The sequence below is a fragment of the Leptodactylus fuscus genome, chromosome 11, assembly GCF_031893055.1.
Source record: "Leptodactylus fuscus isolate aLepFus1 chromosome 11, aLepFus1.hap2, whole genome shotgun sequence".
NCBI lineage: Eukaryota > Metazoa > Chordata > Amphibia > Anura > Leptodactylidae > Leptodactylus > Leptodactylus fuscus.
The window spans coordinates 78805714-79091017 of NC_134275.1; the positions used below are offsets into that span (position 1 = coordinate 78805714).

Consider the following 285304-nt stretch of genomic DNA (forward strand, 5'->3'; position numbering starts at 1 on the left):
GGGCCAGTTGAATGATCCTGCACGTTATATATGACATGGGCACTATATACAGTATGCCTCATGTCAAAAAAGGGGCACATCCTATCCTACTAATATTAAAAATGTGAAAGTTTGTATGTTTGTGTTATTGTTACTCGATCACGCAAAAACGGCTGAACGGATTTGGATGAAATTTGGCACATCGATAGTTTGTAACCTCGATTAGCACATAGGCTACTTTTTATCCCGGTAAATGACATGGCTTGACTACTGTTATGAATTTATATTCATATACTATATTAAACTGCTTTTGCCAGCAGAACTATCTCAGCTAATTGAAGTTTGCTGATAAAGCCAGGACTGATATCACTCTATGTATACACGCAGATAACACTGAGTTCATTGTGTACAAGCATTTGCATATTATCTGATCTGCTCCAGGCAACGCTGAGACACTGAGATGGCAAAACAATTTTAATCCAAATTGGCAGTTTGCAAATTATAAACATGCCGGAAAAAAGAAAACCTAATTTGTCGCAAAATTATAAAACAGCGAGAGCTATGAAGGAAGTCAGAAGTCATAGACTTCTCCTCAAGCGGAGTTCAGGAGGATTGATCAAGCAAGGCGTCAAGCGGCTCTTAGAGCAGTCGAAATGCTGGAGAAGATGGATGATTGACGCCAAGAACACGCTCATTATTTGGCGAACCAGCGAGCAGCTGAGATGCCGGAACAATGACAGGCACGGTGTGAGAAACAAGTTCGGCAGCAGGACAGCTTGAGGACTGCTGAAATGCCAGAGAAGGCAAACCATCGACGGCAGCGATTTGCTGACTATAGGCGGATCATGGACGCCAACAACACGCAGACGAAGTTGTGGGTAGAGGATAGTTTTATATAATTTTGTAAGTCATAAATAAAAAGCTGTGACAAACAAATGAGGACATGTTGCTTCCACAAGGGGGCATAGTTCTACCATGGTTAAAGGAACATTTTTGTGGTGCACCAGGTCTCCTGGAGGCCCGTGATTGAAGGTTGTCAAGTATGGTGTTAGCCATCAAATTGTGGCAGCGACAGAATAGTGCAGGGGTCGGCAACCCCTGGCACGCGTGCCAAGAGTGGCACGCGAGGCATATTTTGCTGGCACGGCAGCCAGCCTGCAACCTTCATGCACTAAATTGAGAGAGAGAGCGTCCCTTCAGTGCTGTGCTAAAGCCGAGGTGTAGGACACGCCCCCTTCCCTCCCTGCCACCAATCAGAGGTGAGCCTCTCACTGCACAGGATAAGGGCTCCCTGGACCTGCTGCTACATGTGAGGAGGAGCTCCTGCCGTCTGCAGCCTGAGGAGAGGAGCAAAGTGAAAGTAAACACAACACCAGGTACATGTGTTACTAACTATTCTTATTACTGTCAGGCATTGGGGGTTATTAATTTAGTGTTAGTAACACCATGTGCCTCACATTAATAGCAGTTAACCCCGTCATATCCCTCACATTAACCCCTGTGTGGCTCACATAAGAGTTACTGATGTGTGAGACATATAGGGGTACTAATAAAGGACCTATATAATGAAGATGTTCACTTATTACCTCCATATGGCTCACATATCAGTATCCCTTATGTAAAGTACACAGGGGGTTAATGTGAGGGACATGATGGGGTTAACTGCTATTAATATGAGTTACTAAGCTGTAATATACAGACCAGACTTTTTATCCACAACTTTGGATAAGAGTACAGACCTATACATTTCAATTGACCCATATATACAGCCATTTTTTGTGGCTGTGTATCTGGGCCAAAATGTCCAGTTTTTAAAATCGGACACAGAGTACTGCATGTCCGACTCTGTGCCCGATTTAAAAAAAACGGTTTGGCGGCGGAGAGCATAAAACGCTCACCGACGCTCACGACCTGCAGGTTTCCGTCTCCTGCCTCTGTTTTGTGCAGGAAACGGAAACCTGCAGAACGGAGACCGGGCGCAGATGTGAACAAGCCCTTAGGCTCAGAAAAACGCAGCAAAATATTCAACAAAAAAGCTGTGTTCTCACAACGTGGGGGCCTCAGCCTCAGGCTAAAGCCCCACGTTGCAGAAACAGCTTTTTTTTTGTTGCAGATTTTGCTGTGTTTTTTGAGCCGAAGCCTGGAGTAGATTGAGCAGGAGGGAGACATATAAGAAGCTTTCTATATATTTCCCGTTCCTTTTCTAGCCATTCTTGGCTTTGACGGAAAAAAAACGCAGCTAAATCTGCAACAAAAAAAGCTGCATTTTTGTAATGTGGGGCCGCAGCCTTGGTGTGATTCTATTGGGTGGTGACACTGTAACTAGATGCAATTATAGTCAAATCCAGGTCCTGGGCACCAGTGCGGTCACTTTGGTGTAAGTGTGACACCCATTAATTCCTGGCTGGGGTTTTGCGGTTACTGCACCACCAGGAACTAAAAGTGACTGAAATTAATCTGTTTCACTTACAGAAAACTGAAGGGCCAAGGGACTGGATGGAGCATACAGGTACATTGTGTGTCAGCGCTTTACAGGTATGACCTTACTCTGCTCCCAGTCACATACATTACCACTAATTGTGGGTTACATATGTTACATTGCTTCTAATGGAAAAGAACATGTGTATCCAGGCAAATAGCGGTAAGCGCATGTGGTGGGAGCGCAGTATGACAGCACCCCAATGTTGTGGTTTGTGCTATATGACTTTAGTGTAGGTGTCATCAGCTTTACAATTATTGCCCGGCACTCCGAGGACCTCATCTTTGATTTTTTTATTTAAATCGGCACGCTGAACAAAAAAGGTTGCCTACCCCTGGAATAGTGAGTAGTTTCTGCTATAACAAAGCCTTGATAATACCACATACAGTGAAACCTCACCAACACACCACCTCCTCCTAGAGACCTGATTCCCTGGGACAGACTTTCAGTTCCACCATACATTATGTCTGCTGGATATCTTCTTTAAGAAGACCCCCACCCCCTTCATAAATGCCACTTTGGGTGGCCACCTCAAAGCGGTTTCAATGCTCAGATCTCCTCCATTGCTCTATACTCTTCTCTACCACTGTAACGGGAAGTTCCATCCGAGCAGCCAATCAGCAGCCGGGAGAACTTTCCATACTCTTCTGTCCAATAGTAATGTACAAGAATATAACTACTATAATACTACTCCTATGTACAAGAATATATCTACTATAATACTGCTCCTATGTAAAAGAATATAACTACTATAATACTACCTCCTATGTACAAGAATATAACTACTATAATACTACTCCTATGTACAAGAATATAACTACTATAATACTACTCCTATGTACAAGAATATAACTACTATAATACTACTCCTATGTACAAGAATATAACTACTATAATACTACCGCCTATGTACAAGAATATAACTACTATAATACTACTCCTATGTAAAAGAATATAACTACTATAATACTACCTCCTATGTACAAGAATATAACTACTATAATACTACTCCTATGTACAAGAATATAACTACTATAATACTACCTCCTATGTACAAGAATATAACTACTATAATACTACCTCCTATGTACAAGAATATAACTACTATAATACTGCCCCCTATGTACAAGAATATAACTACTATAATACTACTCCTATGTACAAGAATATAACTACTATAATACTGCTCCTATGTACAAGAATATATCTACTATAATACTGCTCCTATGTAAAAGAATATAACTACTATAATACTACCTCCTATGTACAAGAATATAACTACTATAATACTACTCCTATGTACAAGAATATAACTACTATAATACTACTCCTATGTACAAGAATATAACCACTATAATACTACTCCTATGTACAAGAATATAACTACTATAATACTACCGCCTATGTACAAGAATATAACTACTATAATACTACTCCTATGTAAAAGAATATAACTACTATAATACTACCTCCTATGTACAAGAATATAACTACTATAATACTACTCCTATGTACAAGAATATAACTACTATAATACTACCTCCTATGTACAAGAATATAACTACTATAATACTACTCCTATGTACAAGAATATAACTACTATAATACTACTCCTATATACAAGAATATAACTACTATAATACTCCTCCTATGTACAAGAATATAACTACTATAATACTACTCCTATGTACAAGAATATAACTACTATAACACTACCTCCTATGTACAAGAATATAACTACTATAACACTACCTCCTATGTACAAGAATATAACTACTATAATACTACCTCCTATGTACAAGAATATAACTACTATAATACTACTCCTATGTACAAGAATATAACTACTATAATACTACTCCTATATACAAGAATATAACTACTATAATACTACTCCTATATACAAGAATATAACTACTATAATACTCCTCCTATGTACAAGAATATAACTACTATAATACTACTCCTATGTACAAGAATATAACTACTATAATACTACCTCCTATGTACAAGAATATAACTACTATAACACTACCTCCTATGTACAAGAATATAACTACTATAATACTACTCCTATGTACAAGAATATAACTACTATAATACTACTCCTATGTACAAGAATATAACTACTATAATACTGCTCCTATATACAAGAATATAACTACTATAATACTGCTCCTATGTACAAGAATATAACTACTATAATACTACCTCCTATGTACAAGAATATAACTACTATAATACTACCTCCTATGTACAAGAATATAACTACTATAATACTACCTCCTATGTACAAGAATATAACTACTATAATACTACTCCTATGTACAAGAATATAACTACTATAATACTACTCCTATGTACAAGAATATAACTACTATAATACTGCTCCTATGTACAAGAATATAACTACTATTATACTACCTCCTATGTACAAGAATATAACTACTATAATACTACCTCTTATGTACAAGAATATAACTACTATAATACTACCTCCTATGTACAAGAATATAACTACTATAATACTACTCCTATGTACAAGAATATAACTACTATACTACTGCCCCTATGTACAAGAATATAACTACTATAATACTACCTCCTATGTACAAGAATATAACTACTATACTACTGCCCCTATGTACAAGAATATAACTACTATAATACTACCTCCTATGTACAAGAATATAACTACTATAATACTACCTCCTATGTACAAGAATATAACTACTATAATACTACTCCTATATACAAGAATATAACTACTATAATACTACTCCTATATACAAGAATATAACTACTATAATACTACTCCTATGTACAAGAATATAACTACTATAATACTGCTCTTATGTACAAGAATATAACTACTATAATACTACTCCTATGTACAAGAATATAACTACTATAATACTACTCCTATGTACAAGAATATAACTACTATAATACTACTCCTATGTACAAGAATATAACTACTATAATACTGCTCCTATGTACAAGAATATAACTACTATAATACTGCCTCCTATATACAAGAATATAACTACTATAATACTACTCCTATGTACAAGAATATAACTACTATAATACTACTCCTATGTACAAGAATATAACTACTATAATACTACTCCTATGTACAAGAATATAACTACTATGTACAAGAATATAACTACTATAATACTACTCCTATGTACAAGAATATAACTACTATGTACAAGAATATAACTACTATAATACTACTCCTATGTACAAGAATATAACTACTATAATACTACCTCCTATGTACAAGAATATAACTACTATACTACTGCCCCTATGTACAAGAATATAACTACTATAATACTACCTCCTATGTAAAAGAATATAACTACTATAATACTACTCCTATGTACAAGAATATAACTACTATAATACTACCTCCTATGTACAAGAATATAACTACTATACTACTGCCCCTATGTACAAGAATATAACTACTATAATACTACCTCCTATGTACAAGAATATAACTACTATAATACTACTCCTATGTACAAGAATATAACTACTATAATACTGCTCCTATGTACAAGAATATAACTACTATAATACTACTCCTATGTACAAGAATATAACTACTATAATACTGCCCCCTATATACAAGAATATAACTACTATAATACTGCTCCTATGTACAAGAATATAACTACTATAATACTACTCCTATGTACAAGAATATAACTACTATAATACTGCCCCCTATATACAAGAATATAACTACTATAATACTACCTCCTATGTACAAGAATATAACTACTATAATACTGCCCCCTATATACAAGAATATAACTACTATAATACTACTCCTATGTACAAGAATATAACTACTATGTACAAGAATATAAGTACTGTTATATGCGGTTGCCATTATCCGTATACACATCTGCAGAGTATCTCTGCTCTCCTGTTGTGATGTTATGTAGCAGTCTCAGTGCACACTTGTCACTTGCAGCAGTTACCCATCATGCTTTGCTCCCTGTAATGTCTCTTGCAGTCACGTTTCTTGGAGCAGGCTACAGTCAGACTATTCAGCAGTAATTGCCCCATACAATGGCCCCGCCGCTCTGCATACCTAACAATGTCTCTATATGAACCTTTAATCATATTGTCAGCGCCTCCAGCCCCGGCGTCATTGATCTGTGCGGCCTCCTCGCCTCTATTCCCCGTGCACCGTGCAGGTGACCTCATTTCCATCTTTGGCGTCATTGTAGGAGGTATACAATCTTCCATGGCCGGCCCGGCTCAGACTACAGAGAGGGTTATAATAAGAGGCTGTCAGGCGGTATACAGAATATCATCGGGAGATCTAATGACGGCCACACACACCATTTCTAGTCCACCTGCCACGCACATTAACTACAAAGAGGCGAGGAGAGGAGTGCGCAACAGAAGAAATTTCCATGTGCCCATTATTTAAACGGGGGAGCCAGCAGAGTATTCTATACAGCCGTAAACCAGAAAGGCAAGAACATACGCCCGTCTATCCCATAGGGCATTTGTCCATTATGGCGGCACGGCGTGTGACAGTACGGTTTCTGAAATGTATCAGCGCACAGGACACAGTCCCCCATGTCAGATCTCAAAAAATTCAGTGTCCCTGGTATGGAGAAGCCATGGTGTCTTTTTACCTTACCATGACCATTAGGCCCACCACCTTACTTGCCAAAAAATGTAATTCCTTTAGAGAAGGGAGTCGTGCTAAGTGGATAGAACTATCCAGGGTGCCAAGGAACCCATAGCAGCCATATTGGCCACGTGTGGTACATACGGCATCACGCAACTTTTTGAATGGGTGCCACGAAATATCACGAGTGTTGCCACCTCTGGAGCCTACTGGCCAAGTAACTGTGTAATATCAGCCGCCATGGGGGCCAACGCTCGCTTACAGAATAGGGTGACCACTTAGGACAGACCCTTTAACCCGTTCTTGCCCCGGCCATTTCTAATTTTTTACTTTGATGTTCACAATTCTGTATGAGGGCTTATGTTTTGCAGGACAAATCCTACTTCGTAGCGGCACCGTGTAACTTATTGGGAATTTAATTTTTTTTTTACTACAATAAATTTTTGATAAAACTCTACCAGGCAAACTTAGCCTAGTAATGATAGAACGATCTTGAAGAACATGGCGGCGACTTTGGTCCTCCTATGGTCCCTCTATCCTTTAAGGGAGTCCTCAGACAGGGCCACCTAGAAAAGCACGCATCGTATCAGACAATCCGATCTAAGGGATGTCTCTTACCATGGCCATAAGACCTGAAGACGTGGCCGAGGAACGTTCCTGTTTATCAGATATTTCCATGACCGTCTTAGAATTCACTCCACAAGACTGTAAGGTTTATTGGACTTTTATTGAGGCATCTCATAGTACAGCCCTTGTAGAAGTCCTAAAGCTGTAACCACCGACATTTATGGCGACACTCCCCGAATATCAAAAGTACGTACAATTCAAGGTAGCTGCAATAATACCGCAGCATGTGACAGCAATAATAGGGTATAGCGGTATGTAACAGGTATAATGGGGCACATGGATGTAACAGCTATGATGGGGTAGATCCTTGTAATGGATGTACCAATGTATCACCTATAGTCGGGCAGACGGGGGTCAGAGCCATGGTAGGGTAGCGGGATGTGACACCTATGGCGGGGTATATCAATGTGAGGGCTGTTATACCTGGATGTGAGCACTATGGCGGGGGAGATGATGTGAACGCTATGGGGCGGTACATGATGTGAACAATATGGTAGGGTGGATTATGTGAATACTATGGCGGGGTAGATGGATGAGACAATGGGTTATATGGCTCCTGGTCATACTGGTTATCACTCGGCACAGCCGATTATTGGGGGATTTACAAGGACTGATCTACACCCTGTTGGGCCTCCCTTCCCTGTATATAAGGAATACAGCCACATGACCACGGATGACTGAGGCCGTATTCCTTTACATATGGCTATACTATTTTGTAGCCCCAGGCCATGCTCCGCCCCATGGACTAGTTGTACCCAATGCGGGTTGTTTTTGGTCATGCAGCCGATATCCTTACATTGTCATAATAAATATGCAGCAATTTTAGGAATAAAGTTATAAATTATCGCCACGGCTGGAGCCGACTACTCCTCCCCAGGTCGGCACTTCACGATTAAGGCGCGTACGTCTCTCAGGGCTCCCTGCAGACTGTCGGACAACCTTTCGGCATCAGTCTCCTGGCAGCAATCGAAGGCAGATACGCACACGGTGATGGTATCCTGGGAGGGGGCGAAGCAGACACTGTACCCGTCAGGAACCAGAGGCCCGTAACACATCACACAGTCCACGGGAGACGACACCTGCAAGAGACAAAGTAAGTCCGGGGTGTATACAATGAATAAAAGGGGTAATCATTGTATAATAAGTCCTGCCACTAGGGGGGGGGATAGAAGCTCACCGTACAGGGGAGGGGGGATTCATTCATATTTTACCCTTAAAATACACACAAACAACTTTTTATTGCCACTGACATAAACATAAAATAAGTAGTATTGATGTTACTGATCCCCTGCTGCTCCTGGTCTAACAGTTACTGTGTCCCTGCTGGTCTCTACTTCCTGAATATATGTTCACAGCCAATCAGTGACTAAGGCGGGACACCACTGTGGCCTATCATTGGCTGAGCAGGCATTTCCTGTGTGTCAAGACCAAGAAGTAGAGACCAGACGGGACTCAGCAAAGGTTGGACTAGGATTGCAGGGCATTGGTAAAGGGATTACCGTTTCTTATAGGTTTAAGAATACATTTTGTGTCCATTTCTAAAACTATCCCCCTCCGGACAATCCCTTTAACATGGCCTATGATTATATAATAAATTTGAAGCTGTAGAAGAGAATAGAGATGACAAAGGGGCCACTTTTACCCATACGTGGCGACGTGTTGGCAGGAGGGACAGCACATTGGACGGTGCACAACATGCGGTTTTTAATATAGTACATATGGTATTGCTTTGTAATTTTGATAGACTAGGGGGCGCTGTTTTAGAGTCGCCATTTACAGACCTGTCCAGTGAAGAGCCTCCAATGGGAAGACACCGCATATGACGTATCCATGAAGAGAGCCGGGAGAGCCATCCCGGAAGAAAGACACAGCATCTTCAGAGCCAGGATAGCGCCATCTACAGACTGCCCCTGTAACACCTAAGAAAGCAGATTGTAACGTAATAATTAAAGGGGTTGTACGGAAGAAAAGCATATAAGGCTTAACCAGAAGCAGAGCCACCCTTGTCTGTAGTCTGTGACTGATATTTCTCAGCTGTAATACCAGATATAGCCTGTGGGTAACAGGGGGGGCGCTACTTCAGAGAGAAAAAAAGAAGCATTTTCTTTTAATCTTACACATCTCTTTACTACATGGGCCCTCCCCATATCTCCATGTCACATGTATAGTGTGCTCCTTTAACCCCTTCCCACCCCGGGGTAGTACGACCATGTAGTTCTCACACAGCTGATATTCCACTCTGACGTCCCGGATCAGAGAGAAGTCTGTTCTTGGCCGTTTAACCTCTTAGTTGCCGCCGTTAATCCCGATGGTGGCAAGTAAGTGGTTAAAGAGAAGGGGGCTCTCTCTCACCCCTTTGGATCCCAGCAAACCTGTTAAGGGGTTACTATGGAAGCTTGATCCCTAACAAAGTCCTCCAGGCTTGCCATGTAGGGATTAGGCCCCACCATAAAATAAATAACACCATTGGCATCGTCACCAAATTCCACCCTTAATGTCTACCGTCTGGAACAGGTAGCATGCACGAGGATACCTAGGCGTTATCACTATTGTCATCCAGCACCCTGTATACATACCATGCACATAGACCCCCCTCGTCCCAATGCTACTGCAAGGACATCATATGGAAGACACTCAGTAAACACAGCAACACATGAGACATGCCGACATCACGTGAACAGAAAATGTATCCCAGCACATAAAACCGTCCTGTCCATGCACAAGAAGGAATATTATCGCCTTATTACCAGAATTTGGGAGTCTGTCAGCAGAACCAGCACATCAACCCAGCCCACAGATGATAATTCGGGTCCACTACCCAAGTGGGTGGTACCATTGTATGGCACAGAGAGACCCCGTCCACAAAGAAACCATATTGTTACCCCCCACTTGGCTAGTAGATCCTAGATTGCATTAACAGGGCTTATATCTGTGGAATGGCTGAACAGATTTGCATAAACTAAACACCGCAATGCTCGGGGTGACCGCGCCGATCAGATGATGGAGGTCATTGGGCTTTTCGCACCCAGTGACTGGTCCTCTTTAAATAATTTTACTTTAGAAATGACCAGATTGCCGTCACACATGACGAGAAGATCCCTTTAATATATTCGGGATCTGCTCTTCTAGCAATATCCTCGCATATTAAAAACGCTGTCATCCATGGCTGCGAATGTAAATGAAGGCACGAGTGTGAACAGGCCATGCTGTAACATTCAACACACCAAAGACAAGCAAAATAGACTAGCGCCACCTACTGGTTCTTGCAGGTATAACATGACAATATGAACTTTTGGGGGAAGACGATTTTTCAAGGCAAGCAAAGCTGCATCTAATGTGATTCATGAAACAGAGAGGAGTAAGAGAGAGGGAGACGGAAGAAGCGGTCAGTGATACAATAGATGCCGTGACGTGGATCTCTCACCTGCTCGGTGGTGGCCTGGTGACTGTCTATAGCTTTTACCAAGAGCAAAAACTTCTCCTCCGCCTGCGCAAAGAGAGAACAATGCATATATATAATAATGTATAACATATAGAATATATTATACAGAAATCTATAAATACATTTTTTGTGATATTTTTGGGGGACCCGTCTAACAACAGTGGGTTGTCCATAGCAATATTTTTTCGTTTACTAGTAGATGTCCCGCAGATCTCACTGGCATCTTACACCTTACAGACTTGCGGTTGGATCACGTGACACTATCCCCATGCAGCACATACCGATTTCTGGGGATCATCAGTCGCTTCCACAAATTCCAGTGCCTCGGGACTGGAGCAGCGAACAACATCCGACCGCCCATGATGAAATGCGCGGAGTGAGACAACCTCAGAGGTTGCACATAGTTCGCCGTGTAACCTGTGCAAATAGGCAAAACATCAGTACCATGGCCAGGGCTGAGCTTATAACTGCAGGGGCAAGTACCCTGGGGCGTCTGAAAGGAGGGGGGGCAGTTACGGGAACATAATAATATTCTATTTTGTCACATGCTGCAGCCAGATATCTGTCTGTATGGCAGTAGCGGGGAACATGGGGGGCAGGGTCTTTCCTATATCTTAGTAGGACCCCTGCAGAGCGGACCCTAATGCAGTCCGGGAGCTGTACAAATATCACACATAGCTGGTAACATACTGCTATACAGAGAGGTAAACCTCAGAAGATCAAGGCTCCTGCTATCTAATACTAGAGGAGAAGGAAGGTGCAAGACAAGGATCAGGGCTTCAAGAAAGAGTCCTGTCTGATGTGTAAATGAAGTGTGTGTAGTCAGCAGGTGAGTGTGCGGTGCCCTAGGGGTGCGGAGGACGGCTGCACAGATTTGCATTTGTTTATGTGGGCGAGTCTAAATGTCCTAGCTACTTTAGGATCCTGCAACTGTAGTCCTATAAAGTCGCAGCACATGTATTGTATAAGGAATCAGCGCAGGGGGGTCTTCAGTCACATTTGGGTGCAACAATACAATGGCATTGTGTGAAGTACAAGCAGCGTTTTTCACAACACACTGACCCATTATATTCTATGGCCCCATACACACACTCGTATATCAACATCGGCCAGTATATAGGCCCGTGAGCCTTGGGGCAAAACTCAGGAGAAGTCCTATATCTGTCCATTTTAAGGCCCAGGCTCACTGGAGAAAGTGAATGGGTCAGTGAAGGCACGGGCGGCACACGGATGTCATCTATGTTGTGTACACGTAGCCCCAGATGTTGGATTGTTCCATACATAGGTGAATAAGGACCCTGGGCCATGTTCATCAAGGGTCTCGAAACTTTTGGACAACTTTTGACTTTATGGCAGCATCTGTGACGTTATTAACTATTGTAATCAACTTATCAATGGATTTTGGCTCCTGTCTGTTCATTGGGGAAGCAATACATGGGGGACAGGAGAGGATTTCAGTGCTGGAGATCACAGGAGCCAAAAATCTGTTAATAAAGTAGATTACAACTCTTTATTAATATCACAAATGCTGCCGGAATATCAAAATATGTGCAAAAGATTAACTTTAAGATATGTGAGCAAGTGCATTCTAGTCCTGCATAGTGATGGTGTCATACTAAAATGATATATACATTTTATTATATATACATATACATACACACTCCTCATTGTGTGACCCATGCAGCCAGTCATTGGCGATCAGCAAACGATGACATAATCGCTACAATATTGCGCAGGGAACATCAGAGTTCCGGGGATTTAACCGGATGAGTAAAGATTATTTTTTCATTTTATACTATATTATTTTCTACACCTCAAATTTATTAAAATCCCAGAACCCCCTTTAACTGACTGTGTGCTGGGTAGAAGAGCGACGACAATGCCATGTGTGCACCAGCCTATATACTCACACTGCTACGGGGTCACGATATTATAATATAAATGCCTATATACACAGCACCACTGATAACATGGGACGGTTCAGACTTAGGATGGTGACACCTATAACTATAGCCCTGACGATAGGCCTCATCAGTAAATGCATCGCCCTATCTCTAGACCCCTGCCCGGCAGTACCTGTAATACGCCAGCTGCAGGCAGATCTGCAGGAACGCACTGGGGCTCATGTTGTAGCTCCGCGGAAATCTCTTTCCAAAGTCGGGGAAGGAGAAGCAGCAGATATCGAGATCGTTCACCAATCTGAAGGAGGAGAGATATATATAGAGTTATATTCACACAGCAGAATTTTTGCGCTTGACCAAAACCTACATCCAATTCTGCACCTGCCAGGCGGTAGTTTCTGCCTCTCATTCACTTCAATGGGAATTATTAGGCCGAATCCACCTGAAGATCGGTGCCAGGCTTATTTTTCCTGCTAACTGAAACAAATCAGTGTCCGCCTCCCATTGAAATCAACAGAGGCCGTTTCCAGGCGGGATTTGGAGATGATCTTGAGACGGAATCTGCCTCAAATACCACCATGAGAACATACCCCCAATCTAGCAGCCATACATATCTGCTTATACCTATAGGGCAGCATAACATAGAGCAGGGGTACGCTAGGATACTTTTGCGAACATCCATGATAAGACAGACCGCTAACTCCCCCTCCAGTCCTGCCTATGTCCCCTTGGACCCCACCAAGTCAAGTTATGCTTTCATATAGTAACACACAGTGATGAAGCCTATACAGTCCTATGAAAAAGTTTGGGCACCCCTATTAATCTTAATCATTTTTAGTTCTAAATATTTTGGTGTTTATAACAGCCATTTCAGTTTGATATATCTAATAACTGATGGACACAGTAATATTTCAGGATTGAAATGAGGTTTATTGTACTAACAGAAAATGTGCAATATGCATTAAACCAAAATTTGACCGGTGCAAAAGTATGGGCACCTCAACAGAAAAGTGACATTAATATTTAGTAGATCCTCCTTTTGCAAAGATAACAGCCTCTAGTCGCTTCCTGTAGCTTTTAATCAGTTCCTGGATCCTGGATGAAGGGATTTTGGACAAACAATTCAAGTTCAGTTAAGTTAGATGGTCGCCGAGCATGGACAGCCCGCTTCAAATCATCCCACAGATGTTCAATGATATTCAGGTCTGGGGACTGGGATGGCCATTCCAGAACATTGTAATTGTTCCTCTGCATGAATGCCTGAGGATTTGGAGCGGTGTTTTGGATCATTGTCTTGCTGAAATATCCATCCCCGGCGTAACTTCAACTTCGTCACTGATTCTTGAACATTATTCTCAAGAATCTGCTGATACTGAGTGGAATCCATGCGACCCTCAACTTTAACAAGATTCCCGATGCCGGCATTGGCCACACAGCCCCAAAGCATGATGGAACCTCCACCAAATTTTACAGTGGGTAGCATGTGTTTTTCTTGGAATGCTGTTTCTTTTTGGACGCCATGCATAACGCCTTTTTTTTATAACCAAACAACTCAATTTTTGTTTCCAAAATGAAGCTGCCTTGTCCAAATGTGCTTTTTCATACCTCAGGCAACTCTATTTGTGGCGTACGTGCAGAAACGGCTTCTTTCTCATCACTCTCCCATACAGCTTCTATTTGTGCAAAGTGCGCTGTATAGTTGACCGATGCACAGTGACACCATCTGCAGCAAGATGATGCTGCAGCTCTTTGGAGGTGGTCTGTGGATTGTCCTTGACTCTTCTCACCATTCTTCTTCTCTGCCTTTCTGATATTTTTCTTGGCCTGCCACTTCTGGGCTTAACAAGAACTGTCCCTGTGGTCTTCCATTTCCTTACTATGTTCCTCACAGTGGAAACTGACAGGTTAAATCTCTGAGACAACGTTTTGTATCCTTCCACTGAACAACTATGTTGAACAATCTTTGTTTTCAGATCATTTGAGAGCGGGCTGTCCATGTTCGGCGACCATCAAACTTAACTGAACTTGAATTGTTTTGTAGAAAGAAATGGTCCAAAATACCTTCATCCAGGATCCAGGAACTGATTAAAAGCTACAGGAAGCGACTAGAGGCAAAAGGAGGATCTACTAAATATTAATGTCACTTTTCTGTTGAGGTGCCCATATTTTTGCACCGGTCAAATTTTGGTTTAATGCATATTGCGCATTTTCTGTTAGTACAATAAACCTCATTTCAATCCTGAAATATTACTGTGTCCATCAGTTATTAGATATATCAAACTGAAATGGCTGTTGCAAACACCAAAATATTTAGAACTAAAAATGATTAAGATTAATAGGGGTGCCCAAACTTTTTCATAGGACTGTAAGTGTCTCCACATAATATAATGCAACCCATGCAGTATAATGCCCCCTTAGTGGTCCCCATACACTATAATGCCCCCTTAGTGGTTCCCATACAGTATAATGCCCCCTTAGTGGTTCCCATACAGTATAATGCCCCCTTAGTGGTCCCCATACACTATAATGCCCCCTTAGTGGTCCCCATACACTATAATGCCCCCTTAGTGGTTCCCATACACTATAATGCCCCCTTAGTGGTTCCCATACACTATAATGCCCCCTTAGTGGTTCCCATACACTATAATGCCCCCTTAGTGGTTCCCATACACTATAATGCCCCCTTAGTGGTTCCCATACAGTATAATGCCCCCTTAGTGGTTCCCATACACTATAATGCCCCCTTAGTGGTTCCCATACACTATAATGCCCCCTTAGTGGTTCCCATACACTATAATGCCCCCTTAGTGGTTCCCATACACTATAATGCCCCCTTAGTGGTTCCCATACACTATAATGCCCCCTTAGTGGTTCCCATACAGTATAATGCCCCCTTAGTGGTTCCCATACAGTATAATGCCCCCTTAGTGGTTCCCATACACTATAATGCCCCCTTAGTGGTTCCCATACACTATAATGCCCCCTTAGTGGTCCCCATACACTATAATGCCCCCTTAGTGGTTCCCATACACTATAATGCCCCCTTAGTGGTTCCCATACACTATAATGCCCCCTTAGTGGTTCCCATACACTATAATGCCCCCTTAGTGGTTCCCATACACTATAATGCCCCCTTAGTGGTTCCCATACACTATATTGCCCCCTTAGTGGTTCCATTACAGTATAATGCCCCCTTAGTGGTTCCCATACAGTATAATGCCCCCTTAGTGGTTCCCATACAGTATAATGCCCCCTTAGTGGTTCCCATACAGTATAATGCCCCCTTAGTGGTTCCCATACAGTATAATGCCCCCTTAGTGGTTCCCATACAGTGTAATGCCACTTTATTTCTCCCACACAGACCAAATTCCACCCCAGCGCCCTCACTGTAGGCATAGTGGGACTGCTGGGAATTCCTTCCTTGCTCATGCATATGCGGACAGACTGACCTCCATACTGCTGCCCCTTTTTGCACCGATACATTACAATAGTGGCAGCAAAGATGGGCAGTTACCATGTTCCTTCTATGTAGACAGCAGGAACAATCAGCAATTGTTGCTGCCATTACTGTAATGTATCAGCGGTCGGGGGTCAATCATCTCCTGACCGCTGTCATTATGCCAGACAAGGTTCCGACTGCGATCTGTCACTTGGAGATTCCATCATAAAGTAACGTACTGTCCTGATGAGACTATACCCCCATTGTGAGCTATGGAGCCCCCCACCAAACTTACATGTCCAGGTTCTGCTTGGCTTGTTCTACGTGCTGCTTGATCTCTGGTGGGAAGTTGAAGTAAAGCTTTCTTGGTGAAGGAATCCTGATGAGAGGAGTGCGGGGCGGCAGCAGGTCGGGGCCCTCAGAGCTGGGGAGAAGGGCCATTAGTAGGGGACATGACAATAGGGCCCGGACTGTATAACTAATACTAACATATATGATGATATACACACAGGAAGCTCTACGACCATCACATCATCAACCTCACCCCATCATGACCAGAGGAGGGATCTGATAACTACTTAAAGGGGTGTTACACATCCACAGAATATACTATATACGTTGTCTCACCTGTTCTCAGACCTTCCAACACAGTGACTGGAGAAAGTCGTGCATGTGCCATAACCTCTCCATTCACAATGGCTGCATCACCGCACGGGACATAGATGGGGAACATATTAGGAATAACAGAGGAACGGCACAATGCAGAGTCTAAGAGTCAATGGAGGAAATATATCATGCCTTCTGCGCCAATCATTTTGGAATACAAGGCATGATAAAAGGTGCAATTTTTTTTTTGCGAGGTTTTGAGCAAATTAAAATTGCAACTTTTTTCTCTTTTACATCACACTTGCCACATATCAAGACCGTGCCGCTTTCACCTCAAAATTGACATTGGGCACACAGAGAGGCTCCTGCCCATCAGCGGCCTGGGGAGTATTTGCACCCGTTCTGGATACTCGCCAGGGAAGAAGTGGAAAGTGATGGAATAAGAAGTATTCATTTTGGGTGAATGGACTTTAAATGCCCCTCAGTGAGGCACAGTTGTACCCCCTACCTCATGGCAGTCACTTACCAGTAGTCCAGAACATGGCGCAGCATGGTCAGCACTGCAGAGGCGTCAGCTGTCGCTTGGTCATAAATCAGACCACACGTCCCATCTTCTCCCACCACGAACTGTAGGAGTCATAGTCATTGTTACTCAGTTCCATATATACAAAGGGCATGTACAAGCATTGGGCAAGTCTCAGGATATATATATTAGTAAGGTCCTGGACCAAAAAATCCATCTAGTGCAAAACAGTAAATCAAAGAAAGGAAGGAGGGGAGAGGAGGGAGATGCAGATGCAGATTACATAGAGAAACAGTGTGATTGGGGGCAAAGGAGGAGGAGCATAAAAGGAAGACATCTGATTGGTTCAGAGTGCACAGCACTGCTCTGACATCACACAGGTAGAGCTCGTCCCCCTTAGGACGTCCATAAACTACAGGTTACATTGAGAAAAAAAAGTTTTGCACAAATCAGGTTATTAAACAAAAATGTGCAACTTTGTTCCCTTTTGCACCATCCTTGCCAAGAGGATGAGGACGATACAAAAATATTCCCTAAAAAACTACAAGATGGCGTACACATTGGTGCAGGCGTGCAGACCGGCAGACGTGCACATCCTCCAATGATATAGGGTATATGACTAGTGTTATTAGTAATTACTATTTTAGCCATCTCCTAATAGAAAGGACTCAATGCTGTAGACTGCCTCATATTTGTGTCTCTCCTTCCCCCCACCATAGACTTCATTGTAATTTGTCAGTATGCAATGAAGAGTATGGAGGGAGAAAGGAGAGAGACAGAAATATGAGGCCATTTACATCATTATAGGAGTCCTTTCTGTCAGGGGAAGGCTATATAACCATTCCTGGTAACCCAGTTGTGTTGTGAAAGTATACGCTCTCTCTATAGTGCAGCTGTCTCTTTGCTTTGAGCTCTCCCCTTCCTCCCCTCTCTATTGATCAGTGGCAGGAGGAGACAAATAAGAAGACACGGGAACTTTTCTTACATCCATTACATTACAACGTTTGTCATCTTCACCCATACTGTGGATTTACATAACAAAAAATATAAGTTTAGTTAGGCTTTAAGCAAAGTATGAAGCCGAGCCTATACCTGCAAAGTCTTGTCAAACCAGCGATTGCCGCTGTTGGCATGGCTCCCTCCTCCGTGCAGCATCTGAGCGGCGGTACGGCTGCTGTACAGGTCCTCCGAGAACTTCAGCGCTGTCGCGTCCAGACACACGGTAAACATGCTGCGCTGGATACTGCGCACAGACTCCCGGTTGAGCCGGTCTAGGACAGATAGGTGACATGGTCATGGCGTCTCCTCCACATATTACTCATCATGTGCGTTTCCTGATCCGGGTAAACTCACCTCGAATGAGGGTGCTGTACGCTCGCCCCCAGCTGTTCCTGTGGTCGGTGGTGAGCACCCCGACAGGCTCCTTGTCCGTCTTTTTAGAATGTGCCCGTAGGAAAAGCATCTGCTGGTGAATCTGATCTTCTGTCAGGGGAGAACCATCACTATTGTACACATTCAGCTCAAAAAACTGGGAAGAAACACATAAAATGCAAAAGGTGAGAAGATCCATTGGGGGGGAATTTACTATTTCATGCAAGTCGGTAATTTGGTGCAGAGCGGAGATCGTGGCAGAGTGGGGAGGGGATATTATAACTTATACCAGAAAACTGGACGGAGTTACACCCCAATTCTACGCCAGTTCCTGCCTGGCAGAGATTCCTATTCTGTTGCAATTTTCAATCCATTGGTGCAGTTTGTTTTGGTGCCTGATATGCTAACTAGACTCCCTAATGTCAGGTGGGTGGTGTGAGGAAGGAGCAGCAAGGGGGGCAAGACTTAGAGCTCCAATCAGAGGTGACAGTGTCAGAGCTCAGCATCACACCCCCTGCCATCTCCTGCTGACACCACCCACTTGACATTAGGGAGTCTAGTTAGCATATCAGGCAGAAAAACTAACTGCACCGATTGCTCAGGAGTGGTGAGGACTAAAGGAAAAAAAATCCAACTGTGCTAGAATCCATAGAGGATGAAAAGAGCGAGAGTTGGTGGAAGTGGTGAAAGCTCCTCTTTAATTGTCTTAGCTACATCTGAGTACATGATTGCCTCTAGTGAGAAACTTGAGATTTTGGAAGCTTTTGTAGATATAATAAGAATTAGGAGGCAACAAATTGAGGATCCCAAGCCAAGCAACTCTGTTCCGCTTGTTCCCTTCTGCAAGTCACGACGTTGCAAAACGTGATCTTTGAAGCCTTGGTCGGCTTGTCACTTTGGGAAACATTAGGAGAACTGAAAATTATGAAAGGAGAACTAAAAACTAGAGATAGAGGTATACAAGCAACGTTACATAAATCATGACGAGTCGGCACAGCCACCTAGAGGTAGGGGATACGCAGGAAGATTGGCATCTTAGGCTTTAAGACAAGGTGAGAGATAGAAAGGTGGCGATGGGAAGAGGAGATACAAGGCCACGAAGATACAATAACGTACAATGGCACATTTCCATAGTCTTGTAGTGACCTGTGCGAGGATGTAAGTGGAGTCTACCACCGATCCCTACAATGAATGTATAACATTGCTCGGCACAGCTTCCCTCTCGGTAGGAGATCTCTTGATATCTCCAAGAAAACACTTCTTAGGAAACACCAATTATTTCCATTAACACGTTCAGCACCAACGAACATTCTGTGTCGGAAACTATGAGATCGGAATTTTCCATCCATGACACAAGAGGCCGCGTACCGAGCACCGAGGCGTATTCATCTGAAGATTTTATCGTTTTAGATTTTAAGTTTTCAATATGCTACGTGACGGTGTGCATGTGCCGAGCTTGTGGTGGAAAGGTATGGATGGTACATAGATATCAACGCGTCGCCCGTATTGCCATGGACCCATTCACTTTCTACATTGAGCCAAGGAACAACCTCACTGCCGAGTTCTACCAATATCTGTCTGAAGGTACCGAGAAGAACTGATGGAAGTCACAATGTTTTTGGAAACCTAAGAGATACCTGATAGTTCTTGCAGACGGTGACATGCTGAGACATGTGACTAGGATGGAAAAGGATTCGGTCTCTCTTGGTTCCGGGTTCCCTGCAGGATCCAAAGAATTTGTGATACTGATCTGGACACAGCGGTTGGCCTCGCCAGAACTCCTTCAGACCACCAGGACTGTTCAAGGAAAGCAGGAGGAGAAAATTATTTTGATACCGGAGCAATATCAAAAAGAATAGACTTGAATAGGTCAACCTGGTGACCAAAGCGCGGTGTACAGGCCTCAGGAGTTACCCTGTCCAGTCTAGTCATGGGCTGCTATGTCCTAAATATGGAGTCATCATACCCAGGAAAATGGAAGAGCAAACTCACCTCTCAATCTTGGCTTTAAAGTCCAGGACACCACAGATGAGTTTAGATGCAAATCTGTGAACAAGCAGATACATGAAATGTCTCCATAATAACAAACATGGCAGAAGAACAACCACCAGAGACGTCCACAGGCCAAAGTGGGGACCAAGGGGTGCAGTTATTTAAGGTGACCCAAGCCGGTCTCTGAGGACCAATTGCAAGACTTTAGCAAGGGAACTAAGAAAGAACACATCCACCAAAACACAGAAGAATTGGACCAGGTACATAATACTAAGCAAGTGCATCAAAGGTGTCCGTCTATATGGGATCCATTCTAGAAAGACAACATGTCGAAATACAGGGCGGTGCAAAGGTATGGAGAATAAATGGACAAAGGTGTCTGTTGTTCAACAGGGTGGCCATATTGAAAACAGTCATTTTGGAATCAATTTGATTTTTTCAAGTGGTAAGGGATGCACGTGATGTATGTACCTGATGCTAGTCTAACAGTATCATCCAGTTCTCCGTTGTTTGGGTCCCAAAAAACAAAGAGCCCATCTGCTAAAAAAGTCAGTTACCTGCAGACACCATAGACTATAATGAGGTCCACCAGGTGTCCTTGCAGAATTTTTCTCCCTGTCAATTTTGGACCACCCTGGGATATCCACACCTTTGGACCACCCTGCTATAGCCACACTTTTGGACCACCTTGGTACCTCCACACCCTTGGACCACCTTGGTACCTCCACACCAACCTGTACTGTTAGAACATAGAAACCATAACGTCAGGTGAACATGAGATGGATGGATATAGAGATTAGATACCTCAGCTGTCCCACCCAGTCGTTGTATTCCCGCTGAGGGAGAATGACAGCCGGGCTGGAATGTACAGGCAGTGGTAGGTGATTCTCTAGGTATATACATTCGTGTCTCCAGTCTGTGAGCTACAAAGGACAGACAGAGGTCAGTAAATGGAAAGATGGAGAGAGATTAGGGTACAGCGGCCATAGACATTAGAGGAAGGTCCAAAATATCCCAACCTGTCCTATACGACAATCACCGGACAATTGGTCAACATTCAACATTCATCTATTGTCTATGACCGTCTTACATCAGGACTCCTCGGCAACATCTACTACACAAGATACAACTTCAATAACGATAGACTGTCCAGCCATCAACTATTCCTCCCCACTTTTCCATATACGTGCACGCTCAATTCAGCCGAACGGCCACATATATGGGAAAGTGAATCTTCTCTACATTAACCATCATCTTAGAGAAGACCACCACCCACAAGACCATTTTTTTAAGGCAATTTTGGGTGGTTATCTCAAAGAGGTTTTGCCGTATTCTCAATGTGAAGAGGAGAGTAAGCTGCGGCAACATCTGTTGGGGCGAGTCAGGTGGCCTTCAGATACACAAAATAGGTTTGGCCGACATTTTCTTATGTGTATGAGACCGTTACATTGCAAGAGCTTTGGCTCAAAGAAAGCCTAAAATATCACACTCGACCCAAAGGATATCCTATAGGCCTAGTATAGGTGTAGGCGATACCCTCCTGTGGTCTCACCCAGTTATCAGTACGCTCCGCTCTCTTATGTAGTAGTTTCTGCAGCTCTTCTCCTTGTCCTCGGGGACGTAGGAACTTCTCTACCAGTTCTTGGGTGCTCTCCAGCTCGTCCTCGCTAACAAGTGGCTGGAGAGATCGCAGATAGCGGGCGAGAACCTTCCGGAGATCAGGGACAGGCTGGCGAGGGAGTGGAGGGGCAGAGTGGAAAGAACGGAGTGTATAGGAGGAGATCTAGGGATTGGAGAGAGTGCGGATTAGTCACAAATACTATGCATGGCGTCAGTCAGACCTAGATAAAAGTCTGCTGTATTCCCAATGGGTTCTCAGTCCATGTCACCATCTAAACCGTCAGTCTGGTAGCTGTGCGTTTCATCTCGCCTATGATGGATGAGAGCAATGGACTGTAATAACGGTAGTTTGACCATAGCCTAAGACTGGGCCACACATTGCCGCTTCACACAGTGTTTTGAGCTGCAAATTTGGAACCAAAACATTGCTATGGATTTTGCAATTCAAAGGCTAAAAACCACTATAGGCGCATAGGGTTAAGTGAGCAGTGAAAATCAATAATGTTTTTGCTGCAAGCGGGTGCGCTGTGGATATCCCACCATATGAGGCCAAACCCTAAGGCGGGAGTGCCACAGAGTAAACGCCACGGTTTTTTACAGTACCTGCAAAGTGCACGGTGTTATGGCTAATCCACACATTGCAGAAAAAAAATAAAACCCGTGCTGCGATTTAAAAAACGGGCGCATTTTTGTAAATTGCAGCATTACAATTACAGCAACAGAAACGCTATAAATATCTAAGGGAATAAGCCCTGCTTGGTTTCTAAGGCAGCTCCTCCATTTCCACCACTGTCCCACAAATCCTGTATGGCTGATAAGATGGCGGGAGTAAAGGTAATGGTATATGGTGACACCCCGACTAGAGCACAGATAACCATGTTAGTCCCTGCAAACGCAATGAGGTCCCCCATGCTCAACCTGTTGCTAGACAGACACCCAAAATTGTACACGTGTATCCCATGCTTAGATTTTGTATTAGGGAGTCTGATGGTGTTGCTAATTTTTACCACTTCTGAGTAGAGTTCCCCTTTAATTTTCCCAATACACATTCCGTTCCTATTGAAGCATGATATCATCACCGTCATGCTGAGGGTAAGTCTACAAAAACTGATTTTTTTTTTGGTTCTGTGGACTATACTGCTGCAACGATTCTGCTACAAAGTCTGCAAATGTTATATGTGGATTTTGACCCAAAATTTGCTGTGTTTGTTGCAGACGCCACCATGAAAGGTGCAGCATTGATGGACATGCACTCCCTGTGGACGTTCCCTCTGAAGCCATTAACTAGATATTCAAGATTTTCAGGTTTGCCCAACCTGAACAAGATTGATAACGAGGGAGGGGAGGTCAGAGCGGAGCCCAGACCAATTTGCAGCCTCCTGACCACAGATACCTCTCCCTGCAAAGTCACATCAGATAATCAGAACATGTCATAATCCATACTATGCAACGTCAAAACCGTACAAGGCTCAACAAACTTTGCAGAAGTTGCCAACAAGTAGTCGCAATGCTCTGCAATATAAAAAAAAGTCAGTCATGTCCTGCAAGTCCCGCAAAGTGAAGCTCTGCAATGCTCTGCAGATCCTCACAGCCATAAACTTGTGATGTCCTGCAGGTGGTCAGGAAACAAATATAATGCATGAAACTCGCTGATCTCTCACCGTAGCCCTGAGGGGAGCTGTGCAGTGCATGAGGTGGCGGATCATCCTGCCAACTGCCCCCCTCCCCTTGTGGACAAACTGAAATGTACCCCTAAGGGTAGTCTGCGACTGGAGGTGTTGGGGGAGGGTCAGGCCTGTGTATCAAGGGAGGAGGCACAGACCACACTTCCTGCAGGGAGGAGCTTACACAACTGGAGCGTGTGTGTGTGTGTGTGTGTGTGTGTGTACGTGCAAATATATAGTGTAGAGATCAGTGCCCTAGAGCTGGTGTGTGACTACAACTCCCAGCATGCCCTGAGAGCCTGCAAAGTGAATGAGCTCTCTGCATGTACAGCTTAGACTCGGTTCACACTAACGTCAGCAATGGCCTTTTTTATTTTTTCCACAATTGGCAGATGCTGTAGGAAATGTTCCTGGAATTTCTAACACGAAAAATCGTCTTCTGGAATCGCATAGCCAAAACATATAATAATACATTGTATTTATATATATTCTATTATTCCGCACAGCTTTATAAATTGTAGGGTCAAAGTTCAGACCAAATCACATTACAGAGTCATTAATTCTCACAATAGGAGTGATAGAAACACTTACGGTTTTACGGGATTTTAAAGTTTGGAAATATGTCACCCCGCGACATCTTTACTAATGGAGTCACGTTATGAGCGTGAGAGTGTCTAATGACAAAAGGCTAAGCAATGCCGAATTGTTTTATGAGCACAAGTCACAGATGGAGCACCCTCGAGGTCACAGTGTCACTCCCTAATATATATATATATTTATATAATTATTATATTAGTGTCCGAGTCACACGGTGACTGAGTGATCTTTTGTAGCCGCGGCCAAAGCTGCCGTGTAGTCCTAGTGTAATTGATCACAGATATGGATTATGGAACCTCTTGTGTCACCCCCTCTACCTCATAGATTGTAAGCTCTTTCGAGCAGGGCCCTCAGTCCCATTGTGTGAAATGACTTTCTTTGTAATGTATCTTTCTGTCTGTATTTGAACCCTACAAATTGTACAGCGCTGCGGAATATGTTGGCACTATAGAAATAACATTTATTATTATTATTATATTATGGAACACCATACCTCCCAACTTTCCCAGGACAAAAAGAGGGACAGTATGTGCGGCGTGCCATGCTTGCCATGGCAAATTTAGCTCCATCCACTTCTATGTTGACTCCACCCACTCTGACCAATTTTTCGATGTGCTCCCATACAGTATAATGCTCCCATTACATGCCCACATTATAATGTTCATCTCCAATTACCGCATAGTATGAAGTCCCTCTCCTTGTGCCCCAGTTAAACTGGGGGAAACTGAAGGGGGACATTAAACTGGGGCATCTGGAGGGGGACATTAAACAGTGGAGGGAGTTAGATGGGGATATTAAACTGGGGGTTTCAGGATGGGAACATTAAACGGGGGGCAACTAGAGGGGGACATTAAACCGAGTTCAGTCTGAATACTACAGCCAACTAACGGACCATTTCCCACTGACGAGACTCGGACATGTGCAAGGGTCCTTACTGTACACCATGAGAAGAGACATCCACAGAAGCAGTCACTTGTTAACACTCGTGCCTAGACCCAAATTCAGACTACAGCTAAGATGACACATTGCTAAATGCAGGTAAAATATTGTGCAAAAATTAAAAAAAACGGAGAAATTGCTCATGCCTTTTTCTGTTTTTCTGCTGCATTTTGCATTTTTGCCTTGCTCTATAGAAATCTATGGGAAGAATGCAAATATTAGTATGCTGTGGTTTGCAGCGTTTCTTCAGGTTCTCTACGCTGAGGAATAATGGGCCATGTATCTGCTGGATTTACCTGCCCAAATGGGCCTTAACTAAAGCAAACTGACCTGCGGAGCTGCGCTCAGGCCACTTAATCCAACCAATACATGGAGCTTTTTACCGGCCCAGCCATACCATCAGTTACAAGGACTTTTCTAGGACAGTCCAGTAATCCAGAATTTCTGACACCAGATCCCATTGGCAGTGGAATGCCCAGACATGCGGGTCTGTATGGAGGCTAAGGGCTAGTTCACACGTGAACTGCCCGCGCGGGTTTTGACAGAGAGAGACGCGGCGAGCCGCGTCTCTCTCTTGTCAAAACCCGCCCGCCGCGACCATCGCTGTCGCGCCTTAACCCTCTGCTGTCGGCTCAAATGAATGAGCCGACATAGGAGGGAGCTGCCGGGGGCGGAAGCCGCGTGGCTGAACCTGCGCGGCTTCCGCCTGAAGAAAGGACATGTCCTTTCTTTTCTCCGCTAGCAGCAGCTCGCCGCTAGCGGAGAACAGAAGCCCGGCGGTCTCCATAGACCACCATTATAAGGGGAGGTTTTGGACGCGAAATCCGCTGTCAAAAACCTCCCCTTATACTCACGTGTGAACTAGCCCTAAGATTTCGGCACTCAGCTTCCATGTAGGTCAGCCTGAAGTGTGATTTTATGATGTTGCGTCCCTGGGCCGCAGCCCTTGAACATGTTTACACATCCTTATCTCTCACACTCAGCCTAACACTCCATGTTCTTCACACGAGTTACTTATTATTTGCCAGCACCTGGGCTGAAGATTGGCGTAAAAATACTTAAAGCAAGATTGTGTCTCTGGAATGATGCCAGAAAATGAGATAAACAAGCCGCACGTGACAGGACAGGACGACCACAGCGTCATAGAAATGATATAAGGACTAAGGCCCCATACACATTATTATGGCTAGCCTACGGACCCATTCATTTCTATGGCACCGTGCACACACACATCCGTAGATTTTACAGATCTATGTGGAGGACATAAGAATGAGCTGCAAAATATGAAGCCGTCCTATTCCTGTCCGATTTTGTGTCTCAGTCGGCCTATCCTAATGACAGAGTCCTTGAAAAACATAAGTGGCACGCGGTTCCATTTTCCACAATAGTAGGCAGCCACATTATACGGTGGATAGAATCTATAGCATTGCTCATCCTAATGCAACCCCATGACCTGACATATATGACACAGGTTCATATACAGTCCTATGAAAAAGTTTGGGCACCCCTATTAATCTTAATCATTTTTAGTTCTAAATATTTTGGTGTTTATAACAGCCATTTCAGTTTGATATATCTAATAACTGATGGACACAGTAATATTTCAGGATTGAAATGAGGTTTATTGTACTAACAGAAAATGTGCAATATGCATTAAACCAAAATTTGACCGGTGCAAAAGTATGGGCACCTCAACAGAAAAGTGACATTAATATTTAGTAGATCCTCCTTTTGCAAAGATAACAGCCTCTAGTCGCTTCCTGTAGCTTTTAATCAGTTCCTGGATCCTGGATAAAGGTATTTTGGACAAACAATTCAAGTTCAGTTAAGTTAGATGGTCGCCGAGCATGGACAGCCCGCTTCAAATCATCCCACAGATGTTCAATGATATTCAGGTCTGGGGACTGGGATGGCCATTCCAGAACATTGTAATTGTTCCTCTGCATGAATGCCTGAGGATTTGGAGCGGTGTTTTGGATCATTGTCTTGCTGAAATATCCATCCCCGGCGTAACTTCAACTTCGTCACTGATTCTTGAACATTATTCTCAAGAATCTGCTGATACTGAGTGGAATCCATGCGACTCTCAACTTTAACAAGATTCCTGATGCCAGCATTGGCCACACAGCCCCAAAGCATGATGGAACCTCCACCAAATTTTACAGTGGGTAGCATGTGTTTTTCTTGGAATGCTGTTTCTTTTTGGACGCCATGCATAACGCCTTTTTTTTTATAACCAAACAACTCAATTTTTGTTTCCAAAATGAAGCTGCCTTGTCCAAATGTGCTTTTTCATACCTCAGGCAACTCTATTTGTGGCGTACGTGCAGAAACGGCTTCTTTCTCATCACTCTCCCATACAGCTTCTATTTGTGCAAAGTGCGCTGTATTGCTGACCGATGCACTGTGACACCATCTGCAGCAAGATGATGCTGCAGCTCTTTGGAGGTGGTCTGTGGATTGTCCTTGACTGTTCTCACCATTCTTCTTCTCTGCCTTTCTGATATTTTTCTTGGCCTGCCACTTCTGGGCTTAACAAGAACTGTCCCTGTGGTCTTCCATTTCCTTACTATGTTCCTCACAGTGGAAACTGACAGGTTAAATCTCTGAGACAACTTTTTGTATCCTTCCCCTGAACAACTATGTTGAACAATCTTTGTTTTCAGATCATTTGAGAGCGGGCTGTCCATGCTCGGCGACCATCTAACTTAACTGAACTTGAATTGTTTTGTAAAGAGGAATGGTCCAAAATACCTTCATCCAGGATCCAGGAACTGATTAAAAGCTACAGGAAGCGACTAGAGGCTGTTATCTTTGCAAAAGGAGGATCTACTAAATATTAATGTCACTTTTCTGTTGAGGTGCCCATATTTTTGCACCGGTCAAATTTTGGTTTAATGCATATTGCGCATTTTCTGTTAGTACAATAAACCTCATTTCAATCCTGAAATATTACTGTGTCCATCAGTTATTAGATATATCAAACTGAAATGGCTGTTGCAAACACCAAAATATTTAGAACTAAAAATGATTAAGATTAATAGGGGTGCCCAAACTTTTTCATAGGACTGTATGACCCATCCTATGTTTAATCCCTCACTTGTTTCTTCACTATCCTATGGAGTCCTGCAAAAAATCTGAGGACTCATTCATACGGCCCGGGTTTCCATGGCAAGATTTTTTAATTCTTCGGTACGTTCGCTCCCCCAACGTTTTACACACCAGGCCGGCACAGGCTGCACATCCCAATGCTGCTATTAAAGATATAGATTTATTTCAGGGGTGGCTGACCACTATGGGTTAATGCTGGACAGAGGTGAAGGCCGAAGCCATCGTGTAGCCTCATGTATTCCTATGGGACATGGTTCATGCTACAGCCTAAATTCTCACGAGTCGCCTATAGACTGTGGTGACCTTCTTAAAGGGGCTAGTGTTCCTCACAGCCCAGCAATAGGCTTTTAGGCCGCCATAGTATCTTACGGTATATAATACCGCCGATGTCAGAGGACATGAAAGCTTCTCTTTATAGGGGTTGATTGGGTTACAAAATCAGTTTATGGAATCAATGGAGGGGGTGACAGTCATATTGGGAGACACCACCGCTCTGTACACTGTGTGGTGGCCTAATATTAGCTGTGGGGCTGCCAAGTGACGTCCCACCACCGATCTGATATTAATGATGATGATCTGATTAAAGGTGCTTTCACACGGAGTAACACTCCGCTCATTCTGACAACACGTGTCAGAGTGAGCGCAGTAAAACAGAATCCCATTGACTTCAATGGGTTCGGTCTTACGTGTGCTACCCATTGAAATCAATGGGAGGCTTTTTTACCTATTGCTTTCAATGTGATACACGCGTACCACATTGAAAGCAATAGATAAAAAAGCCTCCCATTGACTTCAATGTGTAGTGCGTGTAAGACCGAACCCATTGAAGTCAATGGGATTCTGTTTTACTGCGCTCACTCTGACATGTGTTTACGTGTCAGAATGAGTGGAGAGTTACTCCGTGTGAAAGCACCCTAACTTGTATATTTTCTAATGTTAGTGTGTGTGAGTGTACATATATATATATATATATATATATATATATATATATATATATGTATATATATATATATATATATATATATATATATATATATATAGCACACTGACAAAGCACACAGTTATGTGTATGGAGCCGAACCCTGACCCCACACAGGCTGTAATATGTAAACACTAGACATCAGCTACAATAGTTCACATACGTCATGCCAGCTATTTATCATACAGGACAACAGACATTTATACATAGGGATAAGCATATCTATATGTGACCGGGACACAATGTACACACAGCGCCGATCATATGTAACATGCACACAGTGCTGAGAAAACATTGCGAAGATTGAGCAACAGACAATGAGAAGTCAGTGAGGATTGTTTTTCTGATGACTTTTCATCGGTTTGATCATCTTCTTTGATAAGATATCAGGCCGCAGCAGTTTAACCAATTTCAAATGTTCAGGTTATCTCTGTTACATGTGTACATGGTGCAAGACATTTCGTCAGATATGTGCAAATCTCCCCCATGAGTGAGGGCAATGGGCAAAAAAGAGATGTGCAATATTCTAACGATACATCCGAAAATGAATAATAAATAGCAGCATATGTGGCGTGAAGAGGTGACACACTGTTATGGGGTCCTCAGGACTCATACACTTGTGGGGTCTGTGTATGTGACACACTGTTATGGGGTCCCTGTATGTGACACACTGTTATGGGGTCTCTGTATGTGACACACTGTTATGGGGTCTCCGTATGTGACACACTGTTATGGGGGTCCTCAGGACTGATACACTTGTGGGGTCCCTGTATGTGATACACTGTTATGTGGTCCTCAAGACTGATACACGTGTGGGGTCTTTGTATGTGACACACTGTTATGGGGTCCTCAAGACTGATACACTTGTGGGGTCCGTGTATGTGACACACTGTTATGGGGTCCCTGTATGTGACACACTGTTATGGGGTCCTCAGGGCTGATACACTTGTGGGGTCTCTGTATGTGATACACTGTTATGGGGTCCCTATATGTGACACACTGTTATGGGGTCCCTATATGTGACACACTGTTATGGGGGTCCTCAGGACTGATACACTTGTGGGGTCTCTGTATGTGACACACTGTTATGGGGTCCCTATATGTGACACACTGTTATGGGGTCCCTATATGTGACACACTGTTATGGGGTCCTCAGGACTGATACACTTGTGGGGTCTCTGTATGTGATACACTGTTATGGGGTCACTATATGTGACACACTGTTATGGGGTCCCTATATGTGACACACTGTTATGGGGTCCTCAGGGCTGATACACTTGTGGGGTCTCTGTATGTGATACACTGTTATGGGGTCCCTATATGTGACACACTGTTATGGGGTCCCTATATGTGACACACTGTTATGGGGGTCCTCAGGACTGATACACTTGTGGGGTCTCTGTATGTGACATACTGTTATGGGGTCCCTGTATGTGATACACTGTTATGGGGTCCTCAGGTCTGATACACTTGTGGGGTCCCTGTATGTGACACACTGTTATGGGGTCCTCAGGTCTGATACACTTGTGGGGTCTCTGTATGTGACACACTGTTATGGGGTCTCTGTATGTGACACCCTCACTAAACTCTCTCCTCTACAATCTATTCTGAATGCAGCGGCCAGGCTCATCTATCAGGCTAGACACTACAGCGATGCCTCGGGTCTGTGCCAGTCACTACATTGGCTGCCTATTCATTATAGAATAAAATATAAAGTTATTACTCTCATCCACAAGGCTCTCCATAATGCCGCACCTCCCTACATTTCCTCCCTCATCTCTGTCTACCGCCCAACCCGTGCTCTCCGCTCACTCAATGACCTAACACTTCCATCCTCTATTATCAGAACCTCCCCCGCTCATATACAAGACTTCTCCCGAGCTGCACCACTTTTCTGGAATGCTCTACCCCGGACAATCAGATTCACTCCCAACTTCTACAGTTTCAAACGCAAACTAAAGACACATCTTTTCAGACAGGCCGATCACAATTCCTAATGCACAAAATTGTCTGAACACTGTATAAGCAATGCCGCCCCTGCTACCTCTTGTGTCACCCCCTCTACCTCATAGATTGTAAGCTCTTTTGAGCAGGGCCCTCAGTCCCATTGTGTGAAATGACGTTCTTTGTTATGTATGTCTGTCTGTATCTGAACCCTATAAATTGTACAGCGCTGCGGAATATGTTGGCGCTATATAAATAAAATGTATTATTATTATTATTATTATGGGGTCCCTGTATGTGACACACTGTGATGTGATATGTGATGTGATATGTGATGTGTATGTGATGTGTATGTGATGTGTATGTGATACACTTGTGGGGTCTCTGTATGTGACACACTGTGATGTGTATGTGATGTGTATGTGATGTGTATGTGATACAGTTATGGGGTCCCTGTATGTGACACACTGTGATGTGTATGTGATGTGATATGTGATGTGTATGTGATGTGTATGTGATACACTTGTGGGGTCTCTGTATGTGACACACTGTGATGTGTATGTGATGTGTATGTGATGTGTATGTGATACAGTTATGGGGTCCCTGTATGTGACACACTGTGATGTGTATGTGATGTGATATGTGATGTGTATGTGATGTGTATGTGATGTGTATGTGATGTGTATGTGATACAGTTATGGGGTCTCTGTATGTGACACACTGTGATGTGTATGTGATGTGTATGTGATGTGTATGTGATGTGTATGTGATACAGTTATGGGGTTTCTGTATGTGACACACTGTTATGGGGTTTCTGTATGTGATACAGTTATGGGGTCTCTGTATGTGATACACTGTTATGGGGTCCTCAGGGCTGATACACTTGTGGGGTCTCTGTATGTGACACACTGTGATGTGATATGTGATGTGTATGTGATGTGTATGTGATACACTGTTATGGGGTCTCTGTATGTGATACACTTGTGGGGTCTCTGTATGTGATACAGTTATGGGGTCCCTGTATGTGACACACTGTTATGGGGTCCCTGTATGTGACACACTGTTATGGGGTCCCTGTATGTGATACACTTGTGGGGTCTCTGTATGTGATACAGTTATGGGGTCCCTGTATGTGACACACTGTGATGTGTATGTGATGTGTATGTGATGTGTATGTGATACACTTGTGGGGTCTCTGTATGTGATACAGTTATGGGGTCCCTGTATGTGACACACTGTTATGGGGTCCCTGTATGTGACACACTGTTATGGGGTCCCTGTATGTGATACACTTGTGGGGTCTCTGTATGTGATACAGTTATGGGGTCCCTGTATGTGACACACTGTGATGTGTATGTGATGTGTATGTGATGTGTATGTGATACACTTGTGGGGTCTCTGTATGTGATACACTGTTATGGGGTCCCTGTATGTGATACACTGTTATGGGGTCCCTGTATGTGACACACTGTTATGGGGTCTCTGTATGTGATACACTGTTATGGGGTCCCTGTATGTGATACTGTTATGGGGTCTCTGTATGTGATACACTGTTATGGGGTCTCTGTATGTGATACACTGTTATGTGTATGTGATGTGTATGTGATACAGTTATGGGGTCTCTGTATGTGATACTGTTATGGGGTCTCTGTATGTGATACACTGTTATGGGGTCTCTGTATGTGATACACTTGTGGGGTCCCTGTATGTGATACACTGTTATGGGGTCTCTGTATGTGACACACTGTTATGGGGTCTCTGTATGTGACACACTGTTATGTGTATGTGATGTGTATGTGATACAGTTATGGGGTCTCTGTATGTGATACTGTTATGGGGTCCCTGTATGTGACACACTGTTATGGGGTCTCTGTATGTGATACAGTTATGGGGTCTCTGTATGTGATACAGTTATGGGGTCTCTGTATGTGACACACTGTTATGGGGTCTCTGTGACTAGCAGCCATGGTGGAGGTGACATCTCTGGCTGTAGTCATGTTATTCTATGGTGTCTCTCTCATTGTAATCTCTATGGCCGCCCTCATTTTTAGACTACAGGGAGCGGTTGCTAGGGACCGGTTGCTAAGGAAGCCCTGCAGGCGGAGAAGGCCGGTGGGCGGAAGTGACGCAATAGCAAAGGGGGCGTGGCCTGCACTGAGCATCTGCTGACTGCAGTCAGTGTAAACAAGGGAGGGAGAGAGAGAGACACTGAGCATAGCCTGCAGCCTGGGGGGGGCACAGAGACTGCACATGGAAAGTGAGACTGCAGGGACAAAGAGTAGAGCAAGGGGCTGAGAGACTGCTCCAAGTATCTGCTGTAGAGAGAGACCTCCTATACTGAGACCACAAGGTGTAGAGAGATTGTCACATAGTAAGAGACTGCAGTGAGGACAGTCTACTGGGATACAATAGAACAAGGAGCTACGAGAGTGCTCAGAGCGCTCTGCTATAGAGAGAGACCTCCTATAGTGAGACACAAGGTGATAACAGACCCTGACATAGTGTGAGACTGTATATAGAACAGCGTACAGAGAGCGCTCCTAGTAGAGACATCCTATACCGGCACCATCATATAGTATGAGACTGTAAAGGCGGCAGTCTATCCAGGACAAGGGCTAAGAGAGCGCTCATAGTAGAGACACCCACAAGGTGACTGATAATAGACTGCTACAAAGTGCTGACCAAGACCAGCGAGGGGTCCATGTGGCAGCGATAAGAAGCCATGTCGTCCTAGGTGTCCAGGAGCGGGCACCAGAATGAGACAGCCGGAGAGAGTAAAATAGACCAAGAGACTGCACGCGTCCCAAGAGGAGAATGAGACCGCAGAGAGTAAGATGAGAGCGTTGTGTCCTGTCCGCTTTTCATTGTCTGTTCAGTTTTCCCCCTTTTCTTGCACTTTTTGCATTCTCTTCTTATGTGTGGCCGGTGGGGACTGGGTCGTAAATCCAGAATATTGGGCTATCAATTGGTTTCTGACAAGCAGTCGGACCTGTTATAGGAGGCCGGACACGTAACATTAACTATTTGTTGTCCTCGCGCTGTAAACATAGAAGTCACAATACTGGAAAGCAGACGGATTACGTGTTGTCCATTTAAAGGGCTAGAACACTTTTGTAAAGAGCTCATTTGGCGTAGTTTTATTTTAACGTCAGGTAAGGGTTAATAGGATACATGAAGAGAGCAAAAACTGTGTAACATGCTATCCCAGGGTGGGGGTCAACATTTAGGAAATCGGTATAAATTACTTATCCCACCCTGTAATGGATTAAAGAAAGCATGACACGGGGTTAGGGGTCATACTACGCTAGCGTGACATGGCACATGTGGGTTCCTAAAATGTTGTGTAAAGGGTAAAGCCTGCTCCAGTGATCTGGGATAAAAGGAATGGGTTAACACGGAGACCAGCGGAAGGCTTACTAGAAGCAGATGAGGGGTTAATGCGCTGATGGGTCACACATGAGGTCAGAGCGTTAGTTTAGGGTCATACAGCACATAAGATCGCACTATTACATCACACCCAGTGATCGTGAACAAGGTTGGATTTCTGCCTGACCGCGATCATTTGTGGTTGTCAGTGTGACATTTGTTATCATCTATAACACAGCCATAAATCACCTGCGGCCAGGGAACCAAATATTACCCTGTCGCCCCGCAACTCCATCTCTAATGTAAGGGCACTGAGACTTTTAGATTCAAGTAGCCCCTGCACACAGTATTATGCGCCCCAAGTAGCCCTTGCACACAGTATTATACACCCCTAAGTGGCCCCTGCACACAGTGTTATATGCCCCAAGTAGCCCTTGCACACAGTATTATATGGCCCAAGTAGCCCTTGCACACAGTATTATACACCCCTAAGTGGCCCTTGCACACAGTATTATATGCCCCAAGTAGCCCTTGCACACAGTATTATATGGCCCAAGTAGCCCTTGCACACGGTATTATATGCCCCTAAGTGGCCTCAGCACACAGTATTATGTCCCATAGTGGCCCCTGCACACAGTATTATGTCCCATAGTGGCCCCTGCACACAGTATTATGTCCCATAGTGGCCCCTGCACACAGTATTATATCCCATAGTGGCCCCTGCACACAGTATTATGTCCCATAGTAGCCCCTGCACACAGTATTATGCCCCATAGTGGCCCCTGCACACAGTATTATGTCCCATAGTGACCCCTGCACACAGTATTATCCCCCATAGTGGCCCCTGCACACAGTATTATATCCCATAGTGGCCCCTGCACACAGTATTATGTCCCATAGTAGCCCCTGCACACAGTATTATCCCCCATAGTGGCCCCTGCACACAGTATTATGTCCCATAGTGACCCCTGCACACAGTATTATCCCCCATAGTGGCCCCTGCACACAGTATTATGTCCCATAGTGGCCCCTGCACACAGTATTATCCCCCATAGTGGCCCCTGCACACAGTATTATGTCCCATAGTGGCCCCTGCACACAGTATTATTAGCCCCTGCACACAGTATTATATCCCATTGTGGACACCCATGAACAATTATTATACTCTGGGGTCTTTTCAGACCCCAGAGTATAATCGGAGACCCAGGGCGGAAACTAAAAACCCCCAAAAAACCTATTACTTACCTGTCTGTGGCTCTGGAGCACTTCCCGCAGATCATGTCGGCCATCTTCAGTGTAGTACGGTGAGACTCCGGACATCACGTGAGTAGGGGGCTCGTGTCACGATGCGTAAGGACGCAAGCCCACGTGATATCCGTCATATCATCCAAGTAGACCTGAAGCCTTCCGGAGCCAGGAGAGGTAAGTAACGGCGTTTATTATGTTCCGCATTCTGAGTCAGAAATTTCTTCGTTTATATAGTACAAATTATACGGTATAAACTAAGAGATGATACCGGGACGCTGACAGGCATTTTTTAATTGTGCCAGAACTAATATCCGGCCTCGTTAAACCACTGGCAGTGCGTGCACGGTCATGTATCGCATGTGAAGGGTTAACACATTGATGGTAAATGGCAGTACATAATGGGTTAAGCAGGTACATATGGCGTTGTCTGTTACCTATGAAAGGAGGTGGGTGAGGGGCAGCATATTCACATGCGGGCAGAACAAGGTAAATAATAGGTTAATATTGCACATAGGTGATTAGTTGGGTGTTTACAATTGCAGTTAATGGGTTAATGGAGCACGAGTGTTTGGTAAGTCAGGGGTTAACCATGGCACGGGTATTGTGGGTTCCTTTCAAGGCTTACAAGGGGTTAACAGGACATGTGGTCTTCTCCAGTCACTTGACAACCTGATAAATTTAGCTGTAGCCGGAGGCTGTGGGCATTGAATAGGAGCGATAGTTTGGGAGGCAGAGCGCCCCCTATCTGCAGATCCTGTGCCTGTAGAGAGATAATGACACGACAGTGGTGACAGGGAAGTAACAATGGCTGACATCACTAGGAGATGCCAAGGTGCCCGGTCACCAGCCATGTGTGCCAGTGACTAATAGTGGCGCTGATATATACGGGCACTGCTGTCTCACCTGCATTTCCTTACTCGGGTCTCGTCCTCTCACCATCTCTCTGCTTGTTTATAGGTAACTTTAAGCATGGCAGAAATGTGCCGCTTGGCAGTGCCAACAATCTTCTTCTTTGTGCCCCTGCTGCTATGGTTAGCAGGCCCCACACACGGATACAAGCCGGTTATCTTGGTCCATGGCCTTTTTGACAGTTCTGCCAACTTCAAGTACCTGGTGGAGTTCATCAACAAGGTAAGAGGAGGTAGGGGTGCGGAAAATGCTGCGGGATCGGAAAGGGGGGCGGAGGTTATAATGGAAGTGAAGTGGAAAAAGGATGGCTGAGGGGCCTGTGAGAGGGGAGGCTGGTATGGCTGGCGTGCCTGTGAGAGGGGAGGCTGGTATGGCTGGCGTACTTGTGAGAGGGGAGGCTGGTATGGCTGGCGTGGCTGTGAGAGGGGAGGCTGGTATGGCTGGCGTACTTGTGAGAGGGGAGGCTGGCGTGGCTGTGAGAGGGGAGGCTGGTATGGCTGGCGTGGCTGTGAGAGGGGAGGCTGGTATGGCTGGCGTGCCTGTGAGAGGGGAGGCTGGTATGGCTGGCGTACTTGTGAGAGGGGAGGCTGGTATGGCTGGCGTGGCTGTGAGAGGGGAGGCTGGTATGGCTGGCGTGCCTGTGAGAGGGGAGGCTGGTATGGCTGGCGTGCCTGTGAGAGGGGAGGCTGGTATGGCTGGCGTGCCTGTGAGAGGGGAGGCTGGTACGGCTGGCGTACTTGTGAGAGGGGAGTCTGGTATGGCTGGCGTGGCTGTGAGAGGGGAGGCTGGTATGGCTGGCGTGCCTGTGAGAGGGGAGGCTGGTATGGCTGGCGTGCCTGTGAGAGGGGAGGCTGGTATGGCTGGCGTGCCTGTGAGAGGGGAGGCTGGTATGGCTGGCGTGCCTGTGAGAGGGGAGGCTGGTATGGCTGGCGTGCCTGTGAGAGGGGAGGCTGGTATGGCTGGCGTGGCTGTGAGAGGGGAGGCTGGTATGGCTGGCGTGGCTGTGAGAGGGGAGGCTGGTATGGCTGGCGTGGCTGTGAGTGTGAGGGGAGGCTGGTATGGCTGGCGTGGCTGTGAGTGTGAGGGGAGGCTGGTATGGCTGGCGTGGCTGTGAGTGTGAGGGGAGGCTGGTATGGCTGGCGTGGCTGTGAGTGTGAGGGGAGGCTGGTATGGCTGGCGTGGCTGTGAGTGTGAGGGGAGGCTGGTATGGCTGGCGTGGCTGTGAGTGTGAGGGGAGGCTGGTATGGCTGGCGTGGCTGTGAGTGTGAGGGGAGGCTGGTATGGCTGGCGTGGCTGTGAGTGTGAGGGGAGGCTGGTATGGCTGGCGTGGCTGTGAGTGTGAGGGGAGGCTGGTATGGCTGGTGTTCGGGATCTCTCTGGCATATACGAAGCTGAGGTCTGTGGCACATGTGAGGGTCTTGGGGCTCTCTGATATTTGAGGACGCTGATGACAAAGGAAGCTGCAGAATTTTATGTAACGCTCGGTGAAGTAAGATCTTCCATCCTGACTTCCCTTTTCTTCTGACCGCAGTCTCACCCGGGCACCAATATTTCCGTGCTGGACCTGTTTGACCACAGGGCGAGTCTGCAGCCTCTCTGGAAACAAGTGATGGGATTTCGGGATGCGATCTACCCCATAATGCAGAACGCTGGAAAAGATGGCGTGCACCTGCTGTGTTACTCACAAGGTGAGGACTACTCCACCCAACATCCATCTTATTCAATACTTTTCCATTCTAAGGTCCCTGTATGGGACTTTCCCTCCTCCATTCTCTGCCACCTAGTAAGGGGCGCCTGCACAGTCTAGGGGGGCTTAGACTGCGACTCCCACCTATGTCCTATGTAAGGAAGCAGCAGCTACTATCCATGGACACACATGGGTGGGTGGATAGACCCTGTAAACAAGTACCCGCCATCCCTCTGCTCCCGGGGGCCGGTCAGCAGACCCCTACCGCCTCCTTTGATGGGCACCTCTCTCGTTCCCCCCCCCCTGACTCTTGTACACAGGAGCAATTTCATGTATTGTTTCCATCACATGTCTGCTTGGAGACATCCAGTTCTTCAGGGTAATCTCATTCCTGAGCGCTCAGTCATCTGACAGGACACGTGGAGACGCCTCGAACCACAACAAGATGGCTCCACCTCTCCATCATGTATACAGCTTAGATCTGTCATGTCAGGAGAGTTGACGTCCTCTTAAAGGGAAACTCCATCCTTTCCTGGATAAGCGGTGCCACGCGTCACCTTTCAGCCGCTTATCCCTTCTCCCATTCTTTGTCTTTCACACACAGGAGGACTGATCTGTCGGGGTCTTCTGGAGACAATACCAGACCACAACGTGGACACCTTCATCTCGTTGTCTTCTCCTCAGATGGGACAATATGGAGGTGAGAAACTTCAATCGTGACGCTACTGCCGTCTCCCCACTCTGATCCCGTAATACTGCGATATCCGGATATGTTTAACCTACACTTGATACTAGATCTATAAATAAGTGCCCCCCTGTCTTCCTCATATACAAATATACATCCAAACTAAAGTGCGTCAGAACAAGATGTCGCCCTCGGCGCTTCCGCTTTTCTGTTCCTTGTTGGGTTTTCAGGGTCACTCACCGTCTTTAGTCTGATTTACTTTTTGGCCTCACCTTCCATTCTGCCCCTTTTCTTTTTTAGTTTCATTTACTTGGGAAGGTCTTAATGTAAAACCTGACATGAATGTAAGGACTTCAGTAGGGATCTACATATGGCGCAGCGTGCCGATCCCTGCCAAATAGTGGTATCCCCCCCCCTTTTTTTGTAATAAAACATGGTAGAAATCACAGTTGTGCTCACTATAGGGGCAATATTGGGAACATTCTCTAGAACCCACAGCTTAAAGGGGTTTTCAAGGCTAAGAATCCTATCAGATACGACAACTGACTACCATTGGTTTGCTGTTTTTAGAGAATGGAGCAGGATGCAGACAGCGCCGTTTTCTGTGTAGTGGTGGAACTGGGTCACTGCAACTTAGTGTCAAAGTGAATGGGAGCTGAATTGTAGTACCTGCTCTGGCCACTGCACGTAGAACAGCGCTATCGGCTTCCTGCTCCATTCTCTGTCTATCAGCAGCTGATCAATGGGGGTGCCAGTTTCAGAACCCCACAGATCAGATATTAAACTATTTTTTTAGCCTGGAATCCCCCTTTAAATGGTTATTTTCATCATAGAAATGTACGTTATATTGCTAGTTGATGGATGAGGGTCCATCCTGTTGACCCCCATTGCAGTTAGTGAGGCCGCTGCATCCAGGTGAGAAGTGAACCAATGGCCGCATGTGTGCACGGCGCTCTCCATTGAAGTCAGGGACATTTATGGTGTATCCTTAGAATGGTTTGTAAAAATACAAGGCGCCTTTGTCTCGCCGCTCCCGTTCCGTTGCTGATGTCTGGACAGGGGAACCTGTAACTTGTGCAGCTATTCACTGGCTATAACAGGTCACAGCTATACGAGGATATACCATCACTTTATAACGCATGGAAGTCCGACCAAAAACTGACATAGCCTAGTATTAGTCCATTACTTAATATAATGGGAATATCCCACTAGATAAAGGGTTTCTATAAGATAAAGAAAGTCTGCATTTCTTTCCAGGAACAGCGCCACTCTTCTGTATGGGCCGTATCAGGTATTGCAGTTGTCTGAGGTGCAGTACCAGATGTAGCCTGTGCACAAGGGTGGCGCTGTTTTTACTGATTTCCTACAACAACCCAGACGCTGTTTGTTACAGAGGAGTCTCTAATGGATCGGCACTCCTAATAACCATCTTATTCTGGGAACTTGGAGGAGGCCGCACCTTCTCAGACATGAATATGATTGTTCCGGAATCTACAGAGCACATGCATTATTAATCTAATATCCTACATATAATCCGTGCACCGCCGCGGCCTCAGGTTACAGCGGAGATGTCGCTTAAAGGGGAAGTCCATGATATTCTGCTAGAGACAGATGTCTGGCTGTATTTCCCCTTTAAATCCATCCATTTGTTATTGATGTTCGCAGTCAGCACCTTGTACATGATATTCTATGTTTTTGGTTCCAGACACGGATTATCTGCGGTATCTGTTCCCCACATACGTGAAAGCCAACCTGTACAGATTCTGCTACACGCAGTTTGGTCAAAGCATCTCCATCTGCAATTTCTGGAATGGTGAGATATTTTAGCCTGAGGTGGGGGGACATGGAGGGGTATAGGGGTATGGCGACGTACATCCCAACCTTCCTGCGTATCGGTGTCAGGTATCCACGAGGTGGCGCCAAGTCATTTGGTAATCAAATCACTGTCTTCCTCCTCCCAGATCCTCATCACCACGACATGTACGTCAACAGCAGCGATTTCTTGGCGCCTATTAACTCCGAGCGGCCAGAACCGAACACAACAGGTAATGGGCTTGTATGATTGTAGGGGCGACTCTTCACCACCCCACAGGGCTCTGGAGCGCCCCCTATTTTATGTGATATGTTCCTTTACGCAACAATTCCTATTGATGTTCCTCCACAGAATGGAAGAAGAACTTCCTGCGCCTACGCAAATTAGTCCTGATCGGCGGTCCCAGCGATGGCGTCATCACCCCCTGGGAGTCCAGGTACAGAGATGGTGGTCCGCAGTGCCGGTGGGTCTATCACTGCGCCTGGAGCGTCATCTCATGATGTCACTTTTTTGTCTCTGCAGCCACTTTGGGTTCTACGATGAGAACGAGACGGTTCACGAAATGACAGAGCAGCAGGTTTGTACCTCCCCCTGCGACAACGGAGGCTTCACGGAGATTGGGGCATTATGTGATCCTGTCTGACCGGATTAGAAAACATGGCTTCTTCCTCTCTAACAGCGCCACACCTGTCCATGGGTTGTGTCTGGTATTGCAGCTCTGCTTTATTGACTATGAATGGGACTGAGCTGCAATACCACACACAACCTGTGAACACCGGTGGTGCTGTTTTGTTGTTTTTTTATTTTTTGTTTGTTTTTTTTGGCGTAAAAAGCCAACCATGTTTCTCCAACCCCGTGCAGCTCCTTTAGGCTGACGGGTGAGATAAGCAGCCGCCAGACACCTGAGACCCCGATTAACTCTGGGGAATTGTAGGATTAGATATGTTATAGGTCAACCTGTCATATCTCAGATTCCCATCAAGGCAGGGCAATGCTGCAAAGAATCTATAGGGGATTTCTGGGACTTCCTTATTGATGACCAGTCCTTAGGATAGGATCAATCTATGATCAGTGCGAGTCCAACACCTGGTATGTCCGAGGTGCTGCAGCCTCTTCCCTGTACCGATGATGTCATGTTCATTAGTCACATGGTACCGCAGCGGCAGTCACATGGTACAGCAGCGGCACTGTCCCATTCAAGTGAATGGGGTTGAGCTGCAATACCAAGCACCTCCCCTCTGCTATATTTGGCGCTGCGCTTGTTACTCAGTGAAGTATTGGGTATTTGCTGTGGCTTCTTCAGCTAGCCGATCTGTGGGATCCCGGGTGTTGGACCACCAATGATCACATATCAATGACCTTTCCTGAGGACAGATCAATAAGTAAGTCCCAGAAAACGGAGACGTCTGTGATGTTCTGTAAGCAGCCTTGCACCTGTGTGAGCAGCACATTTGGACAGGAATCGTCTCTCCGTGCCCTATATAACCCCTTCTTCCTCTTAGGTGTACCTGGATGACACCTTTGGTCTCCGTACTTTGGACAAGCGAGGAGGCATCACTGCGTACTCCGTCCCGGACGTCATTCACACCATGTGGCACTCCAACGAGACCGTCTTCAAGGAATGCATCGAGAAGTGGCTCACTTAACCTTACTAGACGTCTTCCGTTTCCCTTCTCCCCCCCAATGCAGATCGGCCTGGACTCATGACACCTCAGTGTTCATCTTCCCCTGCCAGTCGTGGTAATGGTCCGCTGCAGCCCCCTCCTCAGCACTCCACCCCAGGCCTCCTGTGGACTATGGGCAGTCTGCCTGCCAGCCATGATGGCCTCCATTGTGTACCTGTGGAAGGAATACATTAGGGCACCTCTTTACCCTCCTCCCTCCTTTCCCTCTAGACCCGACATTTTGGAAGGTAGACTGTTTTCTGTTTGTACCTTTTCTAATAATGGAGAATTAGTTTGCACAATGGGGAGGGGGGAGGTCGGAGCTTCATGACGTACAAACAAGGATCCTCTACCTCTGCGCCTCCAATCCACTGCTGTCACATTATGGGCTAACAGGGTGCGTTATAGGGGAGTGTCTGCTTGCCCCATGGACTTTTGGGTGCTGAGGACATGGGATGATCATGGTACTTGATACTTGGCCTCACATACTGTAGAGGGAGACAATTTCTCCTGGATTCCCACCCATCTAATATATATGGGTCTTTTTTGGTTATTGCTCCAGTGCATCTAAAGGGGAGGTTAAGTATCCATGACCTATCCTTGGGGTAGGTTGTCCGTATCTGATCGGTGGGGATATAATACCCCGGACCCCACAGATCAGCTGCTCAGTTCATAGATATTTTTGATTATTTTGTTTTCAATTTTCCAGGTAAAATACTAAATCCTGCAATTTTCACTCTGGCCACTAAGCCTATTAATAGACGAACACTCAGCAATTCTGTAGGTGTGTTTTTTGCAGCAGTCACCTAATTTACAGTATTATAACATAACACCTCTATAGATAACACCAGTACATCAATACTGACACCCCATATCTCCTCCCTCTTCCTGTATAGAGCCGGTCTAGAACACTGCCATAGACATCAATGATCTGGCTACAGGCTGCCTATGACTATGGCTTTGCTGTAAAGCATATCGCTAAATGCTGCGAAGAGAGCAGAGGAGAAGCCCAGGCAAGATGGCCGCCCCCATAATGTATAGAAAGTAGAATAAAAAGAAAATCTACGTCCAGAAAAATAATAATTTAAAAAAAAACGATGACACGTTCCCTTTAAGTAGAGGTACAATCTTGAATGTAATGGAAAAGCACAGAACTGAGCAGACTACACCGTGTAGTCTGTTACCATAAAGACACATAGGTCTGCATTGGAGCTGTATACACAAAATGGTAGTTGTTTTTTTATTTTATTTTTTCCTCTACTATAAACTAAGCTGCTTTGATTTTTAACTCTGGATGTGCTGGAGCAATAGAGGTGGAGAGATGGGAGCCCGGGCGGTCCCCGCAGCCTTGTCTACCTCCGCAGTGTCTGAGAAGTTGAACGGGAGCAAAAAAAATATCCCTGTGTTTGCTGCAACAAATCTAATACTAAGCCCTCATCAATGCAACGCCCCCTCCGGCCGATGGACGCCGGGGCTGGAATGTCGTTTTTATACCTTTGTAAGAAGTTTGTCAGGTTCGTGTTTCCGCAAGACTGGACGGGGCAGCTCAGGACGCAGGTTATTTATGTATTTATATTCCTGGACGAGGCACCGCCACTGCACCCAAGGCACAAGAGCTGACACTCCTGGACACGAGGGGCTGTTAGCCGGGTTACGTCAGGGAGTTTACTGCCCAATTAGACTTGTGATAATTGTGTTTTTTTTCTGCTTTTTTTAATGGCTGTTTGTTGTGTTCAATAAAACATTTCTGCAATTAACTTGTCGCTGAGCGTTTCTATACACCGGATTGCGCCGGGACTGTCACCTCTCGCCATGACGGGATACGGGTACGTCAGGATTTATTGGAATGTAATAACCCGAAGGCAAATGATTGCACCAGCGCCACTCGTGTCCACAGGCTGGGTCTGGTATTGCAGTTGATTGGGGATGGGCTGTAATTCCGGACACAGCCTGTATACAAATGTAGCGCTGTTTGAGATTGAAAAAAAAGTCGCTCCTTCTTTGTTATGCAACTTTTAGGACTCCGGCTGTTGTAAAACTACAACTCCCAGCATGCATGCTCGCTCTGCTGTTCTTAGACGCCCATGGCAGTGAATGGAGCATGATGGGAGTTGTAGTCGGAGTGCTGAAGGTCGCTGACCCCTGTCCTATACAAGTATTCTGTCTGCAATAGAAAAGGTGCAGAATTACAAATGTAACCACCTCACCACTATGGCTGGGTTCACACGCTGCGGTTTTTCAGTGCCTTGTCCACTTTTATTATTACAACAAAACAACATCCATAACCGCAGCCGTGCACTTCTAGCATTTGGTTTGGAGCCAAGGCCTGGACAAGGCTCTCCCAACAGATATTCCACTCAATAGTGTGACAATCAGAGAAAAACACACAACGATCCATGTTTTTGTTGATATTTTTGTGTTGTACTGTCTCTTTAAAAGGAGGCGTGGTCTAGTTTTTCTCACCTGCACAGGTAGGTGGGACCCACCGAAAGATAAATATGTGTAAACAGGTTAAACCAACATTCCATGGGAGGAGGGATTGTGGGCTGGACTGTACCAAGTCTCAGCAGCCTTGTGTGCTGTTAACCCTTTCAGAGACTGCGGCTCCCAGCCTGTCAGGGCGTTAACCCCTGAGCTGCCAGATACCCAAACCAATGCCACAGAGACAGATAGTCCGCCGCCGCCGCTTCCAGTACTCTCTAGAAATTAAAGAGTTAATCCTCCCATACCCTGCAGGCTGAATGCAGCCATTCACTGCAGGACGTCCTCATTAGCATGTCCCTTTAACCCTTACCTCTCCAGATTGAGAGCGGAGTCTGTATGCTGTGATACGAGAGTGCTGGGACTTGTAGTGCTTTTTACCCTTCCACTTTTCGGCCTGTACTCTGTCACCGTGCTCCCTGCGCCCGTCTCCCCCCCCATCCCCCAGAGATTACAGAAGCTATTTACGGTATAATCTCGCCAAGCTGCCCTTTAACCCTCTAAATGCCAGGAAACTTTCATAGCAAATATTTTCCGTTGCCACGGTCATTACTAGGCGTCTCATGTGCAGGGCGAAGGGGCCTCAAAAACAAACTTTAGCCTCTGGCGTGCAAAGGGTTAAAGCTGCTCAGGTAGTGTCCTGGGTGCACACCTCCACCCCCGCCCCCTTGGGAGTTTCCTGGAAGGAGAGGTGAGCTGGCAGGGGAGGGTCGGTGTCCTGACTGCCAGACCAGCCTGCCATGGAGGGCATAGAAGTCTCAGAGTGACCCTGGAGTGGTGGTGCATGTGCGCCCAGACACAGGGACCGTGACCGTGCAGGTGGGTGGTGACAGCGGGGGTGGGGGTACCCTACTGGTTGTCAGGGGACAGATCAGAGCAGCTGGAGAGGAATGACAGGGGTCGGGTGTTGGAGGAGAGGTGAATGGATCTGTGCTGACAACCTCCGGGGGTCGCCGCACCATGCCATTCCCTCAGGGTGGAGAAGCGACAAACTTTTAGGGGAAAGTGTCAGTGGAACAAGCCGGTAATCCCATGCCGGCCTCCTCGCATTCCCTTCCTGCAGTGTTGTGACAGATGAGTCAGGGCTGTGCAAACGTGGACAGAAATGACTTGTGCGTGTTATATATGAAAGATCTAATTCACCCGGCTGGTCTGCGACGGGGTCATTCACGCGGCTGGTCTGCGACGGGTCGGTGAGGGACAATTGGGTTACTCGAGATTAAAAACATTGTTGGAAAATCTTTAGAATTTAGTTGTAAAAACTTTTTGCATGTTCTCCCCTCCCCCGAATATTTACTTTCCCGAATTTCATTCTCTATTTTCTCCTCTAGCTATGTCGGACCTTTGCCGCCTCTGTGCCTCTCAACTCCGTGGATCACGCCGCAAGTGGCTCTTTGGGGGTTCCGGGACGCTTCCTACCTTATACTCCCAGGTGTTAGGATCCCCCGTCCTCCGCAATCCACCTGGATCCTCTTCCAAACCTGCCAAAGGGAAAGGAAAACCAGAAGATGCCGAGTTTATCTGTGGGAAGTGCTGCCACTCGCTCAACGTCTACCACCGCTATGACCAGGTGCTGTCTCGCATGCGGGAGCTGTTTGAGCAGAGGTCCACTCGCCTGGTGACCGAGAAGGAGAAGCTTTCGTTTACCTTGCGTACTATCCACGCCAGGGCCTGGGGGCTTCCACTACCTGAGTACCATCATCAAGAACGGAGCAGCAGTAGCTATGGATATCGGGGTTCATACAATGATCTCCGGTCTTCTCGCTCCTCTAAGTCTCTGAATAATTCCCTTTCTCCAGGATACCAAAACTCATTTCCATCTTCTCCCTTCCCGGACCGTCCAGGGTCCTTCCATGGTTCTTTGAGTTCTTTGTCTTCTGGAACTCCTTCCAAGCCCTACCAACAACTCTTGGACCAAGATCGCTCATTGTGGGAGCACGAGAGTTGGTGGGATGACCGTCACCGGGGTTGCTCACGTTGTGTCAAGGGCGAAAAGTGCCATTCGTGTTCCTCCTGGAGAGTTTCCGATGCCAATTATGAGTCTGTATGTACTGTCCCTCGAAGGAAGAAGCACAGCAGAGGATCACAGGATGGCTCCTTTCTTCTAAGGAGCAAATCTCTGGGAAGTGTTGGTGGAGAGAGCGTCAGCAGTAAAGGCTCCCTCCTCTCCCTATCGGCCTCCTCTTTGGATTCTCTTTCCTTCACGGGTGAAGAAGGGGACGGAGGAGTATTTTGGGAAGAAAAATCTCTTTCGGTGCCCCTTTCTCCTTCACCATATCCTGTACACAAACCTGTGGTGGAAGAAGTGTTGAAAACCTTGAAGGAAATTAAGTACAGTCCTGTGAAAACACCTAAAAAGAGCAAGATACCTGTCCGGGGTCAACAGAGGGCAAGGGCAGAGAACGTGGACCAATATGTGGAAGGTGATGACTATGAGAGGCCTCGGGGAGAAGAAGCGGTGGGAGACTTGGACGTCTACATGGGAATTGGATCTGAGGTATGTCGTAATAGAATCATGTGTGTTAGAATCTCTATGGAAAGTTAAGGATGGAGGTCACAATGTACCAATGGTGGATCTAAGGTTGGGTAAGTCTCTATGGCTGCCCTTCATAACAAAATCCAGATGCTAGGGTGTGGCAAGGCCAAACATTACCAAGATAACCGGCTCATCAGGTACAATCAAAACAATGGCGGGGAAGGCTCCACCCTGCTGGTACATTGTTATTTGTGGCATGACATGGGTGGAACGGGCACATGTGTCTGGGTCATGTGTGGCCATTATACAATAACGCTCCATCATTATTATACTTGGCATTGTACTTGAGGTGAATTACTATTGGTGACAGCCATACTGATCAATGTACCCGGGGCCGGTGACGGAGGCGCGAGGCATTTCAGAGAGGATCCACCTTCATTGTATGTGCTCAGTGACAGAAGAGGAATTTTTACTTGCATAACGTACACAATGAGGCATCACCTGCCTAGTGCGCGGATTTGTTATCCATGGCTACTTGGGGTTGACTCAGAATATTTTTATTGCCTGGTCGTAAATCCAGTCGTATTGTCTCCTGGCTTGGAATGACGGGCTATGAGGCACGAAGCGTAGAGAGTCATCTGTTTCACATCCGTATTTAACAAAATACATATGAATTTTATTAGTCTTTTTTGACCCAACCCACTGACTGTTCTTAACATAAAACGGGTGTCGATCCATTAAAAGGGATCCATTGATTTCTGTTGGGTCCAATGGACATAGATGGAGCATGTGAGTTTTTTTCATGGCCATTTTGGATCTGTCTCGTTTTCATTTGAGTCTATTGGCAGGGCATGTCCTGTTTTTTGGCAGCCCGTTAAAATGGACATGTGAATAATCCCATTAAAAACCATGGAGGGGAGGAATTTACCAATCTCTCTCTTATAATGGAAGTCTACACCAGTTCCTAACTGATGGACATCTCCATTCTGGCCTAAATCGGTCATGCCCTGCAATTGTTGGTAGTCTTTTGTACTCCAGTCTATAGGGTAAGTTCACGCGTAGTTTTTTGGATCGGAACCTGAGGCGGTCTCCACCTCAGGTTCAGATCCAAAAGCTGGGTCCCCGCGACTGAAAGCTGGTGCACTGCACTGGTATCCAGCCGCACGCACTACTCCGGATTAGGCCCAATGAATGGAGGGAGCGTCTTCAGGCCGAAAGAAATGGCTCCCGGAAAAAGCTCCTGAGCAGCTCCCATTGATCTCAATGGGAGCCGTCTTTTTGGTCAGGGTTTTGAGGCGATTGAGGCCTCAAAACCCTGACCAAAAAACCCCTTGTGAACTTACCCTTAAAATGTGGGTACAAAATGCCAGTCTTAAGAAATCTGTCTCATTGTGTTCCAAAAATATCTGTGTAACACCATTACAAAAACAGCCATGACTGTGTGAATGAGGCCTAAGGCTAAAGAAACAAAGGAAAGACCTTTTGCAACTTCCATCAAGTTCTACGTAAAACAGGTTAAAGGGGTTTTCCAAGTTGGGGCTTGTTTTTGCTATTATGCTTTGCACTAATGAGCTGTTCCCGACATCTTGTGGGGCCGTAATCTACACAGGGAATGTATCAGGAAGAAGGAGTTGGCCACTATACAGTGGACAGTGCCCCGCCATAGGTCATCCATATAAAAAAATGGCCGTTCACTTGGAAAACCCCCTTTAATGGCCATATCCCAGGTCACTTTTGTACATACCCCATCCACCATGTCCTACACCCCGTGCGACCCCAACTGCCCGGACTACCTCTTTGATAAGACTTGATCTAGGCTAGACCCTTCTATGATGGATCATACGTTCTATATATCTTGGATATTGGCCATCTTCTTCTTCTTGGAGATGGTTGGTTGCAGCAGTTTGGGTTGAACACCTTGGAGGTCTCTCCGTTGATGGACACACAGGCAGCAGGGGGTCATGGTTTTTGGGCCTCTAGTCTGGAAGTAATGACAGACATGAAGCCTCCAGGGCGCTCAGGATGAGGTTATCGCCTCGGTACGTTGAGCAGATTATATCACGCCTTAAGCAACAACTCGGGGATTGCAGTAATCCCTTATAAACGGTGGGTGAGGTCTGGACGAGAAGCCTTGTCCTGCAGCCCTCACTCACTGTAATGTTGGACACCTTGGCATCCGTTTATTGTATTGCAGGATTTTTTGCTAAGACATTTTTATAATCGGAGGTGATGAAAACTTTGCTCTCATCTGGCTTCTGTACACGAGGGCTCCGTGGCCAGCCTGTATGTAAAAAAAACAACAAAAAAAACAGCCTGTATGTACAATACAGTAGAAGCTGCAGGATGCCGGTCTGAGCTAAATTCTGACCAGTCTGTCTCCTTTTCTGTTGCTAAACTAAGTTATAATCTAATAAAATTATCTTTTTCTTTAGGATTCTTTTTTATCTATGTATAGATATTTCTGTATAGCTTCATTAGAGCGGCTGCAGAAGGAACTGCCAATATTTAGCACAGACCGGCATCCTGCAGCATCTACTGTAATGTATGTACAGATGGAGCAAGGCTTAGACTTTCCCTGCACAAAATGAATGTTCATTCTATACACTGCGCTTGTCACTATTCGGGTAGGGCGGCTGCAGTGTAAATAAGTGATATATGACCCATAAAACATGACGTGCTGCTGCAATATGGCTCGACTAGAAGATTCAGCACCCTTGGAGGCACAATGAAGTCAGCTTACATGAGTGAAGGAGTTGCAGGAGAGTCGCCATGAAGCTCTAGCTCTGCGAGTACCATCTGCAGATGTCAAAAGATGCAAAAATGGGGGGAAAAAATCCCAAAAAGCAGCAATTCGTGCACACTAAAATATGTAAAAACAAGACGCATACAAATTACAGAAACAGCGCCACATCTGTGCACAGGTCGTGTATGGTATTGCAACTCTGCAGCATTTCTTTCAGTGTAGCTTAACTGCCATACCAGACACAACCCATCCATGGAGGTGGCGCTGTTTGTGGAAGAAAGCCGCCACATTTTATAATCCTAGAAATCCCCTGTAAGTTTTTATAAATATTATAGACTCAATATTTCGATGCCATGTGTCTTTCAGGTCTGTAGAACTCAAGCGTCTCGCTCACTCCACATCCGGGAGACCCTAAACCGGCTACAGGCGCAGCTGAAGTCTGTAAAGAGCGGCAGCCCCCTGCCAGGGCAGCAGGTAATGGTTCGGGGTTGGGTCAGCGACGGTTCCATGATGCAGTTATTGGTGTAACTTGAGCTCCTGGGACCCAATGCAAAATCCATATCTGGCCCATGTGCTATCATATTGGTGTTACCTTCTATCGTAGACAGACCTTCGGGCCCCCGCCGGCTCCAGGGCCTATTAGTAACTGTTACCTCTGCACCCCCTATCGCCAGGCCATGGGTTGCGTGTGGCATATCATGGAGTAGGGCACTTTCTATGTTTAATGGGAGTTTTTGGTTCAGAGTGTCTCCTCTGCTCATTTAACAGCATTTAATGATCTGCTTTATGGCATAGTCATGGCCATCGGCAGCAATAGTCTGCAGCTGACTCATTGAGGTCTATGGGAGAGTTTTCTCGACTGTAGCTGAATTACTGCAATGCCACAAACACACTGGGGACATGGGTGGCGCTGTTTGCAGGTAAACTCAGCCATGTTTTTCAGTCCTTTAGGTCCGTTGTGTCCGAGACCTTCCTGCACTTATTCCACCTTTGGTTTTACTCTCCTTCCCATCTAGGACCAAATGACAGAACAGCAAGATCTGATACGAGACCTGATCAAGAGACTCAAGCTCAAGGAGGAAGTCTTGGAGGTAGATTGGTCTCCGGGGCCGGCCGTGGTCTTGGGTGGTGGATGAAATACTGCTCTATGGTGACTGCGACTTGTCCTCTTCTCCTCAGGACTCTCTGACTTTGCTCCTGACCCTTCCTGTTGCCTGCGACCCATCAGGAGAACTTATCACAGACTTTGTTGAGAAGTTAAGAGCCAGAGAAGATCAGATAAAGGTGAATACTAGAGATAAAGTATAGCGGACAAAGGAACATGAGCGCCACCAGCAGGCGGGAGATACCAACATAGACATGGGCTGACTATATTATCTAGGTCCTGGTTCAGCCTCATGTCCTAATTCACCGATGAGCTGATAAACCACAAGATATATCCGGGCTGCATGTAGTATAAGGCTAATCTACATAACATCACTTATTCTGTATTATACTCCAGAGCTGCGCTCACTATTCTGCTGGTACAATCACTGTGTACATACATTACTTATCCTGTATTATACTCCAGAGCTGCGCTCACTATTCTGCTGGTACAGTCACTGTGTACATACATTACATTACTTATCCTGTATTATACTTCAGAGCTGCGCTCACTATTCTGCTGGTACAGTCACTGTGTATATACATTACATTACTTATCCTGTATTATACTCCAGAGCTGCGCTCACTATTCTGCTGGTACAGTCACTGTGTATATACATTACATTACTTATCCTGTATTATACTCCAGAGCTGCGCTCACTATTCTGCTGGTACAGTCACTGTGTACATACATTACATTACTTATCCTGTATTATACTCCAGAGCTGCGCTCATTATTCTGCTGGTGTAGTCACTGTATACATACATTACATTACTTATCCTGTATTATGCTCCAGAGCTGCGCTCATTATTCTGCTGGTGTAGTCACTGTGTACATACATTACATTACTTATCCTGTATTATACTCCAGAGCTGCGCTCACTATTCTGCTGGTGCAGTCACTGTGTACATACATTACATTACTTATCCTGTATTATACTCCAGAGCTGCGCTCACTATTCTGCTGGTATAGTCACTGTGTACATACATTACATTACTTATCCTGTATTATACTCCAGAGCTGCGCTCACTATTCTGCTGGTACAGTCACTGTGTACATACATTACATTACTTATCCTGTATTATACTCTAGAGCTGCGCTCACTATTCTGCTGGTATAGTCACTGTGTACATACATTACATTACTTATCCTGTATTATACTCCAGAGCTGCGCTCACTATTCTGCTGGTACAGTCACTGTGTATATACATTACATTACTTATCCTGTATTATACTCCAGAGCTGCGCTCACTATTCTGCTGGTACAGTCACTGTGTATATACATTACTTATCCTGTATTATACTCCAGAGCTGCGCTCACTATTCTGCTGGTACAGTCACTGTGTACATACATTACATTACTTATCCTGTATTATACTCCAGAGCTGCGCTCACTATTCTGCTGGTACAGTCACTGTGTACATACATTACATTACTTATCCTGTATTATACTCCAGAGCTGCGCTCATTATTCTGCTGGTGTAGTCACTGTGTACATACATTACATTACTTATCCTGTATTATACTCCAGAGCTGCGCTCACTATTCTGCTGGTGCAGTCACTGTGTACATACATTACATTACTTATCCTGTATTATACTCCAGAGCTGCGCTCATTATTCTGCTGGTGTAGTCACTGTGTACATACATTACATTACTTATCCTGTATTATACTCCAGAGCTGCGCTCACTATTCTGCTGGTACAGTCACTGTGTACATACATTACATTACTTATCCTGTATTATACTCCAGAGCTGCGCTCACTATTCTGCTGGTACAGTCACTGTGTACATACATTACATTACTTATCCTGTATTATACTCCAGAGCTGCGCTCACTATTCTGCTGGTACAGTCACTGTGTACATGCATTACATTACATATCCTGTATTACACTCCAGAGCTGCGCTCACTATTCTGCTGGTGTAGTCACTGTGTACATACATTACATTACTTATCCTGTATTATACTCCAGAGCTGCGCTCACTATTCTGCTGGTGCAGTCACTGTGTACATACATTACATTACTTATCCTGTATTATACTCCAGAGCTGCGCTCACTATGTAATAAATGGCCACTACATTACCCATGTATCCAGCCATACAGAGGAATCTAAGTTGGCCCAGTGTTCCTTGCACTGATCACCAGTTCCATATACAGTAAAGCGCCCCCTAGGTGACTGTCTCTTGTAATGATTCTATGATTTGTCTGAGTAGAGAGAAGGGGATGAATTAGCGATAATCAAGCGTCAAAGAGAAGCGGAGGTGAAGCGTCTGCAGGAGGAGCTGAAGGCGAGAGAGGAGGACATCACACGACTGTCCAAGGTTCTGCGTGACAATCAGGACACCATCACAGTAAGAGCATCCTCGGGGGCGGTCCTAGAGCTCTGGGGTTGGCTTTAGAGAGGTTTCTAGAGACCTAAGTAGCATATCTGGCATTTTTTTTTTAGCAGTGATACAGAAGTGGGGATATGCCTCATGATAATTAGATATACAGTATGTACCATTCAGGACTCTGGGAAAGCTGAGTCACATAGGTTTTAAGAGACCCAATGGCCCCCTCGTTTGGTGGTTATGGAGCTTTGCCAGAAATTGTTCTATTGTAGAAGGTCTTGCACAGTGCAGAATGTGTGACTCCTTCTTCTACTCCTCCATCAAGGCTCTGCGGGACCTACTGGGAGAGAAGGACTTCACCATCCAGAGGCTAGAGGTGGCGCTGGACTCCGCCACTCGCTCTGCGGCCTCTCAGGACTCTCTGCGCCTCACCGCCCTGAGGGAGAAAGACTCTCTGATCACAGCAGTACAAGGAGCTCTGAGCAGCAGCAATCAGGATGTGGAGGTGAGTGTAAGAGGTATACCGAACCTCGTACCTCTCTATAATATCATCTGTGTATGGGCTAACCTCATGGATGTCTCTGCCTCTTATTACAGGCCCTCGCAGACTCTCTCTTATCCCAGGGACTGGATGACTTTAGCACCTCAATTCCTGGACTGCCTGCCCCTAATCCTCTAGTGTCCCAGCTACAGGAGAAAGGCCGACTGCTATCTCAGGCCCATGCAGAGAACCAGCGTCAGAGTGTCCAGCACCAGCGAGACATCCAGGATCTACTGAACGCTCTCAATGAAAGCCAAACCCTGCTACAGGTTAGTGAAGAGGGCAGAGATCTCTATAATACTACTACTGCTCCTATGTACAAGAATATAACTACTATAATACTGCCCCCTATGTACAAGAATATAACTACTATAATACTGCTCCTATGTACAAGAATATAAACTACTATAATACTGCCCCCTATGTACAAGAATATAACTACTATAATACTGCTCCTATGTACAAGAATATAACTACTATAATACTGCTCCTATGTACAAGAATATAACTACTATAATACTGCCCCCTATGTACAAGAATATAAACTACTATAATACTGCCCCCTATGTACAAGAATATAACTACTATAATACTGCTCCTATGTACAAGAATATAAACTACTATAATACTGCCCCCTATGTACAAGAATATAACTACTATAATACTGCTCCTATGTACAAGAATATAACTACTATAATACTGCCCCCTATGTACAAGAATATAACTACTATAATACTGCTCCTATGTACAAGAATATAAACTACTATAATACTGCCCCCTATGTACAAGAATATAACTACTATAATACTGCTCCTATGTACAAGAATATAACTACTATAATACTGCCCCCTATGTACAAGAATATAACTACTATAATACTGCTCCTATGTACAAGAATATAACTACAATAATACTACTCCTATGTACAAGAATATAACTACTATAATACTACTCCTATATACAAGAATACAACTACTATAATACTACTCCTATGTACAAGAATATAACTACTATAATACTACTCCTATATACAAGAATATAACTACTATAATACTACTCCTATGTACAAGAATATAACTACTATAATACTGCTCCTATATACAAGAATATAACTACTATAATACTACCTCCTATGTACAAGAATATAACTACTATAATACTACTCCTATGTACAAGAATATAACTACTATAATACTGCTCCTATGTACAAGAATATAACTACTATAATACTACCTCCTATGTACAAGAATATAACTACTATAATACTACTCCTATGTACAAGAATATAACTACTATAATACTACCTCCTATGTAAAAGAATATACCTACTATAATACTGCTCCTATGTACAAGAATATAACTACTATAATACTACTCCTATATACAAGAATACAACTACTATAATACTACTCCTATGTACAAGAATATAACTACTATAATACTACTCCTATGTACAAGAATATAACTACTATAATACTACTCCTATGTACAAGAATATAACTACTATAATACTGCTCCTATGTACAAGAATATAACTACTATAATACTGCCCCCTATGTACAAGAATATAACTACTATAATACTGCTCCTATGTACAAGAATATAAACTACTATAATACTGCCCCCTATGTACAAGAATATAACTACTATAATACTGCTCCTATGTACAAGAATATAACTACTATAATACTGCCCCCTATGTACAAGAATATAACTACTATAATACTACTCCTATGTACAAGAATATAACTACTATAATACTGCTCCTATGTACAAGAATATAACTACTATAATACTGCTCCTATGTACAAGAATATAACTACTATAATACTACCTCCTATGTACAAGAATATAACTACTATAATACTACCTCCTATGTACAAGAATATAACTACTATAATACTACCTCCTATGTACAAGAATATAACTACTATAATACTACTCCTATGTACAAGAATATAACTACTATAATACTGCTCCTATATACAAGAATATAACTACTATAATACTACCTCCTATGTACAAGAATATAACTACTATAATACTACTCCTATGTACAAGAATATAACTACTATAATACTACCTCCTATGTACAAGAATATACCTACTATAATACTGCTCCTATGTACAAGAATATAACTACTATAATACTACTCCTATGTACAAGAATATAACTACTATAATACTACCTCCTATGTACAAGAATATAACTACTATAATACTGCCCCATGTGTACAAGAATATATCTACTATAATACTACTCCTATGTACAAGAATATAACTACTATAATACTGCTCCTATGTACAAGAATATAACTACTATAATACTGCTCCTATGTACAAGAATATAACTACTATAATACTACTCCTATGTACAAGAATATAACTACTATAATACTACTCCTATGTACAAGAATATAACTACTATAATACTGCTCCTATGTACAAGAATATAACTACTATAATACTGCCCCATGTGTACAAGAATATAACTACTATAATACTACCTCCTATGCACAAGAATATAACTACTATAATACTGCTCCTATGTACAAGAATATAACTACTATAATACTACTCCTATGTACAAGAATATAACTACTATAATACTACTCCTATGTACAAGAATATAACTACTATAATACTGCCCCATGTGTACAAGAATATAACTACTATAATACTACTCCTATGTACAAGAATATAACTACTATAATACTACCTCCTATGTACAAGAATATAACTACTATAATACTGCCCATGTGTACAAGAATATATCTACTATAATACTACCTCCTATGTACAAGAATATAACTACTATAATACTGCCCCATGTGTACAAGAATATAACTACTATAATACTACTCCTATGTACAAGAATATAACTACTATAATACTACCTCCTATGTACAAGAATATAACTACTATAATACTGCCCATGTGTACAAGAATATAACTACTATAATACTACCTCCTATGTACAAGAATATAACTACTATACTACTGCCCCATGTGTACAAGAATATAACTACTATAATACTACTCCTATGTACAAGAATATAACTACTATAATACTACCTCCTATGTACAAGAATATAACTACTATAATACTGCCCCATGTGTACAAGAATATAACTACTATAATACTACTCCTATGTACAAGAATATATCTACTATAATACTACCTCCTATGTACAAGAATATAACTACTATAATACTACTCCTATGTACAAGAATATAACTACTATAATACTGCTCCTATGTACAAGAATATAACTACTATAATACTGCCCCATGTGTACAAGAATATAACTACTATAATACTACTCCTATGTACAAGAATATATCTACTATAATACTACCTCCTATGTACAAGAATATAACTACTATAATACTACTCCTATGTACAAGAATATAACTACTATAATACTGCTCCTATGTACAAGAATATAACTACTATAATACTGCTCCTATGTACAAGAATATAACTACTATAATACTGCTCCTATGTACAAGAATATAACTACTATAATACTATTCCTATGTACAAGAATATAACTACTATAATACTACCTCCTATGTACAAGAATATAACTACTATAATACTACCTCCTATGTACAAGAATATAACTACTATAATACTGCTCCTATGTACAAGAATATAACTACTATAATACTGCTCCTATGTACAAGAATATAACTACTATAATACTACTCCTATGTACAAGAATATAACTACTATAATACTACCTCCTATGTACTAGTATATAACTACTATAATACTACCTCCTATGTACAAGAATATAACTACTATAATACTACCTCCTATGTACTAGTATATAACTACTATAATACTGCTCCTATGTACAAGAATATAACTACTATAATACTACTCCTATGTACAAGAATATAACTACTATAATACTACTCCTATGTACAAGAATATAACTACTATAATACTACCTCCTATGTACAAGAATATAACTACTATAATACTACTCCTATGTACAAGAATATAACTACTATAATACTGCTCCTATGTACAAGAATATAACTACTATAATACTACTCCTATGTACAAGAATATAACTACTATAATACTATTCCTATGTACAAGAATATAACTACTATAATACTACTCCTATGTACAAGAATATAACTACTATAATACTACTCCTATGTACAAGAATATAACTACTATAATACTGCTCCTATGTACAAGAATATAACTACTATAATACTACTCCTATGTACAAGAATATAACTACTATAATACTGCTCCTATGTACAAGAATATAACTACTATAATACTACTCCTATGTACAAGAATATAACTACTATAATACTACCTCCTATGTACTAGTATATAACTACTATAATACATAATTGCAGTATTTGGAGCCGTTTAGTTTCTCGTCTGTCTCGCTGTGGCTGGGAATGTGTGCTCGTGTTTCATGTGTGAATGATTCCTAATAGTATTTGTGCCGGTTCGGTGACTCTGTTGTTGCCTCCCTGGTTTCGGGTCTCTGGGCCTCTGTGACTCTGTGATGAGGAGGCCCCTGTAGAGTAGACAGATGAGAGTTTATACGGATTAGATTTTAGTTTGGCAGCCCTTATGTAAATGCCTGATATTGGAGCAGAATCTGTACAGACTCAATGACAATGAAAATACCGTCCTCGTCCTGCAGTTCTGTAAATCATTACATAAAATCCTGGGTGTTACCACAAGAGGGCGCAAAACAGCTTCCCCCCCGGCATGTAGAGAGGCTCTTAGAGGGCCACGGGTTGGAGATTATAGAGCATGGATGTTCATGTAGTGTTTCCTGCCATGATTTTAAATACCCCACTGCCATGACACTGTCCTTCACCTGCAGGATCAGCTGCGACATTGTAAGAAACGGCTGCAGGATGGGGCTCAGGAGCAGAAGACGCTGCGAGAGGCGCTGAGGGAGAAGGAGAGAGAGCTGCAAGAAGAGAGGCGGAGGCACAGCAACGACCAGCACCAAGCCAATGCCAAACTGCTGCAACTACAAGACTCTGCCAGGGAGAGGGACCAGGCCACCAAGGTAATGACCCCACAACACTAGACCTGGGGAGAGGGACCAGACCTCCAAGGTAATGACCCCAGAACCTTAGACCTGGGGAGAGAGACCAGGCCACCGAGGTATCCCAAATAATGCCCCCACATCCCTAAACTGTGGCATGAACTATGTGACTATACACGTCAGGGCCTCCTCAGCCAGTGCTCCATAAAGCTGAGAACCATCTCAAGGATTTTTTTTGTCTTCTAGAAACTTTTGCAAGGTGCTGAGAACAGAGATCTGATGATCAAGAAGCTTCAGGAGAAACTGACCATAGGAGGGAAGATGAGAGAGACACTGTGAGGTGAGTAAGGGTGCTTGTGTGACTTCACAGAAGTCATGGGGTGCGACGTGGCATGAGCTGGCCATAGGGTGCAGCGTGGCACGGGCTGGCCATGGGGTGGGCATGTCATGGGCTGGCCTTTGGGTGGGGCGTGGCGCGGGTTGGCCATGGGGTGGGGCATGTCATGGGGTACGGTGTGGCAAGGGTTGGCCATGTGGTGGGGGATGGCATGGGGTGCAGCGTATCATGGGGTGTGGCATAGCGCGGGTTGGCCATGGGGTGGAGCGTGGCATGGGCTGGCCATAGGGTGCGACGTGGCACAGATTGGCCATGGAGTGGGGCATGTCATGGGGTGCGGTGTGGCAAGGGTTGGCCATGTGGTGGGGCATGGCATGGGGTGGGGCGTGTCATGGGCTGGCCATGGGGTGCGGCTTGGCATGGGCTGGCCATGGGGTGCGGTGTGGCACGGGCTGGCCATGTGATGGACAGTTGGCACCGATTCGGTTCTTGGTTTAGTTTGGGTCTCATGTGATATGTATTGTGCAGGTGGAGCAAGGGTTTGGCCGGCTGTACAGGGCAGGGGTCTCGTCACAGGGCACCAGGAGTTTTGTAGCCTATTGTTTTCGCCTCCTCTTTGCTTCTCCTGATATGTTATTTACCTAAAGTCAACACTAGTGGGAGCTCTGTGCATAAGAATGTATACATCTAGTATGCAGAGCGCCCCCTGCAGTTCCCATAAGACAGTTTTTGTTTTTCCTTCTTTGGGGTCAGAGACCTATAATTTCACTATACACCCTTGCCGAAAAGACATCATGACCTCTTTAGAGGTGACTAGAGTATACCGATATTTTTTGCTGTGACTAGAGTATATCACCCACCTCTTGTATATTCTCGTCTCGTCTTCTCTTCCAGATTTGCTGCTTTTCTGTTTTCCTGATGGACGGACTTCTAAGAATCTTAACTCATTGTTTACCAGCTGGACACTCAGAACTGGGATCATCTACTGGAGGAATGGGATGTGAAGAAGTGTGTGTGTGTGGGTGGTGGGGGGGGGGGATCAGACCTGGAAATTTTTGGGGATCCTTGGTCAATAATAAGAGATGACGTATATTTGTGGAGAAATTGGGATGTGAGATATCAGGGGTCAGAGAGATTCTCTGCAGGTTTGTAAGGGAATGGGGGAACTTTGCAGGTCTACATTGGTGGGATTGGGGGGAAAAGGGTCAGAAACTTGGAATTTTTTGGAATGTGAGAAGATCCCTGAAGAAGGTTCTAGTCCTGTACGAAGCTGCCCAGGATCACAATACTATATGATTGTCTTTATACCTCTGGACAGGGATCAATACATTTACTTCAGATTGGTAGGAAATGGAATTTTTTTTATGCTGGTGATGGATCTTCCAAGGTAACTGAGAACAGGTCAGGCATGGACAATGTTCTCCAGAAGACCCCGATGTCCTAAGGTGGTCTTCTCAAGCAGAAGTATTGACCTTGCATGATCTGCTGACCAGGACTTCACTGGATCCAGCTGCTCCCCCCCCCCCCCCATGTTATCCAGGATTACAATCCTATCCCCAGACAGCGCCCCCTGTCTGCAGCTTTGATGTTCTGCATCCAGTGCAGGTCTGAGGGTCCTTGGGCCTAGATAACGGATTCTGGGCCCCATTGGAAGTAAACCATAGCACCCTTCATATTTGGGTGTCTTTTGCTTGACCCTTTGGTGGATCCTCTGGCACTCTGATGGGCCAGGCACTGTCCTCACCAGCCTAATATCGTGCCTACGCCTGTACTGATCAGTGGTATCTCTTAAAGGAAAATTTTGATATTCTATGTTCTGAAACTTACCAAAATGTTCTAATCTTCTTCATGTCAGTGGTTGGGGTTTGATAATCCCGCACAGCAGCGCTTCCCTAGCTCGCCCATCCCTGTCGTGTCCCGGGTCGCCCATCCCTGCCGTGTCCCGGGTCGCCCATCCCTGCCGTGTCCCGGGTCGCCCATCCCTGCCGTGTCCCGGGTCGCCCATCCCTGCCGTGTCCCGGGTCGCCCATCACTGCCATCTGTTGAGACTAGCCATGTGGTTTATACTGTATTGGACATAGATTATGCATTTTATTGGTCATCCTGTTGGTGGCGCTGGAGGCCATTCTTCTTGTAGCACCCAGGTCACATCTCGGCCACCTCCTGCCATGTTGTAAAGGGGCCCCCTGGGTTATTTTGCCACAAGTACAAAGACCACCAGACGGCGCCATCACTGCCAGGCACTTGTACGTTTGCAATCAGTCTCTGAAGAGATGTTGGCGCCGGATTGGGCAGGTTACCCAGAACCCTCAGCTCAGGAATCAGGTCTATAGCCATATCTCATGTGTTGGGTGATCCTACCGCCATACTGGGGGTCGGCTCTACTGAACTAACGCTCTTCATGTTTGTAATTATTCATGTTTCGGGGATGTAATTATTACAATTCTGTGAATAAATTGTCTATTAATTACAGATCTAATGTCCTAGCAGTTATTTCTACTTAAAGGGATGATCCAGGATTAGAAAACATGGCCACTTCTACTTAAAGGGATCATCCAGGATTAGAAAACATGGTCGCTTTCTTCTTGTCAGGAAGTGATAGTATGATCATATGACCAACAGACATGATGTCACTTCCTCAGAAGAAGAAAGCGGCCATGTTTTTTTAGGCCTGCACAACCCCTTTAAGACGTGGGGGATTAAAACTACTATTTGGTTATGAACCCACCAAAGTAAATAGCTTTACCCCTCACCCACCTCTTTCACTGTAGACAGCAGTAGGTAGGTGAGAAGTAAAGCGTAAATTTCCCTTTAAATGTTCTTGTAATACCCCGGCGCACCACCGGGTGTCACTATAGGCAAAGCAAACACAATCAATGTCACTTTGTCCATCTCTATGATTTCTTATGTATACACTTAACATCGGAGTATACGGCCTAGGCCAGGAATGTGTCACCAAAATTAAACCAAGACTTAAACCTATTTTTAAGGAACTTTTTTTACTTCCCACTTCACGATCTATATTGAAAAAAAAAATTTGATAAATTCTGCAATATTTAATCTGACTCCTAAGCCTAATAATAGACCGACAGTAAGGGTTTTCATTACAGCACTCCTCTCCTTTACATCAGACAGGATTACAATACAAGATAACACCTCTATAGAGAACACCCCTGAGCCATCATTACATCACTACTGACAATAGATGATGTCACAGCTTAGCTCCTCCCCCTCCCTGCACATGTCTCTCCAATAGACTTGTCTCTTGTTGCCTATGGCAATGACTAAACTGTAAAGCAGATCACTAATTGCCGTTAATGGGACAGAGGAGAAGCTCAGGCAAAATGGCCGCCCCCATAATGATGGACACAAAAAATCTAGTAGTAAATAATAAAATTATGGCCACTCCCTTTAAGTCCTGCGAGATTTGTGTAATGAAACTGCTGAAAATTAATTAAAACTGATCATTTTATTAAACTTATGAAAATACTTTTGCTCTAGACACAATATACAGCGTCTATATACAATGTACATGTGAAATAGGACTCGGAACATAAACCTATACACCATAAAGTGCGCTCCAATGGAAGCTCCGCCTCAGGTGGCCCCTCCCCCTTGACTAACTAAAAAGTTGTCGGAGACCCTCCAGGTCCTTCACCCTCATTATGAGGGTTCTTAGGTCACTGTCAAGATCATCCAGACATTGAATATAAAAGGACAAACCACATAGGAGGAAACTTCTAGAAGGTGCCAAGTAACGGATGCAAAGGCTAAGAAAGTAGGCACTTAAACTGCAGCTGTAGATGGTCAGATGGGCGGGGATAAGGCATCCAAGCTATTCCGATGTGTCGTATTTGATAGGACAATCCCTTTAAGTGGGCATTAGTGTATGGCTTTCACAGGAGGACGGTTCCAAGGCACCTTGGAGGACACGATCGTTGTGTTTATAGAGCAGGCCCGGATCCATTCGTGGTCTAGAGCGTGGACACCACTGATAGAAGCCACGTCCCTGTATACGCCAGCCTTTAGTCTACATTCCTGTAGGGCAGCCCAGTAATAGATTGTGGGTGGGGCAAAAATTTAAACAGATCCCTTTAAGGCAAGATGTATAGTAATGTAGGTTGTGCAGCTCACAATGGCTCCTATGGATATTACGTGTATGATGGACAGTCCGTCCACTCTGCCAAATAGAACTTTTTTTTTTTTCCTTCAAAATCCCTCGAAGAAGCCATGACAGTCACCCCGACCACCATCGCTGTATAGAAGTAGCCCCATTAAAGGTCAGGCCCTGTAGTTATGCCAATAGTCAGGCGGTAGCGCCATCAAACTGCATTACTACTTCAAAATGAAACCGGTTATCCAAGGTCCTAAGACATGGCTGCTTCCTTGTTCCCAGGAAGTGACATCACGTCTGTTGGTCACATGGCCACGCTGCAGCTCAGTCCCATTCACTTAAAGGGATCCTATCATTAAAACAATTTTTTCTGTCTACCACGTAGAAATAGCCTTAAGAAAGACTATAAGTCTCCTACCTTTAGATGTCTTCTCTGCGCCGCCATTTGGTTTATAATCTGATTTTCGTCAGTATGCAAATGAGTTCTCTTGCAGCACTGGGGGCGGTCCTCTGCGCTCAAACAGCACTGGGGGCGGTCCCCAATGCTGAAAAAAAAACTCTCCAGCGCCGCCTCCATCTTTTTCAGGAATGGGTCTTCTTCGCATCTTCTTCCAGCGCTGACTTCAAACTTCTAGGCCTCGGGCAGCCGACTGCACATGCCTGCTGGCCACAAGAAAATGGCTGCTTACTTACTGTGTAAGCGGCCATTTTCCTTGTGGCCGCGGGCATGCACAGTCAGCTCTGTCCGAGGCCTAGAAATTTGAAGCCAGCGCCGAAATAAGACACGTGAAGAGAGGCCGTTCCTGAAGAAGATGGAGGCGGCGCTGGAGAATTCTCTGGCAGCATCGGGGACACCCCCAGTGCTGTTTGAGCGCTGAGGACCTCCCCCAGTGCTGCAAGAGAACTCATTTGCATACCAACGAAAACCGAGATTTATACCAAACGGCGGCGCGGAGAAGACATCTAAAGGTAGGAGACGAATAGACTTTAAGGCTATTCCCACATGGTAGGCAGAAAAAATTGAGTTTTAATGATAGGATCCCTTTAAGTAGAACTGGGTTGCAGCATTGCCCCATGACTAACGAGAACAAGAGAGCAGCCATGTTTTGTAACCATGGACAACCCCTTGAAGTAACAATTAAAAACTGAGAGAAACAAGAAATGTTCACAGTTATGAGGTCACAGAAGAATGAGCCATTATTGTGACTGATTCTCCTCACTCCACACATGGCAGCATGCTTGGTAAAATGGCCGACACATGACCAATGGGCAACTCAACAATCTCCTTCCTAAACATGCTCCTGCACCCCCGGGTGATGTCATCGGCTGACACTCCAGGGTCTGGTCATTCATGTGCGGCAACTGAAGCCAGAGGCGGCCATTTTCTTTGGTTTGGCACAGCTGTCCTATCTTTCATGGGAGTGTTGGATAATGTAAACAAAATGGCCGCCCTGAAATCTGTGGAAGGCGCCGAACGAAACAGAACAAAAAAATAACAAGAATAATAATAATATTAACGATAACAAAATCATCTGCGAATCTTCACCGGCGCAGCGATTATTTTTTCTTTTTCTTCTTTTTGTCCTCGGCCTTAGGAGGTCGGTTCTTCTTGTTCAGGATGGACATCAGAGACTTGGGCATGTAATATGGCTTCTCGGGGGAGCCGTCGTTCCGCTCTAAGTCTTCCACTGGAATAAAGGGGAGGTGACGTTACAGTGAACAATAGGTGGAGAGGAGACTCTGTGGGTTGGCCGAATGCCCACAGTGGTGTCGTCCTACACAGAGCTTGGGTCTGGTGTGGCTGTTCTGCTCCAAAAAAGTCAAAGGGCTTGGGCTACTAAACTACAAACACCATGTGGACAACTGTTACCCAACCTTAGAGAGTCTCAGGACACCCCTGGAAATAAACAACTCTTTGGGACAAAAAAGTCACAGATAATGATACGTGATGGCATGTGGTCATCTTCCCAACCAAAGTGTTAGGTTTTCAAGGCACCCCCATTGGGAATCACTACTATGGACACATGTGGTGCAGGCCAAGATATCGACACAGCTTTGCAGATCCTCCTAGTTCAGGTGATGAGATTTTAGAACTGCTTAAACCTCTAGAGTCAGGGGATAATCGTACACATCAGGGAGAGTGTGTGCCTACATAGGCGTACGGAGACTTACAAGTCATTCCTGCTCCGCTAGGGATTCTGGGTAAAAAATATGCAAATTTATTCTCCAGGATGTAATTAGGAGAGCTGTGCCCCTGTATGCTGCCCTCTAGGGGCAGCCCCCTTACTATCATGCATGACTCCGTTAATAAGCCTACTGACATGATGCGGGGTTTATTGCCAAATTAGTATTTCTTTTCCAAAAGGAACAGATTCCCTAGAGACAAGCTTAAGCCTTCACGAACTTCTTCAAACAACACTTTCACCCCACCTGCATCTTAAGGGTAAGTTCACGCTGAGTTTTTCGGTCAGGGTTTTGAGGCCATATCTGCTTCAAAACCCTGACCAAAAAGACGACTCCCATTGAAATCAATAGGAGGCGCTCGGGTCTTTTTTCCGAGAAGCGAGATGCTCATTCTTCAGGCCGAGTCGCCTCGCTATTCGGCCTGCAGACACTCCCTCCTCTGGACTAGGCTCATTCATTGGGCCTAATCCGGAGTGGAGTGCGCGCAGGGCACCGGATATCAGTCACGGCTACCCGGTTTTTGGATCGCCTCAGGTTCCGACCCATAGAAACCCAGTGTGATCTTTTCCTAAGACTTTTTTTTGAGTGGTGATGTATACTCACAGAAACACAGGAAGAGCGTGTCCACACACATATTGTAGACGCTGAAGAAGCCTTGAGCGATCATGTAGGAGCCGACCACCACCGTCTGCAAGGAAAAACGAACACAACACGTGAGGATCCAAAATGGCGGAGAAGAGACTTTCCACAAAACACAAAGATCCTGTTAAGGACATGGCCATTTTCTTTTTACGTTCCTCCATCTCTAAAGCTTAGTCACTGTAGGATACAAACGACCTGGTATTTTATTTTATGGGGCAATACCATGGTCAAAATTTGTTGATGGAGCTGTGGGGGTTTAACCACCCCCCCTCCCCCCACGGGGACCTGAGCACGCAGCTACTTGTATAATATTATTACAATACTGAACATTTTAGCAGATGCCTATTAACCCCTTCCCTCTGGCTGGACCTAATGGGCCTCCATACATTACCAGACCCCTCAGCACCGTGTGATGGAGTAAGAAGGGGAGTCCCACCTGTCTAACTCCTTAGATATCACATAATACCGATGACTACATCTTAATCTGCTCGTCTACCAAGATGTCCCATCAGTGCCTACAAGGCAAACCCTCTACCACTTACCAATATGGGTATCCAGTAGTAATTCAATGTTGGAGATTTGAAGGCATCACTTGGAATTGGCAGACGACCGGAGAAGAAGAAAAACGCGAGGACACCTGAGGATACAAGACAAAGCACAAGGAGGATGTAAGACGTACAAGACGAAGCACAAGGAAGAGATGATATATACATAAGAGAGGAGATGGTGTGATAGGAATGACTGTATCAAGGTTATGGTGAAGCCCAAGGTGGTGGAATCTGGAGGCCATGGTGGTGACTTAGAAGATTGCCATGTAGAGCAATGATGAAGGTTGGGGTAGCGGTGTAGGGCCACAAGGGTCAACAGGTTTGTAGCATTAAAGCAATAGCCAGGCCAGAAAGAAAGGAAAGATAAAACATTGAATTGTGAATATCTCACAATGTCTCTTTGGTCTCCTCACCTACTCCACCAACTACGATGAGTTTCCCAAAGAATATCAGCAAATCTGTGATCTTGTCCAGAACAACCACCCTGTGGAGAGAAGAGCGGATATTGGAGCTCACGTAGTAGACATGTCAGACATGCAAAAAGAGGGATGGAACATGCAACACGAGAAGAGGAGAACCACACATGGGGCATGCTTAACACGCCAAGTCAGCACTTCAAGACAACCATCACACATAACAAACCAAACCATACGCAACTCAATAGGCCATGTCCAAGTCATCAAGCCAACCTCAACATTCGGCTCAACTATCCAAGCCCAGCTCAAGAGCTCAACCAAGTAGGTTCCTCGCAACACGCCAGGTCCAGAATGTCAGGTTTGGCTCATAGGACAAGGTCACAAATTACTCAAACCATTCACCATCCAGATGGACATGTAAAGCAACACTCCAAATCCATCTAAACAAGCCAAGTCATAGAACACGCCAAGTCCACACGCCAAGTCCAGGTCACATCGCTGCTTATAGCATGGCATGTCCTCCACACGCCAATTCACCACACATTACTCACAAGACGGATTTGCTAAAGACAGACTCTTATCCCGGAAGACCCGACCCTGTGTAACAAGCAGGAGACAGATATGTACAAGTGAATAACATTGGGGAATGAGGGGGAACGTCCGGTCACCTCACAATGTTTCTCATCAGCAGCTTGAAGGCATTTTTAGCAGAAACACAGAAATTCTTTCCATAAACTGCAATCTGTACAGAAAGGAGGAGAAAGTCAGAATATTGTGATGAAAAGATTGGGTTACGAGGGCCAGAAGAAGTGAACCCCCATATACCCCGCCTCTGAACATCACTATCAAACATCTTTATACAGAGTCTGTCATCAGAACCAGCATTGCCCCCCAGATCTGCAGATATACTGGTTGTGGTGACAGTAACCTATCTATCTGCAGGGCTGGGTGATATGCTGGTTCTGGTGACCGTAACCTATCTATCTGCAGGGCTGGGTGATATACTGGTTGTGGTGACAGTAACCTATCTATCTGCAGGGCTGGGTGATATGCTGGTTCTGGTGACCGTAACCTATCTATCTGCAGGGCTGGGGTGATATGCTGGTTCTGGTGACAGTAACCTATCTATCTGCAGGGCTGGGGTGATATGCTGGGTCTGGTGACAGTAACCTATCTATCTGCAGGACTGGGGTGATATGCTGGGTCTGGTGACAGTAACCTATCTATCTGCAGGGCTGAGGTGATATGCTGGTTCTGGTGACAGTAACCTATCTATCTGCAGGGCTGGGGTGATATGCTGGTTCTGGTGACAGTAACCTATCTATCTGCAGGGCTGGGGTGATATGCTGGTTCTGGTGACAGTAACCTATCTATCTGCAGGGCTGGGGTGATATGCTGGGTCTGGTGACAGTAACCTATCTATCTGCAGGACTGGGGTGATATGCTGGGTCTGGTGACAGTAACCTATCTATCTGCAGGGCTGAGGTGATATGCTGGTTCTGGTGACAGTAACCTATCTATCTGCAGGGCTGGGGTGATATGCTGGTTCTGGTGACAGTAACCTATCTATCTGCAGGGCTGGGGTGATATGCTGGTTCTGGTGACAGTAACCTATCTATCTGCAGGGCTGAGGTGATATGCTGGTTCTGGTGACAGTAACCTATCTATCTGCAGGGCTGGGGTGATATGCTGGTTCTGGTGACAGTAACCTATCTATCCGCAGGGCTGAGGTGATATGCTGGTTCTGGTGACAGTAACCTATCTATCCGCAGGACTGGGGTGATATGCTGGTTCTGGTGACAGTAACCTATCTATCCGCAGGGCTGGGGTGATATGCTGGTTCTGGTGACAGTAACCTATCTATCTGAAGGGCTGGGTGATATGCTGGTTCTAGTGACAGTAACCTATCTATCTGCAGGGCTGGGGTGATATGCTGGGTCTGGTGACAGTAACCTATCTATCTGCAGGGCTGGGGTGATATGCTGGTTCTGGTGACAGTAACCTATCTATCTGCAGGGCTGGGGTGATATGCTGGTTCTGGTGACAGTAACCTATCTATCTGCAGGGCTGGGATGATATGCTGGGTCTGGTGACAGTAACCTATCTATCTGCAGGGCTGGGGTGATATGCTGGTTCTGGTGACAGTAACCTATGTATCTGCAGGACTGGGGTGATATGCTGGTTCTGGTGACAGTAACCTATCTATCTGCAGGGCTGGGGGGATATGCTGGTTCTGGTGACAGTAACCTATCTATCTGCAGGGCTGGGGTGATATGCTGGTTCTGGTGACAGTAACCTATCTATCTGCAGGGCTGGGGTGATATGCTGGGTCTGGTGACAGTAACCTATCTATCTGCAGGGCTGGGGTGATATACTGGTCTGGTGACAGTAACCTATCTATCTGCAGGGCTGGGGTGATATGCTGGTTCTGGTGACAGTAACCTATCTATCTGCAGGGCTGGGGTGATATGCTGGTTCTGGTGACAGTAACCTATCTATCTGCAGGGCTGGGGTGATATACTGGTCTGGTGACAGTAACCTATCTATCTGCAGGGCTGGGGTGATATGCTGGTTCTGGTGACAGTAACCTATCTATCTGCAGGGCTGGGGTGATATGCTGGTTCTGGTGACAGTAACCTATCTATCTGCAGGGCTGGGGTGATATGCTGGGTCTGGTGACAGTAACCTATCTATCTGCAGGGCTGGGGTGATATGCTGGTTCTGGTGACAGTAACCTATCTATCTGCAGGGCTGGGGGGATATGCTGGTTCTGGTGACAGTAACCTATCTATCTGCAGGGCTGGGGTGATATGCTGGTTCTGGTGACAGTAACCTATCTATCTGCAGGGCTGGGGTGATATACTGGTCTGGTGACAGTAACCTATCTATCTGCAGGGCTGGGGTGATATGCTGGTTCTGGTGACAGTAACCTATCTATCTGCAGGGCTGGGGTGATATGCTGGTTCTGGTGACAGTAACCTATCTATCTGCAGGGCTGGGGTGATATGCTGGGTCTGGTGACAGTAACCTATCTATCTGCAGGACTGGGGTGATATGCTGGTTCTGGTGACAGTAACCTATCTATCTGCAGGGCAGGAGTGATATGCTGGTTCTGGTGACAGTAACCTATCTATCTGCAGGGCTGGGTCTTTGGAGAACACAAGGAGTGGTGTGAGGACTTATAGATAGTCTTTGGGCATCTGATAAATCTGTACACCAGTCACTTGGAGGTCTAAGCAGAGCCAGTCAGAAATAAAGTGGCCCCCTCTGCCCTGAGCTTCAAAAATTGACAGCCCTCCTTTATATTTTATATCTTCTCTATGCACATACAAAGCAGCATTCAAAATGGAGATGGTTTCCTGCTTGTGGAGAGCAATGCATTCTGGGAGCAGAGAAGAGAGGCAGAAAGTCATATGTCTGACAGCAGGTTAGCTCCTCCCCCGCTGTCAGTCTCCAACTGCAACCTGGAGAATTTTGAAAGCTGCTTTGGACAGGGGCGGAGACTTCAAATAGCAAAAACAATGTAGAAGCCAATGAACTGTAATGAATCGCGGAGACGGGTTACCATGATGTACGCGTTCCGATTCAAGAACTTGATGAACTTCTCCAGACACCAGAAGCAGCACTTGAGGCAGCAGAGGAGAAACCGCGTACATGGGTTTTGTGCCCCTAGTGGAGAAAGGGGTAATTACACAGAAGTAGAGACCCCATGGTGTACGCAGCGTGATGTATACGGTATATATCACCCTGCGACATCCGCACCGTCTCTTCTATGTAGTCTTACCTTTCAGCTTGTGGTCCAGATACTCCAGGAGGATTCTGATCATCTGAACAATGGTGAGTATGAGCGCCCCAAACGCCAGCGACCCCGTGTGATACCTGGGAGGCGGAGACACACACTAAGGGGGTCACAAACTTTAAACTACCTGAGCTTGGGCACTTTAAAACCTACAGATTTAAAGGGGAATTGTCAGCAGAAAATTGCCGATATTTTAAATATTTTTTGAATTTTTTCTATGTCACTATGTAGATTTTAAAGAAGAAAAAAAGTGTATATCCTGCAATTTTCACTCTGACCACTGACCCTAAAAATAGACTGGCACTTGACAATTCTTTAGGGGTTTTCTTTGCAGCAATCATCTCATTTCCAGTATAGACAGTATTACAATAGAAGATAACACCTCTAAAGATTACATCACTGAGCCATCATTACATCCACTGCTGACAGCAGAGGTCATGACTGTATATGTATATACCGTATCCGGCTCACCTCAGTGTCCTCATGAAGGCGGCAGACACGGGGAAGTATGGGATGTCTTTAGGTTTGTTGAAAGCCCAATAATAAGAGGCAAAAGCCCCGGCTAAGACGCACTGACCCAGGGCAATGACGAAGTTAATGCACCACAGGAAGCCAAAGACGTTGTAGATCTGCAGGTTGAAGAGGTTTTGCTGGAAGATCCCTTCGGTGTTATACTTGTAGAAGATACAGCGCGCCTGGCTGCAGCCCGTACTGGAGGCGTTAAATGTCTGAAAGGGGGAAGATACCGAAATATAATGAACTTTATAATGTACTTAGGCTAGTAATCTCTCACTAACTGCAAGATCTCTGCTTAATGTAAGTGAATGGGCCTGACCAAGTCCATATGACAAGAGTGCAGGGTTCGTTACAATGTAACAGGTTGTCACCCAGTACTGACCAGTCACCCATGGACTTGATTGCAAAAAGCTCATATCCTGGTTCTGGTGACAGTAACCTATCTATCTGCAGGGCTGGGGTGATATGCTGGTTCTGGTGACAGTAACCTATCTATCTGCAGGGCTGGGGTGATATGCTGGTTCTGGTGACAGTAACCTATCTATCTGCAGGGCTGGGGTGATATGCTGGTTCTGGTGACACTAAGCTATCTATCTGCAGGGCTGGGGTAATATGCTGGGTCTGGTGACAGTAACCTATATATCTGCAGGGCTGGGGTGATATCCTGGTTCTGGTGACAGTAACCTATCTATCTGCAGGGCTGGGGTGATATGCTGGGTCTGGTGACACTAACCTATCTATCTGCAGGACTGGGGTGATATGCTGGGTCTGGTGACAGTAACCTATCTATATGCAGGACTGGGGTGATATCCTGGTTCTGGTGACAGTAACCTATCTATCTGCAGGGCTGGGGTGATATGCTGGGTCTGGTGACAGTAACCTATCTATCTGCAGGGCTGGGGTGATATGCTGGGTCTGGTGACAGTAACCTATCTATCTGCAGGGCTGGGGTGATATGCTGGTTCTGGGGACAGTAACCTATCTATCTGCAGGGCTGGGGTGATATCCTGGTTCTGGTGACAGTAACCTATCTATCTGCAGGGCTGGGGTGATATGCTGGGTCTGGTGACAGTAACCTATCTATCTGCAGGACTGGGGTGATATGCTGGTTCTGGTGACAGTAACCTATCTATCTGCAGGGCTGGGGTGATATGCTGGTTCTGGTGACACTAACCTATCTATCTGCAGGGCTGGGGTGATATGCTGGTTCTGGTGACACTAACCTATCTATCTGCAGGACTGGGGTGATATGCTGGTTCTGGTGACACTAACCTATCTATCTGCAGGACTGGGGTGATATGCTGGTTGTGGTGACACTAACCTATCTATCTGCAGGGCTGGGGTGATATGCTGGGTCTGGTGACAGTAACCTATCTATCTGCAGGGCTGGGGTGATATGCTGGGTCTGGTGACACTAACCTATCTATCTGCAGGGCTGGGGTGATATGCTGGTTGTGGTGACAGTAACCTATCTATCTGCAGGACTAGGGTGATATGCTGGTTCTGGTGACAGTAACCTATCTATCTGCAGGGCTGGGGTGATATGCTGGTTCTGGTGACAGTAACCTATCTATCTGCAGGGCTGGGGGTGATATGCTGGGTCTGGTGACACTAACCTATCTATCTGCAGGACTAGGGTGATATGCTGGTTCTGGTGACAGTAACCTATCTATCTGCAGGGCTGGGGTGATATGTTGGTTCTGGTGACAGTAACCTATCTATCTGCAGGGCGGGGGTGATATGCTGGGTCTGCTGATCCACTCCCTTTAAGTGACAATTATATAAACAGTCCTAGCCATACATTGCTACTACCTGAGCTATACTCACCATTGGGTCGCAGGTCTGATTTCCGGTTATGTTTGTGCACCCCGCTGTGCTGGTGTTTGGCGCAGTCACTACATATAGTGGCGCGCCAGACGTGGCCAGGTACCTGTGTTATACGTTAAGGATCCACCATTTTCATACCCGAGCCTCCCACCGCACCAGGCTCAGGTTGTCTCTTTATGACTAAGGGAACAGGGGTAGACATGAGTCTCCCTCCACCACAAAACATACATATGAAGGACCTTCATGACCACGATTACAGCCCTTCTTAAAGGGGTTGTCCAGAAGAAGAAACTCATGACTGCCCTTTTGAAAACAAAGCGCCACACCTGACCATGGGATGTGTGTGGTATTGCAAATCAGCAAATTTAAAATAGGGTAATCTGCAATACCTTGTGTAACCTGAGGACAAATGGGGCGCTGTTTGGAAGAAAACAGTCATGTTTTTATCTGGTACTGACAACCCCTTTAAATCTCGCTATCAGGAAGGCGTATACTAGAGCGATGACACGTTATAAAGGATACAGCGCTGTAATGCCCCAGTACGCCACGCAGACAACCAGAAGAACAAAGGTGACAATGGGATAAAACAGGGAAGACATAATGTAACCGATAGCCCTGAGGAGAGAAAGAGACCCCGGTTATTGTCTAATGTTTATGCTCGGACCACAAGCCGCCCCTTATTTGCCCCTCCCCCACTCACCTGCTGGCTTCTTTGATCAGAGCGATCGCTATAAGAATCCTCTTCCGCAGGAACAGCAGGAGCAATAACAGAATGACCTCAACCACCGCGAGGATGATTACTGGAGGGGGAGGGGAATTATACCGTATAAATATCCTGGTATCATCATATAGAATGTATATATGTGTATTATCAGTTGTGTTATTATATATCATATTAAGGGGCGGGGGTCTGAGCAATGGGACACCTCTGCTTCGCTGTGCCCCGAATGTTTCGCTGTGCCCTATCCATTCACCCTATAAAAACAAAATCCTCTGCATTGAATGGCTGCCATGTAACCCCACATTCATCTGAATGGCCGCCATGTAACCTCACATTCATCTGAATGGCCGTCATGTAACCCACATTCATCTGAACGGCCGTCATGTAACCCCACATTCATCTGAATGGCCATCATGTAACCCCACATTCATCTGAATGGCCGCCATGTAAACCCACATTCATCTGAATGGCCACCATGTAACCCCACATTCATCTGAATGGCTACCATGTAACCAAACATTTATCTGAATTGCCGTCATGTAACCCCACATTCATCTAAATGGCCGTCATGTAACCCCACATTCATCTGAATGGCCGCCATGTAACCCCACATTCATCTGAATGGCCGCCATGTAACCCCACATTCATCTGAATGGCCGCCATATAACCCCACATTCATCTGAATGGCCGCCATGTAACCCCACATTCATCTGAATGGCCGTCATGTAACCCCACATTCATATGAATGGCCGCCATGTAACCCCACATACATATGAATGGCTGCCATGAAACCCCACATTCATCTGAATGGCCGCCATGTAACACTCCTGTAGAAGTCATGACATGGCAAATGTCTGTGAATTCCACCATCAAACAGTCATGAACGTTTTCATACTAAAATTATTTTCTGTTATGAGACAACCCCTTTAAGCAACTACTTTGAGGGAACGTGGCTATTATAGGTTACTGGACACAAAAACAACTGAACATTAGTGACATGTGGCTATGACTTACAGATAGCCAACCAAGTCTCTTTCACACTGCCATAAACACTCAGGTTGGTAGTGAAGCCCACATTAGATATAGTTTTCCCCTGTTTATTGAGGGTGTCATATTCCATATAACAGTGATAGATACCTGGGGACAAAGACAAAAGAGAACATGTTGATAGTGAATATGTAATCCACATACATTACATTACTTATCCTGTATTATACTCCAGAGCTGCGCTCACTATTCTGCTGGTACAATCACTGTGTACATACATTACATTACTTATCCTGTATTATACTCCAGAGCTGCGCTCACTATTCCGCTGGTGCAGTCACTGTGTACATACATTACATTACTTATCCTGTATTATACTCCAGAGCTGTGCTCACTATTCTGCTGGTACAGTCACTGTGTACATACATTACATTACTTATCCTGTATTATACTCCAGAGCTGCGCTCACTATTCTGCTGGTGCAGTCACTGTGTACATACATTACATTACTTATCCTGTATTATACTCCAGAGCTGCGCTCACTATTCTGCTGGTACAATCACTGTGTACATACATTACATTACTTATCCTGTATTATACTCCAGAGCTGCGCTCACTATTCTGCTGTTGCAGTCACTGTGTACATACATTACATTACTTATCCTGTATTATACTCCAGAGCTGTGCTCACTATTCTGCTGGTACAGTCACTGTGTACATACATTACATTACTTATCCTGTATTATACTCCAGAGCTGTGCTCACTATTCTGCTGGTACAGTCACTGTGTACATACATTACATTACTTATCCTGTATTACACTCCAGAGCTGCGCTCACTATTCTGCTGGTGCAGTCACTGTGTACATACATTATATTACTTATCCTGTATTATACTCCAGAGCTGCACTCACTATTCCGCTGTGCAGTCACTGTGTACATACATTACATTACTTATCCTGTATTATACTCCAGAGCTGCACTCACTATTCTGCTGGTACAGTCACTGTGTACATACATTACATTACTTATCCTGTATTATACTCCAGAGCTGCGCTCACTATTCTGCTGTTGCAGTCACTGTGTACATACATTACATTACTTATCCTGTATTATACTCCAGAGCTGTGCTCACTATTCTGCTGGTACAGTCACTGTGTACATACATTACATTACTTATCCTGTATTACACTCCAGAGCTGTGCTCACTATTCTGCTGGTACAGTCACTGTGTACATACATTACATTACTTATCCTGTATTATACTCCAGAGCTGCACTCACTATTCCGCTGTGCAGTCACTGTGTACATACATTACATTACTTATCCTGTATTATACTCCAGAGCTGCACTCACTATTCTGCTGGTACAGTCACTGTGTACATACATTACATTACTTATCCTGTATTATACTCCAGAGCTGCGCTCACTATTCTGCTGTTGCAGTCACTGTGTACATACATTACATTACTTATCCTGTATTATACTCCAGAGCTGCACTCACTATTCTGCTGGTACAGTCACTGTGTACATACATTACATTACTTATCCTGTATTATACTCCAGAGCTGCACTCACTATTCTGCTGGTACAGTCACTGTGTACATACATTACATTACTTATCCTGTATTATACTCCAGAGCTGCGCTCACTATTCTGCTGTTGCAGTCACTGTGTACATACATTACATTACTTATCCTGTATTATACTCCAGAGCTGTGCTCACTATTCTGCTGGTACAGTCACTGTGTACATACATTACATTACTTATCCTGTATTACACTCCAGAGCTGCGCTCACTATTCTGCTGGTGCAGTCACTGTGTACATACATTACATTACTTATCCTGTATTATACTCCAGAGCTGCACTCACTATTCCGCTGTGCAGTCACTGTGTACATACATTACATTACTTATCCTGTATTATACTCCAGAGCTGCGCTCACTATTCCGCTGTGCAGTCACTGTGTACATACATTACATTACTTATCCTGTATTATACTCCAGAGCTGCGCTCACTATTCTGCTGGTGCAGTCACTGTGTACATACATTACATTACTTATCCTGTATTATACTCCAGAGCTGCGCTCACTATTCCGCTGTGCAGTCACTGTGTACATACATTACATTACTTATCCTGTATTATACTCCAGAGCTGCGCTCACTATTCCGCTGTGCAGTCACTGTGTACATACATTACATTACTTATCCTGTATTATACTCCAGAGCTGCGCTCACTATTCTGCTGGTGCAGTCACTGTGTACATACATTACATTACTTATTCTGTATTATACCCCAGAGCTGCGCTCACTATTCTGCTGGTGCAGTCACTGTGTACATACATTACATTACATTACTTATCCTGTATTATACTCCAGAGCTGCGCTCACTATTCTGCTGGTGCAGTCACTGTGTACATACATTACATTACTTATCTTGTATTATACTCCAGAGCTGCGCTCACTATTCTGCTGGTACAGTCACTGTGTACTTACATTACATTACTTATCCTGTATTATACTCCAGAGCTGCGCTCACTATTCTGCTGGTGCAGTCACTGTGTACATACATTACATTACTTATCCTGTATTATACTCCAGAGCTGCGCTCACTATTCTGCTGGTGCAGTCACTGTGTACATACATTACATTACTTATCCAGTATTATACTCCAGAGCTGCGCTCACTATTCTGCTGGTGCAGTCACTGTGTACATACATTACATTACTTATCCAGTATTATACTCCAGAGCTGCGCTCACTATTCTGCCGGTACAGTCACTGTGTACATACATTACATTACTTATCCTGTATTATACTCCAGAGCTGCGCTCACTATTCTGCCGGTACAGTCACTGTGTACATACATTACATTACTTATCCTGTATTATACTCCAGAGCTGCGCTCACTATTCTGCCGGTACAGTCACTGTGTACATACATTACATTACTTATCCTGTATTATACTCCAGAGCTGCGCTCACTATTCTGCTGGTGCAGTCACTGTGTACATACATTACATTACTTATCCTGTATTATACCCCAGAGCTGCGCTCACTATTCTGCTGGTGCAGTCACTGTGTACATACATTACATTACTTATCCTGTATTATACTCCAGAGCTGCGCTCACTATTCTGCTGGTACAGTCACTGTGTACATACATTACATTACTTATCCTGTATTATACTCCAGAGCTGCGCTCACTATTCTGCTGGTACAGTCACTGTGTACATACATTACATTACTTATCCTGTATTATACTCCAGAGCTGCGCTCACTATTCTGCCGATGCAGTCACTGTGTACATGCATTACATTACATTACTTATCCTGTATTATACTCCAGAGCTGCGCTCACTATTCTGCTGGTGCAGTCACTGTGTACATACATTACATTACTTATCCTGTATTATACTCCAGAGCTGCGCTCACTATTCTGCTGGTGCAGTCACTGTGCACATATCATTATGTAGTTGCGTGCACTTACCGTATCCGATTACCCCGATCACACCAATGATGAGCAGCCACACCAGGATACCGGCCGTGAACCTCAGTAAGATGAGGAAGAGGAGGCTTACCACCATCGCTATAGCCAAACCTCTGTGACACAAGGAGATGGAAGATGATGGACTGTTAGCTTTTCTTACTCAGATTATTCTTATTATTCCCCCTGTAAGACCTGAGGGGGCGGAGCGTGACATTTTGTGTGGTCCTTGTACATGTCATGCACCTCCCCCTCAGGCCCTGCACTAGATATAACAACATATCAGAGCTCCATGGAGCGCTCCTCTAAGTTACACTGAGATATCTGATGCTACATCATCACTCACATGAGGATCCAGGACCACGACCTGGCGAAATCTTGAAATATTTTCTTTCCCAGGTTCTGGAAGTTGAAGGAATCCAATATTTGGCTGAAAAAAATGAAAGAACAGGAGCACCAGTAAGTCTTCATGTGAAGGTCGTGTGTGTTCCGATGCTCCATTCTGTTCCCACATATCTGCTGTATAAGTATTGGAACGGAACATCGGAACGTGCGCGGATTGCACCCTCGGTCATGTGCATGAAGCCTTAGGAAGTCTTCATATAAGCAGAGAACTGCTCCGGTGAGACGCGAAGGATCAACTACAGTCTACACACAATGGTGAATAAGACATCTACAACAAAGAGATCTACTAAGGGAGTTAAAGGGGATGTCTAAGATGTGAAAACATGGCTGCCTTTTTACAGAAAGATCTCCAGTTCCTCTTCTCAGGAAGTGACATCACGTCCACTAGTCACATGTCCATGCAGCAGCTCAGTCACGCTTATCTGAATGGTCATGTGACCAACGGACATGATGTCACTTCCTGAGAAGAGGAAGTGGAGTTATTTTTGAAAGAAGGTAGCCATGCCTGGATGACCCATTTAATGGAGGGGTAAAGGGAAGGCGATACTTACTTGGTCGCGTTGACTATACTGTTTCTCGAGTCGTTTCCGGTCATGGTCTGTCCTTGCCATTGGATGGTAAAATCAGTCGGAAAGGAGAGATTTGCACTGGGGAAACACCTGTTAATGACTAGAAATAGAAAGACCGGCTCAAACATACATAGAATACATATACTGAGATAAGAGAGTCAACCCTAGACCTATGGGAAGGCATCCTGGGCTAAGAGACAAGGTCTAGTGACATCATCATCAGGGTCTAGTGACATCATCATCAGGGTCTAGTGACATCATCATCAGGGTCTAGTGACATCATCATCAGGGTCTAGTGATATCAACATCAGGGTCTAGTGACATCATCTTCAGGGTCTAGTGACATCATCATCAGGGTCTAGTGATATCATCATCAGAGTCTAGTGACATCATCATCAGGGTCTAGTGACATCATCATCAGGGTCTAGTGACATCATCATCAGGGTCTAGTGACATCATCATCAGGGTCTAGTGATATCAACATCAGGGTCTAGTGACATCATCATCAGGGTCTAGTGACATCATCATCAGGGTCTAGTGACATCATCATCAGGGTCTAGTGATATCAACATCAGGGTCTAGTGACATCATCATCAGGGTCTAGTGATATCAACATCAGGGTCTAGTGATATCAACATCAGGGTCTAGTGACATCATCATCAGGGTCTAGTGACATCATCATGTCATCATCATCAGGGTCTAGTGACATCATCATCAGGGTCTAGTGACATCATCATGTCATCATCATCAGGGTCTAGTGACAACATCATCAGGGTCTAGTGACATCATCATGACATCATCATCATCAGGGTCTAGTGACATCATTATATCATCATCAGGGTCTAGTGACATCATTATATCATCATCAGGGTCTAGTGACATCATCATGCCATGCCTGAAGTCATCAGACACAGATAATCACCACGCTAATACTAAAATAATATTGTGCCATATCGGCCATTAGAGCAGGGGCCGCCTCTCTGAGGTATCTAAAGAAAACAAAAAAATCATATTTCTCTCCGTACTCACATGGATTACTTGGGATCACAAATTCAGGACACAGCTCCTTCGCAGCAATTTCATACAGACCCTGAAACAAAAATTGAACAAAGACAAGACAATATTTATTACATAAGAAGTTACACTCTGTATTATCCTCCAGAGCTGCGCTCACTATTCTGCTGCTTTTATCCAGTGTTTAGACTTGTCACCATGATCGGAGTAGTAGTGATCGGCTGCCATCTTGGATCTCCAGCACCAGCACCATCTCTAAACGGCTGAGCCTTGTTGCACAGGTTATCGGATTACCAAATTACCGAACTGGTTAGAAATGTTCCCCATGGTGAGGAGAGCGGACTTCTCCCTCATGCAGGTTTTATAACAGGCAGAACCAGATGGACTATTTTTTTCGGACTATGATACTAGTTAGAGTCGTATCTCGTAGTCTGTAAGGAATGGGGCTGGTTACAAATTTTCAAAACGTTTCTCTAAATCCAAAATTTCTGGAGTTCAACATCCACATCTGTTCAGACCCCAGAGAGTAATTAGTGGAGGCCCAAGAACATTATGCACACTCATCTTCACCTTCCCTCACTTCGCCTGGGTCCTCTTCAGACATCTTCCATCCACCCGGGTGATGTCACGAGCCCTGAGGACCACTTAGGCCTTTGACTGGGCCTCAGTGGTTACGTAGGGCGTGCCAATGTCATGGTGCGTGACATAAGGTGTCAGGACGTCGGCGCATGTTGTCGAGGTCTAGACATAGGAGGCCAGGCGATAACTAAAGGGGATGGCGAGTGAGTCCACGAGAGGTGAGCGAAGGAGAGTGTCAGACCATAGCTGACCAGCAAACCCTGCTAAATGGATCTTGTTGGGTTTGCCCATCTCTAGTACTGGTGAATGTATATGGAGACACTTTATACTATAGACGTGTTACTATATATTGACTCTGAATCTACACAATCCTCGGCTCCATACTGACCTGGACAGGAGTAGTACTGAGATTAACGCCAGGCTGACAATATGGCTGAATCATTTGTTTCTGCTCACCAAAGTAAATACTTGCAAAATTGGTCGGGCACTGCGCCACGCAGACCTGAAATGTAGAGGGAGAGGCGAGTGTCAGACGTAAGACTCAAGAATCAGTAACTGATCTAAGGAAACCTCTGCTATGACAAGATCTGAAGGACAGGGGGCGCTGCAGGTATAGAAGGAGAAGATCACAAAACTTGGAAGCTTACCTGGGTGGTGGGACATTGTAGGCCGTTCATTGCTGAGGCCAGGATGCTGGTGCTCGTGATGCATTTCAACAAGTTATAGTACAACACAAAGGGCTTGTCCCTGCAAGGCAAATACACGTGAAGATACAGGAGGAGGACGCAGGGCCCCAAAGCCTCCATAAGGCAGGCCTGAGGACATCAAGAGTGGGAGGTCTTCAGGGAGGGAATTGGGGCCATGCAAAGGAGAGAAGGACAGCTATAAAGTACGGATCAAATGGAAAGATTCAGGAGAAATGGAAATCAGAATCTTGGGTTATTATTATTGACCCTGACATGAGACCCTCGGGGGGCTTTTGAGGTGCAGAATTCATTAGCTCATGTAGGGTTTCATCTTCACTGATCCACGTTGTAGGACATGTCCAGCTTCTGGTGGGAGGGTACGACATAGGAAATAGGTTTTTAGAAGTTGAAGTGCGGCTTAGGTCAGAAGAGGGAATACTCACTTATTTTCTCCAACCCCACAGTACATTCCAGTAGAGTTTCGGGGATAGATCACCTGGCGAGGGTCTCCATACAACCAGGCTAGAGAATAAGAGGACAGGAGGGTTAATAAGAGGGAGCAGAAATGGTAAACGGTCACATATATATCCAGAGTCGGATTCTGTGGCCCCAACCCCTCGGAAATAGACCACAGTACGCTCCTGGTTACTGGAGGATCCTATGGTACCATTTTGTATTGGGGCCCAGGAGCTTCAAGTCACCCTTTAGGCCACAACACAACGTATAGCAAACACAACAAAGAGCGCCGACACTCTGAAGACTTCTGGTCTTCTTGGACTTCTCTTGCCTTTACTTCCTTCCAGTCCCATATTCTCGAGCAAACTTTCTACCTGCTCTTTGAAAATGTTTTAGATGAACTGGTTTTACCACTAATGAGAGTCTCGTAGAGCGCAGCACCTTGACCTGAAGTCATATAATAGTCGAGTGACTGATCCCTCGCAACACTGACAGGGCTGTCCTAAGGCAACAAGTTCTAGATATTTATTTGGTAGGAAGCAAGACTCCTGAAAGACACTTCCAATCGTGCAGAGAAGAACAAGAGGCTGTAAGGCCGGACCCGTTATTCAACCCAATGGCGACCATACACGGCAGATTGTAGATGGCGGCTTACTAAGCATATTGTCTTATAGGGTTGGGTTGTGTAGATCATACTTGAGGACAATGCTATACGTTGCAGCAATACATTGCCGACATTCTCTGCCATGATCTGTAACCTCGGCTCTAATGACGGGACTCTCATAGGTCATCTGGACTGATCGTGACGAAGTCTCTAGTGAATGTCCAGCTCATAGGGGGTGTCTGGTGCTCCTTGTAGGGTCATTTCTATGGTGCTTGTTACATGTCAGACAATAAGCTGATCACATCAAGTACAAGAATCTCCCTACTTGGATCCCCAGTGATCAACTGTAATCTAGAAGAAAACCTGACAGCGCAATTACAGGGAAGATGAAGGATTACACAGAGTCCATTCACATTAATGGAAGGTCCGTGTTATCAAGGACAGGACACCACCAAGATATCCACATTATATCACAAAGACCATCTACGTTACCCTATCAAGACCGTCCACGTTACAACGCCAAGCTCTCCACAATACGCCACCAAGACCGCCCACATTACACCACCAAGACCATTCACATTACACCAGCAAGGCCGTCCACATTAGATCACCAAGACCCTATAGATTACACCTTCGAGACTGCCCACATTACACCAGCAAGACCCTCCACATGACACCACTAAGACCCTCCACTCTATGCCACCAAGACCCTCCACATGACACCACTAAGACCCTCCACTCTATGCCACCAAGACCCTCCACATGACACCACTAAGACCCTCCACTCTATGCCACCAAGACCCTCCACATGACACCACTAAGACCCTCCACTCTATGCCACCAAGACCCTCCACATGACACCACTAAGACCCTCCACTCTATGCCACCAAGACCCTCCACATGACACCACTAAGACCCTCCACTCTATGCCACCAAGACCCTCCACATGACACCACCAAGACCCTCCACATGACACCACTAAGACCCTCCACTCTATGCCACCAAGACCCTCCACATGACACCACCAAGACCCTCCACATGACACCACTAAGACCCTCCACTCTATGCCACCACTAAGACCCTCCACATGACACCACCAAGACCCTCCACATGACACCACTAAGACCCTCCACATGACACCACTAAGACCCTCCACTCTATGCCACCAAGACCCTCCACATGACACCACTAAAACCCTCCACTCTATGCCATCAAGACCTTCCAATCTATGCCACCAAGGCCGTCCACATTAGATCACCAAGACCCTATAGATTACACCATCAAGACTGCCCACATTAGATCACCAAGACCCTCCACTCTATGCCACCAAGACCCTTCACATGACACCAGCAAGACCCTCCACATGACACCACTAAGACCCTCCACATGACACCACTAAGACCCTTCACATGACACCACCAAGACCCTCCACATGACACCACTAAGACCCTCCACATGACACCACTAAGACCATACATATTATAGCAGCATACACTTGCACTTTTAGTAGCCTTAAAATAGGTCAACTTCTCTTTGAAGACCAGAAGCTTCTAATCTATGACTTGGAAAGGAAATAGTTAACTGCTCTCGAGATATTCATGTTATTACATTACATTCAGACTAGATATTCATGTCACAATCTAGCAGAGAAAGTGTTAATTCCAACGAAGTGTTACGGCTACTAATAAGGAACAAGGAAATGATCCTTGTATTGTATGGTGTTTCTACAAGGGGATTGTTTCCTAGGTCTTCTGCCTCCTCATTGCTGTTCTCTCTCTGTGTCCTCCAACTTATTGCCCCGATGGCTCATGGGTTGAAATGGAGTTATGTTGCAATACCGTACATACCTTATGAACAGGTCGGGTGCTGTTTTTGGAAAAGAGCGTCCATGTTTTTTTAATCTTGTACATGTTTCCTCAGGTTTCAGGGCCACCTCTGCACCCATGAACATACGGGTGCTGGGGTCCCCCTGCTGGTTCTATGACCCCCCCCCCTTGCTTGGATCGACCCTATAAAATCTATACTTTGATAGCAGATATTTCAGATCTCTGTACTGAATGACCCTCAAAGCCTTTGAGATCGGCCCCTCCAAAGATGCCAATAGACCCAAGGGAATAGGTTGGAAGAGGCTGCGGCCAACAGCCACGGTGGGCAGAACATTTTAGTAAATTTACCCTGATCGGGGGCATTTTTGTAGACATTAGCTGGGTGGGGCATCTTGGGACTGTCCTGTAGTCAGGGCTTAAGTGTCCTGGGATTTTGGCCCTGAGAAGTTCCTTCCATATATTTTATCTACACCTGCGTAGCAGTGACGTCTCGGTAATGTACACAATGACAAAAAGCTTTGCGTTTTGTGTAACTAGAGCAGAAACGCCTCCCGCCCTCACAGCTGCAGTGACCGTCATATTCACAAAGACGAAATCTCGTTGATGCTCTTCCCGTCCATTTTCAGGAACATATTGTGCCTGACTTATGTCACCGGGGAGGTTGGGGGTCCTCTTTACCTCCTTAAAGGGGGTCGGTCACCAGAACTCAGCAGATAAATAGGTTAGGCTCACCTGAATAAAGTGGTGATTTCCCCCCTACGAATCGCTGCCTCTGTTACCGAGATTGTTTTTGTCAATATGCAAATTAGTTGTTTGGAGCAATGAGGGTGTTGTTGCTTACTACTTTGGAGCAATGGTAATGCCCTCAGTATTACAACAAGCTCAGTTACATATTGACAAAAACAGTGATATCTCAGCAACAAAGGCACTGATTCCCAAAAAAAAGACACCAATTGATTCAGGTTATGCTAACCTATCTATCTGCAGGGCTGGGGTGATATGCTGGGTCTGGTGACAGTAACCTATCTATCTGCAGGACTGGGGTGATATTCTGGGTCTGGTGACAGTAACCTATCTATCTGCAGGGCTGGGGGGATATGCTGGGTCTGGTGACAGTAACCTATCTATCTGCAGGACTGGGGTGATATTCTGGGTCTGGTGACAGTAACCTATCTATCTGCAGGGCTGGGGGTGATATGCTGGTACTGGTGACAGTAACCTATCTATCTGCAGGGCTGGGGTGATATGCTGGGTCTGGTGACAGTAACCTATCTATCTGCAGGGCTGGGGTGATATGCTGGTTCTGGTGACAGTAACCTATCTATCTGCAGGACTGGGGTGATATGCTGGGTCTGGTGACAGTAACCTATCTATCTGCAGGGCTGGGGTGATATGCTGGTTCTGGTGACAGTAACCTATCTATCTGCAGGGCTGGGGTGATATGCTGGGTCTGGTGACAGTAACCTATCTATCTGCAGGACTGGGGTGATATGCTGGGTCTGGTGACAGTAACCTATCTATCTGCAGTGCTGGGGTGATATGCTGGTTCTGGTGACACTAACCTATCTATCTGCAGGGCTGGGGTGATATGCTGGGTCTGGTGACACGCTTCTTTAAGGCTCTGTCAGTGCTGGTGCTTATACGGTCAGTTCCTGAATACTCTAGATATAAGACTATTAGAAGTTATGACTCGGCTCTTGCAGATAATCTTATCTCTCCCTGATAACGTTAGTGGGTTATGGTGGCGGCCATGTTGTTGAGGCTCAGTAGCTTGCAGTGTGTATTATAGGATTGGTGATAAGCCTCAGTGCTGATATCTGCGACTACTGATCCTATAATAACTTACTTGTATTACATGGGAAAGCTCAGATTTACTTTTAAAGTCACAGTACTCTATAAATAGATGATCCCAATGTTCCTCGAAACCTTTAGCTTTGGGTACCAATGGGGGGGGGGGGGGGGCAGGGGCTCTCTAGATGATACCCCTCCGCACTGCGCTCATATTACCGTATACTGCTGCAGATCTGTTCTTTATTATACACGTGTGATTTCAATCCTTGGGGCCCTCGGTATCTATGTGCGTGCTCACTGACCTCGGATGCCCTCCGTGTAAACAGATCTGGTTCCCAGGATACAGACTATATACCACTACATGTCCCAGCATGCCCATTGCACGTTTCATAAAGCTTTATCGACAAATTCCCATAAAACTATGTTCTGCTTGTCACCCCTTAGGCCTAGCTTCAGAAGCGATGCCGCAGATTTTCTGTGTAAATTCTGCATCGACAACCATCAGTCAAATTCAGAAGAGTAAATGTGAACGGGATGTCGAAACCCCAATAACATGTAGGGGACTTTCCTGACAACTTGTGTCTCGTAGATTGGATGTAGATGTTCACTCCATCTGAACTCCTGATCCTTAATGAAATGAAGGGTTTCTAAGGAAAAACAGATTTGTCGCTCAACACACAGGTAGAGTGCCCCCATAACAAAGCTGGTGTATGGTCAGAATAGAGAGGTCACGTCCTAGAGACAGGGTGGACAAATAAATGAAGAGTCTCTACATAATGGGGACAGTAATAGAGCCTGAAGTCTGACAGAACAATGTGAGAGTGATAATGTCAGCCAAAGGGTGGAATAACAGAGTCTGAGCCCTTCCTTATGGCGTCAGCCGGAGCAACCTCCTTATGGTGTCAGCTGGAGAGCGCCCTCCTTATGGTGTCACCTGGAGAGGGTCCTCCTTATGGCGTCACCTGGAGAGGGTCCTCCTTATGGCGTCAGCCGGAGAGGGTCCTCCTTATGGCGTCCCCTGGAGAGGGCCCTCCTTATGGTGTCAGCTAGAGAGCGCCCTCCTTCTGGCGTCAGCTGGACAGTGCCCTCCTTATGGCGTCAGCTAGAGAGCGCCCTCCTTATGGCGTCAGCCGGACAGTGCCCTCCTTATGGCGTCAGCTAGAGAGCGCCCTCCTTATGGCGTTAGCCGGAGAGCGCCCTCCTTATGGCGTCAGCCGGACAGTGCCCTCCTTATGGCGTCACCTGGAGAGGGTCCTCCTTATGGCGTCAGCCGGAGAGGGTCCTCCTTATGGCGTCCCCTGGAGAGGGTCCTCCTTATGGCGTCAGCTAGAGAGCGCTCTCCTTATGGCGTCACCTGGAGAGGGTCCTCCTTATGGCGTCACCTGGAGAGGGTCCTCCTTATGGCGTCACCTGGAGAGGGTCCTCCTTATGGCGTCACCTGGAGAGGGTCCTCCTTATGACGTCAGCTAGAGAGTGCCCTCCTTATGGCGTCACCTGGAGAGGGTCCTCTTTATGGGGTCAGCTAGAGAGCGCCCTCCTTATAGAGTCACCTGGAGAGGGTCCTCCTTATGGCGTCACCTGGAGAGGGTCCTCCTTATGGCGTCACCTGGAGAGGGTCCTCCTTATGGCGTCAGCCGGAGAGGGTCCTCCTTATGGCGTCAGCCGGAGAGGGTCCTCCTTATGGCGTCCCCTGGAGAGGGTCCTCCTTATGGCGTCAGCTAGAGAGCGCTCTCCTTATGGCGTCATCTGGAGAGGGTCCTCCTTATGGCGTCACCTGGAGAGGGTCCTCCTTATGGCGTCACCTGGAGAGGGTCCTCCTTATGGCGTCACCTGGAGAGGGTCCTCCTTATGGCGTCACCTGGAGAGCGCCCTCCTTATGGCGTCACCTGGAGAGGGTCCTCCTTATGGCGTCCCCTGGAGAGGGTCCTCCTTATGGCGTCAGCTAGAGAGCGCTCTCCTTATGGCGTCACCTGGAGAGGGTCCTCCTTATGGCGTCACCTGGAGAGGGTCCTCCTTATGGCGTCACCTGGAGAGCGCCCTCCTTATGGCGTCACCTGGAGAGGGTCCTCCTTATGGCGTCACCTGGAGAGGGTCCTCCTTATGATGTCAGCTAGAGAGCGCCCTCCTTATGGCGTCACCTGGAGAGGGTCCTCCTTATGGGGTCAGCTAGAGAGCGCCCTCCTTATAGAGTCACCTGGAGAGGGTCCTCCTTATGGCGTCACCTGGAGAGGGTCCTCCTTATGGCGTCAGCTAGAGAGCGCTCTCCTTATGGCGTCACCTGGAGAGGGTCCTCCTTATGGCGTCAGCCGGAGAGGGTCCTCCTTATGGCGTCCCCTGGAGAGGGTCCTCCTTATGGCGTCAGCTAGAGAGCGCTCTCCTTATGGCGTCACCTGGAGAGGGTCCTCCTTATGGCGTCACCTGGAGAGGGTCCTCCTTATGGCGTCACCTGGAGAGGGTCCTCCTTATGGCGTCACCTGGAGAGGGTCCTCCTTATGGCGTCACCTGGAGAGGGTCCTCCTTATGGCGTCACCTGGAGAGGGTCCTCCTTATTGCGTCACCTGGAGAGGGTTCTCCTTATGGCGTCACCTGGAGAGGGTCCTCCTTATGGCGTCACCTGGAGAGCGCCCTCCTTATGGCGTCACCTGGAGAGGGTCCTCCTTATGACGTCAGCTAGAGAGCGCCCTCCTTCTGGCGTCAGCTGGACAGTGCCCTCCTTATGGCGTTAGCTAGAGAGCGCCCTCCTTATGGCGTCAGCCGGACAGTGCCCTCCTTATGGCGTCAGCTAGAGAGCGTCCTCCTTATGGCGTCAGCCGGACAGTGCCCTCCTTATGGCGTTAGCCGGAGAGCGCCCTCCTTATGGCGTCAGCCGGACAGTGCCCTCCTTATGGCGTCACCTGGAGAGGGTCCTCCTTATGGCGTCAGCCGGAGAGGGTCCTCCTTATGGCGTCCCCTGGAGAGGGTCCTCCTTATGGCGTCAGCTAGAGAGCGCTCTCCTTGTGGCGTCACCTGGAGAGGGTCCTCCTTATGGCATCACCTGGAGAGGGTCCTCCTTATGGCGTCACCTGGAGAGCGCCCTCCTTATGGCGTCACCTGGAGAGGGTCCTCCTTATGACGTCAGCTAGAGAGCGCCCTCCTTCTGGCGTCAGCTGGACAGTGCCCTCCTTATGGCGTTAGCTAGAGAGCGCCCTCCTTATGGCGTCACCTGGAGAGGGTCCTCCTTATGGCGTCACCTGGAGAGCGCCCTCCTTATGGCGTCACCTGGAGAGGGTCCTCCTTATGGCGTCACCTGGAGAGGGTCCTCCTTATGACGTCAGCTAGAGAGCGCCCTCCTTATGGCGTCACCTGGAGAGGGTCCTCCTTATGGGGTCAGCTAGAGAGCGCCCTCCTTATAGAGTCACCTGGAGAGGGTCCTCCTTATGGCGTCACCTGGAGAGGGTCCTCCTTATGGCGTCACCTGGAGAGGGTCCTCCTTATTGCGTCAGCCGGAGAGGGTCCTCCTTATGGCGTCAGCCGGAGAGGGTCCTCCTTATGGCGTCCCCTGGAGAGGGTCCTCCTTATGGCGTCAGCTAGAGAGCGCTCTCCTTATGGCGTCACCTGGAGAGGGTCCTCCTTATGGCGTCACCTGGAGAGGGTCCTCCTTATGGCGTCACCTGGAGAGGGTCCTCCTTATGGCGTCACCTGGAGAGGGTCCTCCTTATGGCGTCACCTGGAGAGCGCCCTCCTTATGGCGTCACCTGGAGAGGGTCCTCCTTATGGCGTCACCTGGAGAGCGCCCTCCTTATGGCGTCACCTGGAGAGGGTCCTCCTTATGGGGTCAGCCGGAGAGCGCCCTCCTTATGGCGTCAGCTAGAGAGCGCCCTCCTTATGGTGTCAGCTGGAGCAACCTCCTAACAGTGTCCCAAGTGCTCCTTACCAAAACCAGGGCCTCCATATAAGATCTCACAGCTCCAGCATATCAGTTGAGCCGATCTTGAAATTTCAGGATCATTTTCCGATCATTTTCCATTCGAACCTGATCCCCGATCCCAATGCAAGTCAATGGGATTTTTTAAATAATCGGAGATCGGATTTAAAAAACGATCCTATTCTCTACACAGCATGTAGTCCAAAAATTGATTAAATTTTTGGACCCCACGCTGTGTAGTGATTAACCCGCCTCTTTTTCGGCTTTGTAAGACGGCCATACACATTTGTAGTTGTCACGTGAATGCTTGTGTGCCAGTAACAATTCCTCCTAACCCCCTATACACATGTACACTTAGACCAGCCGCGTATGCAGGTACTTTCAACAAGGGCAACCAGATCATAACCATTGTGTAAAGTTGAGAGCCAACAGCCCAATCCTTCTTATACCCCAACATCTACTACTGGGGAACGGTTGGGACACTCACGCACATTATAGGGTTAGGTAGTTGCACCAAAACTATTGACTCCTCTGTGTGACATTCTGTACATTGTTTGACCAGTGTACACACAATACAATGTAACATACACCGGACCAATCCCTGTCAATATTGAAGCAACGTATCTAATCATTATTTGCATTCTTACCTAAAACTCCAACCGCAATGTAGCCGAGAATGAAGACCATGAACAGGATACAGCAGATGATGTCTGTGCAGCTCCTACATGGAGAGAGGAGACAGTCAGTAAGACAAAACACTGGAGAGGATTGCTGTCGGGTTATTTAAGAATGTTCCAAAAAATCTCAGCTTGGCCACCCATGAATCATTATTTTGCCTCTCTTGGTGCATATCTTCCAGCGCTCGTGTGGGTCGTGCCTACATCATGACACTTGCAGCAAAGAACCTTGGTGTTGGTGCACCCCGGGAAAGCACTGAGACCTGCGTCTTGGCCTCAGGGTCAAAGCGTCACGATGTTGTCACATCCCATGTCATTGGGCCTCAGTGGTCCCCACTGATGTCACCCAGAAGGTCAAATGAGGTAAGAAGAAGCCCATGAGAAGTAAGAGAAGGTGAGTAGGAGTGATTATTATTTTCCCACGCCTCTCCTGAGCCTCCGCTTATTATACTCTGGGGTCTGAAGAGACCCCAGACTATAATAATACCACATCTGCTTCTTATTCACTCACAGCAAGCAGAGATCTTAAAGACGGTGAAGGATAAAAGCACCGACTATATTACAAAATACTGGATGAGATATCCGCATGGCGACTGGCAACCTGTATCCCAACCAAAAGACGGTAAGCTATAGCGGACATTGCAGAGAGCACTCACCGATTTTTGATGGGTCCATTGAATTTCGGGTCATATTTTGCTGGCTCACCTATTGGTAGAAGAAAGAGGTATTAAGAGGCTTGTATCTACAGAGTGCGGACAAGGGTAAGACAAGTGGGAGAACCATATATGGATGGGGTGGAGACGATCTGGAGATTTCAGGATCGATTTTAAAATTTGATTTCAGATAATTTTCCAGCTGATCCCGATCGTGAAATTTGCTTGATCGCCGATCGGGATCCGATCTGTCCTGATCCTGATCGCTCAACCCTAATTGTATATTATATAGACAGTGGGGTGGGGCCAATCTTGAGATTTCAAAATCCGATTTCCGATCATTTTCCAGCCGATCCCAATCGTGAAATTTACTCGATCACCGATCAGGATCCGACCTTTCCTGATCCCGATCGCTCAACCCTATATACAGACCCTATTTTCCACTTCTAAATGGATACACCAGCACTTTATAATTCCAGCGTCCTGTCGCGTGCTTAGCCGCATCTGCGCCATATTGTAGGGAGCGTAAAAGAGACAACGGCCCAGGAGCTTTTATCATCCAGTTCCCTCCAGTCCATTAGACTGTGTTCCTACACGTGAGATTGTTGTGTGGGCCCTACAGCTACTATCCTTATTGTAAGTCCCCACCACAAACTTTGGCCAAGGTCCTTATACAGGGGTCTACTTCTACAAAGTTACCATGATTTTAAGAAATTGCCTCAATGATCAAAACTCTCTAGGAACAGATTGAAAGAAGAACTGGGGTGTTCAGTCCTGATATGGGGAGGTGTAATGGTGGTGGTGGGAACGGATACTAGGCAAGGAGCGCCATGTCTCTATGTAGAGCTAAAAAACTTTGTATGTCAGACATTTGTAGTGAAGGCAAGACATTCCACACGTAGTAGAAAAGTTATAGGCTGGATATTAGACATGATGTAGGCCAGACAACTTCCCTAAAATACCTAGGAGCCTCCAGCAAAAAATGGTGACCTCCTGGTGTTCAAGAAGACCGGGCCTGGGGAAATGCTTTTGTATCTGCCAAGGATTCTGGGGTGACCAACACATTTTGAAAATCTAAATATTAGCAAGTATGCAGTAGACATGTTGTAGGACAGATAGACAAGATGTAGGGCGGACATACACTATGTGATCAAAAGTATCCGGACACCCGGCTGAAAATGACTTACAAGTTGGTGGCACCCTCCATTTGTAATGCTGGATACAATATGGTGGTGGCCCACCCTTAGCCTTGATGACGGCTCCCACTCTCGCAGGCAGACGTTCAATCAGGTGCTGGAAGGTTTCTTGGGGAATGGCCGCCCCCTCCGTGAAAAACACCACCACACCAACATGACTGCCTCCGAATTTTACTGTTGGCACTACACATGCTGGCAGATGCTGGTCACCGGGCATTTGCCATACCCACACCCTGCCATCAGATCGCCACATTGTGTCCCGTGATTCGTCACTCCACACAACATTATTTCCACTGTTCAATCGTCCAATGTTTACGCTCCTTCCACCAAGCGAGGCGTCGTTTGGCATTGACTTGCGTGATGTGTGGCACCCAATCACCTGACCATGTTCGAAGTCCGTGAGTTCCGCGGAGCGCCCCATTCTGCTCTCTCACGATGTGGCTGATATGGAGTCCCTGGCAGTAGGGGGCAGCACAATGCACCTAATATGAAACACGGATGTTTTTGGGGGTGTCTGGATACTTTTGATCACATAGTGTAGGTTTTCAGCTCCACTTGACCTTCCTTCTCCGGTTACTGCTCCCCATACTCTTCCTCATCACATACTTATCGTCCATAAAGTGTTAATTGCGCCATATTTGCCGCTCTTATCAGTTAATTACCAGGAAATGACACACGTTACCTTGAGTTCTGTTTATGACCTTGATTTGTCACATTACGTGTGTTTTTATGGCAAGTCCTTTCCTGGGTATCGCACACCATGACGTCTATAAACACAAACAATAAGGAGGGGACTAGTGCTAAAAGGCTGGGCAAAGTGGGCAAATGCCTAAGGGCCTCCACCATGTAGAAGCCTCTATCACTGGACGATGATTATATGGCACTGTAGGGTCGGGTGATTTGGACACTATATGGCGCTCTTATTTGTGCACTTTAACCATTTCCTAACCCTCTTTTGTTAATGATTATTCCGGGTGTTGCTGGTGAGGGCAGTATTCGGGTGGCATGGCTTCCTTTTTATTCCGCAGTTCCCCCTTCACGGCCATAACCATGTCAACTAAAACGAAAGGCGCCCAATGTTTACAATGCCGGCTGCATTCAATGCATAGTGTGTCATTATCCTAGGACTAAAAACACAAAGCCTGCTACGAATAAAAGACGCAGTCACGTGACATCATAGACGGTCGGTCTTCATCAGGGTGCGCACCTTGGCCCCTACTCCATAACGCACCCTAAGGTGAATCAATAAAGATGCTACTTATGGCAGATTAGCTGCGAATTATATGAAGTTTCTCTTATTTTTGCTCCATTCAATGCTACAATCCCTTATCTGTCTCAGAGTCTGCTGCTGAGACCCTCGGCCATTGGTTGTAATCAGGTGTTCAATTCCCCTGCAGCACCTCCGCAGGCCAAATGAAACATTACACTTGTGCCAATTGATATCAATATAACCCACAGCTATGCGGAGTCCTCCGGAGACCCATATGCTTCTAGAGCCCACCTGTATTGGGGCTACCCCTCCAATATTTTATTTTCTGTAGGATATTACAACATAACTTTCTTTGCCGGTCCTTTTCTCACTGTCCTAGTCACGGTGACCATCCTAGCACGCCGTCCCCACCACCTCGCCGTCCACGCTCTTGATTTCAGCTTTTGTAAACTAGATTAGGTCTAAATATACATTTCCGTGTTTGTACAGAGAGTATAATATGGGTGTGGAACATTCCCGTCACCAAGAACAAAGGCCCAGGGTAATATTACAGCTGGTGAATGTGCTTTTTATAGACTCTCGTTCACCTCCTGATCTTCACCCCGCCATTATTTACCCCTTGTTACCCAAGGCAACGTGTAATTCCTCAGCCCAAGCTTCCTTTATTCCTTCCTCCTCCATTCATACCCCCGGGTTATACTTCTTCAGCATTAGACCTATCGCTCCGCAGCCTCCATGTTTCGTCTCCACCCTTGTGTGAGTCACATGGATATTTATGGAAGGACTTTGGCGTTGGTGCTATAGTTGGGGTTATGGGTGTCAGCGAGTTTACTGTAATGATTATCTGCCGGTGTAATAGTATAGGTGAGGACGATGAAGATATAATCTGCAGGTATATCGGGAATGGCGAGGGAAACAGTGGGTAAAGTACTGGAGACGTCACAACAGCAATGCTCAGCCGGATTCCATGTAATGGTGACTCCCCGATGCTCTCGATGTGACTCCCCGATGCTCTCGATGTGACTCCCCGAAGTGCTCTCAATGTGACTCCCCGATGCTCTCGATGTGACTCCCCGATGCTCTCAATGTGACTCCCCGATGCTCTCAATGTGACTCCCCGATGCTCTCAATGTGACTCCCTGAAGTGCTCTCGATGTGACTCCCCGATGCTCTCGATGTGACTCCCCGATGCTCTCGATGTGACTCCCCGATGCTCTCGATGTGACTCCCCAATGCTCTCGATGTGACTCCCCGAAGTGCTCTCGATGTGACTCCCCGAAGTGCTCTTGATGTGACTCCCCGATGCTCTCGACGTGACTCCGTACTAACAATATTTGACTGGACAAACCTATTCAGCGAAGTTCAAAGCCTTTGATCGATCCTGAGCAAATATACAGAGATCAGGTATACACGTGTATACAACAGATAACCCTGCGCTCTGAAAATCAATACACTGTCTATTGATTTCAGTGGGAACGGTGTAATGCTTCAATTCTCCTGTGGGAGCGCTGTAGGGACTGACTGAATGAGGGTACTGCTAAATCAGCCCCAATGGCTCTATTCAGACAAGCTTATAAAATGTGGCCATAGTCTATGGGCACTTACACCATCAAGGCCCACGGGGCAAGACAGAGTGACTGAAGGAGCTCGGGCCCAGCAATATACACCCCCGATGCCCCGGGCACCTCAATTACATAGAGGGTAGGTCAGATTTTTTGTAATGGGTGTGTAAAATTCCAAAGATCCTGTATGGTGGTGCCGGTGTCTACCTACCCTATGTGGCACAATGCCTAGCCTAATACTGGTTTGGGGGCTGACAGACCACCTTTAAGTCTGGGGCTGCACATCCATTTTGACCGTGACTCCTTCTGCATGATCATAGATTGCCATTGATGACCATGAGGTTGCTGCAACTATGACTTGCAAATTTTTAAGCAAAATTTTTTTGCAACTCAAGGCTCAGTCACAGCAAACAATAGGACTCCATTCAACTGCCTTTGTTCAAGTGCTTTAGGACAATATAGCAAGTAGCCCCGGCCTAAAATCACTGCAGGACTGCTGGATTATACGGCATAGAGTACAGAACGGTAGAGCTGCGGTGAGGCGCCATCACTAGGAGTCTGGCTCTCTAAACAGTGTCTGGGCCAGGAAATCTTGACTGTATTTTCCTATTTGGAGCATGGGCCTCAGTCTCACGGGGCCTCAGTCTCATGGGGCCTCAGTCTCATGGGGTCTCATGGGGCCTCAGACTCATGGGGTCTCATGGGGCCTCAGACTCATGGGGTCTCATGGGGCCTCAGACTCATGGGGCCTCAATCTCATGGGGTCTCATGGGGCCTCAGACTCATGGGGCCTCAGTCTCATGGGGCCTCAGTCTCATGGGGCCTCAGACTTATGGGGCCTCAGACTCATGGGGCCTCAGACTCATGGGGCCTCAGTCTCATGGGGTCTCATGGGGCTTCAGTCTCATGGGGCCTCAGACTCATGGGGCCTCATGGGGCTTCGGTCTCATGGGGCCTCAGTCTCATGGGGTCTCATGGGGCCTCAGTCTCATGGGGTCTCATGGGGCCTCAGTCTCATGGGGCCTCAGACTCATGAGTTCTCATCGGTCCTCAGACTCATGGGGGCTCGGTCTCATGGGGCCTCGGTCTCATGCTGCCTTGGTCTCATGGGGCCTCGGTCTCTTGGGGTCTATTGTAGCCTCAGTCTAATGGGGCCTCGGTCTCATGGGGCCCAGTGACACCGTGACCTGCCACTTGTGTGTCTACATCTTCAGCCCAATCACTACAAGCACCAGAGAAATGGCAGGTGGCGTCTCTGTCATATATGGCGGTTTTATGTGTTACGTATCTTAGGTTAGGTGGAGGGTTTATCATGTGAGCCATAGGGCTCAATCACACAGATTTTGATGCCGAATCCACCTCAAAATCCGCCCCCTCACTATAGAGGTCCCTGTAGACCGCTAGCGTTCTTTTTTCTGTGAATAGTGTATCCCTGCTCACGGAAATAAGTAGCGAGCTGCCTTTTCTCCAGGCGGATTCCGTGGCGGATTCAACCCTGGCGTCTGCCTCGCGACAGCACCCTCCGGACTACAGTAGGCACATTCATTTGGGCCTACTCCGGAGCGGGAAGCCGCGATTGTCGAACGCCGTGACAGTCGTGGCAGGCGCATTTTAGTCCTATTCTGACGCAGCTTCCCTCATCAAAATCAGGACCTAAATATGTGGTCACTAGCCCCGTGTGAACGAGCCCTTACAGTGCTTTAGATGTGACAGTGAAGAGAACCACTGAGGAGAATCTTATGTCCCTTGTGTCATGGGTGGCGGAAGCCAAGCTCCTCTTTAGGACTCCATCAAACAGAACCTCACATCTCAGCGTCCCGGGCTCCGGTGGATGCGATTCTGAGGGTAACGTAATTTTTCAGTCCATGAATGTATCTGTCCTCCGGTATAAGCAGTGACAGGGCGATACCACATACACTGACCTAGTAATTATTACCGAGCAGGAACTATTGACATGTCATCATCACCGCCATCATTCCAGGAAACCAAGCCATAATTAAGAATAACAAGCCGCACCATGGCGATGCCACTCCCTGGGGCCCGCAGATGCCCGGCATGCCCTGCTCATATCACAACAGACACTGCTCTCATCTCTGCTCCTGTCTGATTCTTGCAGAGCTGGTTTATGGCCACAATGGGGCCGGTGTCCAATTCCCCCCTGAACAATCTGACTCATCTTCCTAGAAAACAGATATCAAGTAGCCGGGGGCTCATTGTAAACGGACCCTGATTTGCAAACCCGATGATCTCCCACGGCCCACGTACAATGAAGTTCTTGTCTTCCTTCCGCTTGACCTCATCAGTGATCTGGATAAGCCACATTCACCAATGACTTGTACTGTGCAGAATATACTAGAAATATCTCTTAAAGGGGTTTTTGGCCTCCAGGTGTTTTTGTTTACACTGGTGACCTAGTCATAGTATAGGGCATCAGGATCCAATGGGCGGGTGCCCCAAAAATTGGACTGAACATCACAACCAGCCGCTCCACTTTTTGCTTTGCACTTGTGATTTTTGGATCTGTCCTGCAGGAGGCATCACACAGCTTTCCTAGACCCTGATTGGCAAAGCTGGATGCGCAGGATATTTGGGATGCTAAGTTTGCTGGGTGACAACCTATTTGTGAGGTCGTGTCGGCTGACCTCTAACCTCTCCAGGAACAGAAATAACTAAGACGGACAATGAATTGGGGTCTTACGCAGGGTCGAAGGACCAGAACAACGGATACAAAAATGGCTAAAGAGACTGAAGGACCTCATTGGCTATAATGGGATCTGTCGGGTAGTCATCATTCTGCACAGATGTGAACGCAGCCTTACATGTAATAGGATTTTACATGTTTAAATGGTGCGGATGTAGAAACAAACAGGTATTGGACGGTCCTGGGTTTTACCCCATACATGGGCTTGTGTGTGGGGCCATAGGAGTGAATGGGTCTGTGTGTAAGTCGTGATCAAATGGTTAACACCCTGACAATACACCCATGAGTACAAGGCCCACTATAGGTCCTTTGAAGGGGGTATATGAAGATGCCATCTTATGTCGGGGGACGGTGGCATGAAGAAGGGTGGCCATTTTTCTCAGCCGACCTGAAAACTATAAATGAATTTTTACTTCTCTGCCGAAATATGATCGTTAGAAGTTAAAGGCCCAAAGCCTGAGGCTGCACTACTAAGAGATTCGGTGGCACTATGGCCTCTACGGATTCTCGTACAAGGCTGTCACAACGACTTTATATGGATCACAGTTCCCTTTCATCAATCTCCATCCTCATTGGCCTAAATATTTGGAAATATCTGTGTATATTGGTCATACTTGTCAATTCCCCCGACAAAGGGGGATGGGAAAGGGGCGCGGTCAACGCATTGTTTGCTAACATCATCGAAAAGAGGTGTGGCACATTCACAAGAGGTGGAGCCACAGCAATAGTGGTGCAGTGTCACCCACAAATTTCTGCTTCACGTGCCATTCTCCCATTGGCAGGCAGGATATTGATGATCATAGAAGAATTATGATTTGGATCGACGCCAGATCTCCAGTTCACTCTCAGTAGTGCAGTCTCAGGCTTTGGACTTTTAACTTCAAGATCTTGGCTTTTAGAAGTTTTTCCTTTCCCAGTTTGGGTCCCATGACCCGTTCTCTGTTTTGGAGTATCCTCGTGTTTGGGGCACCTCTCAGGAGATCGTGTCATGTGCAGCCCCACCCTAGGCCTTCCCCGGCCCTAAGTGTTGAGGAAAAGGGTTTCTAAGAGCGAAGCGAAACGTATAAACTAAAAATACAATGTATAACGGAATCGCTCATTATCTTGCGGGTGCCACGTGTCTAGGTGCCATCTTACAGAACAACTACAGATGATTCCTGAGCTGCGGGGGGATCTCGCCTGGGTCAGGAGGGGAACTAAGAAAACAAGGCTCTTCTATACATCACAGAAACCTGACGAGAATAGAACATTACCTGGTCTAAGAGGAAACCCAACGACTGGAAATGTAAGATTCAGGGTCATTCTGGGAGTTGCGAGGAGTAAGACATTAAACCAGAGCTGTCACTTTACTGCAAAATGGCCTCGTAAAAATGGTTGACGCATTAACCACGAGCTGACGGAAAGAAAACGAGCTTTGGATTTTCTACAGGGACAAAGAGTGCAGAAAATAGGGGCTCAATTCAGAACTGAGCCCCTGTTTTTGGGGGTCCATGGACACCCAAGATGCATAAGATCATTGAAGGGACCCCTTATGCAGACTAGTGACATCATCACTGAGCCCCGGTGGACATGCTCACGTGGCGGACCACCTCAGTGGTGCAGAAGGACCACATCTTGAAGTGTCCTATAGACTGATACAGTCAGGTGGCGTGTTTAGTTTTCGAGTCCTCTGCATCTTGGGGTACAACATGAATGATGGGGACTGATAGCAAAACACTGTGGTCATAGAAAGGGTTAACGGCGTCATATATTTCGACGGCAGGGATTTGAATAGGCTTCTTGGATTTCCATAACCACAGGACCAGGAAGTAGCAGAGAAAGCGCCACTAAAAACGTACGTTACTCTGGTGGTCGGGTCACAGGAATTTAACCCCGGAACTGCCTGCTCTTTAACTTGACAAGCGTTTCTTTGCTTGCACTAAAACTCCCAGCATGCCCTGACAGCAAGGCTGGAGATCCAACAGGTGCAAACCAGTGCAAGAGCACCAGGTATCTGGGGTGTGCCGGTGAATCATATCAGGAACGCAGATACACGGGAACTGGGTGCACAATGCTAAAATCTCTGCAGGGGAGCAGGAGGAGGTAGTGTATTGTGAGACAGACAAAGCCAATCTCTGGTGGGGGTGAAGGAGGGATTCGGGGACTGGTAGAACTGGTTATATAGGGGAAAATGGTAAGGAAGAAGGACTGGGAAAAGAGGAGCCGAGAGTGCACGGCCGACGCACTGACCAGAGGTGGCAGCTAGAGAGAGATGTGATGAAAGGGACAAGTGAGAGGGGGAGCCCTGCCGAAACCCATGTAGAGATCAGCACCAGCAATGCGAGACACAGAGCGCCCTCATAAACAGTACCGTCACAGCGCTCGCTCATATACAGTGCCATCATAGAGCGCCCTCATATACAGTGCCATCATAGAGCAACCTCATATACAGTGCCATCATAGGGTGACCTCATATACAGTGCAAATCATAGAGCGCCCTCATATACAGTGCCATCATAGAGCACCCTCATAAACAGTACCGTCACAGCGCTCGCTCATATACAGTGCCATCATAGAGTGACCTCATATACAGTGCCATCATAGAGCACCCTCATATACAGTGCCATCATAGAGCGCCCTCATATACAGTACCATCATAGAGCGCCCTCATATACAGTGCCATCATAGAGCACCCTCATATACAGTACCATCATAGAGCGCCCTCATATACAGTGCCATCATAGAGCACCCTCATATACAGTACCATCATAGAGTGACCTCATATACAGTGCCATCATAGAGTGACCTCATATACAGTGCCATCATAGAGCGCCCTCATATACAGTGCAAATCATAGAGCGCCCTCATATACAGTGCAAATCATAGAGCGCCCTCATATACAGTGCAAATCATAGTGACCTCATATACAGTACCATGATAGAGCGCCCTCATATACAGTGCCATCATAGAGCGCCCTCATATACAGTGCCATCATAGAGCGCCCTCATATACAGTGCAAATCATAGAGCGCCCTCATATACAGTGCAAATCATAGAGCGCCCTCATATACAGTGCAAATCATAGAGCGCCCTCATATACAGTGCAAATCATAGTGACCTCATATACAGTACCATGATAGAGCGCCCTCATATACAGTGCAAATCATAGAGTGACCTCATATACGCCCTCATAGAACGCCCTCATAAACAGTGCCATCATAGAACGCCCTCATATACAGTGCCATCATAGAGCGCCCTCATATACAGTACCATCATAGAGCGACCTCATATACAGTGCCATCATAGAGCTCACTCATAAACAGTGCCATCATAGAGCGACCTCATATACAGTGCCATCATAGAGCGCCCTCATATACAGTACCATCATAGAGCGCCCTCATATACAGTGCCATCATAGAGTGACCTCATATACAGTGCCATCATAGAGCGCCCTCATATACAGTGCAAATCATAGAGCGCCCTCATATACAGTGCAAATCATAGAGCGCCCTCATATACAGTGCAAATCATAGTGACCTCATATACAGTACCATGATAGAGCGCCCTCATATACAGTGCAAATCATAGAGCGCCCTCATATACAGTGCAAATCATAGTGACCTCATATACAGTACCATGATAGAGCGCCCTCATATACAGTGCAAATCATAGAGTGACCTCATATACGCCCTCATAGAACGCCCTCATAAACAGTGCCATCATAGAACGCCCTCATATTCAGTGCCATCATAGAGCGCCCTCATATACAGTACCATCATAGAGCGCCCTCATATACAGTGCCATCATAGAGCGACCTCATATACAGTGCCATCATAGAGCTCACTCATAAACAGTGCCATCATAGAGCGACCTCATATACAGTGTCATCATAGAGCGCCCTCATATACAGTACCATCATAGAGCGCCCTCATATACAGTGCCATCATAGAGTGACCTCATATACAGTGCCATCATAGAGCGCCCTCATATACAGTACCATCATAGAGCGCCCTCATATACAGTGCCATCATAGAGTGACCTCATATACAGTGCCATCATAGAGCGCCCTCATATACAGTACCATCATAGAGCGCCCTCATATACAGTACCATCATAGAGCGCCCTCATATACAGTGCCATCATAGAGCACCCTCATATACAGTGCCATCATAGAGCGTCCTCATATACAGTGCCATCATAGAGTGACCTCATATACAGTACCATCACAGAGCGCCCTCATACACAGCGCCATCTTCATATACAGTGCCAGCCACATACACAGCGCCGGCCTCTCTTGATCTCTAGTATTGCAAAAGAGACCACTCACAATGCCCCCATGTGCTATCTTCTCATGGATCCATTTGTGTGCCTGTAGACTAATTTCCAGATACTTTAGGTACTGGGTACACACATGCCAGGGGACTATCACTGATCAGCGACGTGGTTATCACAGTTACATGGGCAACACCAACAGCAAACACATCCATGGGAAAACAGAATATACAACGTCACTAGAGACAGCCGACATAGGCAAGCTACATGGCACCAAAGAACCAAACGTGGCACAGGGTGGGCAATAGCGGGCACGACATCATAAGGTATAAGGGTATGACTGGTATATAGACACAGGTGACATATAAGATATGACTGGTATATAGGGACAGGTGACATATAAGGGTATGACTGGTATATAGGAACAGGTGACTTTATAAGGGTATGACTGATATATAGGGACAGGTGACATATAAGGGTATGACTGGTATATAGGGACAGGTGACATAAAAGGGTATGACTGATATATAGGGACAGGTGACATATAAGGGTATGACTGGTATATAGGGACAGGTGACATATATGGGTATGACTGGTATATAAAGACAGGTGACATATATGACTGGTATATAGGGACAGGTGACATATATGGGTATGACTGGTATATAAAGACAGGTAACATATATGGGTATGACTGGTATATAGGGACAGGTGACATATATGACTGGTATATAGGGACAGGTGACATATATGACTGGTATATAGGGACAGGTGACATATATGGGTATGACTGGTATATAGGGACAGGTGACATATATGACTGGTATATAGGGACAGGTGACATATATGGGTATGACTGGTATATAGAGACAGGTGACATATATGACTGGTATATAGGGACAGGTGACATATATGGGTATGACTGGTATATAGGGACAGGTGACATATATGACTGGTATATAGGGACAGGTGACATATATGGGTATGACTGGTATATAGAGACAGGTGACATATATGACTGGTATATAGGGACAGGTGACATATATGGGTATGACTGGTATATAGGGACAGGTGACATATATGACTGGTATATAGGGACAGGTGACATATAAGGATATGACTGGTATATAGGGACAGATGACGTATATGGGTATGACTGGTATATAGAGACAGGTGACATATATGACTGGTATATAAAGACAGGTGACATATATGACTGGTATATAGGGACAGGTGACATATATGGGTATGACTGGTATATAAAGACAGGTAACATATATGGGTATGACTGGTATATAGGGACAGGTGACATATATGACTGGTATATAGGGACAGGTGACATATATGACTGGTATATAGGGACAGGTGACATATATGGGTATGACTGGTATATAGGGACAGGTGACATATATGACTGGTATATAGGGACAGGTGACATATATGGGTATGACTGGTATATAGAGACAGGTGACATATATGACTGGTATATAGGGACAGGTGACATATATGGGTATGACTGGTATATAGGGACAGGTGACATATATGACTGGTATATAGAGACAGGTGACATATATGGGTATGACTGGTATATAGGGACAGGTGACATATATGACTGGTATATAGGGACAGGTGACATATATGACTGGTATATAGGGACAGATGACGTATATGGGTATGACTGGTATATAGGGACAGGTGACATATATGACTGGTATATAGGGACAGGTGACATATATGGGTATGACTGGTATATAGGGACAGGTGACATATATGACTGGTATATAGGGACAGGTTATATATACACAGTATACAGCCAATGATATAGTTTCTGTAGGAGGAGGGTACATGATGTATACAGGTGTATGACAGGTATCTATGAGGTCGGGATGGGGTTGGTTCCTCAGGTAAGTGTCCTGTACAGGTGAGTCCAGGGCTGACAGCTCGCACTTACCGTACTCCTCCGCCATCTTCCCGTGTCCGGTGCCCCCGGCTCTGCCGCCGCTTGTTGTGTACACAGTCCCGAAATCCGTGTGTGGTCACCTGGAGACGCCCCCGGATCACACCTGTACCAGCCCCGCCCACCGCCGCCGGGACACGCCCACTGCCTGTGCTCCGTATAGAAATATATAGAGTGAGGAGAAGTGAGTCCCATATATACACACAGTATACAGATATATATAGAGTGAGGAGAAGTGAGTCCCATATATACACACAGTATACAGATATATATAGAGTGAGGAGAAGTGAGTCCCATATATACACACAGTATACAGATATATATAGTGAGGAGAACTGAGCCCCATATATACACACAGTATACAGATATATATATAGAGTGAGGAGAAGTGAGCCCATATATACACACAGTATACAGATATATATAGAGTGAGGAGAAGTGAGTCCCATATATACACACAGTATACAGATATATATAGTGAGGAGAACTGAGCCCCATATATACACACAGTATACAGATATATATATAGAGTGAGGAGAAGTGAGCCCATATATACACACAGTATACAGATATATATAGAGTGAGGAGAAGTGAGCCCATATATACACACAGTATACAGATATATATAGAGTGAGGAGAAGTGAGTCCCATATATACACACAGTATACAGATATATATAGAGTGAGGAGAAGTGAGTCCCATATATACACACAGTATACAGATATATATAGTGAGGAGAACTGAGCCCCATATATACACACAGTATACAGATATATATAGAGTGAGGAGAAGTGAGTCCCATATATACACACAGTATACAGATATATATAGTGAGGAGAACTGAGCCCCATATATACACACAGTATACAGATATATATATAGAGTGAGGAGAAGTGAGCCCATATATACACACAGTATACAGATATATATAGAGTGAGAAGTGAGCCCATATATACACACAGTATACAGATATATATAGAGTGAGGAGAAGTGAGCCCATATATACACACAGTATACAGATATATATAGAGTGAGGAGAAGTGAGCCCATATATACACACAGTATACAGATATATATAGTGAGGAGAACTGAGCCCCATATATACACACAGTATACAGATATATATATATATATATATATATATATATATAGTGAGGAGAACTGAGCCCATATATACAGTATACAGATATATATATAGTGAGGAGAACTGAGCCCCATATATACACACAGTATACAGATATATATAGTGAGGAGAACTGAGCCCCATATATACACACAGTATACAGATATATATATAGTGAGGAGAACTGAGCCCCATATATACACACAGTATACAGATATATATATAGTGAGGAGAACTGAGCCCCATATATACACACAGTATACAGATATATATATATAGTGAGGAGAACTGAGCCCATATATACATACAGCATACAGATATATATATAGTGAGGAGAACTGAGCCCATATATACAGTATACAGATATATATACATATATATAGTGAGGAGAACTGAGCCCATATATACAGTATACAGATATATATATAGTGAGGAGAACTGAGCCCATATATACAGTATACAGATATATATATAGTGAGGAGAACTGAGCCCATATATACAGTATACAGATATATATATATAGTGAGGAGAACTGAGCCCCATATATACACACAGTATACAGATATATATATATAGTGAGGAGAACTGAGCCCCATATATACACACAGTATACAGATATATATATATATAGTGAGGAGAACTGAGCCCATATATACATACAGCATACAGATATATATATAGTGAGGAGAACTGAGCCCCATATATACAGTATACAGATATATATATAGTGAAGAGAACTGAGCCCATATATACAGTATACAGATATATATATAGTGAAGAGAACTGAGCCCATATATACACACAGTATACAGATATATATATAGTGAGGAGAACTGAGCCCCATATATACACACACAGTATACAGATATATATATATATATATATATATATATATATAGTGAGGAGAACTGAGCCCATATATACACACAGTATACAGATATATATATATAGTGAGGAGAACTGAGCCCCATATATACACACAGTATACAGATATATATATATATATAGTGAGGAGAACTGAGCCCATATATACACACAGTATACAGATATATATATAGTGAGGAGAATTGAGCCCCATATATACAGTATACAGATATATATATATATATATATATATATATATATATCTGTATACTGTATGTATATATGGGGTCAGTTCTCCTCACTATATATATATATATATATATATATATATATATCTGTATACTGTATATATATATATATATATATATATATATATATATAGTGAGGGGAAAGGAACCCACACATACAGTTACATACATTATACAGTATATATATTTATATATATATATATATATATATATATATATATATATATATATATATCCTGGTTTCCAGTTGTCCTTTCTTGTACCACTTTTGGTAACTCCTAATGTCCTGCAGTACCAGATACAGACGACAGAACAGGAGGCGCTCTATCTATCAGACAGCAGCCATGGCTTTCTACTGCCATTCTGCCCCTTTAAGGACGCGGCTACACTGTGACATTTTTGGCGGAGTTCAGACTATACCAGTGGTTGCTCTTTTTTTGCTTAATTCAATAGAGGGGAATGGCGTAATGTAGTCCAAGCCTAGAAGGGGTACAAGACGTGACTGGATCTCTTCTCCTGACCACTGGTTTGGGCTGAGGTGACGTCTCATGTCCTGGAGTGACCTGCGCTCTATTCACATGACATTTACAGATGAGATGTAATTGCTCAGTACTAAGAAGTGAAGTGTCATGGCCGACATGACTCAGAGCAGAATGTAGGCCGCACCACGGATCAGAAGAGGGCGCCGTCAAGTCATCAAAAATAGGGCAATGGGGGGGGGGGGGTGTTGGCAGCTTCAGGTTTATGGGATCTGATGGCCACAGAGGTTCAGGGCTCTGTGACGCTGACTTTGCCGGCGTCACAGGTGTTTCCATTCATTTCCATGGGTGCGTGCTGTTCGGATCGGCTGATCTGAACAGTGTTTGCTCATCTCTAGTGGTGGGGCAATGGGACCGGCATTGTGCTGGGGCAATGGGACCGGCATTCTGGTGGGGAATGGGACCGGCATTGTGGTGGGGAATGGGACCGGCATTGTGCTGGGGCAATGGGACCGGCATTGTGGTGGGGAATGGGACTGGCACTGATGAAGGGACTTGCTGCTCCGATAAGGTGCACACAGGCAGTAGGTGACCCGGCCTGAGGGATATTTATAGATCTGTGACTACATGTAAATTATTATACAAAGAAGGAGCCGCTCATGTCCGCAGAGAGAGGATTGTGAAACATGAACAAGGAGATTTACCAGGAACCGCAGTCACCTTACCAGGACCGATTCCAACACTAGGGTAACCTGGGCAAATGCCAGGGTACACTTAGCGGGCCCATGGTGTTATGGGGAAAATATGGCTTGCCAAGCCAAAGATGGAGTCCCTTGGGCATTGCTCCTATTCAAGTAATAGCCTCAGTATACGGTATAGCACTGGTGCGGAGTTACCCCAATTCTGCACCTAGTACTGTATGTGAATAGGTGCAGAGCTGCCTCCAGCCAGTCCATAGCAGTGGCAGCTGGATCAGCTGATCGGTGCAGGGTCTCGGCTCATTCCTTTAAGGATCACAAGACCCCATTATTAAATGTATTGTGCCAGACCCAAACCAAGTTTGTAACCACGTAAGAGGAGCAGGCGTTACAAGTATTGGGCTCTACTAGTGATAGATATGGAACACACAGGGCAACCCAACAGGAATCGAACTAGACCGGGGTCAGCAATCTCCAGCACTACAACTCCCAGCATGCTCCATTCACTTCCAGGGGAGCTCCAAGAACAGCAGAGTAAGTGTGCATGCTGGGAGTTGTAGTTTTATGGCACCATTTATTATTCTGTATAACGTACTGGGTGGCTGGAAAAAAAAAATCAGAATTGTGTGGAATTGGAGAAAAACTGCATTTGTGCGACTTTCTTACAGGCTTTGTTTTTACGCTGCAGCCAAAATGACCTGTCCCCTGTATTCTGTGTGTTCGGGACAATTCCATGGGGTGCAAAATTTATATAGTTTTATTTACATTTAAACCCCTTAACAAAGGCCCGACATTCTATAGGATGATACAGTTTTTACATCTCCAGCTTCAGAGCAGATTTTCATTCCTTCCAGTTCCGGTGAGTTTCTGAAGACACGTGCATGCGGGTGCAGGCCTTAGTGCTATGTATGACCTCTGCAATGTTGTAATTTAGGTTTTATTTGTCCTCGACCCTGAAAATTGCTCCGGCTATTGGAGGTGCAAAATTTCCGGAGACCCCCGGCAGTGAAAGGGTTAATGCTCACTTTATTCCTAATAGAAGACATTACACACATTTTGTTGTGGGTCTAAAGAAAACCATGTACGGTATTTTTTATTTCCTTCAAGAAGGTTCTTGGTGTTGTTTCCGTACATAAGGCGACTTCATTCCCTATGCAAATATTTCTTGTTTCAGATGTATACAGGAGGGATCAAACCTGATGGATAAAAATTTTTCAGCCACCTAAATGTGGTGATATAACGGAACTAGTCCGCGTCCTGGTACGTCAGGTGTAACATGTATAGGGACCACCTCATTGGAGATCGCCCTTTTCAAAATGTGTCCACTAGAGATGAGCGAGTACTGTTGGGATCAGCCGATCCGAACAGCACGCTCGCATAGAAATGAATAGACGTAGCCGGCACGCGGGGGGGGGTTAAGGGGCCGGCCGCCATCAAAGCGGAAGTAGCAGGTGCATCCATTCATTTCTATGGAGCGTGCTGTTCGGATCGGCTGATCCCAACAGTACTCGCTCATCTCTAGTGTCCACCAGTTGGTCCCTGTGGATCCCGAATCTGGACCCCACCTAGGAAACTGCAGATTTTACTAGGAAGGCAGCTTGAACAACCCGGATGGCTCGAGTCCACAAGAACAGAATCGGGTCCTACAGAATAGATCTCCACCCCGGCTTATGAAGGATTCCAAGTAACAGACAACCTGTGTAAGGTCCAAAAACATCTGTAACCACCAAGACTGCCTCTTTGTCACCTTCTTAACCACCAAGCCAGTTGTCTTGCCTCCTATTAGCCTCTGTCACTCCCCCATATTACCGCTTCCCAGATTCCCTGTCGGTCTTTGCCTCCAGTAGTGACACAGTGGTGTCCTTGTAGGGACAAGTCGGAGATGTCATTACTAGAGGCCACCATACGGAGACCAGAAGATGACCCAGGAATTCTTTCATAGCCCTCGGAGCTTTTGGACAACCTCTTCCCGCTGAGTCCACACTAACAAATGGAGCACGACATAACGCCGCCACGTGTCCATTCAGTAAATTATAATCCAAAAATTCTCTTAATCCGAAGTTCATTTTCAACGCAGGACCACAACGTACTGAGCAGTTTGGGGAGACTGACGGTTCTCTTCCCTTATGAATGTCGCTGTGTGAGGGTCCGGTAACCTGCCACCTATTAGGGCCCATTATAAGGGTCCAGTGATGCCAAATAGTCAGCGCCAGCACTCAGCACCCCCTGTTGTTATAGTTGGTGATGCCCCCAGCAGTTTTACCCTCGTCACCCCAACACCTTTCACATAAAAATACATAAACCAGTCCAATACCAATAAAAGATGCAGCAATCCCCAGGCGGTGTCACTGACAATTACCTATTCATACCAGAAAGTGCTGGAGCAAGAACAGATTAGTGACTTATTAGTCTACAAATTAACCCTGAATGTGGGCGCAGGACTACAGGGAGGGGCGAAGAAAAATACCCAAAAAAGCTGTCATATTAATAAAACATGATAAACAGAATATTCTTAAAGGGATTGATACTATATACATGTTATTACGGTGATATGTTGGTGTATTGTATGTTCTAGCATGTAGGTTCTATAAGACTGTGAGTGATTAGGCTCCGCCCAGAACAGGTAGGAGTTATCAAAATGGGTCAAAAGAAGAATCTCCGTCTGCCCTATTAACGTGGATCCAGACCCCCATGACGTAACATCATACCATGATGGGTGCGGACTGCCGGACCAGGCTCACTCAGAGCAGAGGAAGCACGGACGGCGCACAGAAATCATCCACGTGTCATCCAATCGGGGCCCAGACACATGTACAAGACGCATATCGCAGGTGTACAAGGATTTGTTAGGCAAAGTCCATGGGGATCGGATGTTCTTTCTCACATTCAGTTAAAAAGAAAATGTCCGGATGTTACGACCAGTAAAAAGATCTACAAGTAACATCACAAGGAGTCAGCCATCGCCCGACATGTGATCCCCAGGTCCTAATATTACATATCCCTGAAGAGGAGACGTTTATTCCACCTGAGCTGAGGACAGAGAGACCACCGAAACCTGCAGAGAGAGGAAAAGCAACAAAACAAGGCTCCACCTGTACAGGACCCAAACCAGCACCGCTCACCGGGACCTGCACTAAGCTTATACTCCTCTGCCAGTGACATAGATATACTGCTAATGGTGACACTAACCTATCATCCCAGTCCTGCAGATAGATAGGTTACTGTCACCAGAACCAGCATATTACCCCAGTCCTACAGATAGATAGGTTACTGTCACCAGAACCAGCATATCCCCAAAGCCCTGCAGATAGATATGTTACTGTCACCAGACCCAGCATATCACCCCAGCCCTGCAGATGGATAGGTTACTGTCACCAGAACCAGCATATCACCCCAGCCCTGCATATAGATAGGTTACTGTCACCAGTACCAGTATATCACCCCAGCCCTGCAGATAGATAGGTTACTGTCACCAGTACCAGTATATCACCCCAGCCCTGCAGATAGATAGGTTACTGTCACCAGAACCAGCATATCACCCCAGCCCTGCAGATAGATAGGTTACTGTCATCAGAACCAGCATATCACCCCAGCCCTGCAGATAGATAGGTTACTGTCACCAGTCCCAGCATATCACCCCAGCCCTACAGATAGATAGGTTACTGTCACCAGACCCAGCATATCACCCCAGCCCTGCAGATAGATAGGTTACTGTCACCAGACCCAGCATATCACCCCAGCCCTGCAGATAGATAGGTTACTGTCACCAGTCCCAGCATATCACCCCAGCCCTACAGATAGATAGGTTACTGTCACCAGACCCAGCATATCACCCCAGCCCTGCAGATAGATAGGTTACTGTCACCAGTCCCAGCATATCACCCCAGCCCTACAGATAGATAGGTTACTGTCACCAGAACCAGCATATCACCCCAGCCCTGCAGATAGGTTACTGTCACCAGACCCAGCATATCACCCCAGTCCTGCAGATAGATAGGTTACTGTCACCAGAACCAGTATATCACCCCCGCCCTGCAGATAGATAGGTTACTGTCACCAGAACCAGCATATCACCCCAGCCCTGCAGATAGATAGGTTACTGTCACCAGAACCAGCATATCACCCCAGCCCTGCAGATAGATAGGTTACTGTCACCAGAACCAGCATATCACCCCAGTCCTGCAGATAGATAGGTTACTGTCACCAGAACCAGCATATCACCCCAGCCCAACTCCAAGGTTTATGAAGCTCAGCCTCGGCTGCCACAGGGCCGGTTTATTGAGGAAGTCCAAAGCTCCTCTTTATGTTCCACTGTGTGAACACACCCTGAACACCAGTCTTGACGCCTTTCATTGGACCCTGTTCCGTTTGCTCATGGTATAGGTGCAGATTCTTGTGACCTTTTCTCTCTTATATGGAGTGATCAGCTCTGGCAACAGCACACGAGAGGTTAAACAGCAGCGATCGGAGGAAACACTGCCCCCTGCTGTCAGAGTGTATATGAGGCCTTGTATTGCAGCCATTGTGCCCTGCTCAGTCAAAGTGGTAATGCAGGTGGGATCGGCACGGTATGGAAGAGTTAATAAAGTTCAGACAGCCGTGAAGTTTCCTTGTGCACGGACTGCACGTGACACACAACATACAGAGAACACGCGCTCCGCCCATCCCTGTAACACATACAGTAATCTCTGCTGAAAGGAACCTTTCCTATCTATTTACCATCAACATCCCGAGCTTCACTCCACAACTGACCTGAAACAATGCAAATATGGCCGATCCAGCCGAGCACTGTGCAGACAACATGGCCGCCGCGTCCTTCTGTGAACGGACCGCTACCTACTAACTCACGTACACTCCTATATATATAAAAAAGACAAGATCTTTATTTAATTCGTGAGACTGGACGATTTACAAGACAAAGATCAGGCAGGAGAACGGTGAGCAGAGCAACGCTCTGCAAGATCACTACTGTGCCCTTCCGCAGGACACTGTGATACTCTGCAGGATCTCAGATTAGGGAAGAGACGTCCTGCAGGGTTCCTCTTGAACTAGACTCTTGTATGAAAGTCTAACCAATCAGACAGTCTGAGGGGGAGGAGGAGGAGGAGGAGGAGGGGGAGGGGGAGGAGGAGGAGCCACTGATATCGGCACCGAATCTGGAACCTCGATCCGAGCGAGGCGGCTCTGCTCCAGGGCGATGGCTTCAGCCGAGTGCTTGCACCGCTCCGATCCACACTGACACGTGAAGTATTTGCTCTTGATGTCCCAAAAACGGTCACCGTAGTCAAACCTAGAGGGGTAAAGGAAACGCAGAGAGGGCGGGGTCACAACAGAGATCAGAGGTCAACGGAGATTAACCCATTAACTGTCACTTTAATATAAATTGTAACAACCCTCCCAAAATGTTTCTTTCCATTAAAGATTTTGAGTTTATGGCTCAAGTAAATACTCCTGGCAAACAACTCCAGCGCCTTATGTAACCCTGCAGGGTAAGGTCACGCTGATTATTTGGGTCCAGAACCTGAGGCAGCCCAAAATACGGGGCAGGTGTGACTGGAGGTAATCCAGCCTCGCGCTCCTCTCCGGATTAGGCCCAATGAATGAGCCCAGTCGGGAGAGTCTTCAGGATGAATCGCGAGGCGAATCCACCTGAGAGAACGAGTGCCTCGCTTCTTTTTCCAGGAGCCGGAACAAACCAAATGACCAGCTCCTATTGACTTCAATGGGAGCCGTCTTTTTGGTCATGGTTCTGAGGTGGCTATCACAATCCTGACCCTGTGTGAACTTACCCTTAGGCTTACACCATTAATTTGTATTCCCCTCTACATTCCCTCTAAGGCCTCATTCACATTAGCTTTCAGGGACTCTGCTTGGGCACCTTCCAAACGGAAACCTATCGGCATTAAAAATCGTTTACCTGGGAAACCCGCGGACCCCGTAGACTGTAACGAGGACTGTTCGGTTTCAGCTCCAAACATGTGGAGGGGAAAGTCCTGCAAACGGTACGTTTCTCTCTGCGTGTTTTGTGCTGAAACCACACGGACCTCAGACTATGGGGTCCGCATATTTCCCAGGTAACACGGTAATGTGTCTTCAAACTTCTAGGCCTCGGTACTAGGGCAAAGCCGACTGCTCATGCCCACCAGCCACAAGAAAATGGCCACTTATAATACTGTGTAAGCAGCCATTTTCTTGTGGCCGGCAGGCATGCACAAGTTGGCTTTGCCCTAGGCCTAGAAGTTTGAAGCCACCGCTGGAAGAAGACACAGGGAGACCCTGTTCCTGAAGAAGATGGAGGCGGCGCTGGAGCGTTCTCTTGCAGCATTGGAGACACCCCCAGTGCTGTTTGAGCGCCGAGGACCGCCCCCAGTGCTGCGAGAGAACTCATTTGCATACCGACGAAAACCGGATTATATACCGAATGGCGGCGCGGAGAAGACATCTAAAGGTAGGAGAAGAATAGACTTTCTTAAGGCTATTCCTATGTGTTAAGGACAAAAAAATTGACTTTTAATGATAGGATCCCTTTAATGTAGTTTTACGAGACCTTTTGTATTTTGTGGGTACTGAAGACTTTTTTCATCAGTTTTTACTACTTTTTGTTTTGAGAGTATCCGGTATTAGCTTATTCGCTTCTTCCCATTCAGAACACATGCATGCTCAGCCAATAAGCTGAACCCTTCAATGGGAGCTGTAACAATGGCTCCAGAAGGGGGAAGCCCTGGCCAAAAACGCACTGCATGAAGAGGTGACGACGGGTGCACCAAAAACCTCGCCTGCATGTCATCACAGATAATATTTCAGAAAAGGAATTCCTGAGATTCCGGGTAAAAAGAGAAATGTAATTTTGCTTACCCAAGCTCCTCCCCTGCCTTGATGTCCCGCCCACTGAAAAAGGCAATGCGGGGAAAGCGCAGATCCTGGTGGGACATGAAGACTCGGACGGGGATCAGGTTGGGCTCACACAGGTGGTTAATGAATCGGCTGACGTTTCCATAGTAACGGGCGTCTATGCAGTACACCTCGCCGTCCTGAGAGAGGAACAAGGGTGTGAGTGGTGAAGGCGCAGAATATACGGAAGTGGAAACAGTCAGCATGTGTCCCATCTAACGTATGGCACATACAACCCGCCATATTACAGTCTTATTTAGGAGGAATTTTTATAGTCATGGTAAAATAAGTATGTGCCGACACATAAACCGAAATAAACCGGACCTATAAGGACAGCCATGGAGTACAGATAAATAGTCTCAGATCTAACCTTGTTATCCAGGTCAAAGAGATAGGAATCGTCTTCTCTCACATCAGCTTCTGCATCGGAGATCAACTCCCCAACATACCTGAGGAAAAGACAAGGAGCTCAAGACACAGGACGAGTATACAGACTGTATTATACTGCAGAGCTGCGCTCACTATCCTGCTGGTGGAGTCACTGTACATATATTACAGGATGTATAGGATTATATTACAGGATAAGTAATGTAATGTATGTACACAGTGATTGTACCAGCAGAATAGTGAGCGCAGCTCTGGAGTATAATACAGGATAAGTAATGTAATGTATGTACACAGTGACTGTACCAGCAGAATAGTGAGCGCAGCTCTGGAGTATAATACAGGATAAGTAATGTAATGTATGTACACAGTGACTGCACCAGCAGAATAGTGAGCGCAGCTCTGAAGTATAATACAGGATAAGTAATGTAATGTATGTACACAGTGACTGTACCAGCAGAATAGTGAGCGCAGCTCTGCAGTATAATACAGGATAAGTAATGTAATGTATGTACACAGTGACTGTACCAGCAGAATAGTGAGCGCAGCTCTGGAGTATAATACAGGATAAGTAATGTAATGTATGTACACAGTGACTGCACCAGCAGAATAGTGAGCGCAGCTCTGGAGTATAATACAGGATAAGTAATGTAATGTATGTACACAGTGACTGCACCAGCAGCATAGTGAGCGCAGCTCTGGAGTATAATACAGGATAAGTAATGTAATGTATGTACACAGTGACTGTACCAGCAGAATAGTGAGCGCAGCTCTGCAGTATAATACAGGATAAGTAATGTAATGTATGTACACAGTGACTGTACCAGCAGAATAGTGAGCGCAGCTCTGGAGTATAATACAGGATAAGTAATGTAATGTATGTACACAGTGACTGCACCAGCAGAATAGTGAGCGCAGCTCTGGAGTATAATACAGGATAAGTAATGTAATGTATGTACACAGTGACTATACCAGCAGAATAGTGAGCGCAGCTCTGGAGTATAATACAGGATAAGTAATGTAATGTATGTACACAGTGACTGCACCAGCAGAATAGTGAGCGCAGCTCTGGAGTATAATACAGGATAAGTAATGTAATGTATGTACACAGTGACTGTACCAGCAGAATAGTGAGCGCAGCTCTGCAGTATAATACAGGATAAGTAATGTAATGTATGTACACAGTGACTGTACCAGCAGAATAGTGAGCGCAGCTCTGGAGTATAATACAGGATAAGTAATGTAATGTATGTACACAGTGACTGCACCAGCAGAATAGTGAGCGCAGCTCTGGAGTATAATACAGGATAAGTAATGTAATGTATGTACACAGTGACTATACCAGCAGAATAGTGAGCGCAGCTCTGGAGTATAATACAGGATAAGTAATGTAATGTATGTACACAGTGACTATACCAGCAGAATAGTGAGCGCAGCTCTGGAGTATAATACAGGATAAGTAATGTAATGTAATGTATGTACACAGTGACTGCACCAGCAGAATAGTGAGCGCAGCTCTGGAGTATAATACAGGATAAGTAATGTAATGTATGTACACAGTGACTGTACCAGCAGAATAGTGAGCGCAGCTCTGCAGTATAATACAGGATAAGTAATGTAATGTATGTACACAGTGACTGTACCAGCAGAATAGTGAGCGCAGCTCTGGCGTATAATACAGGATAAGTAATGTAATGTATGCACACAGTGACTGCACCAGCAGAATAGTGAGCGCAGCTCTGGAGTATAATACAGGATAAGTAATGTAATGTAAGTACACAGTGACTGTACCAGCAGAATAGTGAGCGCAGCTCTGGAGTATAATACAGGATAAGTAATGTAATGTATGTACACAGTGATTGTACCAGCAGAATAGTGAGCGCAGCTCTGGAGTATAATACAGGATAAGTAATGTAATGTATGTACACAGTGACTGTACCAGCAGAATAGTGAGCGCAGCTCTGGAGTATAATACAGGATAAGTAATGTAATGTATGTACACAGTGACTGCACCAGCAGAATAGTGAGCGCAGCTCTGGAGTATAATACAGGATAAGTAATGTAATGTATGTACACAGTGACTGCACCAGCAGAATAGTGAGCGCAGCTCTGCAGTATAATACAGGATAAGTAATGTAATGTATGCACACAGTGACTGCACCAGCAGAATAGTGAGCGCAGCTCTGGAGTATAATACAGGATAAGTAATGTAATGTATGCACACAGTGACTGCACCAGCAGAATAGTGAGCGCAGCTCTGGAGTATAATACAGGATAAGTAATGTAATGTATGTACACAGTGACTGTACCAGCAGAATAGTGAGCGCAGCTCTGGAGTATAATACAGGATAAGTAATGTAATGTATGTACACAGTGACTGTACCAGCAGAATAGTGAGCGCAGCTCTGGAGTATAATACAGGATAAGTAATGTAATGTATGTACACAGTGACTGCACCAGTAGAATAGTGAGCGCAGCTCTGGAGTATAATACAGGATAAGTAATGTAATGTATGTACACAGTGACTGTACCAGCAGAATAGTGAGCGCAGCTCTGGAGTATAATACAGGATAAGTAATGTAATGTATGTACACAGTGACTGCACCAGCAGAATAGTGAGCGCAGCTCTGGGGTATAATACAGGATAAGTAATGTAATGTATGTACACAGTGACTGTACCAGCAGAATAGTGAGCGCAGCTCTGGAGTATAATACAGGATAAGTAATGTAATGTATGTACACAGTGACTGCACCAGCAGAATAGTGAGCGCAGCTCTGGAGTGTAATACAGGATAAGCAATGTAATGTATGTACACAGTGACTGCACCAGCAGAATAGTGAGCGCAGCTCTGGAGTATAATACAGGATAAGTAATGTAATGTATGTACACAGTGACTGCACCAGCAGAATAGTGAGCGCAGCTCTGGAGTATAATACAGGATAAGTAATGTAATGTATGTACACAGTGACTGCACCAGCAGAATAGTGAGCGCAGCTCTGGAGTGTAATACAGGATAAGTAATGTAATGTATGTACACAGTGACTGCACCAGCAGAATAGTGAGCGCAGCTCTGGAGTATAATACAGCCATGTAAGGAAGGATTGGTATAGGAAAAGTAATGCAGGTGTGATTTTTTTTTTCAGCCACATGATTCTTTGCACTAGGTAAGTCTATGCTCTTCCTTGTACATGTAATGCTGGAGTCTCTCATTTCCATTGAGTTGGTAAGTTCTATCATCTGGCTACTTACTCGCAGATAAAGGATCCCTGGGGAATGGCCTGCAGCGCTCTCACTCCCCAGCCCATCTTAGCTGTACGGTAAAGCTGCAGCCGGACCCTGAGAAAGACATGTCAGGTAAGTCACATCACTGTCACAGAGGGGTTAATGTCCATATATTACTCCGGTAATGAGAAGGACCTCCTGTATATGGGACAGTTACTGCTCTTATAACCTTGCACTGGTTTGCAATCTTACAGTATTGCTGAACGGGGTTATATTTATTGGAGGGATTCATCTTTGTTGGAGCAAATCTTACTTGATGCCGCTCTGCACCACCCTGTTCTTGCACGTCTGCCAGCAGGCACAGGCTTGGTTACATTCAAAGATAAGGGGGGGCTCAATCTTATTAAATTCCTGGAGCAGACGACCATCCTACAGACAAAAACAAAGGGGCACAGGTAAAATAACATGAAGGTAAGAGCAAAAAAGCAATAGAGAAGACCTGAGACCCCCCCCCCCCACACCATACAAATGCTCACCTTATCATACCAGCAGCGGATACTGAGCTGTCCGCACAGGCAGTTACTAGATGAGCAGTCGTCCTGGCAGCTGCAGTTCTGTACATAATAAGGAATAGGGTGAGGGGTGGACAGAGAGACCAGGCAGAGGGCGAGACAGGAAAGGGGCGAGAGCCGTACCTGCAGGTGAGTTATGTTGCGGTCAATACTCATGGCTGACGTTTCACAGTTCTCCGACACGTACTTGTAGTCGTCTGGGGTAAGTTCTTCATCCACTCCGTTCACACATGGAATAGGAACGTTTTCATAACCGTGAGCAATGTCCCTAGAAGGAAAGAAATGGGGGGAGGGGTTGGTACCTCATTGTGACTATCACTCGTACCCCTCCGCCATGTGTCCGCCCCCCCCCCCCCCCTCACCTGCTGATGATCCTCTCCGTACGGACTGCTCTATTGAGGATACCTTGGCGGATCTTCCGATTGAGCTGTAAAGCGTACCAGACATCTGTGTTCTCCAAGGTTAGGTCGCACGGCGTGTCGCCCTCGTTGTTACGAACTTCTGTGTCGGCGCCGCGAGACAGGAACAGGCTGAAGAGAAATGAGATCCATCAGAAATCAAACTCAACATGTCATCTGTGTATATGGACGCATTGCCGAAAATAAGACAGGATCTTATATTATATAAGATAAGATAGGTCATAACTTATTTGCCTTGGATGTCTTATATTTTTTCCATAACAATGCACTCACCAGACCCCCTTACACCCCCAAAAATTTAGAGTTGGCAAGTGCTAATGGTGGATGGGCTCTCGCATACAGATCTGTGTCGCTCCTGGCTCGGGCACCTTGCCGGTACAGCAGCGTTCCACTGCAGCCAAGGGTAGTAGCCGGCTCCCCCTGGTGACCAGAGGCACCACAACATAGACATGCCAGCGGGACTACCCGACCTGTGTGGTGTGAGAAACCAGCACTAGTGATAGTCAACTCAACTCTCTCACTAGTGCCATCTTGTGCAGATAGCTCCCTTAAGGTCAATGTGTGAATCTCTTGGGGGTGCAATTCTTTTTGGGGTGTCTGCTTTCACTGAATCAGGGTCTACTGGATCTGTCCTGCTGTATTCCATTTACTTTTTTACATGTATAGCAGTCTGGACACTTTTTTTTTTGAATAAAATGAAGCTAGGGCTTATTTTCAGAAAAACACAAGTTGTAAACTTTTGGATTTCCCACCCCACTTAGTAAACGTAGACTCAGCACCTAACTCGTCCCAGCAGTTGCTCACACGGTGGATTTTTGCACCAATTTTGAGGCAGGTTCCACTTCAAAATCAGCATCAAAATCCGCCCTGAATCTGCTTGTAATTGTTCTCAATGAGAAGCAGAATGCTAAAAAAACTAAGCACCCTGCTCGATCTTGCAACAGATTGCGGAGCTGCAGAACCCACTTTGCTAATATGACTCAGGCTGAGGGTGAAAATGGTGACGGAAAGGGAAATAGAAGAAGAACCTGAGGCAGAAGTCAACCTCAAATTACTCTTCCAATCACATCCATGAGAACATAACCTTAGAAGGCCAATGTGCATGGACTAATGGGTCCCCAGCCTGTGCACGGAAAGATTTTAGTTTCCAGCTTGCTAGCCCAATGTAAAGAGGTTTCACCTTGGCCTGTTATCTGAATCTTCACCTGTGCTGCTTGTCCAGACCCATTGCTTGGATTACCAGTAAGCACCAACTCTGCCAGATCTGCAGCTCTGACTACACGCCTGCCTGTCCCCTCACGTGTGCCTCTTAACCACTACTCCTAGAGGTCGGTCCCCTGCAGAAAAATCCAGATCCCTGCACAGGGTTTAAAAGCTGTAATCGGTATATGGTATATCCTTTATAGACTAATGGCTCTTACTTTACGCAGTGGATGTAGCCTTCACGAGCAGATATGTGCAATGGCGTATCCCCATGGAAGTTTACTGCATGTAGATCGCACTGTGCGTTCAGTAAAACCTCAGCAATCTCCGCGCTGCCAGTGAAGGATGCCCAGTGTAGGCAGATGTTTTTCTCCTGTCGTGGGGACAATATGCAAAACAGACGTCAAATCAAAGCTGACAGATGGCACGCGATGCAGGAGGAGTAAGAGCCGGGTACTCACATTGTCCTGCAAAGTAACATCTGCCCCCCTAGTCAGCAATGTACGGATCACATCAATGTGCTTGTGCTCCGCAGCCCAGATGATCGGTGTCCAGCCACCGTTATCCTAAGGAACACATCAAGGGTTAAACACAAGGCTTCTGTGATAGATGTGGATATATAAGAGGTTGGCAATCTCACCTGGGCATTCACATTGACCTGGCCTGTAGAAAGCAGGAAACACAACATCTCCAGATTGCCGCTTTTGGCTGCGTGGTGAAGGCAGGTAGAGCCGTCCTCCTCCTGAAACATGGAAATAACCAAGAGAAGCTCAACAGAAAGATCACAATTAGAGATGAGCGAGTACTGTTGGGATCAGCCGATCCGAACAGCACGCTCGCATAGAAATGAATGGACGTAGCCGGCACGCGGGGGGTTAAGTGGCCGGCCGCTCAGGTGCTTCCATTCATTTCTATGGAGCGTGCTGTTCGGATCGGCTGATCCCAACAGTATTCGCTCATCTCTAATCACAATGTCCTTGACTATCGTTCACGTTGTCTGAGAAAAAAAACCATGTGGGGAATTTGTTTTTATCAAAAACAAAACTGTGAAAACAGTGACTCAGGGTCAGAATGGGTCGAGGATTGTGATATTATAATATCGAATACAAAATTCTATTTTATTAATAAAGGTGATTTGGACATTCTCTAGGATGGTAAAATAATCGCAGTCCCCATTATAGAACTCTATGCAGTGCCGGTCCCTCAGTTATTCCTCCTAGAAATTCACTAACTGGGCGTTACTAGTTGGGGGTGTGGCCTTGCGCAATCACTGCCGATTGGTCAAAATCAGACAGTAAAGGGACCTCCCACAACTGATACCGTTTCCTAACTATTCATGAATTTCCAAGAGGAATAATAGAGGAACAACACAGACTTCTAAAAAAAAGATTAAAAAAATGACTCCTCTAAGCCCCCATTGCCGGTGGTGACAGCTGCTGCCTCCTGTTTAATAGATCTAATGTAATGGCACGGTGAGGATCCGTCAATAGGCTGTCGTGTTAATGGATGGCCCCCCACCCTATTTCATTGCGGTGGCTGATGATAACAGCGCCCATTCTCTGCTGGGAAAATGGTGCCTTGACAAAGCTAATAGCTATGGCGGCAGAGGTGAGGAAGGGGTTACACACCTATTTTGCCCTATGACCTAGGCAGAAGCTAACAAACCCCTTGATGTAATTCGGATACCTGATATACTTCTGTAGTGTATGGAGGGGAGACGTTACCTGGTGGTATACACAAGCTCCGCACTGAACCAAGTACTTGGCAACTTCTATATGATTGTTAACAACGGCTTCTAGGAGAGGGGTGCGGAGAACCTTGTCAGTGGCATTGAAGTTGGCACCGGCCTGAGGGGTTAAAAAAAGAAAAACATGGCAGAGTAAATTTTTTTTAAAAAAAGGTACATGGTCCCATGGTAAACAGTGTGGCTGTGGCAGCGGTGCGGCACCTGTACGAGGATATGACACAGCTCCATGCTTCCTCTCTGGGCGGCGGCGTGCAGCGGGCTTCTCTTCAACTGCTGATCGTTCAGGAAATTGGCGTCCTGGTTATCCACTAGTGAGTACAGAAGACGCGGTGTGAGAATAGTGTATAGTAGTCACCCTGTATACAAGGCCCCCTAATTGTGGGGGAGCACAGAACATACTCATAGGCTGACATCACTTCAGACAGCTTAAAGGGATCCTATCGTTAAAATGCTATTTTTTCTCACCAACATGTAGGAATAGCCTTAAGAAAGGCTCCTTCTCCTACCTTTAGATGTCTTCTCCACACCGCCATTTGGTATATAATCCGTTTTTCTTCTGTATGCAAATGAGTTCTCTTGCAGCACTGGGGGCGGGCCCAATGCTGTGAGAGAAATCTCCAGCACTCCCTCCAGCTTCATCTGGAATGGCCTCTTCATGCATCTTCTTCTGCCGCTGGTTTCAAATTTCTACGCATGCGCAGTCAGCTCTGCCATCGGGCCAAGCCGACTGCACATGCCTGCGCTCCATTTTTTATGTAAAAAGCCACAAAAAATGGCCGCCGGCATATGCAGTCGGCTCTGCCCAAGGCCTGATGGCAGAGTGGACAGTGCATGCGTAGAAGTTTGAAGCCAGTGCCGGAAGAAGATGCGTGAAAAGGCCGTTCCAGATGAAGATGGAGGCGGCGCTGGAGAGTTCTCTCGCAGCATTGGAGACTCCCCCAGTGCTGTTTGAGCGCTGAGGACCGCCCCCAGTGCTGCGAGAAAGCTCATTTACATACAGAAGAAAAAAGGATTATATACCGAACGGCGGCGCGGAGAAGACATCTAAAGGTAGGAGAAGAATAACTTTTCTTAAGGCTATTCTATTCTTAAGGATCTAGGGGACGTCTAGTGCGGGTCAGGCACTCACTCAGCATGAGCAGGACTTTCTGCAGTTCCCCAGCCTTGACACTTAGGTAGAGCTGCCTGGAGTTGTAGCGAATCTTCTTTCGGCTTCTTCCTTCTCTCTTTTGCTGGTTTAAGCTGCAAGGATAAGACCATTAAAAACTGTCACAAGCGGTGACAATCGGGCACCAGGACAAAACCAAAAAAAAAAAGTTTCCTACTTGTCAGTCTCTTGGGACATCAAAGCTTTCTGTAGGGCATCGCGGGCGGGACCCTGTGGCAGACCAGCAGCACTGAGAGCCATCCCCGATGGAAGGAGAACTGAGGGCCCTTCAAGACCTCCATTGAGCGCTGGATCATCAAGAAGGGACCGTTTGCCGTCGCCTACGCCGCTCATACGCGCACTGACAGCGAGAAGAGACAGGCTGTAAGAACAATCTGACAAAACTAATACAAGGTACGAGCCAAAAAGAGAGAGAAGGAACTCACCTAGGCTGTGTAGTGTCTGCCCTCCCCGGACCACTACCATCATGCGGAGGTGGGGCAGGTACAGGGATGGGGGTATCGGCTTTTGCTATGGTGATCTGCTCCGCTTCTGTTGCGTCCTCGCCGCAGTGAGGACAGAAAATGACACCATTTAGAGGAGAGACACAGGCCTTGTGGAAGCGATGGTTAATCCTGAAGTCAGGGTGGCACTCCAGGAACGTCCCCTGCAGGGAGGAGAAGAGTTACAAACGATGTCACAGGACCACGCACTGTAATGAACGCCTCCCAATCTGTACTAGAAACACAGACTCATTTATCTGACAGCCAAAAGTCTATGGGGAGAAAGGACTAAGCTACAGACACAGAATTGGGCGTGTTCCTCAAAGACATGGATGAAAGTTAGGAGGCCCCCCAGACACACGACATGGTTGGCTGTTCCTGCTAAAGATGGCAAGTTCTGTACTAAAGTAAGTAGAGGAGACTGAGGTCAATAATGCTCAGAAATATCAGAAGAAACATACAGGACACTACAGAAATGCAAGGAGCAAAAGAGACCAACAGGTGGAGAAAGAAGCATTATTCTTTAAAGGGATCCTATCATTAGAATCCCTTTTTTTCGACCTAACATAGAGGAATAGCCTTAAGAAAGACTATTCTTCTCCTACCTTTAGATGTCTTCTCCACGCCGCTGATCAGTATAAATCCCGGTTTTCTTCAGTATGCAAATGAGTTCTCTCGCAGCACTGGGGGCATCCCCAATGCTGCGAGAGAACTCTTCACCAACGCCTCTGACTTCTTCAGGAAAGGCCTCTCCCTGTATCTTCTTCTGTCCTGGGTTTCAATCTTCTAGGCCTTGGGCAGAGCTGACTGCACACGCCCAGGCCGCAAGAAAATGGCTGCTTTACACAGTAAGCGGCCACTTTCTTGTGCCTTGAGCAGAGCCGACTACGCATGCCCGGGCCACAAGAAAGTGGCCGCTTACAACGGCTTACTGTGTAAAGCAGCCATTTTCTTGCGGCCTGGGCACGTGCAGTCAACTCTGCCCAAGGCCTAGAAGATTGAAACTCAGGACAGAAGAAGATACAGGGAGAGGCCGTTCCTGAAGAAGATACAGGCGTCACTGGAGATTTCTCTTGCAGCATTGGGGACGCCCCCAGTGCTGCAAGAGAACTCATTTGCATACTGAAGAAAACCGGGATTTCTACTGAACGGCACCACAGAAGACATTGAAAGGTAGGAGACAAATAGACTTTCTTAAGGCTATTCCGATGTGTTGGGGAGAAAAAAAAAAAAAGGGTATCCAATGATAGGATCCCTTTAAGAGGACATATTACACAGTTCCTTATAGTAGGGCTGGGCTACCAAAATCGGGATTATTCGGGTATATTAGCTTGATGATGATTAATGGTGAATATTTAGGATATGCCCCTTTTAACAGTATGTATATTGTGTTGGGCGAACCAGGGCTACTATTATACCCTGGGCGTCTCTACAGGGGAGGTGATCAAGAGTAGAAATAATGATGGCGGCCGCCCGGACCGATCGGAGGCATTAACTCTTCCGGCAACTCAGTCAAAGCTGACCAAGGCGCCATTTTCAAGGCGGCACGTGGGCGCTGCCATTTTCTTGGTGATCGCCGACACCCAGAGTAAGCTCCGGGGCCGTCATCACGTTACTATGACAGCCGGGCTCCTTGGCTTGTCATTACATTGCTTCTATTGCAGGCTATACTACATAGCTTGCAATAGAAGTGCTGGTATTTTGCAATGCATTGCATTAGTGATCAGACCCCCTGGGGTTCAAGACCACTAGGGGGTCTAATAAGTGCAAAAAAAAAAAAAAAAAAATATATATATATATATATATATATATATATAATATATATATATATATATATATATATATATATATTTTTTTTTTTTTTAAAGTATTAAAAATTCAAATCACCCCCCTTTCCCTAGAACACATATAAAAGTAGTTAAATACTGTGAAACACATACATGTTAGGTCTCCCTGTGTCCGAAATCGCCCGCTCTACAAATCTATAAAAATATTTTTCCTGTTCAGTAAACGCCGTAGCGGGAAAAAATAGTCAAAAGTGCCAAACCGCCGTTTTTTTTCACTGTTTTGATTCTGATAAAAATTTGAATAAAAAGTGATCAAAGCAAAAGCAATTCCCCAAAATGGTAGAACCTAAAAGTACACCCGGTCCCGCAAGAAAAGACGCCCTATGCATCCCCGTACACAGAAGTATAAGAAAGTTACGGCTGTTGGAATATGGCGACTTTTAGAAAAAATTTTTTAACACAGTTTTGGATTTTTTTTTTTTTAAGGGGTTAAAATGTAAATAAGACCATAGAAATTTGGTATCCCTGGAATCGTACCAAAACACAGAATACAGGGGACAGGTCATTGTTGCTGCACAGTGAATGCCGTAAAACCAAAGCCCATAAGAATGTTGCAGAAATGCATTTTTTCTTCAAATCTACCCCATTCTGAATTATTTTCCTGCTTCCCAGTACATTATACAGAATAATTAATGGCGGCATCATGAAGAAAAAATTGTCCCGCAAAAATTAAGACCTCATATGGCTCTGGGAGCGGAGAAATAAAGGAGGGGAGTCAAAACCGAAAAACAAAAAATCAAGAAGGGAAGGGTTAAAAGCTCAACACTATTGTGATAACCAGACTGAAATAACAGACGCACAAAATCACTTTGGTAATCCGGACTGACAGTCGGTTTGGGTTATTTGTTGAGTAATTGGCCAGCCTTAGTCACTTGTAAAGGTAGTGACCGCTTAAAGGGATTATACAGGATTAGAAAACATGGCTACTCACTTTAAGAAAGAGCTCCACTTCCTCTTCTCAGCGAATGACATCAGATCCGCCGGTCACACGGCCATGCTGCAGCTCAGTCCCAATCATTTGGATGGGAGCGAGATGCAGCATGATCATGTGATCAACAGATATGATGTCACTGCCTAAAAAGAGGAAGTGGAATTCTTTCTGAAAGAAAGCAACCAGGTTTTTTCAATTGTGGATAATCCCTTTAAGACTGTTACTGAGAGCTACTCACACTGGTGCAGAAATATCCACATCCGGGGCAGCAGTGATGTTTGACCATTCTGGCGCGGTGGCTTTCACAAAGGACCATGAGAGGGACTCTGCTGGAAGGACGCATGGTCTCTCGCTTGGTGATGGGGGCATTGCATCCACTCAGCTAAAACACAAAGGATGGAAATTTAGGTCCAAAACTTCCGAAAGTCAAATTAGAAACATAGCAGTAAGCTGATAATGTGCAGATTCGGCAGCATGGCGTTCTCCTCTCACCTCTCCGTCTACGCTCTCAGTGGCCATACACATGTTATTGGCTTGCTCGCAGACTCTCTCCACGCTGGGCGCCTCCATACGACAGCTGCACAGGGGAAGCTCCTCAAAGCGCTCGGTGTCCATGGAGCTGGACTCATTGCACACGCCTGTAAATAAACCCGGGACGTCAGCCTAGTAAGTAAATACAGACAGGCGTGTAGGCATAGCACAGGGAGCAGAGGCAAACAGCAGCCACGGGGTCTTTAGTGAGGAAGAAGCACAGGGACTGGCTGGAGCACATCGTGTCAGTAGAGTATTAGGTGAGGGCACAATGCCGGCATGCACAGCACACACTAGTGGGTGACAAGTTACCTGTGTGATTGGGAGACAGAGTCCCCTCACTGGGCAGATCCAGGGATCCCAGAGGCACCTCTGTATACTCACTGTGTGATCCCCCTACAGTACTAGCAGCTACAAGAGGAGGGTATAATGTAAGGCGACAGCTCTATGCCTACCATGACAATATATATATATATCTACCCACCCCTGACACCCCCATCCTCTCACCTGTTCCAGGTTTTTCCCTCTCTCGCCTCTTCCTTTTCCTTGTCGGTTTTAGCCAAGCCTTGTCCATCTTCCATTTCTTTTTGCCTTTCCTTTTGAGGCTGCTGGAGCTCTGGAGGAGCAGAACAATTCAGTACCGGCCGCTGGGACAGAGAACGTATTACATATGTCTACAGCGACCGGATCGACTTACTCTCTCTGACTGGTTTCCAGATCCTTCTTCCTCCTCCTCCTCTTCCTCCTCCTATGAGAAGAAAGCAGTTAAGTTTCGAGACAGTGGCTTCCTCTGCCAGGATCTGACTTGCCCTCTATTTACCTTGCTGTCGCTATCTCCTTGGTCCTCCATAGACATGCTATCATAGAAGAGGCTGAACTCTGTGCCAACATCTGGCTCCCAGTCCTCGCCCTCCATGCCGTCAGGGTCCCGAGAAGATCCTGGAGCAGGGGAGGAGGGCACTGAAGGGTGCTAAAGAGGGAAGAAACATTACAAATATCATGCATCGGGGGGCTCCTTTAGTTTTATTAATCCAAGTAGGTGCAAAATTCTGCTCAGTTGCATCCATTATGGGTGGCTGGGTCATGTGATCACTAGAGATGAGCGAGTACTGTTCGGATCAGCCGATCCGAACAGCACGCACGCATTGAAATGAATGGAAGCACCTGGTACTTCCGCTTTGACGCCGGCCGGCCGCTTAACCCTCCGCGTGCCGGCTACGTCCATTCATTTCAATGCGTGCGTGCTGTTCGGATCGGCAGATCCGAACAGTACTCGCTCATCTCTAGTGATCACCAGTATGACCATCAGTCCAGAGCTTGCTGTCCTGTGCAGACAAGATGGCAGGCTCTTGTGTGTGGGTGACATCCTGTGAACTACAGCATTACATCATCTATCATCCCTCCCTTCCAATTCTACCACCCTGTTTAGAAAGAGGAGAGTGCAGTGATATAGTAGGCGAGTGCATATTAGGATCATCTGAAATGATAAGACGTCCCTGAATCAAAAAGCCTGTCTACATCAACTGTGAGTACTATGTGCAGAATCTCCAGTGTATTCTACGAGATGCAGCTTCACTCTGCTTTCCTTAGAGCGAATTGGAAGAAAGTTATCAAAAGAAAAATGCAAGAAAATTGGTAAATATGGCATTTTATGCCTACTGTTCTAACACTCAGGTAAGATTGACCTCATTTCACATTCTGCCACTTCTCACGTACATGAGGATACCCAACGTGTGTGCTTTACTTACTGTATGGGCACGGGCCAAGGCCTGGCACATAGGGAGGCAATTTTGCCTTTCCTAGGTCACAAATATAACAATTGATTTTCTAGCCCCTGGAGCGCCAAATTAACGGTCAGCCCACGAATCCCATCGCTTACAAAAGAAGACACCACATTCAATAAGTGGATTTGCATCTTCTTAAGAGTATCCAGATTTTTTTGTGAAATGTGGTTGAAAAATATTCCCAAAAAAATTCCGCTCCCCAATGTATTCCTCTACAGCAGTGGTGCCCAATATGTCGATCGTGATCTACTGGTCGATCGCAAAGGAAGTATGGGTCGATTGCGTGACATTTTTTTTTAAATTTTACTTTTTTTTTTTTTTGTTTGAACCAGCGCAGGAGAGCTGTCTAAATAGGGCCACACTGGCAAGTAGTAACAGTACAAGGGGTTCCCTTTGTGTAGCAGGGGCTGCATTATTTCCAATGCTATTTTACTGCTAGTGGGAAAATGTCACTGTGTGCTGGATCACTATGCGTTCCTGCACCTTCACCATCCTCAGGTAGAATGTCCCCTGAAGATGAATCTGAAGTGACACTTCTATTGTCACTGTCTAAATAAAAATCACACTCGCATGTCCCCTTCGAGTATGGTGTGGTACTTCTGCTCTGGTGTCTTCCTGAGTTCTGCTGACTGGCCTCAGTGATCACGTGGCCAATTAATGGACTCAAGAAGAGACCTGCAATGTCTAAGACGACCAGACCGTACTTGGAGGCAACGGAGAACAGTGTAAAGGCAAGTATGGATTTATTTTTCACTGCCCACAGACGCCCATTTTTGCCTGTACATCCCTTTTAAGGAGTAAAACACGGCGAATCCAATTTCAATATTTTTTCTCCCAATGCTCAACTTTCACTAACCTCAGAGTCCTTTGACATGGCAGCGAGTGTATTAGAGTTATGTAAGGTGCTAGGTCTTCTCTGTGTAGAATCTGAGGGAGAGAGAAAAAAGGAGACGCCCTAATTAGAATATGGGTACCGCTTATGTCAGTATTGGGAGCATCCATGGTCAGGTCAGTATTGGGAGCATCCATGCAGGGATCACCCTGTAGTGTGTAGCAGTTGCTTCTTTTAGACTGTGTTTATGTAGCAGAGGTGAGAATGTGGCCGGGTGGTAATGAATACTGCTGATGTGGCTCAGTTTGATTTGGGCTGCTCTACCCCCTCTATAGTCACGGCTATACCATACCTGGGCTGTGTCTGCTCCCCATTTCGGAGTCTTTCCTCATACTCGGTTTCCCCTGATCTGTATAGTACAGTCCATCTGCTGAGATCTAGAACAAATTGATAAACAGATCAGATATCCCGCACCTCCGGGACATGAAATCGATGGCGGGGTACACTTACATTGCCAGCACGTGGGATGGTTTTTCTTGCTCTGTGCACTTTATCTGATCCGTCTCGGTTAATATTCAGCAATCTCATGGCCAGGGTCTGTGTGGTGTGCGGCATCTTACCAGCCCCTGTAAGAGTCATCTTGGCTCTGCTGGAGACCGGTGAAGAGGTCAGAGATGGAGGCGTAGGGAGGGACTTGGACGCATGACCTGTTAGGTAGAAGAAACAGAAGGTATCACCATTGCTGGGTGCCGTCTTACCACCCATACCGGGCAGGGGGTGGTAGACTATGCTGGAGGGTATTACCTGTCAGACCTCGAACAGGAGGGGAAAAGTTCAGGTTCTCCTTCTCTGTCTCCACTGTGTCATCCTCTTCGGTGGTCAGGCCTCCCCCCAGAGACACTTCCTGGGTCACTTCAGTATTAGCCTCACCTAAACACAAAAAGGAGCACATGGTTCAGTCCATGTATATGGAGAATCTTTATTTGCCTGCAGCACAGCTCTGTACATGGTAGTGCAACTGCATCCCATTCAAATGAATGGAACAAAGCTAGGTGTAATACCAAATGGCGCCACTGCAGAATAGATGGCGCTGTGTCTGGTAATAAAAATGATTTGCCACTCGTGTAAGCGCCTCAGCCTCCCCAAAGAGCTTATTGGTGGGAGGGACTAAGTCAGGACCTCCCACCACTCCTTGGAGAGCTAGACACTCACTTCTATAGCCTGCGCTGACACATTGTCACAAACTATCAGGCATATAGGGATATATGATATAGGGATATATGATATAGGGATATATGATATAGGGATCACAATGTACATGAATTCCTATCAGTATGTCTTTGTAGAATGGAAGGAAATCCATGCAAACACGGGGAGAACATACAAACTCCTTGCAGATGTTGTTCCTGGTGGGATTCGAACCCAGGACTCCAGCGATGCAAGGCTAACCACTGAGCCACCGTGTTTCCCCAGGCAGGACAGGTTTGTGGTGCTGATGTGTTTACCCGTAACTTAAACTTACCCCTGCTGGTACTAGAAGACAATCCCATGGCGTCTTTCTCATGGGGGGTCTCCCTCTCCGATTCCCTTGCGGGCAGGGCCTGGATGAAGAACAATATTTGTTAGGGCAATGATCACACAGAAAATGGTACAGGGTGGTCTCAGCTCTTACACCTGCACTGATCACTAGGATAGAAGGACCCTAAATGTAAAGACCTCCAACACTTATGGGGATAGGACGTGGAGGTGCAGCCATTACCTGGGCCCAACAATGCAAATGTGTGGTGTTGTAAAAATAAAGCGTCACTTAAATGAGTTTTTTTTCCAGGTTACAAGAATATTGATGAGCCTTCTTTAGCATAGGTCCACAGTACCAGATCAGCGGGGGTCCCACACAAGGACTCCAGGGTGACCCTGACAATCTCAATGTTCTCATATAGGGAGGGCTCGCCCTATGAGATAACAGAGGCCACGTCAGGGTACTTAGACAGGACATAAACAGTCTTAAAGTGGGGTTCTTAGACAAAGATACTGAGGAGGAATCCTTAATATAGGCCATCAATATCAGACAGGTGGAGGTGCCCCCAAGATCAGCTGGTTGAAGAGACATCATCCTTCTGGTCTAAGGCCACACAGGAATAGTCCCCGGTGGGATTTTCATAAGGGACATTCCTGTGGCAGAAACTAGCCAAACTCTGTGCAGCCGGCCCGACTGTGCACTGCAGAGGAAGAGGTCAGGGCTGAGCCTGCAGCAATAACTGAGGTGAGGCGCGTACAAACCTGCAGTGCACGGCCCCATGGGCACGACGGAGTGTGGCGCCGATGCTGTACCCTAGCAGCTCCTTATACGGCCATGTCATATAGGAACTTACCAGAAAAACGAATAACACAAGGCACTCAATGCTATGCCTTCTGCTCAAAACAAAAATCGGCACCACCTAGCCGGGACACTCAGTCGTGTGAAAGTGACCTTGTGATGCAGAATTTAGATGCAATAGGGCACATTTATCCATCCAAGTCTGACACTTTTCTGTCTACATTTGTGACACAATTTATAGTGCGCAGCATTTACAATGTATGTATGAACACTGTGCACCAGAAGGGGCGTGGCTGAGAAAAGAATGGGCGTGGCTGAGAAAAGAAGGGGCGTGGTTTAAAAGCATCTAACGTTACGACACATTGTGCAAAGCAGACCAAGTGTAAAATATATATATATATCTCCAGCCCCGAGGCACAGAACGGGAAAGCTGACTCAGGGCACTGTCGGCTTTCTAGCGGTACATAAAACCGCATGTGTCCGAGGACATGAAAGATCTTCCTTGTTGTCAGTGAACCTGCACTAATACATTGTAGCAAAATAATCAGAACAGGAGACAGGTTTGTGCTGCACCAGCTAAGAGCATTGCTGGATTGTAACAAACCCTCAGCTGTGAAAGTCCCGTCAAGTGAGAGACCTCCGGGCATAAACAAGAAGGATCCCCGTCACTGACAGCAGATTACATAGACTTCCATACAGCAGTGTCTCCAACGTTGTAAGAACTACAACTCCCAGCTGTAAGCTTGTATAACACTCAATATGCTGGGCAGCTGTCAGGGCATGCTGGGGGGTGTAGTTCTTTATGGTAACAGCTGAGCATCTGTTAGAGCATGTTGGGCATTGTAGTTCTTTACCAGCTGGGCATCTGTCAGGGCATGCTGGGGGGTGTAGTTTCACAACTAGTGGGCATCTGTCATGGCATACTGGGGGTTGTAGTTCTGCAACAGTCAGGCTCTGTCAGAGCATGCTGGGAGTTGTAGTTCTGCAACAGTGAGGCTCTGTCAGGGCATGCTGGGAGTTGTAGTTCTGCAACAGCTGTCAGGGCTTACTGGGGGTTGTAGTTCTGCAACAGTCAGGCTCTGTCAGGGCATGCTGGGAGTTGTAGTTCTGTAACAGTCAGGCTCTGTCAGGGCTTGCTGGGAGTTGTAGTTCTGTAACAGTCAGGCTCTGTCAGGGCATGCTGGGAGTTGTAGTTCTGCAACAGTCAGGCTCTGTCAGGGCTTGCTGGGAGTTATAGTTCTGCAACAGCTGTCAGGGCTTACTGGGGGTTGTAGTTCTGCAACAGTCAGGCTCTGTCAGGGCATGCTGGGAGTTGTAGTTCTGCAACAGTCAGGCTCTGTCAGGGCTTGCTGGGAGTTGTAGTTCTGCAACAGTCAGGCTCTGTCAGGGCTTGCTGGGAGTTGTAGTTCTGCAACAGTCAGGCTCTGTCAGGGCTTGCTGGGAGTTGTAGTTCTGCAACAGTCAGGCTCTGTCAGGGCTTGCTGGGAGTTGTAGTTCTGCAACAGTCAGGCTCTGTCAGGGCTTGCTGGGAGTTGTAGTTCTGCAACAGTCAGGCTCTGTCAGGGCATGCTGGGAGTTGTAGTTCCCCAGCCCCTAGACAGGAGCTCCCTGCTATACCTCCCATCAGTGCAGACACAGGGGCTCCCCAATACTCAGGGGACCTCCAATCTAACTCCAGCTCTTGTGGAACTACAACTCTCAGCACCCCCACGTGCGCTCATACTGGGCCTTGTAGTCCCACAACAGAGGGCGATGCCCCCAGCCCGGTCCTGCCATGTCCCCGCAGCCCCATCCTCACCTGTTGCTCCCTCACCTCTCTTTGTCTCACACACTCCCCTCACTCTCTCCCAGCCCCTCCCGGCCGCCCGCACTCCCCTCATCCCGCTCCGGCCCCAGTTCCGCTCCTGTCCGCCCGACCCGGCTCCCCCATTCTTCCCCCCTTTTACTCCTCACTCTCTCTCCCGCCGCCTCCATCGCTCCTCAGCACACACCACTTCCTGTCTGGCCACTGACCTCACGTCCGGCTCTCCTCACAGCTGATTGGTCGGGTTCAGTTCCAGAGGGTGGGTCCTAATACTACAAACCCATCGACTCTTTGATTGGTTCTTCCGTTACCATGGAGAAATACGTTCACTCAGCTTTATTCCGATTGGACAACGCTTTCCCCGTAGCCTTTATTGTAAACATTTTGCGTGTCAGGCGTCACGTGACCGCCAGCGGATTGGTTTAAAACACACCCAAGCCTCGATGTCACACGCGGGTCCGTTCTCTTAAAAGGGCAATGCCATTTCTGACAACCCATTGGGACATGGCAGCCATTTTTTAACCCCTTAAGGGCCAGAATATTTTTTTTTTGTTTGCTCCTTTACCTTTCAACAGTCACTATTTTTTATTTTTCTGTCAATGTCAGCGTCTTGTGTTTCGTCATTTTTGGAATTATTAGCGATTCTGCCATTGCGCTCCAGCCATCCATCTAAAAAATTCCTTTGCAATTTTTTTTCTAACGGGTCACATTGAAGTCTTGACAATTTTTACGTTAAAACCTGTAATCATTTGACGTATTTACCTTATAACGTGGAGAACTGGATTCTAAATTGGTCATAATAATTAGTGATGAGCGAGTAGTATTCGATCGAATACCTCCTCGCCATAGGTATGCGTGTAAGCGGCCGAACACCAAGGGGTTAAACGCATAGAATAGTTGATGTGCTTAACCCCTTGGTGTTCAGCCGCTTACACGCATACCTATAGCGGGGAGGTATTCGATCAAATACTACTCGCACATCTCTAACAATAATAGATTCGTCATGGCTTCCACTGTCATATGTGGTTTCCACCTGGGCACCGCCTTCTTTATAGATTCCATAAAACCGCCACTGTCATGTTATACGACTATGGCTGTGTCTGCTATGAATTCTTTGTCAACAAAAAGTAATGTCGGATCACATTAATAAGTTTTTAATCCAACCCCCCCCCCCTCTTGTGCTTGGTGCATATAATATTGCACATATTGATGGTCCTAATACTTATGGTACTCCTGCCCCAGTAAGTGGAAAGGTGTCATCATTATAAGATTGCAGGACAACTCTTTGCACCCTAGCCAAGTCGCTGTTTGCAGGGGCCGTAGTCCTTGTTTGTGCTCCTCTGCAATGTTTACCTTGGTCCGTCTACCCGCACGGCCTCTATTTAGCAGTAGCATTTGCTTTAAGGAAATGAAACGGCATTGCCTTGCACTGTTGCTATTATATGTACAACCAGCAGTTAAAGAAAAGGTAGCGCTGCGGCCTCTTTGAAAGGCTCCCAAAAATCCCACATTGTTGCAAATGTACAAAAATTCTAGGTGAACGCGTTCTGAAAACACAGCGTATATGGTGTGAGGGTATAATACATAATTCTGAAATTCTTGGCCAACTATCTGTTGTGTATGGGGGTGTCCTGACTGCCAGCGGGCTGGGTGAGCTGCATTAGACCATGCTAAGACTGGTGTATAGAAAACCTCCTGTGCCAGCAGAGGCGTGAGCCTGATGTACAAGGAGACGTTATAAATGAAGCTCATCCCCGCTAGGCCGTTCGTCTGCACTGAAATCAACATGGGCTCATAGTTGGCGTTCATTTAAGGCAACTTTTATGCCAGATTTATAGCCAATATATTGTTCAGCGACACTATGACAATAAGGCATGATGGTGATAAGGAGACTGCAGCCCCTTAATCTCTAAATGTGTGTGTGTGTGTGTGGGGGGTTCTAGCACTCAACAATCCTAGTGGTAATCTTGACTACTATTAGTCTTATGGAGGAAGCGTTAGTTTGAGACCTGACATCCGTAATCTGAACAGTCTAGTTATTGGTGCGGCTGGGCACCAAACCTGGGAAACCATCGTGGACCACTGGAATTAGGAGGGAGAGGCAGTGGACCATTGTAATGTGATGGCAAGGTAGAAGGGGGCTCACTGGAATTAGGGGGAGAGGCAGTGGACTATTGTAATGTGATGGAGAGGGTGACAGGGGGCTCACTGGAATTAGGAAGGGGGTAGGCAGTGGACTATTGTAATCTGATGGAGAGGGTGACAGGGGGCTCACTGGAATTAGGAAGGGGGTAGGCAGTGGACTATTGTAATCTGATGATGGGGTAGACGGGGGCCCACTGTGACTCTGGGCCTGCATATATCTGCAGCCAGCCCATCGCAAACAGTCTCCATTTAATCAGCACATTATAATGTTAAACAGCAGCACAGAGTATTTAATCTCTCAGTAATGTCCACAACGCCATGATCACTTTCATTTAATTTAAAACACACGTATTTTTCTTGCACATCAATAAAAAGAAGGTCTGAAAGACAAGGACAAATTCTTCATAAAACAGGTCACATCTTCTAAAAATTCTGTATTGCTACAGCAGAAACCAGGAAGAAGACAAGGACAAGTACAGGTTATCGGTGTGGTTATAAAACAGACGAGTCCAAATCTTCAACATCTTCATATTCTAAGGTCTAGGGCTCATATTACTTGCTAAAGTGAAGTCTGTAAACTACAGTAGTCAACAAAGCTAAAAAAACAGGTCACAACGTCTATAAAAAGGAAGTACAACTGGCTTTGTATTAGTGCAAATTAGTCAAAAACCAATGTAAAGCTCAAAATATCCCATTTTGCTCAGGTCCTTGAGCCTAGCCCATCATTATATTCATATCAGGTAACCCAGAATCCAGGGGATTGTGTGCAGAAATATTCATCTCCACCACGCCGGCCTCCAGGACGTTCTGTGCGGTGGTCTTCCCATGCTGCTCCTTGAGGTGGCGTCTTATGGCCGGCTTGTGGGCAAATCTTACATCACAGTATGAACAGCGGTACGGCCTCTCGCCACTGTGCAGGTTTAAGTGGTCATGAAGAGTAGATTTTTGAGTAAAGCATTTACCGCAGATACTGCAGGAGTGGGACTTGACGCCCCTGTGTACATTCATGTGTCGATTAAGGTTACTGCTGTGGTTGAACTGCTTCCCGCAACGTGGACACATGAAGACAAAGTGTTGTGCCCGCATGTGAAAGACAAGTTTCTCCACTCCTTGAAAAGTTTCTTCACATTTAGTGCACCTCAACAAACGTCTGTTGCCAAACCTGGCATCACCGATGACCATGGTGCTGAGAGATGAGGAGCCTCCCGGGCCACCAAGAGAACCTTTAGAACTTCCATCAATCAAAACACTACTTTGGCAGCCTCCAATCCCTCCATCCAGTACCTCCTCCTCTTCTTCATGATAGCTGCTGGGTATAATTAGCACTCCTTCCCCGCCTTCCACCTCATCACTGTAGATGGCCTTCATGACTCCTTGTTGGGCAGCTCCATCCACACTTTCTCCTTCTACTGTAGAATTGACCAAAGCCTCCTCCGGTTGTGACAATGAATTATTCTCTTCTCTTCCTTTCCGCCAAGATCGACCTCCCTTACTTCCTGCACCACCACTCACGCCGGCTTCCACTTTGACGATACAAATATCCGCAGGCGATTCCTCTTCCTCCTCTTCATCGTCTTCCTCTTCTTCCGCCATCATCAACATCTCCTCCTCGCTCTCGTCTGCTTTCATAGGCTTGGAGTTCTCAGCTGGATGAATGGGACGCATTTTACTTGTGGTGGTGGTTGATGTGGCACCACGAGATGGCATGCCTTTTGGGTCCCTCACACCAATCTGTGGATCGATAAACTGCGTCAGGGCTTGACGGCACTTTTCAACAATGTGTTCCATCTGCAAATAGCTGGCCGCTGTAAGGTAGTTCACAATATCCCTGACGGAGAATTCAAGAAGTCCAGTGTAACAAGATAGTAGTAGATCTGAAACCACCCGTGGTCCATGCATGAGTGAAACTTGGAGCTCAGAACCAGGATTGAGAAGGAACTGGTCTCTAAGGAAAGGGGAACAGGCGGCAAGCACCACACGATGCCCTCGGAACTTGAGCCCATCGGCAAGAACAGTTACATCGCAGAAGCGTTCCTCCGCTCTCAGCTGGTTCATGCTACGTAGTGTGGCTGCTTCATGGCCAGGGAGCTGGAAGCGAAGGAAATCAGAGGAGGTTGTCATCTTTGATAAGAACGGTGGACAGACAAAGCTTGGACCTCAGGGTGATGTTCTTCTGCTTTAGTCAAAACGTCTTGATCTCAAGTATTTGTGGGTTTTCAGATGATTGTAGCTTGAAATATTGGAAAAGTTACTGGAAGGTCAGAAGTAAAATGTAAATCTTTAATTCACCCAGTTCTAATGATTTCCTTCTTCTGGATCAGACATATCAGCTTTACCTGTAGAGAAGAATAAGCATGGTGAAGAGAAGTTCAGGTATTATTGCTCCTCAAGATAAAACTGAAGATGTTGGCAGGACAAGCACTGAGGATCTGGAGCACATGGCACCGTGCTAACTCACATTGCCATAAGCTTCAGGCAGCAGTCGGCCGAAGGCTAGTTTGTAGAACAGCTATTCTTCCCAAACCCTGCCACAGTCATACACGCTTGGTTCAGCCAGGGGGTGCAGTGACACCGGGGCCCAGGAGCCTTAGAGGGTCCATAAGCACTGGCATCAGTATTGCAGCTTCCATATTGCCCATAAGCCAAGGAGACCCACAGATTGCCCCAACCATACTAAGGCGGATTAAACTCCTTAGCACCCATAACCATCACTATCAAGAATTCGCTGAGGGATAAGGTAGGGGGCCCCGGACACAAGATTGCACCGGGGCCCACAAGACTGGGTTCAGCTGAGAGTGTATGTGCTCTGATTGGGGAAAGGGGATTAATCTGCCTAATCAGTGAAACCCCCCCCCCCATTAAAAAGGAACACTGTGACCACCCAACATGACATTGTAAGAACTTGCCCAGCGCCTGTCTTTACATATACATGGGTGCTCAGATCGGTCCCGTGTTTTTGTTCAGTCACGAGACAGACTCATCTACACCGTAGTCATGTCATCCAAAACGTCCAATCCTTTCTCCAACACATGCCATCAGATGGTCGATTACCAAGGGGTTAAACGCATCAAATTTTTACTTATATTAACCCCTTGGTAATCGACCGATTGCACCTATAAGTACCGTATGCAGGGGAGGTATTTGATCGAATACTACTCGCTCATCTCTAGTGGTCAGATGTTTCGGGAATCCTTTCTGATCAGTGACTGGGCCTGAGCTGCGGTACTAGACTTAGGCCCTAGTGTATTGGACAAATTGCTGTTCCTGTTTAAACAATTGAGGGGTGTCAGGAGCACCATGCCGTCCTTACTGTGTTGATGGGTGGAGGTCCCAGAGATCAGACCGTCAACAAAAATATACCGATGGCTTCTTGTAAGGATATGATCACATTGACAAAGGGAGGTATATTGTATGGATTGCATTGGAATCTGATATCGCTGCTAGCGTAACCCTCACTAAAGAAGGGGGGGGGGGAGGCAGGAAATCAGGCCTACAATTTTGGGGTGAAGAAAATTTTTCTTATTTGCAGTCCAAAAAATTGCAGGCACATGAAAAGCAAGTAGATGTATGGGGAGATAAAATGACCTAAAATGGCAGACACTGGATGATAGACCTATAGGATCTGGCCTGGTTTCATCCCTGGGGTTATGTGAGCACAACCATCTCCTCGAGCCCAGGTTTCTCCAACCCCTCCATCTGGTGAGATCCTGGGGGTCTGGGGCTGATTCCCATCAGGTAACCTGGGCGTCAGACAACGCTGGATACATCAATCATTTTCAACCAAATCACTTAGGGTAATATTAACTCCCCAGACAACCCCTTTAAGTGTTCCAATCCCTAAAGACTAATATTAATTATAAAATTGTTATCGCACATGGCTATATCGCAATCCAACGGCGAATAATATCACTGTGGGACTAATGGGGAGCATAAAAGTTAGAATAAGAGATGATAAGAAGTAATATCTATCCCCCCACCAAGACACATTGGGGCACAGCCTCCGGCTAGGAGTATACAGTGACTTTGGTCATGACTCCTGTTGCTCTACCAATGACTGCATGTTGCCCTGCGATTCCATATTAATGTAAGTCAATGGGGGTCTCATTGTGACGCCGGACGTGCGGAGACTAGGGATTCTAGTCACAAAAAAACCCATCCAGCAGTGGTAGAACTTCTTATAACTGGAAGTCCCAGTCACGATGCGACTCCATTCACTTGTAGAGATGAGCGAACAGTAAAATATTTGATATTAATTTCGAATAGCCGCTCAATATTCCACCATTCGAACGAATATCGAACCCCATTATAGTCTATGGGGAATAAATACTCGTTTAGGGGGAAACCACTGTTCGACTCAGGAGAGTCACCAAGTCCACTGACACTCCAGGAAATGATGCCAACACCTCTGCAATGCAACTGGGACAGCAGGGGAAGCATGTCTGGGGGCATCTAACAAGCCCAAGTCACTGTATTATGTCGGGATCCCCTGTCAACTTGCGATATGCGGGAGCTGACTTTTTCCCATAGGAATGCATTGACCAGCGTTGATTGGCTGAATGCCATACAGAGAACAGCAATGGGCCAATCAACGCTGGTTCTGCTGGAGGAGGCGGAGTCTAAGATCGGTGCACAACAGTCTCCATTCTGGTCCAATATTAGACTCCACCTCCTCATAGACGAGCCTCTGGCAGAACCAGCGTTGATTGGCCGAATGCTGTACTCTGTATGGCAGTCGGCCAATCAATGCTGGTCAATGCATTCCTATGGGAAAAAGTCAGCTCCCGCATATTGCAAGCTGAAAGGGATCCCGACCAGATTGAGCCCCAAAGAGCTGGGTGAGTAACATTCCCCGCTACATAAAGGTAATCCCTAGCTAACCCTCCTGTACATCTGTCCCTGTCTCACAGTCTCACAGTCACAGTCTAAAATTAACCGAATGTTAAATCCACCATTCGTATAAATTGGAGGTCACCTGAATTAGCCAACCAATTACTTTTTCTGATTTTTTTCCGATGCCTCCGTTGTCGTAGTTCCTGTCCCACTTCCCCTGCGCAGTTATTGGTGAAAAAAAAGCGCCAGGGAAGGTGGGAGGGGACACAAATTTTTAGTGCGTTTGCCTCGTGGTATTCGATTGGAATCAAACACCTTGAATGGCCTGATATTCGATTGAACGGTGTTCGCTCATCTCTATTCACTTGCATTAGCGAAGGTGTCACAAGGCGAAATGGCGATCTTTGGTCGTACAATGGTGGCTAAGGCTTTCAATGAGACTCTTTTCACGTACATGAGTGAGGGGGTCGCAGGGTGACATGGCGATCGCTGGTTGCACAAGAGGAGTTGGGGAACTCGAAGACTTTATATGGTCACAACCAATGGTCAGCACCCCGCGCCAGCCTTCAGCACTCCAACTGTTGTGAAACTACAACTCCCAGCATGCATACAGTTGGCAGGTCGAAGGTTCTTGTCTAGTTTTCCCCCCTAGACAACCAAGTTGGGGCGACTTAATGCATTTTAAAGGGGATAAAAGTGGAATATTGCAAACTGGCAGGGAGCCCACACAAAGTTACCCAAGTGAAATTACATAATAAAAGTATAAGCAGCCGCTATATCTGCAGACTATTGCGCCAGGCACAGCAGTGAAAGGGTTAAGAAGGCTGGCTGACCTCTGATTGGTGCAGGAATTAATAGGACGATCATATGCAAATAATGGAGTTGAGCAATCACCCCCTCCTGCCCAACACCCCAGCACTGCCCTGCTCTGCCCCCCACTTTTATTTAAAGGCACATCACCTGCCCTACCTGCAGCCTGCAGCTCTGCCCTCCTCTTCCTGTTCCTCTTCTTTCTTCCCTGCCACCCCCTCCCCAGCCTTGTGTGTAGCATTTAAAGGGGCACTGCAGCTCTGCAAGCCAGAGGTTAACCCTTGCCTGCTTGCTGTAGTGCTGCCCTGTGCCAGCAGGGGGCAGTGTGTCACTAGGATTAATGCACAATGCCCAGCACCAGCAGCAATGAATGAGAGGATACATATATACAGTCTATCCCTGTGCTGTATGCATGGCATGTGGGCATTATGGTTGGCACCATGCTATTGTCATGGCACTGAGGCTCATTGATTGTACTCATTTATATAGCTCCTACCTATTCCACAGCGCTGTACAGAGATCAGCACTTACATTGGTCCCTGTTCACAATACAAGTCCTCGCACCAGCCACTGTTAGTCTCCATTCACTGTAAAATTCGGCCGTATGATGTCACACGGCTTTATCATATTCACAGGAGCGCGGTAGAGTAGACTGGACGCCATGTTTATGACTATACCCCCTCATGTCATTCTCAGGCCCGGTTCACATAAGCGTTTGGGTTTCCATTCGAGAAATCCGCGTGGTTACCCCCCCCCCCGAACGGAAACCTATACGCATTACAAACCTCACGGACCCTATAGACTATAATGAGGTCCGTGTGGTTTCCGCGAGAACCACGCAGAGAGAACAGTATGGACCTCTTTATAGTTTATAATGCGTATAATGTCCCCGAGCGAACTCCCCGAACGGAAACCTGAACGCTGATGTGAACTAGGCCTTAAATGAGTATTTTGGGGTCCTGTCTATGTGTAATGACGCAGCTTCCCGCTGCCACAAACCTAAAATATATGTTAGGCGCCCGTTCCCATCAAGTTGTGTGTGGGGGGGCTCTTCTACCACCAGGATTTGCTCCCGGAGTTGGAGAAGTCTCCCTTGTTTCTGGGAGCCACTAAGGGTATGTTCAGACCTGCACCCGGTTTCCGTTCAGGGATTCTGTTCCCCATTCTGCTTCAAAATGCGGATACACGGGTAAAACCTTTTCGCTTTTTTATGGCTGGAAACTGGCCGGACCCCATTATAGTCATTGGTTCCGTAGGTAACCACTTTTTAAGCAGATTGGGTTTCCGTTTTTCGGAAACCCGAACACAGGTGTGAACCGAACATCAGATGTTTCAGGATTATTGGCAAGTATGCCAAAGCAGCTGTACAATGTGAGGACCCCAACCATCAGCACCTCATATCTCAGGACCCTTGGCCACGTACAAGTGTGACGTGGGGTATAAGATATTGGGGGTATCTGCAGTATCTCTGATTTTGGGTACCTAGGGAAATCTCGAGTATACACGTAAGTAAATATAATCTATGTGGTCTCCAGCCCGTGGCACATGATGGGGGAAAGCAGCGGGTATGTTGGATTTTTGGGTGAGACCTTGGCCCCTGTAGGACTGAGGACACCCCTTTGGGTGTGTGTCATGTACATTTGTGACATGGATATACAGTATACTAGCCATGTCCTTTTACTTGATGTGCCCATGTCATATATACCGCCAACAGTTACTGCAGGTGTATAGCGACCCTTATTCACACAGTGAAGATTTATTGCATCGGAAGAGGAAAAATATAGTTTTAGGAGGTGAAGAAGTAGCAATGGCCTGAGCCCCGGGTGTCTTACTGGGCCCAAATGCCCCTCTGCCATAAGAGATGACACTCGTATTATAAATGGTGCTTAGTAGGTGGCGGCTAGGGCTGAGCCGATCTTGAGATTTCAGGATCGATTTTAAAATCTGATTTCCGATAATTTTCCAGCCGATCCCGATCGTGTATAGAGTTACGTGGAGTATCCCTTTAAGGAGGTCGCGGGTAGTCAACAGGTCATTGTAGGGAAGCCACAAAGCTTATGTTTGCTTGGGCAAGATGCCCATTGATCTCCTCCATGCCATCCAGTGTTTACAGTAGATAACAGGCTCCATGTGGAAAGCTGGAGGAACCCGTCCGACAACGCCAGACATAAAGCGAGAACATGGAAGTCACTCATCACACACCTCAGAGACACAAGTGCGAGTCAATATGGGATAATCACTTCACAAATAACCAGACGCTTACAATGAAATGACCCCTCATCACAAAATAACCCCATCGGAAGGCGGCCAAGGACATGACGCCCTAAGGGGATGTTCACATCACATTTCATCGCATCTGCTAGAACAAATGGAAATGGATCTCATTCAACGGATCCCTTTAATGGATCTACAATGTGGACGGTCAAAATGTGGTCTGAACATAACCTAAATGTACTATAGTAGTTATATTCTTATACATACAGGCAGTATTATAGTAGTTATATTCTTATACATACAGGCAGTATTATAGTAGTTATATTCTTGTGCATAGGAGTAGTATTATAGCAGTTATATTCTTGTACATAGGAGTAGTATTATAGTAGTTATATTCTTGTACATAGGAGCAGTATTATAGTAGTTATATTCTTGTACATAGGAGCAGTATTATAGTAGTTATATTCTTGTACATAGGAGCAGTATTATAGTAGTTATATTCTTGTACATAGGAGCAGTATTATAGTAGTTATATTCTTGTACATAGGAGGAGTATTATAGTAGTTATATTCTTGTACATAGGAGCAGTATTATAGTAGTTATATTCTTGTACATAAGAGGTAGTATTATAGTAGTTATTTTCTTGTACATAAGAGGTAGTATTATAGTAGTTATATTCTTGTACATAGGAGCAGTATTATAGTAGTTATATTCTTGTACATAGGAGGTAGTATTATAGTAGTTATATTCTTGTACATAAGAGGTAGTATTATAGTAGTTATATTCTTGTACATAGGAGAAGTATTATAGTAGTTATATTCTTGTACATAGGAGTAGTATTATAGTAGTTATATTCTTGTACATAGGAGGTAGTATTATAGTAGTTATATTCTTGTACATAGGAGTAGTATTATAGTAGTTATATTCTTGTACATAGGAGGTAGTATTATAGTAGTTATATTCTTGTACATAGGAGCAGTATTATAGTAGTTATATTCTTGTACAAAAGAGGTAGTATTATAGTAGTTATATTCTTGTACATAAGAGGTAGTATTATAGTAGTTATATTCTTGTACATAGGAGCAGTATTATAGTAGTTATATTCTTGTACAAAAGAGGTAGTATTATAGTAGTTATATTCTTGTACATAAGAGGTAGTATTATAGTAGTTATATTCTTGTACATAGGAGGTAGTATTATAGTAGTTATATTCTTATACATACAGGCAGTATTATAGTAGTTATATTCTTGTACATAGGAGTAGTATTAGGGTGCATGCACACTACGTAACGCCGGGCGTGTATGAGAGCCGTACACGCCGGCATTACGGCAGACTGCCGAACACTTCCCATTCACTTCAATGGGAGCGCTCGTAAACGCCGCTGTTACGAGCGCTCCCATTGAAGTGAATGGGAAGTGTTCGGCAGTCTGCCGTAATGCCGGCGTGTACGGCTCTCATACACGCCCGGCGTTACGTAGTGTGAATGCACCCTTATAGTAGTTATATTCTTGTACATAGGAGCAGTATTATAGTAGTTATATTCTTGTACATAGGAGCAGTATTATAGTAGTTATATTCTTGTACATAGGAGCAGTATTATAGTAGTTATATTCTTGTACATAGGAGTAGTATTATAGTAGTTATATTCTTGTACATAGGAGCAGTATTACGGTAGTTATATTCTTGTACATAGGAGTAGTATTATAGTAGTTATATTCTTGTACATAGGAGTAGTATTATAGTAGTTATATTCTTGTACATAGGAGTAGTATTATAGTAGTTATATACTTGTACATAGGAGGTAGTATTATAGTAGTTATATTCTTGTACATAGGAGGTAGTATTATAGTAGCTATATTCTTGTACATAGGAGCAGTATTATAGTAGTTATATTCTTGTACATAGGAGTAGTATTATAGTAGTTATATTCTTGTACATAGGAGGTAGTATTATAGTAGTTATATTCTTGTACATAGGAGTAGTATTATAGTAGTTATATTCTTGTACATAGGAGTTAGTATTATAGTAGTTATGTACATAGGAGCAGTATTATAGTAGTTATATTCCTGTACATAGGAGTAGTATTATAGTAGTTATATTCTTGTACATAGGGGTAGTATTATAGTAGTTATATTCTTGTACATAGGAGTAGTATTATAGTAGTTATATTCTTGTATATAGGGGTAGTATTATAGTAGTTATATTCTTGTACATAGAGGGCAGTATTATAGTAGTTATATTCTTGTATATAGGAGTAGTATTATAGTAGTTATATTCTTGTACATAGGAGTAGTATTATAGTAGTCATATTCTTGTACATAGGAGTAGTATTATAGTAGTCATATTCTTGCACATAGGAGGCAGTATTATAGTAGTTATATTCTTGTATATAGGGGTAGTATTATAGTAGTTTTATTCTTGTACATAGGGGTAGTATTATAGTAGTTATATTCTTGTACATAGGAGGTAGTATTATAGTAGTTATATCTTGTACATAGGAGCAGTATTATAGTAGTTATCTTCTTGTACATAGGAGCAGTATTATAGTAGTTATATTCTTGTACATAGGAGTAGTATTATAGTAGTTATATTCTTGTACATAGGAGGTAGTATTATAGTAGTTATATTCTTGTACATTACAGTAATATTATAGTAGTTATATTCTTGTACATAGGGGGGTAGTATTATAGTAGTTATATTCTTGTATATAGGGGTAGTATTATAGTAGTTATATTCTTGTACATAGGGGTAGTATTATAGTAGTTATATTCTTGTACATAGGAGTAGTATTATAGTAGTTATATTCTTGTATATAGGAGTAGTATTATAGTAGTTATATTCTTGTACATAGGGGGGTAGTATTATAGTAGTTATATTCTTGTACATAGGAGTAGTATTATAGTAGTTATATTCTTGTACATAGGAGCAGTATTATAGTAGTTATATTCTTGTACATAGGAGGTAGTATTATAGTAGTTATATTCTTGTATATAGGATCAGTATTATAGTAGTTATATTCTTGTACATAGGAGTAGTATTATAGTAGTTATATTCTTGTACATAGGAGTAGTATTATAGTAGTTATATTCTTGTACATAAGAGGTAGTATTATAGTAGTTATATTCTTGTACATAAGAGGTAGTATTATAGTAGTTATATTCTTGTACATAGGAGTAGTATTATAGTAGTTATATTCTTGTACATAGGAGTAGTATTATAGTAGTTATATTCTTGTACATAGGAGTAGTATTATAGTAGTTATATTCTTGTACATAGGAGGTAGTATTATAGTAGTTATATTCTTGTACATAGGAGTAGTATTATAGTAGTTATATTCTTGTACATAGGAGGTAGTATTATAGTAGTTATATTCTTGTACATAGGAGGTAGTATTATAGTAGTTATATTCTTGTACATAGGAGGTAGTATTATAGTAGTTATATTCTTGTACATAGGAGTAGTATTATAGTAGTTATATTCTTGTACATAGGAGTAGTATTATAGTAGTTATATTCTTGTACATAGGAGGTAGTATTATAGTAGTTATATTCTTGTACATAGGAGGTAGTATTATAGTAGTTATCTTCTTGTACATAGGGGGCAGTATTATAGTAGTTATCTTCTTGTACATAGGAGCAGTATTATAGTAGTTATATTCTTGTACATAGGAGTAGTATTATAGTAGTTATATTCTTGTACATAGGAGTAGTATTATAGTAGTTATATTCTTGTACATAGGAGGTAGTATTATAGTAGTTATATCTTGTACATAGGAGCAGTATTATAGTAGTTATCTTCTTGTACATAGGAGCAGTATTATAGTAGTTATATTCTTGTACATAGGAGTAGTATTATAGTAGTTATATTCTTGTACATTACAGTAATATTATAGTAGTTATATTCTTGTACATAGGAGTAGTATTATAGTAGTTATATTCTTGTGCATAGGAGGTAGTATTATAGTAGTTATATTCTTGTACATAGGAGTAGTATTATAGTAGTTATATTCTTGTACATAGGAGTAGTATTATAGTAGTTATATTCTTGTACATAGGCGTAGTATTATAGTAGTTATATTCTTGTACATAGGAGTAGTATTATAGTAGTTATCTTCTTGTACATAGGAGGTAGTATTATAGTAGTTATATTCTTGTACATAGGAGTAGTATTATAGTAGTTATCTTCTTGTACATAGGAGGTAGTATTATAGTAGTTATATTCTTGTACATAGGAGGTAGTATTATAGTAGTTATATTCTTGTACATTAGAGTAATATTATAGTAGTTATATTCTTGTACATAGGAGTAGTATTATAGTAGTTATATTTTTGTGCATAGGAGGTAGTATTATAGTAGTTATATTCTTGTGCATAGGAGGTAGTATTATAGTAGTTATATTCTTGTACATAGGAGGCAGTATTATAGTAGTTATATTCTTGTACATAGGAGGTAGTATTATAGTAGTTATCTTCTTGTACATAGGGGGCAGTATTATAGTAGTTATATTCTTGTACATAGGAGCAGTATTATAGTAGTTATATTCTTGTACATAGGCGTAGTATTATAGTAGTTATATTCTTGTACATAGGAGTAGTATTATAGTAGTTATATTCTTGTACATAGGAGGTAGTATTATAGTAGTTATCTTCTTGTACATAGGGGGCAGTATTATAGTAGTTATCTTCTTGTACATAGTAGGTAGTATTATAGTAGTTATATTTTTGGAGTCACAGCTTACTACAGTGTTGATGGCTGGTAATACTAAAGCAGGGTTCATAATAGCGTCGGTCTCCAACAGCTAGTGTCTGATGCTAATGTCCGCGCATGATTTTGCACAGACATTAGCATCAGAGACTAGCTGTGTCCATTACATTTTGCATTATTTTAAATGGGACATCATGTAGGTTTTTGCTGTCTGCTTGAAAAATTGGACATCTTTGCAAACGGACACTTAATAACAGACACGGACAGTGAAGGACACTACAGGATGTCCCATTTAAAATAATGCAAAATGTAATGGACACAGCTAGTCTCCGATGCTAATGTCTGCGCAAAATCATGCGCGGACATTAGCATCGGACAGTAGCTGTTGGACACCGACGCTAGTGTGAACGCCCCCTTATAGGACCATTTGAGGACTGTACCGGATTCAGGAAACATGAAATGGTGAGAACATTACATATTCTGCTGTTTGTAATCTCCACCCTAAGCTAAATATTTAGTGCTGGTTGGATACAATACAATACAATTATACAATAATATAGAACTCTGAAGATATATTATAACTAGATGACAGCGATACCGCAGCACTCATGAAGCTATAATCCCTGTGTTTGCTTAGTAAAGCTGTGCGGTCCTCTACCTCTATATGCGGATTTCCTTATACTGTGGCTTATTATTCAGGGGTAGATGCCTTATTACTGCTAGGTCCCTGTATGTCCTATAGGATGAGTCTTCTCATATAAATAGACCAGCGTGTTATAACTGTGAACAATTACAGTTTCACAACCAGACATTTATCCAGCAAGTTTCATTATATTACTCATTTTATTTCTTGGAAACTTCCTTAAGCTTTGCCAGTTATTCTGTGTTCCAGCAATTCCTGGCCACTTCAACCATAGACTAACAGGATTAGGATTTGTGCGTTTTTGCAAACATAGTTTTTGTTCCAATTAAAACTCCTTTAATTTTTTCAGTAACTATGATATTAATCTGTCTAGGCAGTGACAGCAATGTCTCTTCTCAGGTGTAATACCAAGCACGGCCACAATATAAAGTGTGGTGCTGTGCTTGGTAAGCAGTGAAGAGACTGCAGCATGTGCCGCTGACTGTATAAGCAGCTCATCGGTGCCGGGTGTTGGACCAACACTGATCAGATATTGTAGACTTGTGTAAATTCATTATTTCTATTCATTAGTTATCATCCACATGGCGATGAGGAGAAGTTGCCATGCCAGGGTGTAATAGCTCATGATGCCGACCCCTGGTATACAGAAATGCCTCTGGTCAATGCTTAGCTCATCAAGTTTAGGTTTACGGTAGTTCCCGTTTTAATCGTGCGTTTGGTTTACAAAATCCTTTTTGAAACTTCTTTTGGGAAATCTTGAGTTAATACAGGAAATTTTAAAGGAACTGGGGGGGGGATATTATACTGTGGGGGCAACTGGAGGGGGACATTATACTGTACACGCATTGGAAGAGGGACTTTATACTGTACACGCATTGGAAGAGGGACTTTATACTGTAGGGGGGCATTATACTGGGGGGGGCAGCTGGAGGGGACATTATACTGTGGGGGCAGCTGGAGGGGACATTATACTGTGGGGGCAGCTGGAGGGGACATTATACTGTGGGGGCAGCTGGAGGGGACATTATACTGTGGGGGCAGCTGGAGGGAACATTATACTGTGGGGGCAGCTAGAAGGGACGTTATACTGTTGGGGCATCTGGAGGGGACATTATACTGTGGGGGCAGCTGGAGGGGACATTATACTGTGGGGGCAGCTGGAGGGGACATTATACTGGGGGGCAGCTGGAGGGGACATTATACTGTGGGGGCAGCTGGAGGGGGCATTATACTGGGGGGGCAGCTGGAGGGGACATTATACTGTGGGGCAGCTGGAGGGGACATTATACTGTGGGGGCAGCTGGAGGGGGACATTATACTGTGGGGCAGCTGGAGGGGGACATTATACTGTGGGGCAGCTGGAGGGGACATTATACTGTGGGGCAGCTGGAGGGGACATTATACTGTGGGGCAGCTGGAGGGGACATTATACTGTGGGGGCAGCTGGAGGGGGACATTATACTGTGGGGGCAGCTGGAGGGGACATTATACTGTGGGGGCAGCTGGAGGGGACATTATACTGGGGGGCAGCTGGAGGGGACATTATACTGTGGGGGCAGCTGGAGGGGGAATTATACTGGGGGGGCAGCTGGAGGGGACATTATACTGTGGGGCAGCTGGAGGGGACATTATACTGTGGGGGCAGCTGGAGGGGACATTATACTGTGGGGCAGCTGGAGGGGACATTATACTGTGGGGGCAGCTGGAGGGGGACATTATACTGGGGGGCAGCTGGAGAGGACATTATACTGTGGGGGCAGCTGGAGGGGACATTATACTGTGGGGGCAGCTGGAGGGGGACATTATACTGTGGGGGCAGCTGGAGGGGACATTATACTGTGGGGGCAGCTGGAGGGGACATTATACTGGGGGGCAGCTGGAGGGGACATTATACTGTGGGGGCAGCTGGAGGGGGACATTATACTGTGGGGGCAGCTGGAGGGGACATTATACTATGGGGGCAGCTGGAGGGGACATTATACTGTGGGGGCAGCTGGAGGGGGACATTATACTGTGGGGGCAGCTGGAGGGGACATTATACTGTGGGGGCAGCTGGAGGGGACATTATACTGGGGGGCAGCTGGAGGGGACATTATACTGTGGGGCAGCTGGAGGGGACATTATACTGTGGGGCAGCTGGAGGGGACATTATACTGTGGGGGCAGCTGGAGGGGGACATTATACTGTGGGGGCAGCTGGAGGGGGCATTATACTGGGGGGGGCAGCTGGAGGGGACATTATACTGTGGGGCAGCTGGAGGGGACATTATACTGTGGGGGCAGCTGGAGGGGGACATTATACTGTGGGGGCAGCTGGAGGGGGACATTATACTGGGGGCAGCTGGAGGGGACATTATACTGTGGGGGCAGCTGGAGGGGACATTATACTGTGGGGGCAGCTGGAGGGGACATTATACTGTGGGGGCAGCTGGAGGGGGACATTATACTGTGGGGGCAGCTGGAGGGGACATTATACTGTGGGGGCAGCTGGAGGGGACATTATACTGTGGGGGCAGCTGGAGGGGGACATTATACTGTGGGGACAGCTGGAGGGGACATTATACTGTGGGGGCAGCTGGAGGGGAAATTATACTGTGGGGGCAGCTGGAGGGGACATTATACTGTGGGGGCAGCTGGAGGGGAAATTATACTGTGGGGGCAGCTGGAGGGGACATTATACTGTGGGGGCAGCTGGAGGGGACATTATACTGTGGGGGCAGCTGGAAGGGACATTATACTGTGGGGGCAGCTGGAGGGGACATTATACTGTGGGGGCAGCTGGAGGGGACATTATACTATGGGGGCAGCTGGAGGGGACATTATACTGTGGGGGCAGCTGGAGGGGACATTATACTATGGGGGCAGCTGGAGGGGACATTATACTGTTGGGGCATCTGGAGGGGGACATTATTCTTTGGGGCAGCTGGAGGGGACATTATACTGTGGGGGCAGCTGGAGGGGACATTATACTGTGGGGGCAGCTGGAGGGGGACATTATACTGTGGGGACAGCTGGAGGGGACATTATACTGTGGGGGCAGCTGGAGGGGACATTATACTGTGGGGGCAGCTGGAGGGGACATTATACTGTGGGGGCAGCTGGAGGGGACATTATACTGTGGGGGCAGCTGGAGGGGGACATTATACTGTGGGGACAGCTGGAGGGGACATTATACTGTGGGGGCAGCTGGAGGGGACATTATACTGTGGGGGCAGCTGGAGGGGACATTATACTGTGGGGGCAGCTGGAGGGGACATTATACTGTGGGGGCAGCTGGAGGGGGACATTATACTGTGGGGACAGCTGGAGGGGACATTATACTGTGGGGGCAGCTGGAGGGGACATTATACTGTGGGGGCAGCTGGAGGGGACATTATACTGTGGGGGCAGCTAGAAGGCATGTTATACTGTTGGGGCATCTGGAGGGGGACATTATACTGTGGGGACATCTGGAGGGGGACATTATTCTTTGGGGCAGCTGGAGAGGGACATTATACTGTGGGGGGATATGATACTATGGGGGCACATAATGTCAGGGGAACTGTAGGGTATTATTTTGTGTGGGGGTACAAAAAGAAATGGATGGGGAAATGGGCGGAGTGAAAGGCGGGGCTAAATCCGCCATGGCACACTACACACCGCACATTCTCTCCCTCTCTTAGTCCTTTGAATGTTGGGACTTATGGATGAAATACTTTATAAACTTCCATGGATTTCTCATGTTATAACTTGGCAGAGAGACGGGATCAGGATGGGGTGGGGCGGGGGTGGGGGTCCCCTAATCTCTAAGCCTTTTCCTTGATGTTAGTCCAAATAACACAAAGAATCCCCTTTAGGTGTGCCCCTACCCAAACAGTTCCTGTCAGCTCCGTGTTATCAGACGGTATTGACCAAGCAGGCAGCAATGAGCGGTAAACAGATGAGGAGAGAGAGAGGAGAAGCGAAAGTGACAGCAGCACGGATTTCCAGTAAAAGAAGAAAAAAATAGAGAATGACTTAAAGGGGAACTTCCATTATTCATGGGGGGCTTTAATAAAACTTTGTTTCTTAGTAACAGACACTGCAGGGTGTAGGTGACCTGGAGGGGGTTTTGCAATTCCCATGCTATTTTCATGAAAGTGAAAGTTATAATTGTAACATAGGCAGGGGTCTGACATCCGGACCCCACTCTGATTTCAGCTGCAAGAATCGGTATACAAGATTCACTTGAATAGGAGCCGAGATGCAGTTACCCGGCATCCCATTCACTTGAATAGGCTGGAATATTTTGTCCTGCAGTGGAATCATCTGATCACTGCGACACCCGGACCCACCGAGCTAGACCCGTGGATAAGTCATTGGTATCCATGATGTCTGGGTCTCGGGAAACCCCTTTAACCTTATTAGTTAAGCCTCCTTAGGTGGGGAACTGTAGATGGCCATATATAATGTCAATCCCTGAGATGTTGGGTTCACTAGCAACTTTTCTGGATTCTCCAGTCTTGGTTCGGTCTGACGGGACTACTCCATTCTGTACGGGTTTAACCTATCAACATATGCATTACAGCAATAATCTCAAATGTTCACATCTGTGCATGGGTTTCCATTCGGGAAGTCCACTTGGGTCCCCGCAGAACGGAAACCTAAAGTGCATAAAACAGCGGTTACCTAAGGAGACACATGGACCCCATAAACTGTAATGGGGTCCGTGTGGTTTCCTCACAAAAAATGCAGGGAGAAAAGTGCTGCTTGCTGGATTTTTGTCTCCACATTTTTCATGCGGAGAGGGGAACGGGATGTGATCCGGACCTTAGAAGTTGGGTTACGAATCACTTTACTGCCTGTTGGTCTCAGGGTCCGGGGATTCCAGGTCAGAGATGGCGTATTACAGAATGGTGCAAAAGGTTTCAGAAATAGAAGGGTTAATAGTTTATTTTTGTCATGTAACGGTACTTTTGACCCCTTGACCTAATAGCTCCTCACACCTCGGCTTCTTGGCACGAGATGGCTGTTTTTAGGGCAATGCAATCCATTCTGCTTCCCCTATTACAGTTTAACTCTGGCCGTCTCTCTGCTCAGGTCCCTGTGGGTCGCTCCTCCCTGGAGGTGTAGTCTGAACAGGACTCTTCTGACTGCTCAGCACCCCGTACACCAGAGCTCGGGAACCCTGAGGACTGGAATGGGGCACAGACGGCAGGTAGAGTCTACTCCATCAGGGGGCCTCCTCCAGGTTGTCCTCCTCCTGGGGTCAATATCTGTCACAGGTACGTGGATTCCTCTTGTTTCACTTGCTATTTCCATATTTGCACAATTTTTCTTTGGCTGTTTTTAAATTTGTCAAATTTCCTGACGGTAACAAACGAGTAACGCTGACTGTCGCAGATAATCCGCTGTCCGCTGTCTTGGCTTCCTAAATTGGGGTTGGTGATGTAGATCTCACAGGAGTTGCAATGGGTTGGCGTAGATATGCGCTATCAATTATACTGGTGTAACTGTAGTAAATCTGTTGCGCCCCGCCCTCTCTGCGCCGCCCAACTTTAAGAAAAGTGACAGGAATCTGGACAATGGTTGAAATTTTTTATGCAAATGGGAATTGCGTCAAAATTTGTGATTTTGTGACGCGGTGTGAATTTGGCGACTGGAAAGCCGCGTCTCATCGGGTATCAAAAAGAAAAGGGAATACCAAGGGGAGAGCACAGTCGCGACAACAGCTCAGGGCAAAAATAGACAAACAGGAGGCAACGTGGATAACACTTAGAGATCTAACTCCGGCTACATCTGTATACAGTTCTTAGGACAGTGCCGTATCAGTGTGTGCCAGCCTGAAATGGGCCCCTTTAAGTGTCTGCTCCAGCTGTGCCCCTATAAGTGCCCCAAATACCATTTCCCTTTATAGGACCATTTACTTGTTTTAGTCTTTGGATGACCCAAAAACACTTAAAGGGACAGAACGATGTGAAAGGGTAAAGCCCAAAGTATGAGATCACCATGGCACCTCAATAGGCGGAGGCCAAAATCTTATAGGTAGGATTGCCGACTATAGGACATCAACCTGTAAGACATATGTGGATATGCTAAAAATGTATCATCCCCTGTCGTAATGCTGGATTTCCCCGTAGAAAAAAATTCAAGTTACTATGATTACTAGCCATATAGTTACAGCTAGAGGACAGTAGGGGGCAGAGCTCACCTGCATAAAGGCTACTGCATCCCCGAAAAACCTAAAAAGAGGGATGACTACTAACCATGATGGCTGACATGACTGCTACCACAGGGGTCGTCACCTATTTCTGGGGTCCCAAGGTTCTTAAAGAACAGCCCCGAGCGGCCCATAGCATGAGACCATTCGTAGGAGATGTCGTATAATATAGGAAAGGTTCTCACCTTATTGAGTTGTCAAACCGCCACTACTCTGTTGATAACATTGGAACCGATTGAGTCAGACGGTTCCTCTCTGGAGGGAACCCTGTGCTCCAAATTCCTGACACCCCAGGGTGTGGATAGGAACAAATGTACCGACCAAGACCAAACCCATGCCTGGAGTTGTGGACAATAAGGAATCGTGCTCCACCACGAAAATTCTAAAACACGGCTTTATGGGCAAACAGAATGCGTTTCGGGCTTGAGAAAGGGCTCCTTTAACCCCCTAACAGCCATATTAAAATAGCAAAAACACTCCCAAAAAGTTTTTTTATTTCAGATTTAGAATTTATGTCTGCAGTAAATATTCCTGGTCCGTATCTCCGGGGCCTTATGGGCATTTTAACCCTATATCGATCTGATGCGTTTTAACCTTAACCAGTAACATTTGTTCCCTCTCTACAATCCCGCTTTCATAACCTTGTACATTATACTTCATTGTAGCTTTATCAGACCTTGTATTTTGTGGGTACAGAAGACTTTTTGTCTTTGAGATGAACAGAAAACATCAATTCTGGCGTTTAACTTTTATGGTTTTCATGTAGAATAGATGATACTCCAGTTTTATTTTAGGGGTTGTTACGGATGTGGCGATCATAGTTGTGATTTTTATTCAAGGGGAAAAAATTGTTCTACTTAAAAAAAAACAACACTTAGATGCTGCAGTCAAGGCTGACCACAGCACCTCAGGGGTTAAATGGCAAGTATGTTTTCTGATTGATAATGGGGGCGATATCATGAACAGACGTTTACTGTATATTACACCATCCCTAGGTGTTATCTGAAGTCACAGGGGAAGGACAATGAAGAAGCCTTCTCCTCTCCCTGCACTTGCACGTGTTCGTCATATTGGTTGAAGTGTAAGCTGTAAGTACATGCAGCTCCACTTCAACCAGTGATATCTCAGGATCTACTGGAGATAAAGGCATGGTCTTGTTCTAAAGCCAAGATGCGTTGAGTCCTGGAGTTAGAGCCATTAAGTTGCTGCTACTTTTGCAGATTCTCTGAATGTCTCCTGCTCGGGGCAATATGTAATATGTTTTGCTCAAATCCTGAGCAGGAGACGTCCAAAACTGTCTGGGGGTTAAACATTACAAGATCACCAGATCACAAATCACTGAAATACTATGTTTATGATTCTTAACATCTTCTCTGCATTGGTGGCTGTATATTGGAATTGGAAATTTAACAATTTGTTAATAGTTTTAGTTTCATGTCTGGGCTCCAGCCTTGTATAAGGTTTTGCACATTAATATGCTCTATTCTCAAGTGCCCATTATCTTCCACAGCTTGTCAACCAGCGGTTCAGTGCCCTGAACATCTTGGCAACAAGACTGCTACAGTTACCTTGACAGATGGACAGAATGTGGGAAGCACGGCCAAATTTGTGTGCCCCTCTGGATATTACCCCTGGCCACAAAGCAGCCGCACATGCCAGGCAAATGGCAGATGGACAGATATAAAAAACAGCTCTGGAAGGAAAATGAAAGATATATCATGCAAAAGTGAGTACAAAGGAGTATGAACAATGTCGTAGTCCGGAAGGGCCTTGACCTGCCAGTCAGGAGTTGTCTAACAAGACATATATATTGTCAATGGATTGTAGTATGCAGTTACCAAGAATAATAATGGGCAGAAGACTCTATTGGCACATAGTTTACTGTGATATCTGGGTTGGTTATGGGCACCATGATGGTGATAAACACTAACTGGTGATAAAAATGTTTTTTGGTTACCATATTGTAATGTTAGCATTGGTCACAAAGTTAAGATCATAGTGTCACTTTATCAGATGTGATAATATAGAATTGTGATGGATATTTATGGCCAAGTCCCGGGGACCGCTATGGGCACCGACCTAAGTCATGAATTAATACTTGGTTCCTGGTCACTACTTTGTGTTGCAGCATTGGTCACAAATCTAATATGATAGTGCCATTGTATCAGATACAATAATATAGAGTTGTGATGGATATTTATGGCCAAGTCCCAGGGACCGCTATGGTCCATGAATTCAATGGCTTAATACTTGGTTTCTGATCAGCATTTTGTGGTGGTAGCATTGGACACAATACTAAGATAGTAGTGACACTTTATTAGATATGATAATATATAACTATAGTGGATAGTTAGGGACCGCTATGGGCACTTAACGAAGTCCAAGAATGCCAGGGATTAATACTTAGCTTTGGATCCTCAGTCTTGGCATGCTCGCTAGGTCACAAAGATAAGATGATAGTGCCACTTTATTAAATATGATAATATTTAATGAATACTAATGACCAAGTCCCAAGGACCGCTATGGGCACGTACCTGAGTCTATGAATACCGCTTATTACTAGTCAGATCCATTAATATGACATGTACTTTACTATAGTAATCATCACACTGATACAATTGTAATTTTCTCTTTTAATTTTAGAAATTAAATGTCCAGATCCCAATATATTTGAAAACGGAGAATTTCACCCAAGAGGACCATTTTATGTAGGCTCAAATATTACATTTGTGTGTAATGATGGTTACATTCCCAGGGGATCTATGGTGAGAACATGTAAGAAAAATGGAAAATGGAGTGGAGAGACGGCCATCTGTGATGATGGAGGTGAGACTGGAGAAATATCACATTAAAGGGGCTGTCCTTAAGTAGAAAATAGTTTGGGATTTTTCAAAAAACAGGGTCGCACTTTGCCTAAAGTTGTACATTGTGTTGTGCAGTAGATTACTTTCTATAATGCAGGAGAACCCTTTACATTAGTGAGGATTTTAGAAGGGTGAAGATGGTTAGGACTGACTGGAAGACCTGACTGGTGAACATAAGTGGATAGAAATGTATGGACTCATGGTGAGACGTGAGCAGCAAGGTCAGAGCGTCTTGACCTTCTCAGATTGATATCAGAGTGATATTATGGGAAATAACTGTTATACATCACTATATTATGTGTTCTACTCTACAGCTGGCCATTGTCCTGATCCAGGTCTACCCCCGGGTGCTACAAAAACAGGTGTTCGATATGACATGGATGAAAGTGTCACTTACAAATGTATTACCAGTCTAAATCTTATCGGATCTTCCAAAAGAACGTGTTTAGAAAGTAGGCGATGGAGTGGGACCGAGGTCACCTGTCAATGTGAGTACTAGGCACAGGAAACCATAGGACACCTTACATCTTCGCCTTTCATTACCACCTCCCATGATTTTCTTTGCTGTACTTGGGACACATCCACGGTTACTCGTAATAGACATCATATACTGTATACCATATCTCCTCTAGTTGACCCAATAAGGATGGTCCGCTCTTTGTTTTTCCAGATCCTTATACGTTCGACCTCCCAGAAGAAGCAGGAGAGTACTTTGCAGGGTCACTCTCTGGTATCCTAGAAACTTCTGAAAAGAAAGGTAAGTTGTCTACCACCCAACCAATGGTAATGAGGTTCCAGGTTCGGGGAAATCAGTGAGATCTATACCACTAATGGTTGGTGGATCTACAGTATTTCTGAAGTGACGGTGAACCTAGTTTGTTACTATTATTTGCATTGATGCAATCTGGCCTTTGCCCAGTCCGGTCCCCTTCTCTTGATACTCCTATGACAACCATCAGGAAGGGGATTTTGTAGCAGGCGATGGAGTGGGACCGGGACTGGTAATCCATAAAACAATCTCAATGGTGTATCCATCTGCTTGCAGTTGGTGGGAGAACCTTTAAGATAAAGAAGGATGGAATTCTCAATGTATATATCCTTTTGGATGCATCTAAAAGTGTTGGTGAAGATACCTTTGACATCTTTAAGGAGTGTGCGAAGATTCTTGTCGGCAAGGTTTGTAATGTTCCTATATATATACATATCAACCTTGTGAGGCTGTGTCCCCTTCCCTATTGTTGAGGAGAAGGAAATACCATCGCCATGACAGTAAATATCTCGGTACGTTAAGACGTTTCTTTCACGTGGATGTCACAGTTATGTGACCAATCAAATTCAGCGATGGATCGTGTACAATATTTCCATGTATGGAAGATATCAAGGTTTGTCTGTAGGGGATAAATATTGACGTAGGAGTGTTAAGTGTGGGGAGGAAGAGTGAGGGTAGCAGAGGTCACTGTGTGGGAAATGTGGATGTAGCAGTGCATAGTGTGTGTGTGGGGACGTGAAAGAGTTTATAGGAGGAAATGTAAATGTAGCAGAGCTCAGCATGTGAAGAGATAGAGGGAATTTTGAGTTAGCGAGCAGATCTGAGTGTATGTAGGAACATGAAGCGAGCAATGCTGAGTGTATGGAGGGAGCGGGTTCTATGCAGGTAGGAAACATGAATGTAGCAGAATTGTATAGGGGGTAATATAGAGGTCACAGAGCTGTGTTTGTAGGGAATGTGGAGGTAGCAAAGCTGTGTGTTTAGGGAACATGGAGGTAGCAAAGCTGTGTGTGGAGGAAAATATGGAGGTAGCAGAGCTGTGTGTGGAGGAGAACATGGAGGTAGCAAAGCTGTGTGTGGAGGAGAACATGGAGTAGCAAAGCTGTGTGTGGAGGAGAACATGGAGGTAGCAAAGCTGTGTGTGGAGGATAATATGGAGGTAGCAAAGCTGTGTGTGGAGGATAATATGGAGGTAGCAGAGCTGTGTGTGTAACAGGCATGTATGAAGGTAGAACAAGCAGAACAGACGCACCATGCAGCTGAAAAGCATAATCAGGGTGAATATAGCTAAATTTGTTCTTCCAATGGGACTAAGTACGGTGACGGTTCCTAACGGTATGGTGTTGCCTGAAAAGGGATGCCGCTTTCAGAAAGTTTGGGGATCACTGTTTTATAGGTTCCCACTCAAAATACACTTTGGCCAAATCCAGTAATTTTGGCGGTATCAGGTAACTCGTATAGTGTATACAGGTCTCCTGACTGTCCCCTGATGTTATTTCCCTCCCATTAAACATGGACAGTCAGCCAAGCATTTCATATATATTGATGTCTTAAAGGGAATGCGACATGCGCCAAGTTTTATGTACGTCTAATAAAAGCCTGACACTTGCTAATTACAGTCCTATGAAAAAGTTTGGGCACCCCTATTAATCTTAATCATTTTTTGTTCTAAATATTTTGGTGTTTGCAACAGCCATTTCAGTTTGATATATCTAATAACTGATGGACACAGTAATATTTCAGGATTGAAATGAGGTTTATTGTACTAACAGAAAATGTGCAATATGCATTAAACCAAAATTTGACCGGTGCAAAAGTATGGGCACCCTTATCATTTTATTGATTTGAATTCCCCTAACTACTTTTTACTGACTTACTGAAGCACAAAATTGGTTTTGTAACCTCAGTGAGCTTTGAACTTCATAGCCAGATGTATCCAATCATAAGAAAAGGTATTTAAGGTGGGCAATTGCAAGTTGATCTCCTATTTGAATCTCCTCTGAAGAGTGGCATCATGGGCTACTCAAAACAACTCTCAAATGATCTGAAAACAAAGATTGTCCAACATAGTTGTTCAGGGGAAGGATACAAAACGTTGTCTCAGAGATTTAACCTGTCAGTTTCCACTGTGAGGAACATAGTAAGGAAATGGAAGACCACAGGGACAGTTCTTGTTAAGCCCAGAAGTGGCAGGCCAAGAAAAATATCAGAAAGGCAGAGAAGAAGAATGGTGAGAACAGTCAAGGACAATCCACAGACCACCTCCAAAGAGCTGCAGCATCATCTTGCTGCAGATGGTGTCACTGTGCATCGGTCAACTATACAGCGCACTTTGCACAAATAGAAGCTGTATGGGAGAGTGATGAGAAAGAAGCCGTTTCTGCACGTACGCCACAAATAGAGTTGCCTGAGGTATGAAAAAGCACATTTGGACAAGGCAGCTTCATTTTGGAAACAAAAATTGAGTTGTTTGGTTATAAAAAAAGGCGTTATGCATGGCGTCCAAAAAGAAACAGCATTCCAAGAAAAACACTTGCTACCCACTGTAAAATTTGGTGGAGGTTCCATCATGCTTTGGGGCTGTGTGGCCAATGCCGGCACCGGGAATCTTGTTAAAGTTGAGGGTCGCATGGATTCCACTCAGTATCAGCAGATTCTTGAGAATAATGTTCAAGAATCAGTGACGAAGTTGAAGTTACGCCGGGGATGGATATTTCAGCAAGACAATGATCCAAAACACCGCTCCAAATCCTCAGGCATTCATGCAGAGGAACAATTACAATGTTCTGGAATGGCCATCCCAGTCCCCAGACCTGAATATCATTGAACATCTGTGGGATGATTTGAAGCGGGCTGTCCGTGCTCGGCGACCATCTAACTTAACTGAACTTGAATTGTTTGTCCAAAATACCTTTATCCAGGATCCAGGAACTGATTAAAAGCTACAGGAAGCGACTAGAGGCTGTTATCTTTGCAAAAGGAGGATCTACTAAATATTAATGTCACTTTTCTGTTGAGGTGCCCATACTTTTGCACCGGTCAAATTTTGGTTTAATGCATATTGCGCATTTTCTGTTAGTACAATAAACCTCATTTCAATCCTGAAATATTACTGTGTCCATCAGTTATTAGATATATCAAACTGAAATGGCTGTTATAAACACCAAAATATTTAGAACTAAAAATGATTAAGATTAATAGGGGTGCCCAAACTTTTTCATAGGACTGTATGTAGAGGTTTTCTTTGCAGCAGTCACCTGACTTATGGCTGGGCTCAACCATTCTCAGAAGCCACTATACAAAGAACAATCAGTGGCACATAACTGTAACTGCCGTACAACACAACATACACACAACGTACTGAACAGATCTGTCTGATTCCAACTCTATTCTTCATATAGCAGCTGGTGAGAAGAGCTGATCGGTGGGGATCCCAGGTGTTAGACCAGGGGTAAGGAAAGTATAGCTCTCCAGCTGTTGCAAAACTACAACTCCCAGCATGCATACTTGCTCTGTTGTTCTTGGAACTCACATGGAAGTGAGTGGAGCAGGTTGGGAGTTGTAGTTTCACAGCAGCTGGAGAGCCAAAGGTTCCCTACCCCTGTGTTGGACCAACAGTGGTCTGATATTGATGTCCTATCCTATGGCCATACCCGAAACAAGTCTATGCAGCATGGAGAGGCACCGGTTGTACTGCAGATAGAACTTTCTATTTAGTGCATGTTGAACTCAAGTCCTAGGCATGAAATCAAGTATTTTTTAGTCAACCTTCTTTATGCATCTCTCCTGCCAGCAAAACATGGTGTAGGATTGGGTGGCTACTGTACAGTACCAACATATCATGCTGCATACAGAAGGGCGCAGTAGGGGGGTTACATTCATGTAGGTTTGGTTATCATGGGTTCTGGTGTCATACTAAAAATGAGATTCTCAGCTTTTGTTTGGCACCAGGATCACAATTCTAGCTGTGATACAACTGGAGATATCACCAGTTAAAGACACAATTTAGAATGGGCACTGCATGTGCTAGAACTGTGATCCTGGTGGCATATAAAAGCTCACAACCTCACCTTTAATAGGACACCAAAACCACTCTCACAGCTATTTCACATGAAAAATCAGGGAGCAGAAAGAAGGCAGAAGTGGATTTCAGTGCAGGGATTCACAGAAAGGAGACAAAAGGAAAAAAAAATTATGTTACAAAATGAATGACATAAATGCCACAAAACCAAAAAAATCTAAATTTTTAAGATACAGAACACGATTGAGAAGGACCTTATGTATCTGCGGCATCTCTGTCTCATTTTTCTTCTCCTGATAGCTTGGCCAGTTTGATATGAAGATTCAGTTTGGAGTGATCTCTTTCGCTACGCAGCCGAAAATTATCGTCAGCATTTCTAACGATGACGACTCTGAAACCGTAGAAGAGATTATTGACCAGGATCTGCAATACAGTGGTGAGAACCGCAGAGTGCACCAATGCTGATAAACAAGGGGGTGTCAGCAGCTCAGTGATTATTTATTCATCTTGTCTTTAGATCACAAGGACAAATCCGGGACAAATACCCATGCTGCCCTACTAGAAGTATACAAGATGATGTCACTGCAACAGGAGATGTATAAAGATCCGGCGGAGTGGAATTCTATTCATCATGTCATTGTACTACTGACTGACGGTGAGAGAGATGATGAATGTGCTGCAATACACTCATTATATTCTGTGCCTGTAGAGCTCATATAGACCCTCAACCAGGGAAGACCCTGAACCTGAGGATGAGTTGGGTCCATTTAAAGGGAACCTGTTACCAGAACCAGCATATCACCCCAGCCCTGCAGATAGATAGGTTACTGTCACCAGAACCAGCATATCACCCCAGCCCTGCAGATAGATAGGTTACTGTCACCAGAACCAGCATATCACCCCAGCCCTGCAGATAGATAGGTTACTGTCACCAGAACCAGCATATCACCCCAGCACTGCAGATAGATAGGTTACTGTCACCAGAACCAGCATATCACCCCAGCCCTGCAGATAGATAGGTTACTGTCACCAGAACCAGCATATCACCCCAGTCCTGCAGATAGATAGGTTACTGTCACCAGACCAGCATATCCCCCAAGCCCTGCAGATAGATAGGTTACTGTCACCAGACCCAGCATATCACCCCAGCCCTGCAGATAGATAGGTTACTGTCACCAGAACCAGCATATCACCCCAGCCCTGCAGATAGATAGGTTACTGTCACCAGAACCAGCATATCACCCCAGTCCTGCAGATAGATAGCTTAGTGTCACCAGAACCAGCATATCACCCCAGCCCTGCAGATAGATAGGTTACTGTCACCAGAACCAGCATATCACCCCAGCCCTGCAGATAGATAGGTTACTGTCACCAGAACCAGCATATCACCCCAGCCCAGCAGATAGATAGGTTACTGTCGCCAGAACCAGCATATCACCCCAGCCCTGCAGATAGATAGGTTACTGTCACCAGAACCAGCATATCACCCCAGCCCTGCAGATAGATAGGTTACTGTTACCAGAACCAGCATATCACCTCAGCCCTGCGGATAGATAGGTTACTGTCACCAGAACCAGCATATCACCCCAGCCCTGCAGATAGATAGGTTACTGTTACCAGAACCAGCATATCACCTCAGCCCTGCGGATAGATAGGTTACTGTCACCAGAACCAGCATATCACCCCAGCCCTGCAGATAGATAGGTTACTGTCACCAGACCCAGCATATCACTCCAGCCCTGCAGATAGATAGCTTAGTGTCACCAGACCCAGCATATCATCCCAGCCCTGCAGATAGATAGGTTACTGTCACCAGAACCAGCATATCACCCCAGCCCTGCAGATAGATAGGTTACTGTCACCAGAACCAGCATATCACCCCAGCCCTGCAGATAGATAGGTTACTGTCACCAGAACCAGCATATCACCCAGCCCTGCAGATAGATAGGTTACTGTCACCAAACCCAGTATATCACCCCAGGGCTGCAGATAGATAGGTTACTGTCACCAGAACCAGCATATCACCCCAGCCCTGCAGATAGATAGGTTACTGTCACCAGACCCAGCATATCACCCCAGCCCTGCAGATAGATAGGTTACTGTCACCAGAACCAGCATATCACCCCAGCCCTGCAGATAGATAGGTTACTGTCACCAGAACCAGCATATCACCCCAGCCCTGCAGATAGATAGGTTACTGTCACCAGACCCAGCATATCACCCAGCCCTGCAGATAGATAGGTTACTGTCACCAGACCCAGTATATCACCCCAGGGCTGCAGATAGATAGGTTACTGTCACCAGACCCAGTATATCACCCCAGCCCTGCAGATAGATAGGTTACTGTCACCAGAACCAGTATATCACCCCAGCCCTGCAGATAGATAGGTTACTGTCACCAGAACCAGCATATCACTCCAGCCCTGCAGGCAGATAGATTACTGCGGTGATCTGCTGGTTCTGGTGGTTTCCCTTTAATTCTTGAAACATTCCTAATCCATTAATGACTTGTTCGTCCCATCAGTCATTTCTCTATTGTAGTCCGATGAGATATTTCTTTCCACTCTTTACAGTTTTAATCTGACCATAAACAGTGCAGACTGAAATCTCCATCTACATCGCTGTTCACACTTATTTCTTACTATTTAGGCCAATCATGACTTAGATATTGAATAATATTTACATAAATTTATGACCTATTACTATTAATTTCAGGAAAAGCCAATATGGGCGGTCGCCCTGTGCACATGATAAGAAATATCACAAACTACCTGAACATCAAAGACAAGAGGGACGATTATCTAGGTGAGACCCATCTGTAATATGTTATGATATATAATATATATTGTCGTTGTCTTCAGTGTGGTGTAATGGCGATCTGTGGATGTGGGGTCCAGTCTGTACAATTCAGGCTTCTTGGTCACCACTGCAGACAATTGCTTTTACGCCCTCTTGTAGCCAGACTGTCTAATGAGACGGCTCCTGTAATCATATACATATCTGAGACATCACTACAGGATGAGTATTGTGTGTCACTTGTATATACCACACTTAAAGAGGACCTTTCTTCACCAATTCTAGGTCTTAGCATCTCTTAATAGATTCTGCTCCACTGATTCCAGCACATTTGGAATTTTCTCTTTAGCCCCCACCATTTCCAAGAAACAAGTGCAAGTAGTTTTGGTACCTGTGGGCGGTGTCAGGCAGGGGGCGTGATTCAGAGCTCCAATCAGAGGCAGCCAATGTCAGAGCTCACAATCACGCCCCTTATCTTCTCCTGCCTGACCCCGCCCTCCTGACACTAAAGAGCCTAAATAGTATATCAGGCACCAAAACTAACTTCACTGACTACTCAGGACTGGTGGGGGCTACAGAAAAAAGTCCAACTATGCCAGAATCTGTGGAGAAGCGGCTATGAAATCATGTAAAGCGCTGACCTTGTTGGAAATTATGAAAAATTCTCTTTAATGCTGATATTCACTCTCTTATTCTTGCGTTACCACATTTTCCCTCTTTTGATAGATATTTATGCATTTGGTATTGGTGAAGACACAGATAAGACTGAGCTCAGTGAGTTGGCCTCACAGAAGGAGAACGAAAGACATGTATTTATCTTGAACGATGCAGAAGATATGCAGAAAACATTCCAGAAAATTATAGGTAAAGTGCTGATATCTATCTATCTATCTATCTATCTATCTATCTATCTATCTATCTATCTATCTATCTATCTCCTATCTATCTATATATCTATCTATCTATCTCCTATCTATCTATCTCCTATCTATCTATCTCCTATCTATCTATATATCTATCTATCTATCTATCTATCTATCTATCTATCTATCTCCTATCTATCTATCTATCTATCTATCTATCTATCTATCTCCTATCTATCTATATATCTATCTATCTATCTATCTATCTCCTATCTATCTATCTCCTATCTATCTATGTATCTATGTATCTATCTATCTATCTATCTATCTATCTATCTATCTATCTATCTCCTATCTATCTATCTATCTATCTATCTCCTATGTATCTATCTCCTATCTATCTATCTATCTATCTATCTATCTATCTATCTCCTATCTATCTATCTATCTATCTATCTATCTATCTATCTATCTATCTATCTATCTCCTATCTATCTATCTATCTCCTATCTATCTATCTCCTATCTATCTATCTATCTATCTATCTATCTATCTATCTCCTATCTATCTATCTATCTATCTATCTATCTATCTATCTATCTATCTATCTATCTATCTCCTATCTATATCTATCTATCTATCTATCTATCTATCTATCTATCTATCTATCTATCTATCTATCTATCTATCTATCTATCTCCTCTATCTATCTATCTATCTATCTATCTATCTATCTATCTATCTATCTCCTATCTATCTATCTATCTATCTATCTATCTCCTATCTATCTATCTATCTATCTATCTATCTATCTATCTATCTATCTATCTATCTATCTATCTATCTATCTATCTATCTCCTATCTATCTATATCTATCTATCTATCTATCTATCTCCTATCTATCTATTTATCTATCTATCTATCTATCTAATTTCTATCATGGGCTGATATCTGTTCATTTTCTATAGATATCGCTGATTTTGGAGAAATGTGCGGCCTCAATGATGAGACTGAGAGCTCTGAGCCAAGTTTTCATCACCCTTGGAATGTGAAGATTAGAGTGAGTGTATAAGGGGTTTCCTTCTTTGGAAAAAGGACAGAGGATCTCACCCTAAAACCTAAGGGGTTAACATTAGGGTTTGCGTTGGTCCAGCTAACAGAATTGTCTCCCCCACCTCAGACTACCCCCATTCTCTTTCGTAGACGTCATCCACAAGCCCCTGCTTTGGGTCTCTTATTTCCAGTAGATGGGTCCTCACTGCCGCACATTGTTTCTCAGATGTCCATCTCTTAGACTCCTACATCCTCGAAATCGGTAAGTAAATATCTTGGCTTTAACATGCCAAGCTATCCATGCAATGTCTCAGTAGTGCAGCCTAGGGCTCTGGGCCTGTCACTACAAGTGAGCATATTGCAGCATGAAAGCAAGATATTACACCATGGAGCTAATAGTTTGATGAAAATTCGGCATTCACCTGCTGTACATACTGTAATATGCTAAGTACCTTGCGCATGCGCTCAGTAATAGTGTGTCATGTCCCAGGCATGAAAGGCGATAAACATTTGGCACATGCGTACCGTAAAGTCAATTCCTATGCGGCAACACTTGAACCCCCCATAGGGTCAGAATGTGCCGGCCATATTGCATGCAGGAGCCTTCCGCTGGGCCCGGGAGATTTGCCAACACTTCGGAGACTCCTTTTGCGCAATCCTCCCAGACATTCCAGCAGAGATTTTAGTCAACCGTGAAATGAAACAGATCTCAGATCTACGTAACTTAGAAGACGTTTTATCTTATAGGTGAAAAGACCTACAAAGCAGAAAAAATTTCCATTCACGACTGCTACGACCTGAGGCGCAAGATGGCTAGAGGGATCAGTCAGGATTACGACTACGATGTGGCGCTTGTGAAACTGAGAAGTAACGTGGAATTCTCCAAGAAGGCCAGGTAGGACCCTTAGAACAATCTTCCCCTACGTTCACCAGTTCTCCTGCAGCTCCTCCACTGGTGTAATAAAGTATTACATGGTGACCACTGAAATCCATGTAATGGGTAGACATGCTGGACTTTGTAGTGGCTCGAATACCTGACAACCCCTTTAATAGAAATGAATACTGATTCCCCCCCCCCCCCCCATGTAGGGATCACAATGTACTTTTTTCCCTATCAATATGTCTTTGTAGAATGGGAGGAAATACAGGCAAACACGGGGTGAACATACAAACTCCTTACAGATGTTGTTCCTGGTGGGATTTGAACCCAGGACCTGTTGCCCCTGATTTTTACTTTTTTTTGACAGGCCCATCTGTCTCCCCTGTACGGAGCCCGCCAACAGAGCCATGAAGAAGAAGTCAACTACAAGCTGCGATGAACACCGTAATGTCTTCTCTGTGTGTCTTGTACATCTAGAACTAGGAAATAATAGACTTATCCACTAGGTAGCGCCTTAAATGTGAGAAGGAAAGATTAATAAACAGAAACACAATCCCTGGGCGTAGCCACCGCAGCCATGGCCGCTCTTGGCCTGACACCACAATGGCCTCTCTATCGTTGCAGGCGCCTTCTTACTGAGCGGCAGTGACAGTCCGGCTGGATTTCTGTCCAGAGTTGGGAAAAGTAAAGAAGACCTGGAAGAGCTGGTTGTCAATATAAAGAGCAACAACCTGGTGAGTCCTGGGCTATCGACCCTCTGAACCTCCTCCAGCTCTTCTCTGCAATACGGCCATGATTGTCATTTTTAACAAGAGGTTCTACAGCAGCTGTTAATGTAATGACTGTATACTAATTTATCCTTCAGAGAGAAGCCTGCCTGTCGGCCATCAAAGACTCTGAGAAGTATAAAAACATCAGCGTCCATGACATGGTGTCCCCGCGCCACCTCTGTGCACAGGGGCAAATGTCCTGTAAAGGTAAGCATCTCCTCCAGCAATGAGTCCTGATGGACGGCGGCGGTCATGTCACGTTCTATTGACAGGAGCTCGAGACTAGAGCGCAGGAATGATGAGGCTTGTCTGTGAGGAGGCGGAGTCTCCATTGTGGTCCGATCTTAGACTCCGCCTCCTCACAGACGAGCCTCCGGCAGGACCAGCGTTGATTGGCCGAATGCTGTACACTGGCCAATCAACGCTGGTCAATGCGTTCCTATGAGAAAAAGTAAGCTCCCTCGTAACAGCAAGCTGGCAGGGATCCCGACTAGCAAGGACGAGCCTGCGGCACAACCAGCGCTGATTTGCCGAATGCTATACACTCAGCCAATCAACGCTGGTTCTGAATTGAATATTTACTGTGAATAGCGGGTAGTATTGGATCGAGTACGAATATTTCGAATACCGTAGTATTCTATCCAATACCTACTCGCTCATCTCTAGTCATCAGTGACCACACTGTCCTTGTGCACGTGAACACTGAGGTCTGAGATTGGCCACAGCAGTCATGGGAGTCTCACTGAAATGGAGGAAAGGGGAGGCACACCTCAGGAACAGCACCACGGCTAGGAGAACATGTCTTGTTTTATTTTACACTTACTCCACCACCAATTGGTTTTTTGGGTTAGCCCCTTTAGGATAAGGCCACACATGCAACAAAAAAGAGCTGGTTTTCCTTACAACTTCCAACTGTGATTCCCAGATTGCTGGCCCAACTTTCAACGTGGGCGTTGTATCTGGCAATTAACCCTCTGCAAGTGCACCTAACGTGACCCAATCTAATGCACATATGTATTCTTCACAAACCCCTTTTATGTTATATGGTTCCCCAAAGATAAACCGATCAGAGGTTGTCCCTATCTCCTGGGTAAGGAACTGAGGAATCCCCTACAGCACCCCCACAGGAGAAGTAAGGAATTGCACTACACTTATAGGAATTAATGGGCTGAAGTGTCGGGTCCTCCAAAGCAAGGGGCACTCACTGGCGTTACCATAATGATGCAGATCTGGAATCCATTTTCATTTATTGAAAGTTCTCAAATAGGACATTCAACCCTTGACCTTGTTGCGCAGGGGTCACATTTTGGAACCTGACTAAGGGGAGTCTGACCCTCTATGACCGATCACATGTTTTTCTCTTCCAGGTGAATCCGGTGGATCTCTCTATGTGAATACCCGGGATAGGGGAAGATTCTTCCAGGTGACGTATAAAGGAATATGTGACATCATCTGCCGATAGACCTCCTAACATCAGTCTGTATGACATCATCATACAATTAGATAGCAGAGGTTGTCACTGCACCAGCTAAATGCCCTGGATATGCTATCCTGGGGGGCAATTATTAATTATACAGTATACGGAGACTTCTCTACTCCCGAGGAGAAACTAGCATCATTGCTGCCTGAGGTGACCTATAGAAAAGCACTCCCCCCCCATAAAATACTTTGACCCAACGATTTTGTAATCTTTGGTTCCGTGGTGAGGCCACCCAAATGAAAATCGTAAGCCACGCCCCTTAACTTAACCCTGACCCCTACATAGTTAATCCTAAACAGTCAGGGTGTCATAACATTAGTTTACATATGATGGGGTTGCCTGACTATCTACACAAAGTAGACACACCCACGTCCACTGAAGCCACACCTTTTCCCATGAGGCCACGCCCCATTGTCCAAGCAAGCTATAAAATATGAAAAGGACTTACTGGCACAAATTACAACAGAATTCTGGTGCCTTTTGCTTAATAAACCTCCCATATGCAGTGAGCTCCCCCTAGTGGACGTGCAGAATATGATGATGTCCCTTCTCTTTGTATTCTCCTCCCTTTAGGTCGGGGTCCTCAGTTTTGGTACATTTAACCCTTGTGAAAAAACTCGAAGACAAACCATTTACCCCAGTTATGCTCGGGATTTTTACGTTAACGTCATGGAGGTCCTGCCCTGGCTGCACGAACATCTCCAAGGAGATCTAGAGTTCCAACCAGACGTGAACAACTACAAGAAAGTGGCGTGTCCTACATGACCTGATACCTGGTCCTGACCGCCGGTCACATGACGCGGGTGACGCTGGGCTGTATATAGCGGCTTGTTTGGTTTCTGGTCCAGTCTTCACAGATGAATGATTCCAGGCGACCTCTTAGCGATACGTTACTTACAGGCGGCTTTAGGGTGTTCACACTGCAGTATTTGGGGCAGATATTGGGACATTCTTCATATCCAAATCTTCCAAAAAATAAAACCCCACTTCAGAGGCCAAATCCCCAAATCTTTAAATTGTCGCCATTGTAATATCCTGCACTATACACACATTGTGTTATGTCGTTTGTATTCATATTTTAATGTGAGAATGTGTATTCCCCCGCCGAAGAAATAACACTGTATATAATGCTCTGTACCGTACGAACTAATAAAGCTTGTCTGCAGGAAAAGAAGTCAAATCATCACCAGACGTTATATCCTGCTATAAGCTCTAATATACGGATTTATGGACAATGTTACCTTATGAATAGAAATTCTATGAAGCCTGCAGAATTGTGAGTTCAGCTCTGGGGGATATTACAGTCAGTGACTCAGTAATACAGGGTATAATACAAGATGAGTAATGTAATGTATGTACACAGTGACTGTACCAGCAGAATAGTGAGCGCAGCTCTGGAGTGTAATACAGGATAAGTAATGTAATGTATGTACACAGTGACTGTACCAGCAGAATAGTGAGCGCAGCTCTGGAGTATAATACAGGATAAGTAATGTAATGTGTGTACACAGTGACTGCGCCAGCAGAATAGTGAGCGCAGCTCTGGAGTATAATACAGGATAAGTAATGTAATGTGTGTACACAGTGACTGCGCCAGCAGAATAGTGAGCGCAGCTCTGGGGTATAATACAGGATAAGTAATGTAATGTGTGTACACAGTGACTGCGCCAGCAGAATAGTGAGCGCAGCTCTGGGGTATAATACAGGATAAGTAATGTAATGTATGTACACAGTGACTGCGCCAGCAGAATAGTGAGCGCAGCTCTGGGGTATAATACAGGATAAGTAATGTAATGTATGTACACAGTGACTGCGCCAGCAGAATAGTGAGCGCAGCTCTGGGGTATAATACAGGATAAGTAATGTAATGTATGTACACAGTGACTGCGCCAGCAGAATAGTGAGCGTAGCTCTGGGGTATAATACAGGATAAGTAATGTAATGTATGTACACAGTGACTGCGCCAGCAGAATAGTGAGCGTAGCTCTGGGGTATAATACAGGATAAGTAATGTAATGTATGTACACAGTGACTGCGCCAGCAGAATAGTGGGCGCAGCTCTGGGGTATAATACAGGATAAGTAATGTAATGTATGTACACAGTGACTGCGCCAGCAGAATAGTGGGCGCAGCTCTGGAGTATAATACAGGATAAGTAATGTAATGTATGTACACAGTGACTGCGCCAGCAGAATAGTGAGCGCAGCTCTGGAGTATAATACAGGATAAGTAATGTAATGTATGTACACAGTGACTGCGCCAGCAGAATAGTGAGCGCAGCTCTGGAGTATAATACAGGATAAGTAATGTAATGTATGTACACAGTGACTGCGCCAGCAGAATAGTGAGCGCAGCTCTGGAGTATAATACAGGATAAGTAATGTAATGTATGTACACAGTGACTGCGCCAGCAGAATAGTGAGCGCAGCTCTGGAGTATAATACAGGATAAGTAATGTAATGTATGTACACAGTGACTGCGCCAGCAGAATAGTGAGCGCAGCTCTGGAGTATAATACAGGATAAGTAATGTAATGTATGTACACAGTGACTGCGCCAGCAGAATAGTGAGCGCAGCTCTGGAGTATAATACAGGATAAGTAATGTAATGTATGTACACAGTGACTGCGCCAGCAGAATAGTGAGCGCAGCTCTGGAGTATAATACAGGATAAGTAATGTAATGTATGTACACAGTGACTGCGCCAGCAGAATAGTGAGCGCAGCTCTGGAGTATAATACAGGATAAGTAATGTAATGTATGTACACAGTGACTGCGCCAGCAGAATAGTGAGCGCAGCTCTGGAGTATAATACAGGATAAGTAATGTAATGTATGTACACAGTGACTGCGCCAGCAGAATAGTGAGCGCAGCTCTGGAGTATAATACAGGATAAGTAATGTAATGTATGTACACAGTGACTGCGCCAGCAGAATAGTGAGCGCAGCTCTGGAGTATAATACAGGATAAGTAATGTAATGTATGTACACAGTGACTGCGCCAGCAGAATAGTGAGCGCAGCTCTGGAGTATAATACAGGATAAGTAATGTAATGTATGTACACAGTGACTGCACCAGCAGAATAGTGAGCGCAGCTCTGGAGTATAATACAGGATAAGTAATGTAATGTATGTACACAGTGACTGTACCAGCAGAATAGTGAGCGCAGCTCTGGAGTATAATACAGGATAAGTAATGTAATGTATATACACAGTGACTGTACCAGCAGAATAGTGAGCGCAGCTCTGGAGTATAAAACAAGAAGGCAGTCTAATTCAGCATCACCTCCAATTAACAGTTTGAAGGGAATGCCTTTGTAAAGGTTTGTATAATTTGGGTGCGTTCACACGATGTAACGTGCCACGTGATGTGGCACGGATACGGCATGTGAGACTTTGCGCGCCGTATACGCTCCCATTGATTTCAATGGAGATAGGATCGTATACGCTGTGTTATTTTGCGGCCGTGATTTTGCAGCTGCAAAATAATGCGGCGTATACTATCCTATCTCCCATTGAAATCAATGGGAGCGTTTACGGCGCGCAAAGTCTCACACGCCGTATACGTGCCATATCATGCGGTACGTTACATCGTGTGAACACACCCTAAGGGTGTTTTTACTGCTGACTCAGCTTTGCCTGGAGGATATTCTGGAGATGACATCAGGCCTTTATAATCTAACATTTTCCTGGATTTACTGTTATTATGCCAGTTAATCATAATCAGGACCCAGGTTATCACAGTGGATGGCGGTATATCATAAATCTTCTTCCCCTATGTCTATGCACTACAGGACAGGAGAAACACGTTTACGATGCACACACTGCCAGCCATGAAAAGAAATCAGTAAGTAGAGAATCTAACTCGCCCTAGCGGGCTGCGGGTGACTTTTTGGCCCACCTGACTTGTAGTCCTTGTCGCAGCTACAACCACTACAACCCCTATAGTTACACCAGTGGACACGGCCATGAGGGTCTAGTCTACGATCTTTGGTAGTTGTCCAAGTGATCTTTGATTATGTCCCTAGAAACTCAGTTTTAGTAAAACCCCTGTTGTCATCCAGTATTGACTCAGCAAACAAAATCATTAACTCCTGAAGAGAGATCATAGAAATAAAAGCCAGCGACTGGAGACTGCAAAATATTCCCAGAAAAAAAACAAAAAAAACCATAAAATTTTTAATTAAATGTAAATAACAGAAAATGTTTTCAACTAAATTAAATTAGATTGAATTTTTCACTGAAACTATTGTTATAAGGGTTACCTTAAAATGAAGGTTCCAACCAACTAGATTTGGAAGCAATTAAAAGTTCAATGTTTTTTCAAATAAAAATAGTGAAAAATTTGGCAGAGTTTTAAAGATTTCTTAAAGGTTATCTTCTCATACATGTAGTGTCCTCCTGATAACCTGACCACAATAAGGACATCATGGCTGGTCATCAGGAGGACACTACATGTATGAGAAGATAACCCGACCACAATAAGGACATCATGGCTGGTTATCAGGAGGACACTACATGTATGAGAAGATAACCCGACCACAATAAGGACATCATGGCTGGTTATCAGGAGGACACTACATGTATGAGAAGATAACCTGACCACAATAAGGACATCATGGCTGGTCATCAGGAGGACACTACATGTATGAGAAGATAACCCGACCACAATAAGGACATCATGGCTGGTCATCAGGAGGACACTACATGTATGAGAAGATAACCCGACCACAATAAGGACATCATGGCTGGTTATCAGGAGGACACTACATGTATGAGAAGATAACCCGACCACAATAAGGACATCATGGCTGGTTATCAGGAGGACACTACATGTATGAGAAGATAACCCGACCACAATAAGGACATCATGGCTGGTTATCAGGAGGACACTACATGTATGAGAAGATAACCCGACCACAATAAGGACATCATGGCTGGTTATCAGGAGGACACTACATGTATGAGAAGATAACCCGACCACAATAAGGACATCATGGCTGGTTATCAGGAGGACACTACATGTATGAGAAGATAACCTGACCACAATAAGGACATCATGGCTGGTTATCAGGAGGACACTACATGTATGTGAGTTTGATGCCAATAAATCTGTATTTGCCAATAAGAAGAGCGCAGTTCCTTTTTTGCCGGATTCATCCGGATTGGTCCTCTGTGTATACGCTTATACACCCATGTGGTGTTAGGAACATGCTGCCTCAACCCGAAGATTAACCCTTCAGTCTCCTTGTACTGCGATTTCAGAGTTGTGACTTGGGCTCACAACCCTACAAGGTGAGCGTCATTCCTCTGTTTAACGCTCTAAACGTTCTTTAAAAAATACTACACTACGGTCTGCTCGGTGTCTATATTCCCTTTTGTTTCTGACCACAATAAGGACATCATGGCTGGTTATCAGGAGGGGACACTACATGTATGAGAAGATAACCTGACCACAATAAGGACATCATGGCTGGTTATCAGGAGGACACTACATGTATGAGAAGATAACCCGACCACGATAAGCACATCATGGCTGGTTATCAGGAGGACACTACATGTATGAGAAGATAACCTGACCACAATAAGGACATCATGGCTGGTTATCAGGAGGACACTACATGTGTGAGAAGATAACCTGACCACAATAAGGACATCATGGCTGGTTATCAGGAGGACACTACATGTGTGAGAAGATAACCTGACCACAATAAGGACATCATGGCTGGTTATCAGGAGGACACTACATGTATGAGAAGATAACCCGACCACAATAAGGACATCATGGCTGGTTATCAGGAGGACACTACATGTATGAGAAGATAACCTGACCACAATAAGGACATCATGGCTGGTTATCAGGAGGACACTACATGTATAAGAAGAAGGACAAGGACCTGAAGCATATGTCAGGATTAGCGAAGAAATAGTTCATTGATGATGGAGTAGAGGTGCTGGATAGGCCCCCACAGTCCCAAGACCTCAACCCAATTAAACACTTGAGTGTAGAGTTGAAGAAAAAGCTGTATGTGTACCCTAGTAAGTCGACCAGTATGAGACATGCTTGAATCTGATCAAGAGCAAGACCAGAGGGATTCAGGCGGTGGTGAAAGCCAAAAGTGGATTTACAAAATAATAAAAATGTAAATTTATATCGTTAGGCGCAAATAATGGAGTAAATAGTGAAAGCCCTGCCAGGGTATAATAACCCAATATGTAAATAATAAGGTCATTACAAAAAAGTCCAGCAATGTCACGACCTCAAGTACCTCTCAATGTTGAGAGCAGTGCAGACTCTCCAACCAAGCACCCCAAACAAGTCTACACTCAGGGAAGGACAAGTTTCCCAGGGTAATGACTCGTTCATCGCAAGTCATGTCAATAAGGGACAGTAAGTCTTGCAAAGGGGGAGCCAGAGATTGCTTCCACTTCCTAGCAATTGGCCATCACCAAGATCTTACAGGCCAGTTTGCGGTGCGACAGGGGGACGAGTCCAGTTCCAAATTAAGCATCACCACCTGGGGGACCAGGGACGGGAACACCCCAGAAGACGATCCAGGAGACCGAAAACTCCCTTTGAATAGGAGGCAAGCCGAGGACAAGCCCAAAAACTATAGAGCAAAGACCCCACCTCGCCGCACAGCCTCCAGCACGATGAAGAGGATTTTGGAAACATCTGATGGATACGAGCTGGGGGAAAGAACCATCTTAGAATAACCGTATATGAGAGCGGAGTAAGGCAAAAACTCTCTGCCAGTCTTCGGTGGACCATGGCCTGTCAAGAACCTTCTCCAAGATATGTATCAGGTAAGTCTTCTGGAATTCTCTTTTTAAGACTAAAAAATAGGGTCACACATGATCTCCTCTTGACCCCGTAGCCCCGCATATCTCAGTGTTGCTGCAGAGGGACAGCCCTGTTGTTACACTTATTCCTTACAAAGTATAACCAGAGTTAATTCATGGAGACAATGAAAGTGAAAGCTGTCTCCCCTGTTATAGATTAACTCTGGCCGTCTCTGCTCAGGTCCCTGTGGGTCGCTCCTCCTTGGAGGTGTAGTCTGAACAGGACTCTTCTGACTGCTCAGCACCCCGTACAGCAGAGCTCGGGAACCCCGAGGACCGTAATGGGGCATAGACGACAGGTAGAGTCTACTCCATCAGGGGGCCTCCCCCGGGTTGTCCTCCTCCTGGGGTCAATATTTGTTGCAGGTATGTAGAATCCTCAAGTGTTGTTATTAAAATAAGACACACAAGAAATACTAGTAAGAAATGTCTGCTCATGAGCGCCCCCAATTTTGTTACCAAAAGAGATAGTAGAGATGGCAGAGAAATTGGCGGGAAATCCACCTGAGGTAAAACACATAGGCTGACTGTTTTCGCAGGTTTATAGTCGGCTCCTCTCCTTCTACATGGACGCCATTATATTGACATATGATCTGCATGTCCTGTGTCTCTGTAATGACTCTATTCTACTATATCACCCAGAGAGAAGCCTGCGTATCCGCCATCCAAGCCTCTGACAAGTACAAAAACATCAGCGTCCATGACCTGGTGTCCCCGCGCCACTTCTGTGTCCAAGGACATATGTCTTGTAAACGTAAGTGTCTCCTTCATTGATAGAAGAAGTCTTGGTTGTGTTTTGGATAGATTATCGATTGATAACACTGGATTATTTCCTTAAAGGGGTTATCCGGGATTAGTAAACATGGCTGCCTTCTTTCAGGAAAAGCTGTACTTCCTCTGATCAGGAAGTGACATCACACTACAGGGAATACCATCGATGGGGCTGATGTGTTGGCTCCTCCAGAGCGAGGGGCACTCTTTATAAATTCCAGGGTATCTTGATAGGGATCAGGCCCCCCACCCCCATGTACGGAGAGGTCACGAATACCCTCCATTGCTCTCTCATTTATAGACGTTGTCACCACATGATTTCTAGAACCTGATATTCGGGGAGTCTGACCCTTTATGACCGATCACATGATCTTCTCTTCCAGGTGAATCCGGTGGATCTCTCTTTGTGAATACTTGGGATCGGAGAAGATTCTTCCAGGTGAGATATAAAGGAATATGTGACATCATCTGCCGATAGGAGAGATACGATGACTTCAGTCTATGTATGACATCATCATACAGTTATATACTAGAGGTTGTCACTGCACCAGCTAAGTGCCCCCCAATGGGCAATACTGGGGGGCAATAACAGGATAACGCATATACTAACTATACAGTATGTGAGGTCTTCATTACCCCCAGGCCCTACTATTCCTACTAGCCCTAAGCTATGTCACATCATCAGTCACCCGGCCTTAACACAACTTGGTCCCATTCAAGTGGGCCTGAGTGCCAGGTGTAGCTTCTATACAATATATGGTGCTGTGCTTGGAAAGTAGAGATGAGCAAACTGGTTCAGATTGTCTCGATTTAGATTATGGCATGATAAGGTGGCACCCATGGGGTTTGTTTGTGGGACCCCTCTTTGCTTTTTGTATAAACTGTACAAAGGATTGGTCATCAATAGTTCAGTACCCCCAAAAATCCTAAATTCTAAAAATTTTGCTGCCTGCAACCACCACTAGGGGGAGCTCATAACATACAACATGTGTTGACCTCCATAAGCTCATGTGCAATGAGGTCCCACTTGTGAAAGGGCAGAAGAAAAAAAAACATTTGTGGTTTTTATTGAAACGGATCTTGGAGGAGCAACTTTTGGTGTCAATTTCTATAAAATATCATGAGCTGAGTATTCGGTTCTCAGGATTGACTCACAGTAACTGGATGGTGTTATCTCTCTTTGTACTTTTTCCCCTTTTTAGGTCAGGGTCCTCAGTTTTGGTACATTTAACCCTTGTAAAGATGATAACAGACAAACCTCTTACCCCAGTCACGCTCGGGACTTCTCTATTAACATCATGGAGGTCCTGCCCTGGCTGCACAAACATCTCCAAGGGGATCTGGAGTTTCAACCAGACGTGAACAACTACAAGGAAGTCACCTGTCCTACATGACCTGATACAGAGTCCTGACCGCTGGTCACATGACACTGCTGTATAGAGCGGCTTCTTCAGGCTGCAAAAAAATTGCCCAATATTAACTGAGGACCTATTTTGTGAACCCCTGCTTAATCATACATTACTTAGTGGTGCTAAATGGGTGGATTTATGGTATAACTTCCATTTCCATGCTCTTCCTGATTTTTGAACAGAATGCTGGAACTACAGTAAAGACTGACACACATGCATTATTTGCTACCTCTTGTGCAAGTCTGTACTGGGGTTTTGAGGACTGCACGTTGTATCCACCTTCTTAATGAATCAACTGTGCCCATTATTATGGAATCCCCATACTTAAATTATATTCAGACATCGCAATTATGTTATGATTCTTTGCCACTTTTTTGCTACACTCTACAATGCAGAATTTTGACCCCTTTAACATGACACAAATCCTAAGAGGAAAAATGTACATTGTGAGCTCTATGTGGGGCTCACAATCTACATTTAAAAAAAAAAAAAATCCTAAGAGGAGGCCAACTCAACTGTATTACCCAAATCACAAAGGTAGCACAATGATTTATGGCTAAACAATCTGACTTTCTTATAGAGAAATTATTGTAATTTATGGCATATTAATAAAATTATGGAATTGTTTTGTAATTTGCAGTTGTAATGATGCACCAAAATGAGAGAGTGCAGGGAATCCTAAAACTACAAAGGAGTCCCTGCACTCGTTTTGTCATTGGTGCTGCTCCCAGTCACATTAAAATCAAGCCACTGAAAGAACCTACTGCCACTGTGGCCCGGAGTAACACAATCGAAAGGTTGGGGGGTTGGGAGAAGAAGGAGCTGCCCTGTTATTCATATGAATTGCTGGGCTGCTACCACATTCACACCAGGCGCTGTCCGGCAATTCATTTGAATTGACAAGCTGCTCTTGCACTAAGGGGGGATCCAGACATGAGATACTGTGGTATATCATTGTTGTCATTGTTACTTTTGAAGAAATACTTCTGCAGTGATTCAATTGAATATTGCTAAAAGGGTTAATTGCCATTTTCATTTTTGCACTTTGACAGGTTTCACCCTATGGTCTGAGATCACTTTAGCCAGGGAGAGAGTCTAACCTGGAGGTGTGTAGCTAAGTCCGAGCAATGTTATTTGGCAGTTGGACGGAAATGAGCTTTGGCTCTGCCTACTCTTTGTAGTAAAGTTTCTGGCACAATCTGTGAGGAAGAGGTTGCAATGAGCCTTATAGCTATAACTAGGTCCTATACACTGCAGGCCGGGCCCAGCAACTTTATTGGAACCTGCACCCGGCAGATGGGACATGGTGGGTAATTTGTTAAAGCTGATGAGAAAGAAACAGTAACCAACCATCTGAAAAGAATGGAGAACCATCCGAATCCCTTGCTCGGGCCCAAGGTGGTGCCTCCATTTTGTAGAAGACTGTTTCCACTACCTTGCTGAACTGGACTAAAGACCATGAGTTGGGTATTCCATTACTAGGTGTCTTGTGAGTCCTTAATCCTGCACTAACAAGGGCAGCCCAACCACTACTAGACAGGAGACCTTTCTACCATCATTCATGTCGTAGCTCAGTGCCAAACTGGTCCCACCAGTAAAATTCATTTTGGGGTCCCACTATATAGGCACGTGTTAATATCACCGGAGAAATTCCTAATTGTGTGGGCAGCAGAAAGATACTGCAAAATCATTGGGACCCCTGCAGTGTGTCGAGAAGACGGGGCCCGGGAAGGAAAGGTCCGACTCTACACCTAGATGTCATCTCAACCGTCCAATGGACAGTATATAGAAATGAACTGGTGGAAAGACTGTACCATGGATAGATATCTGTATGAAGTACAATGAGTTGCCTGTACCGTGGCGGGGTAAGAGGGGCCCTGTGAGACTGCCTCTTAACCCCCTAACTGCCACTACCTAACCTACTGAGCTGGTGCTCTGGGAGAAGCTAAACTGCCCTCTCCTAATGGTATCTACCATCTATATAGAAAAATCAACCAACTGAAGCTCCCCGTTATTCCGAGACCTGAAGGGGTGCACGACCTTGTTCCTTCTGGACCAAAAGGCGTGTTTCTTTCAATGAAAAACAACTTGTGCTGAATAAAGCTGATCCGCACAAAAAGAAATCCAAACGAGAGAAGCTAAACTGCCCTCTCGTAATGGTATCTACCATCTGCTGTGAACAGGAAGTCACTTTATGGCTGAAGCCTAGGGGCTCCTAGCGGCCCACTAAGCTCCTCCCACCTCCTAGGAAACCCAGAATATAAGCCGTCCCTGCACAGACAGCAATACAAAAACGGCAAATTAACTCTTACATAACCAGCATAAAGCTGGAAGTGCAAATCGTTATAACTGTATAAAACATGTTACACCTCGACACGACAGACTACTACTACTCCTATCCTCTTCGCGCTCCTCCACCGCAGCGCTGTACATCCTCCACTTGTGTTACATGCAATGTTTTTGCCAAAGATAATCTCGCATTATGACCTAACCATCAGGTCCAGACTCCGAGCCCGGTCTGATCGATGTCCAAGTAATCTTTGATTATGTCCCTACAAAAAACAATTTCTGTAAAATCCGTGTTATCAGCCCGTATTGACTGAGCAAACAGCGGCAAACGGTAAACACCAGAAAACACAAACAGTATTCCAGTAAAAAAAAATTAAAAATTTCCATTATAAATAGAAATAGTAGAAAATTCTTTAATGTGGGACCGATGATCCTCAGGACAGGTGAAAAAGGGTTAACACCCGAGTTACGTCTGTTAAAAATGGATCATTGAATTGGGTTAAATTACAAGACCAATAAAATTCATCGTTTTTTTAACGGTGTCTCAAAAGCAGACGATGCAAAATGGAGGACACTTGGCCACTGAAAAGGGCGGAAGCAAAACAGGATTCCAAAATGGACATTGTCGTGTGAATACCGTTCACATCTCTGTCCAGTGCGAAGTGAGAAATACTGGGGAAAAAAAATCTGGCAAACCTGAAATTTTTGGACAAAAATAACCCAACAAGCCCCGTTAGAGTCAATGGGTTGCCTAAAGATGTGTTGTTGTCCCTCCTTAGATGGACCATTTTTCTGTTCTTCTGAACCTGCGATGGACCAGAAGAATGAAAACAATGGCAAAAATCTGAATGCGCCATTGTTCTTGGCTGACTTTAATATGGAGGGAGACAGTGGTCACCGGGGACTTACATAATAGGGTCACACATCTCCTCTTGACTCTGTAGCCCCTCATATCTCAGTGTTGCTGCAGAGGGTCAGCCCTGTTGTTAAATTTGTTCCATCCAAACCAGCAGCAGAGCTAATTCATGGGGGCAATGAAAGTCAAAGCTGTTATAGATTAACTCTGGCCGTCTCTCTGCTCAGGTCCCTGTGGGTCGCTCCTCCCTGGAGGTGTAGTCTGAACAGGACTCTTCTGACTGCTCAGCACCTCGTACAGCAGAGCTCGGGAACCCTGAGGACTGGAATGGGGCACAGACGGCAGGTAGAGTCTACTCCATCAGGGGGCCTCCTCCAGGTTGTCCTCTTCCTGGGGTCAATATTTGTTGCAGGTACGTGGAATCCTCCCTAACTTTACTTGCTATCATAAAACCTCGCCCCTACCTGTAAGTGTGGTGATGGACATGTCGCTGTGTATTCCTATATACACTGCAGCCCATCAGGCTCTGAAGAGGGGGCGCTCTCCTGGTGAATACACCGGACTCATACGTCCACCTTAGAGTTCTCTATTCTCTTCCAATCTGATATCTCATTATCTTCCACAGCTTATGCCTATAGACCATATGGACATTATAGACCAACCATTCATTGTCGGGGTGAGCTGCACAATGCGACTGCTGATGTTTACTTTACAAATGGACTATCTGAGGGAAGCGTTGCCAGATTCCAGTGTCCTCGAGGAGAATATCCATGGCCACAAAGCAGCCGCACATGCCAAAGTAATGGCGAATGGTCAGACATACAAAGCAGTGACGGGAAGATGACATTTATATCCTGTAGAAGTGAGTATAATGAGTGTGAACAATGTCATAGTCCTGAGCTAGTAGAAGACTCTGCTGTGAATGGACAGGGAGAAACTGCAGAACTTCAGATAAATGGGATGTGGGCAGAATTCACAATAAGTGATGGGAGCAGCGTGCCACGTTTCAGGTCACAAGGCTCTATTCTCAGGCATTACTACTACTGGTGAGCTGAAACGTGGCACACTGTGGGCGTAAAGGGTCACATATCCTGATATATCCTATTTGTTTGATTCCAAAGGGACATTTGGTTGATGTCCTTGAGGCGTGCGCCATTATTTGTCTGAGTCCTGTGCTGCTGGTATACTGTTTGCATAGTGGCAATATCCTATAACAGGCACCTAATAGTAACCTACTGTACTTGATGGCCATAGTTATTAAACTTACCGGTAATCCTACTTTATTGATGTAGTGGAAAGCAAAAATTGCCACGTCAGAAAAAAAATTCCTTCCGACTCCAGACTAAATCCCTGGATTAAAATCCCATCTCCAGAAATCTAATACCTAGAAATTCTGATATTTTTGTTTCCAGAAATGCATCCAGGCCACTCTCTAACTTGTTACAATGTATCAGCCATCACAAGATCTCGTGGCCGAGAGTTCCATAGACTCAACGGTCTGGCAGTAAAAATAATCCTTGTCTATGATGATGGCAAAACTGTCTCTAAGCATAGAGGATGCCCCATTGTAATGGCTACAGGCCTGGGTATAAAGAGAACATTGGAAAGAACTGGATTCTGTCCCTTCACCTATTCCTACATTGTCATCCCATAGGTGAATAACCCCACGTTTAATATATTTGCACCCTTTAATATCGTATTATCCTCCTCTATGTTCACCACTTTATAGAGCTTAGTATCGTCTGCAAATATCGAAATCCTACTCTGTAAACTCCCTGTAAATTTTCTAAAACTTTCCTGAAACTTTTTGGGATTGTCACCCACAAATCATTATGGTACTCTGGGATCTGAAGACATAGGCAAATAATTAGAGGCCCAGGGGAGATCCGGAAGTAAACACTGATACTCACTTTCCCTAACCTTTCCTGGGCTTACTCACAATGGCTGACTCTCCTTCGTATCAGGATGTTGGAACAATCACAGGCCTCAGCTGTCCCCTGGGGCCAGAAACCAACCCAAGAGGTCCACAAGGGAGCACCTGACGCTGTGAGGTAACCCAGGAGAGGTGAGGTCAGATGAGTTTCAGCTTTTATTATATTTCTACACCTTTATTGGGACTCCACTTATGATATTTTTGGGTACAATATTGTATAATAATAACAATTTCAGTTTGGACCTAAATAAAACAGGCCTAAGAACCTCTAACAAATTAGGATTTTTGTTAATCTTGGAATAAAAAGCTGTATTTACTCAAAAATGGTGCCATAAAAACCTAAATCCTCACATATCAATTGGCAGGGTAGACCAGACACTAAGGGGAGAGGTAATAGCGTCACTTTATAAGATACAATTGTGATGGATAGTTATGACAGGGACCGCCATGGGCACCTACCCAAGTCCATGAATGCTATGTACAGGAACAGACCCGTAATGTCAATTAGTTTATTCTAGTAACATTTATATTGATACAAATGTATCTACTAGTCTTAATTTTCTATTATTTTTTCCAGAATATCTATGTCCTGATCCTGTTAAATTTGAAAATGGCCGGTTTCACCCCAGAGGACCTTTTTTTGTAGACTCCAATATTACCTTCACATGTAATGATGGTTATATACCCAGAGGATCTATGGTGAGAACATGTATGGAGAATGGTACATGGAGTGGAGAGACGGCCGTCTGTGATGATGGAGGTGAGTGACTGTCCTGGGCTGGTACGGTGCAGCGATAAACTAATGCAAAACCCATATAGGAAAGGCTTGTCCATGATTAGAAACAAGGCTCTGCAATATTTCCCTCCTATCCTTGGGCTGTGTATGATGTGTAACTCATTTCCATGTAAGAGAATAGGGCAGAGCTGCAGTACCAAACACAGCCTGGGACCGAGTGTGTCACTGTTTAGAATTTGGAATGGGTGAGGATGGTTGGGATTGTCCTGCAGGCCTGGCAATGTAATATAATTGAGGAACATAAATATGGACTTTGGTGGGGACCTGGTGGACATGTGAGCAGTAAATCGCTTATTTAATTGACTGTGTATATTGTTCTAAAATGTACATAATAGAATAAAATCTGCAGTTATTATGGGAAGTAAGAAATTATTTGTTAATATTATTACCATAAAATGTTTCTATTCTTTGTGTTCTACCCCACAGTCGGCCACTGCCCTGATCCAGGGATTCCTGTGGGTGCAACTAAAAGAGGTGTCCGATATGATGTGAATGATATTGTGTTGTACAAATGTATCCCCGGCCTTACTCTATTTGGATCATCAAAAAGAACCTGTTTACAGAGCAGAAGATGGAGTGGGACCGAAGTCACCTGTCACTGTGAGTCCTGGGCACAAGAACTGCTGTTTGATGTGTTCTCCTGTTGTGACTTTCTACCTTCTTTGCTGAGATTTCCACTTTTTTTGTCAATATGCAAATGAGCTCTTTAGAGAAATATGAGCATTGCCGTTTAACATTTTAGAGCTATGGCATGACCCTCATTGCTCCAAGGAGAACATCTGCATATTGACAAAAAAAGTTGAAATCTCAGCAATAGGGACAGCAATTCACAAGGGCAAAAAACTGATTGATTGATTGATTCTTACCCTACTTATCTGCAGGGCTGGTGTGATATGCTGGTTCTGGTGACAGTAACCTATCTATCTGCAGGGCTGGGGTGATATGCTGGTTCTGGTGACAGTAACCTATCTATCTGCAGGGCTGGGGTGATATGCTGGTTCTGGTGACAGTAACCTATCTATCTGCAGGGCTGGGGGGATATGCTGGGTCTGGTGACAGTAACCTATCTATCTGCAGGGCTGAGGTGATATGCTGGTTCTGGTGACAGTAACCTATCTATCTGCAGGGCTGAGGTGATATGCTGGGTCTGGTGACAGTAACCTATCTATCTGCAGGACTGGGGTGATATGCTGGTTCTGGTGACAGTAACCTATGTATCTGCAGGGCTGGGGCGATATACTGGTTCTGGTGACAGTAACCTATCTGCAGGGCTGGGGTGATATGCTGGTTCTGGTGACAGTAACCTATGTATCTGCAGGGCTGGGGCGATATACTGGTTCTGGTGACAGTAACCTATCTATCTGCAGGCCTGGGGTGATATGCTGGTTCTGGTGACAGTAACCTATCTATCTGCAGGGCTGGGGTGATATGCTGGTTCTGGTGACAGTAACCTATCTATCTGCAGGGCTGGGGTGATATGCTGGGTCTGGTGACACTAACCTATCTATCTGCAGGCCTGGGGTGATATGCTGGTTCTGGTGACAGTAACCTATCTATCTGCAGGGCTGGGGTGATATGCTGGTCTGGTGACAGTAACCTATCTATCTGCAGGGCTGGGGTGATATGCTGGGTCTGGTGACAGTAACCTATCTATCTGCAGGACTGGGGTGATATGCTGGTTCTGGTGACAGTAACCTATGTATCTGCAGGGCTGGGGCGATATACTGGTTCTGGTGACAGTAACCTATCTGCAGGGCTGGGGTGATATGCTGGTTCTGGTGACAGTAACCTATGTATCTGCAGGGCTGGGGCGATATACTGGTTCTGGTGACAGTAACCTATCTATCTGCAGGCCTGGGGTGATATGCTGGTTCTGGTGACAGTAACCTATCTATCTGCAGGACTGGGGTGATATGCTGGTTCTGGTGACAGTAACCTATCTATCTGCAGGGCTGGGGTAATATGCTGGGTCTGGTGACAGTAACCTATCTATCTGCAGGGTTGGGGTGATATGCTGGGTCTGGTGACACTAACCTATCTATCCGCAGGGCTGGGGTGATATGCTGGTTCTGGTGACAGTAACCTATCTATCTGCAGGACTGGGGTGATATGCTGGTTCTGGTGACAGTAACCTATCTATCTGCATTGCTGGGGTGATATACTGGTTCTGGTGACAGTAACCTATCTATCTGCAGGGCTGGGGTGATATGCTGGTTCTGGTGACACTAACCTATCTATCTGCAGGGTTGGGGTGATATGCTGGTTCTGGTGACAGTAACCTATCTATCTGCAGGGCTGGGGTGATATGCTGGTCCTGGTGACAGTAACCTATCTATCTGCAGGGCTGGGGTGATATGCTGGTTCTGGTGACATTAACCTATCTATCTGCAGGGCTGGGGTGATATACTGGGTCTGGTGACAGTAACCTATCTATCTGCAGGGCTGGGGTGATATGCTGGGTCTGGTGACACTAACCTATCTATCTGCATTGCTGGGGTGATATACTGGTTCTGGTGACAGTAACCTATCTATCTGCAGGGCTGGGGTGATATGCTGGTTCTGGTGACACTAACCTATCTATCTGCAGGGCTGGGGTGATATTCTGGTTCTGGTGACAGTAACCTATCTATCTGCAGGGCTGGGCTGATATTCTGGTTCTGGTGACAGTAACCTATCTATCTGCAGGGCTGGGGTGATATGCTGGGTCTGGTGACAGTAACCTATCTATCTGCAGGACTGGGGTGATATGCTGGTTCTGGTGACAGTAACCTATCTGCAGGGCTGGGGTGATATGCTGGTTCTGGTGACACTAACCTATCTATCTGCAGGGCTGGGATGATATGCTGGTTCTGGTGACAGTAACCTATCTATCTGCAGGCCTGGGGTGATATGCTGGTTCTGGTGACAGTAACCTATCTATCTGCAGGGCTGGGGTGATATGCTGGTTCTGGTGACACTAACCTATCTATCTGCAGGGCTGGGATGATATGCTGGTTCTGGTGACAGTAACCTATCTATCTGCAGGCCTGGGGTGATATGCTGGTTCTGGTGACAGTAACCTATCTATCTGCAGGGCTGGGGTGATATGCTGGGTCTGGTGACACTAACCTATCTATCTGCAGGACTGGGGTGATATGCTGGTTCTGGTGACAGTAACCTATCTATCTGCAGGGCTGGGGTGATATGCTGGGTCTGGTGACAGTAACCTATCTATCTGCAGGGTTGGGGTGATATGCTGGGTCTGGTGACACTAACCTATCTATCTGCAGGGCTGGGGTGATATGCTGGTTCTGGTGACAGTAACCTATCTGCAGGGCTGGGGTGATATGCTGGTTCTGGTGACAGTAACCTATGTATCTGCAGGGCTGGGGCGATATACTGGTTCTGGTGACAGTAACCTATCTATCTGCAGGCCTGGGGTGATATACTGGTTCTGGTGACAGTAACCTATCTATCTGCAGGGCTGGGGTGATATGCTGGTTCTGGTGACACTAACCTATCTATCTGCAGGACTGGGGTGATATGCTGGTTCTGGTGACAGTAACCTATCTGCAGGGCTGGGGTGATATGCTGGTTCTGGTGACAGTAACCTATCTGCAGGGCTGGGGTGATATGCTGGTTCTGGTGACAGTAACCTATCTATCTGCAGGGCTGGGGTGATATGCTGGTTCTGGTGACACTAACCTATCTATCTGCAGGACTGGGGTGATATGCTGGTTCTGGTGACAGTAACCTATCTGCAGGGCTGGGGTGATATGCTGGTTCTGGTGACAGTAACCTATCTGCAGGGCTGGGGTGATATGCTGGTTCTGGTGACAGTAACCTATCTATCTGCAGGGCTGGGGTGATATGCTGGGTCTGGTGACACTAACCTATCTATCTGCAGGGCTGGGGTGATATGCTGGTCTGGTGACAGTAACCTATCTATCTGCAGGGCTGGGGTGATATGCTGGTTCTGGTGACAGTAACCTATCTATCTGCAGGGTTGAGACCATCATTTTCTTCTCTGTTGTTTTGGTGCCCTCATTGTCTTGCAATCATGGCAGACATCTCCTACTGCTCATAATGGATAATTTTCTCTCTTTTTCCCAGTCCCTAATAGGCTTCAGTTCTTGGAAAAAATTGATGGGCCTTATGTTGAGATTCTGAACGCTCACAGCAGTAAGTCACCTGACTAATGTAAGGCTGCACCAGTTAGAGGGAATTCTTATGCGGTATCTGATGGTGAAGCAGATTATATCTATATAAAGGGAAGAATATGCAAATCTGCCTTCCATGATGTAATTAGGAAGACAGTTGCTGCTTCATTGTTGCAAACCAATAGATTGGTTTGCAACAATGAGGCAGCAACTGTCTTCCTAATTACATCATGGAAGGCAGATTTGCATATTCTTCCCATAGTTCCTTGCAAAGTGGAGTGCTAAAGGATTAACAAGTCTCCACACACCTATATGGTGGTCTCTCCCTAAGGAGTGACAATATCCCCCGAACTATATCTATATAATAATACAGACGTGTTTTCCTGGCTCCTGTTCTGCTATTTTCTCTGTATTAATCCTCAGCTTTTGTTCCAGTCCTTGCTCCTGACCAGTTCTTCAGATTATCGGCCCGGTATTTGTTGTTCTATGCCTAGTTCTGACACTTGGCTACATTTCTTCAGAGTCCAACCTTCCTTGCAGAGGGTCAGAGGGAAAACTTAGGTTTTGTTCCTGATCTTGCTCCCAACATGCCCCTCAGATCATCCTGGTACTTGTAGTTCTGCTCCTAGTTCTAACCTTTGGTTATGTCTCTTCTGATTTTGGTGAAGAAACATATTTGGGAATGCAACAGGTTGTTGGAGGTCAGGCCAACATTAAAAAAAATAATTTTTGGACTAAATACAGCACGAGAAGAATCCAGATCGGTATGGCCAAGACATCATAGCTGGCTGTGATGCAGAATATGCTGCCATAGGACCTGCAACCATTAGACTGCTCGAAGAAGTAACGAAACCTCATGGACCTTCCCTTATTACTAATCTGATTCACATTCATCTCTTCTCACTCAGTTTCTGCCGTGGATGGGTTACCTTTTGAAAGCCATCAGTTTGTTGACATCTTCACCAAGAGAAAAGCAGAGTCTAATCCTGTGCTGCATCCTTATGATTTTGGAGTTTCCGTTTTACCTCACCGTGATCATACCAGGAATGGGGGGGGGGGGAGCTAGGTTATCTATTGTCCTTGCCAAAACCTAAGAGTGTGTGGGCTCTGCAATGTTCCAGTGGTTTATGATATCTAGAGAAGAAATGGCCAAAACTCTTAGGGTGCATTCACACTGAGTAAACGCTAGCTTATTTTGTAGAGTAAAATTACACTTGTAAATTTTGCTATCCCATTGACTTCAATGATATTTTTTTACAAGTGTAAAAATACGCCTGTAAAAAATACGCCTGTAAAAAATACGCCTGTAAAAATACGCCTGTAAAATGTCATTGAAGTCAATGGGATAGCAAAATTTACAAGTGTAATTTTACTCTACAAAATAAGCTAGCGTTTACTCAGTGTGAATGCACCCTTAGGGTGCATTCACACGGAGTAAAATGGAGTGTAATTTGGAGCGTTTACGGAGCGTTTACGTAAACGCTCCGTATACGCTCCGTATACGCTCCGTAAACGCTCCGTAAACGCTCCAAATTACACTCCATTTTACTCCGTGTGAATGCACCCTAAGGGTAATGTTTCTTGATGATAATCTTCTCATACATGTAGTGTCCTCCTGATAACCAGCCATGATGTCCTTATTGTGGTCAGGTTATCTTCTCATACATGTAGTGTCCTCCTGATAACCAGCCATGATGTCCTTATTGTGGTCAGGTTATCTTTTCATACATGTAGTGTCCTCCTGATAACCAGCCATGATGTCCTTATTGTGGTCAGGTTATCTTCTCATACATGTGGTGTCCTCCTGATAACCAGCCATGATGTCCTTATTGTGGTCAGGTTATCTTCTCATACATGTAGTGTCCTCCTAATAACCAGACATGATGTCCTTATTGTGGTCAGGTTATCTTCTCATACATGTAGTGTCCCCTCCTGATAACCAGCCATGATGTCCTTATTGTGGTCAGGTTATCTTCTCATACATGTAGTGTCCTCCTGATAACCAGCCATGATGTCCTTATTGTGGTCAGGTTATCTTCTCATACATGTAGTGTCCTCCTGATAACCAGCCATGATGTCCTTATTGTGGTCAGATTATCTTCTCATACATGTAGTGTCCTCCTGATAACCAGCCATGATGTCCTTATTGTGGTCAGGTTATCTTCTCATACATGTAGTGTCCTCCTGATAACCAGCCATGATGTCCTTATTGTGGTCAGGTTATCTTCTCATACATGTAGTGTCCTCCTGATAACCAGCCATGATGTCCTTATTGTGGTCGGGTTATCTTCTCATACATGTAGTGTCCTCCTGATAACCAGCCATGATGTCCTTATTGTGGTCAGGTTATCTTCTCATACATGTAGTGTCCTCCTGATAACCAGCCATGATGTCCTTATTGTGGTCAGGTTATCTTTTCATACATGTAGTGTCCTCCTGATAACCAGCCATGATGTCCTTATTGTGGTCAGGTTATCTTCTCATACATGTAGTGTCCTCCTGATAACCAGCCATGATGTCCTTATTGTGGTCAGGTTATCTTCTCATACATGTAGTGTCCTCCTGATAACCAGCCATGATGTCCTTATTGTGGTCAGGTTATCTTCTCATACATGTAGTGTCCTCTCCTGATAACCAGCCATGATGTCCTTATTGTGGTCAGGTTATCTTCTCATACATGTAGTGTCCTCCTGATAACCAGCCATGATGTCCTTATTGTGGTCAGGTTACCTTCTCATACATGTAGTGTCCTCCTGATAACCAGCCATGATGTCCTTATTGTGGTCAGGTTACCTTCTCATACATGTAGTGTCCTCTCCTGATAACCAGCCATGATGTCCTTATTGTGGTCAGGTTATCTTCTCATACATGTAGTGTCCTCCTGATAACCAGCCATGATGTCCTTATTGTGGTCAGGTTATCTTCTCATACATGTAGTGTCCTCTCCTGATAACCAGCCATGATGTCCTTATTGTGGTCAGGTTATCTTCTCATACATGTAGTGTCCTCCTGATAACCAGCCATGATGTCCTTATTGTGGTCAGGTTATCTTCTCATACATGTAGTGTCCTCCTGATAACCAGCCATGATGTCCTTATTGTGGTCAGGTCATCTTCTCATACATGTAGTGTCCCTGCCTGATAACCCGGCTACAATAAGAAAATCATGGCTGGGTTTTTGACAAGTTCCTGACCATAGAAAGTTTCTGCATTTGTGGTCGTATCCATTGGCAACTGATCAAGACAACAGACATCACCACTAAGATATTTAGAGAAAATCTTTAAAACTCTGAAGAATTTTTAAATACTTTAAAGCCTTGTGTTTCTATGGAATAGGCCAAGTTTTCAGATAATCCTCCAGAAATAATAAATCAGTCTCCGTGATCTTTCTACTTGTTTTACAGAAAAAAGCAGTGACAAAACTCTGCAAATAACGAAGGACGGGATTATCAATATCTACATTCTCATAGATGACTCGGATGGTGTTAGTAGGGGAGCATTTCAGACTATGAAGAGGAATGTGAAGATTCTTGTCAACAAGGTTTGTGCCGGTCCTGTATCTGTACCTAGTGGAGATGAGTGAACAGCGTTCTATCGAGTACATGTTCTATCGGACATCACTTTCACTCATCTCTAATTACAACGTTCAGACCAGATTTTCTGTTTCTGGCCTGGACTTCCTCGTGCGCATGGAGCCTAATATTGCAGAACTGGTCAGCACAGTTGTACCCTCTAATAGAGATAGACGACTCAAGATTTATTTCATGTTAAGGCTTGGCGGCTCAGGTTCCCTGATTCTTTTCAGGTCAGATTGTGGGGATAACGTCACTCCTTAGGGAGAGACCACCTTCTCAGGTGTGTGGAGACTTATAGCCATAGTTGCTCCACTGCAAAGGAACATGGGAAGAATATGCAAATCTGTCTCCCAAGATGTAAACAGGGAGACAGTGCCTCTGTTTGCTGCCCTCTATAGCAAGCAAGTCGAAAACGACACCTTAATTTGGCTTGAAACATAGCATAGAATACTCTTAGGGCTCCTAGGAACCTATCTATAATACATAGTGTATGACACTGTCAGGGCTCCTAGGAACCTATCTATAATACATAGTGTATGACACTGTCAGGGCTCCTAGGAACCTATCTATAATACATAGTGTATGACACTGTCAGGGCTCCTAGGAACCTATCTATAATACATAGTGTATGACACTGTCAGGGCTCCTAGGAACCTATCTATAATACATAGTGTATGACACTGTCAGGGCTCCTAGGAACCTATCTATAATACATAGTGTATGACACTGTCAGGGCTCCTAGGAATAATAATAAAAAATGTTATTTATATAGCACCAACATATTCCGCAGCGCTGTACAATTTGTAGGGTTCAAATACAGACAGAAAGATACATTACAAAGAAAGTCATTTCACACAATGGGACTGAGGGCCCTGCTCACAAGAGCTTACAATCTATGAGGTAGAGGGGGTGACACAAGAGGTAGTAGGGGCGGCATTGCTTATGCAGAGGTCAGACAATGTTGTAATAGAAGTGACTGTCATTACACAAACATAAAACTTTATGAGCCGTCACCAGTCGTGTCCTTTAACATGTGGATGGAGCTTGGACCTATAAAGTTATCCTGAGATGACATCATATCATGTGGGGAAATGTGGGAGCGGGACAGAGGAGGGTTAAGGGTTTATGTTAGAAATTGTCTTCGGCCTGTCTGACAAGATGTGTCTTTAGTTTGCGTTTGAAGCTGTAGAAATTGGGAGTTACTCTGATTGTCCGGGGTAGAGCATTCCAGAGAAGTGGTGCAGCTCCGGAGAAGTCTTGTATACGAGCGGGGGAGGTTCTGTTAATAGAGGATGTAAGTGTTAGGTCATTAAGTGAACAGAGAACACGGGTTGGGCGGTAGACAGAGATGAGGGAGGAAATGTATGGAGGTGCGGCATTATGGAGAGCCTTGAGGAGGAGGGGGAGAACTTAATATTTTATTCTATAATGAATAGGCAGCCAATGTAGTGACTGGCACAGACCCGAGGCATCGATGTAGCGTCTAGCCTGATAGATGAGCCTGGCCGCTGCATTCAGAATAGATTGTAGAGGGGAGAGCCTAGGCCAATGGCCTCTCAGAAGAATGCTGGATGTCATTAAGAGAGCATTGGACGCCTCAAGATAGCCCTAGTTCTAGTGACACTAACCTATCTATCTGCAGGACTGGGGTGATATTCTGGTTCTGGTGACAGTAACCTATCTATCTGCAGGGCTGGGGTGATATTCTGGTTCTGGTGACAGTAACCTATCTATCTGCAGGACTGGGGTGATATGCTGGTTCTGGTGACACTAACCTATCTATCTGCAGGGCCGGGGTGATATGCTGGTTCTGGTGACACTAACCTATCTATCTGCAGGGCTGGGGTGATATGCTGGTTCTGGTGACACTAACCTATCTATCTGCAGGGCTGGGGTGATATGCTGGTTCTGGTGACAGTAACCTATGTATCTGCAGGGCTGGGGTGATATGCTGGTTCTGGTGACAGTAACCTATCTATCTGCAGGGCCGGGGTGATATACTGGGTCTGGTGACAGTAACCTATCTATCTGCAGGGCTGGGGTGATATGCTGGTTCTAGTGACAGTATAAGCTATCTATCTGCAGGGCTGGGGTGATATGCTGGGTCTGGTGACAGTAACCTATCTATCTGTAGGACTGGGGTGATATGCTGGTTCTGGTGACAGTAACCCATCTATCTGCAGGGCTGGGGTGATATGCTGGTTCTGGTGACAGTAACCTATCTATCTGCAGGGCTGGGGTGATATGCTGGTTCTGGTGACAGTAACCTATCTATCTGCAGGACTGGGGTGATATGCTGGGTCTGGTGACAGTAACCTATCTATCTGCAGGGCTGGGGTGATATGCTGGTTCTGGTGACAGTAACCTATCTATCTGCAGGACTGGGGTGATATGCTGGGTCTGGTGACAGTAACCTATCTATCTGCAGTGCTGGGGTGATATGCTGGTTCTGGTGGCAGTAACCTATCTATCTGCAGGGCTGGGGTGATATGCTGGGTCTGGTGACAGTAACCTATCTATCTGCAGGGCTGGGGTGATATGCTGGTTCTAGTGACAGTATAAGCTATCTATCTGCAGGGCTGGGGTGATATGCTGGGTCTGGTGACAGTAACCTATCTATCTGTAGGACTGGGGTGATATGCTGGTTCTGGTGACAGTAACCCATCTATCTGCAGGGCTGGGGTGATATGCTGGTTCTGGTGACAGTAACCTATCTATCTGCAGGGCTGGGGTGATATGCTGGTTCTGGTGACAGTAACCTATCTATCTGCAGGACTGGGGTGATATGCTGGGTCTGGTGACAGTAACCTATCTATCTGCAGGGCTGGGGTGATATGCTGGTTCTGGTGACAGTAACCTATCTATCTGCAGGACTGGGGTGATATGCTGGGTCTGGTGACAGTAACCTATCTATCTGCAGTGCTGGGGTGATATGCTGGTTCTGGTGGCAGTAACCTATCTATCTGCAGGGCTGGGGTGATATGCTGGGTCTGGTGACAGTAACCTATCTATCTGCAGGACTGGGGTGATATGCTGGTTCTGGTGACACTAACCTATCTATCTGCAGGGCTGGGGTGATATGCTGGTTCTGGTGACAGTAACCTATGTATCTGCAGGGCTGGGGTGACATGCTGGTTCTGGTGACACTAACCTATCTATCTGCAGGGCTGGGGTGATATGCTGGTTCTGGTGGCAGTAACCTATCTATCTGCAGGGCTGGGGTGATATGCTGGTTCTGGTGGCAGTAACCTATCTATCTGCAGGGCTGGGGTGATATGCTGGGTCTGGTGACAGTAACCTATCTATCTGCAGGGCTGGGGTGATATGCTGGTTCTGGTGACAGTAACCTATCTATCTGCAGGGCTGGGGTGATATGCTGGTTCTGGTGATAGTAACCTATCTATCTCCAGGGCTGGGGTGATATGCTGGTTCTGGTGGCAGTAACCTATCTATCTGCAGGGCTGGGGTGATATGCTGGGTCTGGTGACAGTAACCTATCTACAGGGCTGGGGTGATATGCTGGGTCTGGTGACAGTAACCTATCTATCTGCAGGGCTGGGTTGATATGCTGGTTCTGGTGACAGTAACCTATCTATCTGCAGGGCTGGGGTGATATGCTGGCTCTGGTGACAGTAACCTATCTATCTGCAGGGCTGGGGTGATATGCTGGTTCTGGTGACAGTAACCTATCTATCTGCAGGGCTGGGGTGATATTCTGGGTCTGGTGACAGTAACCTATCTATCTGCAGGGCTGGGGTGATATGCTGGGTCTGGTGACAGTAACCTATCTATCTGCAGGGCTGGGGTGATATGCTGGTTCTGGTGACAGTAACCTATCTATCTGCAGGACTGGGGTGATATGCTGGGTCTGGTGACAGTAACCTATCTATCTGCAGGGCTGGGGTGATATGCTGGCTCTGGTGACAGTAACCTATCTATCTGCAGGGCTGGCTGCCTGTTGTACAGCAAACACTAGATGTTACTACCTGAACAGAACGTTACCCTGGAGGATACAATTCTATAAGTAACACCTCCTACACCTCGGTCTCATTTTTCTTGTTCTGCTAGCTCGGGGTCTATGATACGAAGGTTCAGTTCGGAGTGATCTCTTTAAAGGAGCCTGAAATTATTGTCAACATCTTAGACGATGAAGATGCCGAGTTGGTGGTGAAGATTATTGAGACTGCACTGAATTACACGGGTGAGGAGCGCACAGGGCACAGAGAAGGAAAAACATTTACAATTTTTTTAACTCTGATTTTTTTTCTGCAGATCACGAATCGGGGAGAGATATTTATGGTGCTCTGGAGGAGGTGCTGTGGATGATGTCAGTGCAGGAGGAGACGTATAAGAATCTAGGGGTGTGGGAATCTGTTCATCACATCATCATGCTATTGACTGATGGTGAGATGGTGAATGTGCCGCCTGACACTGAAAGACCACGCCATACATCATATTTCACACACAGAGAGATCTCGCCAAGTCTCCATGACAGTCCTGTAATACCACAGCAGGCGATGTGATGGAGGTCCGGGACGACCTAGTAGAGATGACGTATAGCCTGTAGTAGTACAAATGGCTGAGGCACCAACACCGCTGAGGTAGCGAGCACAGTACCACCCAATAAGCACCTCCTAGGTCCTGACATAGCGCCGCCTGAAGCGCTCGCTTCAGGTCGCCTCATGGGAGGTGCGGCGCTGCATAGGTGACGTTCACACTGCTATCATTCAACTCCATTGCTCTCCTTCAAAATAGGATGAGAACAACAGACTGAAACGCCAATAGAACCCAAAGGAAAAAAAAGCATCAGACATGTTGGATTTCAACATGCCCAATCCTATGTTCTGATGGCAAATAAGTTCTACCAGACACACAGTAAGCTCTTAGGGTGAATTCACACTGAGTAAACGCTAGCTTATTCTGAACGTAAAACACGTTCAGAATAAGCGGCGTCTAAAGCAGCTCCATTCATTTCTATGGGAGCGGGGATACGAGCGCTCCCCATAGAAATGAATGGGCTGCTTCTTTCACTCCGTGCAGTCCCATTGAAGTGAATGGGGAGTGCCGGCGTGTACGCTCCGGCATGAGCAGAGCTTGCCGTATACGCCGGCACTCCCCATTCACTTCAATGGGACTGCACGGAGTGAAAGAAGCAGCCCATTCATTTCTATGGGGAGCGCTCGTATCCCCGCTCCCATAGAAATGAATGGAGCTGCTTTAGACGCCGCTTATTCTGAACGTGTTTTACGTTCAGAATAAGCTAGCGTTTACTCAGTGTGAATTCACCCTTAAAGCGTCATTAAGATAAGAAATAACTTTTTCAAAAATGAATAGGTAAATCTAAGAAAGTTTTTTTTCAGACTATAAGACGCACTCTTCAGCAATGGAAAACCTTGCAAAAAAAAAGTACCAGCATCTTATAGTCCAAAGTCAGCGGAGTCCAGCCCCTCAGTGACCGGTTGCTTTATGATGGGAGGATGAGCTGATGAATCACATCTCCTGATCGGAGCACTGTACGTGTATCTGCAAGGCTCTCTATTTCCCTGGTCGACAGCGATCAGTCAGATCAGGGAAGGGCAGGGCATAATTCAGCTAGCAGACCACAGTCCGAACAGGGACCACAGCCACCAGTTACCTGGACCCCTGCCTTCATCAGCCAGTTAGGGTTATTGCTCCTTCACTATCATTGTTAGTAAAGGCCAAGTGATGTAAATTTTACAGCTTTATAAATCCCCGGCCGCCTCCTCTAACCTGTAATCAAAAATCAGGAGCCCTGGGATCTTCTAAGCAGCTGCCTAGCACTATCACAATGACAATAGTGGAGGCCACAACGCACGAGAAGGTTATAAGAAGATAGTAAAGCGTTCTCAAGTTGCCCTTCCATTCAGTTCAAAATGCAATTAAGAAATTACAGTTACAGGAATATTGGAGGTCAAGATAAGGTCTGGAGGACTCGGAAAAATTTCAGAGACAGCTGCTCATAGGATTGTCAGACTGGCAAATCAGAACCCCCACTTGAATACAAAAGACCTTCAGGAAGATTTAGTAGACTCAGGAGTTGTGGTACATTATTCTACTGCTCAGCGATACCTGCACAAATATGACCTTCATGGAAGAGTCATCAGAAGAAAACCTCTCCTACATCCTCACCATAAAATTCAGCGTCAGAAGTTTGCAAAAGAACATCTAAACAAGCAGTGGCGTAACTACTGGGGTAGCGGCTGCCACAGGGCCCGGGACATTAGGGGCCCGGTGACAGCCACTACCCCTGTATTTTTTTCTTTTTTTAATAGGCCGTCACCGGCTGGAGTTACACCAGCCGTTACGGGTCCTATTTACTTACCGATCCTGGCTGGGGCTGGGATCAGTAAGTGACGCCTCGGTCCCCACTCAGTCTTTTCAGACCCCCAAGTATAATGATCGGAGGCCCCAGAAAGGTACAGGAACATCAAAAACTATGTTACTTACCTTTCCACGCTCCGGGCAGGCTTCAGGCCTAGTTGTGTGATGTCCCTGATGCCACATGTGATGTGAGTACGTCATTAAAGAAAGCCGACACCACCGAAGACTGCAGCAGAGCGGAGATAGGTAAGTGACAGTGGTTTTTTATGTTTGTATCCCCCCTGGGTCTCCGATTATTATACTCTGGGGTCTGTGTGTGAGCTGGATACAAGGGCAGATTCTATATAAATTAAAGATAAAGAGGAGGAGAGGAGTCTAATAAGTGGAGAAGGATTACAGAGTTTCATATATTCACCTGTTCTACTCATTTATGAAGTTATTGTATAGACGGAGGTCCACTTTAAGCCCCCGGTGAGCAGCCAGAGGCCTCTGGAGATGACCCATAACAACACATCTAATCTGTCACCACACCTCAACTGCGGTTCATTGCAGCAATTTTTTTTACCTGAATAAACTTCGGCCCATTTCACTGAAGATGCCGGAGAAGTAAATCCTAAATTCTCACCTTACTGTCCATTTCAGAGTCATTAAAATTCGAATTGAAGGGGCGACCTGAGGAAATGTTGAAGAATATCAGGAAATACCTGAAGATCACAGGAGCAAGAGAAAATGATCCAGGTAAGACCTATCTGTCTTGTACAATTGCATACCTCTCAACCGTCCCGATTTCCGCGGGACAGTCCCGATTTGGGTGACATGTCCCGCGGTCCCGGTTGGAGGGAGGTATGTCCCGATTTCAACTCAGATCTGCGTCCAGAGGACGCAGATCTGAGTTGAACACACATGCGGCTGAAGGAAGGAGCTGACACAGGTCAGCTCCTCACTTCGCCGCTGCCCGCCTCTCTCCCTGACACACGCAGCTGAAGCTGCTGGCGTGCTCGCTTCGCCGCTGCGTCTCTCTCTCGCTGACACATGCGGCTGAAGCGAGGAGCTGACCTGTGTCAGCTCCTCGCTTCGCTGCTGCCGCCGGCTCCTGGCTTGTAGACGCGATGTACACGCCAGGAGCCGGCGGCAGCAGCGTACCTGTGTCAGCTCCTTCCTTCAGCCGCATGTGTCAGCGAGAGAGGCGGGCAGAGAGCGGCGAGGGAGCGGAGGAGAAGGTAAGTTTAATGTGGAGGTGGAACGTGAATCTGGGGGCAGATGAAGGAGAGGACGGCATGACATTGGGGCAGAGATGGGGGACATGAATCTGGGGGCAGAGATGGAGAGGACATGAATCTGAGGGCAGAGATGGAGAGGACATGAATCTGAGGGCGGAGATGGAGGGACATGAATCTGGGGGCAGAGATGGGGACATGAATCTGGGGGCAGAGATGGAGGGACATGAATCTGGGGGCAGAGATGGAGAGGACATGAATCTGGGGGCAGAGATGGAGGGACATGAATCTGGGGGCAGAGATGGAGGGACATGAATCTGGGGGCAGAGATGGAGGGACATGAATCTGGGGGCAGAGATGGGGGACATGAATCTGGGGGCAGAGATGGAGGGACATGAATCTGGGGGCAGAGATGGAGAGGACATGAATCTGGGGGCAGAGATGGAGGGACATGAATCTGGGGGCAGAGATGGGGACATGAATCTGGGGGCAGAGATGGAGGGACAGGAATCTGGGGGCAGAGATGGGGGACATGAATCTGGGGGCAGAGATGGAGGGACAGGAATCTGGGGGCACAGATGTGGGACATGAATCTGGGGGCAGAGATGGAGGGACATGAATCTGGGGGCAGAGATGGGGACATGAATCTGGGGGCAGAGATGGAGGGACAGGAATCTGGGGGCAGAGATGTGGGGACATGAATCTGGGGGCAGAGATGGAGAGGGCATGAATCTGGGGGCAGAGATGGAGGGACATGAATCTGGGGCAGAGATGGAGGGACATGAATCTGGGGGCAGAGATGGGGGGACATGAATCTGGGGGAAGAGATGGAGGGACATGAATCTGGGGGAAGAGATGGAGGGACATGAATCTGGGGGCAGAGATGGAGGGACATGAATCTGGGGGAAGAGATGGAGGGACATGAATCTGGGGGCAGAGATGGAGGGACATGAATCTGGGGGCAGAGATGGAGGGAACATGAATCTGGGGGCAGAGATGGAGGGACATGAATCTGGGGGCAGAGATGGAGGGGACATGAATCTGGGGGCAGAGATGGAGGGGACATGAATCTGGGGGCAGAGATGGAGGGACATGAATCTGGGGGCAGAGATGGAAGAGGTACATGAAACTGGGGGCAGATGAAGGGTGTATATGAAACTGGGGGAGAGATAGAGGGGGGACATATAATTTACGGGTGACTGTAGGAGGATTATACTGTGGGTGTAATAGTGTGGAGGGTGTATAGTGTGGAGGGTGTCATGTACACTATATAGTGTCAGATAGAGGGTGTAATGTACAATATATAGTGTCAGATGGAGGGGTGTAATGTACAATATATAGTGTCAGATGGAGGGTGTAATGTACAATGTATAGTGTCAGATGGAGGGGAGTAATGTGCAATATATAGTGTCAGATGGAGGGAGTAATGTACAATATATAGTGTCAGATGGAGGGGTGTAATGTACAATATATAGTGTCAGATGGAGGGGTGTAATGTACAATATATAGTGTCAGATGGAGGGGTGTAATGTACAATATATAGTGTCAGATGGAGGGAGTAATGTACAATATATAGTGTCAGATGGAGGGGTGTAATGTACAATATATAGTGTCAGATGGAGGGGAGTAATGTGCAATATATAGTGTCAGATGGAGGGGTGTAATGTACAATATATAGTGTCAGATGGAGGGTGTAATGTACAATATATAGTGTCAGATGGAGGGGAGTAATGTGCAATATATAGTGTCAGATGGAGGGGTGTAATGTACAATATATAGTGTCAGATGGAGAGGTGTAATGTACAATATATAGTGTCAGATGGAGGGGTGTAATGTACAATATATAGTGTCAGATGGAGGGTGTAATGTACAATATATAGTGTCAGATGGAGGGGTGTAATGTACAATATATAGTATCAGATGGAGGGGTGTAATGTACAATATATAGTGTCAGATGGAGGGGTGTAATGTACAATATATAGTGTCAGATGGAGGGGTGTAATGTACAATATATAGTGTCAGATGGAGGGGTGTAATGTACAATGTATAGTGTCAGATGGAGGGTGTAATGTACAATATATAGTGTCAGATGGAGGGGTGTAATGTACAATATATAGTATCAGATGGAGGGGTGTAATGTACAATATATAGTGTCAGATGGAGGAGTGTAATGTACAATATATAGTGTCAGATGGAGGGGTGTAATGTACAATATATAGTGTCAGATGGAGGGGTGTAATGTACAATATATAGTGTCAGATGGAGGGGTGTAATGTACAATATATAGTGTCAGATGGAGGGTGTAATGTACAATATATAGTGTCAGATGGAGGGGTGTAATGTACAATATATAGTGTCAGATGGAGGGGTGTAATGTACAATGTATAGTGTCAGATGGAGGGTGTAATGTACAATATATAGTGTCAGATGGAGGGGTGTAATGTACAATATATAGTGTCAGATGGAGGGGAGTAATGTGCAACATATAGTGTCAGATGGAGGGTGTAATGTACAATATAAAGTGTCAGATGGAGGAGAGTAAGGTACAATATATAGTGTCAGATGGAGGGGTGTAATGTACAATGTATAGTGTCAGATGGAGGGGTGTAATGTACAATATATAGTGTCAGATGGAGGGGTGTAATGTACAATATATAGTGTCAGATGGAGGGGTGTAATGTACAATATATAGTATCAGATGGAGGGATGTAATGTACAATATATAGTGTCAGATGGAGGGGTGTAATGTACAATATATAGTGTCAGATGGAGGGGTGTAATGTACAATATATGGTGTCAGATGGAGGGTGTAATGTACAATATATAGTGTCAGATGGAGGAGAGTAATGTACAATATATAGTGTCAGATGAAGGGGTGTAATGTACAATATATAGTGTCAGATGGAGGGTGTAATGTACACTATATAGTGTCAGATAGAGGGTGTAATGTGCAATATATAGTGTCAGATGGAGGGTGTAATGTACACTATATAGTGTCAGATAGAGGTTGTAATGTACAATATATAGTGTCAGATGAAGGGGTGTAATGTACAATATATAGTGTCAGATGGAGGGTGTAATGTACAATATATAGTGTCAGATGGAGGGGTGTAATGTACAATATATAGTGTCAGATGGAGGGGTGTAATGTACAATATATAGTGTCAGATGGAGGGAGTAATGTACAATATATAGTGTCAGATGGAGGGGTGTAATGTACAATATATAGTGTCAGATGGAGGGGTGTAATGTACAATATATAGTGTCAGATGGAGGGTGTAATGTACAATATATAGTGTCAGATGGAGGGGTGTAATGTACAATATATAGTGTCAGATGGAGGGGTGTAATGTACAATATATAGTGTCAGATGGAGGGGTGTAATGTACAATATATAGTGTCAGATGGAGGGTGTAATGTACAATATATAGTGTCAGATGGAGGGGTGTAATGTACAATATATAGTGTCAGATGGAGGGGTGTAATGTACAATGTATAGTGTCAGATGGAGGGTGTAATGTACAATATATAGTGTCAGATGGAGGGGTGTAATGTACAATATATAGTGTCAGATGGAGGGGAGTAATGTGCAACATATAGTGTCAGATGGAGGGTGTAATGTACAATATAAAGTGTCAGATGGAGGAGAGTAAGGTACAATATATAGTGTCAGATGGAGGGGTGTAATGTACAATGTATAGTGTCAGATGGAGGGGTGTAATGTACAATATATAGTGTCAGATGGAGGGGTGTAATGTACAATATATAGTGTCAGATGGAGGGGTGTAATGTACAATATATAGTATCAGATGGAGGGATGTAATGTACAATATATAGTGTCAGATGGAGGGGTGTAATGTAGAGATGAGCGAACACTAAAATGTTCGAGGTTCGAAATTCGATTCGAACAGCCGCTCAATGTTCGTGTGTTCGAACGGGTTTCGAACCCCATTATAGTCTATGGGGAACAGATACTCGTTAAGGGGGAAACCCAAATCCGTGTCTGGAGGGTCACCAAGTCCACTATGACACCCCAGGAAATGATGCCAACACCTCTGGAATGACACTGGGACAGCAGGGGAAGCATGTCTGGGGGCATCTAACACACCAAAGACCCTCTATTACCCCAACATCACAGCCTAACAACTACACACTTTACACACTCAATACCACCTCTCTGACAGTAGGAAAACACCTTGAAACATGTGTATTTGGCACTTGCAGTGAGGAGAGCTTGTCACCAGCAGTGAATTTGGCCCTTGTAGTAAGTTGAGGTTGGCACCAACATTTGTTTTGAAAATCAGGGTGGATTGAGCCTCTAACCAGCAGAGTTTGGGCAAATTCATGGTGGAGGGAGCCTCTAAACACCCCAGTTTGGACCAATTCATGGTGGAGGGAGACTCTAAAAACCCCAGTTTGGACCAATTCATGGTGGAGGGAGACTCTAAAAACCCCAGTTTGGACCAATTCATGGTGGAGGGAGCCTCTAAAAACCCCAGTTTGGACCAATTCATGGTGGAGGGAGCCTCTAACCAGCCCAGTTTGGACCAATTCATGGTGGAGGGAGCCTCTAACCAGCCCAGTTTGGGCAAATTCATGGTGGAGGGAGCCTCTAAACAGCCCAGTTTGGGCAAATTCATGGTGGAGGGAGCCTCTAACCAGCCCAGTTTGGACCAATTAATGGTGGAGGGAGCCTCTAAACAGCCAAGTTTTGGGAAATTCATGGTGGAGGGAGCCTCTAACCAGCCCAGTTTGGACCAATTCATGGTGGAGGGAGCCTCTAACCAGCCCAGTTTGGACCAATTCATGGTGGAGGGAGCCTCTAAACAGCCCAGTTTGGGCAAATTCATGGTGGAGGGAGCCTCTAAAAAACCCAGTTTGGACCAATTCATGGTGGAGGGAGCCTCTAATTAGCCCAGTTTGGACCAATTAATTGTGGAGGGAGCCTCTAACCAGCCCAGTTTGGACCAATTAATGGTGGAGGGAGCCTCTAACCACCCCAGTTTGGGCAAATTCATGGTGGAGGGAGCCTCTAACCAGCCCAGTTTGGACCAATTAATGGTGGAGGGAGCCTCTAAACAGCCAAGTTTTGGGAAATTCATGGTGGAGGGAGCCTCTAACCAGCCCAGTTTGGACCAATTCATGGTGGAGGGAGCCTCTAAACAGCCCAGTTTGGGCAAATTCATGGTGGAGGGAGCCTCTAAACAGCCCAGTTTGGGCAAATTCATGGTGGAGGGAGCCTCTAACCAGCCCAGTTTGGACCAATTAATGGTGGAGGGAGCCTCTAAACAGCCAAGTTTTGGGAAATTCATGGTGGAGGGAGCCTCTAACCAGCCCAGTTTGGACCAATTCATGGTGGAGGGAGCCTCTAAACAGCCCAGTTTGGGCAAATTCATGGTGGAGGGAGCCTCTAAACAGCCCAGTTTGGGCAAATTCATGGTGGAGGGAGCCTCTAACCAGCCCAGTTTGGACCAATTAATGGTGGAGGGAGCCTCTAAACAGCCAAGTTTTGGGAAATTCATGGTGGAGGGAGCCTCTAAAAAACCCAGTTTGGACCAATTCATGGTGGAGGGAGCCTCTAATTAGCCCAGTTTGGACCAATTAATTGTGGAGGGAGCCTCTAACCAGCCCAGTTTGGACCAATTAATAGTGGAGGGAGCCTCTAACCACCCCAGTTTGGGCAAATTCATGGTGGAGGGAGCCTCTAACCAGCCCAGTTTGGACCAATTAATGGTGGAGGGAGCCTCTAAACAGCCAAGTTTTGGGAAATTCATGGTGGAGGGAGCCTCTAACCAGCCCAGTTTGGACCAATTCATGGTGGAGGGAGCCTCTAAACAGCCCAGTTTGGGCAAATTCATGGTGGAGGGAGCCTCTAAACAGCCAAGTTTTGGGAAATTCATGGTGGAGGGAGCCTCTAACCAGCCCAGTTTGGACCAATTCATGGTGGAGGGAGCCTCTAAACAGCCCAGTTTGGGCAAATTCATGGTGGAGGGAGCCTCTAAACAGCCCAGTTTGGGCAAATTCATGGTGGAGGGAGCCTCTAACCAGCCCAGTTTGGACCAATTAATGGTGGAGGGAGCCTCTAAACAGCCAAGTTTTGGGAAATTCATGGTGGAGGGAGCCTCTAAAAAACCCAGTTTGGACCAATTCATGGTGGAGGGAGCCTCTAATTAGCCCAGTTTGGACCAATTAATTGTGGAGGGAGCCTCTAACCAGCCCAGTTTGGACCAATTAATGGTGGAGGGAGCCTCTAACCACCCCAGTTTGGGCAAATTCATGGTGGAGGGAGCCTCTAACCAGCCCAGTTTGGACCAATTAATGGTGGAGGGAGCCTCTAAACAGCCAAGTTTTGGGAAATTCATGGTGGAGGGAGCCTCTAACCAGCCCAGTTTGGACCAATTCATGGTGGAGGGAGCCTCTAAACAGCCCAGTTTGGGCAAATTCATGGTGGAGGGAGCCTCTAAAAAACCCAGTTTGGACCAATTCATGGTGGAGGGAGCCTCTAATTAGCCCAGTTTGGACCAATTAATTGTGGAGGGAGCCTCTAACCAGCCCAGTTTGGACCAATTAATGGTGGAGGGAGCCTCTAACCACCCCAGTTTGGGCAAATTCATGGTGGAGGGAGCCTCTAACCAGCCCAGTTTGGACCAATTCATGGTGGAGGGAGCCTCTAAACAGCCAAGTTTTGGGAAATTCATGGTGGAGGGAGCCTCTAACCAGCCCAGTTTGGACCAATTCATGGTGGAGGGAGCCTCTAACCAGCCCAGTTTGGACCAATTCATGGTGGAGGGAGCCTCTAAACAGCCCAGTTTGGGCAAATTCATGGTGGAGGGAGCCTCTAAAAAACCCAGTTTGGACCAATTCATGGTGGAGGGAGCCTCTAATTAGCCCAGTTTGGACCAATTAATTGTGGAGGGAGCCTCTAACCAGCCCAGTTTGGACCAATTAATGGTGGAGGGAGCCTCTAACCACCCCAGTTTGGGCAAATTCATGGTGGAGGGAGCCTCTAACCAGCCCAGTTTGGACCAATTAATGGTGGAGGGAGCCTCTAAACAGCCAAGTTTTGGGAAATTCATGGTGGAGGGAGCCTCTAACCAGCCCAGTTTGGACCAATTCATGGTGGAGGGAGCCTCTAAACAGCCCAGTTTGGGCAAATTCATGGTGGAGGGAGCCTCTAAACAGCCCAGTTTGGACCAATTAATGGTGGAGGGAGCCTCTAAACAGCCAAGTTTTGGGAAATTCATGGTGGAGGGAGCCTCTAAACAGCCCAGTTTGGGCAAATTCATGGTGGAGGGAGCCTCTAAACAGCCCAGTTTGGGCAAATTCATGGTGGAGGGAGCCTCTAACCAGCCCAGTTTGGACCAATTAATGGTGGAGGGAGCCTCTAAACAGCCAAGTTTTGGGAAATTCATGGTGGAGGGAGCCTCTAAAACACCCAGTTTGGACCAATTCATGGTGGAGGGAGCCTCTAATTAGCCCAGTTTGGACCAATTAATTGTGGAGGGAGCCTCTAACCAGCCCAGTTTGGACCAATTAATGGTGGAGGGAGCCTCTAACCACCCCAGTTTGGGCAAATTCATGGTGGAGGGAGCCTCTAACCAGCCCAGTTTGGACCAATTAATGGTGGAGGGAGCCTCTAAACAGCCAAGTTTTGGGAAATTCATGGTGGAGGGAGCCTCTAACCAGCCCAGTTTGGACCAATTCATGGTGGAGGGAGCCTCTAAACAGCCCAGTTTGGGCAAATTCATGGTGGAGGGAGCCTCTAAACAGCCAAGTTTTGGGAAATTCATGGTGGAGGGAGCCTCTAACCAGCCCAGTTTGGACCAATTCATGGTGGAGGGAGCCTCTAAACAGCCCAGTTTGGGCAAATTCATGGTGGAGGGAGCCTCTAAACAGCCCAGTTTGGGCAAATTCATGGTGGAGGGAGCCTCTAACCAGCCCAGTTTGGACCAATTAATGGTGGAGGGAGCCTCTAAACAGCCAAGTTTTGGGAAATTCATGGTGGAGGGAGCCTCTAAAAAACCCAGTTTGGACCAATTCATGGTGGAGGGAGCCTCTAATTAGCTCAGTTTGGACCAATTAATTGTGGAGGGAGCCTCTAACCAGCCCAGTTTGGACCAATTAATGGTGGAGGGAGCCTCTAACCACCCCAGTTTGGGCAAATTCATGGTGGAGGGAGCCTCTAACCAGCCCAGTTTGGACCAATTAATGGTGGAGGGAGCCTCTAAACAGCCAAGTTTTGGGAAATTCATGGTGGAGGGAGCCTCTAACCAGCCCAGTTTGGACCAATTCATGGTGGAGGGAGCCTCTAAACAGCCCAGTTTGGGCAAATTCATGGTGGAGGGAGCCTCTAAAAAACCCAGTTTGGACCAATTCATGGTGGAGGGAGCCTCTAATTAGCCCAGTTTGGACCAATTAATTGTGGAGGGAGCCTCTAACCAGCCCAGTTTGGACCAATTAATGGTGGAGGGAGCCTCTAACCACCCCAGTTTGGGCAAATTCATGGTGGAGGGAGCCTCTAACCAGCCCAGTTTGGACCAATTAATGGTGGAGGGAGCCTCTAACCACCCCAGTTTGGGCAAATTCATGGTGGAGGGAGCCTCTAACCAGCCCAGTTTGGACCAATTAATGGTGGAGGGAGCCTCTAAACAGCCAAGTTTTGGGAAATTCATGGTGGAGGGAGCCTCTAACCAGCCCAGTTTGGACCAATTCATGGTGGAGGGAGCCTCTAAACAGCCCAGTTTGGGCAAATTCATGGTGGAGGGAGCCTCTAAACAGCCAAGTTTTGGGAAATTCATGGTGGAGGGAGCCTCTAACCAGCCCAGTTTGGACCAATTCATGGTGGAGGGAGCCTCTAAAAACCCCAGTTTGGACCAATTCATGGTGGAGGGAGCCTCTAAACAGCCCAGTTTGGGCAAATTCATGGTGGAGGGAGCCTCTAACCAGCAGAGTTGGTGGAAATCAGGGTGGAGGGAGCCTCTAACCAGCAGAGTTGGGGGAAATCAGGGTGGAGGGAGCCTAGTATTAGCAGAATTGTGCAACGCTTATGGTGGATGAGTATGAGGATGCGGAGGAATTGGAGAGGTTGAGTACAGACATGGAGTTTCATGTTGGGGTGCTTTACACAGGTGGGCACAAAAATGACGGCTCTACCCAGTGGTGGTTCATTTTTATCAAAGTGAGCCGGTCGGCACTCTCAGCTGACAGACGGGTGCGCTTGTCAGTGATGATGCCACCGGCTGCACTGAACACCCTCTCAGATAGGACGCTGGCGGCAGGACAGGACAGCACCTCCAAGGCATATAGGGCAAGTTCAAGCCACAGGTCCAACTTCGACACCCAATACGTGTAGGGCGCAGAGGGGTCGGAGAGGACAGGGCTGTGGTCGGAAAGGTATTCCCGCAACATGCGCCTATACTTCTCACGCCTGGTGACACTAGGACCCTCCGTGGCGGCACTTTGGCGAGGGGGTGCCATCAAGGTGTCCCAGACCTTAGACAGTGTGCCCCTCGTTTGTGTGGACCGGTGAGAACTTGGTTGCCTACTGGAGGAACTGCCCTCCCTGCCGCCAACGTCACATGCTGGAAACATCTCCATCATATTCTGCACCAATTGCCTGTGGCAAGCATTGATGCGATTGGCCCTCCCCTCTACCGGAATAAAAGACGAGATGTTGTTTTTATACCGGGGGTCAAGGATAGCAAAGATCCAGTACTGGTTGTCCTCCATGATTTTGACAATACGCTTGTCGGTTGTAAAGCACCCCAACATGAACTCAGCCATGTCTGCCACAGTGTTAGTTGGCATGACTCCTCTGGCCCCACCGGAAAGTTCAATCTCCATTTCCTCCTCATCCTCCATGTCTACCCATCCGCGCTGCAACAATGGGACGATTCGAAGTTGCCCGGAAGCCTCCTGTATCACCATCACATCATCGGACAACTCTTCTTCCTCCTCCTCCTCCTCCTCCTCCTCCATTAAACGCAGTGAAGCGGACAGATGTGTGGACCTACTCTCCAGCTGTGACGGATCGGATGCTATCCCTAACTCCTCTGTGTGATCTGAGTTATCCCTGATGTCAATCAGGGATTCTCTCAGAACACACAAGAGCGGGATTGTAAGGCTCACCATCGCATCCTCAGAGCTCACCCTCCTTGTGGACTCCTCAAAGACCCGTAGGATGTCACAAAGGTCTCTCATCCATGGCCACTCATGGATGTGAAACTGAGGCAGCTGACTTTGTGGCACCCTAGGGTTTTGTAGCTGGTATTCCATCAAAGGTCTCTGCTGCTCAACCACTCTATTCAACATCTGAAACGTTGAGTTCCAGCGTGTGGGGACGTCGCACAAAAGCCGGTGTTGTGGCACATGCAGGCGTTGCTGGAGAGATTTTAAGCTAGCAGCGGCTACTGTCGACTTGCGAAAGTGGGCGCACATGCGCCGCACTTTCACCAGTAGCTCTGGAACATTGGGGTAGCTCTTTAGGAAACGTTGCACCACTAGGTTGAAGACGTGGGCCAGGCATGGAACATGTTGGAGTCCGGCAAGCTCCAGAGCTGCTACCAGGTTCCGGCCGTTATCACAAACGACCATGCCTGGGCCCAGGTGCAGCGGCTCAAACCATATTGCCGTCTCATCGAGGAGGGCATCCCTCACCTCGGAGGCAGTGTGCTGTCTGTCCCCCAAGCTGATCAGCTTCAGCACAGCCTGCTGACGTCTACCAACGCCAGTGCTGCAACGTTTCCAACTCGTAGCTGGGGTCAATCTAACAGCGGAGGAGGAGGCGGTGGCGGAGGAGGAGGCGGTGGCGGAGGAGGAGGCGGTAGAGGAGGAGGAGGAGGGGGGTGTTCTTCTCGTGTCCCTGCCAGGAATGTTAGGCGGGGAGACGAGGTACACCGGGCCAGTTTGGGAAGCAGTCCCAGCCTCAACTACATTCACCCAGTGTGCCGTCAGTGAAATGTAGCGTCCCTGTCCGCATGCACTTGTCCACGCGTCGGTGGTCAAGTGGACCTTTGTGCAAAGCGCGGAACTAAGGGCCCGCCTGATGTTGAGTGACACGTGCTGGTGCAAGGCGGGGACGGCACACCGGGAGAAGTAGTGACGGCTAGGGACGGCATAGCGAGGTGCCGCAGTTGCCATCAGGTCCAGGAAGGCGGGAGTTTCAACAAGCCGGAACGCCAACATCTCCTGGGCCAGCAGTTTAGCGATGTTGGCGTTCAAGGCTTGCGCGTGTGGGTGGTTAGCAGTGTATTTCTGCCGCCGCTCCAATGTCTGAGAGATGGTGGGTTGTTGTAAAGAAACGCCTGATGGTGCCTTTGATGGTGCAGGAGAAGGAGATAAGACAGGACCAGGGGAGGATGAGGTAGAAGTCAACAAAGTGGCGGAGGCAGATGAAGTGGTGTCCTGGCTCGTCCTCTGGAGTGCATCGCCAGCACAGTCAGCAGTGGCAGTGGCAGAGGCAGAGGCAGAGGCAGTGGCAGTGGCGTGAACGGCAGGCGGCCTTTGTCCTGCCGTTGCTGCCTGCCACTGATTCCAGTGCTTGGATTCCAAATGACGGCGCATTGAAGTGGTGGACAGGTTGCTCTTCTCAGAGCCCCTAATCAATTTCGAGAGGCAAATTGTGCAGACAACACTATATCTGTCCTCGGCGCATTCCTTGAAAAAACTCCACACCTTCGAGAAACGTGCCCTCGAGGTGGGAGTTTTTCGGGGCTGGGTACGAACTGGAACATCTTGGGAGATTCCGGGTGTGGCCTGGCTTCGCCTAAGCTGCTGACCTCTGCCTCTGCCTCTAGCTACCCTTTTTGGTGCTGCACCTGCCTCAACATCCACACTACTTTCCCCGCTTGACATCCCCCCTGTCCAGGTCGGGTCAGTGTCCTCATCATCCACCACTTCCTCTTCCAACTCCTGTCTCATCTCCTCCTCCCGCACAATGCGCCGGTCAACTGGATGCCCTGACGGCAACTGCGTCACATCATCGTCGATGAGGGTGGGTTGCTGGTCATCCACCACCAAATCGAACGGAGATGGAGGAGACTCTAGTGTTTGAGCATCTGGATACAGATGCTCCTCTGTTAGGTTCGTGGAATCGTGACGTGGAGAGGCAGGTTGAGGGACAATGAAAGGAGCGGAGAACAGCTCTGGGGAGCAGGGACAGTTTGGGTTATTGTTCTGTAAAGCTTCGGAATTTTGGGAGGAAGGAAGACAAGACTGTTGGGTAATAGGAGGAGAGGAGGCAGAGTCTGACTGGCTGCTGGACAATGTGCTGTAAGCGTTCTCTGACAGCCATTGCAAGACCTGTTCCTGGTTCTCGGGCCTACTAAGGTTTGTACCCTGCAGTTTAGTTAATGTGGCAAGCAACCCTGGCACTGTGGAGTGGCGCAATGCTTGCTGCCCCACAGGAGTAGGCACGGGACGCCCTGTGGCTTCACTGCTACCTTGCTCCCCAGAACCATTCCCCCGACCTCGCCCACGGCCTCGTCCACGTCCCTTTCCGGGAGCCTTGCGCATTTTGAATTCCTAGTTAGAAATTGGCACTGTATACCAGTAGTAAAAATTGTGGGTGCACGTAACCCCAATATATTCTTTGAATTACCAGTCAGAAACTGGCACTATATGGCAGTAGCAAGAAATGAGGGTATTTGTATTCCCAATATACTCTTTGAATTCCCAGTCAGACAATGGCACTGTATACCAGTAGTAAAAATTGTGGGTGCACGTAACCCCAATATATTCTTTGAATTCCCAGTCAGAAACTGGCACTATATGGCAGTAGCAAGAAATGAGGGTATTTGTATTCCCAATATACTCTTTGAATTCCCAGTCAGACAATGGCACTGTATACCAGTAGTAAAAATTGTGGGTGCACGTAACCCCAATATATTCTTTGAATTCCCAGTCAGAAACTGGCACTATATGGCAGTAGCAAGAAATGAGGGTATTTATAACCCCAATATATTCTTTGAATTCCCAGTCAGACAATGGCACTGTATACCAGTAGTAAAAATTGTGGGTGCACGTAACCCCAATATATTCTTTGAATTCCCAGTCAGAAACTGGCACTATATGGCAGTAGCAAGAAATGAGGGTATTTGTATTCCCAATATACTCTTTGAATTCCCAGTCAGACAATGGCACTGTATACCAGTAGTAAAAATTGTGGGTGCACGTAACCCCAATATATTCTTTGAATTACCAGTCAGAAACTGGCACTATATGGCAGTAGCAAGAAATGAGGGTATTTATAACCCCAATATATTCTTTGAATTCCCAGTCAGACAATGGCACTGTATACCAGTAGTAAAAATTGTGGGTGCACGTAACCCCAATATATTCTTTGAATTCCCAGTCAGAAACTGGCACTATATGGCAGTAGCAAGAAATGAGGGTATTTGTATTCCCAATATACTCTTTGAATTCCCAGTCAGACAATGGCACTGTATACCAGTAGTAAAAATTGTGGGTGCACGTAACCCCAATATATTCTTTGAATTCCCAGTCAGAAACTGGCACTATATGGCAGTAGCAAGAAATGAGGGTATTTATAACCCCAATATATTCTTTGAATTCCCAGTCAGACAATGGCACTGTATACCAGTAGTAAAAATTGTGGGTGCACGTAACCCCAATATATTCTTTGAATTACCAGTCAGAAACTGGCACTATATGGCAGTAGCAAGAAATGAGGGTATTTATAACCCCAATATATTCTTTGAATTCCCAGTCAGACAATGGCACTGTATACCAGTAGTAAAAATTGTGGGTGCATGTAACCCCAATATATTCTTTGAATTACCAGTCAGAAACTGGCACTATATGGCAGTAGCAAGAAATGAGGGTATTTATAACCCCAATATATTCTTTGAATTCCCAGTCAGACAATGGCACTGTATACCAGTAGTAAAAATTGTGGGTGCACGTAACCCCAATATATTCTTTGAATTACCAGTCAGAAACTGGCACTATATGGCAGTAGCAAGAAATGAGGGTATTTGTATTCCCAATATACTCTTTGAATTCCCAGTCAGACAATGGCACTGTATACCAGTAGTAAAAATTGTGGGTGCACGTAACCCCAATATATTCTTTGAATTCCCAGTCAGAAACTGGCACTATATGGCAGTAGCAAGAAATGAGGGTATTTGTATTCCCAATATACTCTTTGAATTCCCAGTCAGACAATGGCACTGTATACCAGTAGTAAAAATTGTGGGTGCACGTAACCCCAATATATTCTTTGAATTCCCAGTCAGAAACTGGCACTATATGGCAGTAGCAAGAAATGAGGGTATTTGTATTCCCAATATACTCTTTGAATTCCCAGTCAGACAATGGCACTGTATACCAGTAGTAAAAATTGTGGGTGCACGTAACCCCAATATATTCTTTGAATTCCCAGTCAGAAACTGGCACTATATGGCAGTAGCAAGAAATGAGGGTATTTGTATTCCCAATATACTCTTTGAATTCCCAGTCAGACAATGGCACTGTATACCAGTAGTAAAAATTGTGGGTGCACGTAACCCCAATATATTCTTTGAATTCCCAGTCAGAAACTGGCACTATATGGCAGTAGCAAGAAATGAGGGTATTTGTATTCCCAATATACTCTTTGAATTCCCAGTCAGACAATGGCACTGTATACCAGTAGTAAAAATTGTGGGTGCACGTAACCCCAATATATTCTTTGAATTACCAGTCAGAAACTGGCACTATATGGCAGTAGCAAGAAATGAGGGTATTTATAACCCCAATATATTCTTTGAATTCCCAGTCAGACAATGGCACTGTATACCAGTAGTAAAAATTGTGGGTGCACGTAACCCCAATATATTCTTTGAATTACCAGTCAGAAACTGGCACTATATGGCAGTAGCAAGAAATGAGGGTATTTATAACCCCAATATATTCTTTGAATTCCCAGTCAGACAATGGCACTGTATACCAGTAGTAAAAATTGTGGGTGCACGTAACCCCAATATATTCTTTGAATTCCCAGTCAGAAACTGGCACTATATGGCAGTAGCAAGAAATGAGGGTATTTGTATTCCCAATATACTCTTTGAATTCCCAGTCAGACAATGGCACTGTATACCAGTAGTAAAAATTGTGGGTGCACGTAACCCCAATATATTCTTTGAATTACCAGTCAGAAACTGGCACTATATGGCAGTAGCAAGAAATGAGGGTATTTATAACCCCAATATATTCTTTGAATTCCCAGTCAGACAATGGCACTGTATACCAGTAGTAAAAATTGTGGGTGCACGTAACCCCAATATATTCTTTGAATTCCCAGTCAGAAACTGGCACTATATGGCAGTAGCAAGAAATGAGGGTATTTGTATTCCCAATATACTCTTTGAATTCCCAGTCAGACAATGGCACTGTATACCAGTAGTAAAAATTGTGGGTGCACGTAACCCCAATATATTCTTTGAATTCCCAGTCAGAAACTGGCACTATATGGCAGTAGCAAGAAATGAGGGTATTTATAACCCCAATATATTCTTTGAATTCCCAGTCAGACAATGGCACTGTATACCAGTAGTAAAAATTGTGGGTGCACGTAACCCCAATATATTCTTTGAATTCCCAGTCAGAAACTGGCACTATATGGCAGTAGCAAGAAATGAGGGTATTTGTATTCCCAATATACTCTTTGAATTCCCAGTCAGACAATGGCACTGTATACCAGTAGTAAAAATTGTGGGTGCACGTAACCCCAATATATTCTTTGAATTCCCAGTCAGAAACTGGCACTATATGGCAGTAGCAAGAAATGAGGGTATTTGTATTCCCAATATACTCTTTGAATTCCCAGTCAGACAATGGCACTGTATACCAGTAGTAAAAATTGTGGGTGCACGTAACCCCAATATATTCTTTGAATTCCCAGTCAGACACTGGCACTATATGGCAGTAGCAAGAAATGAGGGTATTTGTATTCCCAATATATTCTTTGAATTCCCAGTCAGACAATGGCACTGTATACCAGTAGTAAAAATTGTGGGTGCACGTAACCCCAATATATTCTTTGAATTACCAGTCAGAAACTGGCACTATATGGCAGTAGCAAGAAATGAGGGTATTTGTATTCCCAATATATTCTTTGAATTCCCAGTCAGACAATGGCACTGTATACCAGTAGTAAAAATTGTGGGTGTATATAGCCCCAATTCTATTGCTAGGGGACTTGCAGGGTATTTCTGGGGTGAAGGTGGGGGGGCACACCGTTGGAACGGGTATCGGGGTATATATCGGGTATACGGGAATACACTGACAGTGTATTCCATTCAGGATCCTGGGAAAGCTGGGTTGCGGCGATTGAGCCCGTCAGTGCCACGTTACACTGACAAGCTTCTCCCTGGAATTTAGCTCTTACAAGAGCTGTTGGTTGTCTTCTCCTTCCTATCCTAGCCTGTCCCTGCCTACCCAGAATCTAAGCCCTAGCTAGCTGGACGGAAACCTCCGTCCTCGGTGAATTGCAAGCTCAGAATGACGCGAAGCTGGGCGTCGCTGTTCTTTTAAATTAGAGGTCACATGTTTTCGGCAGCCAATGGATTTTGCCTACTTTTTTCAACGTCACCGGTGTCGTAGTTCCTGTCCCACCTACCCAGCGCTGTTATTGGAGCAAAAAAGGCGCCAGGGAAGGTGGGAGGGGAATCGAGTAATGGCGCACTTTACCACGCGGTGTTCGATTCGATTCGAACATGCCGAACAGCCTAATATCCGATCGAACATGAGTTCGATAGAACACTGTTCGCTCATCTCTAGTGTAATGTACAATATATAGTGTCAGATGGAGGGGTGTAATGTACAATATATGGTGTCAGATGGAGGGTGTAATGTACAATATATAGTGTCAGATGGAGGAGAGTAATGTACAATATATAGTGTCAGATGAAGGGGTGTAATGTACAATATATAGTGTCAGATGGAGGGTGTAATGTACACTATATAGTGTCAGATAGAGGGTGTAATGTGCAATATATAGTGTCAGATGCAGGGTGTAATGTACAATATATAGTGTCAGATAGAGGTTGTAATGTACAATATATAGTGTCAGATGAAGGGGTGTAATGTACAATATATAGTGTCAGATGGAGGGTGTAATGTACAATATATAGTGTCAGATGGAGGGGTGTAATGTACAATATATAGTGTCAGATGGAGGGGTGTAATGTACAATATATAGTGTCAGATGGAGGGAGTAATGTACAATATATAGTGTCAGATGGAGGGTGTAATGTACAATATATAGTGTCAGATGGAGGGGTGTAATGTACAATGTATAGTGTCAGATGGAGGGTGTAATGTACAATATATAGTGTCAGATGGAGGGGTGTAATGTACAATATATAGTGTCAGATGGAGGGATGTAATGTACAATATATAGTGTCAGATGGAGGGTGTAATGTACAATATATAGTGTCAGATGGAGGGGTGTAATGTACAATATATAGTATCAGATGGAGGGGTGTAATGTACAATATATAGTGTCAGATGGAGGGGTGTAATGTACAATGTATAGTGTCACATGGAGGGGTGTAATGTACAATATATAGTGTCAGATGGAGGGGTGTAATGTACAATATATAGTGTCAGATGGAGGGTGTAATGTACAATATATAGTGTCAGATGGAGGGTGTAATGTACAATGTCACCACTGGACTCTGAAGTGATGGAAATGTGTTCTGTGGAGTGACCAGTCACATTTCTCTATCTGGCAGACTGATGTCTGATGGACGAGTCTGGATTTGGTGAACGATAGGAGAACTGACTGCACTGTCAACAGTAAACTTTGGTGGAGGAGGGATAATGCTATGTTCTGTTTTAGGAGTTGGTTTAACAGCTTAAGTTTGTGTTATATTGACAAGTGTCATGAAGCCAAGTATCATGTATCATGAAGCCATCATATAACTGAGCGTGATACATGAAGGGTTTAGGGGCCGGGCCATACACATGAGAAAAATCAGTTGTGATCGGCTGATCAATTAATGTTAACAATGAAACTTCCCGTAGAATGCGACAATTTAGTTGTAAAATATATACAATTATTGCTTCCAACTTTGTGGGATCAGTTTAGGGAGGGGTCTTTCCTGTTTCAGTTCTGATTGTGCCTGTGAACAAAGCAAGATCCAGAAAGGCCTGGTTGGGTGAGTTTGGCATGGAAGAGTTTGACTTGACCTGGCCACACAGAGTCCTGACCTCAACCCCAACATCTCTGAGGCGGACTGGAATGGAGACTGCAAGCCAGGACCTCTGTGGGCCCAACATCAGTATCTGACCTCATAAATGCTCTTCTGGATGGGTGTGCAAAAACTCCACCAGACACATCCAAAATTTTAAAAGAAAACCTTCTTGAAAGTGTGGAAGAAAGGGGGGAGGGGAGTAGCTCCACATTATGGCCAATCGAATTAGAATAAGAGGTCAGAAAAACTCCTGTAGGTATAATGTATATCTGTGTATTTGTATATACCCACGTGTGACGCTTATACTCACTTCAGTAATTCCACATTTCTCCTATGTTAGATGTCTATCTGATGTATATGAAAGAAGAACCAGAAGAACCAGAGTGGAGTGAACGGGACTTACATCTATCCAGAATATTGAATTTTCTCAACATAAAGATAGAATTCATGGATAAGTTTTTAGATGAAGTTATACGTACGTTATCAAATATCTAATCTCTAATATATCTTATATCTATGTTGTATCTCTGATATCACTCATATCTCCTATCTATCTATCTATCTATCTATCTATCTATCTATCTATCTATCTATCTATCTATCTATCTATCCAGGGTCGGACTGGGGTGCCTAGGGCCCACCAGTGGGATTATTTCCAGGGGCCCACCCTACTGCCATATGTAATATCGCCCGTCCAGTTTTTTGCCATTATACACGTTTAAAGTGCATTTTCACGCACAATACAGTGTGCAAAACAGCTATGGCTACACTACTACTTCCTTCATGCAACCAAAGATCGCAGTGTCCCTTTGGGACTCTTTCACATTAGTCAATGGAGTCGCATTGGGTCCCTCAGGTTGCAATGTGACTCCATTCACTAACATGAGTGAAAGAATCACAGGGCGACATCTTTGGTTGTATGACAGAAGTTATAGTGTAGCCATAGCCTTATGCTAGGTTCACAACAGCGGCAAGCTCTCCGTCATACAGGTCCACCATGGGACCAGAATGACGGAGAGGTGGACTATTAAAATGGCGGTTACACACAGACAGTGGCAGACCTCATTAACATAATGAGGTCCGCCAGGTGTCAGCCATTTTCAGGCAGATAAGGGTATGTTCACACATCAGTATGCCATCCGTCCGTTTGAATTCAGTTTGACACTTCAAAACGGACTGAGGCACATACTGATTGTATACTGACACCTTTTTATGCTGATAGCAAACGCTCTCCGTCCCCTAGAGGACAGATAAGGGAATTAAAAGTAGCAATTGTAACCAGAGTAGAGATCAGTATTAGAGATGAGCGAACACTAAAATGTTCGAGGTTCGAAATTCGATTCGAACAGCCGCTCAATGTTCGTGTGTTCGAACGGGTTTCGAACCCCATTATAGTCTATGGGGAACAGATACTCGTTAAGGGGGAAACCCAAATCCGTGTCTGGAGGGTCACCAAGTCCACTATGACACCCCAGGAAATGATGCCAACACCTCTGGAATGACACTGGGACAGCAGGGGAAGCATGTCTGGGGGCATCTAACACACCAAAGACCCTCTATTACCCCAACATCACAGCCTAACAACTACACACTTTACACACTCAATACCACCTCTCTGACAGTAGGAAAACACCTTGAAACATGTGTATTTGGCACTTGCAGTGAGGAGAGCTTGTCACCAGCAGTGAATTTGGCCCTTGTAGTAAGTTGAGGTTGGCACCAACATTTGTTTTGAAAATCAGGGTGGATTGAGCCTCTAACCAGCAGAGTTTGGGCAAATTCATGGTGGAGGGAGCCTCTAAACACCCCAGTTTGGACCAATTCATGGTGGAGGGAGACTCTAAAAACCCCAGTTTGGACCAATTCATGGTGGAGGGAGACTCTAAAAACCCCAGTTTGGACCAATTCATGGTGGAGGGAGCCTCTAACCAGCCCAGTTTGGGCAAATTCATGGTGGAGGGAGCCTCTAACCAGCCCAGTTTGGACCAATTAATGGTGGAGGGAGCCTCTAACCAGCCCAGTTTGGACCAATTAATGGTGGAGGGAGCCTCTAACCACCCCAGTTTGGACCAATTCATGGTGGAGGGAGCCTCTAACCAGCCCAGTTTGGACCAATTCATGGTGGAGGGAGCCTCTAAAAAACCCAGTTTGGACCAATTCATGGTGGAGGGAGCCTCTAAACAGCCCAGTTTGGGCAAATTCATGGTGGAGGGAGCCTCTAACCACCCCAGTTTGGACCAATTCATGGTGGAGGGAGCCTCTAAACAGCCAAGTTTGGACCAATTCATGGTGAAGGGAGCCTCTAAAAACCCGTTTGGACCAATTCATGGTGGAGGGAGCCTCTAACCAGCCCAGTTTGGGCAAATTCATGGTGGAGGGAGCCTCTAAACAGCCCAGTTTGGGCAAATTCATGGTGGAGGGAGCCTCTAACCAGCCCAGTTTGGACCAATTCATGGTGGAGGGAGCCTCTAACCAGCCCAGTTTGGGCAAATTCATGGTGGAGGGAGCCTCTAAACAGCCCAGTTTGGGCAAATTCATGGTGGAGGGAGCCTCTAACCAGCCCAGTTTGGACCAATTCATGGTGGAGGGAGCCTCTAACCAGCCCAGTTTGGGCAAATTCATGGTGGAGGGAGCCTCTAAACAGCCCAGTTTGGGCAAATTCATGGTGGAGGGAGCCTCTAACCAGCCCAGTTTGGACCAATTAATGGTGGAGGGAGCCTCTAAACAGCCAAGTTTTGGGAAATTCATGGTGGAGGGAGCCTCTAACCAGCCCAGTTTGGACCAATTCATGGTGGAGGGAGCCTCTAACCAGCCCAGTTTGGACCAATTCATGGTGGAGGGAGCCTCTAAACAGCCCAGTTTGGGCAAATTCATGGTGGAGGGAGCCTCTAAAAAACCCAGTTTGGACCAATTCATGGTGGAGGGAGCCTCTAATTAGCCCAGTTTGGACCAATTAATTGTGGAGGGAGCCTCTAACCAGCCCAGTTTGGACCAATTAATGGTGGAGGGAGCCTCTAACCACCCCAGTTTGGGCAAATTCATGGTGGAGGGAGCCTCTAACCAGCCCAGTTTGGACCAATTAATGGTGGAGGGAGCCTCTAAACAGCCAAGTTTTGGGAAATTCATGGTGGAGGGAGCCTCTAACCAGCCCAGTTTGGACCAATTCATGGTGGAGGGAGCCTCTAAACAGCCCAGTTTGGGCAAATTCATGGTGGAGGGAGCCTCTAACCAGCCAAGTTTGGACCAATTCATGGTGAAGGGAGCCTCTAAAAACCCGTTTGGACCAATTCATGGTGGAGGGAGCCTCTAACCAGCCCAGTTTGGGCAAATTCATGGTGGAGGGAGCCTCTAAACAGCCCAGTTTGGGCAAATTCATGGTGGAGGGAGCCTCTAACCAGCCCAGTTTGGACCAATTCATGGTGGAGGGAGACTCTAACCAGCCCAGTTTGGGCAAATTCATGGTGGAGGGAGCCTCTAAACAGCCCAGTTTGGGCAAATTCATGGTGGAGGGAGCCTCTAACCAGCCCAGTTTGGACCAATTAATGGTGGAGGGAGCCTCTAACCAGCCCAGTTTGGGCAAATTCATGGTGGAGGGAGCCTCTAAACAGCCCAGTTTGGGCAAATTCATGGTGGAGGGAGCCTCTAACCAGCCCAGTTTGGACCAATTCATGGTGGAGGGAGCCTCTAACCAGCCCAGTTTGGGCAAATTCATGGTGGAGGGAGCCTCTAAACAGCCCAGTTTGGGCAAATTCATGGTGGAGGGAGCCTCTAACCAGCCCAGTTTGGACCAATTAATGGTGGAGGGAGCCTCTAAACAGCCAAGTTTTGGGAAATTCATGGTGGAGGGAGCCTCTAACCAGCCCAGTTTGGACCAATTCATGGTGGAGGGAGCCTCTAAACAGCCCAGTTTGGGCAAATTCATGGTGGAGGGAGCCTCTAACCAGCCAAGTTTGGACCAATTCATGGTGAAGGGAGCCTCTAAAAACCCGTTTGGACCAATTCATGGTGGAGGGAGCCTCTAACCAGCCCAGTTTGGGCAAATTCATGGTGGAGGGAGCCTCTAAACAGCCCAGTTTGGGCAAATTCATGGTGGAGGGAGCCTCTAACCAGCCCAGTTTGGACCAATTCATGGTGGAGGGAGACTCTAACCAGCCCAGTTTGGGCAAATTCATGGTGGAGGGAGCCTCTAAACAGCCCAGTTTGGGCAAATTCATGGTGGAGGGAGCCTCTAACCAGCCCAGTTTGGACCAATTAATGGTGGAGGGAGCTTCTAACCAGCCCAGTTTGGGCAAATTCATGGTGGAGGGAGCCTCTAAACAGCCCAGTTTGGGCAAATTCATGGTGGAGGGAGCCTCTAACCAGCCCAGTTTGGACCAATTCATGGTGGAGGGAGCCTCTAACCAGCCCAGTTTGGGCAAATTCATGGTGGAGGGAGCCTCTAAACAGCCCAGTTTGGGCAAATTCATGGTGGAGGGAGCCTCTAACCAGCCCAGTTTGGACCAATTAATGGTGGAGGGAGCCTCTAAACAGCCAAGTTTTGGGAAATTCATGGTGGAGGGAGCCTCTAACCAGCCCAGTTTGGACCAATTCATGGTGGAGGGAGCCTCTAAACAGCCCAGTTTGGGCAAATTCATGGTGGAGGGAGCCTCTAAACAGCCAAGTTTGGACCAATTCATGGTGAAGGGAGCCTCTAAAAACCCGTTTGGACCAATTCATGGTGGAGGGAGCCTCTAACCAGCCCAGTTTGGGCAAATTCATGGTGGAGGGAGCCTCTAAACAGCCCAGTTTGGGCAAATTCATGGTGGAGGGAGCCTCTAACCAGCCCAGTTTGGACCAATTCATGGTGGAGGGAGCCTCTAACCAGCCCAGTTTGGGCAAATTCATGGTGGAGGGAGCCTCTAAACAGCCCAGTTTGGGCAAATTCATGGTGGAGGGAGCCTCTAACCAGCCCAGTTTGGACCAATTAATGGTGGAGGGAGCCTCTAAACAGCCAAGTTTTGGGAAATTCATGGTGGAGGGAGCCTCTAACCAGCCCAGTTTGGACCAATTCATGGTGGAGGGAGCCTCTAACCAGCCCAGTTTGGACCAATTCATGGTGGAGGGAGCCTCTAAACAGCCCAGTTTGGGCAAATTCATGGTGGAGGGAGCCTCTAAAAAACCCAGTTTGGACCAATTCATGGTGGAGGGAGCCTCTAATTAGCCCAGTTTGGACCAATTAATTGTGGAGGGAGCCTCTAACCAGCCCAGTTTGGACCAATTAATGGTGGAGGGAGCCTCTAACCACCCCAGTTTGGGCAAATTCATGGTGGAGGGAGCCTCTAACCAGCCCAGTTTGGACCAATTAATGGTGGAGGGAGCCTCTAAACAGCCAAGTTTTGGGAAATTCATGGTGGAGGGAGCCTCTAACCAGCCCAGTTTGGACCAATTCATGGTGGAGGGAGCCTCTAAACAGCCCAGTTTGGGCAAATTCATGGTGGAGGGAGCCTCTAAAAAACCCAGTTTGGACCAATTCATGGTGGAGGGAGCCTCTAATTAGCCCAGTTTGGACCAATTAATTGTGGAGGGAGCCTCTAACCAGCCCAGTTTGGACCAATTCATGGTGGAGGGAGCCTCTAACCAGCCCAGTTTGGGCAAATTCATGGTGGAGGGAGCCTCTAAACAGCCCAGTTTGGGCAAATTCATGGTGGAGGGAGCCTCTAACCAGCCCAGTTTGGACCAATTAATGGTGGAGGGAGCCTCTAAACAGCCAAGTTTTGGGAAATTCATGGTGGAGGGAGCCTCTAACCAGCCCAGTTTGGACCAATTCATGGTGGAGGGAGCCTCTAAACAGCCCAGTTTGGGCAAATTCATGGTGGAGGGAGCCTCTAAACAGCCAAGTTTGGACCAATTCATGGTGAAGGGAGCCTCTAAAAACCCGTTTGGACCAATTCATGGTGGAGGGAGCCTCTAACCAGCCCAGTTTGGGCAAATTCATGGTGGAGGGAGCCTCTAAACAGCCCAGTTTGGGCAAATTCATGGTGGAGGGAGCCTCTAACCAGCCCAGTTTGGACCAATTCATGGTGGAGGGAGCCTCTAACCAGCCCAGTTTGGGCAAATTCATGGTGGAGGGAGCCTCTAAACAGCCCAGTTTGGGCAAATTCATGGTGGAGGGAGCCTCTAACCAGCCCAGTTTGGACCAATTAATGGTGGAGGGAGCCTCTAAACAGCCAAGTTTTGGGAAATTCATGGTGGAGGGAGCCTCTAACCAGCCCAGTTTGGACCAATTCATGGTGGAGGGAGCCTCTAACCAGCCCAGTTTGGACCAATTCATGGTGGAGGGAGCCTCTAAACAGCCCAGTTTGGGCAAATTCATGGTGGAGGGAGCCTCTAAAAAACCCAGTTTGGACCAATTCATGGTGGAGGGAGCCTCTAATTAGCCCAGTTTGGACCAATTAATTGTGGAGGGAGCCTCTAACCAGCCCAGTTTGGACCAATTAATGGTGGAGGGAGCCTCTAACCACCCCAGTTTGGGCAAATTCATGGTGGAGGGAGCCTCTAACCAGCCCAGTTTGGACCAATTAATGGTGGAGGGAGCCTCTAAACAGCCAAGTTTTGGGAAATTCATGGTGGAGGGAGCCTCTAACCAGCCCAGTTTGGACCAATTCATGGTGGAGGGAGCCTCTAAACAGCCCAGTTTGGGCAAATTCATGGTGGAGGGAGCCTCTAAAAAACCCAGTTTGGACCAATTCATGGTGGAGGGAGCCTCTAATTAGCCCAGTTTGGACCAATTAATTGTGGAGGGAGCCTCTAACCAGCCCAGTTTGGGCAAATTCATGGTGGAGGGAGCCTCTAACCAGCCCAGTTTGGACCAATTCATGGTGGAGGGAGCCTCTAACCAGCCCAGTTTGGACCAATTCATGGTGGAGGGAGCCTCTAAAAAACCCAGTTTGGACCAATTCATGGTGGAGGGAGCCTCTAAACAGCCCAGTTTGGGCAAATTCATGGTGGAAGGAGCCTCTAACCAGCAGAGTTGTGGGAAAGCAGGGTGGAGGGAGCCTCTAACCAGCAGAGTTGGTGGAAATCAGGGTGGAGGGAGCCTCTAACCAGCAGAGTTGGGGGAAATCATGTTGGAGGGAGCCTAGTATTAGCAGAATTGTGCAACGCTTATGGTGGATGAGTATGAGGATGCGGAGGAATTGGAGAGGTTGAGTACAGACATGGAGTTTCATGTTGGGGTGCTTTACACAGGTGGGCACAAAAATGAAGGCTCTATCCAGTGGTGGTTCATTTTTATCAAAGTGAGCCGGTCGGCACTCTCAGCTGACAGACGGGTGCGCTTGTCAGTGATGATGCCACCGGCTGCACTGAACACCCTCTCAGATAGGACGCTGGCGGCAGGACAGGACAGCACCTCCAAGGCATATAGGGCAAGTTCAAGCCACAGGTCCAACTTCGACACCCAATACGTGTAGGGCGCAGAGGGGTCGGAGAGGACAGGGCTGTGGTCGGAAAGGTATTCCCGCAACATGCGCCTATACTTCTCACGCCTGGTGACACTAGGACCCTCCGTGGCGGCACTTTGGCGAGGGGGTGCCATCAAGGTGTCCCAGACCTTAGACAGTGTGCCCCTCGTTTGTGTGGACCGGTGAGAACTTGGTTGCCTACTGGAGGAACTGCCCTCCCTGCCGCCAACGTCACATGCTGGAAACATCTCCATCATATTCTGCACCAATTGCCTGTGGCAAGCATTGATGCGATTGGCCCTCCCCTCTACCGGAATAAAAGACGAGATGTTGTTTTTATACCGGGGGTCAAGGATAGCAAAGATCCAGTACTGGTTGTCCTCCATGATTTTGACAATACGCTTGTCGGTTGTAAAGCACCCCAACATGAACTCAGCCATGTCTGCCACAGTGTTAGTTGGCATGACTCCTCTGGCCCCACCGGAAAGTTCAATCTCCATTTCCTCCTCATCCTCCATGTCTACCCATCCGCGCTGCAACAATGGGACGATTCGAAGTTGCCCGGAAGCCTCCTGTATCACCATCACATCATCGGACAACTCTTCTTCCTCCTCCTCCTCCTCCTCCTCCTCCATTAAACGCAGTGAAGCGGACAGATGTGTGGACCTACTCTCCAGCTGTGACGGATCGGATGCTATCCCTAACTCCTCTGTGTGATCTGAGTTATCCCTGATGTCAATCAGGGATTCTCTCAGAACACACAAGAGCGGGATTGTAAGGCTCACCATCGCATCCTCAGAGCTCACCCTCCTTGTGGACTCCTCAAAGACCCGTAGGATGTCACAAAGGTCTCTCATCCATGGCCACTCATGGATGTGAAACTGAGGCAGCTGACTTTGTGGCACCCTAGGGTTTTGTAGCTGGTATTCCATCAAAGGTCTCTGCTGCTCAACCACTCTATTCAACATCTGAAACGTTGAGTTCCAGCGTGTGGGGACGTCGCACAAAAGCCGGTGTTGTGGCACATGCAGGCGTTGCTGGAGAGATTTTAAGCTAGCAGCGGCTACTGTCGACTTGCGAAAGTGGGCGCACATGCGCCGCACTTTCACCAGTAGCTCTGGAACATTGGGGTAGCTCTTTAGGAAACGTTGCACCACTAGGTTGAAGACGTGGGCCAGGCATGGAACATGTTGGAGTCCGGCAAGCTCCAGAGCTGCTACCAGGTTCCGGCCGTTATCACAAACGACCATGCCTGGGCCCAGGTGCAGCGGCTCAAACCATATTGCCGTCTCATCGAGGAGGGCATCCCTCACCTCGGAGGCAGTGTGCTGTCTGTCCCCCAAGCTGATCAGCTTCAGCACAGCCTGCTGACGTCTACCAACGCCAGTGCTGCAACGTTTCCAACTCGTAGCTGGGGTCAATCTAACAGCGGAGGAGGAGGCGGTGGCGGAGGAGGAGGCGGTGGCGGAGGAGGAGGCGGTAGAGGAGGAGGAGGAGGGGGGTGTTCTTCTCGTGTCCCTGCCAGGAATGTTAGGCGGGGAGACGAGGTACACCGGGCCAGTTTGGGAAGCAGTCCCAGCCTCAACTACATTCACCCAGTGTGCCGTCAGTGAAATGTAGCGTCCCTGTCCGCATGCACTTGTCCACGCGTCGGTGGTCAAGTGGACCTTTGTGCAAAGCGCGGAACTAAGGGCCCGCCTGATGTTGAGTGACACGTGCTGGTGCAAGGCGGGGACGGCACACCGGGAGAAGTAGTGACGGCTAGGGACGGCATAGCGAGGTGCCGCAGTTGCCATCAGGTCCAGGAAGGCGGGAGTTTCAACAAGCCGGAACGCCAACATCTCCTGGGCCAGCAGTTTAGCGATGTTGGCGTTCAAGGCTTGCGCGTGTGGGTGGTTAGCAGTGTATTTCTGCCGCCGCTCCAATGTCTGAGAGATGGTGGGTTGTTGTAAAGAAACGCCTGATGGTGCCTTTGATGGTGCAGGAGAAGGAGATAAGACAGGACCAGGGGAGGATGAGGTAGAAGTCAACAAAGTGGCGGAGGCAGATGAAGTGGTGTCCTGGCTCGTCCTCTGGAGTGCATCGCCAGCACAGTCAGCAGTGGCAGTGGCAGAGGCAGAGGCAGTGGCAGTGGCGTGAACGGCAGGCGGCCTTTGTCCTGCCGTTGCTGCCTGCCACTGATTCCAGTGCTTGGATTCCAAATGACGGCGCATTGAAGTGGTGGACAGGTTGCTCTTCTCAGAGCCCCTAATCAATTTCGAGAGGCAAATTGTGCAGACAACACTATATCTGTCCTCGGCGCATTCCTTGAAAAAACTCCACACCTTCGAGAAACGTGCCCTCGAGGTGGGAGTTTTTCGGGGCTGGGTACGAACTGGAACATCTTGGGAGATTCCGGGTGTGGCCTGGCTTCGCCTAAGCTGCTGACCTCTGCCTCTGCCTCTAGCTACCCTTTTTGGTGCTGCACCTGCCTCAACATCCACTCTACTTTCCCCGCTTGACATCCCCCCTGTCCAGGTCGGGTCAGTGTCCTCATCATCCACCACTTCCTCTTCCAACTCCTGTCTCATCTCCTCCTCCCGCACAATGCGCCGGTCAACTGGATGCCCTGACGGCAACTGCGTCACATCATCGTCGATGAGGGTGGGTTGCTGGTCATCCACCACCAAATCGAACGGAGATGGAGGAGACTCTAGTGTTTGAGCATCTGGACACAGATGCTCCTCTGTTAGGTTCGTGGAATCGTGACGTGGAGAGGCAGGTTGAGGGACAATGAAAGGAGCGGAGAACAGCTCTGGGGAGCAGGGACAGTTTGGGTTATTGTTCTGTAAAGCTTCGGAATTTTGGGAGGAAGGAAGACAAGACTGTTGGGTAATAGGAGGAGAGGAGGCAGAGTCTGACTGGCTGCTGGACAATGTGCTGTAAGCGTTCTCTGACAGCCATTGCAAGACCTGTTCCTGGTTCTCGGGCCTACTAAGGTTTGTACCCTGCAGTTTAGTTAATGTGGCAAGCAACCCTGGCACTGTGGAGTGGCGCAATGCTTGCTGCCCCACAGGAGTAGGCACGGGACGCCCTGTGGCTTCACTGCTACCTTGCTCCCCAGAACCATTCCCCCGACCTCGCCCACGGCCTCGTCCACGTCCCTTTCCGGGAGCCTTGCGCATTTTGAATTCCTAGTTAGAAATTGGCACTGTATACCAGTAGTAAAAATTGTGGGTGCACGTAACCCCAATATATTCTTTGAATTCCCAGTCAGAAACTGGCACTATATGGCAGTAGCAAGAAATGAGGGTATTTGTATTCCCAATATACTCTTTGAATTCCCAGTCAGACAATGGCACTGTATACCAGTAGTAAAAATTGTGGGTGCACGTAACCCCAATATATTCTTTGAATTCCCAGTCAGAAACTGGCACTATATGGCAGTAGCAAGAAATGAGGGTATTTGTATTCCCAATATACTCTTTGAATTCCCAGTCAGACAATGGCACTGTATACCAGTAGTAAAAATTGTGGGTGCACGTAACCCCAATATATTCTTTGAATTCCCAGTCAGAAACTGGCACTATATGGCAGTAGCAAGAAATGAGGGTATTTGTATTCCCAATATACTCTTTGAATTCCCAGTCAGACAATGGCACTGTATACCAGTAGTAAAAATTGTGGGTGCACGTAACCCCAATATATTCTTTGAATTCCCAGTCAGAAACTGGCACTATATGGCAGTAGCAAGAAATGAGGGTATTTGTATTCCCAATATACTCTTTGAATTCCCAGTCAGACAATGGCACTGTATACCAGTAGTAAAAATTGTGGGTGCACGTAACCCCAATATATTCTTTGAATTCCCAGTCAGAAACTGGCACTATATGGCAGTAGCAAGAAATGAGGGTATTTGTATTCCCAATATACTCTTTGAATTCCCAGTCAGACAATGGCACTGTATACCAGTAGTAAAAATTGTGGGTGCACGTAACCCCAATATATTCTTTGAATTACCAGTCAGAAACTGGCACTATATGGCAGTAGCAAGAAATGAGGGTATTTGTATTCCCAATATACTCTTTGAATTCCCAGTCAGACAATGGCACTGTATACCAGTAGTAAAAATTGTGGGTGCACGTAACCCCAATATATTCTTTGAATTCCCAGTCAGAAACTGGCACTATATGGCAGTAGCAAGAAATGAGGGTATTTGTATTCCCAATATACTCTTTGAATTCCCAGTCAGACAATGGCACTGTATACCAGTAGTAAAAATTGTGGGTGCACGTAACCCCAATATATTCTTTGAATTACCAGTCAGAAACTGGCACTATATGGCAGTAGCAAGAAATGAGGGTATTTGTATTCCCAATATACTCTTTGAATTCCCAGTCAGACAATGGCACTGTATACCAGTAGTAAAAATTGTGGGTGCACGTAACCCCAATATATTCTTTGAATTCCCAGTCAGAAACTGGCACTATATGGCAGTAGCAAGAAATGAGGGTATTTGTATTCCCAATATACTCTTTGAATTCCCAGTCAGACAATGGCACTGTATACCAGTAGTAAAAATTGTGGGTGCACGTAACCCCAATATATTCTTTGAATTCCCAGTCAGAAACTGGCACTATATGGCAGTAGCAAGAAATGAGGGTATTTGTATTCCCAATATACTCTTTGAATTCCCAGTCAGACAATGGCACTGTATACCAGTAGTAAAAATTGTGGGTGCACGTAACCCCAATATATTCTTTGAATTCCCAGTCAGAAACTGGCACTATATGGCAGTAGCAAGAAATGAGGGTATTTGTATTCCCAATATACTCTTTGAATTCCCAGTCAGACAATGGCACTGTATACCAGTAGTAAAAATTGTGGGTGCACGTAACCCCAATATATTCTTTGAATTACCAGTCAGAAACTGGCACTATATGGCAGTAGCAAGAAATGAGGGTATTTATAACCCCAATATATTCTTTGAATTCCCAGTCAGACAATGGCACTGTATACCAGTAGTAAAAATTGTGGGTGCACGTAACCCCAATATATTCTTTGAATTCCCAGTCAGAAACTGGCACTATATGGCAGTAGCAAGAAATGAGGGTATTTGTATTCCCAATATACTCTTTGAATTCCCAGTCAGACAATGGCACTGTATACCAGTAGTAAAAATTGTGGGTGCACGTAACCCCAATATATTCTTTGAATTCCCAGTCAGAAACTGGCACTATATGGCAGTAGCAAGAAATGAGGGTATTTGTATTCCCAATATACTCTTTGAATTCCCAGTCAGACAATGGCACTGTATACCAGTAGTAAAAATTGTGGGTGCACGTAACCCCAATATATTCTTTGAATTCCCAGTCAGAAACTGGCACTATATGGCAGTAGCAAGAAATGAGGGTATTTGTATTCCCAATATACTCTTTGAATTCCCAGTCAGACAATGGCACTGTATACCAGTAGTAAAAATTGTGGGTGCACGTAACCCCAATATATTCTTTGAATTCCCAGTCAGAAACTGGCACTATATGGCAGTAGCAAGAAATGAGGGTATTTGTATTCCCAATATACTCTTTGAATTCCCAGTCAGACAATGGCACTGTATACCAGTAGTAAAAATTGTGGGTGCACGTAACCCCAATATATTCTTTGAATTCCCAGTCAGAAACTGGCACTATATGGCAGTAGCAAGAAATGAGGGTATTTGTATTCCCAATATACTCTTTGAATTCCCAGTCAGACAATGGCACTGTATACCAGTAGTAAAAATTGTGGGTGCACGTAACCCCAATATATTCTTTGAATTACCAGTCAGAAACTGGCACTATATGGCAGTAGCAAGAAATGAGGGTATTTATAACCCCAATATATTCTTTGAATTCCCAGTCAGACAATGGCACTGTATACCAGTAGTAAAAATTGTGGGTGCACGTAACCCCAATATATTCTTTGAATTCCCAGTCAGAAACTGGCACTATATGGCAGTAGCAAGAAATGAGGGTATTTGTATTCCCAATATACTCTTTGAATTCCCAGTCAGACAATGGCACTGTATACCAGTAGTAAAAATTGTGGGTGCACGTAACCCCAATATATTCTTTGAATTCCCAGTCAGAAACTGGCACTATATGGCAGTAGCAAGAAATGAGGGTATTTGTATTCCCAATATACTCTTTGAATTCCCAGTCAGACAATGGCACTGTATACCAGTAGTAAAAATTGTGGGTGCACGTAACCCCAATATATTCTTTGAATTCCCAGTCAGAAACTGGCACTATATGGCAGTAGCAAGAAATGAGGGTATTTGTATTCCCAATATACTCTTTGAATTCCCAGTCAGACAATGGCACTGTATACCAGTAGTAAAAATTGTGGGTGCACGTAACCCCAATATATTCTTTGAATTACCAGTCAGAAACTGGCACTATATGGCAGTAGCAAGAAATGAGGGTATTTATAACCCCAATATATTCTTTGAATTTCCAGTCAGACAATGGCACTGTATACCAGTAGTAAAAATTGTGGGTGCACGTAACCCCAATATATTCTTTGAATTCCCAGTCAGAAACTGGCACTATATGGCAGTAGCAAGAAATGAGGGTATTTGTATTCCCAATATACTCTTTGAATTCCCAGTCAGACAATGGCACTGTATACCAGTAGTAAAAATTGTGGGTGCACGTAACCCCAATATATTCTTTGAATTCCCAGTCAGAAACTGGCACTATATGGCAGTAGCAAGAAATGAGGGTATTTGTATTCCCAATATACTCTTTGAATTCCCAGTCAGACAATGGCACTGTATACCAGTAGTAAAAATTGTGGGTGCACGTAACCCCAATATATTCTTTGAATTACCAGTCAGAAACTGGCACTATATGGCAGTAGCAAGAAATGAGGGTATTTGTATTCCCAATATACTCTTTGAATTCCCAGTCAGACAATGGCACTGTATACCAGTAGTAAAAATTGTGGGTGCACGTAACCCCAATATATTCTTTGAATTCCCAGTCAGACACTGGCACTATATGGCAGTAGCAAGAAATGAGGGTATTTGTATTCCCAATATATTCTTTGAATTCCCAGTCAGACAATGGCACTGTATACCAGTAGTAAAAATTGTGGGTGCACGTAACCCCAATATATTCTTTGAATTACCAGTCAGAAACTGGCACTATATGGCAGTAGCAAGAAATGAGGGTATTTGTATTCCCAATATATTCTTTGAATTCCCAGTCAGACAATGGCACTGTATACCAGTAGTAAAAATTGTGGGTGTATATAGCCCCAATTCTATTGCTAGGGGACTTGCAGGGTATTTCTGGGGTGAAGGTGGGGGGGCACACCGTTGGAACGGGTATCGGGGTATATATCGGGTATACGGGAATACACTGACAGTGTATTCCATTCAGGATCCTGGGAAAGCTGGGTTGCGGCGATTGAGCCCGTCAGTGCCACGTTACACTGACAAGCTTCTCCCTGGAATTTAGCTCTTACAAGAGCTGTTGGTTGTCTTCTCCTTCCTATCCTAGCCTGTCCCTGCCTACCCAGAATCTAAGCCCTAGCTAGCTGGACGGAAACCTCCGTCCTCGGTGAATTGCAAGCTCAGAATGACGCGAAGCTGGGCGTCGCTGTTCTTTTAAATTAGAGGTCACATGTTTTCGGCAGCCAATGGGTTTTGCCTACTTTTTTCAACGTCACCGGTGTCGTAGTTCCTGTCCCACCTACCCAGCGCTGTTATTGGAGCAAAAAAGGCGCCAGGGAAGGTGGGAGGGGAATCGAGTAATGGCGCACTTTACCACGCGGTGTTCGATTCGATTCGAACATGCCGAACAGCCTAATATCCGATCGAACATGAGTTCGATAGAACACTGTTCGCTCATCTCTAATCAGTATGTGTATCAGTCCGTTTTGAGGTGTCAAACTGAATTCAAACGGACGGATGGCATACTGATGTGTGAACATACCATAAGTCATCAGCGGTTTCTGAAACTTGGATATTGTTATGCTGGAGCTCTAGAAAAGGGCACCAGCATAACAATAGAGTGGGACATTATCTATGGGGTGGTTGGACTACAATTCTCAACAGTTCCAGGGCATCTGGAGCTGCTGGGAGTTGTAGTAATTGAAAGATTTGGGGGCATCTCTCGATTGTCCACCTCAGACAGCGGGGGGATTGGGGGTGCTAGCAGTACCATTACAATAAATTACAACATTGCAATAAATATAATGCAGTAATATTTTGTGCAGTAATACTCACAGGAGACGTCTTCCCACATTTCCCATCTCTTCCCTTTGGACCGCCATGACCACTTCTTCCAGCTGTGACTTGACTCTGTAAAGTTTGAAACACAGACATCTTTGACTCCTCACTTCTCCACACATCCAGACCATATATATATATATATATATATATATATATATATATATATATATGTCACAGCAGCCCCTGCAGCCTATATTATGCCCCACGGTGGCACAATAGACTGTGGGGCATAATAGAGGTTGCAGGGGGGCCACTGTAGGGCATAATAGAGGTTACAGGGGCCACAGTGGACCTTTCAAGCTCTATTATGCCCCACAGTTGCACACCCATGAGCTATTATTATACTCGGGGGTCTTTTCAGACCCTGAGTATAATAATCGGAGCCCCAGGGTTGGTGAGAGAACATAATAAACACTGTTACTCACCTCGCCGGGATCTGATTTTACTCCTAGCAGGCTTTGGGCCTATATGGTAATGTGTCAGACGTCACGTGGTCTGGGATATTACCATATAGGCCCAAAGCCTGAGCTAGCAGTAACATATAGGCCCAAAGCCTGTGGTAGCAGTAACAGCCTGTTACCATACAGGCCCAAAGCCTGTGCTCGCAGTAACAGGTTATTACTACTACCACAGGCTTCAGGCCTATATGTTACTGCTAGAACAGACTTCGGGCCTATATGGTAATATTCCAGACCACGTGACGTCTGGGCATTAACATATAGCCCCGAAGCCAGCTAGGAGTAACACTGGATCCCGGAGAGGTGAGTAACACTGGTTATTATGTTCCCTCACCTCCCCTGGGGCCCCGATTATTATACTCAGGGTCTGAAAAGACCCCTGAGTATAATATTAGCGGCAGTGGGATCGCGGCCTGGCCCGGGCCTATTCACTACCGCCCGCCGCGGCCTAAAGTACAAGGGGAAGCGGGGGCGGCAGTGAGCAGGTCCGGGTTGGTAAATAGGCCGCTGCCTGCTGGTAGATACTCCAGCAGGCAGCGGCCTATTATAAAACAAAAAAAAAAGTTATTATACTTACCGTCCGACCGCGCGCTGCTGCTCCCGCATCCTCTTCTGTCAGACGTCTGTGTATCAGCGTAGGCGGCGTGATGACGCCGCCTACGCTGATACGTAGATGGCTGAACAAGCGCAAGGAGATCGGTAGCTCTCCTTGCGCTGGTTCTTAGGATTAGGGGAGGGGCCCTAAGCGCCTCCCCTAATCCTCCTCTGACATGTGCAGGGGCCCGATTGAAATCATTTTAGCATAGGCAGGGGCCCGATCATCAATGGGGTGGTTAGGGGCCCGATCGGGCCCCTGCCTATGCTAAAATGATTAGTAGTATAGTCCGGGCCCGGGGGCCCACCGGGGGATCCCCCGGTGCTCCGGCGGGCCAGTCCGACCCTGTATCTATCTATCTCATATCCATCTATTTTGTATCTCTCATATATCTCATAATGATTTCTCTCTCCAGGTATCAGTAAATATGGGGAAATGTGCGGCCTCAATGATGGAAAGTCATTTAATGCCATTCTTCTTAATCCTTGGCTTGTGGATATCATAGTGAGTATAGAAGTGGTTCGGTCCTTACCAAGGCTTAGGGCCCTCTAATTGATCTTATGTGGAGCCCTGAAGGACAGAGCAGTAACACAGGCAAACACGGCAGGTGGAACATGAGCCATTTTTTCCATATACCTGTAGGCTGGGTAATGGTAAATTAGAGCATTCCCATGTACGTGACGGTGATCACACGGGTTCTTCTGGCCTCTATAACTGACAATTCCATTGGGTTAAAACAGGCTTCCATGAGCCTCCGCACTGTATGTACTCAGGATCTCCCCGGGTGGGGGGTGGGGGGGAGTGTGTGTTCAACCGGCAGGGACCGTTGTCACGTGCCGCGGAGGGGGGCCTGAGCTGCGCATGGGCAGGAGTGGTGGCACGGCATAGGAAGGGCATGGGTGCGGGAGCGTGTGCATGGGGGAAGAGGCCAGGTGCGCGGATGAGGGAGGGGCCAGGGCCGCACTGGAGGTGGGTCGTGCAGGGGGTGAGGGGGCAGCGGACGAAGTCGCGGGTAATGCTAGTCCTCTATATAACTATCCAGTATATAACAAGCTTCTATATAACTATCCTCTTTTCTAGCTTGAAGACGAAAGTATGAACTTTGGGACCCTCATTTCCGGCAGATGGGTCCTTACCACAGCCCATTGTTTCCCAAACATCAGTAGAATATCCGAATACTTGTTCCGCATTGGTAATAAATATTTTGGTTTTAATATCACACACTATTCTTACAATGCCTCAGTAGTGCAGCCTCAGGCTCTGGGCCTGTAACTTCCAGCAATCTATTACCATGACAGTCAGGAGCCTATTGAAAGCTCCCAGGCTTGTCTGGCATTAACTTCTATGACAGATTACTCTGTGCCACCTGTAATAGAAGTGCCAGAAATTTGGGGGCAACAGTGGTTAGCCTTGCAGCGATGGAGTCCTGGGTTCAAATCCCGCCAGGAACAACATCTGCAAGGAGTTTGTATGTTCTCACCGTGTTTGTGTGGATTTCCTCCCATTCTACAAAGACGTACTGATAGGGAAAAAAACGCACGTTATAATCCATATATATATATACAGTATATATATATATATATATATATATATATTATATCCCTATATGGGGCTCACAATCCCCCCTTCTCTAGAATAAAATTGAGAAACATACACATTAGGTATCTCTGTGTCCAAAATCGCCCGGTCTACAAACTCATAAATAGCGGTTTTTCCCACATGTGGCGGGAAATAACATCGAATGAGCCCAAACCTATTTTATCGCTACTATTAAAAATTTGACTAAAAAGTGATGAAAGCAACAGACATTCTCCAGAACAGAACTAAAGTAAAAAGCATAGCTGCCCCCCCAAGAAGCGCCCTATACAGGGGAACACAGAAATGTCACATAATTTATAGATGTCAGAATGTGGCGACTCGAAGATAATTTACATTTTTTATTTTTTGCAAATTTTGGATGTTTTTAAGGGGTTAAAATGTAAATAAAACTCTATAAATTTGGTGTCCCCAGAATCACACCGAACCGTAGAATACAGGGGTCATGTCACTTTGGCTGCTCAGTAAATGCCATAAAAATGAAGCTCGTAAGAAAGTCGCACAAACGCAGTTTTTCTCCAGTTCCACCCCATTCTGATTTTTTTTCCCCAGCTTTCCAGTATATGGTATATAATAGAGATGAGCGAGTTGTATTCGATCGAATACCTCGCCGCCATAGGAATGCATGTAAGCGGCCGAACACCAAGGGGTTAAGCACATCGAATATTCGTTGGCTACTAAAGGAATGGGAAATATTTAGGAAGTTCTTAGACTTCTCCCTCCTGCTCAATCCACTACTTGCTTTGTCTCAAAAAAAAAAACAACCCGCAGCAAAATCCGCAGCAGAAAAAGCTGCCTTTCTGCAATGTGGGGCCTCCGCCTAAGGCTGCGCTCAACTCTACCTCATATTCTCAGTTTGGAAACTCTGTGGCCGTGTCTGTCCAATTTTTTTGGACTTGTGTTAAAAAGGATAGACCCCATAATAGTCAATGGTGTCTATCAGGTTGCATTTGTGTCTGTCTGACCTCTGATGAACCAGAACAATGGACAGCACAACTCTGAACCTACCATTAGTTTAAAATGAAAGCCACTGTCTCATATTCAACATTTTTGGCGCGTCGGAGGAAACTTACACTAACATGGGGAGAACATACAAACTCCTTGCAGATGTTGTCTGGCAGGATTTGAACCCAGGACCCCATTGCTACAATGCTAAGCACTGAGCCACCGTGAAAAGTTTAACATGTTTGCAAATATAGTTACAAATTTTGCCGAGTTTTATCGTTTTCCTCTGACCATCTTACTGGTGACAGTTGTCTTGATCGGTACCAATGGATAAATGTAGGAGCTTTCTATGGTTTGGGGATTTGGTCATGGGTAAACCCCTGTAACTCTCCGCTCCTGGCTCCCCATACAGTATAATGTCAGTTCGAGTCCGCAGCTTATACCACATCTTATCTCATGTCTTACAGATGGAGATAATTACAAAGCAGAAGAAATTTTCATTCACGACTGCTACAACCCGAGCCGTAAATTGGATAGAGGGATCCCTCACGATTACGACTAAGAGAAGGCCCTAGACACTTGGGGATAGGGACGCCATGACAGGGGGGAGGATTAGGGAACGGAGAGGGTTAACATTGAAGAGTGAGAGCGGGAAAAATGGAGGTGGAGTCAGAGGTTATTTAGGTTAGTGGGGGGGTTAGGCTGAGGTCAGTCTAGAGGTAACGGCGACAGAGAGTGGACGGACTTACCTGGATGTCATGGCGGATCTGGAGGCCCTGCGTGCTCTGCTGCGTGCTGCAGCCGACGTCCACGGAGAACAGACCCTGGAGGGCCTGTTTGCGGAGGTTCGGGGGTCCCCTGGTCCGGGCTCGCCTGCCCGGGCCTCTTCATCCCGCGCTCGGAGGTCACGGCCTCCGGAGCGCTACTCGCCTGATAGGGGACGGGCGGCTAGGCAGCATTCACGGAGCCCCAGGAGGGACCCTTCGGCCGCGGGCGCCCAGGTCAGCTCCCCTGGTGCTCGCCCGTCGGCGGGGAGGAATCCGCTCAGCAGCCGCAGCCGTCCGGAAGGTGGGTCGGCCATCCCTCCCCCACCTTCCTCTTCATCTGTCCGGACCCGTGCGGCGGCCTCTCGCGAGCCTGCGGGGAGGCGTGCCCGGCGCGAAGTGTCTGCGGGCGGGGACCACCCAGTGGGTGGGGCTTCCGGCCCGTTTCCTGTGACGGCGTCCGAGAGCGCCGGGATTACTGCGGCCTGTGTTCCCTGCGTGGCCGGGCCTTCTACACGCGGGAGTTCGGGCCTGGGCCGGAAGAGGCCGGCTGAAGTGGGGGCTGTGCCCAAGACGGCGCGTCGGCGTTCCAGGAGGGATGCGGGCTTGCCTTCTCCCTCCCGTGGTGATGATCGGTCCTCTGACCTGGAGGAGGGCCAGTGTTCCCCTGCGGCCTCTGCTTCCCCTGAGGATTCCGGACCTGTGGCGGCTGATCTTGGAGCGTCCTTGAGGCAGCCTGGTGAGCTTGTGGGGTCTTCTTTCTCTTCTTCTGCTGGGGGGGTTTCCCGGGGTGGGGGTAGGGGTGTAGAGTCTGGGGAGGTGGTGTCTGGTGGCGTTGTCGCGAGTGGGGGTGCTGGGGAGTCTGGGGCCTTGCTCGGGCGGATTGTGGGGTTGTTGCAGCAGCTGGTGGGGGAGCGCTCGGGGCCTGCTGGTCCTGCGCGGGTGTGGTTGGGTCCTGACGCCGGGGTTTTGCCGCCGGTTGGTAGTGGGCCTGTTGTTTTGGGGGTTGAGTCGGGCGCGGTACCTGCGTTGGGGGCGGCCGTCGCGGATGCTGGGTGTGGCGTCGACATGCCGGTGCCCTCGGGGTCAGGGAAAACCGGGACTGAGAAGGCAGTTGATTTGGTGCGCTTGGATGATAGGGCGAAAGGGGAGGTTTATGTCTGTTTTGAGGGCCCTCTGGGTGCCCATCTGAAACAGGACGTGCGTGACAACATTTGGAAAGGGGAATACGTGGAGATTTTTTCTCTGCTTCCTCTTGACAAATTTAACCTTGATAAGGTTAAGCCTAGTGGTTCCAAAAAGGACGACGAGGAAAAACGGCGGTATCGCCTCATTCCCCGCACGTTCTTGAACTGGCTGCAGGCTTTTGCTATTCTGGCGAGTGTGATTGGGGAAAAGGAGTCGGAACATTGTTCCGCTCTTTTTGGGTATATGGATGCCGTAGGGGAGGCTCATCGGGTCTATGGTGGAGTTGCTTGGCTCCGCTATGATGAGCAGTTTCGCCAGCGGAAGGCGGTTCGTCCTAGCCTGCGCTGGGATCACAAGGATATCTCCTTGTGGATGCGTTTGATGGCGGCTCCTGCTAGCCAGCCCTTTCGGGGGGGGGGGCCGGTGGTTCGGGCTCTGCGGCCGGATCCCCGGGTACACAGCGTAAGGGCTATTGCTGGCTCTTCAATGAGGGCTTGTGCAAATTCGGGGCCACTTGTCGCTTTAAGCATGAGTGCTCCGGGTGTGGGGGAAGTCACGGCCTCCACAAGTGTTTTCGGAAAGGAAAGGGTAAAGGGGGCGATGGTGTGGACAAGAGGGAGGACTCCGGTGAGGGTCGCGGCAATGCGGCCTTTCCTAAATAGGTACCCAGACCGGGCGGCTGCCCGGCTCTTGGAGGAGGGTTTTAGTGAGGGTTTCCGCATCCCCTTCGATGCGTCTGCCCCGGTTTTTCTCCCGGGCAATTTAAAATCTGCCCGGGAGCATCCGGAGGTTGTTAGGGACAAGCTGCGGAAGGAGGTCGAGCTGGGCCGCATGGCTGGCCCCTTTGAGTCTCCTCCGTGGCCCAATTTGAGGGTGTCGCCTTTGGGGGTGGTGCCGAAGCGGGAACCTAACAAGTTCCGGCTTATTCACCATTTGTCCTTCCCGGCGGGGTCGTCCGTCAACGACGGGATCGACCCCTCTTTGTCCCGAGTCTCCTACGCTTCTTTTGACCGCGCAGTTGCGTTGGTCCGTAAGGCCGGTCCGGGGGCCCTCATGGCCAAAACGGACATTGAAGCGGCCTTCCGTTTGTTGCCGGTTCATCCGGACAGTTTTCATTTGTTGGGGTGTTTTTGGGAGGGTGCCTTTTATGTCGACTGTTGTTTGCCTATGGGATGTGCCATTTCTTGTGCGTATTTCGAGGCATTTAGTTCCTTTTTAGAGTGGGTAGTCCGTGATGTCTCCGGTATGTCGGCGGTTATCCATTACCTGGATGACTTCCTCTGTGTTGGGCCTCGGGGTTCTGCTGATTGTCTGGTCCTGTTGCGGACGGTTGAGCGGGTGGCAGAGTTGTTTGGGGTCCCGTTGGCTCCGGAGAAGACTGAGGGGCCGGCGCCGGTGATGAAGTTCTTGGGTATTGACTTGGACTCGGTCCTCATGGAATCGCGCTTGCCGGCGGATAAGCTTCAGGACCTTAAGGAGTCTCTACGGCTTTTTCAGGGTGTTCGTAAGGTTCGTCTTCGGGAAGTTCAGTCGTTGTTGGGCAAACTTAATTTTGCCTGTCGCATTATGCCGATGGGGCGTGTTTTTTGTCGCAGATTGGCGGCCTTGACTTCTGGAGTGCAGTCGCCTCATCACTTCGTGCGCCTTACGGCGGACGTGAGGGCGGACTTGGTTGTGTGGGTGGATTTTTTGGGACGTTTTAATGGGCGTTCTTTGTGGTTGCCGGCGGCGGTGTCCAGCGCCGAGTTAGATTTGTTTACGGATGCTTCCGGTTCTCTGGGTTTCGGGGCTTATTTCCAGGGACGTTGGTGTGTTGGCGAGTGGCCGGCCTCTTGGGTTGAGAGCGGTCTGGTGAGGAATTTGGCCTTGCTGGAACTGTTCCCCATTGTGGTGGCCGTTGAGTTGTGGGGTGCGGCGTTTCGTGACCGTCGGGTGTGTTTCCACTGTGATAATAGTGCGGTTGTTTTCATTATCAATTCTCAAACTGCCTCTTCCCCTCCGGTCGTGTCTTTGATGCGTTATTTAGTCATGCGCTGTTTGGATTTGAATGTGCTGGTGTCTGCGCGTCATGTTCCGGGGATTGATAATTCTGTGGCTGACGCTCTGTCTCGGTTTCAGTTTGGCAGGTTCCGGGAGTTGGTGCCGGATGCAGCGGCGGTGGGCGAGGATTGCCCGCCCCATCTATGGTCCTTGGTGTCCGTTCCGCGGCTGAGCTCGTCCGTCGGTCGGTGACTGCGCCGACTTGGGCCCGATATCAGCAGATTTGGCGTGAGTGGGAGAGGGATTGCACTTTAGTGGGGGGTGTTGGTTCAGACGAGAGTAGAGTGTTGTTGTTGTTGTCCTGGGTGGGTGATGCTTTCGCTGCGGGCCGCTCAGCGTCGGCCATGTCGCAGCGTTTGGCCGGTTTGGCGTTTTTGTTTCGACTTCAGGGTGTTCGCGATGTCACAAAGGACTTCGTGGTCCGCCAGGCCATGAGGGGCTTTCGGCGCGGGGTTGTCCGGCGGGATCTCCGCCGGCCAGTCTCCTTTTCGTTGCTTTGTCGACTGTTGGGTTGTTTGCCGGGATTGTGTTCTTCGAGTTATGAGGTGGCGCTTTTTCGCACAGCTTTTCTTCTCGCGTTTTTTGGGGCTTTTCGGGTGGGTGAATTAGTTAGCGCCTCGGTGGCTGCCTCTGGGGGTTTACAGTTTTCGGATGTGTCGTTTTTTGATGATAGGGTGGAGTGCCATTTGCGCCGTTCAAAAACTGATCAGGTCGGCCGGGGCCGGTTGATCGTGTTGTTTCTCTCTGGGGTTGGTGATGCGTGCCCGGTTCGGGGAGTTTCGGAATTTTTGGGTCTGCGCGGTTCCTGCCCAGGTTCCTTTTTGTGTCATGTGGGCGGCGGGTCGCTGTCGCGCTTTCAGTTTGTTGCGGTCTTTAGGAAGGCGCTTGCGCTTGTGGGTGAGGTGCCGACTGACTACGGCACCCACTCCTTCCGCATCGGCGCCGCCACGGAGGCTTCTCGTTGGGGTCTTGGGGATGATGTTGTCCGGCGCATTGGTAGGTGGGAGTCGGATCGATTTCGCCTCTATGTTCGCCCTGCGTTGTTGTCTTGACGGGTGTTTGGGATGGGCCTTTTTTTTCTTGCTTCCTTGTCCCTACATGGGGATGGGGGGTGGGGGGTCGGGGCTGTCTCTGTTTTGTTGGTCTCTGCTTTTAGTGGTCCCCTTTTTTGTTTTCTAGGTCCTTGCCTGATATGGATCCTCGGGCATTCTTTTGTTTTTTGGGGTGCTATCCGTGCGGAAGCGCGTCCGGATGGTCGGCAACTCGGCCTGAGTCGTGATGATGCCGTGGTGCGCTGGTTGGGCGTTCGCGGCCTGACGTGGAGTCGAGTGTTGCCCGAGTTTCATTTTTACAGTAGGGTGGATCGCCCCCCGCACATTGTGGTTCTGCACGCGGGGGGGAATGATTTGGGGGTTCGCTCCTCCAGGGAGTTGATTAGAGATATAAAGTTTGATATTTTGCGTTTGCTTACTGAATTTCCAGGTTTGGTGGTTGTGTGGTCCGACATCGTGTCCCGCCTGGTTTGGCGCCATGCGAGGTCGGCCGCGCGTATCGACAAGGCCCGTATCAAGGTCAACCGTGCTGTGTCCCGTTTTGTCCTTCGTAATGGCGGTGTAGTGGTGCGTCATCGGGAGCTTGAGGTGCCGTCTCTGGAGCATCTGCGGAGTGATGGCGTTCATTTGAACGCCATCGGTGCGGATCTCTGGATGTTAGGTTTGAGGGATGGGGTAGAGCGTGCTTTTCTGCGGTGGCGGGACTCCCGGTCATAAGGGGTCATGTCCGTGAGTCTGTGGCCGGGGGTTGTTGGGGGTTAGATGCCTATTGGCCAGTTGATAGGACCTCATTGTTGGTATGGGTTCCTTAGTGGGGGTTGTTTGATGACCGGTACGTCCTCTAATTGGGCTTGGGTCCCTTTAGGGGTCTGACTGGTGTTTAATCTAATGGTTGTTGACTCTGCCCGAGGTAGGAGTTATCGCGCCTGGGCAGATTGGGGGTGTGGCTTATTCCCAAGGTGGAATATGCCAGCATGTTCAGCTCTTATAAGGGGTTAACGTTACATCTGGTTATCTTATTGATTTAAGGGGGGTTGTACTTTGTAGGCACCGCCTCACCCTTTACACCCCTTTGGGGCGGTGCTAGTATTTGCCGTTTGTATTTAAGGTTGTTAATAAAATCGGCCTTTAATTAGGCCATTTAAATCCAACAGGTGGTCAGTGTCTTATTGTTAAGGTATAAGGTTTAGCTTGACTTATACATGTGATTATTCGGAGAGGAACTTATTCCTCCTCCCCAGGTCAAGAGAAGGCCCTAGACACTTGGGGATAGGGACGCCATGACAGGGGGGAGGATTAGGGAACGGAGAGGGTTAACATTGAAGAGTGAGAGCGGGAAAAATGGAGGTGGAGTCAGAGGTTATTTAGGTTAGTGGGGGGGTTAGGCTGAGGTCAGTCTAGAGGTAACGGCGACAGAGAGTGGCCCGCCCGCCCTCCCCTTTTTTGCTGGTGGGTTGTGGTTTGTTAGGGCCGGGGGTTGTTGGGGGTTAGATGCCTATTGGCCAGTTGATAGGACCTCATTGTTGGTATGGGTTCCTTAGTGGGGGTTGTTTGATGACCGGTACGTCCTCTAATTGGGCTTGGGTCCCTTTAGGGGTCTGACTGGTGTTTAATCTAATGGTTGTTGACTCTGCCCGAGGTAGGAGTTATCGCGCCTGGGCAGATTGGGGGTGTGGCTTATTCCCAAGGTGGAATATGCCAGCATGTTCAGCTCTTATAAGGGGTTAACGTTACATCTGGTTATCTTATTGATTTAAGGGGGGTTGTACTTTGTAGGCACCGCCTCACCCTTTACACCCCTTTGGGGCGGTGCTAGTATTTGCCGTTTGTATTTAAGGTTGTTAATAAAATCGGCCTTTAATTAGGCCATTTAAATCCAACAGGTGGTCAGTGTCTTATTGTTAAGGTATAAGGTTTAGCTTGACTTATACATGTGATTATTCGGAGAGGAACTTATTCCTCCTCCCCAGGTCATGATGTGGCCCTTGTGAAGCTGAGCAGTACAGTGACATTCTCCAGGGGTGCCAGGTAGGACTCTCTAAATACAGAGTCACCACTAGGGGGGGCTGGACTGCATACAAGTGTTTGCCCTCCTGATTCAATGCTTAAAGGGATTCTATCATTAGAATCCCTGTTTCTATAAAGACCATGTCGGAATAGCCTTTATAAAAGCTGCTCTTCTCCTACCTTTATTACTCTGATCCACGCCGCCGTTCCGGTGTTATTTGGTTTTTTTCGCCATATGCAAATGAGTCTTCAGGAAGCACAAGGGGTGTTTCTCATTTGCTCAAAAAGCACAGGGGATGTCCCCTGTGCCATCCGAAGACTCTCCAGCGACGCCTCTCGCTTCTTTTCCCAACTGCCTCTTGCCGCATCATCAACCGAAAGAGCCAACTGCGCATGTCTGTTCAGCCATTTTCTTGTGGCCTCTTACATGAGCATCCGTTCGGCCACAGGAAAATGCTCTACCAGCTGAAGACGCAGTCGATGACGCCACAAACAAGTGGTTGGGAGAAGAAGACAGAGGCATCGTTGGAGAGTCTTTGGACAGCACAGGAGACACCCCCTGTGCTTTCTTAAGATTCATTTCCATGTGGAAAAAAAACAACTAAATAACACCGGAACGGTGGCGCGGGTCGACTATTCAGGAAGGCCTACTCCCCCCAATAACACTATCACCACACTGCCATCTGAATTGTCTCCCCCTCTCCTTCTGTCTCTACCCCCTTCCCCCATAGATTGTAAGCCCTCGCGGGCAGGGCCCTCTACCCCACTGTGCCAGTCAGTCATTGTTAGTATCATATCTACCTGTATATACTGTGTACTGTATGTAACCCCCAAATGTAAAGCACCATGGAATTAATATAATAATGTAAAGCACCATGGGATTAATATAATAATGTACAGAGCACCATGGAATTACTATAATAATGTACAGAGCACCATGGAATTACTATAATAATGTACAGAGCACCATGGGATTAATATAATAATGTACAGAGCACCATGGGATTAATATAATAATGTACAGCAGCATGGAATTACTATAATAATGTACAGAGCACCATGGGATTAATATAATAATGTACAGAGCACCATGGGATTAATATAATAATGTACAGCAGCATGGAATTACTATAATAATGTACAGAGCACCATGGGATTAATATAATAATGTACAGCACTATGGAATTAATATAATAATGTACAGAGCACCATGGGATTAATATAATAATGTACAGCACTATGGAATTAATATAATAATGTACAGAGCACCATGGGATTAATATAATAATGTACAGAGCACCATGGGATTAATATAATAATGTACAGAGCACCATGGGATTAATATAATAATGTACAGCAGCATGGAATTACTATAATAATGTACAGAGCACCATGGGATTAATATAATAATGTACAGCACTATGGAATTAATATAATAATGTACAGAGCACCATGGGATTAATATAATAATGTACAGAGCACCATGGGATTAATATAATAATGTACAGAGCACCATGGGATTAATATAATAATGTACAGCACCATGGGATTAATATAATAATGTACAGCACCATGGGATTAATATAATAATGTACAGCACTATGGAATTAATATAATAATGTACAGAGCACCATGGGATTAATATAATAATGTACAGATCACCATGGGATTAATATAATAATGTACAGAGCACCATGGGATTAATATAATAATGTACAGAGCACCATGGGATTAATATAATAATGTACAGCACCATGGGATTAATATAATAATGTACAGAGCACCATGGGATTAATATAATAATGTACAGAGCACCATGGAATTAATATAATAATGTAAAGCACCATGGGATTAATATAATAATGTACAGAGCACCATGGGATTAATATAATAATGTACAGCGCACCATGGAATTAATATAATAATGTACAGAGCACCATGGAATTAATATAATAATGTACAGAGCACCATGGAATTAATATAATAATGTACAGCACGATGGGATTAATATAATAATGTACAGAGCACCATGGGATTAATATAATAATGTACAGCACTATGGAATTAATATAATAATGTAAAGCACCATGGGATTAATATAATAATGTACAGAGCACCATGGGATTAATATAATAATGTACAGAGCACCATGGGATTAATATAATAATGTACAGAGCACCATGGGATTAATATAATAATGTACAGAGCACCATGGGATTAATATAATAATGTACAGAGCACCATGGAATTAATATAATAATGTAAAGCACCATGGGATTAATATAATAATGTACAGAGCACCATGGGATTAATATAATAATGTACAGAGCACCATGGAATTAATATAATAATGTACAGAGCACCATGGAATTAATATAATAATGTACAGAGCACCATGGAATTAATATAATAATGTACAGCACCATGGGATTAATATAATAATGTACAGAGCACCATGGGATTAATATAATAATGTACAGAGCACCATGGGATTAATATAATAATGTACAGCACCATGGGATTAATATAATAATGTACAGAGCACCATGGGATTAACATAATAATGTACAGAGCACCATGGGATTAATATAATAATGTACAGAGCGCCATGGGATTAATATAATAATGTACAGCAGCATGGAATTACTATAATAATGTACAGCACCATGGGATTAATATAATAATGTACAGAGCACCATGGAATTAATATAATAATGTACAGAGCACCATGGGATTAATATAATAATGTACAGAGCACCATGGGATTAATATAATAATGTACAGAGCACCATGGGATTAATATAATAATGTACAGCACCATGGGATTAATATAATAATGTACAGAGCACCATGGGATTAATATAATAATGTACAGCACCATGGGATTAATATAATAATGTACAGAGCACCATGGAATTACTATAATAATGTACAGAGCACCATGGAATTACTATAATAATGTACAGAGCACCATGGGATTAATATAATAATGTACAGAGCACCATGGGATTAATATAATAATGTACAGCAGCATGGAATTACTATAATAATGTACAGAGCACCATGGGATTAATATAATAATGTACAGAGCACCATGGGATTAATATAATAATGTACAGCAGCATGGAATTACTATAATAATGTACAGAGCACCATGGGATTAATATAATAATGTACAGCACTATGGAATTAATATAATAATGTACAGAGCACCATGGGATTAATATAATAATGTACAGCACTATGGAATTAATATAATAATGTACAGAGCACCATGGGATTAATATAATAATGTACAGAGCACCATGGGATTAATATAATAATGTACAGAGCACCATGGGATTAATATAATAATGTACAGCAGCATGGAATTACTATAATAATGTACAGAGCACCATGGGATTAATATAATAATGTACAGCACTATGGAATTAATATAATAATGTACAGAGCACCATGGGATTAATATAATAATGTACAGAGCACCATGGGATTAATATAATAATGTACAGAGCACCATGGGATTAATATAATAATGTACAGCACCATGGGATTAATATAATAATGTACAGAGCACCATGGGATTAATATAATAATGTACAGCACTATGGAATTAATATAATAATGTACAGAGCACCATGGGATTAATATAATAATGTACAGATCACCATGGGATTAATATAATAATGTACAGAGCACCATGGGATTAATATAATAATGTACAGAGCACCATGGGATTAATATAACAATGTACAGCACCATGGGATTAATATAATAATGTACAGAGCACCATGGGATTAATATAATAATGTACAGAGCACCATGGAATTAATATAATAATGTAAAGCACCATGGGATTAATATAATAATGTACAGAGCACCATGGGATTAATATAATAATGTACAGCGCACCATGGAATTAATATAATAATGTACAGAGCACCATGGAATTAATATAATAATGTACAGAGCACCATGGAATTAATATAATAATGTACAGCACGATGGGATTAATATAATAATGTACAGAGCACCATGGGATTAATATAATAATGTACAGCACTATGGAATTAATATAATAATGTAAAGCACCATGGGATTAATATAATAATGTACAGAGCACCATGGGATTAATATAATAATGTACAGAGCACCATGGGATTAATATAATAATGTACAGAGCACCATGGGATTAATATAATAATGTACAGAGCACCATGGGATTAATATAATAATGTACAGAGCACCATGGAATTAATATAATAATGTAAAGCACCATGGGATTAATATAATAATGTACAGAGCACCATGGGATTAATATAATAATGTACAGAGCACCATGGAATTAATATAATAATGTAAAGCACCATGGGATTAATATAATAATGTACAGAGCACCATGGGATTAATATAATAATGTACAGAGCACCATGGAATTAATATAATAATGTACAGAGCACCATGGAATTAATATAATAATGTACAGAGCACCATGGAATTAATATAATAATGTACAGCACCATGGGATTAATATAATAATGTACAGAGCACCATGGGATTAATATAATAATGTACAGAGCACCATGGGATTAATATAATAATGTACAGCACCATGGGATTAATATAATAATGTACAGAGCACCATGGGATTAACATAATAATGTACAGAGCACCATGGGATTAATATAATAATGTACAGAGCGCCATGGGATTAATATAATAATGTACAGCAGCATGGAATTACTATAATAATGTACAGCACCATGGGATTAATATAATAATGTACAGAGCACCATGGAATTAATATAATAATGTACAGAGCACCATGGGATTAATATAATAATGTACAGAGCACCATGGGATTAATATAATAATGTACAGAGCACCATGGGATTAATATAATAATGTACAGCACCATGGGATTAATATAATAATGTACAGAGCACCATGGGATTAATATAATAATGTACAGCACCATGGGATTAATATAATAATGTACAGAGCACCATGGAATTACTATAATAATGTACAGAGCACCATGGAATTACTATAATAATGTACAGAGCACCATGGGATTAATATAATAATGTACAGAGCACCATGGGATTAATATAATAATGTACAGCAGCATGGAATTACTATAATAATGTACAGAGCACCATGGGATTAATATAATAATGTACAGAGCACCATGGGATTAATATAATAATGTACAGCAGCATGGAATTACTATAATAATGTACAGAGCACCATGGGATTAATATAATAATGTACAGCACTATGGAATTAATATAATAATGTACAGAGCACCATGGGATTAATATAATAATGTACAGCACTATGGAATTAATATAATAATGTACAGAGCACCATGGGATTAATATAATAATGTACAGAGCACCATGGGATTAATATAATAATGTACAGAGCACCATGGGATTAATATAATAATGTACAGCAGCATGGAATTACTATAATAATGTACAGAGCACCATGGGATTAATATAATAATGTACAGCACTATGGAATTAATATAATAATGTACAGAGCACCATGGGATTAATATAATAATGTACAGAGCACCATGGGATTAATATAATAATGTACAGAGCACCATGGGATTAATATAATAATGTACAGCACCATGGGATTAATATAATAATGTACAGCACCATGGGATTAATATAATAATGTACAGCACTATGGAATTAATATAATAATGTACAGAGCACCATGGGATTAATATAATAATGTACAGATCACCATGGGATTAATATAATAATGTACAGAGCACCATGGGATTAATATAATAATGTACAGAGCACCATGGGATTAATATAACAATGTACAGCACCATGGGATTAATATAATAATGTACAGAGCACCATGGGATTAATATAATAATGTACAGAGCACCATGGAATTAATATAATAATGTAAAGCACCATGGGATTAATATAATAATGTACAGAGCACCATGGGATTAATATAATAATGTACAGCGCACCATGGAATTAATATAATAATGTACAGAGCACCATGGAATTAATATAATAATGTACAGAGCACCATGGAATTAATATAATAATGTACAGCACGATGGGATTAATATAATAATGTACAGAGCACCATGGGATTAATATAATAATGTACAGCACTATGGAATTAATATAATAATGTAAAGCACCATGGGATTAATATAATAATGTACAGAGCACCATGGGATTAATATAATAATGTACAGAGCACCATGGGATTAATATAATAATGTACAGAGCACCATGGGATTAATATAATAATGTACAGAGCACCATGGGATTAATATAATAATGTACAGAGCACCATGGAATTAATATAATAATGTAAAGCACCATGGGATTAATATAATAATGTACAGAGCACCATGGGATTAATATAATAATGTACAGAGCACCATGGAATTAATATAATAATGTAAAGCACCATGGGATTAATATAATAATGTACAGAGCACCATGGGATTAATATAATAATGTACAGAGCACCATGGAATTAATATAATAATGTACAGAGCACCATGGAATTAATATAATAATGTACAGAGCACCATGGAATTAATATAATAATGTACAGCACCATGGGATTAATATAATAATGTACAGAGCACCATGGGATTAATATAATAATGTACAGAGCACCATGGGATTAATATAATAATGTACAGCACCATGGGATTAATATAATAATGTACAGAGCACCATGGGATTAACATAATAATGTACAGAGCACCATGGGATTAATATAATAATGTACAGAGCGCCATGGGATTAATATAATAATGTACAGCAGCATGGAATTACTATAATAATGTACAGCACCATGGGATTAATATAATAATGTACAGAGCACCATGGAATTAATATAATAATGTACAGAGCACCATGGGATTAATATAATAATGTACAGAGCACCATGGGATTAATATAATAATGTACAGAGCACCATGGGATTAATATAATAATGTACAGCACCATGGGATTAATATAATAATGTACAGAGCACCATGGGATTAATATAATAATGTACAGCACCATGGGATTAATATAATAATGTACAGAGCACCATGGAATTAATATAATAATGTACAGCACCATGGGATTAATATAATAATGTACAGAGCACCATGGGATTAATATAATAATGTACAGAGCACCATGGGATTAATATAATAATGTACAGAGCACCATGGAATTAATATAATAATTTACAGCACCATGGGATTAATATAATAATGTACAGAGCACCATGGGATTAATATAATAATGTACAGAGCACCATGGAATTAATATAATAATGTACAGAGCACCATGGAAATAATATAATAATGTACAGCACCATGGGATTAATATAATAATGTACAGCACCATGGGATTAATATAATAATGTACAGAGCACCATGGGATTAATATAATAATGTACAGAGCACCATGGAATTAATATAATAATGTAAAGCACCATGGGATTAATATAATAATGTACAGAGCACCATGGGATTAATATAATAATGTACATAGCACCATGGAATTAATATAATAATGTACAGCACCATGGGATTAATATCATAATGTACAGAGCACCATGGAATTAATATAATAATGTACAGAGCACCATGGGATTAATATAATAATGTACAGCACCATGGGATTAATATAATAATGTACAGAGCACCATGGGATTAATATAATAATGTACAGCACCATGGGATTAATATAATAATGTACAGAGCACCATGGGATTAACATAATAATGTACAGAGCACCATGGGATTAATATAATAATGTACAGAGCGCCATGGGATTAATATAATAATGTACAGCAGCATGGAATTACTATAATAATGTACAGCACCATGGGATTAATATAATAATGTACAGAGCACCATGGAATTAATATAATAATGTACAGAGCACCATGGGATTAACATAATAATGTACAGAGCACCATGGGATTAATATAATAATGTACAGAGCACCGTGGGATTAATATAATAATGTACAGCACCATGGGATTAATATAATAATGTACAGAGCACCATGGGATTAATATAATAATGTACAGCGCACCATGGAATTAATATAATAATGTAAAGCACCATGGGATTAATATAATAATGTACAGAGCACCATGGGATTAATATAATAATGTACAGCGCACCATGGAATTAATATAATAATGTACAGAGCACCATGGAATTAATATAATAATGTACAGAGCACCATGGAATTAATATAATAATGTACAGCACCATGGGATTAATATAATAATGTACAGAGCACCATGGAATTAATATAATAATGTACAGAGCACCATGGAATTAATATAATAATGTAAAGCACCATGGGATTAATATAATAATGTACAGAGCACCATGGGATTAATATAATAATGTACAGCGCACCATGGAATTAATATAATAATGTACAGAGCACCATGGAATTAATATAATAATGTACAGAGCACCATGGAATTAATATAATAATGTACAGCACCATGGGATTAATATAATAATGTACAGAGCACCATGGGATTAATATAATAATGTACAGAGCACCATGGAATTAATACAATAATGTACAGCACCATGGGATTAATATAATAATGTACAGAGCACCATGGGATTAATATAATAATGTACATCACCATGGGATTAATATAATAATGTACAGAGCACCATGGGATTAATATAATAATGTACAGAGCACCATGGAATTAATATAATAATGTACAGAGCACCATGGAATTAATATAATAATGTACAGAGCACCATGGAATTAATATAATAATGTACAGAGCACCATGGAATTAATATAATAATGTACAGCACCATGGGATTAATATAATAATGTACAGAGCACCATGGGATTAATATAATAATGTACAGAGCACCATGGAATTAATACAATAATGTACAGCACCATGGGATTAATATAATAATGTACAGAGCACCATGGGATTAATATAATAATGTACAGCACCATGGGATTAATATAATAATGTACAGAGCACCATGGGATTAATATAATAATGTACAGAGCACCATGGAATTAATATAATAATGTACAGAGCACCATGGAATTAATATAATAATGTACAGAGCACCATGAAATTAATATAATAATGTACAGCACCATGGGATTAATATAATAATTAGAGATGAGCGAACAGTGTTCTATCGAACTCATGTTCGATCGGATATTAGGCTGTTCGGCATGTTCGAATCGAATCGAACACCGCGTGGTAAAGTGCGCCATTACTCGATTCCCCTCCCACCTTCCCTGGCGCCTTTTTTGCTCCAATAACAGCGCAGGGTAGGTGGGACAGGAACTACGACACCGGTGACGTTGAAAAAAGTAGGCAAAACCCATTGGCTGCCGAAAACATGTGACCTCTAATTTAAAAGAACAGCGACGCCCAGGTTCGCGTCATTCTGAGCTTGCAATTCACCGAGGACGGAGGTTTCCGTCCAGTTAGCTAGGGCTTAGATTCTGGGTAGGCAGGGACAGGCTAGGATAGGAAGGAGAAGACAACCAACAGCTCTTGTAAGAGCTAAATTCCAAGGAGAAGCTTGTCAGTGTAACGTGGCACTGACGGGCTCAATCGCCGCAACCCAGCTTTCCCAGGATCCTGAATGGAATACACTGACAGTGTATTCCCGTATACCCCATATATACACCCCAAATCCCCGTTCCAACGGTGTGCCCCCCCACCTTCACCCCAGAAATACCCTGCAAGTCCCCTAGCAATAGAATTGGGGCTATATACACCCACTATTTTTGCTACTGCCATGTAGTGCCATTGTCTGACTGGGAATTCAAAGACTATATTGGGGTTACAAATACCCTCATTTCTTGCTACTGCCATATAGCGCCAGTTTCTGACTGGTAATTCAAAGAATATATTGGGGTTACGTGCACCCACAATTTTTGCTACTGGTATATAGTGCCATTGTCTGACTGGTAATTCAAAGAATATATTGGGGTTATAAATACCCTCATTTCTTGCTACTGGTATATAGTGCCATTGTCTGACTGGGAATTCAAAGAATATATTGGGGTTACAAATACCCTCATTTCTTGCTACTGGTATATAGTGCCAGTTTCTGACTGGGAATTCAAAGAATATATTGGGGTTATAAATACCCTCATTTCTTGCTACTGGTATATAGTGCCATTGTCTGACTAGGAATTCAAAGAATATATTGGGGTTACAAATACCCTCATTTCTTGCTACTGCCATATAGTGCCATTGTCTGACTGGGAATTCAAAGAATATATTGGAGTTATAAATACCCTCATTTCTTGCTACTGGTATATAGTGCCATTGTCTGACTGGGAATTCAAAGAATATATTGGGGTTACAAATACCCTCATTTCTTGCTACTGGTATATAGTGCCATTGTCTGACTGGGAATTCAAAGAATATATTGGGGTTATAAATACCCTCATTTCTTGCTACTGGTATATAGTGCCATTGTCTGACTGGGAATTCAAAGAATATATTGGGGTTATAAATACCCTCATTTCTTGCTACTGGTATATAGTGCCATTGTCTGACTGGGAATTCAAAGAATATATTGGGGTTACAAATACCCTCATTTCTTGCTACTGCCATATAGTGCCAGTTTCTGACTGGTAATTCAAAGAATATATTGGGGTTACGTGCACCCACAATTTTTGCTACTGGTATATAGTGCCATTGTCTGACTGGGAATTCAAAGAATATATTGGGGTTACAAATACCCTCATTTCTTGCTACTGGTATATAGTGCCATTGTCTGACTGGTAATTCAAAGAATATATTGGGGTTATAAATACCCTCATTTCTTGCTACTGGTATATAGTGCCATTGTCTGACTGGGAATTTCAAAGAATATATTGGGGTTATAAATACCCTCATTTCTTGCTACTGGTATATAGTGCCATTGTCTGACTGGGAATTCAAAGAATATATTGGGGTTACAAATACCCTCATTTCTTGCTACTGGTATATAGTGCCAGTTTCTGACTGGGAATTCAAAGAATATATTGGGGTTATAAATACCCTCATTTCTTGCTACTGGTATATAGTGCCATTGTCTGACTGGGAATTCAAAGAATATATTGGGGTTATAAATACCCTCATTTCTTGCTACTGGTATATAGTGCCATTGTCTGACTGGGAATTCAAAGAACATATTGGGGTTATAAATACCCTCATTTCTTGCTACTGGTATATAGTGCCATTGTCTGACTGGGAATTTCAAAGAATATATTGGGGTTATAAATACCCTCATTTCTTGCTACTGGTATATAGTGCCATTGTCTGACTGGGAATTCAAAGAATATATTGGGGTTACAAATACCCTCATTTCTTGCTACTGGTATATAGTGCCATTGTCTGACTGGGAATTCAAAGAATATATTGGGGTTACAAATACCCTCATTTCTTGCTACTGCCATATAGTGCCAGTTTCTGACTGGTAATTCAAAGAATATATTGGGGTTACGTGCACCCACAATTTTTGCTACTGGTATATAGTGCCATTGTCTGACTGGGAATTCAAAGAATATATTGGGGTTATAAATACCCTCATTTCTTGCTACTGGTATATAGTGCCATTGTGTGACTGGGAATTCAAAGAATATATTGGGGTTACAAATACCCTCATTTCTTGCTACTGCCATATAGTGCCATTGTCTGACTGGGAATTCAAAGAATATATTGGGGTTACAAATACCCTCATTTCTTGCTACTGGTATATAGTGCCATTGTCTGACTGGGAATTCAAAGAATATATTGGGGTTATAAATACCCTCATTTCTTGCTACTGGTATATAGTGCCATTGTCTGACTGGGAATTCAAAGAATATATTGGGGTTACAAATACCCTCATTTCTTGCTACTGGTATATAGTGCCATTGTCTGACTGGGAATTCAAAGAATATATTGGGGTTACAAATACCCTCATTTCTTGCTACTGCCATATAGTGCCAGTTTCTGACTGGTAATTCAAAGAATATATTGGGGTTACGTGCACCCACAATTTTTGCTACTGGTATATAGTGCCATTGTCTGACTGGGAATTCAAAGAATATATTGGGGTTACAAATACCCTCATTTCTTGCTACTGGTATATAGTGCCATTGTCTGACTGGTAATTCAAAGAATATATTGGGGTTATAAATACCCTCATTTCTTGCTACTGGTATATAGTGCCATTGTGTGACTGGGAATTCAAAGAATATATTGGGGTTACAAATACCCTCATTTCTTGCTACTGCCATATAGTGCCATTGTCTGACTGGGAATTCAAAGAATATATTGGGGTTACAAATACCCTCATTTCTTGCTACTGGTATATAGTGCCATTGTCTGACTGGGAATTCAAAGAATATATTGGGGTTACAAATACCCTCATTTCTTGCTACTGGTATATAGTGCCATTGTCTGACTGGGAATTCAAAGAATATATTGGGGTTATAAATACCCTCATTTCTTGCTACTGCCATATAGTGCCAGTTTCTGACTGGTAATTCAAAGAATATATTGGGGTTACGTGCACCCACAATTTTTGCTACTAGTATATAGTGCCATTGTCTGACTGGGAATTCAAAGAATATATTGGGGTTACAAATACCCTCATTTCTTGCTACTGGTATATAGTGCCATTGTCTGACTGGGAATTCAAAGAATATATTGGGGTTACAAATACCCTCATTTCTTGCTACTGCCATATAGTGCCAGTTTCTGACTGGTAATTCAAAGAATATATTGGGGTTACGTGCACCCACAATTTTTGCTACTGGTATATAGTGCCATTGTCTGACTGGGAATTCAAAGAATATATTGGGGTTACAAATACCCTCATTTCTTGCTACTGGTATATAGTGCCATTGTCTGACTGGGAATTCAAAGAATATATTGGGGTTATAAATACCCTCATTTCTTGCTACTGGTATATAGTGCCATTGTCTGACTGGGAATTCAAAGAATATATTGGGGTTACAAATACCCTCATTTCTTGCTACTGGTATATAGTGCCATTGTCTGACTGGGAATTCAAAGAATTTATTGGGGTTACAAATACCCTCATTTCTTGCTACTGCCATATAGTGCCAGTTTCTGACTGGTAATTCAAAGAATATATTGGGGTTACGTGCACCCATAATTTTTGCTACTGGTATATAGTGCCATTGTCTGACTGGGAATTCAAAGAATATATTGGGGTTACAAATACCCTCATTTCTTGCTACTGGTATATAGTGCCATTGTCTGACTGGGAATTCAAAGAATATATTGGGGTTACAAATACCCTCATTTCTTGCTACTGGTATATAGTGCCATTGTCTGACTGGTAATTCAAAGAATATATTGGGGTTATAAATACCCTCATTTCTTGCTACTGGTATATAGTGCCATTGTCTGACTGGGAATTCAAAGAATATATTGGGGTTACAAATACCCTCATTTCTTGCTACTGCCATATAGTGCCAGTTTCTGACTGGTAATTCAAAGAATATATTGGGGTTACGTGCACCCACAATTTTTGCTACTGGTATATAGTGCCAATTTCTAACTGGGAATTCAAAATGCGCAAGGCTCCCGGAAAGGGACGTGGACGAGGCCGTGGGCGAGGTCGGGGGAATGGTTCTGGGGAGCAAGGTAGCAGTGAAGCCACAGGGCGTCCCGTTGCCTACTCCTGTGGGGCAGCAAGCATTGCGCCACTCCACAGTGCCAGGGTTGCTTGCCACATTAACTAAACTGCAGGGTACAAACTTTAGTAGGCCCGAGAACCAGGAACAGGTCTTGCAATGGCTGTCAGAGAACGCTTACAGCACATTGTCCAGCAGCCAGTTAGACTCTGCCTCCTCTCCTCCTATTACCCAACAGTCTTGTCCTCCTTCCTCCCAAAATTCCCAAGCTTCACAGAACAATAACCCCAACTGTCCCTGCTCCCCAGAGCTGTTCTCCACTCCTTTCATTGTCCCTCAACCTGCCCCTCCACGTCAGGATTCCACGAACCTAACAGAGGAGCATCTGTGTCCAGATGCTCAAACACTAGAGTCTCCTCCATCTCCGTTCGATTTGGTGGTGGATGACCAGCAACCCACCCTCATCGACGATGATGTGACGCAGTTGCCGTCAGGGCATCCAGTTGACCGGCGCATTGTGCGGGAGGAGGAGATGAGACAGGAGTTGGAAGAGGAAGTGGTGGATGATGAGGACACTGACCCGACCTGGACAGGGGGGATGTCAAGCGGGGAAATTAGTGTGGATGTTGAGGCAGGTGCAGCACCAAAAAGGGTAGCTAGAGGCAGAGGCAGAGGTCAGCAGCTTAGGCGAAGCCAGGCCACACCAGGAATCTCCCAAGATGTTCCAGTTCGTACCCAGCCCCGAAAAACTCCCACCTCGAGGGCACGTTTCTCGAAGGTGTGGAGTTTTTTCAAGGAATGCGCCGAGGACAGATATAGTGTTGTCTGCACAATTTGCCTCTCGAAATTGATTAGGGGCTCTGAGAAGAGCAACCTGTCCACCACTTCAATGCACCGTCATTTGGAATCCAAGCACTGGAATCAGTGGCAGGCAGCAACGGCAGGACAAAGGCCGCCTGCCGTTCACGCCACTGCCACTGCCTCTGCCACTGCCTCTGCCTCTGCCACTGCCACTGCTGACTGTGCTGGCGATGCACTCCAGAGGACGAGCCAGGACACCACTTCATCTGCCTCCGCCACTTTGTTGACTTCTTCCTCATCCTCCCCTGTTCCTGTCTTATCTCCTTCTCCTGCACCATCAAAGGCACCATCAGGCGCTTCTTTACAACAACCCACCATCTCTCAGACATTGGAGCGCCGGCAGAAATACACTGCTAACCACCCACACGCGCAAGCCTTGAACGCCAACATCGCTAAACTGCTGGCCCAGGAGATGTTGGCGTTCCGGCTTGTTGAAACTCCCGCCTTCCTGGACCTGATGGCAACTGCGGCACCTCGCTATGCCGTCCCTAGCCGTCACTACTTCTCCCGGTGTGCCGTCCCCGCCTTGCACCAGCACGTGTCACTCAACATCAGGCGGGCCCTTAGTTCCGCGCTTTGCACAAAGGTCCACTTGACCACCGACGCGTGGACAAGTGCATGCGGACAGGGACGCTACATTTCACTGACGGCACACTGGGTAAATGTAGTTGAGGCTGGGACTGCTTCCCAAACTGGCCCGGTGTACCTCGTCTCCCCGCCTAACATTCCTGGCAGGGACACGAGAAGAACACCCCCCTCCTCCTCCTCCTCCTCCACCGCCTCCTCCTCCGCCACCGCCTCCTCCTCTGCCACCGCCTCCTCCTCCGCTGTTAGATTGACCCCAGCTACGAGTTGGAAACGTTGCAGCACTGGCGTTGGTAGACGTCAGCAGGCTGTGCTGAAGCTGATCAGCTTGGGGGACAGACAGCACACTGCCTCCGAGGTGAGGGATGCCCTCCTCGATGAGATGGCAATATGGTTTGAGCCGCTGCACCTGGGCCCAGGCATGGTCGTTTGTGATAACGGCCGGAACCTGGTAGCAGCTCTGGAGCTTGCCGGACTCCAACATGTTCCATGCCTGGCCCACGTCTTCAACCTAGTGGTGCAACGTTTCCTAAAGAGCTACCCCAATGTTCCAGAGCTACTGGTGAAAGTGCGGCGCATGTGCGCCCACTTTCGCAAGTCGACAGTAGCCGCTGCTAGCTTAAAATCTCTCCAGCAACGCCTGCATGTGCCACAACACCGGCTTTTGTGCGACGTCCCCACACGCTGGAACTCAACGTTTCAGATGTTGAATAGAGTGGTTGAGCAGCAGAGACCTTTGATGGAATACCAGCTACAAAACCCTAGGGTGCCACAAAGTCAGCTGCCTCAGTTTCACATCCATGAGTGGCCATGGATGAGAGACCTTTGTGACATCCTACGGGTGTTTGAGGAGTCCACAAGGAGGGTGAGCTCTGAGGATGCGATGGTGAGCCTTACAATCCCGCTCTTGTGTGTTCTGAGAGAATCCCTGATTGACATCAGGGATAACTCAGATCACACAGAGGAGTTAGGGATAGCATCCGATCCGTCACAGCTGGAGAGTAGGTCCACACATCTGTCCGCTTCACTGCGTTTAATGGAGGAGGAGGAGGAGGAGGAGGAGGAAGAAGAGTTGTCCGATGATGTGATGGTGATACAGGAGGCTTCCGGGCAACTTCGAATCGTCCCATTGTTGCAGCGCGGATGGGTAGACATGGAGGATGAGGAGGAAATGGAGATTGAACTTTCTGGTGGGGCCAGAGGAGTCATTCCAACTAACACTGTGGCAGACATGGCTGAGTTCATGTTGGGGTGCTTTACAACCGACAAGCGTATTGTCAAAATCATGGAGGACAACCAGTACTGGATCTTTGCTATCCTTGACCCCCGGTATAAAAACAACATCTCGTCTTTTATTCCGGTAGAGGGGAGGGCCAATCGCATCAATGCTTGCCACAGGCAATTGGTGCAGAATATGATGGAGATGTTTCCAGCATGTGACGTTGGCGGCAGGGAGGGCAGTTCCTCCAGTAGGCAACCAAGTTCTCACCGGTCCACACAAACGAGGGGCACACTGTCTAAGGTCTGGGGCACCTTGATGGCACCCCCTCGCCAAAGTGCCGTCACGGAGGGTCCTAGTGTCACCAGGCGAGAGAAGTATAGGCGCATGTTGCGGGAATACCTTTCCGACCACAGCCCTGTCCTCTCCGACCCCTCTGCGCCCTACACGTATTGGGTGTCGAAGTTGGACCTGTGGCTTGAACTTGCCCTATATGCCTTGGAGGTGCTGTCCTGCCTGCCGCCAGCGTCCTATCTGAGAGGGTGTTCAGTGCAGCCGGTGGCATCATCACTGACAAGCGCACCCGTCTGTCAGCTGAGAGTGCCGACCGGCTCACTTTGATAAAAATGAACCACCACTGGATAGAGCCTTCATTTTTGTGCCCACCTGTGTAAAACACCCCAACATGAAACTCCATGTCTGTACTCAACCTCTCCAATTCCTCCGCATCCTCATACTCATCCACCATAAGCGTTGCACAATTCTGCTAATACTAGGCTCCCTCCAACATGATTTCCCCCAACTCTGCTGGTTAGAGGCTCCCTCCACCCTGATTTCCCCCAACTCTGCTGGTTAGAGGCTCCCTCCACCCTGATTTCCACCAACTCTGCTGGTTAGAGGCTCCCTCCACCCTGCTTTCCCACAACTCTGCTGGTTAGAGGCTCCCTCCACCCTGCTTTCCCACAACTCTGCTGGTTAGAGGCTCCCTCCACCCTGCTTTCCCACAACTCTGCTGGTTAGAGGCTCCCTCCACCCTGATTTCCACCAACTCTGCTGGTTAGAGGCTCCCTCCACCCTGCTTTCCCACAACTCTGCTGGTTAGAGGCTCCCTCCACCATGAATTGGTCCAAACTGGGCTGTTTAGAGACTCCCTCCACCATGAATTTGCCCAAACTGGGCTGGTTAGAGGCTCCCTCCATCATGAATTGGTCCAAACTGGGGTTTTTAGAGGCTCCCTCCACCATGAATTGGTCCAAACTGGGTTTTTTAGAGGCTCCCTCCACCATGAATTGGTCCAAACTGGGCTGGTTAGAGGCTCCCTCCACCATGAATTGGTCCAAACTGGGCTGGTTAGAGGCTCCCTCCACCATGAATTGGTCCAAACTGGGCTGGTTAGAGGCTCCCTCCACCATGAATTTGCCCAAACTGGGCTGGTTAGAGGCTCCCTCCACCATGAATTTGCCCAAACTGGGCTGTTTAGAGGCTCCCTCCACCATGAATTGGTCCAAACTGGGCTGTTTAGAGGCTCCCTCCACCATGAATTGGTCCAAACTGGGCTGTTTAGAGGCTCCCTCCACCATGAATTGGTCCAAACTGGGCTGTTTAGAGGCTCCCTCCACCATGAATTGGTCCAAACTGGGGTTTTTAGAGTCTCCCTCCACCATGAATTGGTCCAAACTGGGGTTTTTAGAGGCTCCCTCCACCATGAATTTGCCCAAACTGGGCTGTTTAGAGGCTCCCTCCATCATGAATTGGTCCAAACTGGGGTTTCTAGAGGCTCCCTCCATCATGAATTGGTCCAAACTGGGTTTTTTTGAGGCTCCCTCCACCATGAATTGGTCCAAACTGGGCTGGTTAGAGGCTCCCTCCACCATGAATTGGTCCAAACTGGGCTGGTTAGAGGCTCCCTCCACCATGAATTTGCCCAAACTGGGCTGTTTAGAGGCTCCCTCCACCATGAATTGGTCCAAACTGGGGTTTTTAGAGGCTCCCTCCACCATGAATTGGTCCAAACTGGGGTTTTTAGAGGCTCCCTCCACCATGAATTTGCCCAAACTGGGCTGTTTAGAGGCTCCCTCCATCATGAATTGGTCCAAACTGGGCTGGTTAGAGGCTCCCTCCACCATGAATTGGTCCAAACTGGGTTTTTTAGAGGCTCCCTCCACCATGAATTGGTCCAAACTGGGCTGGTTAGAGGCTCCCTCCACCATGAATTGGTCCAAACTGGGCTGGTTAGAGGCTCCCTCCACCATGAATTGGTCCAAACTGGGCTGGTTAGAGGCTCCCTCCACCATGAATTTGCCCAAACTGGGCTGGTTAGAGGCTCCCTCCACCATGAATTTGCCCAAACTGGGCTGGTTAGAGGCTCCCTCCACCATGAATTTGCCCAAACTGGGCTGTTTAGAGGCTCCCTCCATCATGAATTGGTCCAAACTGGGGTTTTAGAGGCTCCCTCCACCATGAATTGGTCCAAAATGGGTTTTTTAGAGACTCCCTCCACCATGAATTTGCCCAAACTGGGCTGGTTAGAGGCTCCCTCCACCATTCATTGGTCCAAACTGGGCTGGTTAGAGGCTCCCTCCACCATGAATTTGCCCAAACTGGGCTGGTTAGAGGCTCCCTCCACCATGAATTTGCCCAAACTGGGCTGGTTAGAGGCTCCCTCCACCATGAATTTGCCCAAACTGGGCTGTTTAGAGGCTCCCTCCACCATAAATTGGTCCAAACTGGGCTGTTTAGAGGCTCCCTCCACCATGAAGTGGTCCAAACTGGGGTTTTTAGAGGCTCCCTCCACCATGAATTGGTCCAAACTGGGGTTTTTAGAGACTCCCTCCACCATGAATTTGCCCAAACTGGGCTGGTTAGAGGCTCCCTCCATCATGAATTGGTCCAAACTGGGGTTTTTAGAGGCTCCCTCCACCATGAATTGGTCCAAACTGGGGTTTTTAGAGGCTCCCTCCACCATGAATTGGTCCAAACTGGGTTTTTTAGAGGCTCCCTCCACCATGAATTGGTCCAAACTGGGCTGGTTAGAGGCTCCCTCCACCATGAATTTGCCCAAACTGGGCTGTTTAGAGGCTCCCTCCACCATGAATTTGCCCAAAGTGGGCTGTTTAGAGGCTCCCTCCACCATGAATTGGTCCAAACTGGGGTTTTTAGAGGCTCCCTCCACCATGAATTGGTCCAAACTGGGCTGTTTAGAGGCTCCCTCCATCATGAATTGGTCCAAACTGGGCTGGTCAGAGGCTCCCTCCACCATGAATTTGCCCAAACTGGGCTGTTTAGAGGCTCCCTCCACCATGAATTGGTCCAAACTGGGGTTTTTAGAGGCTCCCTCCACCATGAATTTGCCCAAACTGGGCTGTTTAGAGGCTCCCTCCATCATGAATTGGTCCAAACTGGGCTGGTTAGAGGCTCCCTCCACCATGAATTGGTCCAAACTGGGTTTTTTAGAGGCTCCCTCCACCATGAATTGGTCCAAACTGGGCTGGTTAGAGGCTCCCTCCACTATGAATTGGTCCAAACTGGGCTGGTTAGAGGCTCCCTCCACCATGAATTGGTCCAAACTGGGCTGGTTAGAGGCTCCCTCCACCATGAATTGGTCCAAACTGGGCTGGTTAGAGGCTCCCTCCACCATGAATTTGCCCAAACTGGGCTGGTTAGAGGCTCCCTCCACCATGAATTTGCCCAAACTGGGCTGTTTAGAGGCTCCCTCCATCATGAATTGGTCCAAACTGGGTTTTTTAGAGGCTCCCTCCACCATGAATTGGTCCAAACTGGGCTGGTTAGAGGCTCCCTCCACCATGAATTGGTCCAAACTGGGCTGGTTAGAGGCTCCCTCCACCATGAATTGGTCCAAACTGGGTTTTTTAGAGGCTCCCTCCACCATGAATTGGTCCAAACTTGGCTGTTTAGAGGCTCCCTCCACCATGAATTGGTCCAAACTGGGGTTTTTAGAGGCTCCCTCCACCATGAATTTGCCCAAACTCTGCTGGTTAGAGGCTCCCTCCACCATGAATTGGTCCAAACTGGGGTTTTTAGAGGCTCCCTCCACCATGAATTTGCCCAAACTCTGCTGGTTAGAGGCTCAATCCACCCTGATTTTCAAAACAAATGTTGGTGCCAACCTCAACTTACTACAAGGGCCAAATTCACTGCTGGTGACAAGCTCTCCTCACTGCAAGTGCCAAATACACATGTTTCAAGGTGTTTTCCTACTGTCAGAGAGGTGGTATTGAGTGTGTAAAGTGTGTAGTTGTTAGGCTGTGATGTTGGGGTAATAGAGGGTCTTTGGTGTGTTAGATGCCCCCAGACATGCTTCCCCTGCTGTCCCAGTGTCATTCCAGAGGTGTTGGCATCATTTCCTGGGGTGTCATAGTGGACTTGGTGACCCTCCAGACACGGATTTGGGTTTCCCCCTTAACAAGTATCTGTTCCCCATAGACTATAATGGGGTTCGAAACCCGTTTGAACACACGAACATTGAGCGGCTGTTCGAATCGAATTTCGAACCTCGAACATTTTAGTGTTCGCTCATCTCTAATAATAATGTACAGAGCACCATGGGATTAATATAATAATGTACAGAGCACCATGGAATTAATATAATAATGTACAGCACCATGGGATTAATATAATAATGTACAGCACCATGGGATTAATATAATAATGTACAGCACCATGGGATTAATATAATAATGTACAGAGCACCATGGAATTAATATAATAATGTACAGAGCACCATGGAATTAATATAATAATGTACAGAGCACCATGGAATTAATATAATAATGTACAGCACCATGGGATTAATATAATAATGTACAGAGAACCATGGGATTAATATAATAATGTACAGAGCACCATGGGATTAATATAATAATGTACAGAGCACCATGGGATTAATATAATAATGTACAGCACTATGGAATTAATGGCGCTATATAAATAAATAATAATAATTAGCTTGGGACCCCATTCTATGAAACCTCTGTACAAGAGGATCCCGCTCTGGCAGACTTGAATCATCTTTGGATCATGTGGACTGCCATATATTACTATTAGCCTCTGCCTGTGACTGCCCGTGACAGGCGTCTGCGTGTTGTTGTCGTCAATGATCCGCCTATATTCAGCAAATTGCTGCCATCAATGATTCGCCTACTCTGGCAGCTCTCAAGCTGTCCTGCTCTTGAACTTGTTCCTCGCGCCAGGCCTGTAATTGTTCTAGTATCTCAGCAGTTGGCTGGGACACCATATAATGAACATGTTGTTGGCATTGTTGATCTGCCTGCTCCGGCAGCTCTCAAGCTGGCTTGCCACTGAACTTGTTCCTTGCACCAAGCCTATGATTGTTGCGGCATCTCAGGAGCTTGCTGGGACACCATGTAATGAGTGCGTTGTTGGCGTTGATGATCCACATGCTCCGGCGTTTCAGCGGCTCTAAGAGCCGCTTGGCACCTAGCTTCCTCAATCCCCCAGAGCTCCGCTTGAGAACTCTGTGACTTCTGGCTTCCTTCATAGGTCTCATTGTTTTAGAATTTTACAACAAATTAGATTTTCTTTTTCCTGCCATGTTTAAAATTGGCAAGTTGCAAGTTTGGAATAAAGGGGTTTTCCCATTTCAGTGAGTCAGCACTGCCTGGAGCAGATCTGATAATATGCAAATGCTTGTACACCATGTGTTATGTGTGTTTACATAGAGAGGTAACAGACCTGGCTTTATCAGCAAACTGCAATTAGTTGAGATAAGCTGCTTCCAAGAGCAGTGTAATGTAGTATGTGAACATAAATTCATAACAGTTGTGAAGCCATGTCATTTACCGGGATAAAAAGTAGCCTGTGTGTTAATCAAGGTTACAAACTATCAAATTTCATCCAAATCCATTCAGCCGTTTTTGTGTGAAAGAGTAACAAACATCCAAACTTTCATGTTTATAATATTAGTAGGATTACTAGGATAGGATGGGCAATGCAGGAAAAATACCTGCAAAGTCATTTGTTTGCTGGGGGTCCTGGGAGCAGGAAATAAAGTGATGGGCTGATCACCCCAGGGGTTGCTTTCTAAAAGGGCTCAATATAATGTCCCATAGTGGCCCCTCCACACAGTATAGTGTCCCAGTGGTTCCGTCACACAGTATAGTGCCCCAGTGGCCCCTCCACACAGTATAGTGTCCCAGTGGTTCCATCACACAGTATAGTGTCCCAGTGGCCCCTCCACACAGTATAGTGTCCCAGTGGTTCCATCACACAGTATAGTGTCCCAGTGGTTCCGTCACACAGTATAGTGCCCCAGTGATTCCGTCACACAGTATAGTGTCCCAGTGGTTCCGTCACACAGTATAGTGATCCAGTGGTTCCGTCACACAGTATAGTGTCCCAGTGGTTCCATCACACAGTATAGTGTCCCAGTGGTTCCGTCACACAGTATAGTGCCCCAGTGATTCCGTCACACAGTATAGTGTCCCAGTGGTTCCGTCACACAGTATAGTGTCCCAGTGGTTCCGTCACACAGTATAGTGTTCCAGTGGTTCCGTCACACAGTATAGTGCCCCAGTGGTTCCGTCACACAGTATAGTGTCCCAGTGGTTCCGTCACACAGTATAGTGTCCCAGTGGTTCCGTCACACAGTATAGTGCCCTAGTGGTTCCGTCACACAGTATAGTGTCCCAGTGGTTCCGTCACACAGTATAGTGTCCCAGTGGTTCCGTCACACAGTATAGTGCCCCAGTGGTTCCGTCACACAGTATAGTGTTCCAGTGGTTCCGTCACACAGTATAGTGTCCCAGTGGTTCCGTCACACAGTATAGTGTCCCAGTGGTTCCGTCACACAGTATAGTGTCCCAGTGGTTCCGTCACACAGTATAGTGTCCCAGTGGTTCCGTCACACAGTATAGTGCCCCAGTGGTTCCGTCACACAGTATAGTGTCCCAGTGGTTCCGTCACACAGTATAGTGTCCCAGTGGTTCCGTCACACAGTATAGTGTTCCAGTGGTCCCGTCACACAGTATAGTGTCCCAGTGGTTCCGTCACACAGTATAGTGTCCCAGTGGTTCCGTCACACAGTATAGTGTCCCAGTGGTTCCGTCACACAGTATAGTGTCCCAGTGGTTCCTTCACACAGTATAGTGCCCCAGTGGTTCCGTCACACAGTATAGTGCCCCAGTGGTTCCGTCACACAGTATAGTGTCCCAGTGGTTCCGTCACACAGTATAGTGTCCCAGTGGTTCCGTCACACAGTATAGTGTCCCAGTGGTTCCGTCACACAGTATAGTGTCCCAGTGGTTCCGTCACACAGTATAGTGCCCCAGTGGTTCCGTCACACAGTATAGTGTCCCAGTGGTTCCGTCACACAGTATAGTGTCCCAGTGGTTCCGTCACACAGTATAGTGTCCCAGTGGTTCCGTCACACAGTATAGTGTTCCAGTGGTTCCGTCACACAGTATAGTGTCCCAGTGGTTCCGTCACACAGTATAGTGTCCCAGTGGTTCCGTCACACAGTATAGTGTCCCAGTGGTTCCGTCACACAGTATAGTGCCCCAGTGGTTCCATCACACAGTATAGTGTCCCAGTGGTTCCATCACACAGTATAGTGTCCCAGTGGTTCCATCACACAGTATAGTGTCCCAGTGGTTCCGTCACACAGTATAGTGTCCCAGTGGTTCCGTCACACAGTATAGTGTGTCCCAGTGGCCCCTCCACACAGAGGGACTTTCTTTGTAACTGCTCTATGGTCATTTCTACACTTGACAACCCCTTTAATAATGATTTTTGTTCTGACAGGCCCATCTGTCTCCCCTGTACGGAGCCCGCCAACAGAGCCATGAAAAAGAAGAAGACCGCCAGCTGCGATGAACACCGTAATGTCCCGTCTTGTCCGTCTCGTACAGTAGGAAACTGTCTAGAAGAAAGTAGTTGTTGTTCACAGCGACCAATCACAGCGCAGCTTTCATTTCATATTCTGATTTTGAAAAATGAAAGCTGAGCTGTGATTGGTTAGAATGGGCAAGTCAAATTGTGCAAGATTAGAAAAGATGGCTGCTTTCTTCTTCTCAGGAAGTGACATCATGTGCATTGGTCACATGGCCATGCGGCAGCTCAATCCCTTTCATTGTAATGTGACTGAGTTACCATGTGACCAACAGACATGATGTCACTTCCTGAGAAGAAAAAAGCAGCCATGTTTTCTAATCTTGTACAAATCCTTTAAAGGGATTCTCTCTTTCAAACACATTTTTTTCTGAGTAACACTTCGGAATAGCCTTAAGAAATGCTATTCTTCTCCTACCTTTCGTTGTCTTCTTCGCGCCGCCGTTCCGTAGGAATCCCGGTTTTTAACGGTATGCAAATCGGTTCTCGGGCCCCAGCGCTCAAACAGGACTGGGGGCGTTGCCAATGCTGCGAGAGAACTCTCCAGCGCCGCCTCCATCTTCGTCAGCAACGTCCTCTTCATCCTATTCTTTGGGTGCAGGTTTCAGACTTCTAGGCCTCGGGCAGAGCAGACTGCACATGCCCACAGGCCACAAGAAAATGGCCGCTTAAACCCCACAGTGAGATCATGTGGTTTCGAGAGGTTGCCATTACTATCAGGAGGCCAATCAATAGCCTTGCCCTTAGTCTATGTACAATATACTGCAATATAAAAATATTGCAGTATATTGTACAGGGAATCAAGTGATCGCAGGTTCAAGTCCCTTTGTGAGATAGGAAAAAAAAATTAAATAAAGTAAATTGAAAGTTTTAAATAAATTATAAAAATAAAGAAATAAAAAATTCAAAGAATCTCTTGCTCTTTCAAAAACAATGTAAACAAAATTTTTTACAAAATCGGTATTGATATGTGTGTATAAGTCCAGACAATCCAAAATTAATTTATTCATTTTTTGGGGGAAATACTCCAATTAACCCCTTCCCGCCGATGGCAGTTTTTGATAACTTTTTTATTTCTCCGCTCCTAGAGCCATATGAGGTCTTAATTTTTGCGGGACAAATTTTTCTTCATGATGCCACCATTATTTATTCTATATAATGTACTGGGAAGCTGGAAAAAAATTCAGAATGGGGTGGATTTGAAGAAAAAATGCATTTCTGCGACATTCTTAAGGGCTTCGGTTTTACGGCGTTCACTGTGCAGCCACAATGACCTGTCCCCTGTATTCTGTGTTTCGGTACGATTCCGGGGATACCAAATTTATATGGTTTTATTTACATTTTGACCCCTTAAAAAAAATCCAAAACTGTGTTAAAAAATTTTTTTTTCTAAAAGTCACCATATTCCGACAGGCGTAACTTTTTTATATGTCCGTGTACGGGGATGCATAGGGCGTCTTTTTTTGCGGGACCGGGTGTACTTTGTAGTTCTACCATTTTCGGGAAATTCTTTTGCTTTGATCACTTTTTATTCAAATTTTTATCAGAATCAAAACAGTGAAAAAACAGCGGTTTGGCACTTTTGACTATTTTTCCCGCTACGGCGTTTACCGAATAGGAAAAAATATTTTTATAGATTTGTAGAGCGGGCGATTTCGGACATGGGGATACCTAACATGTATGTGTCACAGTATTTAACTACTTTTATGTGTTCTAGGGAAAGGGGGTGATTTGAATTTTTAATACTTTTTATATTTTTTGATATTTTTTTTTAACTTTTTAAAAAAATTTTCTTTTGCATTTATTAGACCCCCTAGGGGTGTTGAACCCCAGGGGTCTGATCACTAATGCAATGCATTACAACGCTAATGCATAGACCAGCCTGCAAAAGAAAGAGCTTGCAGACAAGCGTGGGAGCCTTGTAAAGGGCAGTAGATACCCGGCGGCTATGGCGGCCGCCCGGCTCCCAGGCGGTCGCCATAGTTACACACCCGACATGCGCCGTACTATTACGGCGGATGTCGGAAAGGGGCTAATGAGTTTTGATCACCTCACTTCTGGCCCACAAAAAAAGTTAACAAAAGTTGTATATACCAGAAAATGGTACCAATAAAAACTATAGCTCTCCCCCACAAAAAAGACCCGTCGCATGGTACCGTCAACAAAAAATGTAAAAAAAAAAGGTATGGACGTTTTAATTACAACGCCTCCAAGAAAATAGTTTGCTGTCCAAAAATTGGGTTTTATTTGTTAAGTGATAAACTATAGCAGAAGTTACATTTAGCCGAAACCTCATCATTCCATACAAGACACTTGTCCGCCAAAAAACGGACAAATGGAACGGATGAGGAAAGGACACGCAAAGACCATTACAACGGACGTAGATGTGTCAAGAATAATATGATAAATAATGTGTATATAAGACGATAGAGGACTTGTAGGACTATTGGGTTACTTGTCCCCTATAATGGCCTCTCTGTCATCTCAGGCGCCTTCTTACTGGGCCGCAGCGATTTGCCGGCTGAATTTGTTTACAGATCGGATTATATGTATAAGCCCATGGGATGGAAGGGCGTCCGTATAAAGAGCGACAATCTGGTGAGTCCATATGTCAATGTGATGGAACGTCTGAACCCCCTCCGACCCTCACTGTACAAATGAGGGGTAAATCAATGTAGCAACCCTCCTGTGGTTTTGTTATTATACTGATCCCACGTTGATCAGCTGATCCCGGTGCCAGAAGCTTCTGCATTGACCAGTACCCTGAACCCACCGCTATAAGAGCAGAGCTGCTTCCAGTCCCGTCCACACCAGTCGCTTCTGGCATTTGGAAACAGCTGGATCACAACAACATATTGGCAAGTGGGAGGTCACATTGTATAGACTGGGACAGAATGAGCAGAGTCATCTCATCATTGGACGAGTTAATGACAGTGCTATTGTATGGCAGGATAGTAGCAGTATCGACACAGATAAGGTTCTAGATGTCACGCCCTGCTGTCAGTATTATGCATTAGCTGGGGGAAGAAATTTTATGCTGGCCCGCTCCACCCTGTAGTCCTCCCCACGCCAAGACCCCATTCAGGAATTGACAGCACGATTTACAACAATCTCCAGTGTCTCAGTAATGCCTGTATACTGCTGTATCCTCCAGACTGAAGCCTGCGTATCCGCCATCCAAGACTCTGACGAGTACAAAAACATCAGCGTCCATGACCTGGTGTCCCCGCGCCACCTCTGCGTACAGGGGCAAATGTCTTGTGAACGTAAGTGTCTCCTTCATCTATAGAACAATTATTGGTATAATGTAATATTCTGTCCTGTGTAGGCCGGAGCGCTAGAATAGGTGTCTTTACTTTTGCAAAAGTTATAGATGTCAACTTCTGGCCATGTGGTGGCGCTGCAGGGGATTGAATACTTTTTGCTAATTTGCTTGGCAGGGGATGGTTGGGTTCTTAATAGTGAGACAATGTGATCGGCCGATTGTTGTAGTCGGAGGCATAACATGAAGCTCCTGAGCCTTGAGGCAAAGTCTGTGTTCTGCAGTCTCTTCAAAAAGTTGGCATAAAATGTTAATATTACGTTTTTTGCTGACTTGCTCTGGGGCTGATACATTAGCCCGGGGGGAATGCAGACTCCTAACCTGAACTGCTCTAAGACCCAGCAGCTCCTGGGTGATGTCAGGATGCTAGCTCATATCCCTAACGGTAAGCAGATCACAGGCTGTCTCTATGTCCAGGGAGCGTGGAACCTCCCTACAGCACCCCCACAGGAGACATAAAGAATTACACCATTCTTATTCTCATCAATAGGCCGATGTGTTGGGCCAGGAAAGAGGCAAACCTAGAAATTGTTCTCACTGATTGATGGGGATTTGGAACCCCCCCTCACATCAATGTACTGAGAGTCCTCCTATACGACATCATTCACCCATTACATCTATTGTCACTGCTGGAAATGAATAAGGGAGGACCGATCCTCTATAAGCGATCACATGATCTTCTCTTCCAGGTGAATCCGGTGGATCTCTCTTGGTGAATATCCGGGATCGGGGAAGATTCTTCCAGGTGAGATCATCTGCTTGTAGAAGAGGCCTCATGGTTGTTATTGCACCAGCTAAGCGCCCCCTGCTGTGTAATACTGGGGGCAATAACAGGGGATTGCATATATACTCATTGAGAAAATATCCTGTACCTAGATAGAAATGTTAAATTGATCCAAAACTCATCCTGCAGTTCTGTCCCAGTCACATATGTAAATGATCACAGGTTTGCACTGATTGGCTACCACATGGGGGGTGCTTCCCTATCGTCCTATAAAAAGACTCTCAGAGGCTACTTTTGGGTAGTGCACATCTTTATGAGATATCACTGACTGCTTGATATGTCTCTGTGACATGGTCAAAGTCATTTTGCCCAGTTGCCAGAAGATGAAAAGCAGGATGGTCATTTCCAATGAATTTCCTGCCATCAAGGCCTTCCTTACGTAGCCTTTAGCAGATGTTGGGCGCAGTGGTTACGTACGGCGACACACACACGTCTCACAGACTCCAGCCAGCCCAACAGTAGAGGATCATCTGATCCACAGTAATGTTCCCACAGTTTCCTTGTCCACCATCCAGACACAGGAGAAGGCTTCATTGCACCCGTCTCCAGATACTAAGGAAATTTGGTTCCACATCACCCCGTATGTGTCGTGTCCTTGACAGCAGGCCAGCAACACGTTTGTTTGTCGTGATGTTGTCAACAAGAAACGTGGACTGCTGTGGAATGGAACTGGATGGTCTTCGGTTCTGTTTGGGATTTGATGACGGTCGGGTTGGAGTGAAACCTCATTGGCAGTTTCTATTGAAATGGATTTGGGAAGTTCTTGGAGCAAATATCTATAAACTATCCCCTGTCCTGTGTGTTCGGTTCTCAGGTCAGACTCGCAGTAACAGGATGGTGTCGCTTCTCTTTGTATTGTCCTCCCTTTAGGTCGGGGTTCTCGGTTTCGGCACATTTAACCCTTGTGACGTCAGTTATAACACAGAAGCCTACCCCAGTCACGCCCGGGACTTCTCTATTAACGTCATGGAGGTCCTGCCCTGGCTGCACAAACATCTCCAAGGAGAACTGGAGTTTCAACCAGATGTGAACAACTACAAGGAAGTCGCCTGTCCTACATGACCTGATACAGAGTCCTGACCGCCGGTCACATGGCACTGGGGACCTGCTCTATAATGTACCCTGAGGCCCCAAAGACTCCTTGATGAATAACATTACTTACTAATCATGCGGATTTGTATTATTTCCATTATATTCTTCCTGCTTTTTCAATAAAATGCCAGTTCAACAGTAAAGACTGACACATAGTTGTTATTTGCTAAAAGCCAGTTATACAACCCTGTACCGGGACTGCACACTGTCTGTGGTTAACATGACTTGATACCCGGTCCTGACCGCCGATCACATGACACTTTTGACGTTGTGTTGACGCGGCTTCATTCAAGTCTTTTCCATCTCAAAATCTGCTTCAAAAAATATCCTTAAAGGGATCCTACCATTAACATGCTTTTTTATCTCGATAACACGTAGGAATAGCCTTAGGAAAGACTATTCTTCTCCTATCTTTAGAGGTCTTCTCCGCGCCGCTGTTCCGTAGAAATCCCAGTTTTTGTTGGTATGCAAATGAGTTCTCTTGCAGCACTGGGGGCGTTCCCAATGCTGCAAGAGATCTCTCTAGCGACGCCTCCATCTTCTTCAGGGACGTCTTCTTCCGGCGCTTGGGGTCATACTTGTAGGCCTCGGGCAGAGCAGACAAGAAAAATGGCCGCTTACACAGTAGAATCCCTTTAAAGAGCTAATCCCTGGGGAGTCCCAAGTTTCGGATTCCCACAATAGAATCCCTGTCCCAAGGTTAGGTCATCAATGGTTAACTCTTGAAACCTTTAACCTGCTTCATTCGCCTAGACCAGGCTCTCCAGCTGCTGTGACACTACAACTCCCAGCATGCTCCTTTCACTTCCATGGGAGTTCCAAGAACAGCTGATCAAGCATGCATGCTGGGAATTGTAGTTTCACAACAGCTGCAGTGCCGAATGTTACCTACCCCTGGCCTAGACCAAAGGGAACATCAGGGTTCTCCTAATGTAGCACCACTAAGACCTGACAAGCCCCGGACATATTGGATTAGGAGGACACACAGGCGTAGTTCCCGCACTATAATCCTCAGGGGCCGTCTTCTAGGTACATATCGAACATGGCAGCTCCTATAGACTGAGGAGAGTCGCAGTACATATTTATTATACAGTATTCAACATTTACAAGTTACACTGAAAGCCGATCACTAAACGACACCACTAATTTCCTTGCAAGGTTTTCTCACCATAGCTTTCGACGCCATGTCAGAACAGGTCATATATTGTAAGTGGGGTCCTAAGAGGATCTGATATCAGTCTCCGCCCCCGCGGGGCAGTCACATGTGCAGACTCCTATTTACAAAGTGGTGTGGAGGCTCCTAAAATTCTATGGCAAGAAAACCCCAATATCCAACACCGCTGCACTTGTATGAGCCGCCTGACGCCTCCTGGCTCCTTTCTTATACAGTCTTACAAGGAGATTCATCTTCTGCACTGGTTACCCAGTAGTGTTGCCTGTGCCGGAGGATGATACGGTGAAGTAATCTTCTGAGTAGATGACTTGGGCTCTCTTGTCTTTGTGGGATCCCTTGACACTGTTGTGGAAGGCTGCAGAGAGGAGACGTGATAGGTTTAGTCCATTGATTTGTTTGCTTAAAGGGATTCTACCATTAGAATCAAATCTTTTGTCGATCACACGAAGAAATAGCCTTAAGAGAGGCGATTCTTCTCCTACCTTTACAATTCTTCTCCTAGCCGCCGTTCTGTAGAAATCACGGTTTTTGTCAGTATGCAAATGAGTGCTCTTGCAGCACTGGGGGCGGGTCCCAGCACTCAAACAGCACTGGAGGCGTCCCCAATGCTGCATGTCTTCTTCCAGAGCTGGGGGTCTCATTTCTAGGCCTCAGGCAGAGCCGACTGCGCATGCCTGCGGTCACAAGAAAAATGGACGCTTAGACAGTAAATGCCCATTTTCTTGTGGCTGTGGGCATGCGCAGTCGGCTCTGCCCGAGGCCTAGAAATGAGACCCCCAGGGCCTGAAGAAGATGCGTGAAGAGGCCGTTCCTGAAGAAGATGGAGGCGGTGCTGGAGAGTTTTCTCATAGCATTGGGGATATCCCCAGTGCTGTTTGAGCGCTGAGGACCGCCCCCAGTGCTGCGAGGGAACTCATTTGCATACTGACGAAAACTGGGATTTCTAATGAACGGCGGCGCGGAGAAGACATCTAAAGGTAGGAGAAGAATTGCCCAAAACTTTGATTTTAATGGTAGAATCCCTTTAAAGGGTAGGCTCAGACTTATTGCTCACATTTATCCGAATTGGCAATATTAATAGTCTGGATTAGAAATGTCCTGCCGTTATGCACACAGCTTCTATACAGTCCTATGCGTCTGCCTGGTTACAGACTACAAACATACCCTACGTGTAGCCAGATCAGACAGACATACACTGCAATATGAAAGGGCTGATAACAGGGAACAATAGACTGTGTAGGCAAGTTTAGGATGCACAACGTATCAGATTTGGGAGACCCGCGGATGAGCCGCCACCCAATACTCACCCAGCTGACCCCACACGGACTTCTCTATGGCTGCATCCAGCATGGGCTGCTTCCGGGCTATGCTGACCTTCACTGAGATATCCTCGATCATGGTGTTATTAAGCTGGAAAAATCCAGAAAGAGAAGTCAAAGCAGAGACCACAGTGGAATACCAAGCACAGCGCCACACACTGTATAGTGGCTGTGTTTGGTATTGCAGCTCAGCCCCATTCACTTGATTAGGACTGAGCTGCATATAGCGTATGGACAAATGTGACATCACTGGCCTGTGAAACAAAAGCAGCACTTATCCGAGCACCTGTCGCTTCCATCAGCTGATCTGTGGGGGTTCTGGATATCGGACCCCACCAATCAAGTATTGATGACCTATGGATAAATCATCAATATTTGACTCCTGTAAAAAATCCCTTTAACACTATTTCTGCAGGGGATTTACAGTCTATCCTGCCCAGCTTCTTCTCTAGTGCACACCCAGTCAGTACAGACCCGCTGATAAATGGCGGCACGTTCTTACCTCCTGGATTGCCTGGTCTGCCGATTCCATCTTCTCAAATGTGACAAACGCACAGCTGTACGGGAAGAAACACAAGGTCAGATTATTCCCACTCACTTATTCCTCCCCTACTAATCCTCCCGATGGGTTCTTACTTCCGTGGAGGATCAGTCGCAAGATCAATGATCTTCCCATACTTGGAGAAGGAATCGGTGAGCATCTGCTTCTTCATGCCCACGCCATGAACATACACTGTGTTTCCTTTCCTGGGTGCACGACGTTCTGGGAAAGAATCTGACCCTGTGTATAGGAGGGATCAGAACAGGAGAGCGTTACCTATACCGTTACATTGAAGACCCTCCTCTATATCACCACCTATTCTGCGATACACTGGAGGATCAGCGGTCACTGACTACTGTAGGTCCTCCATTCTGCGTGGCACAGATTAGCTCCACGCTAGAGAGTCATATAATCCATGAGATTAGATAATCTAAAACAGCGCCACGCTTGCACACTGGCTGTAACTGGTATTGCAGTTTAGACCAATTCACTTGAATGAAGCAGAGCTGCAATACCAGACACGGTAGAAAGTAGTGCTGTTCTTTGACATAAGCAGCCATGTTATTCTAAGCGGGGCATCAGATTGTTAGCTCCTAGGGTCAGGGGCCGATGCTATTACAATCGGTGTGAGCATACGCACTCCTATGGAAGCCTTCTCTGTCTCGTTCCCTCTCTCGATCTCTGTCACTGCGATCCCTTTCCCTGTCTCTTTCCCGTTCGCGCTCTCGATCTCTCCCACGGTCTCTTTCGAAAGGCTCCCGCTCTCCTCCTCCACGTCGTCCTTCTCGGTCGCTCTCTCTGTCCTCCGCCTCTCTCTCGGGGTCTCGCATGCGCTCACTGGAGCTGACGAAACTGAGAAGGGAAGACAAAAAAAAAATAAGACTACATGCACAACAGAGTGTAGTGGGGGCAAGGCATCTTCTGTCCCAATTCATTTCAATGGGGGAAGGGGGGTAGTGTTCCAATCCGTTCCGATTTTGCGGAGCGGGACAGGACCAGTTCCATAACCATTAGAACAAAATGGAGCATCAGGCCTGTGTGCACGAGGCCTCGGGGGCAGGGAGGTCAGAGGAGGCCAATGGAGGAGACTTACCTCTCATACAGAGACTTCCTTTGGTTGCGCCTTGAAGTCTGGAGATAGAAAAGTGAAGCCACGTTATACAGAAGTCTCGGATTTGACGGCGTCTACCGCCTGGAATCTCCCCACTGTGTTTACCTCATTCGGATCCTCATCTACAGAGACGCTGCGCTGGAAAGGCTGGAAAGTGGGCGCTGGGCCCTTATCGGGGTCCTGAAGGCAAGAACGAGAGGGGTCAGCGCAGCTCAAACAACTGCCCACTATAAGACATTGGGCGGTCCCATATAGACAGCACCTTAAGTTTGCCCTCTAGTGTCCGAGAGCGTTTAAATCCACTGTTTTTGGTCCCCGATTTAATAGCACTGATGGCGCCGGTCTTCACCAGCATCTTGGCTTGTTCTGTGGCTGTAGCGGTGTCCACTGCTGGTTGGTCTGATAAAGCTGGAGAAAAAGACACAAACCGTTATATACAGAGGTTAATAGCGCCACTCGTGTGTGTGTGGGCTGTGCCAGGTATTACAGCTCAACCTAATGAAAGTAAATGCTGCAGTACCGGACATTGCCATTGGAGGGGAGTGGTGCTATTTCTAGGATTAATAAACAGGCCCATTATATATCCTACATCAGAGCCATCAATGACATAAGTATAGGAGAATGACTTACATCTCTTGATGCCGGCCTGGCTGGTCTGGTTGGTGGAGGTCTGCTTCTTCAGAGCCAGCAAGGCTTTTTTCTGGTATGGGACAGGCATTGAAAAGCGTTAGAGCAATAAAGGGTTATCCAGAACTAGGTTGCTTTCTTTACTAAGCAGTGCCCCTCTTATCTACAGGTTGTTTGTGGTATTACAACTCAGCCCTATTCATTGCAAAGGCGCTGCAAGAGATCCTGCCATACAGAACACAAGCCATGGACAGGGGCGGCGCCATTTCTGGCCATGGTTTTCTAACCCTGGGCAACCTCTCTGAGCCAAACATGGGCCCAGTACTGTATGATCTAATGACAGCAGCCCTGATCCAGAATCAATCAATGTGCAGGTTAGTCAGACCAGGGTGGCCAGATATAGCTTGTCTCTCCAAGCCTGACCAATCTGGATCTGATTTCTTGGCAATGGCCATCCTACTGGTGCAACCATCTGCCTTGTGCCTATCGGACCTCACCATTAAAGATACAGAACTATCCTAGTCATGTGATGATGACAAAGCTGCACAACTCGTCACAATGACAGTACAGATATCAGAGCTGCGCTGTAACTATCACATGACCAGAAGAGATTTCGGATTCAAGGACAGCAAGCAGAGGTCCTGAAACCCACCGAGAACTCATAAAGGATAACGCCCATCACTGAGCTACTGAACGATAGTTATCTGAGACTCCACTGGAAAGGGTTAACCAGGGACGCTCTCTGTCCAAAGAAGGGTACCGGATACCACGCCGCATGACCCAAACCAGCAACTAGCCCCCGACTCATTCTGTATTCTTCCACCTCTTCTGTGTGTAATATTAAAGCCGCCCCCATAGTACAGGTTATTATTACCTGCCCCAAATAGCATCTGGGGTAAATAAAGGTTTATACAGTCCCTGGACAGTCCCTTTAAGAACCCCAAAGACTCTTTATTTTAGCAAACCTTCTTTTTAAGCTTTGCAAATTTCCTCTGTAGAGCTTCCTCTTCTTCTGTCAAGACGGGGGGCAATGAAACCATGGTGAGTGGGGGGAGGTGATACCTAAAAAGGAAGGGGAGGAGTTTACATAGACAGGTACACACAGAGCACCGCTTCACGTTATAGTTACAGATCTGAAGGCCTTGTCTAAATGGAAGTGTATTAGCGATATCCCTGTTACATACCGTATAGATTCGAGTATAAGCCAAATTTTTCAGCACAGTTTTTGTGCCGTTTTTATGACCAGCTGCAATGGTAATGTATAGAATCTCCCTTAAAATAGTGAAAAAAAAAAAAAGATGCTTAAAAAAATAAAGTAAATAAAAGTTGTAAATCACTTCTTTCCCTAGAATACATATAAAAGAAGAAAATGGCTGTGACACACATACACATGAGATCTCCCTGTGTCTACTGAATATAGGGGATCTGCAGTGCTCCTGTTCCATCGGGAAGGGGTTAATAGGAGCACTGCAGATCCCCTATATACAGCCAGACTGAATTCCAAGAGGGGGAAAAAAAAAAAAAACAGTCCTCAAGCTCAGGGAAGGGGCAGACAGACACCAAAACACCCCCTCCCCTTCCCCAGCATCTACTGTACCCAAAAACTTCCACCATTTTAATTTTTGAAGTTTCCCAGCAGCTGCTGCATTCCCCCCCTCGGCTTATACTCGAGTCAATAAGTTTTCCCAGTTTTTCGTGGTAAAATTAGGGGCCTCGGCTTACACTTGAGTATATACGGTAATTCATATACCGTAGGTGAAACATCAAGGATCCCCATTGACCCTGCAAACTTTGACTCTTTACATGCACAGCGCTTCTCCATCCACCCGCTATATAGGGAATGGCAATAAGAGATCCCTGTGCAGGTAATAAGACCAGCGCTGTATAGTGAGGATCGCAGGAGTCTGGCAGCAAGATCCTTAACCCTTCAGTGTCTATCATACACCACTACCATAGACATATCATTATGATAGACACCATGATAGTACTTAAGGGTTAAGTTCATAAAGGTACGGCAGACACAACCTGCATCACTTGTAACAGCAGAAAAAGACTCTACAACTTTCTAACAGCCTTAGGCAACATACAGAGAAACGTGCGCAGCGAACGGTCCATGAGGAAACTGCACAGATGGCATATGGATAATCTCTGTGTGCCAACCGTGCCCGCCACGGACCCATTCATTTCATGGAGTGAGCCCGGGCTACCAAAAGGGACAAGAATAGGACCTGTCCTGAGTTGTGGACTTGTGATAACACAACTTGTGTGTGTACATGGCCATAGAAAATAACCGGCCAGTATCCTAGCACAGAGACAACGCAGACACTTGTGTACATGGAGCCTTAGTGCGGCAGTTCTTCGTCACTTTTACATCACCGCTTGCTGTCACTGAGTAGAAATGTTGTTTATCTGGAAATCCTGTCTAGCTGACACAGGGGCGGGGATCGTCACAGTGCATCGGCACCGCCCTGTCACGAATCATGCACCTGCGTCAGTCTATAAGGTGATCACGCTCTGGATGTGACGCGCCATTCACTGACAGCAAGCAAAGAGCCTGAAAATGGCGAGGAATCAATAGACAAAGCATAGAAGAAAGCCTAGAAGGTCTCAGCTCATCAGTGATATTTGATGACTATAAGACTATAGAACTGCCTTACTGAGGGAAGAAAGCAGCGAATACAAGTCGTATATGTCATATCATGGATTCAGGGGCTCTCAGAATAACCTGACCCCCCAAAAAATCCCCAAAACATCACCCTCCACTGGTTCTATGCATTGCACTGTAAACACCTACAAAAACATCGCACAGAAGCCGCAGACCGTTATAAAGGCTCAAACAAACGCAAATACACAACAAAACCCGCACAATATCTGGTATTTACCTCTGCTGCTAAATCTCCGTCGCACTTTTTATACGTCACCGTCAGTTATCCGGCTACTGCCAACCAGCGGCGTCGCGTTCGCCAACCAGTGACGTCAGTCTTGCCTTTCAACCAACCACAGCTGCGTGCTAGTCAAACGTTTCCGCCCCAGTAAGGCGTTGATTGGTCACGTGACTACAATCGCTGCCGCCACAGTTTGAAGTCCCTGACCAATCAGCGGGCGGGTGTGATGGGCCGGGCGCGCTGCTGGTCCTCGGTTGTTCCTCCTGGTAGCAGAATGGAGGCTCCGGTCAGCAGCATGGAGTGTATCTGTGTTATAGCACCATTATGGGGGTTGCTATTGGTAAAAGTGTAGTAGCAACCACTTTTATAGGCCTTATATGGTCGCCCTAAAATCTGAAGTCTCTTCATTGCTGCAAATTGAGTCTGTTCAATACCTGCACCCCCCTGACAGGTCACTGCCCTCCATGCTGATGCTCTCCAATACAGGACTCGCCCCTGGACCTTCCCCTATACGGCTCCTACACACTGAGCCATGGGCTTATCCCGGGAAACATTAACATAAAATAAATCAGAAATTTGGATTATATAAGAAAAAATAAAGGACAAAAAAACCTGGATGTTTTTGGTATTTGGTTACTGCAGATTTTTTTTTTTTTTATATGTTTGTCTTTTTATTATTGTATTAAAACAGGAAAAGTGAAGATTTTGTCCTGGAAATACGTTAACCCATAGAGCGCTGCATGGCGGCCACAAGGCCTGCTTATAAGAGGCTAGGAGAATACCACAGACATAGTAAAGGAATATGATGTTTGGGGACTCGGGAGGCTGCACCTCTGTCACTGCCAGGAGGGTCTATACACAGGAAGATGAGACCTGGGCTAACAGCGCTGAGCGCCCACTGCTGTTTGCACCCTGATACTGCAGACAGTTTATTTTAGCAATGTCTTATCATCAGATTGTGTCTTGTGCATATGGAGACCCCTCGGGATATATCTAGTGAGAAGAGAGGACACCTGTGTACCCTGCAGGGGGCGCAGCACACACTGTCCTCTGACAAATCATCCTAGAGATACCGTATAGCAAACAGCATTTTTGGGAGGTTTGCGTGGCGTCTAGATTGACCAGTGTTCCCAGAGTCTGGAACGTTTTCCCTTTTATCAGACGTTACTGGAGATTTGGCAAGTGTGTCCGAGCCTTACAGGTGCAACATTTCACCATCTTACTAGGAATCCCCCCATCCGTCTGCTCTATTAGGTGTTTCATGTGAATGGGCTACACCCACAAATCTCACAGAATATGGTGTAAGGTCTTATCACATCATAAACCGCGGCGTCTCTGCGGCTAG

The 285304-nt window shown here is 45.6% G+C and overlaps 8 protein-coding genes across 11 annotated transcripts; 3 read left to right on the forward strand and 5 right to left on the reverse strand.

Moving 5' to 3' along the window:
- Window positions 1-7830: 7830 nt before the first annotated feature.
- Window positions 7831-24453, reverse strand: LOC142184441 (carnitine O-acetyltransferase-like). Of its 2 annotated transcripts, none has more exons than XM_075259311.1 (14): window positions 24307-24453; window positions 22578-22808; window positions 21830-21948; window positions 21026-21079; window positions 20671-20830; window positions 19016-19190; window positions 18755-18933; window positions 17666-17766; window positions 16829-16957; window positions 13270-13392; window positions 11475-11610; window positions 11176-11238; window positions 9533-9670; window positions 7831-8830 (listed from the first exon to the last, which is right to left on the reverse strand). In XM_075259311.1, the coding sequence occupies exons 1-14, from the start codon at window positions 24349-24351 to the stop codon at window positions 8615-8617; spliced, it is 1869 nt and encodes a 622-aa protein (XP_075115412.1). In that variant the 5' UTR covers window positions 24352-24453; the 3' UTR covers window positions 7831-8614. The 2 variants fall into 2 exon arrangements, 1 of the variants encoding a protein (XP_075115412.1); XR_012711835.1 differs by lacking the exon at window positions 7831-8830 and adding an exon at window positions 11009-11082 and having other exon boundaries at window positions 9583-9670.
- A 9596-nt stretch (window positions 24454-34049) lies between these two features.
- Window positions 34050-45008, forward strand: PPT2 (palmitoyl-protein thioesterase 2). Its single transcript, XM_075259328.1, has 9 exons — window positions 34050-34708; window positions 37451-37624; window positions 38934-39090; window positions 39694-39789; window positions 41480-41587; window positions 41736-41819; window positions 41939-42023; window positions 42110-42164; window positions 43090-45008. Exons 1-9 carry the CDS (start codon window positions 34694-34696, stop codon window positions 43231-43233), a joined length of 918 nt encoding a protein of 305 aa, XP_075115429.1. The 5' UTR covers window positions 34050-34693; the 3' UTR covers window positions 43234-45008.
- A 1887-nt stretch (window positions 45009-46895) lies between these two features.
- LOC142184437 (uncharacterized) lies at window positions 46896-61358 on the forward strand. Its single transcript, XM_075259305.1, has 11 exons — window positions 46896-46921; window positions 47064-48229; window positions 51318-51425; window positions 51968-52042; window positions 52131-52235; window positions 54313-54450; window positions 54755-54934; window positions 55027-55239; window positions 59842-60033; window positions 60259-60352; window positions 61244-61358. Exons 2-10 carry the CDS (start codon window positions 47066-47068, stop codon window positions 60349-60351), a joined length of 2268 nt encoding a protein of 755 aa, XP_075115406.1. The 5' UTR covers window positions 46896-46921; window positions 47064-47065; the 3' UTR covers window position 60352; window positions 61244-61358.
- A 4598-nt stretch (window positions 61359-65956) lies between these two features.
- Window positions 65957-105688, reverse strand: SLC44A4 (solute carrier family 44 member 4). Its single transcript, XM_075259309.1, has 22 exons — window positions 105623-105688; window positions 92756-92804; window positions 92070-92143; window positions 83285-83363; window positions 82803-82902; window positions 82544-82657; window positions 81592-81652; window positions 80545-80662; window positions 79935-80018; window positions 79592-79704; window positions 76131-76253; window positions 75096-75195; window positions 74918-75010; window positions 74396-74498; window positions 72524-72780; window positions 72038-72132; window positions 71819-71922; window positions 68922-68995; window positions 68251-68321; window positions 67832-67926; window positions 67251-67335; window positions 65957-66151 (listed from the first exon to the last, which is right to left on the reverse strand). Exons 1-22 carry the CDS (start codon window positions 105636-105638, stop codon window positions 66021-66023), a joined length of 2139 nt encoding a protein of 712 aa, XP_075115410.1. The 5' UTR covers window positions 105639-105688; the 3' UTR covers window positions 65957-66020.
- Window positions 105689-113921: 8233 nt separating this feature from the next.
- EHMT2 (euchromatic histone lysine methyltransferase 2) lies at window positions 113922-135382 on the reverse strand. Of its 2 annotated transcripts, XM_075259296.1 has the most exons (28): window positions 135325-135382; window positions 132577-132655; window positions 131859-131984; window positions 131565-131761; window positions 131407-131491; window positions 131079-131149; window positions 129259-129408; window positions 129136-129186; window positions 128946-129054; window positions 128751-128849; window positions 128400-128545; window positions 128146-128289; window positions 125073-125293; window positions 124805-124987; window positions 124609-124721; window positions 123681-123787; window positions 123457-123579; window positions 122373-122474; window positions 122194-122298; window positions 121951-122105; window positions 120473-120640; window positions 120234-120378; window positions 120075-120152; window positions 119852-119967; window positions 119566-119652; window positions 116302-116380; window positions 115896-116071; window positions 113922-114330 (listed from the first exon to the last, which is right to left on the reverse strand). In XM_075259296.1, the coding sequence occupies exons 1-28, from the start codon at window positions 135343-135345 to the stop codon at window positions 114117-114119; spliced, it is 3450 nt and encodes a 1149-aa protein (XP_075115397.1). In that variant the 5' UTR covers window positions 135346-135382; the 3' UTR covers window positions 113922-114116. The 2 variants fall into 2 exon arrangements, with proteins under 2 accessions (XP_075115397.1, XP_075115398.1); XM_075259297.1 differs by lacking the exon at window positions 128751-128849.
- A 2260-nt stretch (window positions 135383-137642) lies between these two features.
- Window positions 137643-143167, reverse strand: ZBTB12 (zinc finger and BTB domain containing 12). Its single transcript, XM_075259316.1, has 2 exons — window positions 143120-143167; window positions 137643-139656 (listed from the first exon to the last, which is right to left on the reverse strand). Exon 2 carries the CDS (start codon window positions 139439-139441, stop codon window positions 138035-138037), a length of 1407 nt encoding a protein of 468 aa, XP_075115417.1. The 5' UTR covers window positions 139442-139656; window positions 143120-143167; the 3' UTR covers window positions 137643-138034.
- A 12407-nt stretch (window positions 143168-155574) lies between these two features.
- On the forward strand, window positions 155575-173355 carry LOC142184732 (complement C2-like). Its single transcript, XM_075259787.1, has 18 exons — window positions 155575-155763; window positions 158209-158424; window positions 159342-159524; window positions 159877-160050; window positions 160233-160319; window positions 160608-160738; window positions 164653-164788; window positions 164870-165007; window positions 167068-167157; window positions 167875-168012; window positions 168981-169072; window positions 169216-169327; window positions 169813-169960; window positions 170313-170389; window positions 170570-170679; window positions 170811-170922; window positions 172083-172138; window positions 172769-173355. The coding sequence occupies exons 1-18, from the start codon at window positions 155679-155681 to the stop codon at window positions 172958-172960; spliced, it is 2277 nt and encodes a 758-aa protein (XP_075115888.1). The 5' UTR covers window positions 155575-155678; the 3' UTR covers window positions 172961-173355.
- A 104011-nt stretch (window positions 173356-277366) lies between these two features.
- On the reverse strand, window positions 277367-284020 carry NELFE (negative elongation factor complex member E). 2 transcript variants are annotated; one of them, XM_075259797.1, is made up of 11 exons: window positions 283957-284020; window positions 282040-282136; window positions 281078-281147; window positions 280710-280855; window positions 280553-280627; window positions 280430-280467; window positions 279977-280188; window positions 279432-279576; window positions 279298-279352; window positions 278784-278886; window positions 277367-277831 (listed from the first exon to the last, which is right to left on the reverse strand). In XM_075259797.1, exons 2-11 carry the CDS (start codon window positions 282112-282114, stop codon window positions 277722-277724), a joined length of 1029 nt encoding a protein of 342 aa, XP_075115898.1. In that variant the 5' UTR covers window positions 282115-282136; window positions 283957-284020; the 3' UTR covers window positions 277367-277721. The 2 variants fall into 2 exon arrangements, with proteins under 2 accessions (XP_075115898.1, XP_075115897.1); XM_075259796.1 differs by having other exon boundaries at window positions 279956-280188.
- Window positions 284021-285304: the final 1284 nt, after the last annotated feature.

Excerpts from the sequence above, each read along its gene's own strand:
- LOC142184441 (XM_075259311.1), bottom strand. The coding sequence starts at position 24,351 with ATGATCCGCCACCTCATGCACTGCACAGCTCCCCTCAGGGCTACG. Across the intron at positions 13,393-16,828 it reads GCCAAGCAGAACCTGGACAT|ATTGGTGAACGATCTCGATA; the intron begins GTAAGTTTGGTG and ends CTCCTCCTTCAG. Across the intron at positions 8,831-9,532 it reads GGAGGCTCTTCACTGGACAG|GTGTCGTCTCCCGTGGACTG; the intron begins GTCTGTAAATGG and ends TGTCTCTTGCAG.
- PPT2 (XM_075259328.1), top strand. Across the intron at positions 37,625-38,933 it reads TGGTGGAGTTCATCAACAAG|TCTCACCCGGGCACCAATAT; the intron begins GTAAGAGGAGGT and ends TTCTGACCGCAG. Across the intron at positions 42,165-43,089 it reads ACGAAATGACAGAGCAGCAG|GTGTACCTGGATGACACCTT; the intron begins GTTTGTACCTCC and ends TCTTCCTCTTAG.
- LOC142184437 (XM_075259305.1), top strand. The coding sequence starts at position 47,066 with ATGTCGGACCTTTGCCGCCTCTGTGCCTCTCAACTCCGTGGATCACGC. Across the intron at positions 48,230-51,317 it reads ACATGGGAATTGGATCTGAG|GTCTGTAGAACTCAAGCGTC; the intron begins GTATGTCGTAAT and ends TGTGTCTTTCAG. Across the intron at positions 55,240-59,841 it reads AAAGCCAAACCCTGCTACAG|GATCAGCTGCGACATTGTAA; the intron begins GTTAGTGAAGAG and ends CTTCACCTGCAG.
- SLC44A4 (XM_075259309.1), bottom strand. Across the intron at positions 80,019-80,544 it reads AGTATAGTCAACGCGACCAA|CCAAATATTGGATTCCTTCA; the intron begins GTAAGTATCGCC and ends CATTTTTTTCAG. Across the intron at positions 72,133-72,523 it reads GCCTTCATGAGGACACTGAG|GTATCACACGGGGTCGCTGG; the intron begins GTGAGCCGGATA and ends TCCGCCTCCCAG.
- EHMT2 (XM_075259296.1), bottom strand. The coding sequence starts at position 135,345 with ATGGAGGCGGCGGGAGAGAGA. Across the intron at positions 119,968-120,074 it reads TCCGCTGCTGGTATGATAAG|GATGGTCGTCTGCTCCAGGA; the intron begins GTGAGCATTTGT and ends TTTTGTCTGTAG. Across the intron at positions 116,381-119,565 it reads CAGGGATCCTTTATCTGCGA|GTATGTTGGGGAGTTGATCT; the intron begins GTAAGTAGCCAG and ends TCTTTTCCTCAG.
- ZBTB12 (XM_075259316.1), bottom strand. The coding sequence starts at position 139,441 with ATGACAACCTCCTCTGATTTCCTTCGCTTCCAGCTCCCTGGCCATGAA.
- LOC142184732 (XM_075259787.1), top strand. The coding sequence starts at position 155,679 with ATGGGGCACAGACGGCAGGTAGAGTCTACTCCATCAGGGGGCCTCCTC. Across the intron at positions 169,961-170,312 it reads GAATTCTCCAAGAAGGCCAG|GCCCATCTGTCTCCCCTGTA; the intron begins GTAGGACCCTTA and ends TTTTTTTGACAG. Across the intron at positions 170,680-170,810 it reads ATATAAAGAGCAACAACCTG|AGAGAAGCCTGCCTGTCGGC; the intron begins GTGAGTCCTGGG and ends TTTATCCTTCAG.
- NELFE (XM_075259796.1), bottom strand. The coding sequence starts at position 282,114 with ATGGTTTCATTGCCCCCCGTCTTGACAGAAGAAGAGGAAGCTCTACAG. Across the intron at positions 280,468-280,552 it reads TAGATGAGGATCCGAATGAG|ACTTCAAGGCGCAACCAAAG; the intron begins GTAAACACAGTG and ends TTCTATCTCCAG. Across the intron at positions 279,353-279,431 it reads GCGACTGATCCTCCACGGAA|CTGTGCGTTTGTCACATTTG; the intron begins GTAAGAACCCAT and ends CTTCCCGTACAG.